The 233838-nt window shown below is 35.7% G+C and overlaps 7 protein-coding genes and 2 long non-coding RNA genes across 10 annotated transcripts; 4 read left to right on the forward strand and 5 right to left on the reverse strand.

Moving 5' to 3' along the window:
* Positions 1-2016: 2016 nt before the first annotated feature.
* LOC135156968 (uncharacterized) lies at positions 2017-11951 on the forward strand. 2 transcript variants are annotated; one of them, XR_010296030.1, is made up of 3 exons: positions 2017-2101; positions 7486-7600; positions 11919-11951. It is a non-coding gene; the product is annotated as an uncharacterized LOC135156968 (long non-coding RNA). The 2 variants fall into 2 exon arrangements; XR_010296031.1 differs by lacking the exon at positions 11919-11951 and adding an exon at positions 8634-9127 and having other exon boundaries at positions 7486-8050.
* Positions 11952-18876: 6925 nt separating this feature from the next.
* Positions 18877-20615, reverse strand: LOC135157113 (uncharacterized). The gene is made up of 3 exons (XR_010296149.1): positions 20536-20615; positions 19888-20029; positions 18877-19229 (listed from the first exon to the last, which is right to left on the reverse strand). It is a non-coding gene; the product is annotated as an uncharacterized LOC135157113 (long non-coding RNA).
* A 483-nt stretch (positions 20616-21098) lies between these two features.
* LOC129279437 (guanine nucleotide exchange factor DBS-like) lies at positions 21099-106912 on the forward strand. The gene is made up of 24 exons (XM_064110985.1): positions 21099-21115; positions 22832-22922; positions 31123-31239; positions 34078-34194; positions 63542-63810; positions 64233-64347; positions 69635-69754; positions 70819-71016; positions 75854-76045; positions 79053-79067; positions 80832-81098; positions 89586-89695; positions 90283-90405; positions 91778-91951; positions 92950-93019; positions 93793-93891; positions 94299-94391; positions 95393-95518; positions 96231-96434; positions 96793-96885; positions 97114-97189; positions 97847-98094; positions 98526-98751; positions 104253-106912. Exons 1-24 carry the CDS (start codon positions 21099-21101, stop codon positions 104270-104272), a joined length of 3180 nt encoding a protein of 1059 aa, XP_063967055.1. The 3' UTR covers positions 104273-106912.
* A 7428-nt stretch (positions 106913-114340) lies between these two features.
* On the reverse strand, positions 114341-124285 carry LOC129279357 (uncharacterized). The gene is made up of 2 exons (XM_054915451.2): positions 123601-124285; positions 114341-119048 (listed from the first exon to the last, which is right to left on the reverse strand). Exons 1-2 carry the CDS (start codon positions 123694-123696, stop codon positions 117201-117203), a joined length of 1944 nt encoding a protein of 647 aa, XP_054771426.2. The 5' UTR covers positions 123697-124285; the 3' UTR covers positions 114341-117200.
* Positions 124286-129108: 4823 nt separating this feature from the next.
* LOC129279704 (WD repeat-containing protein 44-like) lies at positions 129109-159536 on the reverse strand. The gene is made up of 18 exons (XM_064111075.1): positions 159142-159536; positions 150805-150988; positions 150361-150453; positions 149693-149770; positions 148914-149327; positions 147410-147598; positions 146271-146504; positions 145654-145790; positions 143494-143580; positions 142746-142872; positions 141366-141491; positions 139808-140188; positions 138331-138453; positions 137079-137270; positions 133884-133985; positions 133201-133316; positions 132605-132732; positions 129109-132227 (listed from the first exon to the last, which is right to left on the reverse strand). Exons 1-18 carry the CDS (start codon positions 159207-159209, stop codon positions 131941-131943), a joined length of 3066 nt encoding a protein of 1021 aa, XP_063967145.1. The 5' UTR covers positions 159210-159536; the 3' UTR covers positions 129109-131940.
* A 6381-nt stretch (positions 159537-165917) lies between these two features.
* Positions 165918-181066, forward strand: LOC129279436 (neuronal acetylcholine receptor subunit alpha-10-like). The gene is made up of 7 exons (XM_054915544.2): positions 165918-166143; positions 170703-170845; positions 173937-173981; positions 174373-174482; positions 175316-175569; positions 177257-177541; positions 177971-181066. Exons 1-7 carry the CDS (start codon positions 166077-166079, stop codon positions 178615-178617), a joined length of 1551 nt encoding a protein of 516 aa, XP_054771519.1. The 5' UTR covers positions 165918-166076; the 3' UTR covers positions 178618-181066.
* LOC129278624 (uncharacterized) lies at positions 179756-193769 on the reverse strand. The gene is made up of 9 exons (XM_054914770.2): positions 191987-193769; positions 191536-191624; positions 189716-190771; positions 188814-189045; positions 186145-186249; positions 185078-185204; positions 184441-184594; positions 183309-183453; positions 179756-182450 (listed from the first exon to the last, which is right to left on the reverse strand). Exons 2-9 carry the CDS (start codon positions 191551-191553, stop codon positions 182272-182274), a joined length of 2016 nt encoding a protein of 671 aa, XP_054770745.2. The 5' UTR covers positions 191554-191624; positions 191987-193769; the 3' UTR covers positions 179756-182271.
* On the forward strand, positions 192313-202489 carry LOC129279434 (uncharacterized). Its single transcript, XM_064111178.1, has 2 exons — positions 192313-197783; positions 202337-202489. Exon 1 carries the CDS (start codon positions 193315-193317, stop codon positions 194104-194106), a length of 792 nt encoding a protein of 263 aa, XP_063967248.1. The 5' UTR covers positions 192313-193314; the 3' UTR covers positions 194107-197783; positions 202337-202489.
* Positions 202490-203559: 1070 nt separating this feature from the next.
* Positions 203560-208709, reverse strand: LOC129279433 (galactose-3-O-sulfotransferase 3-like). Its single transcript, XM_054915542.2, has 2 exons — positions 208366-208709; positions 203560-206969 (listed from the first exon to the last, which is right to left on the reverse strand). Exons 1-2 carry the CDS (start codon positions 208704-208706, stop codon positions 206225-206227), a joined length of 1086 nt encoding a protein of 361 aa, XP_054771517.2. The 5' UTR covers positions 208707-208709; the 3' UTR covers positions 203560-206224.
* Positions 208710-233838: the final 25129 nt, after the last annotated feature.

A 233838-nucleotide genomic window follows, 5' to 3' on the forward strand; every position in this document is an offset into this window, starting at 1 on the left:
GCAGAATAAAATAGACTTTGATTGGACTCGGAATGGACAATTTGCTGGCAATATACAATTTCTCTCGACGCTAAAAGACTGAAGAGGATGGATTTATTTCTAGGGCTGCTTTGATCATATTGCCCCTCAAATTGGCAGCATATTGTATTTTCTTTTTGTTGTTCCATGGTCATGAATATAAATGCGCATGAAAAATGAAATGTATCTTCTAGAATTTTTTTCTTTATTACTAAGATTGATCTTACACGATATGTAAATGGTTATTTTTGTAAAAGTTAATTGTTTGCATGCAAATTTTGCTTGTCATTTATGCAAAAAAATGTAAACCTTTCATGGTTTCTTTTGATCTTATTCAATGACATCGCAAAATGATGCCCCTTGAAACACCCTGACGTACATCTCGTACAAATTTACAGAAATATGTGTACATGTATGAATGTGCGTAAAATATACAATGCATACTATCTACGCATGGCCTGTGTGAAATGCATACATGCATTTATACCGTATGACACATAGCTTGTTCGTATGAAATAGTCATGGTGACTGATTTGGAGGCTGAGGCTGAGATATTGCACTCCTGACTACAAAAGAAAATATGGTTACAAAAAAAATTGATATTGACTTTATGGTTTTACAGGGTGTTTGTTTTCTGAAAATGTGTCAACATGACAATTACTTTTGGATTTTTTCTTTCTCATATGATAAAGGAAAATGTATGCATTGGTAATCAGACAGTCACATTGAGACAATCGAGAAAAAAAAAGCTTAATCAGTGATGATTATCCGACTATATATATTTTTTTGTATATTTTTTTCTTCAATTTATGAAACTCTACATGAGACAGTTATACTGGGTGATAATTTTACGTGGATAACATGACATACATACCTACCGTGCAGGGGTGGAGGAGACACATCCCCATTATAAGTGTACAGGGGGAGAGAAAGATAAAGAAAAGGGCATCTTTTGCCCCCCCCTCCCTCCCTCTATAAACTCTTGACAAAGTTTTTTTTGAAGACACGCTATTATTTCAAATATACATTGTGTACTCTTATGTTGCTGTGAGCTGTTTGTGTTTTAAAATGTTTTGTAATTTATAAAACTTATCAGTAGTATTATTATGTACCTTTTTTTTAAATTAACAAAATAAATGTTCATAGAAAGAACTCGATGATAGTCTCATGGAAGTTTCAATAAAACACCCTTTATTCTTAATTGGCACACTTTACAGATTCAGGCTGTGCAGTTGCAGATAGTTGAATAGAATTCATGTTTGTTCGTTTGTTTGCACTTTTAATTAAATTAAATCACATAAAATGAGTTGTATGGTGACTTATGCACATTGTAATTAGAGAACAGTTGTTTTGACTTACCGAATAGGGTGCGAGAAATACAAATTTGGCTGTCAAAGTGCTGTGATTTGATCTAACAGTTGCCAAAAACTTGTCATTTGATTCTTTCCAAACTTTCAAGTGCTGCCCATATGACTTACAGCTGTATTAAAGTTTATCGCTGCATCTTCGCTTCTGAAGAAAACTTCGGTCAAATTAATCACAGGAAAAGTCAGAAGCTTCTTTTCTCAAGCTAGCCTGCTGTATACATCATAAATTAACACCATGAACTTGTAATGCTGCTATGTGTTGTGGAATAAGAGCAGAAAAAGAAGTTGCTTTGTGAAGCAATTATGAAATTTGTCTAAGGATTTTTTTTCTGTGATTAATCAAGATGATTTTCTTTTACAATATGTGGGATTGTTTATGTGTAGAAGGTGAGGAAATCTTGTGTATAGATTTTGCAAGAATATCAAAGCAGTGGAGAAGATGTAGTTTATCAGTTTGTATTTTTATTTGAAGCTGTAGAATTTGGGTCTTTACTAAATGATCCTTGATATTATAGGGATCATGATAACTCCACACTACATAAAGGATACAAGGAACATTCACATGCACTCTGTAAGTGATCAAATAAAATATGATTGATATGGTAATTGTTTTGCCCTTTTTTTCCTCTTTTCAGATTTCGACATGGATATGTCGGATGAGATCCTCATCACTGACATCATTGACCAGCTCAACCATAAAGTGGCATTTATCACAGGTTAGTATGATTAGGTGGTTTCAAACCGCCTAGATCATAAGAATCCCGTTAAATTACGAGAACTTTTTTAGGCTAAAAAATACCCATTAATTATTCCTGCATTCACACCGCCCCGAAACATACTCTTCGGGATAAGTTCCTGAAGTTACGAGCATGCGCAGTATGGTCTGATAAGCAGGCAAGGCGTGAGATTCAAAATCACTAGCCCAGCAGCCACCCACGGCGCCCGCATCCAACTACATGCTGGGCTAAAAGTTCCTGTAAATTGCTTTCACATTGCCAAAATACCTGCGACCTTGGAAAAATCCCCGCGAAAGTTCTCGTAATTTTGACTAGTACCTACTATTTAGTGGGTATTTTCTTTCGGGGAGATTACGTGTAATTTGCTTTCACATTGCCAATATTACCTGGTATTTTCTGATCGGGGTAAATTTCCCGATCAGAAAATACCTTGAACTGATTAACTTCGAGGCGGTCTGAAACCACCTATTGTTATATTATTATGGGGTGGGTTGATGCTTATCGGGAGGGGGGGGGGGCAACAGTTCCTGATCATTGACATCATTGACCACCTCAAGTATCAGCTGATATCATGATTGTCATATATGATAGGGGGTATTGATGCTTATGAAAGTGGGGGGGGGGGGGGCAGGGGCATGTTATGTTTTTATGTCAAAATTTATTATTGCCCCCCCCCTCCCTTTTTAACTCATATTGCTTGCCAATTTTGTAAGTGAGGGCACAAATTTAATTCATTTAGAGCACTTTTTTTTAGCACTCCCCCCAACCCCCCAATAAACCCTGATAAAATTTTGAACTAGAAAACCAAAATGTTCTTTAAATAAAATAGAGTTTAATATACTGACTATGAAATCTTGTAGTGTAATTATAATTATTTGAATTTGAGAAAGTATATACTATAAAATCAGAATGCTATACTTTAGAATTGTTGAATCGTGTTAGGATGAAAGGAGAATTTGTCTTATTTGGCTGTAGCTCTGTGTAATATGAAACTCTATGAAGTTCAAGTTCATGTATATTTTTTGCTAGGCATGCATGTAAAGAGTTAATGAGTTACAGTATATGCAGCTCGAGTTTCTCTCCATTGCTCAAAGCAAATGTAATTTTAAGTGTGGACTTGACTAGGGTACTTCAATATTATTGATGAAGTGATTAATGTCATTATGAGTGATTTGTGTCCTAAATATAGGTCATCAAGCAACTAGTATTATCAAAACTATAACATTTGAATGAATAGGGGATGTGAAAGCAGTTGTTTCAGAAGTTGTTTTAGTGATGCTATCAAAATTTCCTTTTTGTTTCTCTGAATGCTTCATGTTTTACTTGAAAGAATACCTATGGTGTTATATAAGACACTCTGTGCTTCAAACATTTTGTTCATTTTATTTTGTGTATTATTATCTGCAAGTGTTACACTATTTTCTGTCAGTGTGAATATTTGTTTTGCATGGTTAAGAAATAAAACCAAAAAAATACCAAATTGATGGGAGTTAATGATCATGTTGGGGTTCTGCGAAAGCAACTGAAGTACGCGATAGTCATGATTGTGGATTTTAAATAATTTTTACGTTGTTTGGGCCTGTGAGATGCTATAAGGATATTACAAAAAGATCTTTAGATGGTCATTGAGGCTCCTGAGTCCTCCTTCAGAAATGTCTGACAAATCCTGTTTTATTTTACGCTCAATGTTCCCCTAGTTACAGAAGTTTTAAATCAGAAATCCATTTGGTTCTGACAAGATCAAGTACTGATGGCAAATGCTTTTGTGAATATCTACCCATACCCACAGAAATTTCAAATTGTTTCCATTTCCAAATCAGAAAACAGTTGTGACTTTTCCTAGAAATTTATTGATATTAGATAAATTTTATTTTTTCAAATGTGTTTTTAGAGTGCAGAGTAGCACTATCTTTATCTTTATATTCACATGATAGTGGGGATTATCTTTGTATTAAATCCTAGGCCATGATGCCATGTGATATCCATGATACATGTAGGATCAGATATTTTATATCATTGAACTAAAATAATAGGCCTTCACAGTTTGTCTGTCTAGATATTGCAGTACACATTATATAAAGGTCAAGTCCACCTCAGAAAAATGTTTATTTGAATCAATAGAGAAAAATCAGACAAGCACAATGCTGAAAATTTCATCAAAATTGGATGTAAAATAAGAAAGTTATGACAATTTAAAGTTACGCTTATTTTTAACAAAATAGTTATATGAACGAGCCAGTTACATCCAAATGAGAGAGTCGATGATGTCACTCACTCACTATTTCTTTTGTTTTTTATTGTTTGAATTATACAATATTTCAATTTTTACGAATTTGACGATTAGGACCTCCTTGCCTGAAGCACAAAATGTTAAAATAATGTAATTCCACGTGTTCAGGAGGAATGAAACTTCATTTCACATAACAATGACGAGAAAATCAAAATATTTCATATTTCATATAATAAAATAAAAAAGAAATAGTGAGTGAGTGATGTCATCAGTTCCTCATTTGCATACCGACCGAGATGTGCATATAACTGTTTTGTGAAATGAAGCGAAATTTTAAAATGCCATAACTTTCTTATTTTATATCCGACTTTGATGAAATTTTCAGTGTTACGCTTGTTGAATTTTTCTCTTTTTATTCAAATCAAGTTTTTGTTGGGGTGGACTTGTCCTTTAAGCTCTATATTTCAATCACATTTTAGGAAAATTGTGAATTGTTGGGTGGATATGGATCGCACTTAATAAAGAGCTGCATTGCTTTGAATTTTGACATAGGACTAGGACATTCTAAGGCCAGACATTATGTCATCATATGAAAATGATGACTATCTTCCTGTTCCTCTTCCTCAGCGCGAGATGAAACTTTACGATATTCCATTCTGAAAAAATTGGCAATTTAATTATTAAATTGATATCTTATTTATCAATCTGATAAGCCGAGTGAGAGCGCGAAATCTGTTAATATTATGGCCTGAAAATTGGACATTTCAAGCACTTTTGTAATTACATGTATGAATAGGATGCATTAGTGTTAATATATTTCTAACAATTAATGCTAGCGCAAATCACGAGCCAAATTTTTTGATAAACTGTCACGAATTAATATTGAGATATACATAGCTCACCAATCAAAATGCGAGCGTGCAGTCGGCCAGCTGATACGTTTTGACAATCAGATCATGAATCTGAACAGGCAAGACGAGCGCGAAGCGCGAGCAAAAAATATAGTGACATGAAAGATTGTTTTTATTTTCCAAGTCTTCGGGTCTTTAAGTTGAAACTACAAACTTGCTGAACCAAAATTGCATCAAATTAATTTACTGATTGCGTAACTTAAAGTCAGCTCGGCACCCTTCTGACATTAAGAGATTAATTTTCTATTCAAGGAATGGAAGATGCCTTTTTAGCCAGAGAGATACAAAAATATTTCAACTTTCAATAATTTAATATTTCAATTATTATGAATTATAAATCAGTTTATAAGCACCAATTATTTTGTATTCTGTACAAGAGATTAAAATCATTATAACTCTCAACATATCAAGTAGCCTACCGTACCAATATATAATTTTACCATCTTTTCAGCTTTCATTTCTGAATTGGACAAAAAAGAAATGATTGCCTTGAAGAAAGATTAGAACTCACTGTAAGTTTAAGAAAATAGTTGTTTAAAACCTAACAGCCAAGGTGTGTATGTCCCCTTAAAATAGATTGAATAACAATTTATGACTATCAATTTGTTTTTTGTGAAAATCCCAAAACAAAACAAAATAAAGAAAATAAATTAATACTTTCCGGCCATAAAAGTAAAAACAAAAGAATACAGAATGAACATAAAAGAATGCTACATAATATACATGTATGTACTTGGAAAGAGATGACACTTTTATGATGGTAATACATTTATTTTACTTCATGAAGTTTATTTTCTATGTCATATTACTTATGCTGCCATAGTCAATACAAGTTCAAAGCAATAACATGTGGCTATATTAAGATCATTCTTGCTGTTGGCATATTAATGGCTTCTTTGATATCCTGTAATATGAACTAATGCAAATGTTGAGAATGCCAGCAAAAAGTTGTTTTTCTACAGACAAAGATGATGATAAAAGTGTGATCATGATACAACAAATTCTAGAATTATAAAAGATAAGGGTTCTTTTTTATATAATCCGGATATTATACATGTATATTAAGGTCTTCTCTGCTGTATAAAAGACATATTATGTGTATTGTAATCTCAAATCTACAATAGCAAGCTATTGGCCTCTATTTTGAAAGTTTTGTATTGGATTGGGTGATAATACACAATTGGATTGGGATTTTGAAAAAAAATTGTATAAATTTAATTTACATATACTCTCATTCATAAACATTCACTGAATTATTTAATAATAATAGTAAAAATAACGTCATATTTTACCCAGGGTAGCCACTTCATTTCTGAAAATAGTTCTCCCAGCGGGCCATGCTTACATGATTCTGTTATTATTACCCCGGCTACCTTGGTCTGGCACTTGAGCATTAGAGGAATTTCTTCCTACCAGTTACCAAATTCACCTCACCTGGGTCGAGTGCAGCACAATGTGGGTAAATTTCTTGTTGAAGGAAAACATGCCATGGTTGGGAATCGAACCCACATCCCTCAGTAAGCACTAGACCACGATACCCCCACATGTACGTTTAGTTCATGACTATAGTTGATATAATTGATATACTGTAGTCTTCTAGTTGTCAAAACGGTATTGGAACATTATTGCCAATAAAATTGGGATTCTCGGTGACCTGACAGATGGAAGCTGAACAGATAATGATCTGAAGACTTTCATGAAAAGAGCCTCGTATTACAAAGCAAAAATTGTATATCTGTATGTACAGTATGTATGACACGTATTTTCTGTGATATGTTGCTTTTGAATATTAGAATCACATATGATTGTAAGATTTTGGACCCATCAGGATCTAGTGGTTCAACTTTCATCTTTCAAACAGAGGATTGTGGGTTCCAATTCTAGCGGTGGGTTCGAGTCCTAACCGTGGCGTTTTTTTTTGCTGCAATTCACCCAGGTGAGGTAAATGGGTACCTGGAAGGATAAGTTCCTTGTATGCTCTGAGAGCGACTGAAAATGTCAAAGCTCGAAGTATTAAAGGCTGGGGTGATAATAGTTGCGCTTTGTATCAGGCAAGGAACGCTTTATAAATAATCATTTTCACATTGGTGGTGGTGGTGAGCTATTGAGGAGTGGAAGTATTCCAATAATTATGTAATTTATGATTTTAAAACTCAAAAGATTCCCAGGATATTATATAATCCATAGTTCACTAGAATATGCTCCTTTTTCTCATTGGCCAGGTGGAAAGACGCAGGAAGGTTATCCAATCATCAATATGCCGGAGTGTCCCAAGTTCAACCTGGTCCGAGATGAAGAATTTGTCAGGCTCATGACGTATCTTGTCAGGATACCCAGGTATATATATATTTATAATTTGTAATGTTATATCTCTCTGTGCTTTGATAGGACTTATATATCACTTCCATTATGAAGTTCATTCTATCACCATGTTTTAATTAATCCCCACCTCAAATTGACTAGCCAAAAAAGGAAACCTAAGTAGAAAAACAAATTTTTTAAAAAACAAATCTTACTCCGCACAACATCAAGAATGTGATTTTATAAATGATGCACCCATAAATAAACTGTCCAAAATGTTGCACTTGTATTTTGCTAATCAGCATTTTAACAACTGGGGGAAATGTCAACAATCTTACTCAATACAATTAACATCAAGAATGGGATTTTTTTAATGATTCACCCATAAATATACTGTCAAAAATGTTACACTTGTATTTTGCCCATCAACATTTAACAACTAGGGGGAAATGTCAACGGCACGCTGTTACTCTTCTGCCGAGCCCAGTCATCTTCTTTTAAAGGAGAATGAAACTCTTGGAGCAAGTTAGCTTTTGTGTAAGCAGAAAAATCAAAGAATAAGATCAACAAAAGTTTGAGTAAAATAGGACTAGCAATAAAAGAGTTATGAGCATTTGAATGTCGAGATCACTAATGCTATGGAGATCCTCCCATTGGCAATGCGACCAAGATCTGTGATGTCACACACGTACAACTCTCCCATTTGGACACTGAAAATATACCCCAGAACATATCTTTTTGCTCATTTAAATCATATGACAAGTGATTCATCAATGATATAATGTTGTGAAACCTCTGTACTTGTCATCTCATAAAGAAAATACCTCACCTTGTGATAGACTCTATAAAAGTGAGAATATAAGTGAAATAAGTACTAAAGTAATGAGGGAGTTGTACGTGTGTGACATCACAGATCTTGGTCGCATTGCCAATAGGAGGATCTACATGGCACTAGTGATCTCAATATTCAAATGCTCATAACTTTCTTATTATTCATTCAATCTTCCTCAAACTTTCACATTATGTTTCTTTGATTTTTCTCTTTGATATTGATTCAGCTGGTTTCAAGGGTTTCATTCTCCTTTAATGTGAGAATGTCACCCCTGTGGCTGTTCACTCCTTCATTCTCCATTCACCACCATGGGGGTGAGCAGGATGTGTTTCTCTATGCTAGTATAGGGAGCTCAGGCATTCACTCAATTTCCTCAATCAAGGGGGCCATTCAGACTTGACAAAGCTTATGTATACTTCAGGCCACTTTTTCCCCCTTTTTCTAAGGCTATTTTCACAGCTGATTCCCTAAATCTGCAACATTGGATCTACTTTTAACATTACAGTGAATGAAGAATTCTGGGGCTCTATTGACCACCCAGAGCCCTCCGTGTAGCTTTTTTTTCAATGAGCAACATACTAGGCCTTGAAAATACATAAATTATAAAATATAAATAGAAACATGTATATCTATATGCATAAAAAAAATGGAATTTGAGTGGCTTCCAGAGGAGGTGAGGGGAAATGATTCAAATAAAAACATTACAAATGAAAGAAAAAGATGCAAATGTGAAAAAAATAAAAAGAGAAGGAAATAAAGAAAAAGTGTCCTGATTTGATGTGAACAACCAAATAAGCCATAGGCATATACATGTAGGATGCAATATCGGCACAATTCTCAATCTTTTTAGAAGGGTCGCTAATTTCAGCCCCTGGCGTTGATTTCCTTGATATGCTAATGCTAAAATCTGTATTTTTAATTTTGTGCTGTTTGATACACATGTACATACATTGTATAAAACATGACAAAGCAAAAGAAAAAAAAAACCTTGGTAGTAAAAATCTAAACAAGTGACATAATGTATGTACAAAGTTATGTGGACATATGATATGAAAAATATTTATAAGAAGTAGAATTCAATTACATATTTGGTATTTTTAAAAGGCTGATGTATTACATTATGCAAAATGATGACATTGTCAGTTTGATTGACAGATTTAAACTATAATGATCAATTAAATGTTTTTGAAATGATAATTTTCCTCTATCATATTATTTTGCCAACTAAATGATAACATTGCCAATTTGATCAACAGATAATAAAGTTGTGAAATATTCCAAGTGTTGTAAAAAAATAATGATTTTCCTACATGTGTATTCATCATCTAATTTTGCCAAAGAAATGAGGACATTGCCAATTTTCTTAACAAATTTCAAGTTATGGAAAATGAATTCTATTTGAGGTTTTGAAAATTTATTAATAATGATTTTCCTATACTTGTCTTCATCATCTGATTTTATAAACTAATGGCACTGCCAATTTTACCAACAGATTTCAAGTTATGGAAAATTTTAAATGTTGTTTATGATGATTTTCCTATATTTATCAACTTATAGATAATGGAAGCTATTAAAAAACTATTAAAAAGAAATAATTCTCTCTTGAGGGCATTTAATTTTTTTCACCACCTCCCGATACCTCCAGTAACAGCTGGTTACTCATCATCCTACTCCCTACCCAGTTATATAATTACTATAATCACACTATAAAACACACATTATGTTAATAAAAAATGAATCATCTACATGTAGCTTATCAACGCTAGGCAGTTACAACATCGTATCTCAAAATTGAAAAAAAATAAGAACTGACGGCAGGTCGAAAAATGCTGTATGTTAAAACTATCGTAGTTGTGGCAACCTAGTATTTTCTGAAAACAGTCTCCTATTTCCTTTCATAGTGCACTCTTTCTAGGCAAAGAACGTTACCACTAACTCTAGCCTCATTACTAATAAAAATCAAGCTTTTATTGAGATGTCCTCAACACTTTTACATTTTTGAGGTACAATGGTTTAAAACGCAAACGGTTATGTATTTATGATCGAAGGGATGTTCACATTCCTGTCCTGCCTTGAATATGACAATTTTAATTTCAGTTGAGAGCAAGTGAATAGGGGTATATATACTTATTTATGGCTGCACAAACCTGGATGAATTTTTGTTAGTCTAGGGAGCAGTCGAAAACTCTGAAAATAAAAAAAGAAACAGCAAATTATGAAAGCGATGTCTTAAAACATGTTGAATTGTAAATATAATTTCAAAAATATGAAATAGTATTTTGAGTATACATTGGCAATACCTTCTTTTTCCATGTGTGAATGGGTCTGATAAGCCAAAAGCCCCCTACTGTATACTTTATGAAGACCCTGGTAGGGGTTTGTTATTTTGATTATTAACTCAGGTGACATCAGCTAATGGCTTTCAGTGTACATTCACTGTAGGAAGGAAGAAATGTGTAAATTCATTTAATGTCTTGGGTCGCTATGTTCAGTTCAGATATCTTTTTTAAAATCTATCATAGCTGTATATTCATGTTGTTGTGGAGATTAATGAAGATCATGAATGCCAAAACTTGCTGAAAGTCAAATGGCATTAAATCAATTAAGATTAATTCATTTTTTGTGTTATTCTTGTTTATACTGAAATATACTATGTTCTCTCATTTATCATTGTGTCTTCAATTTCCCAGTTTCATTCTGTAGGTTTATTATGACATCTTATTGTAATCACCATAATGTATGTGCTCTTTGATATCTTTCCAATTTGATATATATATGTATTAAGTTTTTTGTCATCATGGGAAGATGGATAATTTCCCATCATGAAAGTCAAGTCCACCCCACAAAATGAATAAAAATAGTCAAAAATCAACAAGCATAAAACTGAGAATCAGAATTTGATAAGAAAGTTACATGCACATTACAGTGATATGCACCATTAATATAAATTTTATATGAGAGTTAATGATGTCACTCATTCCATTTGTTTTGTTATTGTTTAAATTATGCAATATTTTATTTTTTGTGCAGATTTAACAATCATGAGACTCTTGATGAATCCACAACAGGTTATAAAGTGGAAATCACATATTCTCAGAGGAATCAAAATTTAGTTCACACTGTAATGAGGAGAAAACAAAATATTTCTTATTTCATTAAAAGAATACAAAAGAAATAAGGAGTGGGTGATGTCAAAGGTTGCTTCATTTGCATACCGACCACGATGTGCATATAACTGTTTTGTGAAATTAAATGAAATTTAAAATATCATCACTTTCCTATTTTACATCCAATTTCAATGAAATTTTCAGTGTTGTGCTGGTTGGATTTTTCATTTTTTCTTCAAATAACTTTGTTGGGATGAACTTTCCCCTTTAATATGCCATGCAAATGGTATCCATTTTGTATTTTATAAGAAACATTAGAAACATTTCCACCCTGTCATTATAACGCATCCTTTCCTTCACTTTTCACCTCATTTCTTTTCTCTCATTCATTGTCATGCCTTTCCTCATTGCATAGTTATTTTCAAGGACTACGATGTGATTCTGAAAGGTATCCAGCTAATGAGTGTCTTCTTTTTATAGGGTATATTCCCATATTGCAAAGTTATTGTACACTAAAAGCATGGGCCCTATCACACATTTCATTGGTAAAACAGAGCAGGGAGATGCAAGATATCTTGGACTCATCACCATCTGCAATCACCCCCCAAAAAAAATAAAAAAAAAATAAATAAATATATAAATAAATAAAATAAAAATGAAAATAAAAAATAAGAAATAAAATAAAGGAAGAGATGAATAAATAAATAAATAAAAAAAATGTATGAAAAAAAGAGCCATATTTCATATGAGATGTGATGCAAATTTTGAGATGTAGAAAATTTGAAATTGGAAAGTTACAATTTTCTTTTCAGAGACAAAACTATTCCATCTGTTTTTTTTCAATCTAAAATGTTCAATCTTGTTCATTCATTGAAATCTTGTAAATTGCAATTTTTATTTCTCATAATATGAAATGTATAAACCTCTGGTTTGGTGGAAACTAGGAAAGAGTCCATAGAAAGAACAATCTCTATATAGTGAATTATCAATATTTGAAGAGAACATAAAAATCTGCCATGATTACAGTAGCTTTGTATCAAATGGGAATGTACCTATAATAAATAGTGATTTGGTTGTGTTTTTATACTGGTGTAGACGTGTACATGTATAGTATATCTTGTTTGTTTGTTTGATTATCTCCTGGTTGTAATGTATGCATAATACATGTTTTGACTTTATTGTGTGCCTGCTCAGCTGGGTGTGTATATGAAGTTCCTATCTAGTATTGGAACTTATCCTTCATTTATCCATCATTATCATTTGTCCATCATTAAGTTTTCAATACACTCCAGTAGTGGAATGAGCAAAAAAAAACCGAGGGGGCCAAACATGCCATATTGGACAGTACTTAAAAAGCTGCGAGCGTGGGAAGCGGGCGAAAAATATGACCTTTTTAATTCGAAAATCTAATTACGCGATAGACATAGTATTCAGGAAAAAATGTCATTTTTTTTTGTGGGGGGGGGGGGTGAAGTATGGCCCCAAGCCCCCCCCCCATTTACACATCAGTGATACACTCTAAACTTGAAGTGATAAACAGAACATATCAACTGTAATAATTGCCTTAGCTCCTTAAGAGTGCTAAAATTAAACCCTAGATTGCTTTTGACCCTTATTTGAACACTTTACAATTGACCTTTTAGCATTTTTAAATTAAATTTTAGCATTTTTCTATTTAATTTTAGCATTTTTAGGAGCTTATACAGTGACTGCAGATGATACACTGCATTTGGCTCTGTAGCCAATTTATTTTTAGAGTGTAATCTTACTACAAAGTTACTATAACAAACGAAAAAAAACTGTACAAGCCTGAAAACATTTTGCTGTTGTCGTAGAATGCTACTCCATGTATTTCCAATGGAGATGTGGGGTCAGCTCCCAGAAGTAATTTCATAATGGCCATGGAATATGCATTGGAATGCCTTGAGGGGGATTATATACTCACTAAATAAATTTGATTAAATCTCAAGGACATATGTATATAGTGTATCTTCTTTATAGAGGTTAAAGACATTCTTAGCAAGGGCTCATACATACATGTACATGTACGTGAGGTTTATGTTTAAGAAGTATTTCAATGAATGCCAAAGATTTTAAAAATAAATCTTAATTGAGTGTAGTAAGGAATGGATACAGATGGATTTGATATTGACATTTCTATGGATCAAAATCAAATGATATTTTAGATCCATTTTTAATGCATTCTACATTGGACTTCCATATAGAGATTACAGTCTCTACATAAGTGCCAGACATTTTAAAATAAATCCAAAGGGATTGTATTGAGGGATTTAGACAGATGGATTTAAAATGTAAATTTGTATGGATCCAAAATAGAATTGGTTCATTCATAAATGCAAGCTATTTTGGATTTAATTTGATTTTGAAACCCTGGCGCTTAAAATGCTCATTGAAAGTCATGTTAAGGTAAATCCATAAAAATTTGTGGATGAATGAGATTTCAAAAATAAAGAAACAGAACAGTGAAACTCATTGCCAAGTCTCAGCAAGCCATCACACAATCTATCTGCATTCATGAAACACATACAAATTCAAACTTTATACAAGTAAATAAAATGCTAACCTTATGAAGTTTTCTTCTCACTGAACATTCTGTAGTTACATTTTTAGCTTGTGATAGTATAAATAATAAATTCATATTTTAATACAAGTTTAAATGTATATCAATACCTGCTAACTTTATGATTTTTAAAAATATCACTGAACATTCTTATGTATTCCTCCTGTGATGGGGTAAATCATGTTATTTTTCTAACTACATGGTACACGCAGGACGCAGCTGCTTGCACGTTTTTTCTCTTGATTCGAACTTTCCCTTAACCTCTTCCCACCATGTTTATTTGTAGTGATGTGCGTTTGTTTACTGATTGATAATCCATCAAGTCTCTGACACTAGCTATTATTCATGTGACCCCATACATGGAGATGTTTTTCATCAGCATAATGTTTGCTGCCCTCTTCCCTGACTCTCTACCCCTTTCTGAACCCATTCTTCTATCTTTCTCCTTACACTCTTTCTATTCTTCATCTAATCCCCCTGTCTCCTCATCTTTTTTTAACACTTTGCCACCTTGTTTGCTCTTGTTGCTCCCTTTCTTATGGTATTGTTTTTCTGATTTTTAAATCTTTCATTAATTTATTGCATTATTTTACAATTTCCATACAGTTGCTCTCTCTCTTTCTCTTCTCATTCTCTACTTCCCCCAGTCCCTTCTCACTCTCTCTGTATTCCCTTGCTTTCCCCCTTCCCCCTCCCCCTTGCTCTCTCTTTTACTTCTCAACTCTCTCTCTTGTAATATGCACTTTCGACCTTGGCAGTGAGTACTTATGAATTATATTCCAGTGTACTTGACAACCAATACAGGAAACATTTAAGTGTGATGACAGGAAATTGGTTCTTAAAGATCAAATTTGAGCTTTGTTTCAGATGACATTTGAAAGGAGATTGAAAAAAACCTGAAGCACATCAATTTTGGTTTATTGTTTTATTAGGACTTTATAAACAAAACTACCTGAAATAGAATAATAACTGCACCCTAAATATTTCAAACAGAGGTTAAATCAAAATTATGCTATTTTTCTGTTTTATATGTTTACAGGACTAAACCTATTTCAATTTAATATGTTCTTGATTTATTCAAGATAGGTTGGTGTATATGTAATATACAAAAAAAAATAAACATTGTGTTTTTCCCCTTTTGTAGGAAAACATCAAAACTTTTTCTTCTTGCAACTACAGTCATAGTAGTTAATATATGAAATAGCTGAAATACTTTCAAGAGCTTTTAAAAATATGTATTTACATTATTTGATATGAAAACAAAAATGAATAATGAATGAAAGTTATCGATTAATTAATTTTTTACCTTCATTGATTAAGTTTAAAAAAAATAAAATAAATGAGTTTTCATTAAGACCAGTAGTATTAACAATTAAAAAAAAAGGATCATATATTTTCCCAAGTCATGTTATATACCTGGGATCACCTTGGCCATACATCTCTAACTACTAGTTTTTTGACAGTGTATAGAGTGATTACAAAAAGGTAGTAAGTGACATTGATATTACATGGCTCTTACAACCTTCTTCAAATTTGTCAATGAGCCAATATGTTGGGGTGCTGCAATGGAAGTCTGGCAAAACTTGTGAATTAATTGCATTTTGCATGTCACTTGTGCTGCCTTTGTGATATTGATGTGTGTATTATTATTCATAGCTTGCTTTGCTTGTGGGAATTACCAGGGTATTAATGGATCGGAATGACACTAGTTACCCCCAAGGAGTCTCTGTAATAATATATCAAACTGATGAACAAGATACACTTTAGCACCCCTCCATTCTCCCTTGTTGTGTGCCCCATTTTATTTTTCTCATTTACTCCTACCATTAAAGGGTGGTTGGAAACCATTGAAAATAAAATTAAGTAGCATACCACCGCCAACTACCCTGTTTCTGCAACAACACAAAAGCAAAAAGAAAAATTAAAATAGAAATCAAAGACAGCAACAACAACAATCTTAAATAAGAAGAATAACACTTCTACAACAGCATCAACAACATACTACTGCTTCTTCTTCTACCAATACTACTACTACCACTTCTACTTCTACTACTACTACTACTACTACTACTACTACTACTACTACTACTACTACTACTACTACTACTACTACTACTACTACTACTACTACTACTACTACTACTACTACTACTACTACATGTACTACTACTACTACTACTACCACTACTACCACTACTACCACTACTACCACTACTACCACTACTACTACTACTACTACTACTACTACTACTACTACTACTACTACTACTACTACTACTACTACTACTAACTACTACTACTACTACTATTACTACTATTACTACTACTACTTCTACTACTACTACTACTACTACTACTACTACTACTACTACTACTACTACTACTACTACTTCTACTACTACTACTACTACTACTACTACTACTACTACTGCTACTACTACTTCTACTACTACTACTACTACTACTACTACCACTACTACTACTACTACTACTACTACTACTATAACTATAATACTACTGCCACTACTACTACTACTACTACTACTACTACTACTGCTGCTGCTGCTGCTGCTGCTGCTGCTTCTACTACTACTACTACTAACTACTACTACTACTACTATTACTACTATTACTACTACTCCTGCTGCTGCTGCTACTACTACTATTACTAATACTACTTCTGCTTATTTACTTTTACTGATTTATTAAAATTGTAAGTTCATATCTACCTCTGATAGCAGTGAAAGCCTTTTTTTCAATTTTCATTGACAGTTTTTAAAAAGAGAAATTTTCAAGTGGCATTCCCAATTTTCCTCATTGAATAAATATTTTGCTATAGGGATGTAGTAAGTCGAGATTGGTTGCCTACTCTAAAAGCATTTATGCCTGCAGCCTGGAATTTTACAGTGTACTTGTAAAATGATAAATGCTCTTAGTTGATTGAAAAAAAAATGATTGTAGGTGTTATTTCATATTTTATAACGTCAGAGAATACAATTCAAATAGTTCCTTTAGGAAACATCTTTGCATTCCTGCCAGCAATAATAAATATATCATACAAAAATACATCTCATTCAATATGATAATATCTCATTATGTGATAATTATTTCATATCATGGTTATAAAATTATTACACGTGAAAAGCCCTGTCAATCAATAATAATAAGGGGATGTGATAGTAATTACTATATCACGACACACTAGATTGGACTATGATAACAATCCAAGCAATTATTGGAGGTCTGATATGCATGAAGATTGCTCTGGCATGGATTTGTTTATTATGAGGGATACATTTTAATGACATGCCTGTCTGAGTCATGACATAGATGGAGCTATTTCAATAAATAGGCAGTCTTGAGGGCACACACCACTAACTATTTCCCCATAGACTCATGTGTTAAAAATGAGATTTGAAAAAATCGCCAAAAATAAGTCTTAGAAATGACATCATCCACACCTTTATCATTTGGTAGTGTATCCAATATCCTTCAAATGCTAAAGATATGAAAGGGTGTTTTTCAATATTTTTTCGCGCTACAGGGGCTCAAACCAAGACTACGTGCAAACTTGGTTGCAGTCACAGTGCTCACAGGGTTTCTTGGGCAACTAATTAAGGTCCCATAAAATCTAGCATTGACAAATTACTGCTCTCCCATGGGACTGAACAGATCCAGTAGTAATCCCTCTCTATGCCCATATGAAAAAAATTGCTGAGATATGCACCGTTGATTTTATATGAATATTTTTCCAACCATTACGTCATTTTAGGTACGGGTCTAAAGGGGATTCCCGAAATTGCCGGATCCTATTAGTGGTGTGCGCCCTTCAGAGGGTGCGATTCTCACTGAACTTGGGAATTTTTTTTTTTGGCACAACCTTAGGGTATCATATGCATAATGTTAATTTTTTTTTTTTTTTGGAGACCACGTTCTCTTCTGATCAGGGAATAAACATTGTCTCTCCAGGGTTATAATACAGACAGAATACACAATGTTGAAACAATGCACCTATAAGAAAATTTTGTAATGTTTAAGCTCAATCCATGTTCATGAATTGAAATTTAATGATAATCATCACCTTTGAAATGTTGTAAATGTGTTTTAATAGTACTTGATTCATTTTTCCAAGTCATTATCACTTGAAATTAATATCACAATTCAAGAGAAAAAACAATAAAAACAAAAGAAAAAGCAAATCTAAGTGCCTTGTGTGTAATAACATTCATAGTTTTACAGAAGGCAGAGAAAATGAGTGACATGTTGACAGAAAGGGATGAAAAATGGAAGGAGGAAAGGGAGAGAGGGGGGGGGGGGGGGAGAGAGAGAGAGAGAGAGAGGGGGAGGGGGTTATTGAGAAGAGCCAAATGACAGAGAATGATAGCTGAATACATTGTGATTATTATCATGATCCAGAGTATTGATTCAGTAGTATACTAAAGGGACATTTATTGCTGGCCAGTGTGGAATATGAATCTGTCACCATAACAATTGTGTAATGTAAACTAGGTGAAGGACATGGAAGTACTCATGGAATTCTGGCTACAAAATACGTCACTGCTGCCCTTCTGGGTTAAAAAGAAATGATTTCCCTGTAAAATAGGGAGGAAATCATGACATAATTGTGATTTTTTTTTCTTCTCCTTATTGTGGGGAGGAGGGGGGGGGGGGAGGATGCACAGTAGAAAAGTGTATAAATACAAGTGAAAACTTTCCCTGCCAAACCAAAAGCAGTCACAATGGGCCCCAAGAAACTATCTGACAAGCGAAAGAACCTTTTTGTACCTGGCCATAGAGCATGGAATAAGGGGCTGAAGTGGGAAGCTGGTAATTCCAACAGTATTCTCAAGACCAAATATGTACGTCTAACAAGAGAGGACTTGGACCGCACAATGTCCCGTGATGAGCGTGGCAACTTTCTTCACAAGCATGATCAACCTGTCAGTCGCTCTTCTACAACCATGATTCTCAGGCCAAAGACATCAGAAGACTCTGTACCACTGGCAAAAATGTTGACATCCACTGATGGTTCAGCTGTCGGTCATCGGATTGTTGATGTAGAGAAGCTCACCATGGCCATCAATGAAGCTTGCCAACAGCATTCACATTGTAGCCCTGGGTGTTCAAACATGGACTGGATGATTCCTGAAGAAAAAGAAAAGATAAGAGGAATTGCAGTTACTGTCGTATTTAGGTGCAGGACTTGTAAATTTGAATCAACCGCTCTAAAGTTTTTCAGAGAGATTGATAAAACAGAATCAGGGAGAAAAACTGCTGTACCAAACATGGCTCTACAGGTGGGGCTATACCAAAGCAGTATTGCAAATGCTGCTGCAAGCAGGATTCTAACAGCAATGAGTATTCCAACCGGATCACTTAGCGGTTTCCAAAAGACAGCTAACAAATGTGGTGATATCTTGGCCGCTGCCAATGAATTGGATATGGCAGAAAAGCGCAGGAAGGTGAAAGACATTTTGGAGTACAGAGGGATGGACAGAAATACACCTATTAACATAGAAATTGACAGACAATATAACATACCTCTCAGCCATGCAAAGGGGAGAACACCATTTGCACCAGCGACTCAAGCTCGTGATGTTGTGACAGAAAATGTGACCCCGGAGAAGTACATTGTAACTTACAATTCAACAAACAAACTTTGTAGAGTAGGCCAGAGATTAGTTGGTCAAGGAAAAGAACCTGCCTGCCCTAACCATCCTAAGTGTACAGCCACAATAAAGATGAGTGATAACATAGGGGACGAAATGCTTGGTGGACAAAAATGTGCACAAAAATTACTTACTGGAGATGAAACGCAGCTACTTGTCAAAGGTGTTGTTAGCGATAGTGATGGACACTTTCACAGGGGAGTCCAAGAAGTCATGAAGAGCGCAGCTGGTGTAGATCCAACATCATACCTTTGTGTCAATCACCTGAAGCGGTCTCTGTGTAAAAAATTGGAAAGACTTACTCTAAGCAAAAATACTTTCCCAGGTAAAACTTCAAGACTGAGAGACAAGCAGCAGAGAGCAATGGCAGGCGACATTGCTTACAGGGTTCAAGCTGAATTAAATTCAGCACATAATCAATCAGGGGACATTTTAGTATACGAAGAACAGTTGCAAAGATGTGGGGAGGCAATGATTTTGTGTTATACTGGAAATCATGAACTGTGCTGGAACCAGAGCCTAGCATGTAACGGAGGGTTCAAATTTCCCTTTTTACCTCTGGAGTTTAGACAGCGGATAACGCTTAATATGAGAGATCAGCAACAAATTTTGGGAACAATACGTCAAAGACTGTCCACTCAAACCCTCAGGAGAACACGGTTTAATTTGTCAACACAAAAGGCAGAGTCAATGAATTCTGCTTTCAGAGTAACCTACCCAAAGCATTCCACTACCTATGTCAGAAATCAAGCAAACAGAGAGCATTCTGCAATACAACTTACCAACGGGGGCCCCGCATCGATCCTTGACAAGGCCTTAGCTGCCCAGGTTCCAGTGAAAGGGGGATCAAGACTTCGACACAAGCTCTTGCATCTGCAGCAGAGAAGGGACTACTGGAGAAAGAGAAGTAAAAAGATGACAGCAATTAAGTCCAAAGCTACACATAGGGAGTATAAATACAAACTGTATCAAAAGGTAAAAAGGTGGAAAGATGACAGCAATTTCCACTCTTATGTGAAGGGACAATTAGAAAACACTCACATATCTATTCAAAGTGATCACTCCTATGACAGAAAGATCTGCGATAAAGGGGAAACTAGATCTTGACTTTGGATCACTTTATTTGTTTAATAATTATGTAGTCTAGGCCCAGACCTCTATGCCTAATTTCCCTAAAATTAGTTAATAAACTCACTGTAGTCTCAGTTAGTCACAGTGATACTTAAGTCAGGCTGATATGATGCAAGGGGGCTCGTGGGATTGGCAAGTTTTCAAATTATGGCAAATTTGACGCTGTTTGTTCTCTTCATGGCTCTCAAACACTAAATGGCTTGGCCTCACACAGATGCGATTACCGCAAAGGTGAGAGGCATGGAGCTCAGACGAAACCTCCCAAGTCATCGCCTACCTTGTCATCAGCACAAGCCGATGGGCATGCCTAGTGGTCTTACGGCTGCCTGGGGCTGGGATGTTCACATCCACTAAGCCATACCCATTTTTTGTTCGCCCTTTAAATGGCCAGCATGCCGACGGCTCATTTCCCCTCTTTTCTGTCTTACTGTCCAATAGTTTTGAATATTTGGAACACCATTCCTGATGTGGATCAGCCATGATTGTGTAGGCCTACAGCCAAATAACATTAATTAATAATAGTAAGTTTTGCCCTCTGTAATGAATTTCAGTAACCAGACATTCATTGCTATAAAATTCCATATAAAAACTTCAAATTTTACCTTGCCATGTTATTCCTTTTAACTTGACTGAAAATCCTATCTTAGGAAGATGTTGAAAGAGAATTACTAACAATAAACTAGGTGCCGGTGTCGGTGCTGGCCTGTTTATGTTTTGGTCTACGATCTACACGTATTTCTGATTACTACGCGCGTGCTAGTCTTGCATTTAAGACCCCAATGTAGGAGAGTGCCAAAATTACATACAAAGTCAATGGCAAAAGTGGCATTTTTATATTTGTTTGAGTATTTTGAAGAAAATGGTGCCTAGTTAGCTGCCAATTGGGTTTTCATGATAGAACAACAGGGCAGGCATTTATTCAGAGTGTTTGCACACCTTCTTTTTAATCAGTTTCCCTTCCAGCAGCAATTACATCCAACTAGCCCTGTTTACTGCACAATACCTGTTGAGGGCACACACCACTAACTATTTCCCCATAGACTCATGTGTTAAAAATGAGATTTGAAAAAATCGCCAAAAATAAGTCTTAGAAATGACATCATCCACACCTTTATCATTTGGTAGTGTATCCAATATCCTTCAAATGCTAAAGATATGAAAGGGTGTTTTTCAATATTTTTTCGCGCTACAGGGGCTCAAACCAAGACTACGTGCAAACTTGGTTGCAGTCACAGTGCTCACAGGGTTTCTTGGGCAACTAATTAAGGTCCCATAAAATCTAGCATTGACAAATTACTGCTCTCCCATGGGACTGAACAGATCCAGTAGTAATCCCTCTCTATGCCCATATGAAAAAAATTGCTGAGATATGCACCGTTGATTTTATATGAATATTTTTCCAACCATTACGTCATTTTAGGTACGGGTCTAAAGGGGATTCCCGAAATTGCCGGATCCTATTAGTGGTGTGCGCCCCTTTGCTGCAAAAGTTATTTATGTATTTGATGATGGATTTTGTATTTGAGTTTTTTATTTTGTGTCTACATGTACATGTATGTTAAACAGCTAAGTATCTGTTTTGCAGTGCAGAGTGTTATCGTAGTTTTTTTTACTTTCCTCTGAGTATTATTGAAAAACCCTTTTTGTATAATATGCCCTTTGTTGTTTTTGTGAATGTCTGATTACAAGAGCTCTGTAACAAACTATGCAAAATTTTATTTATTTTTTTATTTTATTGCCATTTCTCTATCATGTTATTATTGTTCATACTCATGGCTGTTTCATTCTTATATTTAAGCTCTGCTGCCAATCTGTTGTGCTCTCGTCATGAAAATACTCTCTGTTCAGTCTGTTGACAGTTCATATTCAAGCTTTTTTGCAGGCCTAACCTAGAAGTTAAAAACATTTGAATGATTTGCAATCTTCTCTTATTCTTCTCTTTCTTAGTCGTCTAGAATTTGACAGGGGATTCGTTATAATCATTGATCGATCCACGACCTCATGGGGCGACGTCAAGACGACCTTGATAAGAATAGCGGTACGTATGAAGCAAAAAATTCTTCAACCAAAATTTTTCATTTGTGTAGAATATGAAAAATTTGCTTTAAACCTAAATGTTCGAAATAACTATGCTTCCGCAGCTATGGTTGACAATTTCAGTAACAATCCCAATAATACTGCATTCTAGCAAATGCATTATTAAAACATTGATATTGTGAATGAAATTTATATTTGCAAAAGTGAATTGTTTTAGATGAATTAGTTTTTTTACTCTTTATCTAAATATTTACCAATGAATTTCATTACTAAATTGATAATGATTTAAATGAACAGAGTGTTGCTTAACATTAGGTTTAGTGAATATTTTTAATTTGTATTGAGCATGAAAATAGCATGTTATTCACAATTATTTATTTCCTTTCATGAATTTTTCCTTCCTTGTCCATCACAAAATCATTTCTTTTTATTTGTTTTGTTTTAATATTATTTCATGAAGGATTATTATGTAAGAATCTAATTTTGCCTTTTGCTTGCATGCATTAGTCTAATACTTTAGTGTTTTATTATACTGTGCAAGATTTGTCATGATAGTGCAACTTTATCATACTTCTTATATCCACAACTTTAGATTTTGTGTAGCTGAAGATGTAGATTAGTTCCTTTGTTTTTTTTAAAGATTGTCATGTATCATGTTTTTGTGCCAAAAAGGCTCTGACACTAACTGATTTCATATGTTTTGGCTAGTGTATGTTCAGAAGTTCACCAACTGTTCTTAGTTAAAAATTGAAATGAAACCACTAACTGCTAATACACGTCATTAACAGATAATTAATACTCCTTATTGCACATTTGATGATATTACATGTAGATGATACTTGACGTGACACACCTTTTATTTTTCATACTTTCTCATAGTCATTTCATTTAGATGAAAATTTACTAAATTTAAATACAAACCTGTCTTAAATTTTTCTAAAATCCATCTCCACAGTTTGAGCTTGTAGATTGACATGCTTAGAGTTCGGCATTATACGCGTGCATGTATCACTTATTTGTATGTGGAATCGTATGGAACCTATGGTTGTGCAGTCAATAAAAAGCTGTAATTTTGTGTTAGCTCTGCCTTTGAATATCTCTGTTGACTTTTTTTAAAACCATTTTATGACAATCTCTTTTCTTTTCACTCTTCTTTTCTTTCTCTGTTACTTTAATTATTATGCAGCCACTCTGCTTTTTTCCCTTCATATATTTAAGATCAATACTCAGTTTTGTTTTAAATTGAAATATACACATGATATGAATATACTGTACGTATGGAGTTTAGTGCAGGACTGGCTTGTTTTAATCAATGTTGGCCGATCTGAATTTGATATAGTGCCCTCTTTTGGCTGCTTGTGCACTGATCTCTGAGAAAAGTCTGTTAAGCCACTGATCAACCTATAGTGCGGCTACAGGTTAACCTTTATATCCTTCATGTATAAAAAATATACACAACAAAAAAAGTAAGTCCCCCCTTAAACAAACATCAATAATTTCCGAACCAATGCGAGTTTTTAATATATTTTTACATGAGCGTGTAGGTAATTTTATAAGCTACCCTCTGAGTAAACGTTATGGACGTATTTCACTTCATGCTTCAGTGAGCACCGTCAGAAGGCAAAAATGTCACTTTTCAAAAGTCACAAGCCAAATATCATGACTTTGATTCCATTTTATTGGAACTAATTCCCTATTCTCATAAAAAATAGTCAGAAGGCTTGTAAAAGGTACTCTCTAAAAGACGATACAACCTTTTTGGCTAAATGTCATGGTTGAATAAACACAAGTCCAAATTTGCTATAATTGGATTTTTTACACATTTATATCAATAAAAATGATATAATATGATGACAGTTAGTTTTGGAAGAGTTTCTTGAACAATATTCATCGTTTCACGGTTCAATGAACATTTATTGAAAAAAAAATACGATTTTCAAATATCATAGGCAAGTATTGGTTCATTTTGGGAACTGAAAATGATATTTTCTCAACTTTTTCGTTATGTTCATGACCAATTAACTTGCTTCAATGATTCAAAGGCGTTTAATTAAATATCCACGCTTGAATGAACATGTGGAATGCGATTAGCTCTTTTTTACGTTATTGGAAAAAATGCAATTTGTTACTATGGATATCTGTCACAAACCTCCTTGCATAGTTCATTTGATTTGATTTTTATGAAAATCCCGATGTTTAATGCATCAGTGAGCACACAATATTTGAAAATTATGCAAATGAGAAGGAAGTTCAAGGCCTTGGCCCCACTTTGTGTCGTATCGAATGGTTATTTTGGTGTGCGCGCCTTTTGGATAGTGTTACTCTGAAGCCATGTACGAAGTTTCATGAAATAACTATTGGCAGAAGTAACAAAAACCGTCCATGAAACAAACCCTCATTTCATATTTGTAAAAATTTTGACTTCGTCTCTCATAGACTTGTGTACATTATGGGTGAATAAGTAACCCCTTATTAAATATGGTGGAACTTTTTTTCACGGCTGTCTTTAGCAATGTCATTTAGCAGTAATGTTTATCAACCTATGGGCAGAATTCTGTGCAAAAATGAAATCGATTTGTTTATTTGTGGATGAGTGAGCACGCATCAAAGTGGGAAAATTTGTATTTTCAATGTCACAGACTCATTTTAAAGGTAATAAAGTGAATATTGGGGGCAAATTTGGTTTCAAATAAGACTTTAATTGCTATTGTTTTTATCATCCATCATTTCTATCACCACACACTTTCCGAACTTTAAACATTTTCATGGTTGAGAGAGCACATTCGAAAACTTAGGAATGAATACTCTTTATACTGCATAAATGTATTCGTTTCCTAACAATTTTTCATGATCAGTTTAATTTATGGACAAATCAGTGGTGGGTCCAGAATTTTTAAATGGGGGAGGGGCCTATAATCTGGGGAGCCACCAACATTTTCAAATTTTAACATGATCTAACAAGTTGTAGAGGATACTACCATAAACCCCTATGATGATACGTCACAATACAGGGGCCGGGGAAGGGTTTTCAAAGTGGGGGGGGGGGGGGGCTGACCATGCAAAAAAATCACAATCGTATGGTCATTTTTACATTTTTGTTCATGCTTTTGAAAAAAAGTGGGGGGAGGGGGCTGAAGCTCCCTGCCCAGCCCCCCCCCCCCCCGCTTCCGCGGCCCCTGCAATACATTATGCTCACTCAACCATGAACATATTATATCAAAATTGTGTGTGGAGTGGCTAAATGATGGATAGTAAAACAGCATAACACCATAAAATTCACCTAAAGACAACATTTGCCCAACTTTGTATTTGCACAATCTGAAAAACGACTCTTGTGACTTTCAAAAATTGTCATTTTTAATTCAATCTTTAATTACTCATGCATGACTCAACCGATCAATCTTATTTTTCCCCAGGAGTTGCTTAATGAGTGTAGAAAACCACCTACGGAATATCATATCTCAAAATAATTCCGTTCAAAAGTTACAGCAATTTGATTTAGGGGGGACTTACTTTTTTTGTTGTGTATAGATACAAGAACTTTTAACCATCATACCTGAGCTAGTCAGTTATTCCAATGTTATTTTGTAATGCAATTTTTCATCTTCAGGGTTTTCATACTAGATTTTCAGGGACTCATATCTAATGATGATTTCTTGCATAACTATAGCTTTGTGAAAATTATGTCTATCTTGCAGAACAAGGTAATTTTAAATACATACATGTATGTAGGCTTATCATTACCTTTGTTTGAAAAGTGAATCTAAAATATATAAGTGCTTAAAGTGATAATTTTTTATTTGTTGTAGATAAGGTAGGCTAAGTCCTATCTGTAAAGTGTAAAATTAACCTCCCCTTTTAAATAGAAAATTGGTTTAGGACAGTAAGAGTTGCTGACATCAGTAGGTCATCATGAAATGCTGCTGTTAATTTTGGCACACAAAATAATCAGCTAGTTTTTTTGTAAACACTTTTATACAAAGAATGCCTATAGCATTTCCATTTATTTGAATGCAGGATGGAAGAACATTGTCAATTAAATACCTTGCTAACGGGCATAGGTGCCAAGGCTGGGGATCGGACCCCAAACTTTCATGTGTCTCGTCAGGCGCCTTAGACCACTGGGCCACAGCACTTCCTTAATTTTTTAGAATCAGATTGCATTGTATACTGCCCTCTCTAGTTGATGAACTTGTCTTCCTGACTGAAACCACAAGTATAGCTAATAATAACTGTCTGCCTGGCTGACTCACTGTGTCTCACGGTGATATGTGGCATACATCCTCTACCTATATACTTCAGTAGGGATTGGTTCTAGCAGGACCCAGTCAGATCAGGCCAGGGACGGATGTTGAGAGTTAGCTAGGAAAATGGACCAATATCTACAGCCTCTATACTCCTTATGAATTGTTTAAAGCTAAAATGTTGTTTTAAAAGTATACCAGACACTTTGGGTTATTTGACTTATTGCAAGTTTGGTGTTTCCTTTTGGTGTTGATATTTTGATGTGGTGTTCGGCCAATAGATTAGCACAACACCATCCTGGGATGAATCTCACTAGGCCAGGGACGGTGTTAAACTCTTGTAAAAGAATGTGATTTGGATTAGATTAGTAAACTAACATTAGGATTTTGAGTTAGGAAAGGCAATCTGAATTGTGCTTTAAACACTAACAACACCAACACCAAACTTGAAAACACTCATTATCTCATTCTCAACCCTGAGCCCCCCTCCCTCCACCCCCCCAAAAAAGAGAAAAAGTAAAAAAAAAAAAAAGAACAGACAACATTATGCATTCATATGAGGAAAACTTCACATAGGGACTATACTCTGAATTTCTTGGAATTAAAATTAATCCACATCTCCTTTAAAAGGTGGATGTAGAATTAAACCCTAAAAGTTTGAATTCAAGGCTGAAAAAATTAAATTAACGTCCTTTTATATTAATGAATCTTCAGAATTCAAATGAAATTTTAAGTTTGGCTTGTCACTATTCAAAGCCTATCAAGATGTGTTCTTGCCTGTCTTTTACCTTAATTGCATTTTTGGGAGAATGTAATAAAGTTGTCAATAGAGGGCCATTGACCATCAGACTTTTTCAAATATGCACCTCATTCATCTCACCAATGTGACAATGCATTATGTTCATGTACGAAGCACAATTGAAATATTCAAGTGCAGTTTTTATTCAGATTGAAATCTTTGTGGAACACCCTCTGTATGGCTACCTATCGTAGATCCTGAAGCTTTAATCCCTTGCTTGTATGACAAACTCAGGTCAAACAGGTGTATGGATTGACTTTGTAATTAAAATCATGAGAATTCCATCTCACATGGTATCCACAATAATCTCTAACAGTTGTAAACCCTCATAATTATAAACAATCATGACAATAAAAACTCTATGAACAATGATGATGTTCTAAGATAAAAACAACTTTCAAAGTTTTTCACTACAAGCTTTGCAAATGAATGTTCAAGCATATTGTGGGATAGCCTTGTAGCATGAAGTTTATCAGTTGATTTTGGGGTTGAATGAATATATTCAGTTGTAGAAATCAGTTTTATGACCAATGATTAAGCTTCATGAACACCCCCCTTCCCCTCAGAAAATACTGTTTTTCTTTTCTGACCGGTATTTTCATCTTAGATTGCTGTAACAAGTACATTTTATGAAACTTGATTATTGATATTAAATGCCCGCACAACTGTAATACAAAACAAATTTATTCTGACATTCAAACCTTTAATTCAAAATTAGAGTTAAATCATCAATAATCATTAATCACTTTGTCAATTAAAAACGAATGACTTCAAAATCCACTTTCATACAACAGAGTCCCTTAAAAGACTATGCCTAAAATGAAATGTATATTCATCGTAGCTCTTTTTGGCAATATTTATCTGACTCCTTATACTATAAAAACGCCAATGAATAACAACATGAGTCGGTGTTGTGAGAGGACTGCATCTTCAGGTGTTAAGATACACCATAGAGTTTGAATATAACACCAGATTGTGTTGAAAAATCAAAATAGCACCAATGGGTGATGAATTAACACCATAAATTTAACACTGACCAGAGTAAATGATAGGTGTTTTCCTCTTGTAACACCTTTTAGTGTCATTGTAACTCTTCTGTTTTTTTTAAGTAGAGTTAAAGGAGTATATTGTATGAACCTTACCTTTAATATCCACCTCATACTATCTGGTCAGGGTCAGTTTCTGACTCAAATTTAACAGAAGTTGGGGGCTTGGGTATGTGACTTATTAAAAAACTCCTGCCAAATGCACAGAAAAAAACAAATCATATTTCAAAGGAGAGGGGGGGGGGGTCAGCCATTGAGAACAACATTTATTTTGGATAGCCAAACAAAAACAAAATTATACAGCTGCAGTAAATGGATCACCAAAATGAAGTCCATCATTAATACAGGTGTACAATATGTGTAAAAATGATGATTACTAGTTAGTCTTATGATGGAATCAATCTTTGTTTCTAATTGCTCAGCAAAGACGGATCATAAAGCACCATCAACTGGCATTATGAATGATAAATAAATGAATATGGATTTGGGTAAAAAATAGTTATGTCTCTAGTTTACTGTAGCTACACGTAAATGTTTGAAAGTAATTTTAGTGATATACCCTTCCATGAAAACTTCAATGTCAGCTTAAGGAAACGTTGGGATCAATTATGAAGTTCTCTCAATTACAAACTCTCCATGGAAAACAAGTCGGTGTGCTTATGCTTTTAAAAACAGTAAGGCATTTATTCCCGTTAGCAGGTCCTTTGGATAGGCCCTTAAGCTGTCTGTCCCTTTGATTGCTTGCTTAGAAGCATTCATGCTTTTTGGCAATTATGTGACAAAATATCATCACCAAAATTGTTTGCCCAGTTTTTAGATTGCAATTTTATTATTAGAAACACTACTGAGTGCACTGTAAAACATGAAAATAAATAATGATTAATAATCACCATTCAAAAGAGAGAAGAAAAACATTATTATAAATTATTTCATTCTTTTACAGAGTACCAACATTGATTCACCCGATTCATTTTACAGCCTTATGTTATTCATGACGTGTGTCACACGTAAAACTTTCTGTAGTTTCACTCAATTTAAAGACATTCAATTGAATGATAGCTATCTTGGCAGTGATTTCTCCCCTTGATAAATTGAAGGTGAAAACTCAAACATTGTATCTGAAGGTCAAATTACTCAGACATAAAGTCCCATTTAAGTAATTGTTTTTATTTTTTGGCTCTTGTCCATATTCCAAGCAACCTTGTCCCATTGTAATATCATAGGCCAATTGGTATATTTGTTCTTTTCCTTTAATGGAAAGACAATATTTAGAATAAATTCATTAAAATAAATCATTGCCTCAGTGATAACATTTTTTATAAGTGAATATAATGTCAACAAAGTAGTTTGTGTTAGAAAATATGATAACCACCTCAGTAATTTTCTTCGTAGTCTTACTAGCATTTACATGTACATGTATATGCAAGTTTTCCCATGAACTGTATAGACTATGTCATACCCTCATTAATGTTATCTCGTGTACTTAATTGTGCAATAGATATTACTAACTACTTCATTAATATTTAAATAAATACTTTTATAACATCCAAGTATCTTTGGAAGCCCCTAGAGATGTTAAATGATACATGATATCTGCTGTACAAAAACTGAATATTATTAATGCCATATTAATATTAATGTCTTTCTATGCAATAAAAATGACCAACCACATCAATAATATCATGTGCAGAAGAGTAATATATGATATAACTTACTAACTACAGTAATTAGTTAGTAATTTGTTAGTAATACATGCAGTGAATTCCTATGCAATGGAAATTACTAACTACTTCATAAATCACATTTGCAGATAAAAAAAAAATCACATTTGCAGAGCTTTAGTACTGTGCATTAGAAATGAATACAACATTAATATCATTCACAGTGCATTTATACTATGCAATAGAAATGACTAACTAATCGTAAATACCACCTGTAGTGCCTCACTATGCAATAGAATTCACTAACTACTTCCTTAATATTATTTTCAGTGCATTTATACTATGCAATATAAGTTACTAACTACCTTACTAATGCCATCTGCAGTGCCTCACTAACCACTAAACCCTCTCTGATGAGCTTGGACCACCTATTTCCATATGTTTCTTACAGCAGGGATACTTTCCCGGAATCATCCAAGGTGTCTATGTCATCAAACCAAGAGGATTCCTCCAGAAGACCTTCTCAGAGATGCGCTTCAAGGGCCTCAAGGATGAATTCAAATTCAAGGTGAGTGGGATGCTTTACAAGTTGACTCCTGAATTCTGTTATTCCTGTAGGTTCATACAGGGGTCCACCTACATGTAATCCAGATTGGAAGTTGATGTATGGAAGCTCCCTTTCTCAAAGCTAACATAGATGGCCTCCTTACTCCCAATCCCTAACCCATTGCCAGTTCACTCATCTCCCCTTCTCATGAGGGAATTGGCACTTGGTTAAGGATTTGGAGGCCGGAGTCCATACATCAAAGTCCAATCTGGACTAGGGTCCACCTGGTTCCAGTAGGCAGTAGCTATAAACCACATTGACTTCTGAATTCCCTTATTATCTTACTAGGCTTTGCAGGGCCTACAGGGGTCCACCGGGTTCCAGCAGTGTTACAGCTAACCATGTTGCCTACTTCTGTTATTCCTATATAGTCTTTGGACAAGGACTATCTGGGGAGCATTTCATCAACATTTTTCATCTGACAAGTTTTCAGATCTAACAACTTTCCTTGATTTAGTTACTATGGTAACTATCCAACGCATCGTGGTCTAGTGGTTCTGACTCTTGTTTCTCAAACAGAGGGTCGTGGGTTCGAATCCTAGCCGTGGCGTGTTTTCCTGTAGCAAGAAATTTATCCACACTGTGCTGCACTCGACCCAGGTGAGGTAAATGGGTACCGGGCAGGAAATAATTCCTCAAAAAGCTGTGTGTACCTGAATAGGTAGCCTAGCTTAGCTGGGTAATAATAATAGGGCCCACTGGGAGAACAGCTTTCGTAACTAAAGTGGCTACCCTGGGTAAATATGCTGTTATTATTATGTCCTTCCTTGAAATGCTTCCCTGGTTGTAGGAGGCAGGCAGATTTATGCAACAGTCATACCAACAAAACCAACCAATGTTGTGTCCTTGATTTGGTTCCTAAAGGTACCCAAGACAAATTTTTTTTTTATCAAGGTATAGATTCAATTCCAGCAGCTAATGGATTGATGAAATATTTACCCATTTCTTATAGACATCACCTCCACTCATTACTCAATTTGTTCCACACATTATATGAGCATATGAGAAACAGTTAGTGCTGCATTTGACAGACCTTTGGAGTCCACCAGAAAATCCATTAGCACAAACTTGACAGGGATTTACAGAGAGAAAGATAGAAGGTGTGAGTTGACTTTGACCAATATCAAAGTCATGGAGATGGACATCTTCGAGCTGAGCAATCAGGGAAAATAAATGAGTGAGATAGAGAGAGAGAGGGAAAAGGGGGAGAGAGGAAGCACAGATTGTGGAAGGGACAGATCATTTCTGAACATCTTGTATACATACTTCAGAGGTTATAAAGATCTGAAAGTGAATTATTTTATTCTTCCCGAAAACTACATGTAGACATGATGTAGGCCAGCTGGGATTATTGGGACTCCGGAGTAGAGGGACCAGGAATTCTCAGATCCGGCAAAGCTTTCAGGGGTTCTCTGAGTGACGTGACCCGACGAATTATTGATTTCCCTTTTCCTATGCCCCCAGTATCCTGCCCGGGGTTAGTCTTTAACCTTTCAGACACAGTCAATCTAAGTTGTGATTATCTCAGTCCAAATAGCATACAGATATTGACTGCTGATGGGGGCATGTAGTTGAAACTATTGCCCAAGAAGATTTCTCACTGAATTATGACCCGAGACTCGGCTGAGGGGCATATAGTGCAATCTCGAGATAACCGAGGAGGTATAATTATATGTGACAGCGTCTCATCCCGGAATGGAAAGTCAGCCAGTGTTTATTTTAGTCTTTTACAAAATTGAGCAAAATATGTCACTCAAAGCAAATAAGTTTTTAGAATGTACAGAAACCCATCATGCTGTACCTATTCACGACTAGTGAAAGTACATGTCATACAGCACATCCCTCCTGTTTCTTTCATGCACAATTATTGCATTTTGCATTTCTAAAAAGTGATGTTATTGATAGAAATATTTAATTGGAGCTTTGTGAAACCCACAATGACATTTGATTTTGCAAAGTCTTCAGAAATTTTTCACTCATTTAAAACAGATTAGTATTTTGGTGGTGCTTTTAGAGCATCATGATATTTCTACAAATCTAAACAACTCCTCCTCATTCCGTGCAGTGGTTTTTCCCCCAGCCAGTCCCGACAGACCCAAGAGTTTGATTCCGTCCCTCTCGATCCCAAAAGGGATATGAGGCACATGGTTGACGTCACGTGGCTTCTGTTTGTGTGCGCTTGCTGCTACCGTTGAGGTGTAGTCATGTTCAGCAGTGTGTGCCGCTGAGCTCGCATCCACGGAACAATGTTTTAGAAGAGAGCTATGTGGACGTGAGTCAGAGACCAAAACCAACAGACAGATAGGTTGTTAGGAGATTGCAGTGGACGCCCACTCTCTCCACCTCTCTCTCTCTCTCAACTCCTCTCTCCTTCTTCCATTACGACTGTTCTTTTGTCCTCGCACCTGTGGAAATTCAAAACCCAGGTTTGGAGAAGAAAAGCAGGTAGCGGTTTAACGAAGGAAGGAATCGCTACGCTTCCCTTCAGGAAATCTTTATTATTGGTCATTACGGCCCGTCAGAGAGTTTTGACATTCCTCCAATTGCACTTATCAACACTCCCTGAACTGTCCTGTGCCACCTTGCATGGTGGTGACCAACCCTCTCACACCACTATCCATTCCAGGAATATATGCGGTTACATTTGATGACCCATCACTGACCGATCGTGGACCCCATCATCTTCCGTGCCACTTGGATTATTTTCAAGGACCTATCCTCAATGCTGTCTTTGCTCCTTCTGGAACCTCAAGAGTCACCAATGAACCCTCTTTTTTTTCTCAAATATTTCTCGTTCAGATCGATCTTGTGGACAGCACCTCCGAACTTCATGCTCGGATAGATCCCTCGCAGCTTACAGGAGAATTTGGCGGCACTTTGAACTTTGACCTCAAGGGGTGGATTGAAGACAGAATGGTACGTATTTTAACAGTAGGTCTCAATCAGTTATAAATTGAAAATCCAACAATAGCTTGCCTTTTTGCTCTTATCTTGTGTTTGATATTTTAAATCAGAAAATATTTTCCAAATTCAAAAAATTTTCTTCTTATTTATGAAAATTTCTTTTTTCGATATCATCAGGTATGTGGATGATGTTTTTTGTTGAAATCATTGATTTGAAGTATAAAAAACATTAAAAAAATATTCATAAAAACAGTTACACTAATAAATAGATAACAAAATCTCTTCTTATCAGGGTTTGAAAAATAAAGCATTATGGTGCTCTTGAGAGTGACTCCCTTCTGCCAGAAGTCTTTAATTAATCAATGTGTCGTCAAAAGACTGGCAGAAGGACACTATTTCAATTGTGTCAAGTACTGTGTAGATAGCAGAAGGCCTTTAACTGGGACTTAACACTATTTTTGCATGGGCAAGTTAAAATGTTATTCTGCAAGGACTTCAATGTGCTTATGGTGACAACCTTTCTTTTCGCTGAACATCGCTATATTCTTCCCTTTTTTCAGACTAAACAGCAGAATGTGTACTTGTAATCCTTTCAAGTTTCTAGAGGTTTTGTCAAACACTTTTCTGCGGAGGGGAGCATGAAAAATCAAAAAATACACCAATCCATGCTATATCTCTCTAAAATAACCCCCGCTATACTCCTGGCACTGTCGGATGTTACCTATATTCAGACTAATCCTGTGTTTAATTTATGGAGTAGAAAATAGCAATGTCATCAGAATTTGATTGGAAAATCTTTTGAAAATCAGTATTAAACATGGTTTAGGGCTGGTAGGCCCCTCACCTTCACTGCATGGGATTTGTTGAGCCATGAAAAATAAAGTAAAAGTAGATTTAGAACAAATTGACCTTCGATGTTCAGGCCTCTCTAAATAAAGTTGTAAAAGGTTATTTTTTAGGCTAGGTATGCATATGACCTTGTTAAATTTCATCTTCTATTAAAGGAGGATATATTAAAAATGGTTATACAGTTTAATGTGAATGTTTTGTCTTTTGTATATTTCATTTTAACTCAAATGCTACTTTAATCTCAAGTCATACATGTAGATGTACATGGAAGGAATGTTTGGAAACACTTTGGCCCGTATTCTGAAGTCAGGTTTAACTTAAACTCAGGTATAAAGTTGTGGTTTAAAGGAGAATGAAACCCTTGAAACCTGCTGAATCCATATCAAAGAGAAACATCAAAGAAACATATTGTTGAAAGTTTGAGGAAGATTGAATGAATAATAAGAAAGTTATGAGCATTTGAATATTGAGATCACTAGTGCCATGTAGATCCTCCCATCGGCAATGCGACCAAGATCTGTGATATCACACACGTACAACTCCCTCATTACTCTAGTACTTATTTCACTTATATTCTCACTTTTATAGAGTCTATCACAGGGTGAGGTGTTCTCTTTATGAGATGACAAGTACAGAGGTTTCACAACATTATATCATTGATGAATCATTTGTCATATGATTAGAATGAGCAAAAAGAGATGTTTTGGGGTATATTTTCAGTGTCCAAATGGGAGAGTTGTACGTGTGTGACATCACAGATCTTGGTCGCATTGCCAATGGGAGGATCTCCATAGCATTAGTGATCTCGACATTCAAATGCTCATAACTCTTTTATTGCTAGTCCTATTTTACTCAAACTTTTGTTGATCTTATTCTTTGATTTTTCTGCTTTGACAAAAGCTAACTTGCTCCAAGAGTTTCATTCTCCTTTAAGTATGGATAGCCAATTGTTACATAAATCACTAACAGTAGAGATATCATATTTCAGCTCATTTGCCTCGCAAATCATTCACAATTCTCTAGGGAGTATAAATGGATGATTGTCTTCACCATGGATGAATCAGGAAAGAGCACAGTAAACATAAGAAACATACAACTTAATAAAAAAATTTGACACTTTTGGCTTCCCGTAATTTTAGCACAGAGTTAGACCATGGTCTAAGTTAAACCTGACTTCAGAATACGGGCCAATGTGTTCAGCTGAAACAGTCATACAGTCCTTAATAAATGTTCAAATTTATATTATGTGTTGATATTTCCTTTGAAATCTCTCCCTCTCTAATTCACCAACTGCCTTAAAATGGGGCTTTTAAATTTTATTGCCAAACTTTGTTTATATCTGACTGAAAATTAACCATGTACATCATTTACCTTTCTCTGACATTGTTTATGTTTGAGATCTATGGTGTATGTGAAGTAATTAATAAGCTACAAGTGATGAATATGCTATTTGTTTCAAATAAATGCTTCAAAGTGTGTGTAAATTTGGTCTTATTCACTCATTTACTTCCCTACTGTTAACGTAATTGAGATTAATTCTCAGTGCCCATGAAGCACCTGGGTTGAGAGTGGCAGAAATTAAAAGTTACCATTTATCTTTTCATCATCAAAAGAGATGGCGATTTAGGTAATCAGGTCAATCTATTAACTGTTAGATAAACTTACAGTATACTTGACTTTCTGTTTGCACGTCATAGGTATAAGCATCGGATTTACCTATCAAATTGTTCTGATGTGTCATACTGTTGATGAATGATCCAAACATTATACCATGAAAATTCTGATATACATGGATAATTCACTACTATGTATAGGTACAGGTATCTCTTTATAGCTTCAAGAGCGCCGCTATGTAGCTCATGATCTGATTTTCGCATGACAATAGACGACAGGGTTGAATTTAAATTTGTTGCGGTGTTCCACACCCTTGCTTCCTGTCCCCAAGGATTATGGGATATGCTCTGACAAGCCTCTTAAGTACAACACCTGTAGTATAGGTTTACGTGTGAAGTAGTTTGGTGAATGATGATACACAAAATATTGGTGAATAAGATAAAATTATAAAGGAGTAAACCTCCTTTGTTGTCCCTAAAAAATGATTTTGACAATGATAGTGATAACAATTACTTCTTCTACTACTATTGAAAGTTCTATATACTATGAGTAGTCCTTATTCTACTTGTACTTATTCTTATTCTGCAACTAGTACTTCTGCTACGTCTTGCTTACCACTATGAACTGAATGTATATGGATCGCCAATGAGATGAATCTATCTGGTTAACTTTGACCACATGTTCCAATTTAACTATTCCAAATCTGTTAGATAAAAGAGTGCAGAAACTACTAAGGTTAAAACTCTTGCATCATAAAATGATATCATAACTGTCTGATGTTTCGTATAATATGATTGCCCAACAATGTTAAGTGTGTTAGATTTAAGAACACAAACTTTATTTTCACAATTTGTTTTAATACATAAAACCCCCAAACACAACAAAGCTTTCATAAGCATAGTATTTTTACAGTTAATGATCATAAATCATGGATTAGATGATCAAATATTTGAATGTGCAAAATTATTTGGTATAACTTGAGATTTTGAGGTTTTTGTCAGGAAGTAATTTCCATTAATTTAATTCTGGCACACAAAATGTTGGCAGAGTAAATTCTAAGTTTGACAAATCATTCATTGCATCAATGAACTACCCAAACACAATTCCTACAATTTGATATTTTTTAAATGAATGCAAGAATACAAAAGTAGTGTTTAGCCTCAGAAATTTTCTATAGTTAAAAAGCTGTATGCTGCATAGAATTTAAAAGCAAGGGGTTTGCACAGGATAACTTGAACAAGTTTGCATGAAATACACAGGGTTCCATTCCTTCAAACTATATAACACTTCCCTTGTACAGGGGTGTGTGTGCCATAGTTTGGATTAGCAGAATTAGATCAATTAGCATCCATCTGTGTTTTAATTAGACTACATTCTGAGAGCTACACAATCAGCCAAGTTCAACAGTATAAGCTTGCCTCAAGCTAGGAACTGGTTTTGCAAATATTTTCAGTCCCAGATTGTTTGTAAAGAAATGTAACTGTTAAAATGTCTTCCAGAGTCATTGAGGGTTTCAATTTTGGTAAGAACCATGTCAACAGAGTTCATCACCCAATCAAAATGATTCTTTTATGAAACAGACCCTCGTTTTTCTCTTTCTTTTCCACCCTTTCCCCATTTTCTCCCGACTGTAACATTTTTATTTTCTTTGTGACTTAAGTCTACCTTTTCTCCTTTCTTCTCACTCACAGGCAGATATTTAGAAGTTTAACGATTTGAAGCATTTAGTCTGTTGAAAACTTGAGTCTTTAAGATTCATCCATGGCCCAACATAAATTTTTTTTGGGGGGGCTAGATGCATGATCAATTAAAAAAAAACTAAAAAAAGCGAGGTACTGAACTGACTGAGCTTGTCTTGGGGGCAATTTTGCATTTTCTAAAGTGGAATGGAAGGATTTGTGCACACTTTTAGTGAATTTTGTGAAAATTTTTAGTAAAGTAACATAATTCTTAAAATTTGTGCCCCTGTGCTGCTTACTGCCATTGATTCCTAGGACCAATATTTGCTATCACTTCTTGTCTCTCTCTTTCTTTATTGCTGCCATGTACAATGTCCCTTTCCCTCTCAGTATTGCAAAGATGTAGAGAATGAATGTGTTTCCTCGCTCACATAGGCAGATAGTGATCAAGTCTTTGATTATAGTCCCATGCATAATAAACCCTGTCATTATGAACTTGTCATAATCCATGACGATAGATGTGACTAATGCAATGCTTCCGAGCCAGCTACTGTTCTCCTTATTTCTGCTCTTGTAGCCCGGAGGGTTGTTCTTTTTAAAAAGTTGTTCTTATTTTGTCTGTTATCTTTTGGATCATACTAAGACTAGATGAGTTTCGTCCTAACCTTATTAAATTTTACGAAAGTGAATACGGGCAAGTCTAGATTACGAAAATTGTTCAGTTTGTTTTGCAGAGATATGAACAGTTAAAGACAATCTGAGTAGTGTTTCATGAATGGACTTGTCGGACACTTTATCAGACAAGTCACATTTTTTCCGACAGTTGCCTGATCAATATTGCTTTTCAGCCAATCAAGCTCAGGAAAAGTTGTCAGATCTGACAACTTCTTGGACAAAACTGTCATGAAACGAACTCTACTCACACATGAAAGCAAGATATTTAGGTTTTTTTTTCGTATCTGTCTGTGTGTCTTTCTTCCTCTCTCTCTCTCTGTCTTTTGCTTTCTCTTATTTTCTCCCTATTTCTTTCTCTCCCTCTTTTCTCACCTTATTTTTTCAAAAGATCCAGTAGATCGGATATTTGACAATGGAAGCGATATCATGCTTGAATTCAATTCTAAAAAGTATTTGACACATTACGTATCAAGCACAAAAATATATAAATTATAACCTTAGTAGTTTACATTAGAATCTTCTTTCTTTGATAATAATTTTCTTTCCATCACACAGGATACACAATCATTCCTTTCATAAAAGTAATTAGTCTAATTTGTAAGCCATGATTTGATTGTAAACGAGCTACTCCCTATTTTACCCCCCTCGTTCCCCATACATATGCAGTGAATTCTGCCAGTCTAGGCCCAGTTTAGAATCCGTAAAGCGCTTCAGCTGTTTCATAAACCACTGGCCCCAGTATATTAGCCTTCCCCACCCTTCGATGTTTGAGCTGATATTCTTATGAAACAGAAAATCAGCATTTTCATATGGTAGATATTATACTACATTTACCAATATTCTTTTTTTTCATAATGATAATTTTCTGTTTATTAATTTATTCCAAAATGAGAAGAGTATGTAAAAAGAATTAGTTTCCTGGAGTGCAGGATTTAGAAAAAAATTATATAGGATGAAGTATGTTTACAAGGTATTACTTCCTGACCATGGATATACAGTCTGATAGAAATAAGATAAAGACATAAGGTCCATTGCCCTTCTAAAACCCGGGGGGGGGGGGGGGGGGGGGTTACTCGCGTGTATATCGCATACGGGGATGTGCCGCTCCAGGTCGTTTTTTTGCAAAAAAATCTTTAGACATATGTCTTGCTATTGCAAGAAATCCTTATCCATGGGTCCTATTTTTCAACTGAGTAATTTTTAGACATGAGTCCGTTTCTGAAAAAAAAAATACTTATAAGAATTCCATGGAAAAGCCCCGGAAATACATCACAGACTTCATAATGTAGTTTTTTTAATGTGATTGTCTCATTGCTAAAACAAAGCAGAATTAATCTGGAAAATGGGTCTATATTTTTAAGAAAATCCTAAGACATGGGTACCTGTTCACAGTCAAATGACCCTTAGAAATGGGTAAGCCTCACACCCCCTGTCCAATCATAATCCAAGACCCTCCCCCCAGTCTAAATCAAGAAGAGATATTCTGTCATATTTGAGTAATCAATGTAAAACTAATGATTATAATGACATTATAACATCTATATAAAACTTTGTTATGTTACCACTTGCCAAACATACAGATACTAATCTTGTATCTGTTTTCCCTGTATTTGTTCATGACTATAAACAAAAATTATGCTTAAATTTAAGCATAAACTTAAGAAATTGCAATAAATTTGTTGTGGAAAATATATATCCTTTGGCTTTTCTAATCATCTCGATAATGCTGTTCCATTCTGTATAGAGTGCACCTGTATTGCACACATTTCATACAGCATGTTTTGAAAGGTTGCTCAATTCTCAATACAAGACAGACCATACAGAAACCACTGCCTCGATGGGCAAGGCCTTATCTCACTCTCATGCTGCGAAGGTTTAGAGAATACACACGTGTGTTGTGATATCATAGAAAGTATAATTTTTCATAGTTGGCAGGATCAAGGAGTCAGAAATGTGATCTTCACATTCAATATCCTGAATGCTTACATGAACCAGTAGACCCTCATGGAGATTGTGAGATGGATGGAAAGATATCATCCAACATTTAGGTACATGCAGAGAGTTTCAAGGAATGACTGAAAAAAATAGAACATGTTGGTCCGTATTCTGAACTCTGATTAGATTTAAACTCTGGGGCCTGTAACACAGAGCTAAGCAATGATCGTAGAACATTTTTCTACGATTGATTTCATTGACTACAATGTACAAGCGATCATGAAAATCAATCGTACAATTAATCGCTAACCTTTGTGCTCTAGCACCCTGGTCTACTGTTGTGGTTCAAGTATGGAGAGTCAATTACTGTGACAAAAAATCTCTCTCAAGCATGAGATGAGCAATTGTGCAGTCTCTGTGAAATTTTCAAGCATTTAGCAAAAATAGTGGTGTCAAAAAAATGCTTGTCTCTTGCCTTTTTTTATACTCAAGTTTTCAACTTGAAATTTTGACAGTATAAAGAAGGGCTATTCCATAAAATATTCAAACTTTTTGTCTGTCCGACCCCCATTTTTCTCAATTCTTACTTCACTTCATAAGCTGACCAAGTCAGGGTCCTTTGAGAACATTACAGACTGTCATAAGAAGGTCCCACACTCACAAGGGGTCGGACGTATATATTTTATGGACTTGCTCAGGAGAAGAAGTACTCTTTCAGATAAGCTACTTTTCACATTTTTTGCTTTTTGAAATGTCAAATTATAGTCAGAGAACCCTTCCTGGCGACTTATTGTTAGTTTGGGGTGACTGTTCATAATTCTTACTGTTTAATGATGATAAATAATAATGACAGGATTTATATAGCATCTTTTCCATTTTTATTTAATGCTCAAGGCGCTTAGAAAACAGCCAAAACAAAAAAGTAAAGAGAAGTACAAGAAATGTTTTTTTATGGCTAGATAGAAAAATACATGACAGGGATGATTTTGGTCTTTTCTTGAAAGCTGTGAGTTTTTTTATTCATTTTTATTCAAAATTAATATGGAGGAGTAAAACCAAGCTGTGTGTGTAGCAGGCAGGCATCCATCCATACAAAGGTCATAAACGCTATTTATTGCACATCTACTGTGCACGTTAATTAGAACTATTATTAATATCTCTTTCATAATTTTAATTGAAAGCCAATATCGTAAATTCGTGAAGTCAGTCCAGTATCTATCTTTAATGGGAAAGGTGCAAGTTTTACACAAAATTCAAATGAAACAGAACTCTGTTGGCAGCAAACATTTTGATTTTGGGTGATTTTAATCTTTCTTTGATTTAACATTAAAAATCCCCACTGCATGATTTATAATCCAGCTTGCCTCCAAATTATACAACACAATATCAAATCAATTATGTCCCCCATTTTATCCTTCAAGTCTGGAACCATTCCAAGTGATCTTCAAAAACCTCATAAAAATTGGCTTGATAATGAACCGACTTAAAGCAAAATTTTTAATTCAAGAACTCTGAACAACAAGCAATTAGCCCGACTAGTATTCTCTTAATTTGGATAATTCAATTATCTACGAAGAGCACATATACCCTGTACTATTTTGTTGGCTCAGATAACCAATAAAGTGTTTTCTTCTCATCAATAGCCAAACCAGAGGAGACTGATTGCTATAAATTTTAAATGTTTTAGGCCTTGATATTGGGAATGTATCAAATCACATGTGTGATGATGTCCAATTGTCCTTGTATTGTGTTTTCTATTCTTGTTACAATCTTGTTTGGGTGTGATTACTTTCCTCAAAATTTGAAATGTTCAGTGAGAGGAATAACCAATCGGTGTATAGATGTTGAGTAGGTGGGGGCACTTGAACCCCCCCCCCCTGGTTCCACGGCCATGAAAAGTGAAAAGGGTGAAATGTATTATTTAATGTATAATATGTAAAAACCTATCACGAATTTAAATTTTTCATTTGAAAAGGGCAATTCTTTTGCTGACTATGACACTGGATTAATCCTTTAACACTGTTATATTCCCTCAGGTAAAGAAATAACAAATGAAATGACTGTTTTGACTCATATTTTCCCCCCTGATGAACAGGCTCCACCTGTAGCATCTCTGACAATTGTGAAGTTTGCTTGATACAGAAGTTGAATTTTTCTCAGCAAATTAACGATTCCCCCATTTACCCTCAACTTACCCACATCTGTCTTGCTCTGAAGGATTTGGCAAAATATGAAAAAAATTTGAAAATGCCATTGTTCCAATTTTAGAAGTGTGCTGTTTTGGAGATGCATCATTCTGTTTCATTAAACTTGTAATGAATTACAATTACACACAAAAAGAACCAATAGAGAGAAATGAATATGGAAATATAATAATAATAATATAGGATTTGTATAGCGCATTTATCCACCTTGCTAGGTACTCAAGGTGCTCCTGTATTACCCCGGCTAATCTAGTCTACCGATTCCGGTGCGCACAGCTTTTTGAGGAATTACTTCCTGCCGGTACCCATTTACCTCACCTGGGTTGAGTGCAGCACAATGTGGATAAATTTCTTGCTGAAGGAAAACATGCCATGGCTTGGAATCGAACCCACGTCCTTCAGATTGAAAGACGAGAATCTTAACCACTAGACCACGACGCCCCCTGTATTCTATATAGATAAAGAAATTTATTCACATTGTGCTGCACTCAACCCAGGTGAGGTGAATGGGTACCTGGCATGAATTTATTCCTTGAATTGCACTGAGCGCTGGAAGGCTGCTTGAGCTTCATGTACAGCCGGGGTAATAATTTCCAAGGCCTTTGGAAGCGCATAGAGACCTTATTCATAATGTGATATGCGCTATACAAGAACTGTCTATTATCATTATTATAGATTTATGTAGCACTTTTCCCACAGGATACACAGCACAATAATAATTACCCGGCTTTAACTCGAACTGCCCATCAATCAGCATCGCTCAGGCCATTCATGAAATTAATCCGGCCACGTACCCATTCACCTCACCTGGGTTGGGTGCGGCACAATGTGACTCAATTTCTTGCTGAAGGAAACCACGCCATGGCTTGGATTCGAACCCACTGTCCTCTGTTTTAAAAACGAGAGTCATTACAAATAGACCATGATGCCCCCACTAGCTCTGCTGTCTTTTTAAAATCCATCCATGTTTTCAACAATGTGGATTGTGGTTCCCTGCTGTGACAAATTTAGACAATGTCTGGGGTAAAATTAAGGAGTAACCAATTAAAGTCACGATTAGGACAGTGAGTCACCCTGACAAAAACACATACTCGGGAGAATTGATTGAAGTTTGTCATCTCTTGACATCCGAGAATATTTGACATGGTCTCTCTGATGGGCCAAATTTGCATTGTCTCACACTTCATCCAGACTGTATGATAGAGTTTATAATGATTTACACGGACTGTATTAGTGATTTTGTCTACTTTGACCATGTGATCATTATACTAGTCTTATAGCCTTGTCGTTATGCAGTATGTACGCATTCATTGGACCATTTTCTTCTTTTTTTTCGGTATAAAAAACATTGCACATACAAGTAGCAGCCTTACAGCTGAATTGCGTATTATGATTGATACAATCGTACAAAATGACATACAAAGATAATTGAAATAGAAATTAATAATAACTGCACTCTATCTAGATAACTTATTCAATGAATATTGGCAATAGACTAAAAAAAAATTAATTTGAAAAATAAAAGTTTAATAATTTAATCAGATTGTCTTGTTTGATAAATTATATGACTCTGCTGTTCACACAATTGCTCTTTGATGAAAAAAAAACAATATTGAAAGCAAATATCATACATTCACACTTGGAAAGGTAACATCCAATTCCATCAAATAGCTTAAGAGGTAATTCTGGTGAGTTTTTTCTTAAGCTGTTTGTAATTTACATGCATCTGGTTACTCTTTCTTAGGAACTAAAAGCAACACTAGTGAAAATCTGCTATGTATCATTAAGCACAAGAAATGGCAATCAGTCATTCGTAATGTTGCTTACGAACAGATTTATGAAACAGCCACCCGGGAGGTGTCTCACAAAGATATAAGTATGACTTAGAGTCGCACTTAATGCCTAGTTGCATTCGTTTTAAAAGGCATGACCGCATCAGTCAGATCATGCATAGAGGATGCGCATTGCATGTCATATATGCGTCGGCATTTAAGTGCGACTCTAAGTCATACTTAAATCTTTGTGAAACACCCCCCTCTTTCTTATAAATGGAAAGGGATGACTGGATCTTTATATAATTAATGTGATGCACCAACAATTTACATTTTACAATTTTCAGTCTAAGTATCATCATTTTGATATAGACAGCTGCCACTTTGAATTTAGAAGTGTAAAAAAAAAACACCCACCCTCAGGATGTGGTAACATTGAACTTCACTTGAAAGTGTGAAACATGCCTCAAAAACATGATACAGATATGCCAACTGTTACTTTTTAAAAAGTGTTTTCAGTTTTATGCCTTTACCTTGGTAAACAATGCAGGTTACACAGGGGGAAAATCTTATGCAAAAATAGAAATATCTGTGAAATGTTGACTTTGAAAGTTTTTTTTCAAAGGAATATAAAACAAAAATACACATATATTCTCATGTGTCTTGATCAAATAGACATAATTAGTGTGGGGAAAGTGGGGATGGGGGGGGGGGATATGAAGCCTATTGCGATTTCATGACCTATATTTTAATGAGATAGTTCTTATCACTTCTGCACATCTGTTTTTCAATAATTTGTTTTTCACAAAACATTTGTTATTAGTTGGCAAAATTTAAGGGGAATGCAAAGACATTTCATATACTACATGTAGTACTGTATATATATTTTCATCAGGCTTAGTTTTTTTTTTAATGTGAGACATGAATTTGCATATTTAACAAACTCTTAATTGATCTTTGAATGTCACCTTTTTTGACATGCTCGTTAAAGTTGTTTATTGTTCTTCATATTTTACTAAGAACTGTCTTGAACATGATATCCTTTTCCAATTTGATCCTACCCTCATCCCATACTATGTAAAGCTGATGGCATAATTAAAGAAAGGAGGGCATGTATTGTAGATTACATTGTGAAGCATTATGTATTAAGATTTGATTTAAGTAGGAAGAGGTCTTCTTATGTGATCCATTTTCTATATATTTTTCTTAGAGGATTAAGTCATTAAAAATGGTATGTATTTTGTTTTACTATTGCTTCCTTGAAAGGGCATACATATTAGTATTTAAAAATGTTAGTCTCTAAATTCCTTTGAGTGTTGGACACCAATAATAAGATTGAGGAAAGATTATTGATTTCTAACTCCATTTAAGATTTTTATTCTGATTTTGGTTTGGTCCTTCATTGCAATCTAAAGAAAAATAATTTTTTATTCAAAGTCGTTTTTTGTTTCATCTTCTTCATGTGTTTATTCAACACAGCCAAGATAGCCTTAGAATTTTGCAGTTTATCATGCCAAAGTTTTTAAAGGCTTCATCTTTAGAAGGAGTACAGTACTGGAAGTTTGTGAGGTTTGAATGGACAAAAAGGAAGTGAAGAGTGGATCTCTTCTCCTATCCATGTTGACATTTTCGAGAGTGTTCTTCTTGTACTTGAACCTCTCATAAAGTTTTCTATTGTAATGAGACTTCCTTTTTAGCACTTTTAGCCTTTCAAAGACCAAGATAAAGTTCTATCTTGTTTTTTTTTATACGTATTATCTAAAAATAAATATGAGTCAAGATGGATTCTCCTTTAAACTTTTTCTGTCCTTCCCTCTTTCTTTCTTTTCTCTCTCTCTCTCTCTCTTTCTCTCTCACACACACACTCTTCCCCCATTCTCCCCTCCCTCTCTTGTCCATCAGTTATCATGCCCCCCCCCCCCTCCGATCCTGTTTTCCTCCCAGGAATATCACCAATTGTAAACCAATATGATTTTTTCCTGCTATGTATGTATGTATGACCAGTCCGCCGTTCTACAAGCTTTGTCTAAGGGTATCCGATAACTCAACGACAATAATCTCTTGCTTTAACTTATATCCGTTTCAGGATATTCCCACTGTGTCATATTTTGGCTCAGTGTTCCTCTGCTGAAGTCAGCTGTACATTGATCTATTTCACTGTTCATCAGTCATAATGTGAGTCTTTCCATTTGCCAGTTTTGGCTCAACTAAGCACAGGTATCTTGTTGAATGGAACATAGCTGTGAATATTCAAACTTTGGTTTTTATACTGTGAGGTTTTTCATTTGCCAGTTTTTGCTCCGCTAGACATGGTCAAGCTTCTTATTGAATGGTACAGTATGTTGCTTGAAGCTTCAAACTTTGATTTTGTTTGAGATATTTTACCAACTACCAAGAAAGCAAGAAAATGCAGGACTAAGCGAACAATCAGGAGTGAGCGTCATCAACTTTCTCGTCCGACAACTTGTCATATTTGACTAATTTCCTGATCTTGATTTAGCTGGGTGGTAAAGTTTCTTTGGTAATTGTTGGATGAAACTTTGTCGGATGAAACATTCGACAAGTTCTTGCATGTAATGCTCGCCATAGGACTGTTAGCTTTTAAGTCCTATCCAAGGGATGGGTAAAGAGTTTCTAGCCATTGACACCTGTGCTTTGACTCAGCTTTGAACCTGTCCTTGGACGGTAAGACCATCCACGATGAGGTCACTGATTCACTCATTCTCTGCCTGCTTGTTCTGGATTAATCAAATAAGGATTACTAAGTCGAGAACTCTTCTGTAACTTGATCTTGCATGGATGGACTTACACCATGTAGGAATTGGAAATGATTGCGATTAACACATCAGATCTTCATCCCTATAATTTAAAGTGTTGTCTGTTTTAGGTGTGAGTTTTGGATCTTGATTGGATTTTCAGAGAGAAGTGATATCCCCTGTTTGTTGACAGAGTCAAGTGGATCCGTCATCTGTCAGATTTGGAATGGTATGAAATATAAACCACGAGCAAAATATGAAAATGTGAAATACTTCCTCATATGGGCCTATAATACCTGTCCTATATTCTTGTACGTACTATGCTGGTATGCACATATCATATTGGATAAATCAGCATTGATCTGAACATGAAATTAGCTATCCAGCTAGTTCACTATCCACCTCCATGTTGGAATTATTTAGGAATATATTCATCCATTTGGATTAATGCTGAATATTTCGGACCACAGTGAAATGGAATATTGAATAGAATGGTGGCTACCTTTTCATATTTGAAAGGAATGTGTTAGCTATGGATGGATGCTATATGGTGCAGAATCATTTGTAATATATTTAGCTGTTAAACTGGCACATATATTTTACCAAGCTATGAACAACATTGGCAAATGCAAATTAGAATATAATTTGAACTTGAACAGTCAGCTTTTAACAACCATGAGATTTCAAAACAATAAGTGGAATGAAAACTGATTTGTGATCCTTTAGACTTGATTAGTCTCCTTGAAGTCAGAACATTGGTACTTTGATTCCAAGTTTTGGGAAGAGGTGTCTGGATTCTAGATTGTTTGATAAAAAATGGAGAGTGATTCATTTAGGCGGCGCTCGTGGTTCACGGTCATACGAGAAGGAAGAGCCGGCACTCAGAGTAAAATATTCTTCAAGAGCAATGTAAGTATTAAGCTGACAATATTTGTTTGTATTAACAGCAAATTACAATGAAGACCATAATTCTATATCATTATTGTATAATAACTGTTTACATGTCCTGTGACTATATTTAAAAATATCCTTATGTAAATATTTCAGCAAAAAATCTTGCACATATTTTTTATTCATACATAAAAATAGTTGGGTCATTTAATTCTAATCTGATGGAGCTCAGGTGTAAATTATTATCACAACATGGCATTTATTTTTAGCATTAATTCATAAATCATAATGTTAAACAAGAATCATGAAGAAGTACACACTATTGTAAAGTAAAGAATATTGCATATTTCCTTATGTATTTACCATTTATTGATAACCACTGATTTTGAAGCAGGCATATACATGTAGCAGCAATAGGTTTTTTTTAAGGAAGTTTTTTTCAAGAAAATTTAAGTCATACATATACATGTACTTGCAGGACAATATCATTCTCATCTATATACATGAGGTGAGCCGTGAGGGTTTGTTTGACGATCTGTATGGATCATATATCAGGATATTACAGTAATATTATATCATTATACAGGGTGGCTGTAAACTTGAAAAGGTATGGGTTCGTTGAGACTGTCCATGATTTTCAAAACTTAAGTCAGGAAATTTTGCCTTATTAAATCCAAGATTCATGGGAAAAATTACTTCAAGAATTTGAGAAAGTCTTTGTAAATTGACATGTACCAAAATAAATACTAGTGTGCAGATTTCAAATTACTCTGTTCAATAATATATTTTCTTTTCTCTTAGGATTTTACCAATTTGTTTTTTATGTTTTCTCCTACAGTATACAATACCATAGTAACGATAGTAGATTCAAGATTCAAGATAATGTTTTAATACACTTGTTCTTAAACTGGACAGCTGATTGACAAATGCAAAAACAAATAAGAAAAAGTACAATAGAACAATCAAGAAAGGAAGTACAAAGTTGGATGATGTTTTAATGAAGGGGATGCACCTCTTAATAGGCAACTATATGAAGCTAAATAGTGCCAAGTTGTTATTGTTATTTTGCCATTTTCCTTCTCAAAAAGTATTTTTTTTAATTATGACATTTCATAACCTTTTTTAAGAGATATGTATCAAAGGACATGTAGATAACATTGCAGGAAAACTATGTGAAAGCAATATCAGATTTGATTAAAGGGTTTAGTCATATGAGATTGAATGAAAATCAAACATACTCTTTGATGAAATATTGGACATGCTTGACATTTAGATCATTTTCCTTTTGAGGAATATATTCATAGCCAAAGCTATATAGAGATGGCCCAGTTTCAAGTGTGAAAGGTGTGAAAGGGTCAATCATTTAGCTGTCAGTATCATGGGAATAAGAGGCATCATTCACACCAACAGGAATAGACAGATATCCTGTTAATGAGGAGGGGTGTAGGTTTGATATTAATAGGGTCTCCCCTTCCCCATAACCACTTCCCGTCAAAATCTTCAGGAAGGTAGGCTAGTGGCTGAGATTTGTAAGGAGGAATGTATTGTAGCAAAGTGTTTGTAGGGGGGGGGGGTCGAGGGGGGGGGGGGTAGTGTCAGCCTGGTGTATAGGCGTTGAAAACAACCTAATTACTACTAGTATTCAAATATTCATGTACAGAGTACATATAACTGTTTATGAATGGTTAGAATGGAAACATCATGGTTAAGCGGTTCCGACTCTTGAATTTCGATCAGAGTGTCATGGATTCAAATCCTACTTTAGAGTTAATTTCTCTCAGCACTCAACCCAGGTTAGGTGTATAGGTATCAGTTAGGATTATTTCTTGATTGCTTTAGTGCCTATATGGCAGCTCTGCTACATCTAGGGTAATAATATACATGTAGTACCAACTATTAAGCGCATTAGAGTATATGTTTATAGTACATGCGCTATGGACCTATTATTATTATTGACATTGCAGGATATGAAATATTATGGATATTGTACCTTGGTGAAACAATCTACACCTATCTGATTTTCTCTACCTCCCCCCCCCCCCATTTTCATTCTGGATCATTATTCTTGAATTTGAGAAAGGTTATGTGATCAATAGTAATGTGGTCCCATGTTCCTACCATCCACTTTCCCCCCTAAATCCCAAGAAAGTTGGAAAAGTGACATGGAATAGGTTAATAAGGGAAATGGGTATGGGGCACCCCCTTACATGTATATTCCAAATCGGAGTCTGTTTTTCCTCTGAAAATTCTGCGTCTCTTCTAACTTCCAGTATTCTTCAGATATTGATGTGAATACATTATCACAAATTATGTATTAATGGAACGTGGAAAAAGGATGGGAATATAATGATTAAAGGACCATTTCATGCAAGTTGTCAGCCCTGAAAAGTTGTCATCCCTGAAAAGTTGTCATCAACTGACAGTTACCATAGTAACAATCCTTTCACCAAGGAAAGTTGTTCGTCAATAAATTTTGATTAAACACACCTCTGTGGTGCTATCATTTTCCGTGTTAGGCTTTGTATTTCTTTTTTCGGCAAACGCAACAATTCACAGTCTAAAACGCATAAGTGTGAGCCATTCTTAAGGTGAGTCAGTGTGTATGTGAAGTCACACTCCACGATCCTTTTCACCTGTTTCACGCTGGAATGATGACCTCTGGGGAATCTTTCAACAGGGGGGCAACTCAGAAAGGAAAAAAAAGAGAAATATAATCCACCCCTTTTCCTTTCCTTAATCTATTTTTACCCAAGGTGCAACAAAATTGTGTGATGTTAAAACAAGCTATTAGCTGTAGTTATGGGGTGCTTTTCACAAAAAGGTGCAAACACTACTTGATTTTGGTATGCAGGATTTGCGCTTGACATTTTGAGTTGCAATTCTTTTAGTAGACTAGTTTCGCTCTCGTATAGTATATCACACACACACACTGCATAATAAATATTTAGTAATTAATGTATCAGGAGTTTTTCTTAATTGTGTTGCAGATTATAGATATATATATTTTTTAGATTATTGGAAAATGTGATTGTGAACACAGCACTTGTATTTTGTAACAATTATTAAAATGTGTGTGATCAAATTAGTGAGGATTCATACCTCATGTAGGTCTATGTGCCACCTTTGATGATCCAAACTAACATAATTATGTCACCTGTATCATGAAAATTCCAGAAACTTAAAAAATGGGAAAGATGCTTTTCATCCTAGCAACTACAACAAAAAAACACCTTTTCTTGCATTTTCATTGACCATGTCCTATACTCATTAAGGATTTTTTTTTCAGTCTAACCATTTTTAAAGGAACAGAGGAAATTTAACACATTCTGATGCACGTATGCAGACAATTTTTGTGTTGCTTTTTACCATTGTCCCACTATCTCATTAAGGAGTGAGTGTAATTTTAAATTTGTATTGTTCAGTTACTCTTACGTATTGGAAGCGAGCAGTCAATAGGATGTTTAATACTAAATGCCAACCTAATTATAGAGAATAATGTTTCCTGTTGTTATGAATTAAAATGGAAGCCCCCTCATTTTCCTCTCAGAAGATAATTCATTAGATGAGCTGGCATTCTTGATCCTACCCCCCCCCCATTAATGAGAAACCAATCAACATAAGGAATGGCTTTGTAAGAACTAATTTTCATTCCTTTTGAAATTTTTTTAATTTCTTAAGGTGTAATTAACTAAAAACAAACTGGCAATTCTTTTGAGCTAATGTGCACCCAAAATATGATTATTTCTAATAATGTAATTTAAACCAATCAATTATCAGGGTTAAATAACTTACTGATATGTGAAAATTTAGGCTGTACTTTAGTAAATAATATAAGGTGGAACTTGAGAATGAGTGATTTTGATGCAGTAACTGACAGATAAAATTACCATCAATATGGTTACAAGTAACCTTCGAACCTTAAATAGATACTGTATATGAAAATTTGGACTTTACTGTAACAAGACCGCAGCAGTAAATGTCTGTCACTTGTGATGTAGACGGTCCAGGGTTGCCATAGCAACTGGACGACCCTATGAATCTGGGTATCCATGCTATGATTTATTATAAGTCTATATGATATTCAATCAGGAAGGATCAGTCATTTCAAACAGGAAATTTTGGTCAAGTAATATTTATACTTTATTGGTCACAGGGGACTATAACATTTCACCATCTAGCTGTCATTTTTTTTTCTTATTCACCTTATTAAGTACGGGATGTTACTAAACATCACCGATGTTTCACTTCGTCAACGTTGGCTCCTGATCCTTTGTTGCACTATGTTTAATCCCATCCAACTCAACCCCTTCCCTCCCTCTCTCCCTGTTTGTCTCTTTGAATATATACCACATAATTAAATCTTCTTTTTATGTTCGTTCTCCCCCTTTCATTTGAACCCCTGAACCTCCTACTCCATATTCCTTCCCCTCCCTCTAACCCTCTTATGTACCCTCTTATCCTTGCTCCATCCTTCTCATTCCTTTCCTTTGTCTTGAGCCCTGATACCCCCATCTTCTGGTTTCACCCCTCTTTGCCCTCTCAACACCTGCCTCATCCCCATCTAACTTCTCATTCCTTTCCTTTGTCGAGAGCCCCTATCTACACCCTTCCTCTTCCTTGTTTCACCCCTCTTCTTTACCATCCCCAACTCCATCTCACCCTCATCCGTTTCCTTTATCATGATACCCTGTCTATCCCCTCTTCCCCTTTGCTTCACCCCTCTCAACCCTTACCCCTCCCCATCCCACCCCTCACTCCTTTCCTTTGTCTATACCTCTTCTCTATCCCCTTCTTCCTCTCCCTTGCTTCCATATTGACCACAGTCTCCTCTTTTGGACAGTTTCCTGTCTCAGATGACACCTTGCTCCAGAGGACCTATCCCTATCCCATTCCAATATTATTCCTATTTTTTAAAGGTGAAATTGATGCTAGACAAGTTAGTGTTTAGTGGCAGAAAAATGTCACTGGACAGGGTGGCTCAGTGGTAGAGCACCTGATGGACAGGAGGTCATGGGTTTGATCCCTTGTCAAGTCATACCAAAGACTTTTAAAAACGTGACCTTCAGCCTTCTTGGCAGGCACTTGATGTATATTAGAGTGAAGAAGGGTAATAACAGTTCATAAGAGCTGGTATTTTAATCGCTGACCCTCTGATTGAGAGGTGAGAGTCAAAACCACCTGATCACGATGCTTACACCTTAATGTATACACCAACCTGTCCTGAGCAGTTTCATCAGTTCAATTTTAATAATTCATCAACATTGTTTTCAATGTTTAATTTGCCTTCATTCTTTAACACAGAGTATATCTGTCTGTTTTCATCATAGTTCTTCCCTTTAGAGTTTGATCCTGTGAGTAACAGGTCCTTCCTCTCTAGGGACCTTGCGTGAGGTCACCGCTTTACGTAATGACTGACATTTCTCTTTGGGTATCGTCCAACTTTAGCCCCTAGCCCCCCTTCGGAAGGTGGATTTTTGCAGGAAGATCATTAATTTTTGTGTTTGTCTACGGGTATGAAAGGGGGTCACTTTGCTGACAAATGGAAAGAAGTGACACAGTTTTTTGTTTGTTTTTTTGCTTTGGAAATGATAAAACTGCCTTTGTTTAGTCATATTGGAAACCTAGAAATGTGTAATATTACTTCAAAATGTTGATTCAGTGTTTTTTTTTTTTTTTAATAATTTGTTGGAGTTCAGAACAAGATTTATTTGAAGAAAATTCTTCCTTACAATGAAAAAAGAACATTTGTGCTCTATGGGTACAATTTCCTGAATGATAAAACCTGTTCTCGTATAGATTGAGTGAATGTGGTCTAAAAAGAGCTGGGTAATCCTGTAGTATAATGTTAAATATAGTTGATTATTTAACAACATGTGTAAGATGAATGATCTTATTTTACACTTTCATAAAATTTCAAGTAATCCCAATATCTAATAATAATATATAGCATATATGAGGCGTTGATTATCTAGTTGCCTATTCACTATATACTACCCCGACTATAAGCTCCAGCTGCTAAAGGCACTTGGTGCATTCAAGGACTTAAATCTTTCCAGGTACCCATTCACCTCACCTGGGTTGAGTGCAGCACAATGTTGGTAAATTTCTTGCTGATGGAAAACACGCCATGGCTAGGATTCAAACCCATAACCCTCTGATCGAAAGACGAATGTTGTAACCACTAGACCACGACGCCCCCACATCTAACTAAGATATGAAATCAGTAAAAGAATAAAAGATAATGTAACTTGTCATTCTTGATTATTTGTGTAGTATATGATATTCAGTTTTTAAAAACAAATTAGGCTTCTGGTGGTTAATCTAAAAAAAACTTGCAGTTTAAAGTGTAAAGTGCAAGCTTTTTCAAAAGATAGCCATATTTAGGCCATTGGGAGATTAAAAGTAGCCGTTTTTGCTTAACTAGGAAGGTGAAATTTGGAAGATTTCATAATTTTATATTTGGAAATATCCACACTGATGCCTTTAGCAGTATGTGAGATTTAGTTTTGTTATAGTTTTGATTTCCTCCAGGAGGATATTAAGAAAGTTGCCAGTCACCTTGTTAGGGATTGCAATCTCTAGTTACAGGAGAGAGAACCTTCCTCTTCTTCCTTGAAGAACAACAGGTGTATGAAGGGGTGTAAGTGGTGTAAGGAGGGTAAAGTATTACCCCTTACTCTTGGAAGGTCCAGTCTATTTGCAATCTCAACTTACAGGGGAGAGAACCGTCCTCTCCTTCCTTGAAGAACAACAGGTGTATGAAGGGGTGTTAAAATGGTAGAAGAAGGGTAAGGTATTACCCCTTACTCTTTAAAGGTTAAGTCTATTTGCAATCTCTAGTAATACAGGAGAGATAACTTCCTCTTCTTCCTTGAAAAACAACAGGTGTATGAAAGGGGGTGTAAAATGGTAGAAGGAGGGTAAGGTATTACCCCTTACTTTTTGAAGGTACGGTGTATTTGCAGTCTCTAGATACAGGAGAAGGAGCCTTCCTTTGACATCCTTCTCCATAAAGTACAACACGGGTGTGAAGGAATGTGAAATGGTGGAAGGAAGGTGAAGTATTACCCCTTACCCTTTGAAGGTAAAGTGTAATTGATACAAGGGAGAAATCTTATCTCTTACACCCTTCTCCATGGAGTACAATAGGTGTATGAAAAGGGTGTAAAATGCTAGCAGAAGTAAGCTATCACCCCTTACTATGTAACATAACATTAATTTTGATATCTATTCACAGGAAAGAAAACCCTGCTCTTCTATTATTTAGTATAACAGGTGCCTCATGGTGTGTAATAAATTGGAAGGGGTAAAAGTATTACCCCTTCCTTTAAACAGTTAAGAAGGTGATTGCAATCTCCGTCATAGAACTTTTATAAAATGTATTTTTTCCCTTCAAACTAAATTTAATCCCATTCTAATTTTAGTAAATGAAATAAGGTCTCTGCACATTTTTACTTAATTAAAAAAAAAATTTATTTGATAGCATTGAGTTTGATTATAAACCAAGCCCTGTTACGCAAAGGTTCGCAATAAATAGCAAAATGGTAATGGCCATTCAATGTCATTTTTGCAAGTGGTTAGGGTTAACAGACAAAACAAACCAATCAGAATTGGTCTTTGAAATTTGCAACTGATTTCAAACCATTGTGTTTGGAATCAAGAGGAGATTAGAGATGGCTAGCCACCACGGCACCCTAGCACAAGCTATGTCATTGCCTAGGGGTGGTTCCCTGACCCCCTTTCCGTTGGTCCTGCTTCGCCCTTTCCCCTAACCCTGCTCCTTATTTCCCCCTTTCTCTTCCGAAGTTAGCTCTCATTGGCCCAAAAATGATTAAAATCCATTCATTTTGCTTGTTTAACATAATCTGTGTGGAGCCCAACACTATTTTGTGGTTTTGCTGTTAAAGAATTATACTGAATCTGATAATTCCAATACTTAAAAGTAGGGCTGAGTCAGTATGTTTAGACACTGCTTAATTGTTTAAATGACCGTTAAAAGCATGTATATACATTTGTCTATTTTGACAACAGTTTGTCCGTATGGACAGGAAAAAAAGTTGCTGAAATTTCACATTTTTAAATCCATGAAATTGCCATTTTTTGTCATATTGCCTTGAAATTGGTTTGATTTAGTTGGAAACTATCAAGAAAATGAAGAATATTCACTTCTTTCTTGACTCTGAAGGATTTTAATGTCACACTTGATTGACCACCATGAAAGTCTGTATGTGGGACTACAATAGTGGCATTTTCTATCTATGTATCTCATAATCATTACTACTATTGGAATTTTTGTTCAATTGGGCAGCAATGCAAGTTGTTTCTTCACTTTTTGTTTTTGCTAGAGTTAATTCTTCATTTTTAACTTGTTAGTATTCATTAATGATCCAATCATGTTTCCAATAAAGAGCAATTACTGAATGCAAGCAATCCAAAACCATGGAGTATTCCAATTAGCGTAAATGCTTAACAAGAATCGATGTGATTTCTTTGGGGAGCAACCTCGTATGAAGTATGGATTAAGGGTAATTCTTGATAATTTGTCTTTTCCTTTTAACAAGTTTCATGATTACAGTTGGATGTTTGCCCAGCCCAAGTCATTATTTCCACCTCTTTTCCTTCTTTTAAACTGATTCATTTAGTATTAAAAGTTAGATACCTACAATTTTACTAACATTTGAGCCCTGTTAATTGGTCATACACAGTAATCAGTACAATCAAACAGAGAATTTAGCCCTAAGTCAATAAGCTTTATGCCTCGTGATAATCTAATAAAGAATTATTATTTTATTCTACATTGAAATTTACTTCAATAATCAGAATGAAAATTGTATATATTTTATTAGAAAAGGAAAATATTGAAAAAAAGAAAATTCAAAATGATAAGCAAAAAAAGAATTAACTGAAAAAAGGAGAAAATATTGGAAAACATCATAACATAACAGATTCCAACAAGATAAACAAGAAATTTTCAACAGAAAAGGAAAGTATAATTTGGAAACAAGTTGTACATACCAAATACATTGTACATTTTAGTTAAATGATCAAAGGTTGAAAAGATGAATACAGCCAAAGATTTATCCGATATGAAGGAACAGGAAGGAGATATGAACATTATGAGGTAGAGAAATTTATTTTTTCCTCTTGGGATTTTTTTAAAAAGAATGTTGCCAAGTTCAAGAAGGACTTTGTAGAAATCATATCAAGATGCTAGTCTGAAGGCACAGACTGATAATATGATTATCTTGAGAAAATTTTAGCACTTGTCATAGCAAGTATGCACAAGCTGAAGATCCAGTCAAAGTACTGAATCAGGTTGTCCAGAAAATACTTTTCAAACAATTCATTGTTTTTGATGAGCAGCCTGTCACAACCTACTTAGAGTTGCACATGAAGCAGTGCTGACAAAAATTTATTAAATCCTAATTATAAAAAAAAATCATCAGTCTACATTTTGCCATAGCCAGTTTATCTATTTTTCACAAATGTCAAAGATAGGAGAAGGATCATTAGCAAAATGTTTGTGGTAAGATTGTTTGTTATAAAAAGCAAACTAGAAAAACTTGTCTTTCTATAGGGTTTATATTTTAAGACTACATAATGAAACTATTGCATTCTGGGTGAGAAATTTTGAATGGCATAAGCTGTTCATGGGAGCATTACATGAAAGATAGATAATACAGCAAGTGATTTTCACCGACGTATGTTATAAGCTACTGAAATGCTTATGTCCGATGGGCTGAGGGCAAATTTGTCGGTAAAGATTACTGACAAAATGCTTCAAGTTCGTGAATCAATGTCACTTTTGCTTTGCACTTCACCTTTAAGATTGAGTTTCAAGCTCTGTTGATCAGCTGACCGTCTTTGAGAAACAAGGAAATGAGATATGATTGGTTGAAACAGAGGAAGGGAAATTGAGTCCCCTTGCACTACACTCCATATGGATATGGTCAGACGAATCGGTAGTTTACATCTTCAGACCCCTTGTCTGTTTTGACATGTAGTATTGTCAGATTTGGGCCATTTTGAGCTCTTGTCATCTTGATGCTGAAAGTTATGGTGATAATAATGATAATGGTCATTATGCACATTGTGGTCTAATGGTTCTGACTCTCGCCTTTCAAGCAGAGGGTCTTGGGTTCGAATCCTAACCATGGTGTGTTTTCCACACTGGTGCACTCGACCCAGGTGAGGTGGATGGGTACCCGACAGGATTATTTCCTTGAATGCACTGAGCGCCGTTGATGGTACAGGTTGCTTGAGCTAAAACTTATATATATATATATATATATCCAAAATTTATATAGCGCTTTTTGCCCTTTGAATCCTCCTGAAGGCAAAAAGCACTATATAAATCCAGCTATTATTATTATCATGACATTTAGAACTAGTTTAAATAAGTTTATAAAGTTTTATTGATTTAGCTGTATGAACAAGTCAAAATTTGACATTCGCCTCTCAAAACAATGCTTACTTAATTCAAATTAAATGAAGGGAAGATCAAAGGTCTTCAAATCTTCAAATCAATCACAAGTACCAAGATATTGTGATTTCATATTATGCTGATACAAATCACATTGTACTGAATGTACAGCATTAAGTTTGTATTGGAAGGTTTGTGGAAGCAATTTCTTTCTTACTTTGAATGTGCTTGAAATTTGACTTAAAATGTTAATGACAAAAGTTCACAATAGTTGTGTGATTATTGAATACCGGTATGGCTTATGGCAAGCCTCCTTGTGAGATCTTAATTTTATATATCCCACAACATTCCAAGTGATTGGCTTCAATTTTGAGCCAACTTTCCCCTGTTTTAAATACATAAATTGCATTTTGTCAAAGTTGTTGTCTTTATCATCGTTGCTAAAGTTTTAATTTTATTGTTCCCTTATCTTGTTCATTTCTAAAAGTCTCACGATACTTGAAGGAATCTCAGATGAAGATATCATATATCCATGAAAAGTGTCTGTAACAAACAGACTAAGAATCTAACCCAGGTTATGAACTTGGGTGACGAATCAGAAAATGATCATATCATCTCGTTATGCTTACACGATTCTGACAATTTGCTGCAGGTCCAGGAGAATAATCAGAAAATAATTTGTCACCCTTGTTAAATCGTTACAGAAATATGATTGAACGTGTTAGATGACATGGTCATTCATTGTAAAGAGACAGGTTTGATTTAGTCAAATTCCTTAAAGGCTTGCAGTTAATTGCCTTGGCAAGGGGTTTTATTTCTTATGATATTACTCATTTTATATGAGGGTATCTACAGCTCGATTACTCCCTGTTAGTGTTTTTTCGTTCACATATCTCAGTCATCCTTTGTCTCCTTTTGAAAAGATAAATACGGATAGTTTACAGCTGCATTTAGCTGTATTTTTTAAATTTTCAGATTAAAAAAAAAGAAAAAGTTTAGTGATAAATAGAGAGATTCTAATGCAGATTTTTTTGTCTCATAAAAAAAGTAGATAAAGATACTTCCATTACACAATATACATGTACAATTGAAGACGTTTTATCATAATTTAGACATGGATCTTAGATTGAGTACTCTACACGTATATCATTTGTGTAACCTGATGAATAAAAGTACATCCAAGTAATTTGGATTGACTTTAAGTTTCTATATTTTGTCTTTCTTTGTAATGTGGTGGGGGTGAACATATAAAGGTTTTTGAAAATGTATTTGTCTTCATTTTAGCTGGTTACTCTTTATCATTCCGATCAAACCATTGAAAGGATCATATACTTCAAGAGTTTCAAAGATGACTAATGATAAGAAAGAGAAAGGTCATTCCCAATATGCGACATTGTCCTGTTTCCTTTAATTATATATTTCTTACTAAACTCCATTCAATTAAACATTTTCTCATCACTTTCTCATTACAAACAATTCTTGGTATCATCGCCTGAGAATGTTTAGTGGTAAGTGATCTTGAAAGAATTTCTTGGCACACACCAGCTCGTGGACTTACCAGACACTGCAGAGAATACCATTAGACACTTCAGGGTCCCGTAACACAAAGGTTAATGATTGATCTAACGCTTGATTTTCACGATGGATTGTACATTGTAGTCAATGGAGTCAATCGTAGAAAAATGTTCTACGATCATTGCTAAGCTTTGTGTTACAGGCCCCTGCTTTGTTTTGGTTTTAGATTAAATAATAAAGTAGGAAACTACTACAACAACATATCAAATGTTTAACTCTTTAAGAGCCATTGGCAGCTATGCGTGCCCTTAGCCCTCTAGTGCCATTGGCACGTATACGTGCCCAAATGTTTTTTTTTGTTTAACCAATTTTACAGCCAGAAAATCAACACCATATTCTGTGTTTTTAATGTTGTTATACTGGCAATTAATTCACAATTCATTTTATCATATAAAAAATAGTGGTTTACATAGACATTTTTTGAGTAAAATTGTATTTTTGCATCATTATTTTGAAGAGTTGATTTCGGATATTGCCGCGATCTGAATCAAGATTTCCCCTATAGACACGTGTGATATAACGGTTGTGTGTAGCAATACACATACTTCTATGGGCAGAGCAAAGGCGAATGTGCGAAGGCATTCAGCTCGGAATTGACCAATGACAGAGCGGTACGATGTTCCTCACCCAACACTACTCGCCCATTCGCTATTGTTACATGAATATTCATGAGCTATCGATCGGGTCTTTTGCAGGCCCGTATGGTAGTATTCTTATGTCAAGGCTTTTTCTGCCTGCAAATGTGCACGGTTTGGGAGTTTTTTTTTTGGGGGGGGTGGGGGAGGGGGCGGGGGAAAGGTCTTATACTTTGTTTTTAGCATTCTCACAAAAATGTTCTCGTTATAAATATATGAGTAAAGAAGGCTGTCATTTCCAACTCTCGTCTGTGCACTGCAATAATCACACTCATTATTTATTTATTCATTTATTATTGTTATCATTATTATCATTATTAGTATTACTATTATCATAATCATTATTATCATTATTTTTATTGTTATTATTATCATTATTCTTCTCCTTCACCTTCTTTTTATTATTATTAATGTTATTGCCATCAGAATTATCATCATCATCATCATCATTATTATTCAAAAATAATTGTTGTAATCATATCAATTGCATTCCTTCTGCAGCCAAACTCTCTCTTCATAAACTTAAGATCAGGTAAATAACGGTTCATATTCGTTTGTGTTTTTATTGCCCAAATCATTAAAAAAATGATTGTTATGCTTATCAATATCATATTCAAACTTCTCAAAAAAAGATGAATCGTTCAATATTTTCCTCGAATTAAATAGGAAGAAGCAGAAAAATAAATGTAATAATTAAAACGGCCGATAATACCGCTTTATTCGTCTCAAGATTATTTTTTTTTCAAGGTGGATGTTTTTCCTTTGCTAAATCAAACCATTGGTCAGAGAAAAAGTAAACGGAGTTTATAAAGTGATATCAGATGTTTTTAGGAAAAGAAAGAAAGGGATACATTTACAAAACCGATTAGACCGACCTGTTAGTTGCTGCATCATTGACGTCACTATCAAGGGGATTTTAAATCGACTTTAGAGAGTAGAAATGGAAATGATAATGATGATAACGGGTTGAATATTACAATTCTTTATACCACGCATATTATTGTACACTATGTTATCTGAACAAATTATTTCTTTTACCATGGATAGTGCTACGAGCTGGGGAGGCCCTGGGCGGATGCAGGATTTTTCTGTAGGGGGGCAAATTGTTTTCTCTTTACCTGGGTCACCCATAAGAAATCAATACCGGAACCTTTGAAAGTATTCAAAAGTCAAATCAAAAGACACGCGTGAGCCCCGATTTCTATGAACATCCTGTGCTAAATTACTCTTCTTTTAGATAATAGGTCAGGAGGGAGCGCGGATTAGAGATTCCTCATGAAAGAGAGTCTGGGCATCTATTGTTCATGACTTGGTGGCATGAACAAAAGAATGTACTCACGTAGAATGTTAACAGGTGGCTACTTTGGTCAGACCAGTAATACAGAACAAATAGGCCTATTTTATTTTTGAAAATTTGTATTGATTTTTTTGTTTGTAACTGATCTGCATCCCCTCTTCTTTGATTCACAAAAAAATTTAAACTTTTTTTTTCTTACTTCTGTGCACTTTGCCAAGAACGCCCATATTATTTTGTGGGATTTTATACCCCAAACTTGTAAGTATTGAATCTGTCCGACCCCTCTTTATCTATATTTCAATATATCATCTTTAGTTCTTTTATATTTTGTCTCCTTCTGACTGGCAATAACTTTGTTTTTTACACTACGAATAAAAAAAATTACAGAGTCTTATTTTGAAGACTACACGAATGAAAGGGTATGGTTGGCCGCACTTTGAAGATACATGGCACTAATATATTATTGTGTGTGTTTGCGTGGGGATCGCAGCTGTGCTGTGATTGGTCACTTGATCGAAGACAATGCCTGTATACATACTCTCTCGTACTTCAGAGGAAATAACTTGAATAGCAAAATAGTATTTCATTCAAAAGAGCATACTTTTTCGTTATTTCTGTTTGTTCAATTTCATAAATAGATACGTCATTTGAAAGGTTAAACATTGAACTTTCATTTTATCTTCGTAATTTCTTGGTATCTCTACAATTCCTCAGGTTATTTACTCTTTGAAATGTTCATGAAATCATTATTTTCTAGGTTTTACTTATTGAAAAAAAAACCATGTAAAATATTACATATTTTCTCAATTTTTCCAAATGCGAATATGAAAGATAATAACACGATTATAAAGCCCGTGAACCATGCATCATTTCATGTGTAGAAAGTTTTATTATACAACGTACGGGTAAAAAATTATGACCGTTTTAAAATCAGTCGCTGCTCACGTTTCGGTCAATTTAGGATTCCATCGAATACCCCTGGCAGTCAAGGGGTATTCGTATTGGCACAGTAAGAGTTAAACTATTTTCATATTTCTTTGTATCATTTCCTCAGGCCATCGAGCGGTTTGCCAGCAACTGTCGGGAGCGGTCGACAACCGTTCGTGCCTTGACGGAAGAACTTCAACTGATGGAGATGCCCAACAACGCGGAGAATGCCACAATGATGCTGATCGAGCAACGGAAGCGTCGTATGGAGGTCAAAGAGGACCTGGTGTCAGCGGTCAAGTACGGTCAGACGTTATTAAGCTGTCTCAGGAAGACAACTGGCGACGGGAAGGAGAAGAATCCTGATAAACTACTTACAACATGTGCAATAGAAAAGTAAATTCTTCTCTTTCCTGATTACATGGTTATCATTCAAAATGGTTGCATAGCTATTCTTTTTTTAAATAGCTCCATATTTGGTTACACTCTTGTGTACAACAGTATGTCTGACCATTTCATGAACAATACAATATGATATACACGTCACGCTGCCTCATTCGAATCTCTGGGGTCCACAGGCATGCTAAGTGTTGTTCTTTACCCACATCATGCCTCACTCAACCCAGGTGAGGTGAATAGGCAAACAGGAAGGCTAATTCCTTGAATACACTGAGCTTTAACAATGGCAGCTCGAGCTAAAGCTAGGGTAATGATAATAGTACAACTTGCAATAGATTGTATCTAGTTTAGATGATGCTATACAAATGTCTATTATTATTATTAATACTATTATCATTTTTTTGTGCCATCCTGGATAGATTATTAGAAGAACTAGAAGTTTTAGAGAAGGAGTTTGATGACACTTGGAGCGACCAAGAAGCCAGGTTAATATTCTGCCTCAAAGTCAGGAAATACGAAGAAGAATTCAAAGTGGTAAGTCAAGGTTTGTTCATTCTTTACCTGAAAACTAATAAAAGAGATTATGTGTGGTATAAGAGGAAGTATTCAAGTCTCCACTTTGGGGAAGTTTTTACCAGTGGCTATTCTGGTTTGGGTAAATTGAATCCCCTTTTATTGCTAATTTTTGCCCTTTTTTTCTTTTTTGATTCCCTGGAAAGTGATGTCTTGGGCAACTGCCCCCTTCACCATCTAGATACACTACTATATAAAGCATTTTTGTTGGCCATTTTTTAGATGTACTTGCACCTAATATTCTTTAAGCTGCAAACCCTTTCTGAAAGCCAACTGTAAAGAGCATAGCATTGTTTGATGAAGTAGCACAAAACAAAACTTCTATCTACATCGCCATAAAGTTATCATAACTTTCTATTGTGTGAAATCTTGGACGTGGACCAAATTAAGGCTTTAGATCTTAGGCATGCCAAGAAACTGTCATTCTTTCCAGTTCTCTAGACAGTCTGGACTAACACCATGAAAGTGAGCAATCAACGTTGAAGTTACTCCAAACAAAACTAAGAGATATGAATTTCAATCTCAGGAGCCCAATCTTATTTTCATATATAACCTATAAAGGAGATGAAAGAGAAGTAAATCATTCCTAAAAGAAATAAGAATTTGATATAAAGATTAATAAAATACAGAATGTATGAATTTGCAGAGTCTAGGAAACCCCACTTGATATGATTTCAACCCCCCCCCCCCCACATTGTTTCCTCTAAGAATAACTCCATGAGAATAGTTGTCAAAGGGTAATTATGTCCATAGAACATCTTTCTCAGATGAACAATTCCTATCATTAAATCATCATGTAGTTTAAACATGTATTACATGGATTGCCATAGTCTTACAATAGGAAATAGAATCAGTGTTTACTGATCAGTCATCACCCGTGGCATATACCTCTCGCATTCTCGACTGAAGTACAGTTTGTCTCATTAACCATTTCAGTGAATATTAAATAAGTGGTGCCACCGCGATGATGCTGTCATGATTCCAAATTTAGATTCTTCAAACAGGTTTTTGCTGAATCACATGGGATTGAACAAAGAAGTGGGAAAGTTGTTGGGAGTGAAAACCATTTTTTGATCCCCTCCTTCTGAGAACAAAGAGATTCTATACAGGTGTACAGTATGTACATGGAGCTTGTAGGAAGCTAAATCAGTACACTTCAACCTTGTCAAATTGGCAACATTCTTTTGTTTTTTTCTTTTAATAGCATGGGTGTACATAGAAATACTTTCCCCTCTAAGTACGTCCATGTACTTCAGTAAAAGTCGTGAAATATCTTTTAAAAGAAATATTTACCAGACAAGAATCTAATTGAACTGTTTGTAACAGGGCATGGTTTAATATAATAAAAAAGTTTATATTTTTGATTTGATGCCATTCTTGATCTTTTTTTCATGTACTGTCGTTGTGGTGGAGTGGAGTTCTCTGTCTTTCTCTGCTCCCCAAAATATCGCTAACCACAGAGAGATTTACCAAGTGGGATATCACAACAATGTGGATGATCAGGGCATCGTTAGTCACTCTGATCACTTCCTCTCATCAATGTTCAAACATTCATTTGATACCCCTCCCCTCTCATCTCTTCTTTTACCACCATATTTCCCATCATCCCTTGTTCCGTCTGCATGGCATCTTTTCTCCTCCTTTTACTATCTTTCCTCCTCCCTGTTCTTCCTCCTCTTCTACATCTTCTTTATATGTGTATTTTTCTTCTTCTTCTCCTCATATATTTTTCTTCTTCACCTTTCTCTTCTTAGAGCTGATCACTCATTTCTTTCACAGACTTTCAGACCTTCTCTATTGCTATAATGTGGCTACCTTTCCTGTCTTCCACCCCCCCCCCCCCAAATAAAAAAAAATGGGGGAATACAGGACTTGTATCAAAACTAATAAATACAAGTTTTATGGGTTGGGCATCAATTTGATTTTAATATATCAAAGGAGAATGATGTAAGAAAGAAGCAAAGAAACAGTATCCAACTTTCTTATAAGTATGAGGTTTTCATACTTACACCCTCCCCCAGATTTTATTTTTGAGTTATTCAGAAGTGTTTATATGCAATAAGCATCACATGTCAAGTCATGTGGTAGGTTTGTTGGATGACATGAGCCTATTAAAATAATGACGAACAGCACAAACTGTATGCCATATATGAGCTTGTTGATATCAATTTTTCAAAGTGCAAACCATAAATAGAGCTATTCACCTGTCATTCAATGCAAGTCATGTATACCCTGCCACAAGATGGGATCTTACAACTGCTCCTATTTTATGGTATATAAGGTCATCATGTTGTTAAACATCATATTCACAGGTGAATAGAAGTATTTCCAGCTTACACAATTTTTGTACATGTAGCTTCCCAGTTTGCAATAATGGAGATATACAAAAATTGTGAAATAAACCAAGCCATAGTATAAAACTCCCCAATATCCAAGTGTCCATGAAAATTCTCAATATGTATGTTGAGGTCAATTAAATGAGTTTAACTTCCAAAACAAATACAGAAAATATACAAAAATCTCAAAACTCCCAACTTTAAAAAAAATACATTCGAAATGTAGAGATACTTAAAATTCACAATTTTGTACCTAAACTTTCAAAGTGATCAGAATAGAAAGAATTTCCATGAAATACATGTAGCTCAAAAGAAAAAAAGGCAAGTACACTTAAAAAAAAATTATGGATAATCTTGCCAACTCTTGATATATAGTTCTCTGTTAACATGATAAAAATCTATTTATTCTGTCCAATGCCAGATGAAATAATCGCCATTGTTGTGTCCCCTTGAGAAGAAAACGGCATGGGCATGCTCTCTATAAATAATACAGCATTGAGTAGCATAAAGATTTGCAATTAAACCCAAATTGAAAATATCAAATGCAAGTCCAAATGCTCAGCAGACATGCCAACCATTCCTTTTTTAGAGTATTTGTTCCTCTTTTTTGCTATGAATATGCAAATAATTTTTTTAATGATTTGTTACTTTTTTTTAATTATACACAGCGCGCGACACTCGTGCCGATCCGACCGTCCCAGACTGGTAAAAATCACTGTCGGGCCAGTAACTTGTTGCATGAAAAGAACAAGTAAATTCTTGCCTATGAGCAGATGTTTAAAATGGTGAATTATCAAGTTTTCAAGTAGAGTCATTTCACAAGTTTTTCCACCCATCTTACTACATCAGGCTGGTGATTGTTACGTTGAGACAATTTTTTAAGAATACTCTTTTTGTCAAAAATACTTTTTTTTCCTTTTAAGAATACTTTTTTGTAGAAGGTGGTAGGTATGGCTCAGTTCTGATTGGTCATAAATCAGGTTGTGTTTGATTTTTAGAGTTGCCTTTGATTGTAACTCTTTCAGCAATGAGGTCCAAGACAGGTTTCTGAAACTGCCCCCTCTGTTGTTCATCTTCATGAGTGCAAGAAAGAGAGTGTTGATATTTTCATATAATTAGACTTTTCCACCAGGCACCTGTGAAGAAAACGTGGCAATGTTGGAGGAAATCCTTGGTATTGTACCCTACACAATTATTACTAGAGTATTTCATCACACGGCTGGCAGAAGGGCGTTAGCTCGATTTTCTACTGAAAAATTGTTTTTGTTTTCAGTGCTGTATGATATAGTTTTGATAGCTCTTTCATTTGGTATAACTGTTATTGCCTACAATGATGTAATAATGACGTAATCACACGTTTTTAAAAGGGCACAAGCACTCACTGTCAGACGATTTACTAAGAAACTACTTTCCAGGGCTCGCGCGTGTTAACGCCCTTCTGCCAAGACAATTTCATGAGTATTACTCTACACAAGACCCTTGCTTGAAGTCTTATGGTTAGGTGACACCCTAAGCATGTTTGTTTGCGTACTGTACTGTTGCACATATAATGCAAAGCAATACCCAGTAAATGTGCATACATTTTTGTCACAATAATGTGAATATGGTTTGTTTGTAAGAAACTTATATGTTGCATATTGAAGGCAAACAGCATATGAACTGCTTTTGCATTGTAGCGAGCAGCACTGGAATCGGCTTATTCATGAAGCTGTGGTTGGTGTTTAAACTAGGGTGCAAGATTATCCCTATCAACAGAATGAGAAGAGTTGAACACAATTGTTAAAGTATTTTTTAAACCTGCGTTTTATCATAACAATCACAACAGTGTGTGGGAAAAAGTAAACTAGTAAGCAACTATCGCAGGTACTTGCACTATATACCATGTTTTACTGTACTCTGACCAGGTCATGTTTCATAAAGGCTTTTTATAATTAACAAATTCATAATTTTACTTTCAGTCAATCAAACTGAAGAATTTCAGTAGCTTTTAACTTAATTAGAAAAAAATTAACAAGTTTTTATGAATCAGGCCCCAGTGTTCATCTGCATTTTAGCAATACAAAATAGTATGCAAGCCAAGTATGATGGTAGCATTAGAATTGTATACATCTTATGACTATTCAGGGAGCTTTAGAAGTGGTGTCGTGTTTATCTATTTTTACTAGGTCAGGTATACAGTATACACACGGTGCCTATTGAATGATTTAATTATATGAACATCCTGATTCGACGAAATATGAAACTTACCCCAAGCTCTTTGTCTGCTATAGGAATTATCTGCATTTATATATTTTTCATTTTATCAAAAAAAAAATTGAGCCAACAAGCCAGCAGACTAGGTCTCAGATATCAAAACATTTGGTCCCATAGCACAAGATTATCTACATTACTTGAATTACAATTGCTGTATCGATTCAGGTATTAATATATTACTTCAGCTGTCAATGACCTTATGATATGGGGGGGATTTCTAAAATGCTTTAGATCCACTTTATGAAGTGGTTACCCCCTTTTTAATGAGAATTATACTATGCACTTAAATGTTCAATAAGAACCAAGAACATCATATGATAATAGATGTAATAATGTTGTACATTGCCAAATATGGTTCTTTCAATTATTAGGGGCTGTAATTACTGAAAATATATATTCATTTTTCGTAATTCAAGATAAATTTATTCAATTTTTGCAGCTGGGAAGGCTGAGTTGTCACTGAATTTACAAGTGATAAATTAAAAAGATGTCAATTCCACATGCAGGAAGATGGTAACGGTTTCAATTATGTTTTATTTTTTGTGGGCAACCTGCTAAAAATTGCAATAAATACTTAGTTATTCAACTATTTTGTTCACTAAAGTGTATGTTATCTTGTGATCTTATTTTTCTTTTGTTTGTATTTTCTTTCTCTCCAGGTATTATTACTGATTGAGAACATAACAGAGAAGATTAACTCTGAGAGCAGTATAGGAAACGCAATCGAGGAATGCAACACATTCTTAGTAAGACATTCAGAATGGGAAGAAGAAAGCAAAGTAAGAAATGCATAATTACTACATTTTTAAAAAAGAGACGTTTTTGGTGTTTGATATTATATTATGATGATGGTTGTCATGGTTGTGGTGGTGGTGGTGGAGGTGGCGTTGATGGTGGTTGTGGTGGTGGTGGCGGTGGTGATGGTGTTGGTAGTGGTGATGATGGTGATGATAAGGATGAGGAGAAGGATGATTATGATGATAATGACAATGAAGATGGTGATGATGATGATGATGACGACAATGATGATGATGATGATGGTAATGATGATGATGTTGATGATGATGATGATGATTGATAATGTTGATGATGATGATGATGATGACAAATGATGACGATGATGATGATGGTGATGATGATGACAAATGATGACGATGATGATGATGATGATGAGGAGGAGGAGGAGGAGGAGGAGGAGGAGGAGGAGGAGGAGGAGGAGGAGGAGGAGGAGGAGGAGGAGGAGGAGGAGGAGGAGGAGGAGGAGGAGGAGGAGGAGGAGGAGGAGGAGGAGGAGGAGGAGGAGGAGGAGGAGGAGGAGGAGGAGGAGGAGGAGGAGGAGGAGGAGGAGGAGGATTTATGATGATGATGATTATGATGATAATGACGATGAAGATGGTGATGATGATGATGTTGATAATGATGATGATGATGATAATGATGATGGTGGTGATGATGGTGGTAGTAATGGTAGTGATGATAGTAATCATCATAGTAATGCTGATGATGATGATTGTGATGATAATGTCTGAGCCATTATGTGAACCTCTATTAAAAATTATTTTATAAAACAATATTATTGGACCAATGAATAAAAAATCACACTTGTTACAAATTAAACAAACTCCGGTGCAACCTAAGTGTTACAATAAAGGGAGTGATACATTAAGAAGTTAGTCAGTGATATTTCACTAATTTGCTCTCGGCCAACCAGATGCTAGGATTTGCAGGAGCTTATAACAATAGTTTAAATTATTGTCCATTTGTTTTATAAAATACTCCCCATAGCCAAGTATCCTTTTCTTTGTGACTCATCGTCCTCTTGTTTCATTGTCTCGACCCGTAGGAGGCCTTCGACAGGTCAGAACAGCTGACCAAGACTGGAGAGGAATTGATGAAAAATGAGAAGTTCCCCATGGAGGCGGCCAGCATCGGGCCAAAGTGCACTGAGCTGGACAGCAGAACCTCCAACCTTCAAGAGAACCTTGTAAACCGACGCACCATGCTGGAGAGATCACTTGAGCTCCATCAAAGGATACAAAAGGTGAGTGGGATGAAGGAAAGCAGTGACCCATATTTGGATCTAGGGTACATGTATAATTAAAAAGTTATGGTTTAAATATGTAAAGCAATTTTGTGACACAAATCTATAAAACAAGCTATTATAAAAAGAAGAAGAAGAAAAGGATGAGAAGAAGGAGGAAGAGGGGGAGAGGGAAGGAAGGAGGAGAAGGAGAAGGGGGAGGGGGTATGTGAGGAGGAGGGGGAATATGTATGAATAAGATTTTGGTAATGAGGATAGATACCACAGTACGATGAGAAAAAGTGAAGAGAACAAGGATGTGCTTTGAAAGGTATTTAAAGGCATAAAGCTCTTTCAGCACATGTGTGGAAAGCAGAATGTTCAGAATCCCAATACAGGAACCGACAAACTGTACCATCACCTGTTAAATGTCGAGAAGGAAATGGGAAAAATCAGAAGTTCGGATGTGACCAGGATGTCATCAAATGAATTGGTCCTAAACAAATGTCAAAAACGTGTCTGTATGTTTTTCACCAAATTACACATTTGGAAAAAATATTGGAAGGACACAATTCATTTCCTTGCGTTTCTCATTCGTCTCAACGTGAAGAGGAAAGAAAGTGACAGGTTGAAATAGGACGTGATGGTGTACAGTGGGTTATAGTAAAGGTCCAGTATAATTTTCCCTGTATCATTGTAAAATTTTGTGTGTGTGATGAACCATTTCCATCCATTTCCTGTTTAGTCTGGTCGTTCTCGTCCTGTCGTTACCCCCCTCCCCCACCCTTCACTGTATTCATCGCTTTACCCCTTCACCCACCCCTTTCTATCTCTTTACCCCCTTCCCCCACCCTTCACTGTATTCATCGCTTTACCCCTTCACCCTCCCCCCTTTCTATCTCTTTACCCCCCTCCCCCACCCTTCACTGTATTCATCGCTTTACCCCTTCACCCTCCCCCTTTCTATCTCTTTACCCCCCTTCCCCCACCCTTCACTGTATTCATCGCTTTACCCCTTCACCCTCCCCCTTTCTATCTCTTTACCCCCCTTCCCCCACCCTTCACTGTATTCATCGCTTTACCCCTTCACCCTCCCCCTTTCTATCTCTTTACCCCCCTCCCCCACCTTCACTGTATTCATCGCTTTACCCCTTCACCCTCCCCCTTTCTATCTCTTTACCCCCCTTCCCCCACCCTTCACTGTATTCATCGCTTTACCCCTTCACCCTCCCCCTTTCTATCTCTTTACCCCCCTCCCCCACCTTCACTGTATTCATCGCTTTACCCCTTCACCCTCCCCCTTTCTATCTCTTTACCCCCCTCCCCCACCCTTCACTGTATTCATCGCTTTACCCCTTCACCCATCCCTTTCTCTCTCTTTACCCCCCTTTCTCCTCCCTTTCCCCTTTCTCTCTTTCACTTCACCCCCTTTTCCCATCTCTTTACCCCCTTTCCCCCCTCCCCCTTTCTATCTATCTCATTCCCTCTTTCTCCCTCTCTCTCTGCCTCTCTCTCTTCTCCATCTTTACCCCCTTCATCTTCATATCTTTACCCCCTCTTTACCTCTCCATTCCGCTTCATGTTTACCTCTGCTCCCTCTCTCTTTGTCTCTGTTTTTCTCTACTCTAACGCGATATTTGCTGCCAGGCTAGCAAAACTTTAATAAAAAAAAGGAAAATTATCAGCGGAGTGAACAAAATAAGCCCCAAAACATGGCTACCCTAATGCTTCATCTTTAGGACAGTCTTCCTTCTGACATTGCATTCTAGCTCTTTTTTATTAGATTAAAACAAAAACTAAGATTAGGCCAGAACATCACACGATAGATTGTCTATTCATCTAAAAAAAAATGTGGATTTTCCCCAAAATTTGTGATACAATGTATATATTTTTCTTATCAAATCATCCCTGTCAACATTATCTCTCCTACCTCTCTTTCCGCTTTGATCTGTTGCTAATCACGTTTTTATTTTTGCTTTTCACTTTTATATTGCTCTGCATTTCTTTGTGTACCCCTATCTCATCTCTGTCTGTCTTTTGTCATTGTGACCTCCTTGCTGCCCCTACTCAAATTTAACCCAGAGGTTTGACCTCCAAATAATCTAAAATTGTAAAGGATTTCCCTATTAAACTTTTTGACAAGTGAGTGAGCATTTATCAAAATTAGCATATATAACAAAATATTTTAAAACCTGGTACATGTTACTTTGAAATATGATATGAAATACATGGATAATCATCTGGAGAAGGATGCGTTTGATTTCCACATGTGACTTTTTTTCTTTGCATTTGTAAAAAAAAAGGAGAAACCTAATTTGAGAGAGCTTTTTTGCACAGACTTGTATGTAGGATTATACCTAAATAGTTTTCATATAATGTTTTTTCTTCAATATGAAAAAATATTGAAAATGATACTGTCTGAAAACGGAATCGGAAGGGAATCTAAGAACAAATATGCACATGTTTTCATTTAATTTTCTCATACTTAATTCAGAAGGGATGAATTTATGAGCAGATGTATTTTGGAATTCTGAAAGGAAAGTATGAATATTAAACTGTTTATGGTTGGTATATTTCCTATGCCATTCATAATGTGAGAAATAAAGAACTTTAGCTTCTGAGGGATGATTCTTTGAACTAATTATTGAGGGTGGGCTGTGTCTTCTCCATATGGCTTCATGAAGTTCACTGAACTTTTTCCTATTATTTCCAACTGCAGTTTTCGGAAATATTATCTATGCAAAAGACAATTTTGACAGATCATATGAACAATGAAGGAACCATTCTTGAAGACATGGCAGCTTGACTAAAATGCCAACAAATAAAAAGAGTTAACTGTTTTCATAGCATTGTGATTCACTCATCAAATAGTTAATAAATAGAGTACATGTATCTGGTATTAGGTCCCTAGGAAAAATCTCCGTGTATTCAAAGCCTGGAAGACCCATTGGTGTTGAGATTGTTGTGCAAAAGTGCACAAGCAGAGAGGCAAAATAATAAGCCTAAGTGGTTACAAATTATATTAATTAAAATCCAGTCATAACAGCCCCTCAACCTTGTATGAGGAAATAGATAGGAGTAAGGAATGCATTTTGGGGGAAGGAATTATCACCTGTAATTGGTATCCAGTTGCCCCCCTGTACGATCCCTTCCTGGTGTTTGTCCCCGTGGCCTGGTTTAAGGCAGGTTGTCTGCCGGCTGCCTGCTGCCAATTTGACCACCGGTGGCAGTACTCCAACGGAGCAAGCCATTTAATGCTATTACTAACTTTGAAGGGGGTCTGGCCAATTCTTGTGAAAAACAGAAATTTGCAAATAAACAGGGGTGATGCAAGACAAGTATTTGAACCATCAATCGCAATTTTGTTTTTATTTATAGATCAATTTTATCTTCAGTAAGAAAAATTTCCATGCATTTTATACAATAGGGCTGGCTATTCAATGAATATTTAGACATGAGATTCAGATTGAAGAATCATTATTTAGAGATATTTCAAGTATATGTTTCATGATTGGTAAATGATGAAAGAATTTTGTTTATCATATTAGTAGTCTTCTAGATCTATGGAAGGTGTACATGTATCTATATCTCTTTTTTTTTGCAATTTTGTAATTAATATTCACATTTATTTTCAGTTTTAGAGAGCCTTACTCTTTATCCATATAGGAAGATTGGAAGGCATTTTTTTTCCTTCCAGAGCTTCAGAGTGACAGATAAAGAGATGAAGATTCTTTTAAATGCCCCCTCCATTGAAATTTTCAAATCCTTACTAAAAACTCACCTTTTCTCAACACTAGCATAGTTTTTTTAAAGTTTTTAAAATGGATTCATTGTTTACTTTAGTCAGCCCACCTGTGCGTTTTGAATCACCCGTATAAAGCGCCCTATAAATGTTAGCATTATTATTATTATTATTAAATGGATATCACGTGGGTGTGATTCATATCAATAGCATCGAGATGCTTTCCCTTTCCTTCTGTTTTATTACATCTTGTTGAAGGATGTCTTATCTAAGATGTTACAATCCTATCCTTCTACTTCTTGATTTTGTACATTAATGTATCCTGCACTTCATCCTCTTTCCTTAACTTCAACATCTGTCTGTCTCTTTGTAATGCATGCTTCTTTTCAGACCTTTTCCCTTCCTTCTCCATTTATATAAAAGAAAATGTAAATATATTAACTACATATACATAATGTGCTGCAAAAGCTCTCTAATCACTCTCCATACTCCCTAAATAAATGATTTTTATTTTTATTCCGTTTATAGTTTATTAATGAATTAATACTGAATGTTTAAATTTGGGGGGAAGTTTCTTCAATATTCATGGAGCTGCTGCTTTTATATCACTCATTCCTGTAATTTTTGTGCAAGGATGTATTTTTTTTATTGCACTTAATGACATTTGGAGGATGAAGTCATCTAGATTTTATTTATCAATCTATCATAAACTTTATCTTTATTCTTACATCACATCACTATTTTACTCTTACTGTGTATCCCCTCACTTTCTCAAATATCTACTCTCTCCCTTTCCTTATTATTCCTCTTTTTCTCTCTCTCTTTTACTCATTTTCTCTATTTATCTGTTATGTTTCCTGTGATTTTCACTTTTTTTTCAAACAGACATGTGAGCTTTTAATTTTTTGTTCCTATATATCTGTATATCCTTTCATTTCATCTATATCATATCCCTTTTTGTTTTGTTTGTGGGGGAATGAATAATCGAGTCTTCGTTAACTTTGTTTCCTCGTGAGTAATGAAAGAATTAAGTGACCCCCTTCTCCGGCCGTCACACTCACTCCCTCTCTTCTTTTCTCTCCCCCTCTCTCTCTCTCTGCCCCTTCCCCGTCCCAGGCCGATGATTGGTGCAGCGACGGCATGAAGCTTCTAGCCTCGCAGGAAATGGATCAGTCCCAGTCCAAAGAGGGAGCCGAGAAGTACTTGCGCCAGATCGACGAGGAGCTGACCAGGTTTCGGGAGCTCAAACTCAGCGACCCTCGAGAGTTTCGTCAGATGTTTGCCGACATACTCACGATAGAGGGCAAGGTAAGCCACAAACTCTAAAATTTTAAGTTTCTGAATTTTTCATTAGATGATATCCTCATTACAGCTGGCTGTATGCTTTTAGATAAGCATCTAGGGGACATACAGCTTTGAACCATACCCATGGGACCTTATACTTGTGGATTATTGCAGTGACAAAGGACATCAGGTTTATTGTAAGTTCTGATACTAAGACATCTTGGTACCAGTGAGCTCCACATCCCTCATCTATTCTGTCGGTAATGTTATATTACGTTTTTTCACTTGCTAACATCTTATTAGCGTTGTGGGATTTGGACAGACATATCCTATTTGATGCGGGATATGACTCCAAATTTCCATGCTTTAGTCCAATAACTTCAAATTTTGATAATTTCTAGGTTAAAGGATTAGTCAATGCTCATTGTCAATTTTATTTGGTTTAAATTTCACTCAGTCGATGTTGTTTTCAAGCATACACACTATAATTTCAGAGATTTAATGAAAGTAAACCCAGATTTACTGTGAATATTGAGCAGTTTGAATTCCAGATTTTAGATTTAAAATGTTTTATTTTTAAGTCTCTGCAGTTCAAATCTAAATCCTGTGTTTGAATGGTTACTATTCAAAGTTGATCTGAATTTATTGAAAACCTTTGAAAGTTAGTGTGTATGAATTGATATCTTCAAACTTTCAATTGTTTATATTTGTAATCTTAATGAATCCCAAAATCCAAAAGAACGGTCTTCTTATGATCTGAATACTTTTATATTGCATATTATATATCTGCTTTTTTAGTATTCATATTTATGTACTTGTACCTACTTGTCATATGGAATGCTGTTTAAATCATCTTGTTAGCAATATTCCCTTTGAAATATTTGTAGCAGTATTTGTGTTCATTTTTTGCTTACTCTTTTAAATTTGTGTGTCGTCCACAATGTGTTGTATGCTTTTTTTTTTCCAAGATGTTTCTGCATTAAAATATACCTTTTGAGTTGATATTCAAACCCTTTACATTTTATACTTCAATGTGCCCAATCACTTTGTGCTATTGTAACAGTCTCCCCCTACCATTCTCATGCCAACTATATGTCTACCAGAAAGTGACTTGACAGGATATAAAATTACATTTTTAAGTGGATATTCAAATTATTTTGAAAGTCTGTTCTCTGTTACACAATTAGAAAACATCAATTGCAAACAATTGTTTTTTATCATACAATCAATATTAATTGGAAGATTGATTGTATATTTATGTTGTGTTTTTTTCTGTTGTGCATTTTACCAGAAATTATTTGTAAGTCAATTTACAATTTATTGTAAATTCATGATAATTGCACTTCCATTTAAAATTTTTGTTTTATGGTGCTGGATTAAAATTTGCTTGAAGAAATTGAATTTGCACATAATTAGGCCTTTATTCTAAGACCCACTGACATATTTGATGCTGGAGTGAATTTTGGAACCTTTCCTTATGTGCATAAATTACAAATACTTAGAAGAAAAAAAATGATTGAAGTTATGATTTTGTCAAAGTTTACTCTGATATTAATCTAGTATAGTGACAGTTAGTGGGTTTATGAATAATATTCACATAAAAACAGGTGATATTTTGCACTACTTGCATGCTTGTATTTTAAACAAAAGAACTGTCCTGCTTTTTTCCAAGAATGATTTCAATATTCAAATTAATGAATAAATGGATAATGGAATAAGCAATCATATTGATTTATCAATTAATCATAAACAAAATATTCCAACCAGTCAATAAGTGAACCTCATGATAAAGATGAAAAAATAATTTATTTGAAATAATATATTTAAACATTTTCTGCCATAGATGAATACCTTCACTAGACATACCATCAAACAATCCTTGTAATTAATTTAACTGTAAAGCCACAGTGTAATATTTTGTGTACAATATGATTGAAATAGGTTGGATTAATGTAGACTCCCAAATCTGCAAGATTTTTTAAGTATCAACACTGTGCTGTCTCATGCCATGGTCAGCAACTATAAATATGATTTGATGACAAACTTGACCCCTGCCAAGAACTAGTGCAGGATATTAAAGAACAGAGTAAATTGATAGTCAACAATATCGTCCTTCTATGACAGTTACATGTTTCATACCTCAAATTCATCAATTAATTAATATCCTAAAAATATTCAAACAGATATTTTTATCAATTTAATTGGGAATTTATTTTTTGGATCAGTAAACAACTTTTTGGGTTAAGGAGGGCTTAGCTTAAGGGGAAGATAACACTTAATATATTTTGCTAGTTATCTCAGTCACTTTGACTACGGTAAGTTAAAAGTTATATAGAAGGACATATTATTTTAAAAAGTCTTTGAAAGTAAAGATATAATTCAAGTCATAATAATATTTACATAATTGCAATGTACATCACTTCAAAACAAAGTGTGATAAGTTCTATATAAATGTAACAATTGATATTATTACATAATGAAGTATATATGTTTGTATGTAATCAAGTAACCATGCCTTTTAAATGTTAATCTGATTGTGTTTGTCTTTCTATCTTCCTTCTCCCCCTAATCTTGGATTATTCTGTGGGACTATACATTTGCATTTCTACCACACTTATTATTATTTTTTATTATAAAACATTTCTATCTCTCTTGTTACATTTTTTTTCTTCTACATCGGTATTGAATACCTTTCCACTTCTATACTTGTTCACTTTTCCATGTTTTTTATATTTCCTCTATCCACCTGTCTGTCATGATTTCTCTTTCATATTTCTGACTTGCATCTTTCTTTTTCCTCATCAATCATTGTCTCTTTCTGTTCCTGTTTCTTATATTTTCTTCCTCTTCATCTTTCTTACTTTAAATGTGTTTCCATCTTCATCTTTAAATTCTATTTCCTTCTATTTGGTATTATTCCTTGTATTATTTTACTCTTTTGTCAATCGTTCTTTTTATTCATTTTTGTCCCAATCCACTTTCATTCCTTCCTTCCTCCCACCCACCCAAACGCTCCTATTTGCCATCCAAGTTTGAGCAGCATAAGGTAATTAGTGGGTTTGTGTACTGCACCTTGCTATTTGCATAATGTATGTTATTTCCATGCTGAGCCCCTCCCACAAAATGCATTATTCATGATTGCATGAACTCAGAATGCATGTAACCATTGCACCTATATGGAGTGATTTTATTCATTTCTTATTTTGATAATTGTCTGCTTTGCTTCCCTTTTCTGTCATTTTTTTGAATTTCTTAATGTATTATAATAATGCTTGTCTTTGTTTTAACAGTTTTTTTAGTCTTTGACTTTGGTTTTGAACATTAGGGAAAGGAATATCGGGGGGGGGGGGGGGTAAAGGTTGGGAGATAAAATGAAAGGACACAGGATTTTTGAGGAGGAAATAGGAAGAAGAATGAGAAGTTTGGGAAATGGCAAGATCATTATTAAAGACAATAAAATAATGGTGAAAATTTTGTTCATCATGGAATAAACAGGGGCAATGGAAGTGTTATGGCCTTTGTCCCATGATGCCTTTATTGGCCTTTATATAAAATTTGCGGTTCAAATAAGTTGTTTTTTCTTGATAAACGCTTATCAGTTCATTTGAAGTATTAGTTGGTGCCAACTACATGTACATGTATTACTGTTGGGGAATGAATTTAGTTGGTCATTGCATCTATCGTGTCTAACATCTGGACCCTATATTATATAACTTGTTACCAATGACAAGATACTGTTACAAGTTACTGAAATCCTGCAATTTACCAAATGGCCAAGAGCAATCTTCGTCTCAAGCATAAGTTGTTATTGATTACAAGTTTATGAAACGGGGGACGTTGTAGTCATGATACTTATACTGAATATGCCATTCGTTCATTGAATGTCAGCTTTAAGTTGCTAATTATTTGACAAAATGGTTTCACTCGTTTATGTGTAATTGGATTATTTCTAGTTTGTTTTTGTTAATTTTTTGCAGTTCTACCCTTTGGACAAGTATAACAAGTTTTGAATTGATGTTTTTTCTTTACTTCTAACCTACTCTGATTAATTACTGGCAACATTTTGCATCTCACATGATATTGCTTGAATTTTTTTTTTTTCATTTCTATACTTTCATGTTGATGACTGCATTTTATAGTGCACATTGGACCCATCGCATGGAAGTTTAACATTGATGGTAACTTTTAACTAAGTTTGAAATCTTGAGTTTGATTGGCTCATGTTACCATGGTAGTTACCATTGATGTTAAAATCAGTGCAACAGGGTACTGCTTGTTCTCTTCTACATTTGACATTATTTCATACTACTCTTTTACTTTTTTATCATCAGTTTCTTGTAATTATTGGATTAAAATTTGCATTTTGATTGTTTTCACATTTTTCTTTGCATGTTAGTATGCTTTTGTTTGATCTTCAAACAGTAGATTAATAAACAAATTTTTATACCCTTTAAAATAACACTCGTATATTGGTTTTTCATATGCTACTCGCTCTACAAAAATTTCAAGAGAGAATACCAATTATAGCCAGATACCGTTTATCTGGTGCGGATTTGCATCATGTTTTTAAAAATAATTTACATATTCATTTTAAATTTTTCAGAAACTTTGGTAAAAGCTTTCCAGTATTTAAATATTTTTTATAAAATTACCGGTATTAACACAGATCCTTGTAGACTTGTTCTTAATATGACCTTTTTGAGATAGAAATGATAAACTGTTATACAAGATAAATATGAATTAATTTGTGTATTTTTTATTGATATAGTTTTAGTTTAGTGTATTTTATGCTGAAATCTCCTTGTCACAGAATCTTGTAAGAGACGCTGTCACGAAGATGGAGGACGTCAGGTCACTCTTCGAGAAGCGACGGGAAGGTCTGAAGAACATCATCGCCAAGTTTGAGCGACCGGTGGTCAAGATGGCCCCCGTGGCACCCCTTCAGCAGTCCCCCCAGTCCTCCACATCGTCCACACCCCACAGTTCACCCTCTGCAGGCAAGCTAGGTGTCCCACAGAATGGTAACTCCGCCCCTCTATCACCCAGACAGAAACACAAGAAAGGCAAGGGACAGAAGGTAAATCATCATTAATACCATCAAGGATGAATTTTTATTTGAGATCATAACCAGAAAGTGAAGTCCAATTCTTATTTATACCTTATACCTCGGTCACATTTGCTCTACGGCGGCCGTACGGCAAGTCGAAAACAGCCGTTTTAACATTTTTGCACCAGCTACAAATAGGTGGCTTGAGTTAAATTCAATAAAACAACTGTTTTCTACTCGCCGTACGGCCGCCGTAGAGCAAATGTGACTGAGGTATAAGTCACACCGGTTAAACTGACTCCAGACCAACCCAAAAATTATTTGAGTAGGTTTTTTTGTGTGTCACTGTAGCTTTAAGGTGACACAGTCATAGTTAAATGCAAAGAGGATTATTCTTTTCATCCAGTTGCATGCTCACAGCAAATCTTACTAATCCTCCTTAACACCTCTGAAGTGCAATTTATATGATCACTATGAAATTACATTTTCTCTGGATTCAAAGCTAAATAATAAATGGGAAATTTCTGTTTCCTAACTTGGAAAAAATAATTGCCTTTGTTGTGTTGACCAAAGATAAATGCGGTCAAGTTATTATTTCTGTAAAATTTAATGTCCTGTTTCACAGCTGTTGGTCTCTTTTACTTTTAATACCCTTTCCCAAAAATACATGTAGGACTAATTACCATTTTCATCATTTCAAATATTATTTTGAGAAGAACATGTATATTTATTTATTTTCCTTCTTGAAGTGAAATCTCAAGTAGGAACACCTGAGTTACTCATTTGAGTTACTAGTAATTGATTTCTATTCCATCATTGGTTTCTTTTAAACCTAAGTTTCAATAAATGAAACCATTTTATGTTTGCATGGTGTGGAGTAATATTCCCAATAGGATATTATGTTTAAGTTATATTTTTCCTTCCCTACTTTTTGTTTGATTTCAATATTCTGTTCTGTTGTTTTCTTTTCTTTTCTTTGATTTTTATTCTTTATCGTTACAATTAGCTGCAACCATGGATTGACTATCAACCTGTTTTTCTTTTGCCTGAAGTTAGTCAAATCTGCTTTTAAAAAAATACAACAAAAATCAATGACATATTAAAAAAAAAACTTTCATACATGTATCTCTTCATATTCGATTTTTGCTACCATTTCTTCTAAATGAAATGCCACGCATCACTTACCAAACTAGCTCTATATCTGTTTACATAATTTTGGGCTATTTCATTTTATTTATATTTTTGCATGTGGGGAAGTGCGGGATAATTTTCTTTGAAAAAAATGCTTCTTTGACCAGAAATGGTATATATATATTTATACTAAATAGGTTCATTATTGCGGACTGAAATAATCGCTAGAGGGTATTCATTTGTCTCGCAATCTACTATGGTCAACAAGGAAATTCGTGATCACTCTCGCAAAAAGTGTTTACTAGCTTTCTAGGAAATTCGTGATCACTCTCGCAAAAAGTGTTCACTAGCTTACAAGTTCATAACGGATCAGTACCCACCTATTGTTCCCGCGTTCGTGCGTACGGTCCTGGGGATTGGTATAAATAGACTTCGTTATCAGATAATTTTCGTCACTTGATAAAGAGTTGCAGCGGCACTCGAAAGCTCGTGAATTTGTAAGCTAGTGAACACTTTTTTTTTAGAGTGATCACGAATTTCCTAGAAAGCTAGTGAACACTTTTGCGAGAGTGATCACGAATTTCCTTGTTGACCATAGTAGATTGCGAGACAAATGAATACCCTCTAGCGATTATATATTTATAGCTTATAATTTTGTAGTGTTTGAGAACTTGAGAGTGTGTGATATATCTTTTTGAATGATTGATATTTTGCTTTCTCGATCATTCATATATCAGGAACTTCATGGTTTTAAAATGCTTTCTTGTGCTGCTGCTGCTGTTTTTTAAGCTATCACTATTTACTCTTGGAAATTCTTTTTTTTTTCAATATTGATCAAAAGAAATAAAATCAGCAATTGTTTCGTGCTGTGAAATTAGCCCAAAATCTTTTTTGTTCCTGTTGAACACATAATCTAATTGAACTCTTAAAATTTAATCTGACATTTAGATGCTATACTAAAGTTTTGAGTTATCAGTTTTGTAAAAAGGTCAATATTTAAAGGTTTGTTATGGGCTATATTGCAAAATGTTTATTAAGGTCTTGACAATTACAGAATAGTTAAAATCGTCCACCTACTAGGAACTTCGATGGTAGGATGCTTGAAGGGAATAGCTCGGGTGTACCTTTTTGGATCTCATTTGTTAGATTATGTTGCTATTTTCAGCTTATAAACCTTCCTCCTCACCTTTATGCATTTATTTCTTCACCATTTGGAAGTGATTGAATTATTTTTCAAATTTTATGCACGACTTGGTGTCGGTTTTCAACAACTTTCATTCCCGTGATGTGAGCTTGTGTGTATCTGTCTGACTCACAGTCACTGTAAGATTTAGATGCTTTATTAATAGAGTTGTGGAATAAGGTGTAGATAGACATCTATAATGCTGGTGGGAGAGAGATGGATAGATAGAGAGAGAGAAGGGGAGAGAGAAAGCGAGATAGATTGACAGACCGAAAGACAGAAGATAGAATGAAGAGCACTTGTCTATCAGGCACTGTTATGTAGACATAAGGGATATTAAGATGAACAGAAAGAGAGGAGGATAAAAGGGGAGAGAAGGAGAAAGAGAAAAGAGGAGAGAAAGAGATGGATAGATGGATGGATGGGTGGATAGATGGATGGAGAGAGAAAGGGGGTAGAGAAAAAAATACATGTATGCTAATGTGACAATTATAGTGAAGGCAATGCAGAAACAAACTTGAGAAAGGAAAGTGGAAGGTGGATAGAAAGATGATGGATATAAAGGGAGAGAGACAAGGAAAAGAGGAAAGATAATGAGAAAGAATGAGCGTAAATAAGAAAGATGGCTGAAAAAAGAGAGAGAGAGAGAAAGCAAGAATCCAGTAATTAGAGTAGGAAACTGAGTCAGTGTTGTCAGGAACAGGGCTTGCATCAGCCCAGGTATATCTCCACCGTCAATCAATTTAACCCTCACAATCTGGTCCTACATCCTAAAATCATATTCTACTCTACCCCATTTTAACCCTCACAATCTGGTCCCACCATTCTAAAAATGCAATTGTACTAAAACTGTGATTCAAAACCCTAAGCTGTTTGAGATCCACCAGTAACACAGAAATGCTGATTTTGCAAATGAAAACATTTTGTCATAATTTTACTCTGCTCCATCAGATAATATGAATGTAAAGCATATAAATTCAGCTCTCTTAATTCACAGTATTGTCAGGTTTCAAAGCAGGTTTTTAAAATAAATATATAACATTCATTAAAATTTCTTGAAGGTTTCATTGAAACTTAAATTTCTAAACAGCACACATGTATATTTATCAAACCTTAATGTAGCAATTGGAGAAAAATGATAATTACCATGTCAATGTCCTATACTCTGCTCTACAAATCAGATGTCTTTATAGAAATTAATGTCACCAAACAATATTGTTGTTACATATACCATCAATGGTATGTTTTACATTATAGGACAATGACGCAATATCTGTGATGATAACTAGTTAGTTAATCATTAGATAGTCAGATTGGGTTAACACATTACCTACTGGAAATATGTGGACCATATACAAAGCCCATTGGGATTATAGATTTCAGTAGTCAACAGGTTAAAGAGGATGAATTAGTTGTCTACTGTCCCCCATGATCCTTGCCTGTTTCTTCCCCTGCCCTGTTGATTCAGATTGTAAAGGTCGTCATCGTCATAGTTAGACAAAACAGCGACAGATTTTGGCCACATATTTTTGTAAGCCCATTGAGAGTCATGCATACATTGTGATTACAGCTTGGGACCTGTTCTTGCACCTGACCCCCCCTTCCAATAATTATTACAATGCCCCCCCTTCCCTCCCCCATCAAAATGAAATTTGAGTTTAGGCATTTGCCAGATTGTGAGAACCTCTATACCTTCTCAAAATCGAATGAGGATGTTGGTCTATTTTGCTCCTTAAATTTGATTTAGTTAATACAGTTTTGTGGATTGGCCTTTTCTTGCTCACAGTGGATGACCTGTGGCTGAAACTGATCAAATTACAGCGAAACCTGTGAAAGTCGTCATTAAGGTATTAGCGGATTTAGTGAGGTTTTCTTTCTTTCCCCTCTGGTTCATTACCAAGCCCTCTCAGGTCCATTTCAAACACCAAATCCTCGATAATACCTTGCTTCCTCACTGTCAAGTCCTTGGATGGAAATACTGTAGAGATGGAGGCACAAGTTTCGTCTGGGAATAGCTCGTCATGTTCTTTGCTTTGTTCTGGGTGGCTCGACTTCGTGAGAAAGCTTTGGTAATCATCAATTATGAGCCAGTGATGGGTGAAGGCAAGGGTCTGAATCATCATGATCATGACCTTGTACTAGTGGGACTATTAGAGTAGATTCAAGTATGAGCTAATTGTTGGATTGTATTACAACAAGTGCGGAGAGTAAGCTGTCTTGAGCCTTTTGATTCTTCCAGTGCTGTTTTCCATGCCAACTCTTCTGTTATGGGGGGGGGGCAAATATTTCATTCCTGGCGCCTACTACCGTAAGAGATGCTTTCAAATGCAACTTAGAAAAGAAAATAGGAGGCAAGTTCCAATGTTTATTCCTGATTTGGCTTTGATATAAAATTGTGTGAATTATTTCAAGCACGTAAAATGTTAATATTTCTGTAACTGGTCTGAGATAAGTTTACGCTGTAATTTAAAGTATTCATTCAAAGTGGAATTCCAGGTCTTCAGTTTGCACCTTCATGCCTACCATTGTACTTTGACCATAATTATCCTTTGACCATGCATGCATTTTTATGCAGAAAGCCATAGCTCTTTAAGGACTTAAAATACTAATTGTCACCATGGCCGTACACAGACAGTTTTTCCAGGGGAGGGGGGGGGGGGCAAGATGCATAAAATATTGGAAGGAACTCGAAAGCAAGGGAGTGAAGCAACTGGGCTTGTCATTTATGAAAAAGACCAGAAAAGTGGTTAGCTCGGGAGCATTTCATCAACATTTTTGTCTGACAAGTTGTTGCCATCTTACAATTTTGATTTTGATTAGCTGAGTAGTCCTGTTACCATGGTAACTATCTGATAAAATAGGATTTGTCGGATGAAACCTCTGACAATACCTTTCATGAAATGCTCCCTAGATACATGTAGTCTGCATGGACAGGGTTTCTTTGATACATGTTTCGAATGAGGAAACTGTTCAAGGGACGTATCAAATTTGTGGTTTTTATAATAGACAGGTGGTTGCTATAGCAGGTTTGCATCGAACATGCAGAGAATTAATAGGTTACTCATTGTTTTTAAAGCAGATGAAAGCACATGTGATGAATCGTACAACTTGCTCATCCCCCATCTGTTTGATATCTCATATAAGATTGTTGACTGTCCATGTAGTCTTGCAATAAAAATTTTACAAAATTGTTGGATGACTAAAACAAGAGTCTTCCAGGGACACATATTCTCAACACCAAGAGAGGCCTCCCCTATTGCTTTGTTTGTATGTTGACTGTGATTGATATGAAACAGGGTGGAATGCAGCCAGGGGGGGGGGGGCATTTCATAGCCAGTGATTTTCACTGCTTATTTGTTAGAAGCTACTGAAATACTTGCATCTGATTGGCTTAGAGCAAAATTGTCAGTGAATCACTGTTTGTTTCATGAAATGCTCCACAGTTCTCCCCTTACCAACATTAACTGTATGTTTACAGTCACACCAACGAAACTGACTCCAGGCCGATCAAAGATATTACATTATTTCAAATGATGTCTCGTTGATTGGTTTGGAGTCAGTTCCTTTGGCGTGACCTGTGACTGTAGCAACATTTCCACCACCTGTTACTCATGGTTACTTGGTTTGCTCGTAAGAACAGGTTATGGTTCCATAATATTTGCTCCTGCGACAATCACTCCGCTGCAAATTCCACACATTAATTGAATGACCAACTTCATCTCTGGATTTAACACTATACCCTACCCTTAAACCTAGCTCTAAACCTAACATAAAACCCTTTGCAAACCTAACATAAAACCCTTTGCAAGCCTAACACTATCCCTTTATCTTAGACGAAATAAAGCCCGGAGCAGTTGTCGCCAGAGCAAATGTTGTGTCACCCAGGCTATCAAGAGAAAATATACCCCCTAACAACCTGACTACTGTTCTTATTTATTGGCATGCTAGACATAAGGGGTAAAATGGGGTTAAAAAATTATTTTTTTCTTTCAAATTCCCTTTTAAGCCTCAAGACAGCCAATACAATTATTATATCCCCTCTCCCTCTGTCATTCTCTCTTTGTTTTACTCAGTTTATATCTATTCATCTTACATATTATTTAAGTTTACCTATCCATATCTCCCTCACTTATCTCAATCTTTTATCTCTTTTACTCTTTATTTTATTCATCTCTGTATTTCTATCTATGACTACATGAATACAGGTAAAGATATTTTTAGAGGAAGAAGATAAGAGAGAGAGAAGGGGGTAGGCAAATTGTCTTTAGAACTTGGAAAAATATAAATTAATTGAATTGAATTGAATAACTTTATTGTCCATAATTAGCAAGACAACATCGTGTCTGGAGAGCTCTAGTTTAAAAAAAAACTCAAAGTTAAATTCCACAATCTTTTCTGAAACTTATATCCAACCATTTTAACAAATTCTTCAAAAGAAAGGGTTTGTTATTATGTCTGTCTTTATCAGTTACTGTGTTATGATTAGAACATCCCAGACATTTACAATTATTCCTCTCCTGGAATACAATATTAGATATATTTTAAATCAGTGAGACATCTCGGAGGGGAAGGAGAGGGAACTAGAAGAGGCCTTGGAAGAAGAAGAAGCCTTTCCTGAGAAAACACTATCAGATTTAACATGAGTCACAAGGAGAAGTTAAACATGATTAACCACAGGACATACATTTAGGCGTTGTCGATTTTAGTTCTCATTGTGAGTACATTCAGCGAGGGAAAGTGTAGAGATGACATCGATTTTAGTAATGCTGCATTTGGACGATCGATTAATTCCTGAACTTTAAGCTCATGTGATTGATTGAATGGAATGTTATGTAACAACGTCACAATTTCAGTTTTTTAGTAAGGATGATGTTATTTTCTGCATAATAAAAAGTATTTCTTCTAGAGTAATTAGTGTATTGATAATTTCATTTGGGTTTTTTATTTTCTTGATGTAGATCATTGTTCTTTTTATCATTTTCATGGTTTTGAGGGTTCATTTATCTTGGTGAGAAAGTGACAATATATGATTCTTTTCTTTTCCTTTCTTATTAAGTAAACCTTCTTTATTGCATGTTTGGTAGAGATAAGGGATTTATGGATTTCTTTAAAAACATTTTGTTTTAGCAGAGTGATATTGAATTGGTATAAATTAGTAGTTTAAATATATGGGCCGGTTAGGTGATTGTTCAATCTTAAAATTCACTTGTCATTCGTTTGCTTAATATCACACACTTTTGACTTGCATGCTGGTACATGAGTGTAATTTTGCACACTTCAACCTATCACAAGAGCATCTTCAAAACTGAAACAAGATGAAAGATAAAATCATTTTCAAATACTAGCCCATGTTCAGATATATGGTTATTGTTTTCAAAATGTCAAACTATATATTTTTTTCCTTTTATTAGCTTAGTTTTGATTGTATGCTTCATAATTAAAGAAAAACTATGTATATCAAAACAATCTAATGTAATTGAATTGATGCGTATTAGGCTTCCCCTACATGACAATTAATGATAAGCTCATCTATGAAGACCAATAATGATTAAAAGGTTTTTTCAGTAATTAACTATCATAGGGATCAGTAGCTTAATTTAAGTCCAAAGAAATAGGTAATGAAGTCTAATAGCTTCATACCAAAAGACACAAGGACATTGATTTGGTTTTCAGCCTAGGTCACCTGACACAAGACCTTTGGAGCATTTCAAGAATGTCTTCTCAGTGAATTTCACTAACTAATTAACTTTCAACCAATCAGATGCAAGGATTTGCAGTTGCTTATAACTTTATCAATGAAAAACTCTTTGTCTATTTTTTTTCATGAAATCCTCCCCATATCTCTCTCACATACTACATCAAACAAAAGAATGCATTTAGGTCAACGGTAGTTTGACCCAATGATGTCCAATATAGTCCTCATAGTTTGCTAAAGATACCCTATAAATTGCTCCTGGGATCAATAAAAATGTCATTGGGCAGGAATGAAGTAGCAAAACTAGCCCCTGCTCGTGAGTAATATATTCAAATATAGATATAATCCCCCTTCACTTTGTGAATGTACAAATAAAGAGGAATTATGACTCAATAAACATATTGACAAATTTCTTTTTTTAGTATTTGATAAGAAGGCAATATGAAATTTGAACATTTCCTTGATATGATTTTCATCAGAGCTGTTTCTTTTCCTTTCTTTTCTTTAGTTGGACCGTAAGATTGAGATTATCCGTGATGACTCGCAACCCTTGAGTTTCAGCAGTGATGGTGAATTCCAAGATGATGTGGATTGTAACTCTCTCAGTTATAAGCGCAGGTATGATGATGGTGATGATGCTCATTGCTGATGCTGATGGGATAATGATGATGATGATGATGGTGATGATGATGATGATGATGATGATGATGATGATGATAATGATGATGATGATGATGATAATGGTGATGATGATGATAATGATGATGATGATGATGATGATGGTGGTAATAATGGTGATGATGGTGTCTGATGATGCTGACATAGTAGTAATAATGATGATTGTAATGTAATGAAGGAGGAGATGTTGTTGTAATGAAACCAATTTATCTAGGTGTTGTTCACAGTTCTTCACATCCAGCATTCTGTATATTTTATTCTCTTTATTTACATCTCCTTTGTATTGCTGTAGAATCAAAATCTGTCACAAAGGATAATTAAATGTCAATTAGCATTTAAAAACTATTAATTTGCTGAGATATTGAATTTCTACACAGTATATCCAGTATAGAGATGTATACAATTCACCCAACTGCATGCATATTTAAAAACATGTTATCGCTGCACTGAATTTAAATATTTAAAAGTATATATCCTGCCGTGTGCTCCTCAATGTTATTTTCTTTCCTCTGTCTCCCTTTGTAAAGAATTCTCATGAAAATGGGTGTGTGCCCCAAGTCGTACACCCACCAAGACAACGGTTTCCATCACTTCGTTATGGAAAAGAACCACTCCAATTCCTTTAGATCCCTTGCTCAGTATAAACTGAGGTCAGTCTGGCGCCCTCTATGGTCTGACTGCATGTAGGCCTGTCTTGCTTGCTCAATTCTCTCCAACATTGCCTGATGTCTTGTTACTTTGTGATGTAGCAGCTTGTTTGCATGTTTATCTAAAGGATGCCTCCTTGATTATTCCATCCCAGTCACAGTTCCCTTGGATATAAAGCTTTCAAATTTGTAGGATTTTTTTTTTTTTATAAAATGTCAGTTTTTAGACAGAAATAAACATCTCTAAGAAGTTAAAATAATTTTTTTTTTGGGGGGAATACATTGAAATAGAACTTTTTTATGCATGCCATGGTATGATACTGAATGCTTAGAAACTGATTAGAAATGTATGTTTCTTAATTTTGGCAATGTCTAAGCTTGACTTAATCATTATAACTCACTAGTAGTAGTAGTAGATAAATCCTAAAACCATCTGTTTGATATATGTATAATGCACCTACAGATCCCCTGATCATCTTTTCTATTTTCCTTTATTTTCCTTTATTTTTCATTTTCTAGAGCACCTTGAAGTCAAAGTAATACATTAGGGATCATAGTTTTGTTTGTACATAGGAAGAAAAGATATAATTGACTTTATGATATTTGATTTAATTTCAAATTTGCTTTTATGTCATTTTTTATCGTAGAAATATTACCCTAAACATATGGGATAATTTGTGAACAAAGTATAAAATTGAAAATGAAATGAGGAACTACCTAAATAAAGCCACGTGGCCTTGGATGATGCACAATTCCCAGACATTCATGGAAAGGATAATGGAACAACAGAAGCAACATACATGTAAAACAAACACTAAAAGATCTTATGATATCATAAAAGTAAACATTATATTGATTTTACAAGGGATGAAGTGAAAAGCAAAAAAAAAAGCTTCAATTATCTCTTTCCTTGTACTTGAACACCATAGACATCACTGCAGGCATATATATGTCTATGTTATATATGGAGTATAATCTAGAGGCATGCTCAACTAAATTTCACCAAGGTGAATCCATTTTTTCCCTTAATTCTATGAATTCTGAAGAGCATGCTTTTTGTTTTTGCATTTGCGTCAAATAAATAAGTGGCTTCTTTCATAAGGAACTGTCTATTATGGTAACTACCATGGTAACAGTACTCAGCAGCCAATCAAAACCTAGGATTCAATGGTATATTAATATCATGAGGTAATGGATTCTATATTAGTTACTAGTACCTTAATGGCAAAATTACTACGAATCTTTGCCTTTGTGAAATGGACCACTGAGATCCTACTTTGCATCATTTACTTTGCTGTAGTTAAGGATCTAAACCAGGAAATTAGATATTCATGAAAGATTCTAATAAACTAATTCATTATTTTTTGGTCAACAGACATGTGGTCAAGGAGTTGATTGAGACAGAGAAGATCTATGTGAAGGAGTTAGAAGCGGTTTTAACCGGTTACATCCGGAAGATGGACAACCCTGGCCTGGCAGAACCCTCACTGCGGGGAAATACAGATGTACTCTTCGCCAACTGGGAACAGCTTTACATCTTCCATAAAAGGTACGAGATGGTAAGGGGAAAGGGATGAGGATGATGGTGCCATTGTTGGTGAGGTGGTGATGATCGTGGTTGTTGTGGTGATGTTGGTGGGGGTGGTGGTGATGGTGATGGTGGTGGTGGTATTGGTGGTGGCGGTGGTAATGTTGCTGGTAGAGCACATCCCACCCTCACTGCAGGGAAATACAGATGTACTCTTCGCCAACTGGGAACAGCTTTACATCTTCCATAAAAGGTACGAGATGGTGAGGGGAAAGGGATGATAATGATGGTGCCATTGATGGTGAGGTGATGATGATCGTGGTTGAAGTGGTGATGTTGGTGGGGGTGGTGGTGATGTTGGTGATGGTGGTGATGGTGGTGATGATGCTAATGGTGGTAGTGGTTGTGTTGGTGGTGATGGTGGTGGTGTTGGTTGTGGTTGAGGTGATGTTGGTGGTGGAGGTGGTGGTGGTGATGATGATGGTGTTGATGGTGATGATGATGATAATGATGATAATAATAATAGGCATTTATATATCACCGTGGTGGTGGTGATGTTGGTGGTGATGATGGTGGCAGAGGTGATGGTGGTGGTGGTGATGATGATGATGTTGATGACGATGATGATGATGATGATGGTGGTGGTAATGATGATGATGATGGTGGTGGTGGTAATGATGATGATAATATGATGATGATGGTGGTGATGATGATAATGTTGTTGATAACATTGAAGATGTACAATTTTCATAATGATGACAAGATTAGAAGTTTACAGCTTAAAGATAATAAAGGTGCAGCTGGTGGGGATGAGGAGGAGGAGGAGGATGATAATAGATTGGTGGTGGTGATATTATAGTGACTGATTTTGAGATGATATGGTCAGCATAAAAAATAAGAAGGATGAGGCATTATTTGTGATGACGCTTTGTGATGGCTTTACTGTTGCTGTTGAAGTCATGCATCCATTTTACCATTTGTCACCAACTCCATTTCCTTGTTTTGTATTTTGTTTACAGTAAATTCTTAGTAGAACTGGAGAGCTACAGAAATACACCCACCCTTGTCGGTAAATGCTTTGTAGATATGGTGAGTGAGAGATCAAAATATTGGTTTTGTTTTCAATTTTAGATTTTTGAATTTGAATTTTAGATTTGAATTTGAAATTACGATTTTTCATACTCCAATCTGTAATGATGTTTGTTGATAGAAAGATGATCATGGCCCCGTCTTACGAAGAGTTACGATTGATCCAATCAATTGTAACTCTATGAAAATCCATCTGTGTCTTTATTTTTTCAACAGGAAATTTGCACAATGTCTTTTGTAAATAAAGAGAAGCACAGCAAATTTTCAAGAAAACGATGAATGCATGAATATACATCATAGTTAGAAAATATTTTGAACAAACATGCATGATAGATGTTGATGTTGCTGGCTTTCCATAGTTGCGATTGCTCGAATCAATCATAACTCTTTGTAAGATGGGGGCCCATCATAATACCCTTCATGATTTTACATGTCTCCTCAAATCTGAAAAATCATCTTACAAGCAGATCCACCTCCCCTCTCACTAAAACAAAAGGGTATTTTTATAGCTTTATTACACTCTTTCATTATTATGAATCTTTTAAAAGCATAAAATATTTTATATTGGTGCACTCAGTAGTCTAAAAAGAAAGGGGGTTCCCCCAAAAACATTAATTTTGTAAATTTCCCAATTCTTTTATGGGTTTTTATGTTTCATATGATGTCAGGCCTGATACTTTTGCATGTAAGGTTTTGCCGGGAAGTATCATCAGTATTTTCAAATCAAGAAAATTGTTTTCAAATGTTCTTAAACCCTTTGTTTTGTATCACAGAAAGATGAGTTGGATCATTTATATAGTGTCTATTGCCAAAACAAACCAAGGTCAGAATTATTCAGGAGAGAATGTGGCACAAATAACACATTTTTCCAAGTAAGTCAATTAAATCTCATAAAATGATTTTGTTTGTTCTCCTCTTATAAATCCTTCCTTTCTCTTCTCTCTTTTCACTTAATTTTCTTTCCTTTCCCTGAGAACCCCCGTTTGTTTCTTCTCTTTTTCCTTTCTATTACCAATGACCATTTTGTTTCCTGTTTGCATAAAGCAGGGATAGAACTTTGCAATTGGGGTGAAAGTAATTAAAAAAAAAATTATATCTTCTTAAAGAAAGAGTATTATAGAAACACACTGTATTTTGATATCATGAAAAGTGAATATAAAGTGAGTTTTGCTCTCTAACTTGCTATTCATTTCTGTTTGCAATGTTAGGTTTCAGTGATTGTCAGATCATTTTCATATGTATAATTGAATGCTCTCCTTATGTTTTTCCCTTCATTCAGGAATGCCAAAAGTCATTAGGCCACAAGCTTCCGCTCAGTGCTTACCTATTGAAACCCGTTCAGAGGATAACAAAGTATCAACTCCTCCTCAAGGTAAGGTAGCATCAAATCATCAAATTGGCAACTGTATGGGGTGCCGTATACCCATTTCATTAAATCCCAATTATTTGTTACTTTTTCCTCTTGTTGAAATTAATCATTTATAAACTATATAAAAGTATAGGACCTTCAACTTTCTACATGTAAATATGTAGGTCTATTTCAAAGTCTCCAAAGTACTTTTTGTGTTCATAAACTGTTATTATGAATAAAATCTAAATCATGTTTGAACATATGAAATACATGTACCATGTCTCATGAATTGAGGTAAATTTCAAATTGTTTAAAAAAAAAAACACAATTTTTAAATGTTGTTAAAATGAAGCAGGAATCTTTCCTGATTATCTGCCCAAAATTCGTATTGCCTTGGCAGAGTGGTCTAAGGCACCTGACAAGACTCATGAAAGTCAAGGAATCAACAGTGCTCTTATATCCTGCATTCAAATACATGGAAATACTGTATGCATTCTTAGAAACTATGTGTGCACTTTTCTTTAGTTATCAAGGGGTATACAAACTAGCTCCTTGATGCCCTTAATAGATTAACCATCATTCATCTCCATTCCAATCCGGAACAGTGTAGAATTTAAAATACTTCTTCTTACTTGGAAAGTGTTAAATGGTATGGCACCAAAATATCTACATGACCTTGTCATACCTTATACTCCAGCTCGTAGCCTAAGATCATCACACCAGCAACTTCTTAAGACTACCAAGACACGTGTAGCATATGGTGCGCGAGCTTTCTCTGCCTCAGCACCTTCTCTCTGGAATAATTTCCCGTTGAATTTAAGAATTATACCTTCTCTGGAGACCTTCGTATCTAAACTGAAGTCTTGTCTTTTCTGACAGTATTAGTTATTGGCACTTTGACACTAATCCAAACTTTCTCATTCTTTCTTTTCTTGTGTGCCTCGGAATAGAATATTTCTAGATAGATGGCGCTATATAAATGCCTATTATTATTATTACTCCCTTTCTGTTGTATGATTTAGGAGATGATGAGATATTCACCGATGGAGAAAGGAGCAGACGACCTTCAGGCTGCTCTAGACTGCATGCTAACAGTACTCAAATATGTCAATGACTCCATGCATCAAGTAGCCATCACTGGATATGATGTAAGTACATTCTAGATGAAAGTTAAAACGCTGATTTTCATGCACATCCTTGAGATTATACAAATAATTAGTTGAAAGAGAGCAATCTGAGCAAGTGTAGACAAGGTCTTGCCTAACAGTGCAACACTCAATTCAGACAAACTAGGTTTCCTAACACCGAGCTATAAAAGGGCTTAATAGTTTAGCTTGTTTCTAGGTACTTCGAGCTGAAAGGTGTATGCAAAAATTAGAAGCTAGGGGGTATTCAGTCTTCAAAAGAGGGTAAAAAGCAATTCATGATGCATTTCAGTTCTTTTCAGAGTGCATGATCAAGTGCACCAAAAGTCTTCATGTTTTAAAATGTTTGGACATTGGAACATACATGTAGGCTATCTACGAACGATTCTATTGTCTTGTTGAAGCAGGAACCTTGTTATATCATGTTTGCAGAAGCAAAATATCAGAGTTGTTTAAAAAAATGTTTCTAAAGGTACATACAAATACACAATTTTTTAGCTATGAGAGAAGTGTATTGGGATATTATTACTATGAAAAGCGATGTGAATGAAGGATTATTTATAGTAAAATATATATTTTCTTGGTGTTGTTGATTTTGACTTGTCATCTACATGTACTTGTGTTTCCATCTTTTTGATAATTATGGAAAAAGTAAAATAATAACACAGCTGATCAAAGACTTTTATTTTATCATTTGTGTTTCATTTCTTCATAGGGAACCCTTTCAGATCTGGGTAAGCTTCTAATGCAAGGTCCGCTCCATATGTGGACGGAACACAAGAGTCGTCACAACCTCAAAGACATTCGTCAGAAGCGGATGCAGCGTCACATCTTCCTCTATGAGAGGGCGGTGCTCTTCTGCAAGAGGCGAGGGGACATCCGCGACAAGACATTCTACGCCTTCAAGAACAGTATTTCTGTGAGTTTGTCCTTTTTATCAACCGTTTGATAATCTTGTTTGTTGGTAAGGGACAGGTTGTAGCTGATGAATATCTTCTTAATTCAATCTCAGCTCAAATTGATTTTAGGTAAAATAATTTTTTTTCAATCACATAAAAAATGAATGTCCGTTTTCTAGTATATAATACTCTGAAATGATCATGACCTGAGCAGATCATCATTCAAATTTATTAAAGATTATTACAAAATCTATTTGTGAGGTCTCAACCCATCAAAGTCTTTCTTCATTTTCCAATCAATGTATTGACTGATGTTTGGTGCATTTCTCAAGTTTGATTTTAATCTGAACTCATTTCTATATTTTGGTATATTTGCAGACACCATCATTAGGTTTGACAGAGCATGTGAAAGGAGACAAGAAGAAGTTTGAGTTGTGGCTCGGTGGCAGAGTAGAAGTATTCATCTTACAGGTAATTAGAAAAATGGTAATAGCAGTGGTGATGATGACAGTGATGGTGGTGACGATGATGATGGTGATTATGATGATGAGGATGATGATGATCTTGGTAGCGATGATATAAATGATGAGGCGAAGGGGAGTTTTAGAAGAAAACTCTCTTGATGTAATTTCATTTCACTTCTAAATCCATGAGAATTTTAAGATTATCATTTGTATTTTTGTCACACTTCAAATCTAGGCACCAACAGAGTCTGACAAGATTGCATGGACCAAGGCCATCAGACAAGCCCTTCTCGTCACCAAAGAACCAACAGGTATGAACATAAATACTTGATGTATATACATGTATAGGGGACCTTTCACATATAACTTCCTCATTTCTGTTAAGTAGTTGTCCTTGAAATTCGATTAAGATATTCTCTTTAGAAATGTATTAAATAACTTGATTGGATGTCTAGTAACATTAGTGCAATTCATGCATGTACACTGTATATGTACATTTGTACTTCTGAAATTGTAAAGGGCTTCATAGAAATTCTCCAGATGGTTGATAATGGTGTCTGTGAACTACCTTTTCCTTTCATCCTTTCAGTACTCATGTTTTAACTTGTAGCCCACTGCTGTGGGTGACGCGTGTATTTCACTTATACATGTATGCGCTTATTAAAAATTACATGTAGGTAGTCAGTTGGTGAATCAGAATTATTTTCTATTTGGAAATCTGTGTGATCAATATAGAGAGATGGTTTTTCTCTTGATATATGGGATTATGGGTATGGTTGCTGAATTGACCTATTTTAATTTATTCAACAACGATCCTTTCCCTCTGTATGGTAGTTAATTTTGATCATTCACATTAGTAACAAGAATATTTTTATTAGACATGGGACGATTGATGCTTAATGATAATTTCCTTGTAATACATCGATTGTCAAAATTTACTGGTCAATAACAATTTTATTTTCAATCAGGGAGGAAAACTGCCCAAAAGCCCATCATAGAGAACCATTTAGAAGTTCTTCAAGCCAACACCAATGCGGGTAACAACAATGGTCTCTCTCTACCCTCGCCGACGAGTGACTCGTCGTCAGCCGGTAGCGCGAACCCGTCGCTTACGAGTGAGCCCTCGTTAGAGAACGATGAGGAGTATGATGACTGGGGCAGCGCAGAGTTCACAGATTCGGAAGACGAGATATTAGATCGGGATTGCTTATCAGAAGTGAGTAATGGAAGATCATAATATTTCTTGCTCTCCTTCTCTTCTTTCCTATTTTTTTTCTCTCTCTATCTTTCAGTCACTCTGAATGACTGCAGCTCCCTCTCTTTCAACCTCGCTTACTCCGTCCTTCTCTTTCTCTCTCTCTCTCTCTCCCTCCATCCTCTCTTTCTGTCTCTTTCCCTGGCACTTTGTCATGTTCAGGCACTGTTCATAACACTAAATTAGAAATAAAATAATACAGATGTATAAATGTGAATAAAAAAGAATATTTTTATTTCAAATAATTAACTGTCTTTATTCTTTTTTTTTTTGCTTTCTGCTTCCAAATATAAATTTTGCAAAATTATAACAATAAAATAACAACAATACCGCAACAATTTTTACGATAGCATAGTTATAGTTTCTATCTCCTTCTTTGTTCCTCTTTGCAGCCGGTTGACATGAACCAATATGTGGTGCTTGCAGAGTACAATGTCGTCGAGTCCGGGGAGCTTGCCGTGCAGGAGGGGGAGATCGTCGACGTCCAGAAGGTCGGTAAAGCGGGTTGGTGGCTGGTTCGGAAACACACCAGCAACGAACAGGGCTGGGTGCCAGCCAGCTACCTGGAAATGCTTGCTAGTCGCATCTCACGTTCAAACCACTCCCTTAGCAGTCAAGGTTTGCATGCTTTTTTCTTTCGTTTATGATTTTACTATGATTTTGTTTATATTTTCTCTGATTTGATTTTGTTTTTCATTATGATTGATTTCTTCAGTTTGATTTTTGTATGATTTTCTATTTTCATTTCTATTGATCATATGATTTTTTTCCTATTCTTTTTTCTTTGATAACTTTACTTTGTATTTTGTTCTAGCAATTTAGCATCCTGCAAAGAGATTAAGGTTTATTTTTGATCCCCTGTTTGCTTTCATTTTCATCGTACCATTCTGCTTGTCTCCCTCCTTTTCAGTTATGATTCTGCCATAGTTTGCAATTGCCTGCTGCAAGCATTGCGATAGAATGAAATTATTTACGTCTTAAAGAGGTGACCAACCCAAATAAAAAGTTGTTTTTAGAAGAAAAAGAATAATCAGAGAAGTTGAATGGTGAAAGTTTGAATATTATCAGACAAACAATAAGAAAGTTATGAATTTTTAAAAGTTGTAAAAATTGGTAATCACTATACCCATGGAGACTTCAAATTAGCCCTGTTTATGATGTCATAGTGATGCAAGGCAAGGACTACTCTCTCACTTACTCCAATATTTAAAATTGCTAAAATGTTATTTTTATCAAAAGATTTACTTCAAATTAACTTTTTCTTTCATGAGGACATAAAGCAATATGCTACCTGGGTTATATTTAGATTACTACCCCAGGGGAATGTGCACTTACAAGAAAACCACAGAATCATGATAATTAAGTACATGGCCTATGGAAAAGTTGTTCTTGCCCCTTGTCATAATTTCCTTACCCAGTTGCCAGTTTGAAATCTACATAGTCTTGGGAATCTCAGTTTTAAATCAGCCATAACTTTCTTATTGCTCTTCCAATTTCTTTCAAACTTTCACCATTCTGTTTTTCTAATTTTTCTCTTTTTTCAACATAACATTTTATGACCAAGTTCGATTCCCCTTAAAGAGAGCAAGTATGTTCCCCCTGCCTACACCTCATCTATCTCCCGTTATTTCGCATTTTGTCATACTACATTGTAAGTCAGCCTACAAGGCAAGGCGATGTTTGTGAAATGCGCAAATTAGGATTCACTTAATGAAGTTTTATTATTGTAAAATAATTCATATATTCCTACCTTGTTGATTTATTATTATTTACCCTTATATTCTTGCATTACATGTATACCCATGTATGCTTGAAATTGCATGGTTGTTCTACCGAGGGTTTATTTCCAATCGGTCTAATGCCAATTCATCCAATTAACAACTCGTCTACTATCATTTGGTCGACCATCAGGTTGTCCACTATCCACACGGTCTAATTGCCATTTCCTCCACTCACCATTTCGTCTAATAACCAGTTGGTCCAATAGCCATTTAGTCCATATACCGATTGGTCTAATTGAACAAAGTGTTACTTGGGCGAAATGAATGAAATTGGGTATTAGACCAGCTTTTATAAGATGAAATGGTAATAGACGAACTGGTGATTAGACGAAGTGATGATTGGACCAAACGGTTATTGGACCAAATGGCTGTTGGACAAAATGTTGATGGATGGAATGGCATTAGACTAAATGAAGTTAGACCAAGTGATGAGTGGACGACTTGGCAATAGACGAATCTTGCAGTTTACCCTACCTTGTGTGTGTTTTTTTGGGGGGGCGGCAGTGCTACCATATGGTAATCCCATGAATGATATCTAACAAATATACAAAAGAAATTGGTCTTACTTTAGATTGAATGTCATTCTCCAGCAGGAAGATAATTCAGATTTGCTTGTTAATTTCATTTTGTAAAGCCAAAAGCAAGTGTGTTCATCCATAGACCTGAGCAGCGTATATAGATAGTTATTTCATTCAATCATTGAAATACAAAGCAAGAAACAAAAGAAAATTGAAATTATAAGTGTGTCAATATTTCAATGGATCAATTTTGGCATCGGATTATGCACATTGCTTATTCACCAATATTCATAGTTGGTTTCATGTACTCCATTCCTATTTTGACAATAATCTTCCTTTGCCATTTGTTGATGAAGTGTGCATTTATATTTGAGGGCTCAGAGGTGTTTTTTCCTTCATTTTGTTTTATATTTTTCTGAAGAGAAACAAATTAAGGCTTGACTTTAACTTCTGCTTTTACTGCTTTTCTATAATTAATGCTACTATTCCTAGACTAAGTACTACTACATATACTGTCAATGCTTCTTCTACTACTATTACTACTACTAGTACTACTACTACTACTACTACTACTACTACTACTACTACTACTACTACTACTACTACTACTACCACTACCACTACCACTACCACTACCACTACCACTACTACTACTACTACTACTTTTACTACTACTACTACTACTACTCCGGGGGGGGGGGGGGCAGTCAGATATATTGCTGTACAAAGGCGTGACCAAAAACGCGTTTAAAGGGGTGGTTTTTCAGTTTTTAATGGGGGCCACGCATGCACTCATTAAGGGTATCAAAAACACTGATTTTCAAAAAAAAGGTGGTTTTGAAAGACTGGTCAATGGTCAATCGCAGGGTCAAACGTATTTAGGGTTTGTTTTTTTCCAAAGCCTTTTTTTTTTAAACTAGCCAAACATGTTCAGGGTATGTTTTTTCCCAAGCTTTTTCCCCGGGGTCATATTCTGGCGACAATTTGATTAGGGGCCAAAATGTGTCAATAAAGCCCGCAAAAAACTTGTTTGGGAGGTTATTTTGCACACAGAGAAAAACTCGTTTAGGGGGTGTTTGAAAATAATTTGGTCACGCATGTGTACAGCAAAACATTTGACTGGCCCCCCCCCCCCCTTCCCCCTGGCTACTACTACTAAAATTGCTACAGTGAAATTTTATTAGAACATGATTCATTTAGCTGTTTTGAAGTGCAAGGAATAGATGGAAAAGTGAGGGATAGGATTCTGTTCAGTACATGTATATTGCAGTCATTTTCTATAACTAAATCATGACATTTCATCGTTTTTTTTTTCTTTTAAATGAATACACTCATTACTGTACCTTATCCATACCATACTAACCACTCTTAATCTCATCTGCATTTACATGTATTAACCTCCCATGACATGCTTGCCGATGCCATCCTTCCCATCATACCTTGCAACTAAATAGACTCCTTCTACATCTGAGGAGGTCAGCTGATTATTGATCAGTGGGCTATAGAGGGAGCCCTTCAAAGGTGAGGAAGTTGAATGATGTGTCCGTGTTCAAGTACTTGAAGTGCAGGCATATACTTTGAAGTGGCTTATTCCAGACAAAAGATTTTTTTTTTGCCAACAGTATTTTTTTTATTGATGCTATAGCTAGTCGATTGGCCTTGTCAGTAACAGCACAGAGTTTTAAATCAATTGATGTAAAACATAATGAAACAAATCAGAATAAAAACCGAACACAACCACACATGAGACGGACTTTGTTGGTCTAAAAGATAACATAATTATTTCAAATAAAGTAGTTAGCCCTAAATTACATGGTGTGGCCCAATGGGTTATTATTAATCTATTATTAGATTAAGGCATATACCCCTTTCTACCTGATAATGCAATGTCTGCGATGTTGTAATAAATTTCAGCTTCAATAAAGGGTCTGAGTAAAGTAGTATGAAAGGTAATTGGGTCTTAAATTGATGCATGTCTTGATATGAATTTTATTAAAAATGCTATATGTCAATATTATTAAGACTTGTGTTGCAATACCCTTTGCAGTGATTACTTATATATCATAAGTCTATGGCTTATTTGTATAAAGTGAGGGTCATTTTTAAAAAAATGTAAAGTGGGAGCCATCTATATATGATAATAATGATAATAGATAATGATTATTGTACATGTAGATTCATAGTGTGCACGCTCATAGGCTAGCCTTACCAGAGTTCTCTTGTTTATAAACAAACTACAAAATATACCAGTAAATAAATTTACAAATTCATCTAACATAATACTTTGCAAAATCAACTGAGATAGCTGCTTTTAAAGGAAAATGAAACTCTTGGAGCAAGTTAGCTTTTGTGAAAGCAGAAAAATCAAAGAATAACATCAACAAAAGTTTGAGTAAATTATGACTAGCAATAGAAGAGTTATGAGCATTTGAATGTTGAGATCACTAATGCTATGGAGATCCTCCCATTGGCAATGCGACCAAGATCTATGATGTCACAGATGAACAACTCTCCCCTTTTGGACACTGAAAATATACCCCAAAACATCTCTTTTTGCTCATTCGAATCATATGACAAACGATTCATCAATGATACATGTATAATGTTGTGAAACCTCTGTACTTGTCCTCTCATAAAGAGAACACCTCACCTTGTGATAGACTCTATAAATGTGAGAATATAAAAGAAATAAGTACTAAAGTAATGAGGGAGTTGTACGTGTGTGACATCACAGATCTTGGTCGCATTGCCAATGGGAGGATCTACATGGCATTAGTGATCTCAATATTCAAATGCTCATAATTTTCTTATTATTCATTCAATCTTCCTCAAACTTTCAACAATATGTTTCTTTGATTTTTCTCTTTGATATGGATTCAGCTGGTTTCAAGGGTTTCATTCTCCTTTAAGGAATTGTTGTTGTCTTGTATTAAAGTTTGGACTTGGTTGTGTATGCTTTTGCAGTGATTGTTTCTGACAGTGACATTTAATGGTAGTTGTTAGTATTTTACAAACCTATTGACGATGCTTGTTCACATTTGCTGAGTTAAATACTTACTGAATTACATGTAAACTTTACCCCTTGAAGTATGTGTAGAGCACTTCATTCTACCCGTGAGTTCTTCTTCTTTGTTTGGTTTGGCTGGAAACCAGTCAAGAAATGACTGTTTTGAAACTGCTTGAAAGAAAGAAAGAGTACTACAGAAGGTCTATTTCAAAACTTGCAATATTCATAAGAATGAAAAATGAAGAGCTTTAAACTCTCTCTTTATATACAAGATTTGCAGGCTTCTTCAAAAGGAACGCAATATTCTATTGAATGTGTTCAACCTACACATAATTTTGTTTCATTTTATCTCATTTATGAACATGAACAAAATTAACACACTTGCACCGTATAACCATTTTCTCACAAATTTGTCATTGTAACTATGTTATGTTATTGGTCTGTTTCTTCCTCATTTTCATGAATAACTGCATGAACTAACCCCCCCCCCCCCCAGAAAAAAAAAATTATGGGGAAACTTTTATACATCGACATGTTAGAGTCAATGGAATACATAACTATTGACAGACATGTATGTGTGCCCCTGACCTTGTAATGCAATAAGATTTCATAAATCGCTGGCTTTTAGAACTTTAAGAATCTGAAAATTCATCTTTTAGATTGCAAAAGTATCGCTATGGTAAAAGAGAAAATTTTATACTATACTGTGAAGTGTCAATCTGTTACGTTTGTAAAATGAAATGACCACAATTGTTTAATCTTACATCATTTCTAATTTGGCATCCATTACATGTACTTTCTCCTATCTTACAGAGAGTCCGGATGAACGGTAAACACAAAAGAGAGAATGGAAAGAGATGAGACTCCTTCACTCCCTCAAACTTTCTTCGTTCGTGTGCAGGCCACCTAATTGGACACTATATAGCGCCATCTAGTGGCTAGAACACTATAATTGAACACATACAGCATTCCTGCATCTGCGAAGTTAGGACTTCATAGCAGACATCTGAAGAAATTTTGGAGTTAACGTGCCAGAGCCGGTATGTGTATCCATTTCAGCTGGGCATATGGAACTCGGATGGTTTAACTTAATATTGCATTCTTTAATGGCATATAGGAGCTGCCACTTTGGATGCTGAAATAGAGCAGTTGTCCGCGTTTGCATCATCTGAATTACATGTCTAAGTATATATGTAGTTCAAAATATTCAATTTTGAACTTTTATATATTGCAAAATTTAACAACATGTGGGACTGACATCTTGAGATGCTGATATTTAGCAGATTTTGCAGTCTTGCCGGTTTTGCGAGCCTTCACCATCCAACCACTTGTATGAAGGTGTATCTAGGTCCAAGTGCTACTCCTGGGTCGAGAGAGACGACCGCATAGGAAATACGTAATGATATGGCATCAGGCAACGTCAGTATTCCGTGTTGAACATGCTTCTTTAAACCTGTTTACCTATGATTGCACATCAGAAACCATTATCAAATATTGTATGAAATCATGGGGGGATGTGTTTAAAAACGGTTGCCATGACAACAAAGATGGACAATGGATGTTGGGATGTGTATATGCCTATTTTCTCAAATATTGAAATATCCCACTCTGTTAATATAAGAAGCTGTAAGCTTACAATGCAAAAAAAAACTTGTATACCCTCATTGAATATCAGTCCATATAACATGATAATAATAATATAGGTATATTTACCCAGGGAAGCCATTTCAGTCCTGAAAACTGTTCTCCCAGCGGGCCCTGCTATTATTATTACCCTGGCTTTAGCTGGGCTGCCTAGGCGCTCAAGCATTCAAGGAATTTCTTCCTACCGGGTACCCATTCACCTCGCCTGGGTTGATTGCAGCACAATATGGATAAATTTCTTGCTGTAGGAGATTATGCCATGGCTGGGATTCGAACCCACGACCCTCTGTTTCAAAGTCACAATGGTCCATTGTGAACATTCTTCTAGGACACACTTTGGGATCACTTGATTTTATGAAGTATTGATTGAAAAGAGGGTGTAAACGCTGGTGTTTAAATTCTCGATAGTATTAAGGTTTTTACTTTCTACCTCTACAAACCATGTACATGTATTTGCTTTGCGAGTATGGAATGCACAACCTTATCAAAAATTATATCTGAAATCACTTGATTTAATCTTCCATAAACGTCTTGTCTAGCTACATTTTTTGTTGTGTGGTGCACACAATATTGATTAATTTATTTTTATTAGCAATGATTTATGATTCTTCACACATTTTATTTAGAACAAAATATATAGTATATGTTGAGGTGTAATATTATTTCATTTATCAAAACTTCCTTTTATTTTGATTGTTGATTCACAATGCTCGAACACACCTTTGCTGTTAATTTAAATGAGATTTGAAAACTAATTTATATATGATTATGTTTGTATATATGACTAAATTGCCAATTTGAGGATGCTTAATGATTAACTTGCCAGTTGCGTAACAGTAACATAAGGTACCAAATAGATTTATCAATAGAAAATAGTAATTGATACTAGGTTTAGTATTACAATATCTTTTGCTTCTTAGCTGTCATTATAATATCTTTAGTTGCATTTATTGGGAATGAGAGATACATTTATGAAATGATTTTATATTTCGTTTTATTTCATAAGCTTTTTTATTTGAGCATTTTCTGTTTGATGTATGATTGCCAGAAGTCAAGAGGTCTAATGTTTTTACAGGGTTTTGTTTGTGTTTATATAAATCAGAATATTTATGCTTTGCAATATCTTTAATTTTCTTAAGCCCATTGCTTACTGGTTTCAGGTAACTCCTGTACAAAACTCACTGGCGTTGCAGATCTCAGCAGTCAATAGGTTAACCTACATGTATGTATTCTTTAGGTTTTAGATTTGTACCAGTTTCTTTACTATCATGAAGTCTTATCAACAATCACTCGTATGAAATCACTTCCAGACAAATCTACTTAGTATTTCTTCAAATTTCACTTTTGATCTGCGTATGCTTCGTAAGAACAAGTATTTTCCATCATCACTTTTATTTGAATATCCTTTTTATGTAAAATTTAGTTATTACAGTAATATTTTTCTGCTTGCAATACCATAATTATGCTATCAAAGATATTTGGTGGGTATGTGTGCATTAAGAATATTTCATAGTTCAAAAAAAAAAATATTGGCATTTGTGCTTAATTGTATATCTGTTTCACATTACTAGAATACTGTCAGAATTATTATGCTTATATGCTTTTTTGAATTATTTATGTATTTATACTTTGTTTTGCAGTCTTTTAATTAGGTTACAATTCTTCTTGTATTTTCAAGAGTTTAATTTCCTTCAATCAGGCGAAAAAAAATCATTTTAGTGTTACAATCCAAATATGTACATGTACACTTTTGAGTAAGAACTCTCTTTGAGCCAAAGAACTATTGAGAAAATATCTGTTCCAAATTATATTTGAAAATATACATTTCATATCAGACAATATATTCTTGAAAATATATATAAGAAAATAGACATTTTCTATATTCTAGAAAATATCTTTTTGGGATGTCTGTGCAGAAGGGAATTCGTTTGCAATGGGCCTATTAGATCAGGTTAAAATCTGTCATTTTCACATCTATAGCCATATTATTCTGTATTTTTTCCTGTGTTATGTTAAGACTTATGAAAATTATCTTATTTCTCAAGGTATTCCTTTGCTCTCATCTATGATCTCTTATATCTTGTCTTCTGTCCATCTCTCTTTCTCTCCTTACAAATCTTTCTTTTTAATTTCTTTCTCTTCATTACCTTCTGTCCTCTTTCCCTTGTTCTTTCTCTCTTCATTCCGTTCTCTTGTTTAGTTTGCTTCTCTTCCTATTCTCTTTTTCTTGTCTCTTCTCCCTCTCCCTCTCTTTTTTTTTTTTTCTTTCTGTCTGTCTGTCTGTCTTTCTTTCGATCTTTCCATTTCCTCACATCTTCCTTCACTCATATCTTCAATCATATACTTTGCACTTATGCTAAGTTTAAAAAGCAGATATCAAATCAATGTATTCAGGTGATTAATTTTGATTTAATAACTATATGATTGTCTATAGCACAGAGTTTATTTAAGATATATTACTGAGAAAATATGAAATCTGACTACTAATTAGTTATAATTCATGAAATAAACTGGTTTTATTCATTTATACAATTTTGAAATAAATTGCATCTTTCTGAATGGATAATTTCATTTAAATGTTATTTTTTACAGCTTGATTTTTTTCCATCTTGATTATTTTACCTAGAAATACTTATCAATATTTTACAGACAAATGAAACCCACCTTTCTCAGAGTGTTATAAAAATATAAATGATTATATGAAATGCAGAATTATGAATAAATTGGAAGAAAATTATTTATAAAGTGTTTGGCACATATGTATCATACAATTTAAAAGGAACACAGTCTTTGACGTAAAAACTTGCAGCATTACTCTGAAACAAGAGACAAATATATAAAAATATTGTGAATATATACTCGTCATATATCCATATACTGTATGCCTGTATAACAGCTATGTTACATGTGGTCTGTGTTTGTGACAGTATAACATCCCCTAAATTTAACTTTACGGGCATTCTTTCTATTTCTAATTCTTCATTATCTTGCCTGAGGTTTCCTGACCAAGCATATGTCACAGAAGACCAAGGAATATTTTCAATGTTTGTTTGAAGAATGAAAGACCAAGATTTTAAAAAAGTGTATTTATACCTATGAAGAAAGCTGTATATAATGTTCATATGGTACATATTCTGTGTATGTAAAATAAATATATATTATATACATATAATAGAAATATTCACAAAAGATGGAAATTTTGCTATGTCGCTATAGTATATATATTGCGCTGTGCCAGTGCATTAAGGGGGCAAAAGGGACTATCACTAAAGCTCATATTCATAAAAGTTTAAATTTATTAAATACCCTGCAGCTCTTCCCAAATGGCTAAAATCAATATTTACAGAATAAATGTAAACAAATCAAAGTCCATGAAATTGATTTTTTCCCTCACTTAAAATTGATTTAGCCACTAGTGAATCGTTCCAAGAATTAGATTGTCAGATCAATCCATATATCTATGGAACATCAAACATTTTTGAAAATTGATTTCATGATTACATTCTTCTTTGATCGTGTACATGCAAGCCTGTGATTGGGTTTTTACAGATGATGCGTCTTAATTTATGACCCTGTATCACAATGATTAGTGATTGATCCCAGGGCTTACATTACAAATTGTTTGTGATTATGTATAATCAATCAATCATACAAATCAACGATGTGATCGATTGCAAGGCTGTGTGTTGCAGCCCCCAGATCAAAGATAGTTAATTTTTTTTTTTTTTTGGGGGGGGGGGGATATCCTTTACATGGAGCTGTTAATAAAGTTATCCATTACTTTACAAACAACTGTTTCATCGAGTGCCAAATTAAACCAGCCAAACTTTTGTTTACATGTTTCAACAATGTATGACTGCATTATGAATAATGTGCTTTATATACAGTAAAACAGCATCTGTATTTCTGTGTGCCCCTACAATCAATTTAATATGATTGTCTTTACTTTGTTCAAACTTTATGAATATGAGTCTTTGAATATGACATCACACTGTGGACCCTGATAACATGTAGATCATGCTGTTTCCCCAATGGACGTTTTGAGGAAGAAATTATGAATAAAGAGCATATAGACAAATGAAATACATTTCGTTTTGTGTTTAAGTTTGTTGCATTCAATGTCACCATAGGAGTGTTGTCTAAAAGTGCTAGTTTGTAACATAATCAATTGTCTTGTAAGCATTTCACAAAGTCATCTGTGATATTCCCTGATGACTGTTATAAGCTACTGAAATCCTTGGATCCGATTGGCTGAGAGCAATGTTGAATTAAAAACACTAACAAGATGCTTCATGAAATGCTCATCTGGTTGAACTCCACCATATTTATTTATTTATTATTTATTTATCTTTCTATCTTTCTATCTATCCATCCATCCATCGATTTATTTTTATTAATATATTTACTTATTTATTAGTTTATTTAGGTACTAAAGATCAGCAAAAAAGATGTCTTTTATCAATGCCCTGAGAAAAAAACAATTACAACAATGAACATCATTGATATATGGGGGTTTCCAATACAAGGTATAACAATCTACCAAATTGAGATCATTTGTTAATTATAAATTTTAAAAATGTCAAGTTTGTAAGGTTATGGCCATCCATTAGAGATTGATGTTCATTTGGAGCGATTATTCACTTTTATCCAAAACCTCCATGAAGTTTGATTTCCCATGCAAATCGACCTTCCATAGTCTATATATTTGCTGAAGTCAAAGTTTTTCTCTTTTTTTGTATTAGATTATACCTCTTTTTAAGTCGCACAGATTTCTGTGTGTGGTCCCAAAAGATTTGACTTGCGCAAAGTTCTCTTAATAAACTATTCAATAGTTCAGATACAGGTTATATTTCATTACAGGTTTAGTTATTGAACAGGTGAACAAGAAATTAGATCAGTGGCAACCCCGGGGCATTTTGATAAAAGTAAGGGGGAGACAATCCAAAGGCACTATATTTTTCTAAATTAGAATATATATCGTAAAGTTAAACGCCCAGATCCCCACCCCTTCTTTCTTCCCTGTTCCTCCCCTTTTTCTCCTTTTCCTCTCTATTTTTTGTTCAAGATTATAGAGGAGAAGACTGCTGTTACAATGTGGACACCATTCTCATACACAAACTTTTGAAATAAACCCTATACCATCCCTTTATCTCTCTTTTACAAGTACGATGATACACCAACCTGGTGGAATGTACTTTAACGGATGGTGATGATGATGATGATCTCAGAATACCCATGTTACTCATGTCTTTCCTACTTGAAAACAGGTGGGCAAAAGTGAAAAATCTAAACCATTAGTAGCATGAAAATTGGGGGAATGTAGCATTTGCGACAATTTTCCTTCTACATATTTTTATATTATTACCATATAATGACATATGATAGACAACATATTGATGAAATGCATATTAAAAACTTGTACAAAAATGCCTCTTTCAGACAGACGTCTATGAGATTCTTGCAACTGAATAATAAATACAGTGAGCATAAAGACTTAAAACAATTCATGATATACCTTCTCAAAATTCAGGCAATTTGTATTTACCACCCGGCCTGCATGAAGTTTCAGAAAATAGGTGTTCTCTTAACGCAGAACGTAAATGAGCTGTGATTTCGGCACCATGTGGTCATACAAAGGCATGTATCTCCTTTGATAAAGTATAATGTATCATTTATACAGTGCATCTGAGAAAAAAAACATCAAACCGAGACTTGTCAATGCTTTATCATAACTTAACTCTTTAAATGCCGTTGGCAGCTATGCGTGCCCTTAGCCCTCTAATGCCATTGGCACGTATGCGTGCCCAGATAACTTTATTTTTTTAAACCAATTTTACAGCCAGAAAATCAACACCATATTCTCTGTTTTTTATGTTGTTATACTGGCCAGGAATTCACAATTCATTTTATCATATAAAAAATAGTGGTTTACATAGACATTTTTTGAGTAAAATTGTATTTTTGCATCATTATTTTCAAGAGTTGATTTCGGATATTGCTGCGATCTGAATCAAGATTTCCCCTATTGACACGTGTGATATAACGGTTGTGTGTAGCAATACACGTACTTCTATGGGCAGAGCAAAGGCGAATGTGCGAAGACATTCAGCTCGGAATTGACCAATGACCGAGCGGTACGATGTTCCTCACCCAACACTACTCGCCCATTCGCTATTGTTACATGAATATTCATGAGCTATCGATCAGGTCTTTTGCATGTGTGTGTGTGTGTGTATTTGAGTTTTGTCAGACGTGTATCAATCAGATATGATTATTTACGTCTGGGACCGACCTTTAACGTCACCATCCGAAAGACGTGACCAGGGCTCGAACCTCTGCATCAATTTGTAACTTCCCCACTTAGCTTGGATTACAGGCGCACGCCACAACGCCCAGTTGTGCAGGCCTATATGGTAGTATTCTTGTGTCAAGGCTTTTTTCTGCCTGCAAATGTGCACGGTTTGGGGATTTTTTTTTTTTGGGGGGGGGGGCGGGGGAAAGGTCTTATACATTGTTTTTAGCATTGTCACAAAATTGTTCTCGTTATAAATATATTAGTAAAGAAGCCTGTCATTTCCAACTCTCGTCTGCGCACTGCAATCATCACACTCATTATTTATTTATTCATTTATTATTGTTATTAATATTATCATTATTAGTATTAGTTGAGAACACCAATGATTGATGCAATTTAATGTGTATAATTCTACATGTTTGTTACGTAACATTTATATTTATATTTTATTTCTGATTGTAAGCGCTGTGATACTTTTTGTGTATAAATAACCATTATTATTATTATTATTATTATAATTATTATTATCATTATTGTTATTGTTATTGTTATTATAATTATTATTATCATTATTCTTCTCTTTCACCTTCTTTTTAGTATAAAAGGGATGGTCCCGGCTGAAAGTATTTATAGTTTTATATACAAAGCAGAATTCACTGAGCAAAATACCGAAATTTTCATCAAAATCGGATAACAAATAACAAAGTTATTGAATTTCAAAGTTTAGTAATATTTTGTGAAAACAGTCATAAATATTATAATTATATATTATGTCATAAAATGATTGTAATCATATCAATTTCATTTCCGCTGCAGCCAAACTCTCTCTTCATAAACTTAAGATCAGGTAAATAATGGTTCATATTCGTTTGTGTTTTTATAGCCCATACCATTATAAAAAAGAATTATTGATAATGTTACGCTTATTAATATCATATTCAAACTTCTCACAAAAATATTAATTGTTCAATTTTCTCCTCGAATAAAATAGGACGAAGAAAAAAGAGAGTGATAATTAACCCTTTGCGTGCGGGCCCGCGAATCCCGATACCTCTCCCTGCGGCGGAGCCGTTTTGGTACATTGCTGGTATTTGGATCTGTGGCGGTGTTTTCCGAATCAATTGCTAATTGCGCCAAACTAAAGTATTTTCAGGATTTTTAGTAAATGTAAATATGAAAGAGCAGACATTTTTTTCTTTCTAGAAACAAAGGTATTGCTTCTCAAATCAACAGAATAGTTAAGAAATTTACGAGGAAAAAGTCGTGTTATTTTGTAAAATCTTCGCTTTTCCCCAAGTCATGATGACCGTTTTGATAGATTTAATTGTGACATACTTAATTTTTGAGAATAGGACCTCCCGCCTTCGGCACATATACGTTGGAATTATGGAATTCATAAATGGCTCATTATAACCATATTCACTTTATACTCCCTTTATGCCAGCAAAAAGATGATGGGTAAATTCCCCTACACGCTGAGCTCTTATGTCAAATGTGATATCATTATACTACTAAATGAAAAAAATGAATCAAGCAAATTTGATAACAACACCAAATAATGTACCAAGTTTGGTGGAAAAAATAAGCATAAAATTTGCATCGGTTACGGAAGAAACCTAAATATTATTTTGATCATCAACAAAATATATGATGTCAATGTGGCAAGGGCGAAATAAAAAGTATGATGTGTGTAACGAAGAAAAAAAGAGAAAATGGGAGTGAGCGAATCAAGCGAGTAAACGCACTTTTCATGATCTTTTATTTACATAATTCTGTGAATGTCATGCATTTTCCGTAATGCTTTTTTTTATTCTTCCTCATTTGTTTTATTAGCGAGAAATAATTTATATCAATCAATGCATAATTTCTTCCGATGTTCCGCTTTCTTTTGTTTCTCCCTTTTTGCCAGCAAAACGATGATGGGTAAATTCCCCTACACGCTGAGCTCATATGTCAAATCTGATATCATATACTACTAAATGAAAAAAAAAAAATGGATCAAGAAAATTTGATAACAACACCAAATTACGTACCAATTTTGGTGGAAAAAATAAGCATCAAATTTGCATCAGTTACGGAAAGAAACCTAAATATTATTTTGATATTCAACAAAATATATGATGTCAATGTGGCAAGGGCGAAATAAAAAGTATGATGTGTGTAAGGAAGAAAAACAAGAGAAAATGGGAGTGAGCGAATCAAGCGAGTAAACGCACTTTTCATGATCTTTTCACTTTTCATAATTCTGTGAATGTCAATTCTGTGAATTCTGTGAATGTCATGCATTTTCCGTAATGCTTTTTTTATTCTTCCTCATTTGTTTTATTAGCGAGAAATAATTTATATCAATCAATGCATAATTTCTTCCGATGTTCCGCTTTCTTTTGTTTCTCCCTTTTTGCCAGCAAAAAGATAATGGGTATATTCCCCTACACGCTGAGCTCATATGGCAAATCTGGAAGCATAAACTGGATTACTACTAAATGGAAAAAAAATATATATCAAGCAAATTTAATAATTGGAAATGTAAATTGTACTAACATATCGAGTATGTTGATTGTGCATAAGTCCTACTGCATGAATATTGACAATGCACGGTATAAAGAAATTTAGTGGTGTCACTTATATATCATTTGAACAGCAAATAATGTCCATTTAATTTATTATTTCAGGGAAGGGGAAGTAAAAATAATCCTTACTAGATTGATATTTTAATGACGGGGTAATTATAAATATCACAAATAAAGAGGTGTAGAAAATATAATTTCTGATATTGTCGAAAGCAATATCTTACTTTTCTGATAGATGATCAATTACAAACATATTATTTGAATAAACAATCGTAAGGTTCAACAATTTATAAAGATCTAAATTTCTACAAATTGTTAGTAATTTCTACCTTCACACCCCATTGCTTCGTTATTTATGTTCCCTCTTTTATCTTTCAATTTCCTGTATTTTTGATTTGTCAAGGATTATATAGCCTATACATTTCTTCAATCTTAAATCTTATCTTTATCCTTTATTTCTAAATTTGCAAAATAGGCTTCAGCTACAAGTTAATTAAATTATTTTAAACTATTTGTTTTTCTTTATGCTTTTGATAAGTGGAAGTAACAATGCCAGTGTTTGTGCTGGTGGTCGTGGTGGTGGAGGTGTGCTGTTTCCCCGTGATTTCATTCTCGACATTATCCATGCCATCTTTACCATCATCACTATCATCATCATCATCATCATTTAGATTACAGGAAATTTGACGCATATTGTCGATGCTAAATGTCTTAAAGTCGAAACAGTGTTGGGGAAAGAGACAGAGGAATCTTAATCTTGATCTCAACGGAGAGAAAAGCTATTGTGCGTATCGGAACCTTTGAAAGTATTCAATTGTCAAATCAAAAGACGCGCGCGTGGCACGATTTCTATGAACATCCTGTGCTAAATTGCTCTCCTCGATAATAGGTCAGGAGGGAGTGCGGATTAGACATTCCTCATGAAAGAGAGTCTGGGGATCTATTGTTCATGACTTGGTGGAATGAACAATAAAAATGCAGTCGCTATCAGACAGGTGGCTACTTTGCTCGCTTGCGGAATGAATGAAGCCTAAAGTTTGAAAATAATCAATTATTCAAAGACATAATATGCAATGGGGCCCTTTTTTTGTCTAAAATTTCCATTATATTTTCATATTCATATTGCATTATATTATCCACACGAAAAAGAATATCCGGCATGTATTGTCCATTCCTTGGCATGTACGAGATGCATAGTTGGCCCAGATTACAGTCTGTAAATTGTCAGAATACCAGTATTATAATGACTGTAATCACAAAATTCTAATTGCGTAATTATTCATTATGTTTATCTTAATTTTGGTTACCCTGGAAGCCGCGGGGGGGGGGGGTCTCTTACTTCAAAACGGCTCAACATTAACATTTTTTGACAGTTTAAAAATGAGTGTTCACAAATATCAACGTTCATAATATTTTAATACTTTGCCAAAAACGCCCATATTATTTTGTGGGATTTTACACCCCAAACCTGTTAGTATTGAATCTGTCCGATCCCTCTTTATCTATATTTCAATATATCATCTTTAGTTTTCTATATTTTGTCTCCTTCTGACTGGCAATAACTTTGTTACAGTCGAAAGCCCGTATAGTATGTACGACGAATCGACCCTGACAAAATATGGCCAAACTTTTCACTGATTCATGCTTTAGAACGATAGTTGAGTGGGTCGCAAATGTTTGTTGCCGACACTGGATAGAAATCGCCTACATTATCCAAAACAGTATATAGTTGAGTGCATCGCACACCACAACTCATATCCAGGTTACGATTTTTCTAAAACATGTTTTGCATTACGACAATATTGACAAGAATTGAAATGACATAAAATTTACACTGCGCTAATAATTTTGTTTCCCCAATAGCGGTAGTTTCGGAATACCGCGCATTCTGAAAAATTACAGGGTCTTGTTTTGAAGACTACACGAATGTAAGGGTACGGTTGGCTGCACTGTGAAGATACATGGCTCCAATATATTATTGTGTGTGTTTGCGTGGGGATCGCAGCTGTGCTGTGATTGGTCACTTGATCGACGACAATGCCCTTTTTTGGAAAGGTCGGTTTCAATTTCGTGTGTATAAACCCTCTCACATTTCAGAGGAAATAACTTGAATAGCAAAATAGTATTTCATTAAAAAGAGCATTATTTTTCATATTTATGTTTGTTCAATTTCATCAATAGATACGTCATTTGAAAGGGTAAACATTGAACTTTCATTTTATCCTCTTAATTTGTTGGTATCTCTATAATTACTGAGGTTATTTACTCTTTGAAATGTTCATGAAATCATAATTTTCTATGTTTTACTTATTGAAAAAAAACGATGTAAAATATTTCATCTTTTCTCAATTTTTCCGATTGCAAATATGAAAGGTCATAACATGATCATAAAGTTCATGAACCATGCATCATTTCATATGTAGAAGGTTTCATTATACAACGTACGGGTAAAGAGATATGACCGTTTTAAAATCGGTCTCTGCTTACGTTTCGGTCAATTTAGGATTCCCTCGAATATCCCTGGCACTAGAGGGGTATTGGGCATGGCATAGTAAGAGTTAATCTCAAATGTCACATGAGTGAATAAATACTCTGTAGAAGGGACCATTTGGCGAACAGTATCTAAACTCCAGCAAGAAAATCTGCATTTTTATATAAACGGAACTTGATTATTCCTTGATAATTTTCCTTGATTTGGCTTTTAATTTGAAGAGCAGATATGATTTTTTTTTCTTTTTGAATGTCAGATACCGTCTGCTGATTGCCTTTTTTGGTACTCTTTCTTCAAATTATTTTCCTCACTTATGCACGAATGAAACTCTTTTAAGCTACATGTAAATGAGATGAAGGAGGAGACACCAAGCTTTACAATAATGTGTTTTCTTATTGTGTTAATAAGTTATGATAACTTATTGACAATACTGGGTGTTTTCCGGGACACACTGAATGATATATGGTATTTTAATTTATGTTCCTCTTCAGGGGAGCAAGTCTGAAGTGCCTTTTGTCACCACACCCTTGCTTCAAAATCGGGCTGTGTCACGGCGATTCTGACGTCCTGACTAACAGCCGTCATAGGAACTTGACTACAAATGGCACATCTCAATCCTTCATCCATCATGTCCAAGTCAAAATTTCATATCAAACGTGTTTACAGAAACGTTTGATTGTCACCGCAGTTTTGTGTATAATACTTATTATTTTGATTGCAGGGTATTGAACTGTTTCCGGTTTCGTGTAAAACAGTTTTGGTTACCTCCAGGGTGTCCAGTTGCTAAGATCTCCCGACCCTGCAAAACCATTGACGTAGATACCCTTTCGACAACTGCGGTAAAACTTTCCTCTTGACATCACTCTTCTCTTCGGCGGTGACAGGTGAATCAACTGTGGCACCATACCGCATAAAGAATCTAGGCTGAACCCTGGCCCAGAAACTTGAACAGACCCCAGTGTCCGCCAGTGGTGGTATCTGTTGTATTCAAGATCTGATGAGCTGAGTTTGAGGAGATATCTTGCCAATTCTGCAGGAGATTCGAAGTCGGCTATGTGGATGAACGAATCTGGAGGCGCAACTTTAGTGTAGGCGTATTTCTTTCCCCCGTAAACCACGGGTACGGCCCCTGATGACAGGGCGCGTTGCCAGAAATTCAGCGTCAAAAATTCGTCGCAGGCTGCTTCCTCCAAAGCGAGGTAAAATTTATAGCCTTTCAATTCTTCTTCGCAGTGTGTCGAATTACACGTCCTATTCCCACATTTACCATATATATCAACAGAGATGTGTTTGCTGAGCCCACGAACGTACTCTATGCGTGGCCAGAAAGTCCTGTCACAGTTGTCTTCAACCCAAGCAACGAGACCTTTCTTACCGTATGCCCAGTTCCTTGCGGTTTCTGCACCAACCCCTTGACGGTACCGACCATAAGGTATTGGCACATCCGATTGGGAGTGATAGGTCATACTGTAGTGGTACTCGAAATTCGCCAGAGATGGGTCATAATGGTTCATCATCGGGGAGTTATCAAGGGAGAATAGATAGACCTTGAGGAGATTATCAGGAGTAAGACGTTTCACTTCGTCCATAACCAACCGCGTCTTTTTGCGCATGTTTTTCATGCCTGGGCCTACAAGCACAGCGCTGCTTCCTGCGATTGTCTTCGGCAACGTAGAGGCACGCAGGATGATATCGCATACACTCTCGGGACACTTCAGGAGGTAATATCCCATGAGATATTTCCTGAAGGATTTGTATAACTCCTGCCATTCGCTGTCTTTGGGCAAGGCGTTCGCGCCTGGGGCGAATATCGTCACACGGTTGAAGCAACCCATGGTCTCCCAAGACGCTTTGGTGATCTTGAAAACATTCTTGGAAATGTTTGCAGGGAGCGTGTAAGGGACTGGGTTTAGGACCGGTACACCGGACCCCGATGGTAGCGGAATGTATGGCTTTGCTGTAGGCTCCCTTGATGACTGTTTCATCGCCGTCCCGTTGTTTCTTATCATTGCTTGGCCATGTTCTTGAACAAACTTTCTGTCTGGGGCAGGAGCCTTATCTTGATGAGAATATGTCTTGTTTTCACTGGTCAAACCTAAATGCATTATTGTATTCTTATTTGCGTTTGGCTCTGCTACAACTTGGTCACCCACAAGTTTGCTCTCTGACCTTATTTCCCTCTGACCTTCTGCAACGTCCACAGTCTCTTTCTGCTGCATGCTTTGAGTGTCACTCTTAGCCTGAGACATCGGTGCCCTAGCTTGGGCAGCGACTCCCCTTTCCACGATAACATTAAAAACTGTCCTGTCAACATCAACCGGGCCACCACCTGTTTGTCCCGACAACAGATGATGAAAGGCGTCAGGCACCAGCTTTGGGTCTGGCAAAACTTTGACTTGTTCTTTGTGGATTCCCGCTCCATTTTTCGACATCCGGCAGTCTGCTGCTGTCTTCTCCTTGATCTTGCTGAGAATCTGTGGGTTGCTGATCCAGCATCCGTTGTGAAGGGCCAGAAATGCCTGTGTTAGGAGCCACATGGATGAACAGAAGAGGAAGAGCGTGACGCCATAGCGAGACGTTGTCTTGTTAGCCACCCTCAGGAGAACGACCTGCATGACGAAACAAGAGGCATAACAAAAAAACGAAATTAACATGATAAAAGAAACTTAAATAAATTAACAACGATGGATCCTCAACATAAATAAGGACAAAATTGTTCTATGTCGGAGAAAGGGAAAGACAGAATGAATATGATTGTGTCTGGAAATTGACTCCCCGTTAACGGACCTCAACTTAGGTAGATGTTAGACTGAATATGATTTCATCCCAAAATGTAAACAATAACCAAAACACTATTAAGTTACAAGTGTGACCAAAGCTACAAGATGTGAATTTACAGAGAGTGGTACTGGACTTAGCTATTAATTCAAGACGATCCTTTGGTGTGGATGGGAATGGTTCACTCTTAATGATTTAGAAAATCGTGCAGAAAACGCGCCGTTGTTCTCGTCATCGTCTCAACAGAGTGAGTTGTGAAAACTTCAAAGTGTTTTTGCATGACAATAATTGGATAATAAAGGTTGAGGCTATTTCAGGATACAGGTTGCAACCAATATGTATTTGTAACTGATAGCAAATATTAATATGGCACATTTGCTATAATGTATTTCAATAACGAATCAAAATATTCTATGTTGAAATATGTTGCACGAATTGCTTACAAATTTGCCCTTATCATTGCAGAACTTATGATTAATTTCAGGACCTAAATTTGAAATTCAATTTGGTTGCAATTTGTTGAAACGCGCCCATGATATGCATACTCAGGTATATACATCATAAGCTACTGATTAAATACAACATTTGGTGATATTAAAAAAGGGATATTTCATAACGAGTGTCTAAGTGATACGAATGTGAGATGAGTGGCGATTAAAGGGTTGCTCAATGATCAACAATTGGAAACAAAAGTAATTGTGGAAAGTATGCCTATTATAATCTTGTTTTGAAGATCTACATGTACTTTCAACAAAATTAATAATGTATCTTATGGAACGTATTTTAAGTTTAGAAAGTGTCACGGTAACCCTTTTCCTTTTATAAATCTAGATGGTAAATAAGCTAAAATCCATACAGGTAGTACCGACATACTGTTTGTGGGTTGGAGTATTAATACTCAGTATCCAGCAGCTGACGTGTACAGTACTTGCAAAAAACCTTGCAAGTCAAGTACCATGTAGACCTATTTAAATATTGACTTCTGCATTCCTTCTACCACGCTGTCCCCGGAACCCCCTTCCCCTCTTCCTCCCCGCTATACAATCTGCAACAAGGTATTAGAGATGGCTGGAACTGTGGAACAACGAGTGTACATAATCTTCTTAAAGAGATCCCTCAGTCATTCACAAAAACTTTCTTTGACTGTACGTCGCCTTGAAAACTGAACCACGCCCAAAGCTGGTGTACAATAGCTCTTTTTACGACAGAACAAGAATTGGAAGTGTATGACCAAACCTGTATATGAACGGCGGGGTAGGGTCATGATGAAATTTGAAAATGACCATGAACAAAAATCAATGAACACTTAATAGTAACAATAAATCAAAAATATACATTTACATGGATGTAACCAAAGTCAGGTGTTATTTCATATTTTGAAATCTAATAATAGAAAAGTCAATTATTAATAGTTTATAATGATAATAATGGCCTTTTATATAATACATTCCTGACCTGTAAGGACTCTCATGCAGTGCGCTTTGCCGACATAATATTAATGCTTAAAAACAGTAATTACATTAGCTAAACTCTAAGGAATTATCTTATCAACAGCTACATGAACAGATATGATAAAGGTACATTATCTTTGATTGCCTCTAACAGTTTATTATATGTGCGTATTTCTGTGTTCAGGAGTTGACACATTATTTTCCAACATCAGGAGATCTACTACGCCATAGGTGGGTACTAAATCCTAATCCTTGGGATAATCGTAAAATAAAGCCTATTCATTTCTTTCGAAGACCGCCTTCCCCTCTGAATTTACGTTTTTCGAAGCCCCCCCCCCCCCCCACCGCCCCCCATTTGAACCCTTTCCCCTAAAATCCCCATTATTGTACTAGGAGTAACAATACTATGTGGAAGGCGTATGAATGATGAAAAGTTTACTTTAGGACTTATTCCGCTGATGACAAGTGGAAGAAAATGTTTACTTTTCTTTGGAACGCGTTGTCTGGAATAAAGGCGTTTTATATACTCCTTCTTTTGTTCAAATTCCATATTTGCCCCCCCCCCCCCAATGGCATAGTTACACTCTGCAAACTGGGGCGATTGAGCGATGGGCGCCACTTAAGAGGGTGGAAGAAAGCATTTCGCATTAAAGTGAGTAATAACAGGCCACACCCATTTCAGAATACGCCCTTTGGTCTTCGGCATTGTGAAGAAAATGTATTGCATTTAGGTCTACCTGTACGGGGTTGTGAGAGTTGGTAAGTTACATTTCGATGTTTTGTTACACCATGGACATAGTTATATACATCCAGTTTGTAAACAGTTGTCGTCAAGTAGACCTAAACGCATAGAATACATGTGTTATTCATATTATGTAACTTATGCATAAGTTACCGACATATTCATAGTACTGACCTCGCCTACCGATGCAAATACAAACAGTGTATAAATATAATCTTTTGTGTATTTTATTCTTTACAATAAGTGCCAACAAAGTCTATATACGACCATTACGATATGGCTTCATGTACACACACAGCCGGTGTCCTTCAATCTCGCTGTCTTATTCTATTATCTGGTTAAGAATAAGTATTATCTGTCATTTAAATTAGTATGACACCTTGTCTGCGGAGGGAGGGTGGAGGGCCCAAGTTGGCAAATGGTTGTCAAAATACAGATTCATGGCAAGGACATTTGGTGCATTGGATGAAGGCAATTATGGGCTATTATTTCTGTTATTCCTATCTCGAGCTATTTCATGTAAATTAGAAACCATATATATATATCAACCCCAAATAATATACCCCAATTAAGATAATTTGTAATGTTCTTACACCTTTCAATGTTTATATACACTAAAAAATAAAAATAGGATCGGTCACTGTGCTTGATGTATGGAAGGGGCGCAATAATTATTTCACAATCACATTAAAAAAAATATATATGCATTGTGCATGGATTAAGGCAATTTCATGCAAATGACAGAGTCTCCTCCGCCATGTCCATGGCTGTACCCAGCGTTGGAAAGGAGAAAGGATTTTTGCCCCCCCCCCCCCCACAATACAATGAATAAAAAGACATGATAGCTTACACTTCTTTTTTTTCAGTGAAACTGTATACCAAGTCGTTTAACGTCCAACTTCACCAATGAAAATGCAAACATTACATTCTGATGGACTAGATCGCAATTTGATACATTAGCCCTTCCCCCAAAAAGAAAGCTGGGTCCCAGGTATGCATGCATACCCCATCCCCTCCCCCCGCAGCCCAAGCCAGGATTGCTTCTCGCGCGCCTGCCCACTTGATGTATTGTAAATGATGTTGATGATGATGATGATGGTGATGGTGCTGGTGGTGATGGTGATGACGATGATGGTATGATGACGATGATGTTGATGTTGATGATGATGGTGATGGTGCTGGTGGTGATGGTGATGACGATGATGGTATGATGACGATGATGTTGATGATGATGGTGGTGGTGATGATGATGAAGTTAGTGATGATGATTATATGATAGTGGTGATGATAATGATCATAACGTTGGTAATGGTGATGGTGGTAGTGGTGGTGGTGGTGGTGGTGATGATGTTGATGATGATGATGATGATCATATTTTATTGAAATATGACGCTCACAAATCGCTATGGCCACTGGCGGATCCAGGGGGGGGGGGGGCACAGCCGGCCAATGCCACTCTCCCCTTGAGAAGCAATATTAAAATTTGTGATGTAAATATGCCATTAAAGCAGAAGTGTGCCCCCCCCCCCTTGAAGGTGAAGACCTTTCTTCTTTTTTTTTTGCTTGTCAAATTTTTCCTCGGAAAATGTGCCCCCTTTTTGGGGGAAAATCCTGGATCCGCCCCTGGTTATGGCAATGATCAAAACTGAGAAATGAAGTGAGAGAAGAGGGTGAAAATTCTATCTCAGATTCGAGTATCATGAACGGTAGATAAACGAGATGAAACCCTTTGAGAGAGATTAAATTACAGCCCTGTATGTATTCAATGAATCCACTGACATATCAATACTCTCTTGTGTTTTAAACAAATTATAATTAAACACAGCAAGCAAAATCATAATTTAGCAAAGATAAAATAAATCGAAATCTATGTTCTATAATGTGATATAATTGTTTGATTCTCACAAACATACAGCAAAATCAAGTGAAAGAGTAAAGTGTTGGTGATTAAAGGTAATGGAGGCCTTTCAAAAAAAAAATAGCAATACAAATACATATGTTATTCGTTAAGCCTACTAAAAAAAGGGGGAAAACAGTCAACGGTCAACGTACAAAACTATAATCATTACCCCATACAATTTGTAGTATAGTATCTTGATATAATTCATTATTTTATAATTTGAAAGATATAACGTCAAAAACAAATTTTCACTTCATATTCCGGTATGATTATTATACTACAGTGTATACCTTGATGACTTCCCTCATGTCTGCTTGTGAATTGATGTCGCCTGATGATGACGTCTCCGAAGATCGTGATTCGAACCCTTTACCACAGGATGTCATAATTTCACAAGTTTAAGTCAAGGAAACACAGCCAAAACTATATTTAAAAACTTATATCCATTCAAATAAATGTCATAATCTCTGGCTCCGTTAAAGCGCAACTCTCATTCGGAAATACGTGTATCTCGGATCTGTCGATGATGTGACGCTGTTCACATAGCAAAATATGACCACTAATAGTTTATTATCGGTGAAGAAATACTTGAAATGCTTGATATTATGTGATGAAATCCATTTGACCGATTTAACTTTCTGATCTACCGCCGGATTACTTTGGGGTGAACCATGGACCTACAAACGTAACATTATACCGCAGAACTAGCGGATCCCGTTCGGCATTCCATGTTATAATATAAGCCTGCCTCCGTGGCGCACATGCTCTGCGGACATTCAAACGCGATTTGAATAGCTTCCTTGGTGCGTTACAATGGGTAAAAGGGAAAGTATTGTGCCCTCCTCTATTCATATGCTTGTCGTCGTATAAGTGGTCTCATTTTCTTTCATACACCTTTGAGAGCTATTTCAAACAAGGTTCTATTGCTCGAGGAAGGTATGTCCTTTTGTTTAACCGGTAGCCTTTGAGTATGTCCCAAAGAAAAACAAGATTCGGAGCCGTAATCCACGGACAATAGAAGAGTGGGACAGGGGGCAGTTAAAGAAGTTACTTGGTCCAAGCGGATTTTTTTATAATGGAAACAAGAGAATCTTATTATTGGACTTTCTACAGACGTTAATTTTACTAACCTTAATCGATCAGGGGTCAGTGTTGGATTTAATCCGTTAGGACTTGAGCTTTTGATGAATAAGGAAAAGGCTACTTTCTATTCCAACCCAGAAGGAAAAACCAGTTCCACCGGACCAGTTAGACCAGTAGAATTTTAACTGGTAACTCTGGAAATTGGAACATCGGTTTACTGGTCTAACTGGTCATACTGGTCCAGTTAAAATTTTACTGGTCCAGTTAAAAATTAAACTGGTCTTGAATTACTGGAATTTTATACTGGTGGTTGTTATACTGGTCTCACTGGTATTGGTCTTCAAGCTGGTCTCTTTACTGGTATTTTCTACTGGTCTAAATGGTCCTCGAACTGGTCAAACTGGTCCTCGTACTGGTCTTACTGGATCAATTTATTACATGCATTTGGTTTGTTATATACCATGGTCTGTGAAATGTGATGGAAAAGATGGTTAGTAATAATCTTTCTGCTGTTATTTTAAATGTGATATATGAAATTACACATTTTCATTGTGAATTAGTTCACACATTTATTTGGAAAGTTTTTAAACAACAATGAGTGCCATTGCAAGGATATTCCATTCTAAATCCTGATTTTTCTTTTTTAAATAGGAAATATGCAAATGAGGTAAATCACGTGATCAGCATCATCAGAATTACTGGTATTACATGGTCGTGACCAGTTCAATTTCAAACAATGAATTACTTTAGACCAGTTGACTAAATCAGAGGAATGTATCTTGCTTTGATCTTAATCATAATTAAAGGAAATAATTATTTTAATGATAATGTTTATACTTGATAATTATGATAATATTAATAATAATAATTACAATATCGATAAAAATGATAACAGCAATAAGAATGATAACAATGATCATAATAATCATAATGATAATAACTATGATAATTATAAGAAGAATTATAACGATAATAACTTTCTCTGAATTGCAAGATTCATTTACCCTAATTCGTCAAATGATCTGACTTGAAATAAAATCATTATTCATTGGACCAGTAACACCAGTTTGATGAAAAACAATTTAACTGGTATTACTACTTTGCTTCAACTGGAATGCAATTGTTTGAACTGGTCCAGTAAACATATACTGCAAACCAGTAAAAATCTACTGGAAACCATTTATTGGACCAGAAACACCAGTATGATGAAAAACAATATAACTGGTATTACTAATTGCATCAACTGGAATGCAATTGTTGGAACTGGTCTCCAGTTAATTTTTACTGGTCCAGTTAAAAATCAACTGGCCCAGTAAAAATATACTGGAAACCAGTAAAATTCTACTGGAAACCAGTAAAAATTATTACTGGTCTTACTGGTTTTTCCTTCTGGGAAGTAGATAGTAACAATTGTACTTCCGCCAATTTCGGCAAAATAGGTTTTTGTGCATCATTCATTTAATGATATTTTGTCAAAAATTATTATATGTTTGGGAAAGAAAGTCTTGAATACGACGTATGAAAAAGTAAAGTTTTTGCGAAATATTTCACTGAGAAATATTAATAACAGTAGGCCTAAACTTGACCTCCATACCCGCCCCCGGACCCGCCCGGCCCTTCTGATAGTAAAGAAAATGACAGTTTTCGGCCCAATCAGTAGCATGTCATTCAATATGCGTCATTTATCTCAATCTTAACCATCATGTTCTCAGACTTCATTTACGTTTCAGCAAGTACTCAATTCAATTCAATTCAATTCAATTCTTTATTCCATTTCCATTTCCATTCAAAACATAATACAAAGCAATATAAATCAGATACAATTTTACAGACGAGCATTCTTACTTCGTAAAAAAAACAGTATAATATTGAGCATGAATGAAATACTCCGAAGTGTTCAAATGCCGACTTAGGGCCTATATAATGATACAAATTGTATTTTAAGTAAACTGAAACCAATCGGCTTTATGTAGCAAAACTTATGGACACAATAGGATTTCATCATGTAAAAATGCAATTCTCAAGTTGTTTGTTTAAATAAAATCATAATATTTTATTATACACAACGAATAAATGGATCTGACCCGTGAGATTGGCCCAACCAACTTCTGACATCGAATCCAACAAAAGGCCTGCCTTTGAATATTATTTTCTTTCTCAGCAACCTTCCTGAATTCTGTCCAGATAAGAGACTGACGGGATGGAAAGGGCAGCCCCCGGGGGCAGCCCTGGAAAATATTATGCCCACTACATGATGCCGAAACCAGAAAGTTAACTATAATAGAGAAAGGGATAAGTATTTCTAAAATGCGACAATCACACCCTTTTCTGTAATATGCAATTGTGGCACACACTGTGTGGTGGTTGGAGGCAGACTGCGAGGGGTCCCTACACTAAGCCCCTACGTGTATGAAATCGAAGAAAAAAGAAACAACAACCGGAGAACGGTTGCGGTAATAAATATCTTTTCCTCTCATCCAAACTTTCACCCGCCCAAACCATGGTTGGTTCTGGGCGTACTGCCCGTATTTATTGTCTAATCTAACTATCAATTATCTATCTATTAATCTATTTCATTTGAACACTCGAGACAAAGTTACAAGATTGGGGTGATGATCATAGGGGGCGGAGCTTGAAAATTTTAGTTTAAAATAAATTGTGACAGAATTTGAAATAAACTTAAAATAAGTTACTACAATCAAATGAAAAGTCGTTACATTTCATATTTTTGTTTACTGAATTGACAGTGAAATGTATTCGTATAATAACATCGTTTCAGTCATTTCCTGACGATGATGAATGACTTGAGTTCCAAATGAGCTGATAAATTCAACTTGTAATTGCAGAAAGTTATAAAAAATTTGTTTTGTTTATGTACACTTTTCAATATTTTTATGACCTTCTGTATTTTTCATATTTGTGAATACTTACTGTTAAAGCCATTGGAAAACAAATTTTGTTGTATGCATACATTGACCAATAAAAGAATATTGAATTTTGTAATGTTAAAGGTTTTTGTCAGAGTTTCCCAGAGATTTTTGTCAAAGATGCCTATCCATAGTTAAACCAAATCTTTATACAAGACTGAACCTGAGTTCAGAACACTGACCACTGAATTTATCTATCTCTCTCTCCCTCTCTGCTTCTTGTCTCCCCCGTACATTTATCCCTCTTAAACATTCACTTTACCCCTATACCACTTCTTTCTTTCTTTCTTCCTTTCTCTCTCTCTCTCTCTCTCCCTCTGTCTTCGGCTCTGCCACTTCAGCTCCTCATGAAATTACACTTATCAACATCAATAATTATAGTAAAGAAAAAGGATAACCAAAACATGTTTTCTCAAGTTAGGTTAGCTATTGCACAAATCATTTTATTTTGTTCTCTCTCAATAAATCATGATCACAAACATGGCATTTGCCATCATAATCACCATCCTAACTATCAATCAATGAATTATACGTTACTTCAAAACGAGATGGACTGTGCTTTTTCTTCTCCATTGCATCCATGTAAAGTGCAACCAAAAGTGCTATATTATTTTTTTAAGAAATTTGTTGCAAAACAATTGAAATACATACAATGGCTATTTAACTCTCCCCCAGCCAATCCTCTTATTAATCTACCGCATAAATACGTGTTAATATTTCCTATTATTTTTCAGGTTATGGTCTATATTGACTAGTATCACCACCTGTGCTTATAGTGTATTAAACAGTGTATAATGTGTAATGCACAATAACATAATACGTAGCATCTCAGTACAACATAATGATAAATAAATACATGAGCATAATGTTCATGATAAAATGCATAAAATATAAATAACGACATAAAACAAGAAAGGTAATAGCAAAAATAACATACACACCCAATATGGAAAGAGATACTGCAGTGTTTCTTTAGTTGGTCCCATAATTCAATTAAAGAAAATATGACAAGTTATATCTAAATGTAGGACTTCTTACCCCCCCATTTAAAAAAAAATTCGACCCCTGCATAGATCTACTACACAACAGCTGCTTCATCGCTATGTATTATTCTAGAGCAAAAATAAGGTTGTGTTTATGAAAAAAATGTCTTTATCTCAAGATAAAAAATAAGAAAACTGTTAGAGGCATACATTCAAATGAATGCTGTTTTTCTTTGTAATAATTTAGAATCATTTACTAATATTAATCACATGTCATGCAAGGATACTCATATGTATGGTGGATAATACAAGATTATACAGTTTTGTGTAAATTTGCTACTAAAACTATATAAGTTTAAGGGATAATAGGGAAAAATTATGAACTTTGGAGAGCTGTACTATCATGGAACTGTCATTGAGGTAACATTGCCAATTTGAGGATCGTCAATGAGAAAAGAAAGACTTTTCAAACTGTCATAATATTCTCATTTTGAAAAAGATATTGATGAAACTCTTTATTAAATTGCTTCTTACTATCTTCTCTTTTCATTAAAATCTTATGCTTTTCCTCAGGGTTTCATTCTCGTTTTGAATAGTTTTAATAACCATCTATCAATTGATTAAAGGGATGGTCCAGGCTGGAGGTATTTATATCTCAATAAATAGAGTAAAATTCACAAAGCAAAATGCTGCAAATTTGATCAAAATCAAAGTTATTGAATTTTAAAGATTTGCATTTTTCCAGTAAAACAGTTCTAGGCATGTCTTTATGAATATTCATTAGGTGGGCTGATGATATCATATCCCCATTTGTTCTTTGGTATTTTATTATATGAAATTAGGTTTATTCAAAATTTTTCTACCAAGAACTATAACAATTGGATTGACAACTGATAAGTGCATTAGTTATTTATTGCCGCAACTTATTTCACCATAATGGAGACACATCATTTACACATGTATGAAATAATGAAACATTTATGATTTCATGTAATAGCATAAGAAAAAGAAAAGTGGAGATGTGACATCATCAGCCCACCTAATGAATATTCATGATAAACTTTAGAATTCAATAACTTCGTTATTTGTTATCCGATTTTGATGAAATTTTAAGAATTTTCCTCTGTGAATTTTTACCCTATTTATTTAGATATTTTCAGCCCGGACCATCCCTTTAAGAAGATGAAGTTTGTTATATGATACACATGTTAATGTGGCGTTCATGTGACACGATTGGAAATACAGAAACAAAACAAAGATTACAAAAATATAAAGATAATGCTTACATGGAGCAAGCTGATACCAATCATACATATAAGCTACTCTAAACCATAATGCCATATACATATGAGTAAATATATAACATAACAATATTACGGTTATTTTAGGAGAGCATGGAGATATGTGATAAAGTATATGCATAAATACAAAACATTTCAATACATGCACGACTATGAAAATAATTATTACAAAAATAACTCTGCCACATGCGTTTTAAGAAATAAAAGAACATAAAATGGAAGCATTTATAAAAATTCATACTGCTTTGTGTACAAAACTTAATTTGGTTCCAATGAGGGATGTGGTCGAGGCCGCATTGAGGCCAAATTTTGCCGGCCTTGGCTTCGGCCTCGGCCCTAGTCATATGTAAAAAGTCTATGGGAGGTTTTCTCCAGTGGCATCGAGACTTTGAAGTACTGGCCTCTTGATCCAATGCCCATTTACGTTGCAACTTTTGTTCTAATTGAAGCACATGTGTTCCTCCTACTTTTTTAATAAAGAGAGGCGATTTATTGAATTAAAAAAAACATTAAACTATTATCATTTTCATGAAATACTCGGAGTGAATTAAACCCGTTTTTAATATTTAGACATGAGCCTCAACATAGAAATACTGATATGCCATTGGATTAATTAGAATGATGAGAAATATTCAAGAAAAATCTATGAAATACTAATTCTCTAATAAAAAACACTGATATGGAATTGATAAATGTTTCCAAATTTAATATCACCTACAGTGATTTTTTTTTCAAGCTGTTGGAATTGAATTCAATATAGATGCTGAACTAAATTAATTAGATTAGTAACATATATTTTTTCTTTACTGATGAATGGACATTATTGAATAAATAGCAATGATGAAAAAGTTTAGGAAAATTCCTTAAAATGACAAATTTGTACTTTGTAGTTCAAATAATGATTATACATCACAATGTATTCCAAACCTCTCAATATAAGATTGCGTAACAGCTACCTTTCTAAAGCCAGGGTAATTACGCTGCATTAATTTTGAGTGCTTTGGGACTTTTGATAAAGTGTTAGGCACTTTACTTCAGCACGTAAAATTATAGTTATTAGTATTAATCTAAATCTTCTTCGCATTGAACACAATATAGTCTTCATAAAAGTCAATGGACTACATGGAACATAATTCTTAAATAACCACTCATATGAATTGCATAATTCTGAGGTTCATGAAGTTCAAGAATGTTCATGAATGAGGTGAAAGGATAACTACATGTGGAACAACATGGAAAGCATTTCATCAACAATGTTTTGTTTGACAACACCATGGATCAGACAAGTTTCTTTGATTTTGATTGGCTGAGAAGCACAGATCATATGGTAAATGTTGGATAAAACATACTTTTGTTGTATAAAACATACAAGTGCTTTCATAAAAGTCCCCTGTAGATTCTAGCAAATATGATAGCGTCATTGTCAGGTCTCTCTCTAAAGTTACGAGACCATCATTCATTACTTCACATACGAGTGTGAATTAATCAGTGACCTTATCTTCAAAAAAATAAAATATAAGCAAGCTGCATTAAAGTTCATCCATTCAATTACATTTGCAACACATGTACATGCACTGTTTGGTGAGGGGGTAAAAATGGACATAAACCCTCCATTTTTATACAAAAAAGTGTCTCCATTTTTATAAGCTCTGCCATGGTGTCTACTGGTACTCATGCTTCACCTGGATGGAGAGTGGCAAAGTATTCCACATCTCTTTCATGGTATCTAGTTCATGTTTGTAGCGGCAAAAAAAAAATGCAGTGACCAAAGGCTATATAGCCAATGAAATGTACAAAAACAGCCGCTGTAAGTAGCAAAATTGCCCCTGTAAATGACAACTGTGCAAAATACAACATTATATACAGTGTCTATCTTGGAATGAACATGAGCAGGCCAAATAGCCTCTATACAGACATCATTTTTTACCTCATTTGTAGGGTAACACATATACTACACATACATTAGATGAGGGGCACTTTATATCTTGTCTGTAGATAATTCATGGGAGTTCCCCTTGTAGGATGTTATCTGCTGGTCCTATAATGGAGATTCACACGGGTGCTGTACAAGGTGAAGCTCTGTCAAGGCTAACGAGGCTCTAAAATCAGGAGCTACCAAAGAGCGGGAAGAGTCTGCGATGAGTCTGTACTCTTAATCTTAGCACCTGCACAGGATATACAACCCTGTAACCATCGGCAACAACTGGCATGGAGTTTCTTGCAAGACAGAGATGACAAGTCCTTTCTCTCTCACTCTCTCTCTTACCCTCTCTCTCTCACTATTTCCCTCTCACACTTCAATACACACACACACACTCTCTCTGAGATGTAGAAGCTTATTTTTGATGTTTTATGAAGACCTTGATAGCTCCATTGAAGTCTGCCGAGACGAGCACCTCTCCAAGATCTGGAGGCCGTTTCAACGAGGAGTGCTTTCCCTCCTTTCCGCTGGGCTCCCCCTTGGCGGAATCCGATCGCTCCTTCTTGGACGTCGGCGATGGGGACGACGACCCTCCGACCAGCTGCTGGGGGTCAAGACCGGAAGCGATGGCCGAGGGAGCTGATCCCAACACGAGCTTAGGGTTTGGAGAGAAGACTACAGATGTTGTCACTGCATCGTGGACTAGAGAACAAAAACACAGGAAAAAATTTATTTCATAACCAGTCTGACTATTCCAAAAAACAGATTTATGTATAATCATATAAATTCTTGGATAAAAATTTGACAGTTTTTATAAAGTGGCAATAATGTTATGACAAAGCAAATGCGCATGCACGTGTATGCCTAATGTAAGCAACTGCAAATTATTGTTTCTGCATTTTTTTTTAAATTTCATAAAGTTTGTTTGCCAATGGTAGGCACATTCTACACATGACACCATCGATCAGTTCTTAGTTTATTCTAAAACTCTGAGTAAAATGACCCCATACAGGACCATCCCTTGGATGGAAATCTTACAATCATGACTAAAATCCTCTTTCCTTCTACTACGATCTCACCTCTTATCGACTCCCAGAAGTCATTTCGGTCTCTCCTCACTGATGTAAACTTGGCAAAGTCATAGTGTGTTTTCCACATGTAGAAAGCATGGTCCTCCGATCCGCAGATGATATAACGATGATTATGGCTGGAAAAAAAAGAAGAAAATATATCCCAAACCGTGATGACAAAGCTAAATGCATCTGATGATTGAGATAATGATGAATTCACAAGACTTCCCGCAACGGAACCCTGTGAACTCCAATTGATTGCAGTATGGTATGCATTCCACAACATAATACCAAGAGTTATCTCTGATATATAACGCAACAAGTTAACCTGTTTTATCCTGATGGCAGTATTACAAATTAAGGGGGTGTTGCAATAAATAAGTTTACAATTAATACCACTGTCTTGCACTTCAGTCGAGCAAATCAACTTATCATCTTTGGTTGCAAAAAGCAGAACAAAAATCACACATCAACTTTAAAAAACTCGCTCAGAAGAAAATAAAATCATGCCCCAATATCAGATGCACTGGAGTGAGAGCTCGATGAAATCATTTTGAAAAAGTAAATCTTCAAGAAATCCAAAGCCACAGTTAGACTGAACTAACCTGAACGATGCTTTGATTTGACTGCTAATGTTGGTGCAACCCTTGTACTTGCACGCCAGCGAGAGGTCACGGAGGTCATAAAGGCGTATCCTGGAATCATTGGAAGTTACAAGGATCTGTGAATGGAGTAAACAAAGACAGTAGAAACACTCTATTATATCAAAGGAGTGAGAACGGCAATGTCCTCTTGGGCATTCACAACCACAAACATAACATTTATAGTCAACAGCACATATCATTCGGGTTCATCTGAATCGTCATATCAGTCAATTTTGAAAAAGAATTAATAAATTTTGAGATTTTTGCAGAAGATGAAAGTCCAAGTCCTACTCTATACATGTACATCAGTAAATTTCTAGGTAGCAATTTATTTTGATTTTTGAGTTATGAGGGGATTTTCAAGGCAATGCCACATAAATTTTTGATAAGATGCGCAATTTCTCTTCGGAAACGTGTACCGTATCAAAGCAAACAACAGCTGCGTGCACTTAATATGCAAATGCGTGGTCGACAGTTGTGCGAACTGCTTTACCAAAAGACCACAGGGCTCACAAGGCCTGAAGCTATGCTTATCTTTGAGCTCTTGCAAATTCATGCAATGAATCATTTCTTGTATGGGTGATCAAATTCACAAATGAATCAATAAATCCGATGAAATGATATGAAATTATTCTTCAACTGACCTTGTCTTGGCTAGGCAGAGGCTCGATAGCGGTGATCTTACGTCCCTTGGCATTGCGACCTCTTGTTGACCTTACATGGATCTGAGTGTAGTATTTCAAATGCTACAGAAGAGAAATAAAAAACCAAGAAAAAAACTTTGCAGGACTATTTACAAATAACTTCAGCCAGTGTTAAATTATTATGGGGTGTTGCATGAAAATAATCGCAATCAATTGCAAGTTTTTGTTGTTTCCATGACAAATTAATAATTGACAGATCAATTGTAAACAATAGCAAATTGATTTCAACTCTATGATTTGAAAAGCTGACCTGTTGCACAAAAGCTACCGATAGGGTAACTGTTCCATGCAATGGTAACTTGCATGGAATCCTTGATTTTGATTGGCTGTTGATCAGCGTTACCATGGTAGTTACTATTGCATGGCAAAGTTCCCATAATAGTAACTATTATGCAACGGGGCCAAGAAATTTTGTGCAAATTTTCAATTAATTGCAAGTCTTATGCTTGAGTTTGGGACCCAATATTGACTTGCATTTGATTGTAAGTCTCTTGCAATGCCCAATTAGATATACACACTAAACATATAAGTACCAACATCATCAGTACGACAACCAATACCACAACCACAGATGCCTATATTTAATGTTTTGAGGGCTAAAAAATGCATATGAAACTTTATGACACCTAGACAGATCCCTGTCATTTGATTGGTTGTTTGATATCGATCATTCAGTCCATTTACAATGCAGTCATCAACCGTGCAATTTTGGATCCATACGATATTGTCCATTGCACGCACGCCGAGACCACCAGTACTCTCGTGTATTGTGTGTGTGCAAACCGCGAACCGCTCTAGCTCTGTAGCTGTACTTGTGCATATGCATATTGAGCTAATTTGTCTATCACCTCTGACATGCATGTGAACCAAAAAACGTAAACATGGCGGAGTTTGTTTTGATGACCGAAGAGGAGTTGGAGAAATTAGTTGATGGTGCTGATTCTGCTAACACTAAGAAACAAATCCAATATGCAGTGAGCCATCTGGATTCATTTGCTAAGTTTGTTGGAACGTCTCTACCTGAAGTAGAAGCGCTGTCAGATGAAGAGCTCGACAAATTTCTGTCGCGATTTTACGCTGGACTGAGGAAAGCAGACGGTAACCTGTACACAAAGAAATCGATGCTCGGTATCAGATACGGATTGCATCGTCATTTCAAGACGGTAAGAGATGTTGATGTGAACAAGTCGGATAAGTTTCGTCGTAGTCATGAAACATACAAAGCAGTGATGTGCAAGTTGAAAAAGGCAGGAAAGGGGTATGTTAAGCACAAAAGTGCCATTAGTAAGGAAGATATGGCCAAAATTTTAGCCTGTGATGTGCTTGATATTGCAACACCGCAGGGTCTGCAGAACAGAGTCTTCTTAGACATCATGATCTATTTTGCAAATAGAGGACGAGAAAATCTGCGTGACATGAAACCAGATGATTTTGTTCTCCAGACAGATGAACAGAATCTTTGTTATATCACACACCGTGACATACTCACCAAGTCTAGAAGAGAGAATGAGGACGGAGAATGTAGTGGCTACATGTATGAAATACCAGGCTCTTCGATGTGTCAAGTCTCAACATATCTGACTTACAAGGCAGCGTTACATCCTGCACTTGACTGTTTATGGCAACATTCTAAACCTACAGTTCCTGCAGAGGGTCCATGGTACTGCAACTGTCCATTAATTGTGAACGTTTCTGTTTCTGTTTGTGGTAACTCCCGTAGGAACTTGGCAGGACAGCATTTTGCTGGTAAACGCCAAGCTGGTATATAACCAATTACCTATGAAACATTTTACGTCTAGGTTAATCAGTCATAGTTCTTGGCAATAAAATGAAAGAAATTGCCAAGGCAGCTGGTTGCACAAAGAGTTACACAAATCACAGCCTTCGTGCAACGACAGTTACCGTACTGGATCGCACAGGTTTCGCTAACCGTGACATCATGTCTGTTACTGGCCACATATCAGAAACTTCACTCAAACACTATGCCTCTACAAGCGACAGCAAGAAGAAAGAAATGAGTAGCAGGATCGCTTGAAAAATGATGCAAGATAATGTGCCAGGTGCTGGTACTGAGAGTACGCCTACAACCCAGCCTGTACATGCTGATCAGGATGACACACTGGATTCACTCTTGACATTGTCTCAAGAACAACTAATCCTACAAGAATCAAATTTCAACATCCAGAATGCAACATCATCTTCTGTGCAGCAGTTCTATTTTCATGGACCTGTAAATTTCTATAATGTCAGCAAGTAGACTGCATCCAGGAACTTGTAAATATGTTCAGTGTTTGGAGTTTAAGTTATGAACAAGTTTGAATCATTTTGTGTTGGAAAAAACTTACTGTTTTTGCAATATTGGATTGGATTTGATTTCTATTTGAAACTCGTGTTTTTTACCGTTTGAACATCTTGACATCAAGAGGACAAGTGACATAACCCAAAATGTAAGTGCCTTCTCTCTTGTTTTCAAATTCATAAAATGTCAAATGACAGGGATCTATCTGGGTATCATATAAAACAAATAATGAATGTTTTTTCATTCTTGCAATGGACAGAATATTTCATTCGGTGAAAGATGAAATGAATGATCCATTGAATGGATCATTTCATCTTTCACCTCATGAATATTCTGTCCATTGCACTCATAAACAATTATTATTTGTATAGTATTCAATTTTATATACGGTAATATATTTACACTTTCTATAGACGTGTGTATACAATGATACAGATTTGGAGAAAATGGTATTTCCAAAGAAAGTGAATTTTATCTGTTGTTGCAACAGCAAATTATGAAAAAAATCAGAGAGTAATAGTTGCAATAAAGATGACCATTACTGATATCAGCATTACAACTGCAACTGCAATAACTACTACATGCCACCATCATTACAACAACAGCAACTAATTCTACAACAGCTACTGCCACTGCTTCTAGTTAATGTTCTTTTGAATATTTGTGACTTGCTAGCAGAAACCAATTTTCTATGAGATTATGTTTGTACAGACCACATACTTCATCCAGTATCTTGTAATGCTAGCACAAATGCTACACATACCAATATCATCATCATCACTACCATTACACAACCACTACTTCAAACACTTCTATTTCAATGTTGCATCTCTTACCTCTGTATCGTAGAAGATACATCTACCATCGTAGGTACCAACGACTGAAAACCTGCCATTCTGGATGAAGTTAGCTGCCGTGATGAGCTTGGTCGGACCGTCAACCTCGTTCCAGAGGGCGACCTTCTTATCGGGGATGTTCCACAGACGGAGCTTTCCATCCAGTGAGCCACTGAGAAAATAGCGGTCATCCTAGAGGGAAAAAAATAAATGTATGCCATGAATGAATATCAGTTAACTCCGTAATTTTAATGTATATGTGCCTTGTGTAACTGATCACGACACTCCTTTTATCATTCTTTGATAATGTTCATTTTACCTTTGAGCGTTCTGTATGTGGAGATGTTTGATTGATTTCAATAACCGGGGTAATAATCTGTAAGCACTTAAATATGTACATGTACAGTATGTCTCAGGCACATTATGAATAAACACATTATTATTATCATAATTATTACTTAATTCTTTGATGATTCCATGACATAATCAACCTATTGGTACATCTTATTCCATTTTTCTCTGTTCTTTCTTTACTTATGAACTGCTCAAGCCAAGATAATTTTAAAACATTAAAAGTTTTTGTATGAACTAAACACCGAGACAAAACATTTCATCATGAGTGTGATCTGACTAATGCAAAGAGGTGTTTATGCAGATTTCTTGTACATAATGACACCTATTTCATCACATGCAGTTAGAAAAGTCCAATTATATAAAAGCAAGCATTGGACAAAGGGGGCTAACATGCTTGAATAAAGCATGATCAGAAAAGAAATCTGCCTAGTCCATGGTTTTGTACCAAGGTACAATTGAGATATCTTTCAAGGGTAAATTGCCAATTTGTCCACTCATCACATGGTCTACTTTCATTTAGTCTAATGCCATCCTGTCCATCAACATTTCGTCTAACAACCATTTGGTCCAATCATCACTTTGTCTAATCACCATTTCGTCCATGACCATTTCATCTCGTAAACAACTGGTCTAATAATCATTTCATTTTTATTCATTTTGCAGAATTAACACTTAGTCCAATTAGATCAAATGGTGTATGGACTAAATGGCTGTTGGACCAACTGGTTATTAGGCGAAATGGCAATTACATCTTGTGGATAGTGGACGAACTGATGGTAGACCGAATGACAGAAGATGAGTTGACAATTGAACGAATTGGCATTAGACGAATTGGAAATAAACCTCTTTCAAGCATATGGGCCAATGAAAAAAAAATTATTGTAAAAAACAATCTTACCCTTGGATGAAAGGCAATAGCTGTCACAAAGTCTATGTGTTGGAAGCAACAGAGACATTCACTACGAGAGATATGCCACAGACGAACCATCTTATCCATTGACGAAGAGAGAATGAAATAGTTCTGTATCATATAGAAACAAAGCAAACAAAACAAAATAAAGAAACAAAGTAATTTTGAATTTCTCATAGTCAAAATAAAAGAAAGCATGCTCGAGGCAACGTATATCCAGCTACATTGTAACAGACCCAATTCTGTGCAGCCAGAATAAGTTCGTAAGAACCCTTGCGTTATTTTAGTTGCTTCGCTTCAATATATGGCTGGTACCAAGCCTAACTTGTTTGCTTGACAGCCAATCACGGCTTGCCATTTAGCGTCCTTTGTCTGGTTACGGTTCTATTATATATTGTTTTGCTCTAGCGATTTAGTCATTCATGCGATTTACTCCAATGAGTGCGTGTCGAAAAGCTTCAGTATGTCCGTTTTTAAGGCTATTTTAAGATATCTCTCACAAAGAATTTCAACATAAGTTGGATTCTTATCCCAAAACAGTTGGATCAGTCGGAGGGTCAAGCCTTCAGTTATCACTTTAAGATATTATGCAATTTTGTTTATCTTCAATGCAAATGCATCAAATTAATGGAAATACTGTGAAATACATTTATAAGGAATTGCTAAGTGTGGGATTGAAAAAATAAATGTGACTGAAATTTCAACTAATATCATCATTTGATACTGATGTCATAACAAAATTGATAAAATGTGCCCTTCATAAATAATAGGAACTTTAGAATCTGAAATAAAAGAAAAACATGTCAGAGATATTTCTAGATGGGGTGACCAAGAATATAGTCAGGTAAAAAAATTGTCATTGCATTATCTTGTTTACCTTAATAATAATAATAATATTCCGCATTTATATAGCGCTTAATACATCGGAACGACGTCTCTAAGCGCTTTACAGACATATTATTACTTCTGTCATCGAATCCTTGCATGCCCGCATACAATGTATGCACCTTCTCCACTCCCTGGGGAGCATTCCAACATGAGTTCCAAGACTCAATTGCTAGGCATACTACATATAGGCTTTCACATCCTACCGGGTACCCATTTAACACCTGGGTGGAGAGTGGCAAAGTGTGGATTAACGCCTTGCCAAAGGACGCTAGGCCATGGTGGGATTCGATCACACGACCCTCTGATTACAAGGCGAGAGTCAGAACCGCTACACCACGACGCTTCCACCTTAAGGGGAAAGCAAGTACCTTACATTCAATTGCAAATCAAGCCTAATTCTCAAAATCAAATATAACAGGTAGTGCAAGAAAGTTGACTTTCTATCAAATGCAAACCAAATAGAAATTTTAATTTAAGCAAAGGACCTGTGCTTTGATTTTTGACTTATGCTTGCTTAAGGATTGAATGTTAGTTTATAGCAACACCCTATCTTAATCAAAATACGCCAAACACTGACCTTTGACCAAGAGATATCAAGAAGGTCAGCCGTGTGACCCGAGTAGGAGAAGAACGGTGCCTTGGCGAACACCGCCTCCCCGTCCTCCTCCGCCTGATCGACATCCTCCAGCGATGTATCCTTCTCCGCTCTCCTGGCCGCCTCCTCCTTCTCAATGGATCCCTCCATCTCCATCACCTCCTTCTTCAGCTGGTCCCGCTCCTCCTCGATCTCCTCCGGCTTGCGGTCACGCTCCAGGCTGGAGCTGGAACTGTCGGAGCTGCCCTGGGTCTGGGACTTGGCCCGTGATTCGTTGTTGTAGCGTTGGCGCATGTCGTCGAAGTACTTGTAGTAATCCTTGAGAACCCACACCCTCAGAAGGTGATCCTGGCCTCCTGTTGCCTGGATGATGGGGGGAAAGAAGTAAAATATAATTCATCATGGGATCTCAACTTACGGGCCTGTATTCTGGACTCAAATTTAACTTTGACCAAGGATTAATTCATGGTTGGACTATTGACAACCAAAGGTGGTATGATTCTTTAATATTCAGCCAACAATAATTTTAATACTTTTCTTCTCTATTGATGCATGAAAAAGGAATGTAGTAAAATTAAAATTTTCAACTTGAATGCAAGAAAAAAGTTTGGGCCCACCTTGTTTCCCATTATTTTTTTACACAGACTTCGACCACGGCTTAAAGTCAGATCACAGTTCAGAATATGGGCATAGGGGCAAAGCAAAGGATGTTTGCTATCAATTATAGTATCAATGTGAGACTGAAAGACAATAATAATAAAGGATGCTAGTGCTGCCTTTGAATCAAACACCTGAGGGTGTATTGCAAAGTATGAAGTATGACTCCAAGTCAAGTTAGGCAAACATATTGATGTAGTCCAGGGTTATTAAGGGTCTGCATTACATTTTTGAATTTTCATGCATCTGGTAAAAAAAAAAAAAAATGCGTCCGGTATATTTTCTCATGCGTCTGGTAAATTGAATTTACCGGAAGCAATGAAACTATTATGCATCCGGTTAATCATTACTTCTTGTGGTTTATTCAATAAAAATTCTCCATACTACAAAAACAGATGATGCATGGGTTTCTTTTGTGGGTCAGTGGAACTGTATGCACGCGGTAACTTTGACCTTACCACACCTAAACCCACGAGCCCAGCTGAGTGAGTTAAACCATGCCAAAGTTACCTTGTGCACACAGGTCCTTCCGACCCACTCTAACCCATGCGTCACTTGAATATTATCACAAAACCATGTTGTGATATTACAAGTAGATCAGGGGCCCGTCTTACAAAGAGCTGTGATTGATCCGATCAATCCCAACTATGGAAAGCCAGCAAAGTCAACATATGAAATGCATGTTTGTTCCAAAAAAATTCTAGATATGAATGTATATCCATAAAGTCATTGATTTCTTAACCTTTTTTGTGTGATTTCCTTTATTTACAAAGGACATTTTGCAAATTTCCAGTAGAAAAAATTATGGCACTGATGGATTTCCATAGACTTACGATTGATTGGATAAATCGTAACTCTTTGTAAGATGGGACCCTGGACTTACCAGTAATCTTCCACAGTGAGAAAATCTCATGGTCCAGATGGCTCCTGTGTGTTCGCCACTCAGATCCTGACAGTTGACCAGCTGATCAAAATCATAGCTTCCTTTGTGACTTGAGGCTGCCTTGAACTGTGGAAAGAAAGCCAAATAATATAAAATTATGTCCTTTTTAAAGGCCCTGTCACATCGTTCTGAGCAAGCATTGCGGGTGATTGCCCGCAACTCCCCAGCAAGAAAGTTTTGAGCATGTTCAAAACTTCCTGCATGCATATCAGACTTGCGTGCGCTTCTGCTGGCAACTGCACAGAGATACAGCTGTGGGTGACCTGTGGGTAGCAAAAAATGGTTACCCGCAAGTCACAGGTAAGGCTTGCACTGAATGCTGTCCCAAAATATTGTGGTTTTGTCCAGCCCAAACCTCCAGCTTACACCTTTGTGAGCATAACAGCATAACGCAACACTATAAAGCAACACATTCAGTAGTACTTACACTATTGTGTCTTTGCTCGAATGGATTTTTAATCCTGCAGATGTTCGAACAAAAAAAAATTATTGAACTAGAATTCGAGGAAGAAGTATTAAAGTATAAATAAGTTTTTATGATGATCTCACAGTGGTGAGAATAACAATGGAAAACCTGTGCATTAGACCATAGAAACAATATTTGATCACAGTTTGATGTACAAGATTTTATTGTTTGTCCTCCAACATCGCAGCTTGTGGGACTGCTCAATAAAGTAAGTGCAGACCTGCCAACCTCTGGGAATGAAAAATTGTATTCTGTGATTAAAAAAACTGTATTTTTCCCCCCAAAAGTGTATTTCATTAAAAAAATGCGTGGCGCACATGCTCATTGCGGCGCTCAAGCTGCATGCAAGCTAAAATGCGCACTGCTCTTGCACATGAAAAAAAAAAAACATTGAAACTTGTGTATATATCACCCTGGTTTTAACAAAATGAAAAAAAAAACAAAACAAGTTACCTGAAACTAAATTGATCTAATAACCATATTTGTGTAAATTTTATGAAACAGAGACATGTAGAGATTATTTTTTTTCAATAAATTACGATTTTGTAAAAAAAAAAAAAAATTCTTTATTTTTTACAAAAACATATTTTTTAAAGAAAAAACGTACTGACGTATTTTGGTTGCAAAAAGGTACTAAATACGCCAAAAACGTACTGCTGGCAGGTCTCTAAGTGGGACTGCTCTATAAAGTAAGTGAGAGTGTCTTAAACATTCAAAGCAGAAAGAAAAATCAGCATCAAAATGGTGAATAGAACATGAAACCAAAGTATATTCACTCAGAAAATATATTTTACTTCACTAAAAAATGCATTTGATGAAGCGAAAGGAAGAGAATCTACGACAGCAGGACATACCTTGCAATAGCGGGTATCTGGTATTGATTCTTCTTCACTAATCTCCTGATCATCATGCCTGAAAGCTTCGTCAGCCGCCGTCTTTAACTTATGCACAGTCTTACCAAGAAACTTCTTCAACTTTTTCCTGAAATTAAAATAGAAGATGAATAAATGTTCTTCAGAAACAGAGGCAGTAGGATTAATGTGTCTTGCCATCTACTTTTAGAAATTCCTAAATATTAAAGAAACATAAAAGGTCATTATTTGTTTTCTCACTAGGTGTAGATTTTGACGAATGGCTTTCCCCATATTTTGATGCAAAAAAAGCCTCACATTTTAATCTATGGCAAAAATATAGATTTTTGAAAACTAATCTGTAGTGTATAGATATAATCTTGCAAAACTGAGTATTACAACTTTCTCATTTTTGTTGTTGCAATGTCCAGTAAATTCAACAAACAATGTTTAAAACAAACATGAACTGTCTGACACTCATAAATTGTGAATTTTATTGGCAAGTATATTAAATCAACAGACTTATTTACTAACATTACATTTAAATGAATAAGTTTTAAATAAAAAATTGTTTCGAACATGAAAGCTTGCCAGTCGATATGGATTCCATTTGCTGTAGAATAGTATTATTCTGCCAGGTTAAAATAATATCTCTTATTACAATGCTCCCAAGAATGAAACCAAACTGAATCTCTAAGCCAATCAACATATACAATAGCAAAGACTATCTATGATCTTTCTATAATCTTACTTCTTTTCTTTGATCTGGTGTGCAACTTCAGTGGTACCAGCCTCCTTTTCACCGTCACTGCCTGCCTCCTTGTCGAGACTTGAGTTACTGCATACAACAAAGAAAATTAAATATTTAATCAAAATATTTTTTTTTCTAATGTATATTTCTAAAAGGAAACAGAACAAATAACGTTGATTCATTCATACAATAATACTACTGATATTTTTCTGTTTTTATACAGTGCCTAATACAACGGAACAATGTCTCTACTAAGCACTTTACAGGTATATTATTACCCCGGTCATCAGATTCTGACATGCCCGCATACAATGTATGCACTTTCTCCACTCCCTGGGAAGCATTCCAACAAGAGATTCAAAATGTAATCAATCAATCTCTTTCTACAGGTATTTTCCCTGATCAAGCACATTCAGCAATCATCAAACCTTTTTTGAAGAAATCAGGGTTGGACGTAAATGACATCAGTAATTATAGACCGGTCTCAAACTTAACATTTCTAGGTAAACTCATCGAGAAGGCGGCATGTACTCAACTAGCTGATCATATTGAATCTAATAATATTTTTGATCCTCTCCAATCTGCCTATAGGCCAGGTCACAGCACCGAGTCAGCTCTGATCAAAGTAAAAAATGATATCATGTTTTCTCTCGACTCAAATAATGTAGTTTTTATGGTGCTGTTAGATTTATCTGCCGCGTTTGATACAATAGATCATAACATTTTCATATCTCGGTTATTCAATAGAATAGGCGTTAGGTCCAAAGTCTTATCCTGGTTCCAATCATACCTGTCTGGATGGACTTCGCAAGTTGATATTGACGGCACATTGTCAAATCCCATAACTCTAGAATTTGGACTCCCTCAGGGGTCAATAGTCGGACCCATAGGCAACTCAATATATACTCTTCCAGTTGGCGACATCATCCGAAATCACTGTATCAATTATCATTTTTATGCTGACGACATACAACTATACGTTTCTTTTGATCCGAAGACTCCTGGAGCTCTCAATAATGCACTGGTTAAACTCCAGAATTGTATATCAGATATAAGACAGTGGATGATAGTGAATAAGCTAAAATTAAATGACAAAAAAACTGAATTTTTTGTTGCGGCCTCTACTTATAACTTGCGCAATCTTCCAAATGTTCAACTTGATGTTGATGGTACACTCTTTAGACCATCAGAAAAAATAAGAAACCTTGGTGTCATATTTGATTCCCGCATGTCAATGTCGTACCATATCTCTCATATCTGTAGCACAGTCACTTTTTATTTAAGGAACATTTCTAGAATCAGAAGGTTCATTGACCAGTCTGCCTGTCACAATGCTGTTCGTTCATTGGTTCTGTCTCGTATTGATTATTGCAATGGGCTCCTTTCTACAATTCCCTCTAATCAATTAATTCGTATTCAACAACTACAAAATTGGGCAGCACGATTAATTTTACAGGTTTCCCGAGATCATCCTTCCCAACCACTCTTTAATTCTCTTCACTGGCTTCCTTTTAAACAGAGAATTACGTTCAAATTACTCTTGATTGTCTACAAAACACTGAATAAACAGGCTCCACAGTATTTAAGTAACTGCTTGAATCTGTATACACCAACTAGAGCACTTAGGTCGGCCAGTGATCACCTTCGCCTCACATATTCATTAACTCGTACATTAGCTGGTGACAGAACTTTTACAGTGTCGGCTTCAAAATCCTGGAACGACCTGCCACTAATAATTAGACAGTCTCCAACATTAGCAATTTTCAAAAAGTCTTTAAAAACTCATCTCTTTCGTACTTTGTAGTTTTTAAAATATTACATTTAATTAATTCATTGTAAGCGCTTTGGGCCTAATGGGAAAAGCGCAGTACAAATAATAAGTAATAATAATAATAATAATACCCCCAACATGGCAAAATTTCATTGACCCTTAATAACCTTTGACATTGATCATGTGACTCAAAACTCGCACAGGATGTCCAGGGATACTTGATTGCTCTTATGTCCAAGTTTCATGAACTAAATCCATAAACTGTCAAAGTTATGATGACAATTCAACAAATACCCCATGGCCAAAGATCGTTGACCCTAAATGACCTCTGACCTTGGTCATGTGACCTGATACTTGGGCAGGATCTTCAGTGAGTGTTACAATCCTACCTGACATATTCTGATGTAATACGCATGATGTGAAGGGACAGGGGGTTAATGCACTTTGGTAATCTTTCCTCGGCAAGCAGTAACGGCACGGTCTCACCGGTGTCCAGGTTCTTCACAATCACTTGAGATAGAATTTCCTGTATGAAAACAAAGAATGTTGAATGATATATGAATAACAATGGCAAAATATATGAAATATCTGCTCTTGTTCGGAGCCTGACAAAATAAGGTTTACTGTATCTGCTCTTGTTTGGAGCCTGAGATTTGAAAATGGGTGATTTCCAAGTGTTGACTTTTTGGTAATGGTGTCACGTCGAAAAGCACAGCAACAACGTTAAAATGAAATTGACCTTGGAATAAATGTCACAGGAATAACTGTCATTACTGGAGATTAATTAATCACTTCTGACATTTGTAAACCTAATGTTTTCCACTAGTTTACTTGGTGTCAATGAGTACTTTAAATCCATGGGAAAATGGCCTTGCTGCTGCCAGAAAAAATATTGAAATCAAAGAAAAAAATATGTTATCTCTAAAATCTGTATCCCTGATATCAGCTAAAATTCACATGTTTTTTTAACAAGAAAACATCCTTGTAATTGTTGTCCTCTCTTTACCTCATCAGTCATTTCTTCCCCTGTCATGGACTGGCCCTGCATAAGGTTATAATACTTGAGAAGTTTCTCTGTCTCTGGGGTGTTCCCACGGCTTGGTTTATCGGGTTGAGATGATGAGCTGGTAATAGGAACGCATGCCCCGCCCTGCTTCACCTCTTTAGGAATGGACTCCGGCAGACGTGACCCTTGGACTTTCAGGTCTGCCCTTGATTCTCCTTTGATACTTTGAGTGTCCTGAAAACATTAATGAAGAAGATGTTTTGAACAGTGAACCTTGTATCAAAATCAATATCCAATCTCACAGCTTCTAGGAAGGCCATGAATTATAATATGCTGTATGTTTTGGTGAAGATTGGTAAGTTACCATGGTTATTTTGAAATATGAAGGCTCATAACTTCATATCGTCAGTGGGCTGTTAAACCCTTGTATCTTATATTTGCAAAATTTTGAGGACAGCTAAGGAAAAGCTCTCTTTTAGAATTATGGCATAGAGTTCTCTACAGGAATAAGAAGACCGTTTTCAGTCCATATGAGGCCGTCATCATTGCCATGATTCTCACATCAATCTTTTTCTAAGCTGTTATTAACACTTTCGAATTTTGAAATACATGATATGGATCACACAGGATACTACGCCAAATGGATAAATAGTAGAACATCACTGTCCATATTTTACTTTAAATTACCAAACTTATCATATATACAAGAGATCAATTAAAGGAACCCTTTAATAATAATAATAATAAACTTTTATAGCACTTCACAGATATATTACACCCATGTCATCGGATCCTGGGCCCAGTCTTCCAAAGAGTTACGATTGATCTGATCAACCATAACTATGGAAAGCCAGCAACACCAACATCCAAAATGCATGTTTGTTCAAAATATTTTCTAGATTTGATGTAAAGCCATACAGTTATCGTTTTCTTGAAATTGAGGGTACTTTTCTTTGCTTATAAAGGACATTGTGCAAATTTCCTGGAGAAAAAATTATGACACTGTTGGATTCCCATATAGTTTAGGTTGATCAAATCAATTGTAACTCTGTGTAAGACGGGGCCCTAGCTTGCCTCCATACAATACATGCACATTCTCCACTCCCTTTCTAATAATTTCAATAATTGAAGTGGTATACCTTATGAAGAATAATGTAGTCTCCACCATGCACAGCACTGGCAAGATCCAAAGAATGTTCAAGCTCCCTCGTGAGGCTCTCGATGGTAGTAGTGGGGGTCAGAAGACCGCTGTGAGGACGATTTTGACTCTCCGGTGGGAGACCGATGGGTTGATCTTCACCTCCTGCCAGAGATCCTTCCTCTGAAGGCTAAGTAGGAATATTAAGGTTCAATTAAGACTGGTTAAGGTTGAATACAAGTAGGAATTCAAATATGAATCAAGTTTGAATTAGTCTGGCTACATGTTAAACATTGTATAGTATTTGAACTACTTACACTGTACTTGTTTTTCACTCATTACACAGAACTGCCCCTCAATACAAATGTAGTTTACATATCGATACTATCCCCCTTGAAAGTAACATAAGTTCTACCAACTCATCCTTACTAGCCATACTGCAATCTCATAATTCATGGGGGATTGATAATTTCAATGGGCTATTTCTATGGAATAAAGTTCCACAAGACATCTGTGACATTTCTTGTCTTAGTAACTTTGTATATCAACTAAAAACCAGTGGTTATTCAGACAAGCTTTCAAGTAAATGTAACTCTTATCCCTTTTATTATGTTTTAATTTCCTGTCTTTTCTTAAATGTGCCATGAGAACCTTCCTCATGATGGATACAGGTACATTACAAATATAATTTATTATTTATTAACTATAAGTATGAATTAAACATCATTCATATAGTACAATCAAACAATAACTTCTTGAATATTTTCTATAAAATTCTCGGTCATTAATTGATTTGTATCATTATCAACATCTTGTCTTGCCCTAACAGCTCGCTGTGAGGGCTGGTTTTGACCTTTCCCAAAATGTGATATGCCCATTAAAGGAGAATGAAACTCTTGGAGCAAGTTAGCTTTTGTGAAAACAGAAAAATCAAAGAATAAGATCAACAAAAGTTTGAGTAAAATAGGACTAGCAATAGAAGAGTTATGAGCATTTGAATGCCGAGATCACTAATGCTATGGAGATCCTCCTATTGGCAATGCGACCAAGATCTATGATGTCACAGATGAACAACTCTCCCCTTTTGGACACTGAAAATATACCCCAAAACATCTCTTTTTGCTCATTCTAATCATATGACAAACGATTCATCAATGATATAATGCTGTGAAACCTCTGTTCTTGTCCTCTCATAAAGAGAACACCTCACCTTGTGATAGACTCTATAAAAGTGAGAATATAAGTGAAATAAGTACTAAAGTAATGAGGGAGTTGTATGTGTGTGACATCACAGACCTTGGTGGCATTGCCAATGGGAGGATCTACATGGCATTAGTGATCTCAATATTCAAATGCCCATAACTTTCTCATTATTCATTCAATCTTCCTCAAACTTTCAACAATATGTTTCTTTGATTTTTCTCTTTGATATGGATTCAGCTGGTTTCAAGGGTTTCATTCTCCTTTAACAACCAAGGAACCAAAGTAAAGCAAGATTGCATTACCTCTCTCAATGACAAGGAAATGGCTGAGCTTGACTGGCTATCTAGGCTCTCCTGTCTAGCCATCTCCACCATCTTCTTCTGTTTCTTCTTCCTCCTTGGAGGAGCTACCGGTGGAGGCATGTCATCCTGTACCCCTCCAACTTGGGCAGATGGAGCAATGGATGATGGACTTGCTTTGTCCCTGGTAGGTGACGAAGTCATGGCCCCTGACAGCGGGAGGTCCACGGGACGCTCCTTGGTGCTAGCAATGACATCGGGTTCTACATTCCGGTTAGCAAGACCTGGTTCTCGTTCCAACCTTTGGGAGGGGTCCTGGTCTATGCTGCTGGTTTGATGATTTGAATTCTCTCCCAGTGGTTCTACGTCAGGGGATTCTCCTTGATCGTGGGTACCAGTTTGGGTATTAATATTCTCCTGTGGGGAAGTCAAGATCTTCATCACAGACAGTAGTTTTTCACAAGTATTCAAAATTTGATGAAGCCACACAATACTAGTGAGCATACAGAGAGGCAATACTTTGGCGCAAGTTCATAAAAGCATGAAAAAATATATCAAACAAAAAAATGAAATTGTTTAAGCTGAATTACACTTTCATATGATTTATAACACAATAATATTCATGAATTATGTCTAAATTAATAAGTAATTGTTTAGGAGTTAATTTCATTAACCAACAGAGTACTGTATAAAATAAATTTTCCATGGCTTGATTGATTGGCCTAATTGGCATCTAGATGAGAGAGAGCAATGACATCTCAAAAGAAATTTTCAAAACTCACCTCCCCATCTTCATTGCGTCTCATCTGTTCTAAACGCTTTCTCCTTCTAATGGCTTCTTGGCGACGCTCTTCGGCTTCCTGTAATGGATGTTCAAAGGGAATGTAATAGACTCGGTTTCAAAGCAAAGTCACAAAGAGTTTTATACAGCAGGCAGGTTCGAAAAATACACAGGAGCAACAGGCAATCTTGCTCTGTTCTGTTGAAATCGCTTTTGTAAATGCCTAGTTCGAAGCAACAGCCACCATGATAATTGCTACCGCGGGTCACCACCATGGCTGGCCAGGCCTGAACCCATATTACAGCCAGCAGGCTGCACAGGAACCATAGAATGCTCTGTCCCTCTGCGTCCACAGCTAGAGCTCCGCGGTGAGCTCCCTACTACTGCATAGTACTACTTATACTTATGAATAACTATTATACAAGCATTGTAGATTGCGATGGAAAACCATGGTTACTATTCTCTGACTCTTAAAAAAAGAGTATGGCTCTCTTGATTTCTTTATTACACATGGCAACTGTAAAATAAGAAATAATTTGAACACTGGCAGCAGTGCTGAGATTTGCATGAAACAAAGATGTAATAAAAAGATTATCAATGACAAAATGAGATATTTGGACCACTCCGAATGTCATCATTCTGTATGATGGAAATATATGATGGACATACCTGCTCCTCCCTTTGTCGCTCTTCCTCTTCCAGTCGTCTCTTCACTTCTTCTTCTCTCTCCTTCTGTAGTCTTTCCATCTCTTCGCGGAGCCTCTGTCAAATTAATGAACAGGGAAGCATATCAGTTGGGAATTTCAATGGGAAAAGAAAGGAAAGACCCAGGATTAAATCATTTGAAATGACAAATCCCATACCTAGAGGCAAAAAGACACAAGGACCCTGGATTTACAAGGGATTGTGACTGATTCAATCAATTGCAACTATGGTCCTTGGAATTCAGTGCACATAAAAGCTTCTCTGCTAAAGACTGGGTAGTTATGCCGCCATATTGTAAAGCAATTGAGAGACTGCTGATAAAGTGTGTTTTAAAAGTATAATTTTCACCATTATCAACTTTTGGTAAGGTGCGTAAAAGAAACTGTACTGACATAATGAAGAACTAACCTGTTGCTCTCGTTCTTCCTCTTCTCTCTTCTTCTCTTCTAGTTCTTTGATCTTTTGCTGGATGATGGCATCCTCCTTCTGTCTCTTCTCCTCTGCCTTCCGCTTCTCTTCCTCCAAATGACGTAGCTCATCTTCATACTGATTGGTGGCCGACTGGCGGATTCCCCTTTCTCTTGTCACTTTCCTTTATAAAATACAATAAATAAAATCTTTAGCATGGCTTCTGGGAGTGATTACCACTTCGTTTTTTTTTTTTTGGGGGGGGGGGGGGACTGCATCCCCTTGAAACAAATCTTGGATCCATGATTGGCAAAATCAAGAAGTGTTCAGAAAAGCTGGTGGGGTGTTTGATGAAGTGGTTTTTGTGCTTATTTTTGTTTCTGTGGTAATGATTTTTTTTATTTTACCCTAATTAAAGTTAGCCAGGTTATCAAAATGACATACACGTAGCTGTTGTAGCTTTGTTTGTAAACAGAGTGTGTAGCTTTGGGTCCCCTCTTGCATCATACATAAAGCAAAGTTAGCTCCGAATTCTGGGTTGTCAAGCACACAATTTTACAGGTTTCTTGACATCATCCTTCCCAGCCGCTCTTTAATTCACTTCACTGGCCCTCTTTTTTTTAAATTCTTGATCCGCCCCTGGTCAATATGTCATCATTCATATATTTAAGATTGAACATTACAATTGCAATAAAAAATAAAAAGATATTGCAAAGAAAAAAATTTGGTGGAAATATTGTTTTGTGAAAAGGCAGTTTGGAACAAGAATAGATCTAACAAATTACGAAAGTTAAACCTATTTCAGAAAAGATGAAAATCACCAAGTGACATCATTCTTGGACATGTCAAATTGAATTGGGTGGGCATTTAATCAACTTAAGTCATGACATTAGTCTCAGATTCAGAACAGGGGTTTAGCCAGAAGTGCGTCAGGGTGTCTTTTGGACTCCCATTTCCTCTGGAAGACGTCCTAGAAAATTTGCAAGACGTCCAAAACCACTTGACAGACGCCCTTAAAATAAAATCATAAGGCTCACAGGGAAATAAAATTTCATAAGTCTTCCCATATTTCACAAGCAAAATTACAGAAAAGAGAGAAACGCATGTTAAAAACTTTCTGTGATATACATCGCAAGACAGTTTGTTTGCGCTATTTTTTTTTATTTGCACACACACACACACACAAAGTCAGCATACTTCCACGTAGCTGGCAGCCAGGCCTGTCCACGTGGCAGGCACAAGCTGATCGATTAGTTCTTAATTCTAGCTGCCGTACCGGCTCCTCTCCAATCAAACTCTGAATCGGACTGAACAATCTCGCATGAAAAATATTTTTTTCCACCAAAATAATCACAAAATCGTAAAATTGTTACAAGTACTAGTATAGGGATTCTCAAATTACTGTTTTGGCAATGTGATCCGAGAAGCAAGTTGTGAGCTTTCATAAAAACTGCAGTTGTTTTAGTGTTGCTTTAAGTGTTGTCGTGAAAATTGCAGACTTGTAGTTAAGTAGTGAGAAGAAAGTGCAAGTGTGCACTAGGCCTGGGAGTAAACATCGATTAATCGAATGGTTCGAATGGCTTGCCGCCGATCGCCAATCGATTAGCATAATTTACAGCCAATCGATTAGCATAGTTTACACTAATCGAACGTTCGGCAGATCCCGATTATGACGTTGGGATAACTCGAATACCCAAGTAATAATAACAAAATGACAAGATAACAAAGATGACAACGGTTTTTGAATACTTGATACAGGTTTAAAAATGATATTACCGAGGTAATTTGTCAAAAATCATAAAAATGATCAATGATTGTATCACATTCACAGTTAAACACAGACCTGAAAGAGCTCCGAAAATGTTAATCCCACCCGGCCTTCCATGCCCTCGATACACAATATAAGTCATTGTCTGCGTGCTCAAAACAGAAAGTAAACACACAACCAGCTCACTTGAGCTAATTGGACCTTCGATAGCCAATGAAACTTTTGGGGAAACAAAGAAGAAGCCACGTGGTTCCCTTATCAGGAAAGGTCATGACTTCAGAAATAAATTGACCCCTCCCCATCTGTGTTTGTGTGAGGGAGAGAGAGAGAAAGATAGGGGAGCCGGAAAATTCCTTTCATGTTTCAAAACAATGCAACCTTTTTTATATCCCCCTCACACAATTAAAACGACATTCCAACACGCGCCATCACCAGTACTTTCTCAACTAGTCTCCAAAAAAAGACCCAGTTATACATGTAGGTTCAAATGATAAAAATGTAATTTTGAAAGGTATCTAAAATTAAAAAATATTTTGCAAAATATTTTTTTGAAATACATGTGTAGCATCTTGGGCAATGCCCCAAGTGGGGGTGGGGACATGGTGTGGGCAAGGGATGAATTTGTTCAAGAAGTGAAATACACTTGCGTGTCAGTCTCAAAGAATACTTCATGAATGAGTTGATTACTAAGACGTCTTTGGGCTTTGGAATCGGCTGATCTGGGCTGATTCATTCATATGCAGGGGTGTGGCACTTGGAGGGAGGCATGCATAAAACCAGGGTACCAGCATTGATTTCGGAAAGATTTTCATTGGAACAATAAACTGAAAGATTTAATCTCATTTCATGTAGTTTGTTTTGATATAAAAATCATGGAGAAGGGGGAAAAGGGCCTACTTTCATTTATGATAAACATGTGAGTTTGATGGAGATTTCTTCATGCGGGAGGTCACCATAAAGTAGGTCATCTATTGTGACTTAAAAGACGTAATTCCTGACGAACAATCGAATCATTCGATTGTTTTTTCAGGAAATAATCAAATGGTAAAAATGACATTCGTCCCAGGCCTAGAGTGCACGTGCTGCGTGTGATAATTTCCAAGTTTGACAATGTCTCACCATGAAAGAAACTTCAATCACTCCAAAACATTTGAGTTTTCTAAACATTTTTATTTTTTTTTCAGAATATTTCACTGAAAACAAGTATCAGAATTTTAGATGATTGGTTTTTAGGGGGTCATGGTGTTTGAGCTTTCTTTCTTTTCTTTCCTTCTTTATTTCTTCATCATTTCTTCTATCCTTCCTTCATGCTTTTTTGTTCCATCTATCATTTTTTTCCAATGTTTCCTTCCTTTCTCTCTCTGTTTCCATTCTTTTTAAATTCTACATTTCTTTTGTCCTTTTTTTCTTTCCATCTGTTTCTTTTGTTCTCTGCTTCAATCCTTCTATCTTTCTCTCCTTTCATTTTCCTTTGATTTCTTCTTTCTTTCCTTCCTTCCTTTCTTTCTTTCTTTCTTTCTTTCTTTCTTTCTTTCTTTCTTTCTTTCTTTCTTTCTTTCTTTCTTTCTTTCTTTCTTTCTTTCTTTCTTTCTTTCTTTCTTTCTTTCTTCCAAGTGAAGGAAGGATGCACCATTGACTTGTCAAACGTGAGTCAGATTTTATGGTACCATGACACACATGTGTGTCTTAACAATGACGCACCTTTACTTACTTACAATGACCCTGCCAAGAAAGAAAAAAAGTGACGCACCAGTTCAAGATTTTGACAAACCATGACCGTCTCCCTGACGCACCTTCATCAGAGTAAAAAGTCAGATTCGGACTAGACTTTGAAGTGCGATGTCTTGTGCGTGCAAGTGCTGCGTGGAGCATAATTGAGCTATAATGCAATACATGCATTTCGCTATTGTCTCTGACGATGTTTTCTCTTCAACCTCGTGGTGATAGCGTAGGCCGAGACAAAGGGAACACTTTCCCTTCCGACGATGTCGAGGATATGCGCCATTTACAAATCAAAGGTTCATACGAAAAAATCATAATATATATTTTAATTCGTTAGAAACCTCAAAGCAATTTTAAAACATTTCCCACTCATTCTTTCATTAATCTGAGATGTTTGTGACATCTATTCTGTTTCCTTTCTGACATTGTTGGAATTTAATGCGTCTTTAATATTTCTTAACGGAGAAAAAGGGGTCATAAAGAAAGGAATATGAAATATATTTTAACTCGTTAGCTCCTCAAAACAATCTTAAAACATGTCCTGATAGATCGCCAACTATTCTGAGATGTTACCAACTTCAATTGTGTTTTATTTTCCTTTCCGAGGTTGTTGGAATAATTTGTCAATCATATTTCTTCTGGGAGAACAGGAGTTCATAACGAAAGATATATAAAATTTATTTTAACTCTTTAGCCCCTCAAAACAATTTTAAAACATGCCCTGATAGATTGCCAACTAACCTAAGATGTTTCCAACTTCTATTTTGTTTTATTTCTGTTTCCAACATTTTCAAGAAAATGCGTAGATATTTAACGGAGAAAAAGGGGTCATCACGAAAGGTATATGAAATATATTTTAACTCGTTAGCCCCTCAAAACAATTTCAAAACATGTCCTGATAGATCCCCAACTTATGAGATGTTACCAACTTCAATTCTGTTTTATTTTCCTTTCCGAGGTTGTTGGAATAATTCGTCAAATATATTTCTTCTGGGAGAACGGGAGTTCATATAACGAAAGATATATAAAATATATTTTAATTTTTGTATCACTGAGGCATGACGCACCCAGATAAAATGACTTACATTGACGCACCCCAATCTTCAAATTGTGACGGACCAAATGTTTCCATAACGGTACCCATGCGTCACTAATTTGTTGGTAAATGACCCTACAATTGATAGGTGCATAAATGATCAAATCTCACTCAGAGTTAGAGACTGTTTATCACTATCAGATCTGACTATTTCATCTACTAATATACTGTAAAAGTGGAAATTTCCCCGGATTTCACAGCAAGATCGGCGAGCGCAAATTTAAAAACACGCAAAGTTATGACTCATGAGCATCTATTTTAATGCAAGTTTTGAACCACCAACCACGGTTCAATTGCGTGTATCGTTTTGGCAAAGAGACTGCATAATTTGACCTTTTGAGGGTGGTGACATTTAAGCAAGCAAGCTTGAGCTCCAAAATCATATGCATCACGAGAACTTGTTCCAATGCGATCATTTTTTAACAGTCGCAGATCAGTTTTTAAATTATGATTTTTGTTGAAATATAAGTTGCTTTGCTGTTTGATTGGTGTTTAGATCCGTTTAGTTTTTAAGAAGACGTCTTTTCGATCGCCCAGGATTTGTTGATTGATTCCATGCATTTTGAATAGCAGTAACCCCCTTACCCAGTGCTCGGCCGTCCATACCAGGCCAGCAGTGCCTCCGTTTTGCCTTCCCCGATATCCGCCCCGCAAAGGAAAGTTGCGTTAAATGTCACAAAAACTCATGATTGGATCAAAACAATGCTGAATTACGCTTTTAGGGCTAGAATTATGATCAGAAAATATAATTTCATTGCTGATATGTTAATTAAAACCATTCACAGACACAGATGGGGAAGAAGGAAATGAATTTGTGATTATGGAGTATGCAGCCTGAATTAAAATACCTGTGAATAAGTTTTGAAGCCGCCAACTAAGGCCAAGCGCGACAAATTAATCCGGCAAAAATAACAGCGTTTACAGAATATGCGCCGTGCCTTAGTCTAAACTCTAATATTCAATGTTTGCACAACAATAGACCAAAAGCTTCGGTCTCTGTTATGTTGGCTGTTCCGCTGAACTCCATTGGCTCCACTCGCAAAATACGGAGACCGGAGTTCTACTCTAGCTCGATCTGTACAGGGACTCAATGCAATGGCCATGTGTTTATGTATTAAGTTCGGATAAAACAGGGAAGTGAAGTTGCGAGACAGCCGAAGAAAGTCAGTGTTTTTTCCCCTTTTAACTATTTTAATTTTTAAAGTTTATTTTGCCCCGTTGGTACATTTCAGGCCAAAACGGAATAATAATCTTTATTTTGGTACAGTTCTTTTTATATAGGACTATTTTTATGAAATAAAGACAAAAATCGATGAGCCCTGTCAGCAGTGGCGAACCTAGGATTTTCCACAGGGGAGGCAAATCCGTCCGCCGAAAAATTTGACAAGCAAGAAAAAAAAGGTCTTCAACCACAAATAAAGGATTTCGTACCAGAAAAAAAAATTGACAAGCAAAAAAAAAAAAAAAAAAAAAAAAGGTCTTCAAGACTCGTCAGGGGCACTCCTAGTACCAATGAGGTCCAAACATTACATGTATGGACCTCATAGGCGACATCACTAGTATTTTTGGTTAGAAATCTCTGAGAACAGGATATTTCTAAATTATATCACAAGTACAAGCTATATTCCTTTCTCTTATTTAAATTATAATTTTATAGTGTAAATGCATCGTTAGCAACAACAAAAAAATGAAAGAAATGAAGGGGAACTTACATTTTCACGGCTTTTTCCTGATTTTCTGGGCAGTTGCTCTTCACTTCTGACTCGCGATCGAAGCTGATATGAAGATCACGTGATTCGCGTTCTCGTCAGCTGATCGGTTGATTATTCTTTTCGTCAGACGTTAATAATATTTTTTTTATAATGCTAGCATTCATCGCTAATTTAGGTGAAAGAGATTGAAGATAAACAGCGCCAGGTCGGAATCATAATTATTTTGGAAGAGTGTATTTATACACTCGATCTCATACCTGACGTAGACGGCGCTATTCAACAAATGCACAATCTTCAATATAAAAAATAAAACAGAAAGAATGCCTTGAACACAGGCCAAAATGCCGAACGATTTCTCCGCGGCATTAACAACTATCGTAAAGGGCGCTCCATTTATTAATAAAGATGGACGTATAGCTGTCTATGGCGACAAAATTTGCCGCAAATATTTACGAAGAATTGTGAGAAATGGTCTGAAAATGCAACAAAAGAACCGGTGAGTACCGATTAAACATTATCAATTTATTTAATAGAACATATTTTATGACTAGAGTTTAACAATTTCTAGATAATATTGCTTAGTTCTAAGCTAGGGCGGCCCAAATGCGCGTGAGTGGAGTCCCAGTTTATTAACGCGGGTAAGTATTGGGGTGTCGCCTAGAGTGGTCAGGGGCACTCTAGGCGACACCCCAATACTTACCCGTGCTAATAAACTGGGACTCCACTCACGCGCATTTGGGCCGCCCTAGCTTAGAACTAAGCAATATTATCTAGAAATTGTTACATTGTAGTCATTAAATATGTTCTATTAAATAAATTGATAATGTTTAATCGGTACTCACCGGTTCTTTTGTTGCATTTTCAGACCATTTCTCACAATTCTTCGTAAATATTTGCGGCAAATTTTGTCGCCATAGACAGCTTAGCATCCATCTTTATTGATAAATGGAGCGCCCTTTACGATAGTTGTTAATGCCGCGGAGAAATCGTTAGGCATTTTGGCCTGTGTTCAAGGCGTTCTTTCTGTTTTATTTTTTATATTGAAGATTGTGCATTTGTTGAATAGCGCCGTCTACGTCAGGTATGAGATCGAGTGTATAAATACACTCTTCCAAAATAATTATGATTCCGACCTGGCGCTGTTTAAGTTCAATCTCTTTCACCTAAATTAGCGATGAATGCTAGCATTATAAAATATATATTATTAACGTCTGACGAAAAGAATAACCAACCGATCAGCTGACGAGAACGCGAATCACGTGATCTTCATATCAGCTTCGATCGCGAGTCAGAAGAGAAGAGCAGCTGCCCAGAAAATCAGGAAAAAGCCGTGAAAATGTAAGTTCCCCTTCATTTCTTTCATTTTTTGTTGTTGCTAACGATGCATTTACACTATAAAATTATAATTTAAATAAGAGAAAGGAATATAGCTTGTACTTGTGATATAATATATAAATATCCTGTTCTCAGAGATTTCTAACCAAAAATACTACTGATGTCGCCTATGAGGTCCATACATGTAATGTTGGACCTCATTGGTACTAGGCCTAGGAGTGGTCAGGGGGGGCAGGAATATGTCCCTAGCATGGGTTGTGACTCGTCAGGGGGGGCAGTCTGCCCCCTCTGCCCCCCCCCCCCCCGTAGGTACGCTAGTGCCCGTCAGGGGAAATTTGAATTGTTAACCCCCTGATGCATGGTGGCTGCACGAAAGCGAGCCGTCTGTGTACGAGGTCGAGGAGAAATACATTATAAAAAAAACATCTAAAAATGTTTAAAAACTCCTTGAAACAGGCGGCTGCCAGCTGTCTAGTACAACAATAGATCTAGTAAGTAATAAAACATTTGATTTGCAATGATTCAATGACTGTATAGAGGTCTAGAGGAAATCTTTTCTACGTGGAAAACATTAACAAATACACCGTTACACGTAGAATATGGTCCGACATTTGGCAGCGTTATTCTAACTTCTGACAAAAAAGTCAATAGACGGGACCACATTTATTGAAAATTAAATAGATCTACCGGTACACTCCACTTGCCTTGCAGGACTGGAAGAGACTTCTTCTGGGGCGTCGTAAAACTCCTCGGTGTCACTTTCTGAGTCCATTTGTATCCCCTTCTAATTCTACGAAAATATGACGTCTTTGAAATGATATATTTGGCAGAAGACTATCCAAACCCTATAGAAAAACAAATTTTGTGACTCGTAGTCGTTAGACCCTCCCTCCTGATCCTCCAACTTAGCTCAACTTCACGTCCATCAAATACGGTATCGTCAAAAAAGCCCAAGCAAATTGGGGTCAAAATATATATCAGCGCAGAAAAAAAATTTCCCCATAAATCTTCATAACCATTCATGCAGGGGCAGTCGCTAAGGGGGCGGGTACTGTATGATTAGTTGGTGTGATCAATATAGATGGACCTTCTTAGGTATGAAAGGGGCACATAACACGTTCATGAGGGGGCATTTTTCTTGCGTAAAAAGGACACTTTTTCAGTGCTTTACTAAAGTGGGGGGCACTGTGTCCCCAGGATCGCTGCTCCTGGTGAATAAACCCTACATATATATATATATATATATATATATATATATATATATATATATATATATATATATATATATACATATATAATCACAAAAGATTGAGTAAATGCCGTATAAATGAAATCGTAGATTTTAAAAGGAGCATAGCTCTCAAAAATGAAAGGTAAAGTCACACTCTTCGTCAGTGCCCATGATGTAACAAAAAAGAGAATTCAAAATCCGTTTCTGAAACAGTCGTGAAAAACACAAATATACTAGAATATATATATATTATGACAGATTTTGATGACCAAAGTCCGGCAGATTGCTCTGTGAATTTTGCTCTATTTATTAAGATATATAAATATTTTCAGACCAGAGTACCACTCTATCTCCACTGATTTGCCACGTACACTCAACCAATGTGAGATAAATGGGTATCCAAGTTATTCCTTGAAATACATAAGTGCCGAGATGAAATCTGTGTTAAGGCCTGCATTGTTAAGTACCAAGAATGTATTTCTGACTGCTATACAATATTCCGCCATCATAATTATCATTGTTATTTTATAAGGAAATTATACTTCTGAATCAGTAGAAGGTAAATTCAAAAGTTTCACAAAGTATATTTTGTTTTGAATGAATTTTACTCTATTGGACCATTATTTCAATATTTTTTTTAACAAATGTGGGAAAGCCACATTTTCTAACAAAAGGGGATGTTATGTGATGATAAGACATCTCACATATTCAATAATATATCATTACATGTAATAAATACTTAATCAATACTTCTACAGGAAGTATAACAGGAAATCATATGTTTACCAATTCCAACTTTCTTAAAGGACAAGTCCACCCCAACAAAAAGCTTATTTGAATAGAAAGAGAAAAATCAAACAAGCATAACACTGAAAATTTCATCAAAATTGGATGTAAAATAAGAAAGTTATAACATTTTAAAGTTTTACCTAATTTCTCAAAACAGTTATATGCACATCCTGTTCGGTACGCAAATGAGGGGACCGATGACATCACCCACTCACTATTTATTTTGTATTTTATTATATGAAATATGAAATATCTTGATTTTCTCGTCATTGTCATAGTCAAACAAAGTTTCATTCTTCCCTGAACACATGGAATTCCATTATTTTAACATTTTGTGGTTCAAGCAAGGGGGTCCTAATTGTAAAATTCGTGAAAATTGAAATATTGTATAATTCAAACAATAAAAAACAAAAGAAATAGTGAGTGAGTGACATCATCAACTCTCTCATTTGCATATGACTGAGTTGAGCATAAAACTGTTTTGTGAAAAATAAGCGAAACTTTAAAATGTCATAACTTTCTTATTTTACATCCGATTTTGATGACGTTTTCGGCGTTATTCATGTTTGATTTTTCTCTATTTATGTAAATCAACTTTTTTTATGGGGTGGACTTGGCCTTTAAAGTATTACTCATTCTTCTTCCAGCTAAACTTCTGACCACACACATTGTATGGGTTTCTTTATTCACAACATTTTATGTTCTCCCCAAAAGGTGAACTCCCCCAATTCAGAGTAAAGTTATGAGTATAGATTGTTTTGGACACCTGTAATATAAAGAGTCTTGACCAGACCTATATAAAAGGAGTTCACTTCTGAACCCAACTCAGCCACAAATGCGTAGTCTTTGCCAGATCGCAGCCACAAATGCGTAGTCTTCGCCAGATCAGACGTATCGCTTGTGTTCAGCTCAACAGCAAAGACAATAACTGCAGCCTCTGCCTAGATTATAGGCTAAACCCAACTCAGACTGGTTACAGGATAGAGATAGGAGAATAGAGGATAGATAAGAGAATGGTTTAGAGATAGAGCTAGAGAAGAGTTTATATTTTATACTGCAGAGTTTATCTTCATCTTCAGAGTATAGTCACCATTAGGCTTACTCCTGTCCCTGTATTGCCATCATCATCAACTTATTTATAATCTTCAATAAATGTATGAACTGTACATCCTGTATTGATTTGTATTCATTTAAGACTGGTTGAAAGTAAAGAGCATTAGATCCCAACCCAAACACAACAATCATTAAATAATCACACCATGACAGGACCCGGCTGCAATATGAAGAATAGAAAATATGAGCAAAAATTTGAGGGGTCGGACGTACATCAGACAAAAGCAGACCTGTTCTTATGTCTTTAGAGTTCATGTCAAATTCTCTGTGATTTGTGTGATGCAGTTACTGAAATTCTATTATTAGCTGTTAGCTAAAGGATGCATCTTTGAAGAATTGAAGTAAAGAAAAGGCATCGCCTTGTTTTAGTTATAGGTTGATCTTATTAGGGTCGGACGTACATTGTACACAGGCCTTATCAATTTCAAGCTCTAAGCTTAAGATGAAGGTCTCCCACATTTCAAAATGTATTATGTCGATATATGTATATATATATTTGTTTATGCTATTTGTTTTAATAATTAAAAAAAGAAAAGAAATTTATCAGGTATGAATATATTTCAATTAGATTGTTAGATTGTATATATGCATATGTTATTAATTGTATCATTTGCTTATTGTTATGTTATGCTAAGAAAAAATGAAACTCGGGGAATTATTTTTCTATATAAAAATATAGTAACACTTCGTACTATTTTTAAATTACGATAAAACCCTTTTTGAAGCAAAAAGTTGAGGTAAATTAGAATTAGATGTAAAAGATCATCCCCAACATGCGTAGCTCGTATGTGATTGTAAACAAACATTCACAAATGCCTGCTCGCCTTGGCTAAGAGAGTAGATGCACGTGTTGCACAGCTCTCAATCGGCATTTTGGATGGTTTGTTTACAATCACATACGAGCTACACATGTTGGGGATGATCTTTTATATCTATTTTTAATTTACCTCAACTTTTTGCTTCAAAAGAGGTTTTATCGTAATTTAAGAATAGTACGAGGTGTTACTATATTTTCATATAGATAAATAATTCCCCGAGTTTCGTAATTTTGTCAAAATAATGAGGTAGAAATTATATCTAACAGAACGAGTGACATTTATCCCAGCCACGTGAAGTTTATCGTCGGTGAATATCGTCTGCTGCTATTCGTTGAGTTGATTTGCCTTCAGATTCGGATATATTCACTTGTTTGTAAGTACAGTGATATCATTATTTTCCTTCTTTAGAGCCTTGACCATGTTGACAGAGGGAAGAGACTCTGTATGGCTGGTCAGGCTGGAATTTTCATGGATTTATTTTGGCCCGCGGTAGGCATACGTGCAGCTAGCACTAGCAGCTGCATAAGTTGGTAGCGTATCGGCATGCAAGTTGAATTGTCCGACTCATCATCATAGACGTAATTCCCCTAATTTACCTCCATCCACGTCACTAGAGCTAGAAACTTCATCATCATTCTCTTCATCTTCAAAATCATCAATTTGAACATCCAAAATCTAGATAAACTTCTGGGTTTTCTTTCATTTCGTGATCGAAGTATTCAGTGACAGTGTGGAGAAAACGTACCCTCGCAACAGGTTTTGCATGCAAGTGGAGCTTGACGTGGGAGAGCCAATCACGTCTCTCGTACACTTATACACGTCATAAAAAAACCCAAATTTCGCGGACGTAATTGAGCGTGTTTAAAGCATTCAGAGAGAGAACTTTAAACTATCAATTAAGTGAGTTTCATCGGTCTCCATGATAAATGATGTTTTACACCATCGTGTTCTTCTTATTTTCCCCTTTAATTTGATATATAATTCTTCATTTTTATGATTTTCAATATATTTCTACTTTAAAGGTCGGCCCTAGACGTAAATAATCATATCTGATTGATAAACGTCTGACAAAACTCAAATACACACACACACACTTTGCATATATAAAGACAGAGGTGTGGAATAGTCTGCAGGCGCAGGCCCTGATTTGGAACTTTCATCAACAAGACAGTGTGCCTCCATGCAAATACTAGCGTACAAAGAGAGGGCATATTACTAGTTCTATATCTGATTTGTTTAACAAATTTTATACTAAATGGATGTCACTTTATTCTTTATTTACTTGATAGAAATGTGAAGTATTGTTAGTGTTCATTCATTTATTGATTATGTAATATTTTTTGCTTATGTATATTTTGAAATTATTTGACTCAATAAAAGGCCTTTGGAGGGCTAAAAAGTTAATAGAAAAACATGCAATTCGACGATGAAACACGAGCAAATTTTTCAAACAGATGATAAATTTTAAAAATTCGAAGTGGGAAAATGCTGTTTTGGACCATTTTACATCTTGAAGAGGATGCCTATGACATTTAACACACATTTTATTTAAAGTTTTCAAAATTTTGGGGGAGGGAGAAATTAAACGTGAAAGAAAGATAAGAAAGAAAGGTGAATAAAATCATAGGTCCATGATAAAATAAACGAGGTGAAGTAGTGGGGAAAAATCTCAGGTCGCGCTCGAATCGCATGTTGAGTGAAATAAATGTCCTGTTGAAGAGGATTGCCTGGCGCTTAAAAGATCCCGTTTTCAAGTCAGTATAAAGAAATATATATGTTTATGCCTTATATTCCAGTTTTCATTATTATGTTAGCGAAATATGTGTCCTACTCATGATTATTAAACAAATACTTAAAATGTCTCGTTTAAAATATTTTAGTTTGCGCTTCGCGCTCGCATTATTTGATAAACGATACACTATTCTCTTTATAAAGTCCTTCAGTCTTGAGATTGTCCCTTTTTTCAGGTAAATATGTCTTTATACTAAGAACTTTACCTCTCACTTTGCACTCTCATTAATTGTTAAATACATTGTTCTCTTTATTATTACATAAAGAGTTTAGAAATTATCCTATTCATTTATGCTGCGGTCACATTTCCCCCTCCGGTGCCCGTACTGTAAGTCGAAAACAGTCGTTTTACGGATTTCTGTACGAACCACATTAAGCTGGTATATCCAAGAACTATAAAAACGGTTGTTTTCGAATCGCCGTACGGCCATCCTGTACGAAATGTGACTGCGCCATCAATAGGATACCAACCCACTTCACAATGTTTGAAGTGTGTCCCTTTTCGATTCAGTACATGAATGCTACACAATACAATTGTTTCGCTTCCTTGCTCGTACCATTATGAAGCCATTATGATAGTCACTTCATTCACTCTAAAAAAAGTTTACCCAATATTGGGTAAAATGGGAACATGCATGTTTGTTGGGTAAAAAGATACCAAATATTTTGTAAATTTTACGCAATGTTGCGTTTAAATTTACCCTTCAAGCATGCATTTTGCCCAACATCGAGGAAAAGATCTCTACCCAGCAAACATGCATTTTTCCTTTCTACCCAATATTGGGTATGTTTTTATCTTTGTTTTTAGAGTGCTTATTATCGAAGTTGGCGTCAAAATAGTCACGGTGCACTATAATGCCACTTGCAGCAATATTGTTTCTAGTTGTACCAGGCCTAATCGAATAAAGACCTATACCCGTTCTCCCTCCGTGAGCCACGTACGTATTAGCTCTGAAATGTTATACTAGACGTCATATTCGTTTCGATCAAATACAAGTGTCATCATTTTATGATTTGGGTTGTTTTGATAGAAGCCAGAGCTGTTAGTATGTTGAAGAGTCTAAGTCAGTAAACCCATAACCGACAACCCAGGTTCAAAACACAGTCGACAAATAATATGCGTATTTTTCACCATGACTCGAAGTGATTGTTAATATCATTATTCTAGGTTTGTGACGATGAAACAAATTATCACACTCATTAATACTCCCCTTCCCCCTCTCTCTCTCTCGCTATCTCTTTCATTTCATTATCCTCCTGTAGCTTTCGAATGGACGCCACTCTTCAACAAAATGTATTCTGTGCTCTCCCCAAGTATGATATATTCCACATTCTTACTACCGCTCCCTCTCCACTCCATTTCAGTGTTTAGTGAATAGATTTTAATTGACGATAATACATCAGCTTGATCGACGGCATTAAGAAACGTTGAATGGAAATTAGAATTACACCAATAGCATACCGCATTCCCTTCTTTAATATATCCGAATAAAGCAATATCAATAAAATGAAGAGCTTTGTTAACACTTTTAAAATGTAATGTAACTCACACTTTGCCACACGAATGATTTTCTATTATAGGCCTACGGTGTAAAATGTGTGCGAATGACTTTTACGCATGAAGACAAGACATCTATACTTTCACGACAACCCATGCGGCAACCTCATGAGTGCGCGTTAAGAGGGATTTCCAAAACTTCTCCCACGCCTCCTCCAAAGTGTCGTCATCGAATATACCAAATCGTCGAGAGAATCGTCTTTCGTCTCATCATTCGTCCGACTCGAGGGTGATGGGTGATTCCATACAAGGCCCACGGGACTTTGAGATGAAGAATGCTTATCCCAATGTGACCTCGTGATAAGACTTGTACCTGAATTATCATCATTAGAGATTACTATGGTTTTGAAGATGATCAATTTAATAATATTTACCTTGGCAACGTGTGATATCCTGTTCTCGGAAGGTGAGTGTTTTTTCTATAATCTGTTAAATATTGAATACTGTAATTTTACGTTTTTGAGATCATAATAGCCAAGGGGATATCAAAAACTATCAAAATAATGATCAAATTTACGTCTATTCCTATTTTTATTCGAGTCCATCAGCAACGACTCCTCTACTTTTACATCTACTCTAGATATCATTACGGAGACGCATTATTTTTACACTTAAACTAGTTGAGTACCCATTTATTTACCGTTTGTTAAAGGGAATAGGGTGTGTATGCTTATTTCGATTATTTTTAGGCCATGTAAGATAAAATACATATTTTACGTTGTTATGCAATATTCATTTAGTGCACTTTCCCGATGTTAATCATTCGTCTAACCAACAAACATGTAATTGCATGCATACAATATTATAGCAAACTTATTATTAAAGCTGTAGATTGAGAGAGAGGGGGGGGGGGGGGATTCGAACAGCTGAAAGGAAGGCTGAGAATAAACGAAGAGAAAAGAAATACTATCAGTTTTGATTTTACAAATCTAATTCAGATTTTAAAATAGTGGTTTTGCATGATACAATTTCATTGTTTTTTGCCCTATGCAAGCATATTTCTTGTGGTGTATATCCCAGTCTTGTTTTAAATAATTTCACCAACCATCTTGGGAGCATTTCATAAAGAATTTGATAGTGATTTGCACCCCAAAATGGTGTAAGTTACTGCAAATCCTTGCATCCGATTGGCCGAGACTAAATTAGTAGGTTAAAAATGACAAATAAAACTGTTCGTGAAATGCTCCCCTGAGAGAACCCACCCCTTAACGTTCATCATGGAAAGCTTGATTCTATTCCTGTTATTAATAATCGTCCAGCGTCAATTAAATCAGACTGGAGAATAGCTAGTTTATTGTATTGATCCATTTTTCAGAAAAAAAAGTTTCATAGTGATAGACAAGGCAATGGAACCCACAATTATGCTAACTGCTCAAGGAGGTTATTACTTTTTCATGCTTTTTTCGTTCTTGACTTAGACACAACCTGCGAACATTCTGATGTTTAATGAACAATATATCCGGAAAAAAATATGAGCTGCTTAATTTCTTTATTCATTCGTTCAGTCGGCATAATCTGAAAAGAAGAATCCCTGATATCACTAAAGAGAAAGCGCCATGTTGGCCATGTGTAGCCAACAAGCGTATAACTAGTGGACCGATGTGTTTTTTCACCCTGAAGGTAAATACTGAAGGTTTAAATTAGATACTGACTGTTTAACTACATACCCGGATAACACACTAAATAATGTTGAGAATCGAGACTGGATTTTATAGAAAACCTTGATAAAAAAAACCCCGTCAAATAACCTGCAAACAAGTCTTAAACATACAGTATGGCACAATAGAAAATCACAGCCTCGGAAACAAATAAACACATGACCCACAAAAAAAAAGAAAATTAAAATGAATAAATAGATAAATAAAGAGAAAATAGTTAAATAGATATATAGATGAAATGAAATCAATGAATGATTACATAACATAAAATGATAAACAAAATAAAATAAAATGAATGAATAGATAAATAAATAAAAATAAAATAATATAAATGAATATATAAATGAATAAAAATAAAATGATATAAATGAATATATAAAATAAAAATAAAAATTTATACTTGAAAATAACAAGAAAAACAAAGAAAAATGACCTAAAATGATACTAGAGAATGCTATATTTTGTCAAGATCTTTGAAAAAGTGAAAACTTGTTCAACAATAGTACAAACACACAGCCACATATCTTTTTTTAGCACACCCACACACACACACCCACACACCCCTTCTTGCACATAAAAAAACAGGTCACCCGGCCTTGTATACGTGTATTTGAAAACATCCTGGGGTATATAGTTCCAGACCGTCAAGACTGAAGAAGAAATAATTAAATTTTACGGCTGCAAACATAACTTTGGCGGCTAAATTCCTTGACTGTTTTACTGCTGTGGAAGGAAACCACCTGAACATAATAGGGATTGCCCATGGCAATTGAATACCGTTGTTTTAACCATGGACGTAAACCATATGAAGTAGTCTGGCGAATGGGTATTAATAGTAGTATTATTTATTTTCCGTATAAACACAACGACAACAACAAAAAACCAACAAAATAATGGGTAGGCATGGTAAAAATAGAGAGAAAGAGAGAGAGATTTATGTCATTAATAAGGTAAATATGAAATTAAGATCTCATGCGTGGCAACCCCAATAGCGAACTAAAAAGAATAAGAAATGAAAGTAAATGATTGTCGCGTCATTTAGAAATGAATCTGGTATGACTGAATAATAAGTATAATGAGGTAATATCAGACAATATCAATTTGATGTGTTTATATGAGATCAGAAAAAAGGTACTTTTTTCTCAGTTATATTGCATGTATGTTATGTAATTAGTTTGTATCATTTTCTGTGGAAATGAATAAATACGAATCTACGTTTGATTCGAATTTTAAAATTAGTTCATATTGGTTGTATGCACAAATTCTTGCGGGGGGGGGGGGGGCAAGGCGCGTTTTTTAAAAAAGAAACTCGAAAGCGAGGGAGCAAACTGACAAAGCATGCCATGGGGCGCTTTTGTATTTTCTAAATTGAAATTGAAGGATATCGAGCATACTTTTGGTGCAATTTGTGAAAAAAATAATTAAAATGTAAGTTTTCTTCATTTTTTTCCGTGGGGGGGGGGGGGGTGCCCCTACCCCCTCGCTGCGTACGGCCATGTTGTAAAATATAACTAAAATAATTATTTCCACATTACTTCAATTCATTTCAGATTGACAGGGCATAGCTTAACATTTATCAAATCGATTGATAAATTATCTGAATTGTTTGGCGTTAGGTCGTGGTGTTAATAAGATGATCGAAGAAAAAAAAAGATAAATCGATTCCAGTCACTCGCCGGAAGGAATATTCTTACGCCTGACGTGGCTTTACATAACGTAACAACTCTGTAGACGTCTTGGCTCTGCAGAATCAGTAAAAGGTGTCATATTTTGCCCCCGAGTAAAGATTATGATGGGGAGTATGGAAAGGATACATTTTCATTCATTTTAATACCAATACACAATAACCTACATTCACTGGCTAAATTGCTGCCACGGTATTGGTACTGATTTTTTTAAAGCAGCTTATTAGAAAATGACATTGTTTGGAAGATGGATTGTAATTTCGCCATCAGTCATTTTCATTCATTGCAGTTTAAATATCAGGGGGTTGTATTCAACATGTTAGGTGCAATATAATTAATAAAATTGAATAAATATATGCTGCATTCCTTGCCAAGATACCACAGTACTTTCAATATTTAATTATTTATTGCAATTTATACAATCTCATACCGAATCGCACGTCAAAGCCAACCAAAATTGATTTAGGTAATTGGTCAGCATATTCCCTTTCTGTTATTCAATTTATCACCTTGTAATGCAGTGTATTTATTAATATTTTTTGTATGATTTTATGTTTTGATTCTGAGTAATTGAACATTTTGTTATATGTAACTTTGAATGAATTTTATGCTATGTTTATTTCGCATGAAAATACTACAGTGGATTCACCTGGATGGGGTATGGGTTAGGGCGGTCCGCGGACTACAGTTATTTGGTTAACTTTGCCCAATGCCTGGCAGCTCATCTAGGTGAATCCAGTGTTTAATTATTTTTGTGTTACTGTATTATTGTAACAGTTATTTTCTTATCATTGTATTGACTTGTTTGATATTCTGCCAAATGAAATAATAATGAACAATAATAATAATCACTTTTTGTCGTAGACTCAAAGCAAAGAAATGTAATGTTCATAGTAATAAATTAATCTGATGATCAGAGGTTTTTAAAGTATAATCAAAGAATGAGTGAGAAAAAAATAGTAAGAATGGGGAAAAAGGGGAAAGAGATCAACAGAAGCCTGAGAGGGCTGAGAACGTGCGTGATTTGACAAGTTGAAATTTAATTGATAAATTAAAAGAGTACACCCCTTAGCATTATTAGAATTGTTTGTTTTTCCAAGTTATAAGTATGTAGGATCTTATTTTCGGTCCAACAAACCAAAATAATGTTGTTCTAAACGATTATGAACATTATGATTATTAAACAATTTCTGAATGAATTCATGATTAATCATTAAGAGACCATCCGAATATTCTCTTGCCAAGACATTAATCTACATTTTTCTACCGTCATAAATGTTGTGGTAATTTCTCAGAGTATTTCATCGGCTATTTATGGCAATTGATAACTAGTGATGAATTTATTGATTTAAATATATGGGTGTTTATGACGGAAAGCAACAGTTAAGTCGATATGGTGATTGTCATGTCAGATTTTCTGTGATTTTGATGCTTTTGGAAATTTCAAACATAGGCCTATAAAAGTTATCAATGGTAATATTACAGTCACACACACGAAACCAAAGCATCGGGATGGTACGTCATTTTAAATAACGTAATATCTTTGGTTGGTCGTGATTATTATCATGAAATTGGGATCACTTGTTTTTTCCAAAATTTATTTCATTTCTATTTTTTTTCAGTTGCCGCTTCCCCTGAACAGAAGCAGTTACTCGAGGACCTCTTCATCAACTACAGGTATAACAAGATTGCAAGACCTGTACTGAATGAAAGTAGTCGCATCAACGTCACAGTCGAGCTCTATGTCGGACAGATCAATGATGTGGTGAGGAAGACAATGATGACGAAGAGCGTTGTAATTAGAGTGATAGATTTGCTGATTATGATGATGACTGATATCGACAAGGACGACAATAATTATGTTGGCGGTGTTTCTGCTGATGGTGTTGGGACGGCGATGATGATGATGATGTTGATGATGATGATTATGTTGCCGGTGATGCTGTTGCTGCTGATCATGATAATGATGATGATGAAGATGACGACGACAATGATGATGAATAATGATGAAAATGATGATGATGATGATAATGAGGATGATTATGAAATTGATGATGATGATGATTGTATTGTATTGTATTTATTTAATCACGGTAAAACTTATATTCAGTCATAACAGACTGTTTTTCAGCAAGTCCGTGAACATAAAAAAACAGGGAAAAGTGAAACAATACGAAAATACAAGTAACACATGAAATGAAACATACATATCAAATGAAAAACAATAATAAAGCAATATTGACTGGCCTCGGGGCGATACGACATAATTATCGCCCAAACTCTGCCTTATCAGCTTATTGCCCGCTACATTTCCACGCATTTTCTCATAGACTTTCCTGAGCGGGCAATAAATTTGTCCGTGGTTAAACAAATGGAAACTTATTGACCGACCACTTGATCCCATTCTTAAGCAGGCAATAGTATATTAAAGTTGCCCTGCTCAGATGTCTGATACGGTTAATAATAATTAATTAAAACTACATCAAACCACAGTGCGATGATGATAATGATTATGATGATGTTGTCGGTGTTGATAATAATAATAACGATCCGCGTTTATATAGCACTTATTACATCGGAACGACGTGTCTAAGCGCTTTACATATATATTATTACCCCGATGAAGATGGAACTTATAATGATGATGATGGTGACGATGATGTTTGGACAACTTTATTTTTTATGATTGTGATGAATATGGTGATCATGATCATGACCCATATCGGAATCGCGATGGTGGACATCACGATGATGAAGATGAGGATGGGATTGGCTATAATGATGATGGTAATAATGACGATTTTACTCATATCCCCATACAAGGAATATTAGTGGAAAAGATCCGTTATAGAAAAAAAATGTGGTTCTCTTCCACATTAAAAGTTACCAACTCCATAAATCTGAAATGAAATTTTCCCCCATTTCGTTGTTCACCTTGAAACCCTCGAAACCCTAGTTTTTATTTCTGGGTGATGATGGTTTTGATGATGGTAGTGGCGGTGATGATTTTTTTTTACGCCGATGCCATCCTGATGTAGCATGATTCAGGACGAACGAGTTAAAGGAAACACCTTTTTTGTAATAGAGGATAACTCTTTGGGAAACCTTAACTTGTTCTATTGGGCTTATATAATAGCAAAGATAATGATATAAGCCCAATTGAACCAGACAAAAAAAGATTATTTGTAATAGGGGCTTGTACCGGTAATCTTTCATTCACTCCTGTCGATGTTAGTAAGGTAATGATACATCATTTACCACTGTGATGCGTTTCCAATTAATACCACTCCGAAACATCGAACCATGGTGTAAAGGGATTAAGTGCCCGGGATCTTCACAGGGTCCGGTCTTACAAAGAGTCGTGATTGATTTAATCAAACTGAACTATATGGAAATCAATCATTGCCGCAACTCTTCCCACAGGAAAATAGCACAATGACCTTTGTTAACAAAGATGAGCTCACTGGAAAGTGGAGACAACGGTGAATGTAAAGGTATACATTATCATCTAGAAAGCAGCTTGAATAAACATGTAGTTTAGATGTTGGCATTGTTGGCTTTCCATAGTTGCGGTTCATCGGATCAATCGAAACCCTTTGCAAGACGGGACCCAAATAACTATCTACAGTAGATATGAAACTGTTATACCAGAAACTTCTCAGAAAAGGAAAGCAGTTAAACTTCGGATGAAAACCTTGACCTAACTTTAAAATAATGAAGAACATTTTCAGAGTTTGTCGATATAAAGTTCGCAGTACACGTTTGTAACGCATCATTTTTCCGCCCCGCCCGTTCAATAATATCAGGACGCGGAAAATCATTACACGGACTATTATGCGTGAGAACACACGCTGATGGGCGTATAATGATGCCTAAATTGCATTAGGCGATGAGGGGAGTGCGTTCTGGCGGACCTTGTAATCTTGTTATGGGTACAAATGATTTGACTGTAGGTCATGCGTTTTAAGAAGCAAGCGAAAACATGAAAGGCAGTCATTATGATCTTTGTCACTTGATTTGTTGGCGGCAAGAGAAGGAAAGAGAGGGATGGGTATGTGAGGAAGATGATGTGGGAGAGGGAAAGACAAGGCAGGTGTATGTGTGTGTGAGGATGTGTGTGAGCCGTACATGCATTATGTGAGAGTAAAGGGGAGTGGGGGTTCGTATAAGTGTGCTTTTATGATGATGAGTGAGTGTTTTTGAATACTTGTGATACGGAAAGGAAGAAAGTAAATCATGATGGGAAAAAGGTAAGTCATATTTTATTAACAAAATGACAAAAAGTAATTACACGACATGTATGAACGATATGGATAAGTATATATATATATTTATATATATATATATATATATACACACACACACACACACATATATATACAGTATATTGTATACATATATTGTACATTGTATATATATTGAAGATGTTGATGATAATGATGTTTCATTGTTTAATACATTTCATGAAATCAACATTTATAACCTATAATAACATAGAGAATTTGCTGACTATCAATTATGTAGCAGGAGATTACTACCGAAATAATTGATCAAAATAGAACATTTTTCAATTCTCACTCATTCCCCCCCAAAAAAAAAAAATTCCATCAGTTAATCCCCTTCACAATCATTTAACAAATCAATTATTATCAATTAGCAGGTTGAGCAGCCGAACATGATTTAAAAAACTTGATCGAGGCCTCAGTTTCGTTCCGAATATGATCATGTTCCGAATGCTCTTTAATCTTCATAAGTATCTAGAATGCATTTGTCTTAAATAATAAACTTGATTTCATCACGACCTTTCCTATAATTCCCATCATTTTGATAAATTTAATTTTCTTTTCTAATTGCAGAACGAAAAATATCAGACTTTGAGTACAATGGTGTGGCTGACACAGGTTGGTATGGTAGTTACAACTGATTAAATCAAAATTAAATCTGAGTTGATACATACGTTCAAATAAAAAGAAGTAATAAAAACTAATCAAATCAATCATACAACAATAATAATATAGATAGTGACGTGGACTTAAGTATTAAAAAATGTTAAGGTCCACTACGATATATCAAGAAGTAGTCGAAATTGGGGGGGAAATGAAAAGCAGGAAGAAAGAAAGAGTATTAAGGAGCTTTGTACCGTGTTAGTCTATATTAAACAGATTATTCAATTGAGAAAATATGACGTCATTTTCTAGGTTGTCTCACCTTCCTCAAAATATACTGTCGCCGCCCCTGTATATTTTGCTTTCTTTTCTTTTTGATATGCTCTCTCTACCGTCTGTTGTATAGAGATGGCGCGATGAGTACCTGATGTGGGAACCCAGAGAGTATAACAATTTGACTGTTCTCCGTATACCCGCCAGCAAAATATGGCTTCCTGATACTGTACTCTATAACACGTGAGAGTCATTTCCATCATTATTTATCATTGCCTGTCATTATTATCGTCATTCTTCTTGTGGATGGTTTTTTGTCCCCCTTTTTTAATCTGTGCGTTATAGTTTGTATTTGCGTTCATTTCTATAATTAAAGGTTTCCCGTCCATATCATATCCTCGTATTTTACAACAAAATACTTTATATTTCTAATATCAGTTTATTGTTGAAGTTTAAAGCCCCAGTCGATAAAAAACATGAACAATGTGGATTATCAAATGAAAAGCAAATACCATTCGATTTGGTTAGCTAACATGTAATTAAAGTGAAAAAGAACAGAAATGTAACTCAGTTCATGTTTTCTTATTTCCACCATTTGACTTCGTGAAAACAATGTAAAATGATAATTTAATTTGCGTAGGATTATTTCTTCTGCGGAAGCTGTACATACATCTATACTGTCATGAACAACTACGCATACAGTTTCGAAATTAATGCAACTTTTCATCATTATCAAATTTCTAGCTAGCACCTTGCCTGTTTAATTTGCTATTAACGGGTACCTGTAAAGTAATATCGGTTGCGGACGCAATCACAAGTAAAATATGATTTTCCATTAGATCTCCTAATATATGACCCTCCACCTCAAAACTAACAATGTGCCATTCAATGTTTTCTGTATTCAGACAAAATAATAATTTGCTCCCCCTAAATGAAAATAAAAATGGAAAATTAGCTTATCGGAAATACGTTTGCTGTCATTTCTGTAAAAAGCTTAAGTTCAGTAATACTAAAATGGTTTCTTTGACACATAAAGTAAAAAACAACAACATTATTTCGCTCTTCTTTCGTCACAGTCGGCAGTCAAACAACGACCAGCTCATGACTGTCGAGACGCTGACCATAGTCAAAAGCGACGGGTCCGTTGACTGGAGTGCCCCCCTCACCATGATCAGCGAATGTGGTATCAACGTGTACTACTATCCCTTCGACCAGCAGGAGTGTACCCTGAAGATGGGATCGTGGCAACACGACAGGAAGTTCATTGACTATCTCGATGGTGCTGCCGATTCGGCGACTGAACAGCACAACGGAGAATGGGACACCACCAGTAAGACCACCAGGAACAGATGGTTTATTTCCAATTCGTCTAATGCCAATTCGTTTACTCCGCATTTCGTCTAATAATCAGTTGGTCCGATAGCCATTTAGTATATATATATATCATTGGGTCTAATTAGACGAAGTGTTATTTGTGCAAAATGAATGGAAATGAAATGGATATTAGACCGACTGGTTATGAGGCGAAACGGTGATTATGAGGCGAAACCAAATGGTTGTTAGACGAAATGTTCATGGACGGAATGGCATTAGACCAAATGAAAGTAGACCATGTGGTGAGTGGACGAGTCGGCAATAGACAAATTGACAATTACCGACCAGATGACTGTTTCTACCTAACGCTTCAGTCACATCAACGGAAGCAAGTCCAGACCGAAAAAAAATATTTTACTTGATTTCCAATGAAATAATATCGGCCAGTTTAAAGTTGGTTTCTCTGGTGTGAAGGTGGTTTAAACGCGGTATAGTAGAATTGTAATCATGCTGCGTTCACACGTGCGAAACTGACTCCAAATTGATTGATAGTATGTCATTGGAAAAAAATAATGCAATAGATGTTGTCGAACTTGAGTCGATGTTGCCTGTATAACCGTAGTTTTACTATTTTTGATGTGTTGCCCATCTTTATTCAAATTCTCCTCACCACACTTAAAGGAGAATGAAACTCTTGGAGCAAGTTAGCTTTTGTGAAAGCAGAAAAATCAAAGAATAAGATCAACAAAACTTTGAGTAAAATAGGACTAGCAATAAAAGAGTTATGAGCATTTGAATGTCGAGATCACTAATGCTATGGAGATCCTCCTATTGGCAATGGGACCAAGATCTGTGATGTCACACACGTACAACTCTCCCATTTGGACACTGAAAATATACTCCAAAACATCTCTTTTTGCTCATTCTAATCATATGACAAACGATTCATCAATGATATAATGTTGTAAAACCTCTGTACTTGTCATCTCATAAAGAGAACACCTCACCTTGTGATAGACTCTATAAAAGTGAGAATATAAGTGAAATAAGTACTAAAGTAATGAGGGAGTTGTACGTGTGTGATATCACAGATCTTGGTCGCATTGCCGATGGGAGGATCTACATGGCACTAGTGATTTCAATATTCAAATGCTCATAACTTTCTTATTATTCATTCAATCTTCCTCAAACTTTCAACAATATGTTTCTTTGATTTTTCTCTTTGATATGGATTCAGCTGGTTTCAAGGGTTTCATTCTCCTTTAATTGTCATCGTGAAAATTTTAATTGTTGACATCATCGCTATTATCATCGTCATCACCATCATCATCATTCCACCACCTCATCATCATCATCACCATCATCATCATCATTATCATCATCATCATTATTAACATCATCATCATCATCATCATCATCATCATCATCATCATCATCATCATCAATCATCATCATCATCACCATCATCACTATCTCTACCACCACCCCTAACGTCATCATCACCACCATGATCATGAATATCATCGCCATCAAACTAAAATGCATTTTTGACAGTCATTATCTTCAACAACACCCACTCTTAATGCTCATTGCCAATCAAGACAGTGTCAATAATTGAGTAACATGATATATTCCTTTTACCCCCCCTCTCTCTGTCCTCCGCCCCTCTTTCTCCACTCAATCTATATATCTTTCTCTTATAGGTATCAAAGCTCATAGCAATATCAAAGTGTACTCCTGTTGTCCGGACAAGGAGTACCCGGATGTCACTTTCACCATCAACATTAGTCGGAAGCCCCTCTTCTACGTCGTCAACCTGATCGTCCCGTGCGTCATGATATCAATGATGTCGGTATTGGAGTTCATCCTCCCCTGTAACTCCGGGGAGAAGGTATCGTTGGGGATCACCGTTCTCTTGTCTCTGACTGTCTTCATGCTCGTGATCGCAGAGAACATGCCGGCGACAAGCGACACTATTCCGGTTCTTGGTGAGTCCCTGGTTAGCTTAATTCTTGCAGCCAACCCCCTTGAGTTTTATGTTTTATAGCCATGATAGTAATTCAGAATATTTAAAAATACATTTGCGAATCGAAATCCACGTGTAATACCCAATTGTTAGTATACAGTAGCCAAATATTAAGTATTCCAAGTGGATATCTGAACATAAATTGTCTGGTTGTTACTACAAATGTTTTTAAATGTACAATCTTTTCCAAACATGCTAAAACCACAATAGCTATTTCAAGATAAATTATTTGACTAATCCTCCTTTACATTTTTATTTGGATTCGTTTGATACGCCCCTTTCATATATGATGTCTTACAATGCTTTTATAAATTCTCAATATTTCTTCACCTTTTAACTCTTTGATTTATGTATATTGTGATGAAAAGGTGTTTCTGTTATTTCTTGGTAGCTCGATACTACATCATCACGATTTTCCTGGTGTCATTCAGCACGGTCATGACCGTTCTGGTTCTTAGCCTTCACCACCGCCGCTCACCATTACCTCGTTGGGTTCGCCATGTGTTTCTCCGTGTCCTCAGCAGTATACTCTGCATGAAGGTAGAGTCCTCCAAGAACGCATCAGGAAGTCTGTACGGTCAACCGACCGGTCCTGCTGGCGTCCACAGCTCTGGGCTCCACTTCGAGCTTGTGCCGCAGATCAGCAACAACGAGTCTCTATCCGCTTCGGCAACGGAGTACGCCCTCAAGGAAGAGACACTGCTCGGGTCTGGAGACCTCTGCAATGATCTTGATGGTGGCGGCCTCCACGGCCGTTCTGGAGGAACCACGGGGCTCGGAACAGGTGGTGGAGGTCGGGGGAACGGGAAAGGGGAGAGTGGCAGTTGCCATCGTCCTTACAGCTGGAAGGATCGTTCGTTCATGGATATCCAGAATAACGTCAAGTTCCTTGCTAGTCGGTACGCTGATCGCGACCAAGATGAACAGATTACTTCAGATTGGCAGAATGTTGCAAGGGTGGTGGACCGTTTCTTCCTGATTATCTACATAGTTTGTGTTGTTCTAATGGATGTTGTAATGGTCCTTCAGGTTAAGTAGCATATTCGGTTATCTGGTAATGTACACTGTTTGAATGTTCTCTTTTTCGCAATAACAACCTTGTTGAGACGTTGCGTTATTACCATGGATACCGTATGACGTGTGGTGATGTTTTGCAAATTTTGGGTTTAATCAATGTCTCAGAATTCAGTCACTATGCATACTGGTTAATAACGTCTATCTGCTTTTGTTAAATTAAAACATATCATAAACGAAAGTGTTTGAAATAATGACCATTTAGGTGCAAGCAAACTGGCGATTTACCTTTAGCATGTTTTGTAATCCCTATTTTAAAAGCAATGTCATAGAATGGTTTATTCATCAGTGATATATTTCAACTAGTAAATGATGTTCGTTTTTTGTGCTATACTCCCAATAAATCATCACATTTATCAAATTTATTTTAAGTTATTTTCGACCAACTTGATCATGATAAACCATTCTCAAGAATGTCGTGGCGCAGCAGGTAAGTCCGAGGTTGAAGATTCAAAACTAACTGGTTGTAATTTTGAATTACATTTCCCTATTTATTTTCTCTTTTGAAAGTCTAAGATTAGAAACCTAAATCTAGGGGTAAAAAAGGGATTCGTTTCCTAGCTTATTTAGAGATATATTAATAATAATATCCATGCATCAAATATCCACAAATAGTTTATATTTCTTTCTTCAGATCTTTGAATGTCAGATTTTTTTCTCTTCCGAAATAACATAATCCTGATAAGTAGACACTAAGTAAAGTGTATTATAACAAGGTTATATGTACTTAGGTGCATCTAGTAAGCATTTCGACTGATTTTTGTGTTATAATATTATTTTGAATAGAATAGATAGGCATGCAGAAGCTGGGGTAGATTAAAGAAAATTTGTTTTCTAGAATAACCATCTGCGGGACGGATTTTGTTATAATAAAAAAATGAACAATATTGTTCTAGATAGCTTTGCGGTGTTTTGTTTGAAACTGATTTAATTATTTTTTTAATTGAATACCTGAACAATGTTTGTTTCTTTAATTCTGTGCTACACCCTACTTATAACATTCGAATTCAGTGTCAAAATGATCAATTGAATTAATTTGGTCCCTTTTCGAATATTGTTTTTTCAATAGTGAAATCGAAGAAAAACACATGTCACCAGGAACTTGTAACAGTTTGCATAAAAGTTTTTAATTTTGGTCTAATTTTTACTTGTGTAGATATGCTGATATACTGTTGTGTCGGTAGGCAGTGTACATAATTATCATACACAATAAGACATGTCTTTGATCTACAATGATATTTACTCATATACATCAATTCATTGAATAAAAAGAAAATGATGATGATGATAGTAACATAATTATAATAATGACAACGATATAAATAATAATAAAAAAGGAAATAATAAAATGTATAATGATCTTGATAAAAATGATATTAAAATGAAAGTAGCAATAATGATGATAATAATGAAAATAATGAATGATGTTTATTTTGCGTCGTAAATTTATTAGGGAGCTTTGTTTTCACAACATAGACCATGGCGCGGGCTCTTCTCGATTGACACTGCTTCTTTAATTTAGTATATAGGTGATAAATCTAAAGCGTACTAATAATCAACCCCGAGACGCCCTTCCACTTGTAAACTCGATTTAGCTCGAGCTGCCCCCGCACTTAGCGCATTCGATCGTGCAGGCTACCTATTCATATTACCTGGGTTGAGTGCAACACGATGTTGATAAAATGTTGTTTAATGAAATGATAAAATATTTAATCATTTCTATATACCATTATTATCATCATTGATATCACTGTGAAACGGAGGTCTACACCAAATGGATTTTCCAATGAATATTAATCTTGTGTAAACTATTCTGATTGTATACAAATGACGTTTTTTATACATTTTATTTCATAGTTTTTGTCAGAGGTCTGTAATCTGGATATTGATTTCATTTGCAATCACTCAACGTGGACAATTTAAACACTGTAATACATTATACTACATGTACTTTATGAATACAAAATGTTTATTGCAAAGTCTGATCAGTTTGTCGCGGACGGGTAATGATAACATTTTGAAAATTTGAAAGGCCTACACAAAATGGGATGAAATGTGTTGCGTCGTTCTATGTTTCATTGCAAAGAATATCACGTAAATATTCAAATGATAGTGGAATGTATTGACTATGGTTAGTGATACTGAATAAAATTCATAAAATATTAGATGTCTAGAGATATGGGTCTCTACATTTGTAATTCCATAGCACTTTTAAACAAATACAATATCAATAGTACACATGTACGCGTGCTTCCATGCAACAGAAATATAAAATTGTTGATTGTATTGGTACATGTATTTATTCATATAAACCACACATGGGAGCATAAATGCTGAATTACATGGAATTTTAAAAACAATGCACTAGCTAATTCATATATCAATAAAATTGATTTATACATGTATATTTGAATCATGATTGTCAAAACGGATACTTTTCAACGCAAATTTGCACAAGCGGATGAGTAATGGAGAGAGAGAGAGAGAGAGAGGGAAAGAGAGAGAGAGAGTGATAAAGAAATGATCAGAAAGGGAATGAGGAAAAGGGGGAGACAAGGAGGGGGTGGGAGATAAAAGAAAAAAAAAGAATGGAGAATAGGTGGGAGAGATAGGAGAGAAGACTCGATTGGTTGATAAATAAATGGAACAGGAAAAAATGCGAAGCGTGAGTATATAGGTAAGAGGAAGGAGCGCATGAGGAGGTGATGAATGAAGAAAGAAGATACAATAATAATGAAAAAGAGGACAGATAAAAGAAGATACTGAATCAAAAGACATAAACCAGAGAAGATAGCTAATGTGAAAAAAAATCATCCAAACTCTGGGCATAGTGAATCCCTGATGAAGGGATATTGACAAAGGAGAAGCCTTATACCTTTTCATCAAATAATCTAAACATATATTGCGAATTTGGTTAAAAATTAAGATTGTCATTTAATCTCCATTGAATAAAAAAAAACAGGTGGGTGTTTCATAAAGCTGTTCGTAAAGTTACGAACGACTTTACGCACGACTGGAACACGTTCTTAGGTCATAACTCAATTACATATGGATATCACAGCACAAGAAAGGATCACCAGACGTGCGTAAAGTCATTCGTATCTTACGAACAGCTTTATGAAACACCCCCAGGAATGTCCGAAGCATGATAATGCCAATTATAATCATTTCTTGACTAATATAGTTAATGTGTTGTGAATACAGGAAAATCTACTGTGTTGACATAGTCCACAAGGAACCATTTGTATTCTTGTGTATACATCTCCTTTTGCCATGGCTATTCCACCCATCATTATTCAGTAGTGAGTAGAAAATATAAGACTATATTATCAAGACACTGCATCCTGATGAGCATTTCATTAAAGGATCGTAGGACATTTTATCCGACAGTTACCATAGTAACATTGTTTCTCGGCCATTCGAATTCAACGATCGGACAACTAAACGGACGACACATTTTGATGAAATGCACCCATAGAGATGTATACTAATTACGTTATTAGTATATATCTCTATGAATGCACCCCTGGATATGGACTATGACGAGGTAAGTTAGGTCTTGAGATGGCGCCCTTTAAATTGACTGTGGCACAGTCTCTTTTAACAGCATGGGCACAGCTAATATAACCATAAATATCGTTCGTCTTGGAGTAAAGCAGCTAGTTCTTTATTGTAAGGACGATAGAAATCCGAGAGTAACTCAAATGTAGAATTTAGTATCGGAAACTTGTCTTTGTGGGTGACGTTCTTCTTTTTTGCCTTGCATATCCTTTTGATAGCGCTGTCCTTTAGGGTTTCTGCGAACATAAAGAGAGACAGAGAACTGTTGATAATACACATTTTGCATGTGACGTCAGAATCTATTAGCGCCCTCTCTCAGAGCCTAGCGTACAGCGTACGTGGTCACACGGGCCTAATTAAAACTGGCAGTCAAAAAATATTCATTCGACCCAACCCATTCTAATTTTTTAAATTTGATATTGCTGATTGACAAAAATGAATGAATATGATTGACAATCTAACACTGATTCTAGGGAGGGCACCTACTGAACTTCTTTTTTCCAAATTGGAAAGATATATCACCACTCTGGAACTAAATTTTTACGGGCGGAAGAATTAGGGCCATTTGACTCTCTCAAGTGATGAATTTGATATCTCTATGATTTGATCCCGTCAGGTGTAGTCTTCATAAATGCTGATTTATTTTTAAAATGAGCCGGTCGAGGTACCCTTTTCTGGTCAGATATGGAATGTCAGACATTATTTTATCCTATCCACTGATAGTAAACATTCAACCCTCGAATTTCCTCCTTATTTTTAAGGAATTCTTTTTAGGTACCACTTTAACACACGAATCTATGGGGATTGAATTAGGCCTGTGATACCGCGTAGGAATGCGAGTTCTCTCATAGATGCGCCAGCTCTGGATCACCAACACACAAGGCAACGGCAGTGACGTCGAAGAGCTTCAAGTTCGTCAGGGGGGCAATAAAGGTCTTCAAGCTTGTCAGGGGGGGGGGGCAAAAAGGTCTTTCAAGCTCGTCAGGGGGGGGGGGGGGCAGGGATACGTCTTTTGCATGGGTTGTGGCTCGTCAGGGGGGTAGACTGCCCCCTCTGCCCCCCCCCCCCCCCGTAGGTACGCTAGTGGTTCTTACCGATTTCAAGGAACGCGAATATTTTTGGCAGTAGCGTCAGACATTCCTTGTTCCAGTCGCGTAGCCGAAAAATCATAATGCTGTCACGAGGGAAGACTCTCAACCAATCAGCGATAAATACTGAATACAACCCCAGAGTTACCCGCTGTCGAGAAAAAATATGGGAAACTTGATAATGATATATGACGGTCATTGGAGTTGATACACGGGATTTGAAAAAAATATTATAAAAAAAACGTTTCGCAGAATTCCAAATGACGTGGGTACTTTTCCATAAAGACTTGTTATGAATGATAACAAATAGACATTTATTTTTACAAATATTCTATCGGCAAATCAAAGTGAATTATATCAGTAGCTTTAAGCAATGATGCGAATTGTTATAACAAGATTTACGAAATGATCCACTGGATTGGAGCCATGGTTGCTAGTTTCTTGTGGGTAGGAAAAGTGATTTTCAGCGATTGATTCTTTGTTCTAGTTTACAGGTTTAGTTCAGTTATCCCACCTCTTAAAATAACGACTCCACTAGAATAAATAAATTACGTAGATGATATAATGTCAAGAATATGAGTAAAATTAAATTTAAGTGTCAGCCCTGTGTAAGAAATGAAAACGATTCAATATAAGTGAAGTCTCCTAAACAGGTTAGATACATAATAATCAAAAGAAATATAAAAACTTAATGATAAATATACGGAGCGTAAAAAGACAGAAAAGATTTTTATTTTTTTCTCTTAAAAGAGCAATTACAAATGTCAGCCATATAGACGTATATTACATAAAATCACACAAATTACGACAGCGCTACTTTACTGGGCGTAGTTTGAATCTAAACTACAAGAATGAAAGAGAGAGATAAAATAAGAACGAGCAAATTTTTGTAGGCCTTTTGAATTCCAGACTATCGGGGAACTAAAATAATGTACAGATATCTGTCAGTAAGTTTTTCTTATAAATTGATTAAATTACTTACAATTCATCGTTTAGGCAGATGAAACGAAGCAAGTTAAACATGTATTCCTGCAAAATAATTATCCTAAAATTCCACGAAACATGTTTGGATATAAAATAGCAACATATAAATTAAAGAAAATACACACACTCAATGGGAAGGACAAATTAAACTTACAGCTCTTTGTGCACTCGTCTTTTGTCCAGCACAGTACCTGAGTGGATAATGTTTTGTACATTTTGTGAAGTCGGATATAGTTTCCTCCACCTGCTTGTGTAGACTTTCAGCATTTGCCCCTTCGGTATGAAAATACACGTAATCGGAATACAACCTAGAAATAAAATGGATGACAAAAACGTGTACAATGGGTAATAGTTGTTTTTTCTACATTTTTTTCTTTTGAATTCACTTTACAACATAATGCACTGTAAGCTAAGTTTTGAAAAGTATTTGCATTGTTGACCAGTGAAAACACATCTTTACTTACGTCTGCTTGTATCATTCATAAAAGTACCAAGATAAAAAAGAACATTGAATGCAATAAATCGGGTAAAGCACAAAGGTTGACTCTCTATTTTGTAAAGAACTATTTCTCATATGGGAGGACCATCAAAATTTGTTGACAACAACTTAACAATTTTGGGTGACTTTTTTTTTATAATTTCACCATGTGTGTGACAATAAGACCTTTTCCCTGTTGTTGTTGTTTTTGCTTTTGTAGTTATTGTTGTTATTGTTCTTCTTCTTATAAGTATTATTTTCCTTCTTCTTTGAGTTGTTGAAGTAATTGAAAGATAAAAAAAATCGAAGTTACCTTTCTACTGGTTCTCTCAAAACTGCAATAAGTTTTACTTCCGGTTGAATCTTGTGAATGAGCTCGGGAAGGAGGTTGACCTTCATATTCTTGACGTTATTCCACATGGTGGATGCAGAACCATCTCCTATGTTATGAATGTACATAAAGGGATCACACGAGTAATTCAGAATCCCTCCGCTAGAAAAAACACAACGTCCCACAGTGTGATCGTAGTATGTTCACAATGTGTTTGCGGTGTGATCATAGTGTGTTCAAAGTGTGCATATTGTGTTCAGTGTGTGCAAAGTGTGTTCACAGTATTTTCACAGTGCGATCATACACTGTAAAAACTGCGGTGTTAAAACTGACACCAGTTGGTGTTAATAGAGGACCACACCCCGAGGTGTTAAAATTACACCCTAGAGATTGAACAGAACACCAATGTGTGTAAATGTAACAACCAAAGGTGTTGTAATAACACCTATAGGTGTAAAACTAACACCGTCAATTTAACACCGGTGTAAAATAACTGGTGTGGTCCTCTATGTACACCGGTTAACACCACAGTTTTTGCTGTGTAGTATGTCATAGCGCTGGACATGTGTAAAATTGCATTCACACTGTTAAATTCGAGCATATTTTGTGAATCATATTTCCTTTCTCAATCAGTCTACTTTTTGAAAACATCGCGCTGTATAGAGGTAGGCATTACATTTACACTGTTAAATACAATTTTAACACTAAAAAATACCATTTTCACAGCGTGAATCATGTCTTAACAATGTCCACTAACAACGTGCGACACTCTGTTGACTTTCGCCTGTATGCAACTACAAAAACATTTTGCATTGGCGTGCATAATTTCACGGATTTTCATAGACTATGATACCATTACCTTCTTTTTTTTTTTAAAACAAATCTTATATGCTAAAAGTTTGGCGGATCGGGAGGCTTGGGCAGAGGGATTTGGGCACCGGGGGGATCCTGAATGTTTGATAGATAAAAAGTGCTCCTTCCCTCCTATTTTGATGACTGTGATTCCGTCGCCTACAAATAAAATGCTCTCAAAGGAATGATTTTCTTACCTCCTATGTAGACATCTGGTTTGCCATCATTGAAGATTGCTTCCACCAAATCAGAATAATGGTGAAGGTAGTCATCATAGGATTTTTTCGCGTTCCTTTGGCCCTCTGTAAAATAAAATCAAATATTTAATTACAATCATCTTATCTGGTCTTCCTACTTTCGGGAGACACAAAATGTATTGCCTTGAGTAGTCCTATTGCCCTCGTCTACGACTCGGAGCAATATAGTTCTACACAGGAGAATTAATGAAGTCAAGTTGACTTCAGATTTGTTGAACTTTTGTGGGCCAAAAAAACGTCTTCGTCGGGAATCGAACAAGGACCACCAGCTTAAAACGTCTTAACCTCTAGACCACACAGTCATGTTAGCGGCTAAGGCAAACCCGATCCCAATGACCAACTGAAAGGCAGATCTTCAACCTCACAAGATATTCTATTTCTCGAGTGAGAGTAATAGTAGATTCCTACTAAGTACCCATTTACCTCACCTGGGCGGGGAGCAGCACGTAATGTATCAAGTATCTTGCTGAAGGAAATTCAACCGTGGCTCATGGGTGTCGATCACGGGGGGGATGGGGGGGATGGCCTGTATTATCATCCCCCCAATAATTCAGGGTAGAAAAATTGTAATAATGATGATGAAAAAATGAAAAGTTTTATAATGATGATTATAGTATGCCATCAATCAGTTTGTTTCCCTCGCAATATTGTTATTGTTATAAATAAAAACATTCTTTTCCAGGGCTTTTAAACAGATGGGTGGAGGTTCAAGATGAAAAAGAATGAAACGTTTATGTACCGGTATATGATATTTTTTAAACACATGACTTAAAAGGACCCCGACGAAAAAAAAACTTTTGTTGATTGGGTGTTCCATCCCACCAGTGGTGAATAAATAAATTTTAAGAAATCAATTAATTCAAAAGGGTGGAAAAATAAACGGGTGGAAAAGGGTGGCAAGATAAACAGGGAAACCTCCATGGACGTAAATCCTAAAGGGGTAGATCTTGAAAAAGTACAAAAAACTTTTCTAAGATTTACCCCTCCCCACATCCAAGTGCATGATGTTTGTCCCATTTAATCTACAACCCTTTTTAATATTAAACATTTTATCATGTGACCCCATCAGATACCTCTCATGAAAATATTGAGGTTCAGTGAGCTCAATATAATATGATCATATTTTTACAATGCCCATCCAATCGGCTGACAAAAAAAAAACGAGGAAAAGGAGAAAAAGAGGGAGAGAGGAAGGGAATGTAATGGGAAAGAAGAAATTATTGTTCATTATGATGTTAGATTATACTATAATTCTGTTATATTACATAAGACGCATTTTTCATAACTTTATGAAACATAATTTTATTAGGGCCCATGTCTTCATTGTTCCTGGTGCTCACATTGTCTGTTTAACTTTAACGAGATATATAATCGTGTGGCACTAAAACCTCCTGTTTTCAATATACTTCCTCGCACTTCGAATTATTATTTTATGTGCAATAGTATGCTTCTTTTCATGACTACTCAAAGTGATTGCCACATTTTAAGGTCTTAATATAAAACATTTCTTGTCCGTGCTTATGTTCGCATTAGTGAGATATGTCTGCTCTCCATGAATTCCTAGAATCAGTCCTTAAAATGTCCCTTTTTCTGATCTCAATATCAAAACTTTTCAGATCGCGCTTCGCGCTCGCATCATTTGGTTAATGAAATACGTATGGTCTTAGTGAATTCCTACAAACAAGCTTTAGAATGCCCCTTTTCAGGTCTGAATTTCCTTAATTTTCAGCTCGCGCTTCGCGCTCGCAATATTTGATTATTGAGATGCGTATGTTAATAATCATGATTACAATGACTTCAAGTGCTTCATGTGTAATTCTTACAAAATCAGCAAGCGCTTAGCACTCGCATTAGATGACTGTGGTGAGATATGTAGTGGATTCCTTAAATATAGTCCTTAAAATCTCCCTGTTTGGGGTCAATATATACAAAAATTTCAGCTCGCGCTTCGCGCTCGCATTGTTTAGCGAGACAGGTAAGTATCATGATTACAAAAAGTTGATTATAATGTCCCTTTTTATGTCCGAATATCAAAAATTTTAAGCTCGCGCTTCGTGCTCGCATTATTTCATCAGTGAGATACATATCTGTTTAATATATGGCACTGTCCTTAAAGTGTGTCTATTAGGTCAGTATACCTGGCAACTGAGCGCGCTTCGCGCGCTCACTAAGTGACTCAAAATTTTTGCTGGTGCCCCCCAATGCCATGACCCACGTTACACCACTGGGCTTACTTGTAACACAAATTGAATTTTGTGATTTTAGTGGGGGTAATATTGAAAGATGCACATCCACAAGAATATTTGTGTCAATCATCCCCCCCAACCAAGAATACCGATCGACACCCATGACGGTGGCTGAGATTCGAACCCACGACCCTTAATGCCCGGAGACTAATCCACAGGGCCAAAACGCTCTAAGATGAGTGTTTGAACAATGACAAGACGCCATGCCTTAGCTGGATCTAAGCACATTCTTAGATACAGGCGAAAACTATATCGGGCAATGCTATTCTACTCTGGGCAATACATGGTGTGTCTCCCGGAAGAAGTAGTCCATAATATCAAACGAATATTATTGATAAACCTTAAATCAAACTTGACGCTTACTTAATCGAAATCTTCTTCTTGTCCACCAATGTGGCTCTTTTTGAAGACGAACCACGGCAGGGTGTTCGGTAATTTTTTCATACATGTCAGTTGTTCCACATTTGGGCATTCCTATCAGGTAGAAGTAAGGAAGGCATCGCATCCTCTGCTGAGGCTGAGCTGTGACGTTATTTACGAACCAGCAAGGTCCCTTGGTCCGCGTACTGAATGTCAATGGAGTCTTCATGAATACCTGAACGGGATCATAAAAGATGCTGATTGATTAAAACAAAACTTTCTAGTCAATGAGTTAAGCTCTACGAACATCGTTGTGAAATAAAGCATTTTCCATAATAAAATATAATAATAATACGATAAACCATGTAAACAGGAATATGATGCTTAAAAATAACCCCTGTATTATACTGGTCAGCATTAACGGTAGAATTTGTTGCAGTTATGCAAATTTTATCGGGAGTGGAAACTTCACTTATATTCTTATATATCTTTTGATATCCTTGGAAATATTCAATGTCAAGCATGGTCAATGACCAATCAAGATCACCGTTGCATACGCACTTTGTTAAAAAGAAAAACTGACCAATTGGAGTGATTATTTAAAATATGAAATTCATCACAAACCTTAATGATCAATGGAGGTCGTAAATGAAATCCCAAGATCAATAACTTCAATGAATGTTTCAAGACTTAAAGGAATGCTTAAACGTCATTACTGCACTTGAACTGAAATCACTTTCTCCCCTCCTCTTCTTCGTTATATTGCTCCCTTTTCCACCTTTTTTTTCTTCTTCATCTTCTTCTTCTTCTCCTCCTCCTCCTTCTTATTCTTCTTCTTTAATGTTCACCTTAGATACATTAGAATTAGAAATTCTTATATTAATTTTAACAAAAAAATAACAAACCTCAGGAGCCAAGTTGAAAAGTTTCTGTGACACGTTTCTACGGATGATACCATTCGCCTGTAGCTGAAGGAACTCGGCCCGATCTACAGGAGGCATGTGAGTGTAATTTGACATCATCTCCATGACGACGTCTTCTTTTATTGAGAAATTAACTTTACGATGAGGTGTTGTCTTAGAAAGAAAATACTGTGTGTGTTTATGTTTATCGAAGCTAACGCCCAGACCAACCGACTGATTCCCAGACTGCTGATCGGGATGAGTGTCAGTCATGTTCTCGAACGACCTCACTGAATGGTTTTTAAGGTTTTCCCCGATTTGGGTTAAATTAGTATGCGATCCAAAATCCTCATCCACCAGCTGATACGAACGTACTGCACCATCATTCTGTTGGGCCGAAATGACCGATGTCCATGACTTTCCACTGGTAACCGAAGTATTGTCTTTCACTGGTGAACTTAAACCAGACAGCGAACTCTCCATATCGTATAGATAAGAACTTTCCTCTTCATCGTCTGAAGCATCCATGAGAAGTGTCTGTGATTCGAATTCAGAATCATTATCTGCTTTGTCTTCTTTAACTTGTTGATATTGATTATACGTAGGCCTAATATCATGACTATTTACTTCTGTAGCATGGTTGTTTCTCTGGATATCAATGATAAAAGGACCAGTTTGTTCGTTCCCAATAGCTAGATCTCCCGTTGGAGGTTTCACACTTTGATGATCACTCGATGTTGCCTCTGAAATGCTTGACCGACGCGAAGGAGTAATCTCTTGTCCAGCCAGTGCTCCATCTTCATGATCTTCATTTGCGTGTCTGAATTTACTTGTGTCGAGATGCTGATTATCAGTGAGATGTATTCTCGATCCTCCATTTTCTACAGTCCGGTCCCTGATGCGTTCCCCTCCATACGTTTGATCCTCCTTTCCAGGCTGAGATGAGTCCTTTCTGCCGTTCAGAAGTAGTATGTTGCCATTGGCATGATGGTATTTGTAGCTGAGTGCAAGGAGAATGACAAGTGATGGTAGTGCGAACGCTAGAATTCTTCTCCTGGACTAAAAAGTGGAGAAAAAAATACAAATAAAGTAGCAATAACATACAGGTTAAGATTATTGAAAGAGAAATCAGATTACTCCAAACATTAAAATTTTTTAAAATTTCTATATGTGTGCACCTACTACTACTACTACTATACTAGTACTACTACTACTACTACTTCTTCTACTTCTTCTACTACTACTACTACTACTACTACTACTACTACTACTACACTACACAAAAATATTGAGTAAAATTGCTCTATGAGTGTAATTGTGTCCAACCAACATTGGGCATTTCTTTTGGACATTTTTATTTATCCAGTGTGATGAAAATTTTGCCCATTCTAAAGTATATTGCTGCTTATTTTTTTAACCTTACTGGACAATATGCTTCCCGCATTGGGTAAAATGCTGCCCAGAATTGGTTGGACGCACAATTACCCTTGTGCAGGTTAACATTTTACCCAACATTATTTACAGTATACTACTACTACTACCACCACCATCACCAGTGTCATCACCGAGTGTATGTGTGCGTAGCTGATCACCCCCCAGGCAAAACCACTACCCCCAAGCTGCCCACAGAAATTTCGAAAACTGAAGAAATGGATTGCATAATAATTCATAATCAGTAAGTAAATGTTGTCTTAAGCATTAAATAATAATAACAATACTAATAATCATAATGATAATAATAATGATAATAATAATGATGATAATAATAATAATAATAATGGTAATAATAATAATGATGATAAAAATAATAATAGCATAATTACCAATCTGATATTCATCATGAGCCCTCATACGGCATCACTTGATAATGTTATCAAGTCGAGCTGAATTCACGTTGCCTTTGAGATGTCTTCTGCAATAAATCAAAATATATCGCGTACTTTGAAAGAGTGAACGTAAATAAAAGAAAGATAGCTTGGTAATCTATTAAAAAGTAATGATCAGAATAAAACAAATAATACAGTAGCATGACAGGGATGAGCAATATACTTCATCGACAATACTTAAAAAGAAAGAAAGACCGAAAGAAGTAAACCAATGATAATGATATCACAAAAGGTTAATATCACGAAGAAGAGATAGTGTGAGAAAATCCAGAATAAAAATATACGATGATGGCGATGAGAGAAGGATAAAGAAAAAAATATGAAAAGAAGAAGAAGAAGAAAAAAAAAGAAGATGATGATGATGGTGATAATAAAGATGTATACGTACCAGTGATATATATTAAGCAGAGATATCTATCGCGGGGAAGTCTGTTTGAGAAGATCTGAGGTTGTTGCATGATGAAATTAGGGGCGTTCAACCAACGAAGCAGTGCCAACGCTTGATTCGTACAACATGTATAAATGGAGTTCCTTGGGGTTTTTCAAGCATTGATCCAAACGATCGAATGTAAATTATGGTTGAAGTCTACGTCGACTTTTATTGTGATGAAAAGCAAAAGGCAAAAATCAATATAGCTTTAACCGCTCCCTCTCATTGCAATCGATCAATACCATTGATCATGTTGATACAGAGACTTGGCGTTAAGTATTCTTTGTTACGTCACTATCGGCAAGACGGCCAACCTGTAATAGTGAAGAATGTTGTGCGATATACGTGTAGCACATGCTTTATGCTAAAATGGGCTATCACATCCAGCGGAGCGATTCATCAACAGTTTTGTGTGACATGCCGGATGACATGTTGTCGGGTCTGACAACTTTACTTGATTTTGATTGGCTGATAAGAACTGTTACCATGGTAACTGTCGGAAAGAATGGGACTTGTAAGATAAACATCAGGTTCTTTCATGAAACGCTTCATTAGATGTTGCAGACCGAAATATTGGAAGCCGTTTCATCTTTCGGCATTTAATTTATTTCTTGATATCCAGAACTGCATTGGTTAACAAAAAAGTGATTTTTTTTGTATCACAGAATAGATTGTTTATATTTCTTGATACAATTCCTCATATCAGTGTATAAGACTAGATTTCGTAAAACAACTGAGTGGATATGAGGTATATTTTTATTTGTGGTAATAATAATTATTATTCCATTGAATATTGGTTTCTAATCCGAGTTCCCTCACTTAGACTCATCATCAAGATTGTGAATGAAAAAAGAAAATCTTTGGATCAGTATCTCCAGTTAAATCCCGGTTTATGTAGCCTTATATTTCGAATGACGAATGGAGAGGTCAGACGTGTTTTAAAAGTGCTCTGACATTTTGTGCAATTTTGCCGTGTTCCCTGACATTTTGTGAAAACGATTTATATGGTTGTATCAGAAACTGGATAGCGGATATCAAGGATATACTCATTTTTCAATTGGATAACTTATTTGGATATTATCGAACGTTTTTTGCTTGAAATTTCGATCATTTTGGAGAGGAAAGTGTCAATAAACTTCTAAAAATAACTTCATTTACGCGTCATTGCCTAGCAACGCATCATTAAACGCATACTGGCCTGGATGGAACGCATTACTGGTATCTCCTTGCGCAACCATTCTTTGTGCGCGTAATTCTAATTGTTTCCTGTCATTGTGACGTCAACGATGTCTGGGAAGAGAAAATCGTCGAAAAACAACTCTGGTGATAACGTAGAGACGAATGAGAGCTATCTTCTATCACTAATCAAGGATGAGCTAGGGAAACTCTCAAATTCCTTGAATGCTAAGCTGACCGTTTTGGAGCAGTCGATCGACAGTGTACGAGAGGGACAAAGTAGCATTGTAAACTCGCTGTCGTTCCTCAACGAGAAATTTGAGGAAATGAAGTTGAAGGCCGAGAAGATTGAAAAGGAGAACAGAGAACTGAGGGAGCAGAACATCTGTCTTCAGAAGAGGTTCAGTGAGTTGACCTTCCAGCTTAACGATCTTGACCAGTACCACAGGAGAGTCAGCTTGGAGGTGGCAGGTGTACCAGAACGACCGGGAGAGGTTCCTGAAAGGATCATACTCAATATTGCAAAACACATCAGCCCAGAGCTTGCAGCATCCGACTTCGATGTGGTTCATCGGCTGGGTTCCAAGCGCCAAGCTGATAACAGAGCCCGTCCAATCATCGTGCGATTCACCACAAGACGTGCTCGGAACATCATGTATGATGGAAGAAGAAAGCTGAAGACCCTCAGCACAAAAGATCTTGGATATAACAGCGATGGCAAGATCTACCTCAATGAAAACTTGATCGCTTCCACTAAGGAGCTAATGAAAGATCTCAACAAGGCCCGCCGAGATGCCGGATACAAGTTCATGTGGACCCAGAATGGCCGAATCTATGTAAGGAAGGATGAGAAGTGTCAACCCATCATCATTCATTCCAGAGAGGACTTTTCCAAACTGTAGTAGGACTATCCTTCATCCATTCCATGTTATTCGATTTTCCAGTATTCTTTTCATTTATTATGAAATTCTCGTCCCAAAATTTTTCGCATTGTTCAATATCTGTGTTATTTTCCGTGGTATATTTTGCATTCCTTCACTGCCCTTTCAATAATGTTTCAATACCAGACATTTTATGGAGGTCATTTTACTTATTTTTGTGTGCAAATATTCTTCATCGCCCGTTAATAATTGTATTAGATAATCTTTATTTTGTTAACTATTACAACTGTAGTATTTTCCGAACTCGAATTTTGGGTCATGATGGTATCAAATCTAAAAAATGCTTTATATGCTTAGCTTACAAAGATTTTGTTTTAAAATGGCAATATATTATATTTCATAATGGTGGATATTATGCGTGATTTCCCCTTTTATCATCTGAATAATGATGATTTCTTATTACTAAATCATCAAGATAAAAGCAATGTTATCTCAAATCATCATACTCCATTTGATAGATTTTCTACTGATATTCTTACAAATAATTTTGATGAACTTCAAGTTGAATTCGATATTCATGATAAAGCATACAATCTTTCCTCTTCTCCATATTATACAGAAAATTCATTCAAAGACTATGCTAAATTGATTGGAGAAGATGATGTTTTTATTTTGCATTTGAATATAAGAAGCACTAACCAAAACTTCGAGAAATTACGATTATTATTAGAAAATACACAGTTTGCCAATCCCCCAATTATTGCTCTTACTGAAACTTGGTTCACGGAAACCCCGAATTCCTTATGCACCCTCCCGAATTATGATATTGTTATAAACAATAGGAAAAATAAAATTGGAGGTGGACTAGCATTATATATTCCGTCTTCATTTGATTATGCAATTAGACATGAATTTGAATATATGAATGAAATCATCGAATCCTTATTTGTAGAAGTAAAAATTCAAAAAGATAAGAAAACTCTAATAGGTGTCATCTACAGACCTCCTCAAACTTCTTGTATAGAAGATTTTTTACTTGCTACTAATGAACTTTTGCAAAACGGAGAATTGATAAATAACAATTGTATCATCACTGGTGATTTCAATATTAATCTCTTGACCAGTAATCACTCTTTAACAAATGATTTCCTTGAATTAATGTTATCTTCTACTTTTTTGCCTATTATTTCTAGACCAACCCGTATTACTGATCATTCTGCTACGCTTATAGATAATATATTCTGTAACTCTCATCCTCTTCCGAAAGCTGGCATTGTAACGACAGACATATCCGATCATTTTCTTATTTTTACCCATATCCAAACAATGCAATCATTCGCAAAAATGGAAAAGAAATATAGGATCTGTCGCAACTTTAGTGATAAAAATATTGAACGCCTTCAAGAAGATTTAAGCTCAGTTGATTGGTCTGACGTTTATAACTCGAATGTGAATGTCGATGACCCATTTGACATATTTTTGAAATCTTTCAATGACTGCTTAGATTCTTGTGTTCCTTTAAAGAAATATCGAAATTACGATTATAAACGTGTTCCAAAGCTCCCATGGGTTTCAAAATTGATATTAAGGTCTATAAATCGGAAAAATAATCTTTATGTTTCTTATATATCAAATCCAAATGATATTTCAAGGAATAGATACACGTCTTATAAAAATACCTTAACAACTACTCTCCGAATAGCAAAAAAGAGGTTTTATTCAGAAAAATTAAATTCATATAAAAACGACCTTAAAAATACATGGAAAACAATAAATGGGGCCCTAAACAAAATTAACAAATCTAGTGCTGTTCATAAATTATGTGTAGATGGAAATATGGTTGAAGATACTCATTCTATAGCAAATGAATTTAATACATATTTCTCTCAAATTGGACCAAAGTTAGCTGGAAATATTATGCCTGTAGAAAATTCGTTTAAGGACTTTTTGGATAAACAAAATGAAAGTTCATTATTTCTTACTCCAGTTCATAAAGAAGAATTACTTGAGATTGTATTTAATTTGAAAGCAGAAAAGACTCCCGGTTATGATGGCATTACAAATAGAGTTGTGAAAAACATTATACATTCTCTTGCTGATCCTCTGCTTCATATATTTAATTTATCGTTGCAGCTTGGCCAGGTCCCAAAGAAGATGAAAATAGCTAAAGTTATACCCATTTTCAAGAAGGGAGACCAATTAATTACTAGTAATTACCGCCCAATATCTTTGTTAACTTCGTTCTCAAAAATTCTTGAAAGGATAATTTATAAAAGGACAGTTGCTTTCCTTAAGAAATATAGTATTATATGTGATAATCAATTCGGTTTTAGAGAAAAACATAATACAACTCATGCTATATTGACATTAATAAATAAAATATCTACTTCTTTTGACGATTCTGATCACACCGTAGGGTTATTCCTCGACTTCTCAAAAGCGTTTGATACAATAGATCATGAAATACTATTATGTAAGCTATCAACTTACGGTATCAGAGGGACAGCTTTACAATGGTTTAGGAGTTATCTTACTGATAGAATTCAGTTTGTTACAGTAAATGAATCAGAATCTCCAACAAGGCCAGTTTCCTGTGGAATTCCACAAGGTAGTATTCTTGGCCCTTTGCTATTTGTACTTTATGTTAATGATATGAAAAATTCATCTCATGTTCTCTCTTTTATTCTCTTTGCTGATGATTCCAATATTTTCTTTACACATCATGATCCACATGTACTTGTGAGCACTATGAATGCAGAATTTAAAAAAGTAACAAACTGGATTAAAGCCAACAAACTGTCATTGAATCTGCAAAAAACTAATTATATGCTTTTTAGTCATTCATTGAAACATCTACCGCATCAAATACTTTTAGATAATACTGAAATCAAAGAAGTGCAAACAACAAAATTCTTAGGTCTTACTATTGATCACAAGCTTACGTGGAATGCTCATATCAACAATATTTGCAAAACTGTGGCAAGAAATATTGGAGTCATCAATAAGCTTAAAAACGCTCTTCCAGCACAGGCGCTATCCATGTTGTATTGTGCATTAATTCTACCATATCTTAATTATGGAATTCTGGCATGGGGTAATGCCTCTCAAACGAGACTCAATAAAGTCTTGCTACTTCAGAAAAAAGTACTGAGAATAATATGCAATATGTCCTTTAGAGCTCATACAGATGAATTGTTTCGTCATAAACGTATCCTTAAAGTCAATGACCTGTACCGCTTGCAACTATTCCAATTCATGTATCAGCTAGATAGAAATAGTGTACCTAATGTCCTACAAAAGAAATTTATGAAAAACAATACTTTACATTCATATAATACGAGACATTCAAATGACTATCACTTACCCAAAAGTAGAACAGTATTTTCTAGCAAAACTGTATTTTTCATAGGACCAAAACTCTGGAATTCTCTGGACAGAGTAATAAAAGAGGCAGCTAATCTAAACCGATTTAAATTACTCATCAAAAAATTTATTCTGAATTCTTATTGATTCAATCAAATATTTTGTGAACCTCATACTTACCCACGGTAGTATTGATTATTTTAAAGTCAATATTTAATTTTGTATATAGTGTAAATACATTTGTGTTACAGTGTTTATATATAATTTTATAGAATTTTGCTGATTATTTTACTCTACTTATATCATATTACCCTTGTATAAAATTTTGATAGGGGGTCTGTGGAGCCGTGATATGTGCAAACGCCGGGATATGTGCAAACAACGGTATATGTGCAAAATTTCGCCGGGATTTGTGCAAACAACGGAATTTGTGGAAACGCCACGCCGGGAAATGTGCAAATCTGTTAAAATTTATCAACGGCATCTGTGCAAACGTGACGACGGGATATGTGCAAATGAACAATTTTTACGGGAAAAGTGCAAACCTCCGGGATATGTGCAAATCACTGCATTTATCCATATAAAGGCTATTTCTCATGAAATGTCTCATAAAATTACTGTTAAAAATGAGAAACATGCCTGCATAAGGGAGAAGCTACAGTGACATCGGCAATGAAACGCTTTTCAGAGAGGCAGGGGGGGGGGCACCAACCTTAAATTGAAGATCCACTATCGTTTGGAATGACATGAATGTAGAGTGTAGTCTTTTAATGCTCCAGACCCGGTCATTTAATAATTTGAAGATCCTTCTGAACTAAGATGCTGTACTAAAGCATACATAAGGAGCATAGGCATTCAAAAGTAATTAAAAAAACTGCAACACCTCACCGTCCACCAAATTAAGACCTTGTAGAAATGAGTACAGAATGTAGTCTTTACCCTAGACCTTGTTGTATCAATAACAAAAAAAATCAAATTTAATACCTCACCGTCTAGTTCCTATGGAATAAGTTGTTGTAGTTGTTGTTTTAGCTTATACGGCGCGTGTCATTCAGTAGTGAATATTTGCGCCAAAAAAACCACATCCACCGAGCCGGATTCGAACCAGCGACAAAACAGTTGTCAATCATCTACAGTCCTCCGCTCTACCAACTGAGCTATCGGTGGTTACTGGATTTAAAGTGTAGTCTTTACTCCAGACCGGGTGATGAAACAAATTCAAAACTATTTAAGCCCCACCATCTTCCACTACTAAGACTGTTATAAAGAACGTGTATATAACGTATTCTCAATTCTCCAGACCCGTTTATTTACACAAATTTTCAAGACCCCACAGTCCCATTCCTGTTTAAAAAAGATGGATATAGAGCGTTGTCTTTTCTCCAGACCTTTGATTAAAAAACCTTCAGAATTAAGACCCAAGACTAAGAGTCCGTTATAACGCAAGGGTACATATCGTAGTCTTTACTCCAGGCCCGTTTACAAAATTATGTTATCATCTTCAAAAATAAGACCCTGTAAGAAAGCATGGATATAAGAGCACAGTCTTTACCCCAGACGCTGTTATTAAAAAAATTAGGAGATCTTCAATTTGACGACCCCACCGTCTCATCTCTGTGGGAAAAAATGGATATAGAGTGTAGTCTTTACTCCAAACCTGGTGATTAAAAAAACTTAAATACTAATACCCCATCATCTTCCGAACTAATAGTCTATAACAAAGCACGGGTACCTATAGCATAGCCTTTACTCCATACCCATTTATTAAAAAACTACACTATACACTGTACACACACTGTATAATTACGCTGTATACCCATGTGCTACATTACTGGGTCTTAGTATTGAAGATGACGGGATTGAAGTTTCGAAGATTCTTTATTTTTTTTTCAAATGACTGGGTCTGGAGAAAATAATAACTCTATATCCATATTCATGCTTGATTACATGGCAATGGTTTAGAAGATGGTGAGGTCTAAGTTTTAAAGTTTATTTATCTTTTTTAACCACCGGGATTTGAGTAAAGATTACGCTTAGCTGGTCCAGGTATAGCGTTAATCCTGTTGTTTGGAAGAATATAAGGCCAAGACTGAGTATTAAAAAGTAGACTAATAACCTTCATCTTGTAGGGTAAGCTCGCATTGGGTCTGGAAAAGGAGACTACCAGCATGGGTCGGCAGATCAAAATTGATAGGGGGAGGGGAGGGCACAGCGAAAAAGGGCACTTCCTCTTTTGAAAAGGGCACTTGAAACAAAAAAACTTTTTTAAAAACAAAATAGCATATGTACCCTAGTAGGGTAATGAGCAAAATGATTGAGGGGGGCAAACATGGCGTATCGGGCAAAATTTCTTTAAAGCTGCGAGCGAGCAAAATTTTGAAACTTTTAATGAAAACAAAACATTTGTGATAGATTTTAACATAGACATGATAGAGAACACTATCATATTTCACCACTTTTCTTTCCTTTTCTTTTTTTCTTTTTCTTGGTCTTGAAAACTTTTGGGGTCCATGGAACGAGGTCCATTTCTTAAGGGGGCAAGTGCCCCCCCCTCCCTCGGCTCAGATGCCCCTGCATAAAAGAAAGGACGCTAATTGCAAATACATATACCTTATATTAGCAAATTGGACATTTGAACAAATCAGAAGAGAAGGGGCATTTATCAGAATATTCATATGGGGCACTTGATCAAAGGTGAAAATGTACACACTACAGAAGAAGAATTTCACTCTGAAAATGGGCAACTTAACCCCCCCCCCTTGAGATCTCGGCCGTCGACCGCGCGATCGCACCGAAAATTGGCACGCATGTTGTCTGATATATATTATCTACAAAATTGTATAGTAATTTATTTCATGCAAATCGTTATTACGTAATCATGCTAATTTATGCGTAATTGGTACGCAAAATCATACTTTTTCCTCTAACTCCATAAATAAAGCTCCAAATGTTCTAATTTTTTGCATAGAAACCCTTTGTGATGTTCTTAGCAAGTGTACATGAAATAATGTGATATCAGATCAATTTCTTATGTATTATATTGTTTTTTGCAATTTCTTATGTATTTCTTTGTTTTTTGGACCTTTTGTTTTTCATAGTTTTTTCAATGAAATTCGTTGGGGACTCTTCTAAGATAAACAGCATAAACAGCATAACATTTAGGCCAGCAAAACTGAAAATAATCATACATTTATGATTTTTGGTTGAAAACACAATTTACATTGACTTTGTACACGAAATCACGTTTTTGAGCAATTTTTGGTCTGACATGCACTTACATAACATTGCGTAACTTCGGAACCGCGTACCCGGGTGACGCAAAATTGGTCTCAAAAGTTGTGGAAGACTTGAAAGTAAAAAGTCAGCGAGCAGCACGGTCAAGAAAAAATTTGCGACGAAAATATCGCGCAAATCGTTTAGGGGGAGGGGGCCTCCGAGCCCCCCCGGCCTAGATAGGGTTAAAGGGGCTAGAGGAACATTTTAAAAGGATTTTTATTATTTAAGTAATAACTATGCACTTTTAGAAGGGATAAGAACGCGAAATAAGGAAAACGGGCAATGATAGGGCATGAAAAGAGCGGTTTAAAGGAATGGAAACTTATCTGATACCAGAATGGGCACTTATATTTATAAAAAGGTAAAGGGGTACACTTTAACATATAAAACGGGTCCTTCTAAGATGAAAGGGCAAAGTTCTTGGGTTAAAAGGGAAAACTGTTTAGTGCTTCAAAAGGTGGGGGCACTGTGAACCCCCTGCCCCCCCCGGATTGCAGCCCCTGCATTCATATAATATGGAACATTCGTTGTAAAATCGAGGAGGTGTATGAATTGCAACCTAAAAATATTGCATTTAGAGAGTAAAGTGCATCGCATTTGTGGGTATATAGTTCAAAATTAACGCCTCTTGTTGGTAAAGTGCGCTAGTATGACATGATTGTGTGTGAAATATTTTTATATACGTTAGTTGGTACAGTGTTTTTACACATGTGGCTGATATTACACAAGCTGGCGTCGGTACATCACTTTGGGTGTGTTAAAAGAGATAGGAAACAATGTCTTGTTTGAATGTTCATAGATTCATAAAAATTAATATCAAATGCCATAGTAATCAAGACATTTTGGGTTCATAATTAAATTTTAAAGAAATTCGACAACTTCTGATGAAATCTGGAAATGAAATCAACAGATCAAGTTCAATGTGTGTATCAGTGGAAATCATGCTTGCCTCTCCCACCCCCTTTAATTAATTGTCCCATGCAGTGTTCGAAACAGTACTAAATGTCCCTTTAAGGTGACACGACATTTACTCCTGCGACAATTGCGACAATTAATATCTCGGAGGGCATAGGATTAGTGTTAGGATTGTGATAGAGTTTTTGGTTCAGAATATTGTCATGATTACGATTAGGGTGTATTTAGTTGTGGAGGTTAGCTTTTATGTTTCGCTTAATGTTTAGATTTTCCATCGGAGCAATTGTCACCGGAGCAAATGTCCACTAAGCCTGGTGCCCCCCCCCCCCCCCACTGCCTCTCTGAAAAGCGTTTAATTGCCGATGACACTAGCTGTAGCTTCTCCTTTATGCAGCCATGTTTCTTATTTTAACAGTAATGTTATGAAACATTTTTCATGAGAAATATCCTTAATATGGATAAAAACAGTGATTTGCACATATCCCGGAGGTTTGCACTTTTCCCGTGAAAACTGTTCATTTGCACATATCCCGTCGTCACGTTTGCTCAGATGCCGTTGATAAGTTTTGACAGATTTGCACATTTCCCGGTGTGGCGTTTGCACAAATTCCGTTGTTTGCACAAATCCCGGCGAAATTTTGCACATATACCGTTGTTTGCACATATCCCGGCGTTTGCACATATCACGGCTCCACAGGGTCTACATTTTACAAGCTTTGCTTTTTAGTAGGCCCCTCCACTTTTTTCATTTCATTGCTACGTTTCAATCCTGTGTGTTATGCTTTTTTTTTTCAGTGTTAAAATGATTTATTATAAATGTACTTTGATGATTGTGGAATATGAATATATCAATAAATAAAAATAAAATAAAATTATACCACGGTCACATTTGCTCGATATAAGGCGGTCGTACGGCGAGTCGAAAACGGCCGTTTTATTAATTTTTACTAAAACCACCTATATGTAGCTGGTACAAACAAAATGTTAAAACGGCTGTTTTCGACTCGCTGTACGGCCGCCGTAGAACAAATGTGACCAAGGTATTACTCTTAATTGTCCCTCAAGATGAAGACAGTTCTTGTAGATATCATTCTCACATAGCTTTTCTAGCCTGCGTGTCAAACGTGTACATAAGTTGAACAGTTAATACCACTCCTAGTCCTCGTTGTTGAAGTATTGGAAAATAATAAGGTGAACGATTTTGGACAATAATATCAATCTAAATAGTGTTTCGTGGCCGTTATCTATTATATTTCCACTGATCGTTCCACGCAGAGCTTTGAATTTGACAGGATAATTAAGCAATTCATAGGCGCCCTCTACCGGTAGTGTAACGCTGGCCAGTTGGATTGGAATGCGTCTAGAAATGGTAGATTTTTATATGCTATTCATGATAATGTTTTTAAGCAGGCATATAGAAAAGGTTTTTCTCGGAAAGAGGAATGCCTCCTTCATCAAATCACAGTAGGTAAGTGCAAATTAAACTATTATATGTTTCAAATTAAACAGCACTCTTCCGGCCTCTGTGAGGTGTGCAAAGAATTTGAGACTATTGAACATTATGTTTTATTTTGTTTAAAATATGTAAAGGATAGACGCATTATGTTGAATAAACTTAAGATGAATTACCCGAATCTTAAACAATTGTTAATTAATCCCGATTATACACGGGAACTACTATGTTTTATATATGCCACTAACCTTTTTTACAGTTAGGTGTGTGTCCTTTTTTTTTTTTTTTTTTTTTTCTTTCAAACACAAGAAGGATTTAAAAATTGTATTAATAAGAAACTAAGAAAAGACGAGACAAAAGAATAAGAAGGACGTGTAATTATATGTGATATCACATTTGAATTGTTATTTGACGAATATTTTAAGAAATTCTATAAATATATAACTAGTAGCCGATTGGTTAGCTGATGTGCCCTTTTTCACGAAAAATCATTTAGCACGCGCGATATTTAATTTCTCTATTTGTATTGAAGTATTATTCCTCGAAGATGTTTAATCTTGTAGGACCTACTAATATAATAGGTGGATGGGTGACTAATCTATATTAATATGTCATATAATCGTCACCAATGGTTTAACGTCGTATGGATCTCCTTTGCCGACGACGTCCTACTTACGAAAGTGACTGGCGCGTATAATCTGGAGAGATTGAAGAGCGCCATCATATTCAACAACAACAACAACAACAGCCAATACTAGGGCTCCCTCACCATTACTTTGAAGCATGTTTCATGTTTACATTTATCTTCATAAATATGGTTCATAGAATGTAAACGACTTTTAACCAGTTTTTATGTCAATCATCAAATATATCTACTTAACCTTGAAGAAGATACGAGGTTAATTTGTTTGATGATGAATTAAAATATGTTCAGATTCAGCAACATCATAAATATATCATTAAAAAGATAAGAAGCGTCAATAAAGACGACGGGCCCGGCCCAAAACCCCGGCACGAACATAAGAAAGCAAGAAAACGCAAATAGACATTTAGATATATTTGTCTCTTTCTGTCTGTGTGTATACATTCGAATTATATCACATCAATTTACACAATTGGCCTACCAATATCGGCCGTTTCATAAAGTCGTAATTTACGCATGACGTTATCTGTGAGCGACCTGTTACCGTTTTTCGTCAAGGTGATAAATAACATTTCCCCATTTTTTTTTCCTTTGGTGCTCTTCGGTATAACTCACAAGAATTATATCTTATTCGTAATGGAGGAAACAGAACAATATGTAAATCAACGATAAGCAACAACGAATGAACTCAAATGGAAATGAAACCCTTGGAAGGAATAAGAATAAGTACGCCTGTTTGAAAACGGGCGTAAAAATATATGAATAACCAAAAAAAAAATAATCAGAAAAGGCGTAAATATTATTTTAGAATGCAAACGCCGTTAAAATAAACACCAACCAACCAACCAAACAAAACTGGATAAAAAATAGAGAGAATTAAAAAATCAACGAAAGTTTGAGACAAATTGAATAAATTATGAGAAAGTTATGAGCATTAATTATCGAGATCACTAACAATATGACCATCCTCCTGTTGGCAATGCGACCAACATGTGTGTGATGTCACACTTTCACGACTGCCCAGTTACATTTATACATATTTCACTTAAAGGTCTCATTTAAAACAGATAATGTACTTTTAAAAGGGCGAGAAAACAACACCCATGACAAAAGTCAAATTCCTGCACAGGGTTCAAGGTGGGAGTTAGTGTGTCCTGGAATCACGACACAGGGTGCTTTTATTTTCGTTAAAGGCAAGTTCTTAACCGTTTTGTGCAAAATATAGGAAGGTATTTCTAACTTCCCTTATACATGTTATATGCAATTTGTGTGATCACGGGCACGTTTCAGCAAGAGCATTTAATTGGTTGAAAATGAAATTCCGTTTGATATTTTGAGTTTCGTTTGATCGCAGCTATCGCAGCAAAGCACCCCATGTGATAATCAGGTGGAAATAAAGGGCAAGTCCACCCCAAAAAATATTGATTTGAATCAATAAAGAAAAATCTAACAAGCATAACGCTGAAAATTGCATCAAAATCGGATGTAAAATAAGAAAGTTATGACATTTTAAGATTTCCCTTATTTTTCTCAACACAGTACTGTTGCACAAGTCAGTGATATGCAAATGAGAGTCAGTGATGTCCATCCCTCCCTATTTATTTTTTCCCATTCTTTGAATTTATACAATATTTCAATTTTTACAGAATTGACAATACTGTAAAACTTTACTGAACCACATAATGTTAAACAGTGTTAATTCGACATATCCAAGAGGAATAAAATCCGATTTTACATGACAAGTGCGAGAAAATCAGCATATTTCATATAATAGAATACGAGTGGGTGACGTCATCAGTACCCTCAATAACTAATAACGACAAGGGGAGCATTTCATCGATATTTTCGTCCGACAAGTTGTCAGGTCTGACAACTTTCCTTGATTATGATTGGCTGAGAGACACTGTTACCATAGTGACTGTTATGAAACGCTCCCCAGAATGTGCATTTAAATGTTTTGTGAAATTTGGTGAAACTTTAAAGTCCGATTTTGATGAACTTTTCAGTGTTATGCTTGTTGGATTTTTCTCTTTTTATTCAAATCAACTTTGATGGGGTGGACATTACACAGTTATGTTTGTGCGAATCATGACCTGCGCATATTCTACACTATGCGTACCTCGAACATTTAGATCGATCGATTTCTAAAAATGATCTCGTAACTCCGATTTGAGTATAAGGTGTTCAATTCATCGGAACTAAAATTTCAAGAACGTGAATCACGTCCCTGGTTATAAGAAGGTAGGGTTTTTAGATTGAACATCCGACGTCTACAGAATTAATGTTAGCGTATCTGGTAACTGCAAAAAAATTAGTCAGGTGAACGGAGATGAAATGTTCAATTCATTTGAACTACAGTTTCAAGAACATGAATCACGTCCCCGGTTATAGGAAGTTAAATTTAGATCGGCCATCCGACGTTCACAAGATGTATCTGGTATTTGCAATTAAAAGTCGAATAGAGATTTAATGTTAATTCATGTGAAGTTTCAAGAACATGGATCGCGTCCCCGGTTATATGAAGGTACATTAAGTTGGGCCATCCTACGTCTGAACATGTTCGTGTATTTTGGATCTCCCCAAGTAAGCTGAACACAGATCTCAGGAGCGTTCACATTCATGGCATATGTGTCTGATCTGCGGTCAACTTTCTTTACAAGTGTTTTATTCAGACACGTATCAGAAACATTCGAGAGCATATTTTTCAGAGTTGCCAAGTCCTGGGAAAATGACGGTCCGTATTCTCGGACCTTTTGCCAAAATGTTTCGTTAAAATGAGAGTAGAGCAAAAGATCTGACTTGTTCCACTCGCGTATCTTATCACCCAACGTGAAGTTGTCTTTCTGCCGATATTTCGAAGAGCGAACTCCGTGCTTCAGATATATCAAATCGTCCATGCTCCAGCATAACATCTTACGAAGCAAGAGGAGAGATTCTTCGAAGTACTCCGTGATCATGACGAGATCGAAAACGGAATCCAGCTCTTTGATTTTATTCATGACTTTCTCTTCGTCGTCGGTGTCGTTATGTTCCATACCAAAGTCAAAAAGTTGCTGGTTGTGCATGCTAAATTTGTAGTATTGTTTCTTACCCATAACGTGAGAGAAATACTTTTTCGGCTCGGAGAGGAAGAGGTCCATGGGTGCTTTAGACTGGGGCAAAGATTGCCAAACCTCGAAGTAATTAAATGCCGACTGCCACTGGGCCGCTGGCTCCCGGATGATAGTCACGTAGCTGTAAGATAATCGAAAAATGATAAAGAAAAACATTTTTTTTTTCATATAAAAAGAAAAGCTTGTTTAAAAAATAGCAGAAAAAAATAATACAAAATATTGGTGAAGGTTTGAGGGAAATCCATTAAAGATTAAGAAAGATATCAGAGTTTTAGGTTTGGATTTGTGACGTCATAAACGAGCAGCTGCCCCATACGTTATGTGATATGATATGCATAAATTTCAATTTATAATGGTTCGTGATGACTTATTTTTGTTTTCTTTTCAGGAACGAGTGTAAAAGGATTCGTCTATTGATATACTAAAGGTACAGTAATAACCATTAACAATTTTCAAAGAAAATGAAATTTCATTTATTTTTTTAACCATGTGATATGTACGAAAGCTGCTTGCATATGACGTCAAAAATTAAAAAAAATGTTTTCTTTTCAGAAACGAGTGTGAAATGATTTGTCTATTGATATACTAAAGGTACAGTAATAACCATTAACAATTTTCAGAGAAAATGAAATTTCATTTATTTTTTAACCATGTGATATGTACGAAAGCTGCTCGCATACGACGTCAAAAATCAAATAATTAAAAATTCTAATATTTTTTTTATTCTTTGATGGATTTCTCTCAAACCTTCTGCAATATTTTTTAATCATTTTTTTCTGCTATTTCTAAAATAAACTTTTTGTCAGGGTGAACTTCTCATTTAATGCCTTTTTGGAGTTATGGTGAAACCCCAACGTGCAAATCATTCTCCCAATCCATTACTGGATTGTATAAACATGATAAATCTGAATGCCCTAAAACAATTTTGATGTATAGAGGATATAACCCCCCCCCAAAAAAAAAAAAAAAAAAAAATCGTTTTACATGATAAATCTACGATTTTAAATGACAATATGCACTCTAAAAACACTAAGTAAAATTTTACCCAATATTGGGTAAAAAGGGAACATGCATGTTTGCTGGTTGTTGTTTTTTACCCCATTTGGGCTATTCCAAGGCAACATTGCGTAAAATTTGCTAAATATTGGGTGTCATTTTACCCAACCAACATGCATGTTCCCATTTTACCCAATATTGGGTTTTCATTTCTATGTAAAACAATATTTCAGGCATCGTAATTAAGGGCTGACTCTTGAGTAGACCAGTTTCCTACATTAATTAGTAAAAAAATAATCGACAATACTTGAAATATAATTCAATTGATTTTGACCTGCTGAACATGATTTTCTTGTCTTTTTGCCAACTACATTTCATCAAGTGCATTCTTTTTAAAAATATATTTATGCAATACTTGATATAATGTGATTTATAATTAATTTACACTCATGACTTCTTTACGAAGTACCCCGAAAGTACCAGAAAATGATTTTGTGATCCAGGAAGTATCACTTGTTTACCTGGCATTGTGGAACACTTTGTCCATCTCCTTCTTGTTGAGACGAGCGTGATTGGTCAGCATATCATATCCCGTTTCGAAAGTCCAGTTGCCCTTTCGAGTTTTTTTAGAGCCTATCTTGTCTACAGCAATATTCTTGGCGGTGAATAGGAGCTTGCAGTTCACGAAGTGCGAACTCTTTGGCACGAGGACGGTAAGGTTTCTGTCGAAGGCGTATCGATCGAAGATTGAACACATTGTTGTGGAACCAGTTTTGTGAGTCTTGATGTAGACTACCCTGTTATGGGGTTGGCAGGGAGGTTCCGTCGGCATGCGACCAACATGACCAAGGGCTGTTGGCATCCTTTGTCTGTAGAAGTTAAAAAAAAAATCAAATGGAGAGAGAAAAAAATATGGCATGGATTGCAGAAGCACAAAAAGCGTGAGCCCATTTCATGAGAACCATGCTTGATTATACGTGTACACTGACTGGACAGAATGCAGACGCATTGAATAATATTGTAACGTAATAAGCACATCCGACTGGTCTTAGTTTCCATAAAGATGATGTTGAGCTGGAATTAGGGAACTTTCGTTGAACTGGCCCCTGGAGCCGATTTTCCCGCGGTTTTCATAAAGAGTTACAACTATGGAAACTTTGCAATCATGGCAACTGCCATGGTAACATAACTCTATAGCCAATCACTATCAAGCTTCCCATTTTAGTTACAATCAGTTCGCATAGTTACCATAGTTGTATGTCTCTATGAAACAAGCACCGGATGGTATTTTACCACACTTGACGAATCATGAATCCCAAATCAAAATTTCTAATAGATATTCATTGCTGATACGACATGGAGACATACTTTCATTATAAGATATAATTAATCACTCAAGTTTCCTTTCACTCGATTAAGCCTTTTTAAGGGTTGTCTTTAGTTTTGTAAATCGAAAAAAAAATCGAAGTACTTTTGAAATGATATTGGCCAACATTTGCATAGATAATATTGACGGAAAATGGTCCTCAAGAATGAAATAAACACATGAAATTATTAGAGCCATGTTATTTGCCTAAGCGATGTACAGGTTCTAGATAATACGTGGTCAATATGTATTTGCCTTGTGTGGGTATTGATGTTTTAAACTGTAAATACATTACATGTACTAAGAGCAAGGGCAAATTCGGAGTTTCTCTCTTGAACTGTTGAAACAAGCATTGCTGACTTGAGTTGACATCTACAATGATTACTGGGCGAAAACGAAATATCTGAGGAGTGACGGTAATTTTCCTTGGCCCTGGAAAACGCGGGAGCCTGCACCCCAATAATTTTCTAGAGTTCTGCCGATATGTGGTGTTACTCACACGTAACACCATTTGTAAATTAGATTGGCACGCTAAAATGTAGATGTTTAACCAAAATCTCCTTTATTTGGGAGCGAAAACTATTTTTTTCGCACAATTTGGTTTGGTTGCTGACTATATAGAACTACTATTAACAGTAAAAACGCTGTTTAACATTAAAAAAAAAGTTTTTTACTTTAAGAACTTTACAGTATTTAAACAGTTTTAACAAGTGTATAAAATCTTAAACAACAAAGCTTGAATTGTAATATTTAATAGTCAATAAATTGACATGGTTATTAAAACTATGAAACAACTATTGTAAAACAGCGTTGTATATTACTTAACTACAGCGTTTTAACTGTGTAGCACAATTAAAGGGGAAGTTCACCCTGACAAAAAGTTTATTGTAAAAGTAGCAGAAAAATGGTTTTTAGGAAAATCCATCATAGAATGAAAAAAAAAAAAAAATTAATTTGTGATTTATGACGTCATTTGTCAGCAGCAGCAGGTTCCCCTTATTGTGTAATAAAAAAATAATAATGAAATATCATTTTCTTAAAAAAGGAATGTTTTTATTGTACCCTTAGTATACCAACAGACAACTAATTCCATAGCCGCTCATCAAAGAAATAAAAATACACTGAGTTACCATGAACCATTTACATAGATGAAACTCATACATTTTATATTTTTTTTGTCATGACATAATTATGGGGTAGCTGCTCGTATATATGACGTCACAAAAAAAAAACCAATTACTTTCTTAATTTTTGAATTATTTTCCTCAAACCTTCACCAATATTTTTGTTCATTATTTTTATCATTGTTTGTCAGTGGGACCTTCCCCTTTAAGACCGGCAAATATGTACATGTATCTTTTCATGTTTTATTTTGATATATGTCATCCCATAGAAACCTGTAAAGTACGGTAATCATGAAGAACTTCACAAGGAATATTTTTATCTTCGGTCACTCCATTTCAAAAGTAAGTTCGTTTTGTAATTACCTCTTATATCTTGATTAATAACACCAATAAAGACATAAGCAGTAGTTTTGCTTAATGATTTTCATCAAAGCACCACATGCAGAACATTGGCATTATTTCCAGTCCGAAAAAAGGCGCGTCTAGAAATAATTTATGCGCTATAAGTAATTCGTGCCAACCACTGCAGAAGAATTTATGCATGTATCTGAGTCCCTATCGAGGAATTCCTCTGAAGATTTCCACCGGGTCGATTTCCATCACAGAAAGTTGGGAGTGCTCAGACGTGTCTCTTTGCATTGTCACAGATATTGCTATTAAAGATAAGAATGCATACGCTTCTAATTATTTTCTCATTCCTTTTTTCTCGTGTATTCACATCTTCAGTGGTTTGTTCCAATCAACTGCAGTGTCAAGGCAACAATGAAGGTAAGATCTGGGCCCCGTTTCAAAAAACGTGTTTTCATAACAAATTTGTAATAGTTTAAAGCTTCTGAAAGCATTCAATCTGATTGGCTGATGGTAACCTTATGCATTAAAAAAATATTAGGTAAAAGCTCCATGAGGGTTATTATGTGTCCAACCAACATTGGGCATTTCTTTTGGGCATTTTTATTTATCCGGTGTGATGAAAATTTTGCCTATTCTAAGAAATTGCTGCTTATTTTTTAACCTTACTGGACAATATGCTTCCCGCTTTGGTAAAATACTGCCCAAAATTGGTTGGACACGTAATTACCCTCGTGCTGGTTAAAATTTTACCCAATATTTTTTTACAGTGTGCCAGTAAGCAAGGCATTTAATCAACGGTGCTCTTCAAATACAGACTCTTGGTAATTGTGTGTACACTTGTAAAAAAAACTGATGGCTTTTGTGAATTTTTTCGGTGTATAAATTAATCCGTGTCACTGCTACGGCAGCATCCATATTCTCTAAAGTTTTGCATTTCTTTACAAAAATGTTACTACTCTGAAATTTTGGGGGACGCCCTTAAAGGCAAAATTTTGTAATTAAAAAATAATTTAGGGGGAAATACCGAAGACAGAATTTGGTTATCCTATGAGAAATTCTTAATTAATTATGAAAACCTACCTTTTATCAGTAGCAAATTATATCATTTTCGTTGTTATTTGTGATATATTCCTTGTTATTTGTTAATTTACCCTCTTTGCATTTTCCTTCAATTTTGATATTATATTTTATTTTGTATTTCGCTACTTATTTTGTCTATTCATCCAGCGCTTAGAAACAATGCGTATTAAGCGCTTTATAAATGTTTTATTATTATTATTATCATTATCATCACTATTATTATTATTACCACCCGTAAATCTCATCGATAAAGACAAATGAAGAGTATTTTTACTGTGGATCAAGCTTTTCATCCAATATTCCTAATTATTGAAATTGAAAGAACGTGAACTCACTATTCAATCTTTCTAGAACCGATTTTAGAGTTCTATCTTTCTGCAATTTTTCAGTTCTAAAGCAGGGATGGGGCCTAATTACCGCGCTGAGTCAAACGCAAAGCTACCCTTGTCCAAAGTGAGGACATTTCAGGGAACTCAGGGTACCCGGGGAACAATTTTCGTTGCAGACTTTCGGTCACACGTTTGGTTGATCAAATTATTCAACTACAAATGTTGATATTCATCATTTTGTTCTGCAGAAGATATCGCCCAGGCTTGTTTTTCTTCGCTCTGTCTTGAAGGCGTCCACTACTTTAGCTTGTCTGATGAGCCAACTTTGACGAGCTGCATGGGAAGAAGTGAAGAGGAGGGGTATCCTTTGATGACTATGTTCAATGGCTCTAAGTGCTACGGTCTCTGTGAGAAAGCCTGCATCGTATGGGAAGATGGCCTTTGTGGACATTCTTGCTTGGGGGACCAGGACACCACAGGATGCGGAACAACAATGACTTTGTTTGAAGGTGATCAACATGAGTATATCATTATATATGAAGAATATGAAAAAAATAAAAGAGGGGGATCGGGGGGGGGGGGGGGGAAGAGAGTTATTTTCATTAAGGGTTATTTATGAATGATGTAATGTAATGGGTACTGATTGTCCTTCAATAGTTGAGATATTTCCTCATGTGTCTTGCATGGAGAAAGAATAAAACCAGTTGAGTTATCTGGTGGCAAAAAGGCTAATCAGTCAATGCACTGTGAAGTACCTATAAAATGTTCTTCGTTACATCTAATATTCATATTCTACAAAAGACTAGATTGCGGTATAACCCTCTCTCAACCATTGATTCTGTGTGAAAATTTGAAATATGAATTTTCTAAATAACTAGCTCCCTCTTTCGGTAATGTTAATTTTTTTCGTTATCTGCAGATTTCTCATATCGCATTACTACGTAGTAATTGGGTAGCAGAAAGTTTCATACAAATTTTAATATTTGGATACTCAGCCCATTCCGTGCTTGAGGGTGGCTTAATATATAAGATAGATTGATAGATAGATAAATGGTATTTATTGTGATAAAAATTCAATTAGCAGCCAAAGGCTGAATTACATGAATTTGTACAGAGTAAAATTTTAAAGATGTCATGAATGTAAGCGTCCCATGCACTTAATATTTCCTTGAATGATCACCCCGAGCACTTTCATCTCGTTGGCAGCACGCAGCCTCTCATTGTTGAGATTCACTTGAGTTGGCGGAGGAATAAACCAGTTCGTAGTTACTTCATGGACAATTTTGGTCAAATGACCTTTCATTTCTTTCATTATGATAGGCAGATTTCAAAGCAAGATATTACGTAAGCTTGCCTTACATAGCAGAATGAAGAAATTGAATAGACTAGGTGACTAGAATAGCACACAAATGAACACTTTATGAAGGCATTTGTTGCATTCCTACTTTGAATGTTGCATGTTGCATAATGTACTTGGCAAACTGTGAAATACCAGTCGTTCGTGGACGCATTGTTCTTTTTTGTGGATGTAAATGAAACCACAATTCAAAAGAATATGTGAATAATCAAAGTTGGTGCTTATCTCATTAGATTTTAAACCACCATGTCACTTTAGTACAAATGACCTACCTCTGATCATGCGTAGAATCTTTTGATCATGCGCAGAAAGGAACTATGAACTGGCTTTCTTGAAGCAAACCTGCATGGTGGATCATTTCCTCGGGTTGAGTAGCGCATGGTTATCACGGCACCATTGAGGCTGTTCTCACTACGTTCCTAAAACTAGTTTACTGGGAACCGGTTCAGAAAGCCAGTTTGGAAGATCGCTTTGCTAGCGTTCTCTCTTGATCACACGAAAGTGGTTTTCAAAATCACTTCACGTATAGCGCTCTTGTTGCTATGGAAACGCTCTCAGTGGGGAGACACGTTTCGCGCGAAATTCGAAACCGCAGCATAGGCATTCTACACCTGTCGTGTGGAGTAGCGCGCTCAAAATGTGCGAAGATCGCTTCCCGAAGAACGGTTGTGTCCTCACTTACGCTAAAACCACTTTTCCGATGCGAAGCGATCTGTTCGAGGCTGTTCTCACTCAGTTCCTTAAACTAGTTTAGTGGAAACTAGTTTAGTGGAAACTAGTTTTACGCTAAGTGAGAACGGTCGAAGCGCTCTTGGAAGCGCTCGTCCAAACCAGTTTGGAAGACCACCTCGCGATGTAGTTTTCAAGATCGCTTTGCCTCGTTAAACTGGTTTTAGCGTAAGTGAGGACACAACCGTTCTTCGGGAAGCGATCTTCGCACATTTTGAGCGCGCTACTCCACACGACAGGTGTAGAATGCCTATGCTGCGGTTTCGAATTTCGCGCGAAACGTGTCACCCCACTGAGAGCGTTTCCATAGCAACAAGAGCGCTTTACGTGAAGTGATTTTGAAAACCACTTTCGTGTGATCAAGTGAGAACGCTAGCAAAGCGATCTTCCAAACTGGCTTTCTGAACCGGTTCCCAGTAAACTAGTTTTAGGAACGTAGTGAGAACAGCCTCTTCGAAAACTACATCGCGAGGTGGTCTTCCAAACTGGTTTGGAAGAGCGCTTCCAAGAGCGCTTCGACCGTTCTCACTTAGCGTTAAACTAGTTTCCACTAAACTAGTTTCCACTAAACTAGTTTAAGGAACTGAGTGAGAACAGCCTCATTGACTCAAGGATAGAGAGCGAGTCGTGTAACACATCATCCTGATACATGACATTGCTATTGTCATATTGTATTTTAATAGGGGACCTTTCTGATCAAAATACTTTTATGTAACATCGCAATCTCTCTAATAAAACACAAGTACGTCATATCTTACACATCATATCCCTTTGGGTTGTTATTCTTTCATAATAATCTTTGGAATGGTGACTTCTGGGGGGGGGGGGGGTCATCAATACTCGAAAAGAAAAAGCTTTTAATAGGTATAAAAAATATCAGTGTATTCAACCCTGTAAATATTGGGAGTAATGGAGCTAAGTATCATATCATTTTTTCTTAGTGACCATTCAGACATCAGTGAACGAGTTTTGCAGACAGAAAGAACAACACGTAAATGGTGGGTAGTTTAACCAGTAATTACTGTGCCTTCATCTATATCATTATTATTTATTTCGAAATAATAATTGGAGTTTAATTAGAATAACCATTCTTTTTTCCATCATCATTATCGTTGTCATTATCGTAATTATTACCACTATCATTTTTACCCACATCATTGATAATTATTATATTTTTGATATCCTCATCACTGTATTATCAATACGCCTTCTGTTATAATTATTACTAGCTGCAATATTACTACTACTACTACTACTGCTGCTGCTGCTGCTACTATTACTACTACAAACCATGGCAATAATATCACACTGATGGTAATATTAATAATAGCAATATAGTGATAATAGGTAATATTAACCAAGTTGATTGTTTTTAGCGTTCCCATGTATTGTCAGAATAACCTCAGTGATATAATACGAGTGGAAATAGTATACTGTAAATCCACTCTGAAGTGTTTTATTTGTTTTAACATTGACTCAACCTTTTAAAATGTGAGCTATTCGTCACCCTTGTCTGTGAAATAAATGAGTTTATGAAAATTGCAATCGAAAATACGGAACCTTTAAAGTGCCATCGACTTGATGACTTGGCGATATATATACAGTATATATATATATATATATATATGGGGGTGGCTTCAGAAGTCCAATTTGTTTAGACTACTCTTACATTAGCTATAAATATATACATTTATTCACGTTTTCTTTATAAAAAGCAGGATTATCCCATTCGATCCAGAGGCCCGCTTTACGAGAAAACCCTTCTATTCTTAAACATAGCTTTTATATCGATTTTGTTTAATTTTGAATGTATTTTATATTGTCTATGATAAGAAGAAATAAATGAATTTAATGAATGAAATTTGATATCAAATATAACACACATCAAGTCTAGGATTTTTTTTATTAAGACATTTGTATTATAAACCGATGCTTTGAACTTGGGAAAGAAGAACTCAGGAATAGAAATGCAATAAGCGTATTCTCTTATGATCCTCTAACTTGTTTGCACGCATTTGACAGGTTGGATGTACCTCTATATCTCACTACCAATCGCTATCGCTCTCATCGTTGGAATGGGACTCCTTTCACTTAGACGACATCGCCTCGTTGTGCAACATCGATCTCCTACTACTAGCCACGGTCATCACACCGCAGCGCCTCCACACCAGCACCATGCGGATTGGAATTTATACCATGACTATGCCGACATACGAGAAACTGGTCGAGCTGACGATGCGACTCAAGAAGAAGATACGGGTGCTCGCGATGTATCTAACGCTCCTCTGACGTACGCGGCATCCAACCTACGGGGCCAGTCGATCACTTCTAACCACCAGAACCCCGGCGCGGGAAACCATTTCCGCGATGACAGTACCCTCCAGTACGTCGTAACCCCCACACTGGATACATCACCAGCAAGTCCTATGTATCGAAGGAGTGAACCAGGTGAAGATGGGTATCTCATTCCAGAACCACTGCTTTCCACTCCGGCTGATCCTTATGCTTCAACTCTGCTTGGATCGGTTAGGGATGCCGAGAGGTTCTTAGATTTGGTGAATGAATCCGTTTCTGAAAATAACTACGTCGATTTTAATTAAATACGCCGTTGCACGTTTGATTGTAATCAAATAATTTCCTTGAAAAACACAGTGGAAATGCCAATAATGTAAATATCACGTTGGTATTCTGTTTGGGATGTTTTAAAGCCCCCTAACACCTGACCGAATGTAGGCGGACGAAGGGTGACGAATGTGAAAAATGCACGAAATGCACGCGAATTCAACGATTTCAAATAAATTTTTCGTCAAATCATGCGATCAGAACGGTAAGCGAAGGATACATATGACATGCGAAGGATATCGATTTTTCGGTTCACCTCTTTGAGTAAATTACAGCCGAATGCGAGCGAAGGGTTGATATAACCCAATAAGACGAACGAACAGTGAGCAATGGTTTGATATGGCGCGCGATTTGAAACGGAGACGAGGTAATAGATCGGGCGTTCTTGTACGTTTGTGTCATCGTGCTGCTTCGTTAAGAGTTCTTTCGAGATCGGTCCACTTTGGCAAAAGCGCGATGAGGGACTATGCGCGACAATAACACACGAACGATAAACGCACGATTACCGCAGACTAAATAAGAGATGCGAATTCAAACAAATGACCAACGACTTTTCAATCCGTCGTGAAATTTTAAACATGTTCAAAATTTCCGCGCGAATTTGAATAATCGCAGCTGTTAGGTTAGAAGGTGTACGAACCCAAACACGAAGGGTACATATGATTTATTATCAGTTACCATTGAAAACGATTTTAAAAGATGCCTTTCGCCAGCCATCGCAAGGCATATTTTAGGCAATAGGTGTGAGGGTGCCTAGGGGAACTCGAAATTTGACATGCAAAACGAAAAGCACTACTCACAAATGAAGGGTGTTTGGTCTCCAGAAAAAAGACAACCCCTAAGAAGAAGGTTATCACTCCCAAATAATTTGGGTTCCTTCCTCTCATTTTTATTTTTTTAATTTTTGTTGTTGAATGGTGTGCAACTGCACCTACCGCCCACCCCTGAATCCGCGCCTGGTATCTAATGTTGCTACGATAAACTTTCTTGACCTGACAAGGTTTTTCTTTTTCCTTCATAAAGCCTCAAGCTTTCAATGATAATTGTATATCTCAAAGCAATTTTCCTTCAAGTTTTGGCTTTAATGAAAGGGCAATATTTTTAAAGCCTTTTTTGCCGTAAAAATTTTCTCCTGATAATCAGGAGAAGAAGCATTTTTGTCTCGCCTGTATAGCAGAGCGAGACTATAGTCGTAAAGATCAAAATCAAGGTTACGTTTTTGAAATGACGTCATAACTTTGAAAGGTTACAGATCTAGTTCATGAAACTTGTACATAAGGGTAATGGTATATCACTGAACATCCTGACTGAGATTCGGGTCACACGCTCAAGGTCAAAGGTCATTCAGGGTCAACAAACTTTGGTCATGTTGGTGGTATTTGTTGAATTGCTGTCATAATACTTAGAAACTTTATGGATCTAGTTCTTGAAACATGGACATAAGAGCAATGGAGTATCACTGAACATCCTGTGCAATTTTTAGGTCTCATGACCAAGGTCAAATGTCATTTACTGCACGAACTGCTGCCATGTTCGGGGGATATGTTTAATTGCCATCATAACTTTGAAAGTTTATGGATCTAATTCATGAAACTTAGACAAAAGAGTAATCAAGTATTATGGAACATCGTGCATGAGTTTCAGGTCGCATGATCAAGTTCAAAAGTCATTAAGGGTCAATGAATATATTATCATATGAATGATGTCTTTTAAAACAATTATTCAATACAATACAAAAATTGAAAATAACAACATTTATAAACATTGAAATAAAAAGTATGTAGTTGATAAGGCAATAATTTTTTTTTACAAAAGATCATTAAAATGTATGGATATTAAATAAAAGTTGTGTTTTTCCCATTCATGTTTAAAACTTGATATTGCAAGTATTTGTTATCTTGCTTTCAAAGGAATAATTGGCCCATTGATTAGACATGACAGAAGATTGGTTGATTGATTGAATACAAGGTTCTATCAACTTCGATATGACTCTTCGAATAGCACTGTCTATCCCGTATGATCCTTATATCAAATTTTTTATGTCGTTCAAAATACGAGAGGCGCAACTTAATTAAAAATATCTTTGATAATAAGCATATTCCTATCATAAACGCCAGCCGTTAAGGACATGACCAAATGGAATGAACGCGTAACCATGCTCATCTTTGATCTTTATCACTGTTACCGTAGTTACAACTTTATTGGGCTGTTACATTCAAATTTTTTCACAAATAATTCTTGAATACATGAGAACATCCTTGAATGTGAAAAGTAATACTTAGTGTGCGATGTACGGAGGCTGTACACTCTAAAAAAAAAGGTTTACCCAATATTGGGTAAATTGGGAACATACATGTTGGTCGGGTAAAAAGATACGTAATACCTTTGTAAATTTTACGCAATGTTGCGTTGAAATAGCCGAATATGGGGTAAAAAAATATCCTGCAATGCAAACATGCATGTTCCCTTTCTACCCAATATTGTGTAAAGTTTTAATCAGTTTTTTTAGAGTGTATTATTACAAACTATACGGTGTGATATGAAATTTAAAACTAGTTCGAATATAGCACGGCATACCCCGTATATGGAAGAAAAAATATCTTGATATAAAAATATGCTGTAATCTAAAATAATAGGAAATTATCATCTTCATTTGAAATATTATCAATAAAGCGTATTTAATCCACACGCAATCCCTTTAGAAAAAAATGCATCGTTTATATTCACTTTTATGGACCATGCTACGCGGGGGGGGGGGGGGACTTCCGCCCTGGTAGATTTTCGAGTAGTAAAATAAGAGGAAAGGGGAAAGAATAAAAGAAAAAGTAAAGGAAGGATAAAAGAAAGGAAAGTTTGTAAAAAAATGTGAAGTTCTGGTTACGTAGCTATACACAAAAAACGAAACCGAGATTTATCGATGATTTATCATAGCTTAAACACAAATAAAATAGACAAATGACCTACCATTGTAAAGCTTAGAGTCCCCTCTTTCATCTGATATTACTTAGATTATTTCTCATTCACGCATGGAAGAGGGGATACCAAAAAGCCTTTTGGCGGGCTGTATCTGGGTTTCAAAAAGAAAACCACATTTCTAAAAAGTTCAATATCCGCTCTTTAATTTGATACCTCAATTACAGAAAATGGTCAAGAAATAACAAAGTTCTGGTTATTTGAAATGGGGCTTGAATTTAAATAATTTCATAACATGAAGAGGTTTTACAGGCTAGCGTTCAAACTCACTCGACACTCCGTTTTGTTGACGATCAGCCATGCATTAAGTCTTTTGTTAGCCATGCGATAGCTTCTGTGGGAAACCGGTGAAAACACGTTTATTTAATGAAATTATGGAAATACAAGCATTGTTTCGAGGGAACATAACTTTTTTACTTCTTGACCATTTTTTGTGATTAAGGTATCAAATTAAAGAGCAGATATTGAATTTTTTAGGCATGTGATTTTCTTTTTGAAATTCAGATACCCCCCGCCAAATGATTTTTTGGTATCCTTTCTTCAAATTGTTGTTGCTCACTCATGCGTGAATAAGGAATAATCTAGTAATATCAGATGAAAGAGGAGATTCTAAGCTTTACATTGGTAGGTCATTTGTCTATTGTATTTGTGATTAAGTTATGATAAATCGTCGCTTAATCTCGGTTTCGTTTTTTCTGGGACGCACTTTATATTCCCCTTGTAATTCTATCGAGAAAAAATAATATAATATGTGACTTGCCACCCCAAGACGAACAATAAGTGGCCAACAAATAATTTTGATAGTTATATTGGGCTTGAGAAAGCATTAAGCTTTAATAACTTGTCAATATTGATCAACAATAACCCATACAAGTACATGTACCTGATGGAATGTAGAAGACATTCGCTGAGAAAATGAGAAAACAAGGTTTGAATTTAGGGTTCACTCAAGAACAATAGGCGCACATTGCAAAATTTTGGTGAAATTCCAAGCAGTCTGAAATAATGTTGCTAAAAACTTCTGTATCTCGTATTTTATTTATTTTTACAACTTCACAGAAATTAAACATGAATATTTTCATTCGATGAGTCGGTAATATTATGTACTGATCGATGGCATATTTAGAACTTTAGTGTCATCCTTAAACAAATTTTTGATTTCTTCCTATCTCCATACTCTCTTCGTTCTGCAGCTGTTCCTCCCTGTGTCATTCCAAAATCCAGAAAATGGGCTGGCTTCAACTCTTTTCAATCTCTTGCCCCCCCCCCCACATCTTTGGAACAAACTCCCTCCATCTCTCCGAAACCTCTCTTCTCTTGACCTCTTCAAAAAACATCTCAAAACACACTTATATAACCATAAACCTTAACTTGTCTTATGCCATCAACAGCGCTTTATACCCTCTGGATAAAGCGCTATATAAATCCAATCATTATTATTATCATTATACTTATTATTATTTTGTCTGGTTCGCTATCCCTAAAAAAACCGATAAAAGACACTGATTAAAAATGTGCTATCAGTGTCGCCATGTTGGTTCAGCTGATATCGGCTGAAAACAGTGTTTGCTTTGAACTTTTTGAATAATTAATTTTATTGTCTGAACAAGGACTATAATCATGGCTACTCGTTCTAACATGTCTAATGACATGACGGAGGCCAAAGTCCCAAATTCATTTTAGTTTTCATTTCTTGAACCTATTCATAATAATGTTATCCCATGCTTTTTATATTATTTGCACTCCACTTATGCTTGTACATAATACTGTACAGTGCGTCCCAGAAAAAACGAAACCGAGATTAAGTATCCCCTCTTCATATTGTTTTTGCTCACTCATGCATGAATAAGGAATAATCTAAGTAATTTCAGATGAAAGAGGAGATTCGAAGCTGTACAATGGTAGGTCATTTGTCTATTGTATTTGTGATTAAGTTATGATTAATCATCGATAAATCTCGGTTTCGTTTTTTGTGGGACGCACTGTATAACGGCAATCTCTGTCCTGAAATTCACTGAGCTAAAATTTGATTCTTTGTTCAGCATTATACACCAAATTGAATGCTGAACTAATCCTCCTTAGATAGAAAAAATAAGCACCTGTGTTAGTATTTATGTTATTCCATGAGCTTTTACCCTATCTTATATATAACAGGATAATCATTAAGTAACAATAAACATAATAAACTTAAAAAAACCAAAACAGACTTTGCACGAAATAGCAGTCTTTATCTTGCCATACTTAATTTTAACTCATTGGCAGAACACATTCGCACTTTACCAATTCTAAATGTATTTGAAATTGAAAAAGTCTTGAAATCTTGATTAACCCGCTTTTTAAACCTAATTTTTGTTATTTTGTCAATATTTTTCTTATTTGATTTTGTTTCTGTTTTGTTTCATCCCCCCCTCTTTGGTTTTGTATATAGGTTTTTGTTTTACTTAGTTTACTTTGTTATGACTTTTTATTCCTTGTATTGTTTGTATATTGTACGGCCTTCCTGAAAACAAGCCATTAGTTGAACGAGGGCTTTTTACCGTGTTTAAATAAAAATAATCAAATCAAACACATTATTTGACCATTGTATTATGTGGCACCGGACCTTGTCATGGAAATTAAAGAAAATCACTGATTTTAAATGTTCTGATTTTTCCCCCCGTAGTTTGCAAAATGTTTATTGTTTTCATGTTATCGTTTCACTTCGTGATATTTTCATTGTTATACGGCAACTTGGTTTTAATAATAAACGAAATGTTTGCTAATAATGTGGGCATATATTTGATATTTGGCTTTATTTTACATATTTCACATAACTATGAACAATACAAACAAAATAACATCTGAAGAATTAACTTGGTCTACAAATCAGACATAGCACCATTAATCTAAAATGAATAATACAGCGATTTGAAATCAAAGACAAAATATATATATCTAAAATATGGTGAAATATGAGCGGACCTGCATAAAAAGCGATGCTTGTTCAGTCTGCAGGATCCCTCCCCCCCAAAAAAGTCTCAATATGTAGGAGAGGACAAATGATTCGATTACATAAAGAAATTCTAAAATATTACAACTGTTGGTATTTAAATAGTGTAAATAGAAAAAAAATGTGTTTGCCACTATTACTCAGTCACAGTGCATTTACAATACTTGTAAACGCTACTATATAACCTTCACAGGGAAATGGTAGGAATTGACCAATATCAATTTAGGTTTGGAACTTCTTAGTGAGGTACTACATGTACCACATCGTAGGGAAGACCGTTCCAAAACCTGGATCCTTCAAAAGCTATTGTTCTCTGAGCAAGGAGGGTGCGAGTACGTGGAAGGTGATAAGAGTCATGTTGCCGGGTGGGATTAGATTATTCATTTGAAACATAGGCGCACATAATCAGGCAGTTCATCTTTTGAAAGCTGAAACATGAATATTCCGATATAAAATGCATATAAATCAGAAATTTCAAGTATTCTATTTTTGAAAAATAAGGGATTTCTGTGGGAATATTACCCAACTTAATTGATCACCCTGATTACGCGTTTTAGTATTGTGAATATTTTGTCAATTAAGGTTTGATCGCAGTTCCCCAAGGCCAATATTCCATAATTCATGTGTGATGCAACAAGTGAGAAATAATTAAAAATATAATCAGGAAAAAAATATTGAAATCATTAATATACAGTATGAATATCAGTGGGCCCAAAAGTAACCCTTGTGGTACACCACAAGAAATAGTTTTCATTGCTGATGAATATCCCCTCCTTTGACACAAACTGTTAAAAAACTCGTGAATCACTCCAAGGCCTTTCCACGAACACCATAATGGGAAAATTATAAAGCAGAATTTCATGACTGATCGTGTCAAAGCCTTGGAGAGGTCCATGAATATAAAAATATGGTAAAAGCGAAATCTTAATGACAAGGTTCAAGACTGCTGAGTGATGGCAAGTTGTGCCAGTTACAGTATTGATTGAAATTGGCCTTAGTTTTTGGTTGGTCATACTGTTGATGGATAACATGGACGAGTAGTGGTTGGTTGGGCTTGCGCTTGGATTGAATTACACTGGTTGGCTGCATAGGATTGTATTAGTTGGCTGGATGGGCTTAATTGGTTGGTTGGATGGGCTTGTATTGGTTGCTTGGTTGGGCTGATATGGTGGGTTCGTTGATTATTATCATATGGACCCATTATTTACAAGCAGTGCTTTTAGTGGATCCCCTCATTTCCAAACAGGTTTTGTTGATACAATTGTACATATTTTGTTTATAATTTGTCTAAAGTTGATTTGTAATTACAATGTATCTGTATTTGTTTATGCATATGATGCATATTTGATTTATATTTGTATTTGGTTATATACGTAATGGAAATTGAAAACGAATTTGTTTTTGGTTGGTTGGATGGGCTTGCATTGGTTGGATTGATGGGCTTGTTATGATTGGTTGGTTGATCATAGGGATCCATGCTCTATAAGCAGTTATTTTAGTAAACTCCCCTCATTTCCAACCAGGCTTTTTGTTAATACCTTTGTACAAATTTTTATAATTTGTCTGTAGTTAACTTGTAATTATAATTGATACGTGTTGGCATTAATTTATACATATATGATGTATATTTAATATTTATTTAGTTGTGATGTGCATGATGGAAATTGAAAATGAACTTGAACTTGTTTTGACTGGTTGGATGGCTTGCTTTGGTTGGCTAGATGGGCTTGCATTGGCTGGTTGGATGGGCTTGTTTTGGTTGGTTGGATGGGCTTGCTTTGGTATTTGGCCTGATTACTGACTCTTTTTTTTATTTTTTTATATCGGTCAAGTTTCAACACCAGGGGGAGGCACTGTATACTAATTATGTCAATAAAATCGGGAGAGAGGAACACAACTTCCCAAAGTCTCCTGGCTTGGAAGTCCGGCTGGATGTCTTCCTCCCGGCAGGTTCCCCTTCCAAGAAGTCAAGTTCAGGTCTTGAAGTCTCTCCCTAAACTATATTTCACACACATGAGATAATTTTGTATTGAATAGATGATAAATGTAAAGAGGGAAATCCGCACCCCCATGTGCCATGAGCCTAATTACATCAGGAGGGCTAAAGATATTCGTTCGACCCAACCCATTCGAATTTTTTCAATTTGATATTGCTGATTGACAAAAGTGTATGAATATGATTCAAAATCTAACACTGATTCTAGAAATGGTAACTACTGAACTTCCTTTGTCCAAATTGGGAAGATATATCAAGGATTTGGAACTGTTTTTTGACTGGCGGAAGAATTGGGGCTATTTTACTGTTTCAGTTGATGAATTTGATCCCATCATAGTTAACTTCATAAATGGCAATTTATTTTTAAAATGAGCTGGCTACAATACCCTTCTCTGGTCAGATATGGAATGTCAGATATATATCCTATCCAAAGATAGTAAACATTCGACCCTCTAATTTCACATTTATTTTTTATGAATTTTTCTTAAGTGCCATTTTAACACACAAGTCTATGGGGAATGCTTTACGCGCGTGAGACCCCCAGGAAATAACTGTCCTGGAATCCCTTTTTTGGATCTCTTCCTTCTGGGAGGTCACTTGACCCAGTTTCCCCCCTCAAAATATGGTTGATTGTGGCTTGATAAATAATGTTTAGAAACTGTGTTCTTGTTAACAAATTGTAAATTTCGTTTTATCTGAGAAAGTCCCCCAGTGGCAAAAACAGTTGAGAAACGGCAATTTCATGTTTGATCTGTATTTATTCTCGCAAGTCACGATATACATATATAAATATATATATAATATTAACATATCAATTCTATTAAATTACATGATTGATAAACTCACCTAAATTGATGAATAGAATGTTCGCCGAAAAATATTGTCCATGTGATGGAAAGGAAGAAGAAAAAGAGACCAATACCGATAACAATTTTAAATGTTTTCTTCATTTTTCCAGATTGCTTGATGCATAACATGCTCGATATTGATCGGATGAACCACGCGTAATTGGTATTCAGAGACCAAACTGAGAAACCCGTTATATAAACACTTCACAATCGCCATAATGATCGATCATGGGGGGGGGGGGGGGACGGGGGATTTTTTGAGGGGGGATTGTTTCTCAGGTGTTTTGATTGATTCTTTATTTTTTACCGCAAAAGTACAATAAAAGAAATCATTTTCCTTTCCCTCTTAAAATTTTGAGACCGTCCAAATTAGTAGGCTTATTTGATTATATCAATATTAGACCTTTTTCATAATTACATTCTTTACAGTCATTTTACCTAGCTATTTTCACATACAAATTGACTTTTCAAATTGTTTTGTCGAGGGTTGTGGCTGAGAACAGAAACTGTTTGAATGTCAATGTTAATAGCCTTCGCATCACCTTTTTTTCGTTTTAAATGATATTCTATTTCCTCCCCTTCAAACATATAAATTAATACAATAAATCATACATAGTAAATAAACATTGGATTGGATGCATGATTACTTTTTCAAATATTTATAACAATAACATAATTATTGCAAACTTAAAATATACCTTGCATCAAATAATAATAAAAGAAATCAACTGAAATCTGCATGTTTTTCTTCTTATTCCATTAAGGACATTCATTAACTTTCATTTTCCAAGCCAACAATTCTTAATAAGCAATTAAAAGAGGGAGGTAGTTTATGATCCCATCTAATCCACTAAAACTTAATTAATATCTTAATATCTTATGCTGCAGTATTTATGCTTTTGGTATTTTATATGTTTTTTTTTTTATTATTATTATTGTTATTTATTTTTGCTGCTTATTTTTCTTTTGTTACATGTATACTGATATGATGTTTTGTAAACCTTTGAAAATTAATAGGACATAAAAATATCCCCTCCCCTCTCTCCCCCTACACTACCTCGACCCCAGCCCATCCAAACACATCCACCAACACACACACACACACCCACCCAACAAAATAAATGCCACAGCCACACACACGACACCCTTCATTGTTTCGGTATTGGCCCGACTCTAATGCATTCCTTCTAATCACAATTCTGCAAATGCGCATGACACGTTCCCCCTCTTCATTGCTAATTTCTTTTCATTTTCCCTACAATTATCAATCAACCTTAATGCCATTCCAAAGGGTTGCGTGCGAGTGAAACGAGCGAGTAAAAACTTCGACAGTTTTATTACAAGAATCCAATTTTGTTATATATTTTGACATAATATTCAGAAAACGATATCATATTTCACCCTTCTTTTTCCCCTTTCTCTCTTTTCTCTTGGTCGTGACAATTACGAAGGCAAGCGCCCCTCATCTGTACGTCACTGTTTATAAACCTATCGATAAGTGGCTTCTAATGTTCTGCGTTGTTCATACATAATAAAATCAAATTTTATTCATTTAAACAGACAGAAGTAGTTAAACAAGGCTCCAGGTGAAGATGGGTTAGGTGTTGGATTTTACAAGGAGTTTTGGCCCGAAGTTCAGGGCGTTGTCGTATTAAACGATATTTATAGAAAAGATATATCAGATCATTTGCCAATTTGTTGTGTTAATAAGGGTGATTTTGTTGATGACAGATCAAACAACCAACCCCTATTTAAACGATTAATCACAGACCAAAGGATTTTGACCTTTCAACAAAATCTACTGCAAACTGATTGGCAGGATCTGTACCTGCTATATAATCCTGATGAGTCCTATGAATATTTTATTCGTATATTCACTGATTTGTATGATCAATGTTTCCCTCTCGTCAAAGTGATAAGTAAGAAGAAAAGCAAGAAACCTTGGGTTACGAGTGGTTTATTAAAATCAATCAATCGCAAACATAATCTATATATTCCAAATATGTCAAAACGCCAAATTATTGAAATAAAACAAAATATGTTAGATATAAAAATGTTCTTGTTAGGACGCTTCGCCTAGCAAAACAGGTATTTTATGACCACCTATTTTAAAGTGTTAAGGGAGATATTAGGAAAACTTGGTCACACATCAATGAATTGTTGGGCAGGGGTAAGAAGCATTTGATCCCATCAGAGATGTTCCATGAAGGCTCATCTTTATTGTCTAGTAAGCATAAGGCTGAATGTTTTAACAAATGTTTCATTGGATTGCCTGCGAAAATAAGTAAAGAAATTCCGACAGTACCACAGTCTTTTCATGAGTATTTAAAGCCAAACATTGGTAATACTTCTCTGTTTCTTAGACCAACTTCTGTCACTGAAATCATTAATTTTGTTTCATCACTTAAGTCATCAAAGTCAAGCGGTTCTGATGATATTGCCCCTAGGGTTGTTAAGGAATGTATTCATTATTTTGTTGAACCATTGTGTGTTATTTTTGATAATTCTTTGTCACATGGGATAGTCCCATCGAAGTTAAAGGTGGCTAAGGTTGTTCCTGTTTTCAAAAAAGATGACAAGAAGAATATTGTTAATTACAGACCTATAGCTCTTTTGCCAATATTTTCTAAGCTCTTGGAGAAGATTGTTTACAAGCGATTGAACGGGTTTTTGTTGGAAAGAAACATTTTGATCCCTCAGCAACATGGTTTCCGAAAACACTTCTCTACTAGCATGGGTGTTTTCAATTTATTAGATACTGTTATAAAATCATTTGATGATGGTAATTTTTGCCTTGGAATTTTCCTTGATTTGTCCAAGGCGTTTGACACGATTGACCATGTCATCCTTCTAGTCAACTTGAGCACTATGGAGTACGCGGAGTAGCATTGGCTTGGTTCCAAAGCTATTTACAAGATCGTACACAATATGTCATGGTTGATGGTGTTAAATCGCAATCTGGTAATATTCACTATGGTGTGCCCCGGGGTTCGGTACTTGGTCCTTTGTTATTTCTAACCTATGTCAATGATATCATTAACTCATCAAATGTGTTTTTGTATTCTCTGTTTGCTGATGACACAAGTTTACTATTGTCTGATAGAAACGTTGCTACTATTATTTCAGTTGCAAATGTAGAAATTAAAAAGTTACTTGCATGGTTCTGTTGTAATAAACTTTTGCTAAATGTTAAGAAAACTAAATGTATTCTTTTTCGATCACGGGGCAAAATTATTCCAGACGATGTCAATATTCTTGATGTTGGGGGCCACAATGTTGCTCGTAGTAAGTATATTCAAAATCTAGGAGTAATTATTGATGAGCATTTGACTTGAAAACCCCATTTAGAATCAGTGTGTACAAAGGTTTCTCGAGGTGTAGGTGTTATATGTAGGTTAAGGTGTGTTTTACCTGGGTCTATGCTAAGAATCTTATACACCAGCATTGTGCTTCCCTGTCTGACTTACTGCAATGTTGCATGGGGTAATACTTTTAAGACTTACATTGACAAACTAAAAGTTTTACAAAAGAAAATCATAAGGCTCATCACCAATTCGACTTTCAGACACCCTAGTAAACCTTTATTCCTTCAGCTAAAATTGCTCCCTTTTGACGAGTTAGTTGCATTTAATTGTCTGATTTTCATGTTTAATCTTCATTTTTGCCCCCAAATTTGCCAACTAAAAGACTTATTTCCCCTTAACTCTCAGATACACAATTACAATACACGTCAACATAACTTTATCCACCGACCTTATGTAAGAACTAATGTATCCTTAAATTCTTTCATAACAACCTGTATCAAGGAGTGGAACAGGTTACCTTCTGATATTAGGAACTGTACAACTCTTTATCGGTTTAAAGTGCAATGTAAAAAATACCTCTTTGACAATCTATTATCTTAGTTAATTTTGAAAGTTTTTCTTCCATAGAGTCTATTATGTTTTACATGTATCTCGTAGTTGGCCACCCTAGTCATGTGTGTTTGAGTGTGTGTGTGTGTGTGAGGGTGAGTGTGTTTGTGTTTATGCTGACACTTGTTTAATGTACATTCTGTTTTGGTTTTTTTTCTTCAAATATCCGTAGTTTGCAAAATGTTTATTGTTTTCATGTTATCGTTTCACTTCGTCATATTTTCATTGTTATACAGCAACTTGGTTTTAATAATAAACGAAATGTTTGTTAATAATTTGGGCATATATTTGGCTTTATTTTACATATTTCACATAACTATGAATTTTAGAGAAACAATTTAACATCAGAAGAATTAACATGGTGTACAAATCAGACATGGCTTCATTCATCTAAATTAAATAATACAGCGATTTGAAATCAAAGACAATTCAAAATATGGTGAAATATGAGGAAACCTGCATAAAAAGCAACGCTTGTTCAGTCTGCAGGATCCCCCCAAAAGAGTTTTATATAGGAGAGGACAAATGATTCAATTACATAAAGAAATTCCAAAATATTACAACTGTTGGTATTTAAATAGTGTTAAAAAAAAAAAATGTGTTTGCCACTATTACTCAGTCACAGTGTATTTACAATACTTGTAAACGTTACTATATAACCTACACAGGAAAATGGTAAGAATTGACCAATATCAATTTAGGTTTGGAACTTCTTAGTGAGGTACTACATGTACCACATCGTAGGGAAGACCGTTCCAAAACCTGGGTCCTTCAAAGGCTATTGTTCTCTGAGCAAGGAGGGTGCGAGTATGTGGAAGGTGATAAGAGTCATGTTGCCGGGTGGGATTAGATTATTCATTTGAAACATAAGCGCACATAATCAGGCAGTTCATCTTTTGAAAGCTGAAACATGAATATTCCAATATTAAATGCATGTAAATCTGAAATTCTAAGTATTCTATTTTTGAAAAATAAGAAATTTGTGTGAAAATAATACCCAACTTGATTGATCACCCAGATTGCGCGTTTTTAGTATTGTGAATATTTTGTCAATTAAAATTTTATTGCAGTTTCCCCAGGCCAATATTCCATAATTCATATATGATGCAACAAGTGACAAATATTTTAAATATATAATCAGGAAAATTATTATTGAAATCATTAATATACAGTATGAATATCAGTGGGCCCAAAAGTAACCCTTGTGGTACACCACAAGACATAGTTTTCATTGCTGATGAATATCCCCTCCTTTGAAACAAACTGTTAAAAAACTCGTGAATCACTCCAAGGCCTTTCCACGAACACCATAATGGGATAAATTATAAAGCAGAATTTCATGACTGATCGTGTCAAAGCCTTGGAGAGGTCCATGAATATACAAATATGGTAAAAGCGAAATCTTAATGACAAGGTTCAAGATTGCTGAATGATGGCAAGTTGTGCCAGTTACAGTATTGATTGAAATGGCCTTTGTTAGTTTTTGGTTGGTCATACTGTTGATGGATAACATGGACGAGTAGTGGTTGGTTGGGCTTGCGCTTGGATTGAATTACACTGGTTGGCTGCATAGGATTGTATTAGTTGGCTGGATGGGCTTAATTGGTTGGTTGGATTGGCTTGTATTGGTTGGTTGGATGGGCTGATATGGTGGGTTCGTTGATTATTATCATATGGACCCATTATTTACAAGCAGTGCTTTTAGTGGATCCCCTCATTTCCAAACAGGTTTTGTTGATACAATTGTACATGTTTTGTTTATAATTTGTCTATAGTTGATTTGTAATCACAATGTATCTGTATTTGTTTATGCATATGATGCATATTTGATTTATATTTGTATTTGGTCATATACATAATGGAAATTGAAAACGAATTTGTTTTTGGTTGGTTGGATGGGCTTGCATTGGTTGGATTGATGGGCTTGTTATGATTGGTTGGTTGATCATAGGGATCCATGCTCTATAAGCAGTTATTTTAGTAAACTCCCCTCATTTCCAACCAGGCTTTTCTTAATACCTTTGTACAAATTTCTATAATTTGTCTGTATTTAACTTGTAATTATAATTGATACGTGTTGGCATTAATTTATACATATATGATGTATATTTAATACTTATTTAGTTGTGATGTGCATGATGGAAATTGAAAATGAACTTGAACTTGTTTTGACTGGTTGGATGGCTTGCTTTGGTTGGCTAGATGGGCTTGCATTGGCTGGTTGGATGGGCTTGTTTTGGTTGGTTGGATGGGCTTGCTTTGGTATTTGGCCTGATTACTGACTCTTTTTTTTTTTTTTTATATCGGTCAAGTTTCAACACCAGGAGGAGGCACTGTATATTAATTATGTCAATAAAATCGGGAGAGGGGAACACAACTTCCCAAAGTCTCCTGGCTTGGAAGTCCGGCTGGATGTCTTCCTCCCGGCAGGTTCCCCTTCCAAGAAGTCAAGTTCAGGTCTTGAAGTCTCTCCCCCAACTATATTTCACACACATGAGATAATCTTGTATTGAATAGATGATAAATGTAAAGAGGGAAATCCGCATCCCAGGAAATACCTGTCCTGGAATCCCTTTTTTGGATCTGTTCCTTCTGGGAGGTCACGTGACCCAGTTTCCCCCCTTAAAATATGGTTGATTGTGGCTTGATAAATAATGTTTAGAAACTGTGTTCTTGTTAACAAATTGTAAATGTCGTTTTATCTGGGAAAATCCCCCAGTGGCAATAAAAGTTGAGAAACGGCAATTTCATGTTTGATCTGTATTTATTCTAGCAAGTCACGATACACATAGATAAATATATATATATATTAACATATCAATTCTATTAAATTACATGATTGATAAACTCACCTAAATTGATGAATAGATTGTTCGCCGAAAAATATTGTCCATGTGATGGAAAGGAAGATGGAAAAGAGATCAATACCGATAACAATTTAAATGTTTTCTTCATTCTTGCAAACACCAAGATGGATGTTACTTTAACGACAGCAGATTTGGATAGATCTCATCGTGTAGGCAAGAGAAGCAACAACAGCCAGCACCCACGACCCATCATTGCCAAATTTGTAAGCTACAGAACGAGGAACTCGTTCATTAGAGCAAGGAGAAAGTTGAAGAACACTGGTATTACGGTTCAAGAGGATTTAACAGCGAAGAATCAAGAAATCTACCGAAAGACATACATATGTCCAAAGGTTGACTCAGCTTGGACTATCGATGGCCGTGTTTTTGCTCTTGTGAATGCCTCAGGTGGGAAGAAGATAAAAAAAACTTATTACATCAATCCAGGATTTGGAAAGTCTTTGACTTGTCAAAGATTGACTCTGCTTGGACTACCAATTGCCATATTTTTTTTCTCTTGTTAGATTGTGATTTGTGAATTGACCCTGATGGACTCACTCTTATTTTCTACGTTTATCCTCAGATCTGTTTTTTTTTTTTTTTTTTGTATTGTAACTTATGTTAATGGCTTTATTATGTGTGTTGTGTAACAGGCAAATTTCTAACCTATGCTCATGTGATATACAGAATAATTTATGCATTTCTTGCCATAAAGTTGTTTCTGAATCAAATCACAATACCTTTTGTGAATCAAATTATGTTGACTGTAAATACTATGTTCCAACTGAATTTAATATCTTATATAACTCTTTGAAAGCAAATATTACATTCTCAATTGTTCACTTTAACTGTCGTAGTCTTAACAAAAATTTTGAAAATGTCCAACTATTTCTCCAATGCTGCAAATGTAATTTCACAGTTATTGGTGTCAGTGAAACATGGCTTAATGAAAGTGAGAATTCTTTTCAGTTACCTAATTATACTTTTCACAACATCAGTCGCCAAAATAGACGAGGAGGTGGAGTAGGTGTTTATATTCATAATAATATTAAATCTATAAGAAGGTTTGACCTAGAAATATTTAATGATGTCATCGAAATGTTATCTATTGAGATATTTTGTAAAAAGAAAAATATTGTAATATGTGTTATATATAGACCACCTGGTCACTCTATTCAACAGTTTATTGATAATATTCAAATTCCCTTTCATAATATTTTACAGGAAAATAAAGAATGTTTCATATTAGGTGACTTTAATGTTAATTTATTAGAACTCTCACCTTATGTTAATAGCTTTACTGATACAATGTCATCTCACTCTTTTTCACCTTTAATATCAAAAGCAACCAGAATAACTTCTACTTCTGCCACTCTTCTGGATAACATTTTTACACTCAATCCTTCTAGGGTACTTAAATCTGGAATATTTGTAACAGATATAAGCGATCATTATCCTGTTTTTGCATTT

Source organism: Lytechinus pictus, chromosome 16 (assembly GCF_037042905.1).
Source record: "Lytechinus pictus isolate F3 Inbred chromosome 16, Lp3.0, whole genome shotgun sequence".
NCBI lineage: Eukaryota > Metazoa > Echinodermata > Echinoidea > Temnopleuroida > Toxopneustidae > Lytechinus > Lytechinus pictus.

What these genes read in the sequence shown, in the direction of transcription:
- LOC129279437 (XM_064110985.1), top strand. An exon ending in CGACCTTGATAAGAATAGCG is followed by an intron (nt 22,923 to 31,122) that starts GTACGTATGAAG and finishes TGTTTCTTACAG; the next exon opens with CAGGGATACTTTCCCGGAAT. An exon ending in CCACTCCCTTAGCAGTCAAG is followed by an intron (nt 98,752 to 104,252) that starts GTTTGCATGCTT and finishes CCTATCTTACAG; the next exon opens with AGAGTCCGGATGAACGGTAA.
- LOC129279357 (XM_054915451.2), bottom strand. Translation starts at nt 123,696, where the DNA reads ATGACATCCTGTGGTAAAGGGTTCGAATCACGATCTTCGGAGACGTCA. An exon ending in ACATGAGGGAAGTCATCAAG is followed by an intron (nt 119,049 to 123,600) that starts GTATACACTGTA and finishes TTCGTCATGCAG; the next exon opens with GTCGTTCTCCTGAGGGTGGC.
- LOC129279704 (XM_064111075.1), bottom strand. Translation starts at nt 159,209, where the DNA reads ATGGACTCAGAAAGTGACACCGAGGAGTTTTACGACGCCCCAGAAGAA. An exon ending in ACTACATTATTCTTCATAAG is followed by an intron (nt 146,505 to 147,409) that starts GTATACCACTTC and finishes TAATGTTTTCAG; the next exon opens with GACACTCAAAGTATCAAAGG. An exon ending in GTATCTTCTACGATACAGAG is followed by an intron (nt 133,986 to 137,078) that starts GTAAGAGATGCA and finishes TCTCTTCTGTAG; the next exon opens with CATTTGAAATACTACACTCA.
- LOC129279436 (XM_054915544.2), top strand. Translation starts at nt 166,077, where the DNA reads ATGGTTTTGAAGATGATCAATTTAATAATATTTACCTTGGCAACGTGT. An exon ending in TGATATCCTGTTCTCGGAAG is followed by an intron (nt 166,144 to 170,702) that starts GTGAGTGTTTTT and finishes ATTTTTTTTCAG; the next exon opens with TTGCCGCTTCCCCTGAACAG. An exon ending in GATACTGTACTCTATAACAC is followed by an intron (nt 174,483 to 175,315) that starts GTGAGAGTCATT and finishes CTTTCGTCACAG; the next exon opens with TCGGCAGTCAAACAACGACC.
- LOC129278624 (XM_054914770.2), bottom strand. An exon ending in AAGAAGAAGATTTCGATTAA is followed by an intron (nt 186,250 to 188,813) that starts GTAAGCGTCAAG and finishes TTTATTTTACAG; the next exon opens with AGGGCCAAAGGAACGCGAAA. An exon ending in ATTCGCGTTCCTTGAAATCG is followed by an intron (nt 182,451 to 183,308) that starts GTAAGAACCACT and finishes TTATGTTCGCAG; the next exon opens with AAACCCTAAAGGACAGCGCT.
- LOC129279434 (XM_064111178.1), top strand. Translation starts at nt 193,315, where the DNA reads ATGTCTGGGAAGAGAAAATCGTCGAAAAACAACTCTGGTGATAACGTA.
- LOC129279433 (XM_054915542.2), bottom strand. Translation starts at nt 208,706, where the DNA reads ATGCCAACAGCCCTTGGTCATGTTGGTCGCATGCCGACGGAACCTCCC. An exon ending in AAAGTGTTCCACAATGCCAG is followed by an intron (nt 206,970 to 208,365) that starts GTAAACAAGTGA and finishes ATTATCTTACAG; the next exon opens with CTACGTGACTATCATCCGGG.